Consider the following 288,358-nt stretch of genomic DNA (forward strand, 5'->3'; position numbering starts at 1 on the left):
GTTCATTTCTACCAGCCTTCTACCATTTCCACGTCCTTTCAGGTTTTGTCCTACACTTTCCTGTTTCTCATTCTGCAACAACCAGTCAACTTTTTCTTTCTTTTTTTTTTATTTAGGACTCTATTTAAGTTCCCAGAAAGATATCAGAAATTGTCTTCAAACTGACATCCTAAAAAAAAATGCAAAACTTTTGAAATAAAGTTTATTAGAGTAATAACTCAATTTGGTGGGTTCCAGGGCTGCCCGGGCATCCCGTGGGCCCTGGGGGGTTGGGTGTGTGAGTGTCACTCCAGGTGTATGAATCTGAGTGTGTATGTGTGTCCCTGGGCATGACTCTCTACATTTTGGTTGTGTAATCTGCCTGCATTTCTGTGTGTCTGAGTTGTATCTGTGTGTGAGATTCTGTGTTTGGGAGGGTATTGATTGAGTGTGTTTTCCCATATGGTTATGCTTAGGTGTCTCTGGGTGTGTTTGTGTCTGCATGTTGCCAGTGAATGTGTGTCAGTTGTGCATATGTGTGTCTGTACCTATCTCTGTGTGCATGTGTGTCTGTGTTTGCTCCTACTGGAGTGCCTGTGTTTTGTATCTTTGTATGTGAATTTTCCCCTTTGGGTATTCCTGTGTGTGTGTGTGTGTGTGTGTGTGTGTGTGCCCACTGTGTCTGAGTCTTCCTTCTGGGGCCATTTCTGGAGCCCTGAGCATGTGTGTGTACCTGTGTGTGTGTGTACCTGTGTGTGTGTGTGTGTGTGTTTCCCTCAGGGTGTCTCTGCCCTCCTGCTGCATGGTCTAGGTGTGTATCCGTGGGCTCCAAACCTTTGTGCCCAGGTGCGTCTGGAGGTGATTGTGTGCCCAGGTGTGTCTTGGTGCTCATTGCTTCTGTATATTTCCCTGGGTGTTCCTGTGCACCCCAGTAGTGGGCGGCTGTGCAGGGCACCTCTCCATGAGCACCCAGTGGTGGGTGAGAGCAGGGGACCAGACATCCTTCTGCCACCCTGGAGGGGCTGGACCCCTGCTGCCCCTGCTGCTCTCCACAGCAGATGTCCTCCAGGTGGTCACACCTTCAGTCCTGGGCCATGAGGGTTGGGAGAGCTCCCAGAGCTGGAGAGGGTGTTAGTGGGTGGGAGGAGGTTTCTGGGGAGGATTCTGTGCCCCAGGACAGGGCTGGGCAAGTCCTGAGTCCCTCTGAAGGAATGACTGGATGGGCTTCCCCAGGGTGGGATGCAAGGCAGGGTGTCGAGGCTCTTACTAGGGATGAGTGGGGGGCACCCTTGGACAGGGCTGGGGAGCCCTGGGCTCCCAGTGACACTGTTCTGGTCTCACCCACAGGACACAGGCAGAGCCGAGCAGGGGCTGGGACATCCCTATTGGGCCTTGGGGTATTTGGCCATCGAAAGGGTATGCAGGGTCACTATGGGGCTGAGGGAAACATTGGAATATGGTCCTCGGCTTATCTGAGATCAGAGGTTGGGGAGAATTAGGGAGGAAAGTTCTGGAAAGTGCTCTGCTCAGGTTGAGACACAGAGGGAACTCACAACACAGGGGCACTGTTGATGCTGATGTTCATATTTTATTACCCCCCACCCAAGCCCGGTGCTCACTTGGGCAATTCAAAGGGACAGAGGACTTGGAGGAGGGACAGTGACTGCACTTAGCTTAAATAAGCAAAAATAGTTGGGATCTTGGTGCTCCTGATTCCCACCCAACCCAGTTAACTCTGTCAAAACCGTTGGCCCCATCATCACAGTGGGGATACTGAGGCAGTCAGGGCTTTGTCCACGTGGGAGGTCTGAATTTATGGTCTTGTTGTTGATTGCATCTGACCAAACTCCTTTCTCTGAAGTTCACTCCGTTTAATCTTGCCAGTGACAGTTTTGGGCAGCTCTGGGACAAACTCCACCTGGGTGAAGATAGAGCAAAGCCACTGTGGCTTAGCCTGGCTATCATTCCCTGACAATTTCCCACTTCCCTCCTTCACCCTGCACAAACCCTCAGTGAGGCTGACATCCTGTGCTGGCCTTAATGTGATCTGGGTTCTCCTGACTCTCGGACATTGGTCATAGCCACGTGGCTTGCTTTGGCCAATGACATGGCACCTCTAGGCAGAAGAGTTCAGATCCATGCGATGGGGGCCCTTTCTCTCCATCTGCCATAGCACCCAGCAGGTACCTACATGGGGGCTGCTCCTTTATCCTGGTCCCAGGATGAGGGGATGTGGAGAAGAGGTCCCCGGAGAGCTATGGTGGACATGTGCATGAGCAAGAAATATGTCTCCAGTGTTATACACCTGTAAGCCTTCAAGGCTGCTTGTTACCTGCCACATAACCCAGCCCATCCTAACTGGTACACATCTTCTAGTCTCATCTCTATGAGGCAGCATTGCCTAGCATTAAAAGCATGAACTTGGTTGCCAGACACACCTGGATTTGAGCTCCCTCTCTGCCTTTTATGACTTGCAATCTCAGGCAATTTACTTTGAGTGTCTGAGCCTCAGATTCCTGTCTGTAAAGTGGGATAGTTACACCATCTCAAGTTGTGGTCAGGATTACATGAAATAACAGTGCATGCAGAGAACTGAGGACAGGGCTTGGCACACATTGTAAGTGCTCCTTAAGTGTTGGCCTGATAGCTACACAATAAGAGGTTACTTAACCTCTTTACACATTGGTTTCCTCATCTATAAAAAGGGTATGACAAGAGTCCTTAGCTCATTGGTTTTGATGAGAGTTGACTGTGTTGGGGCATATAAGTGTTCAGTAAATGTGAGTCCAATAGGTGTATAATAGGCATTTAGACAATGCAGCAAAGAAGGAAATGCTACCATTTTGTCATATGTATCCTTTCAAGCTTTTTTTTTTAAAGAGGAGCATACTATGTATAATATTTCATATTCTGCTCTTTTCATAATATATTATAGAGATTTTTTATGTCAAAAATTAAGATCTGCATCAACATTTTTAAAAGGTTAATATGCAATTTCATGAATGATTTAAATCAACTCTCTATCATTGGACATTTAGATCAGTGGTTTTCAAAGTTCAGACCATGGTGCATTAGTGGCTTATAAACTTAACTTTGTAGATTGCAATCACCATTTAAAAATTAAAATAGGATAAAACTATCAGAATATATCGCATGTTTTAAGGATATGATTTTGTTAATTTTTGTCTGTTTGTGTGTCTATATATGTATGTTTATACATGTATGCATGTTATATCTGTCCAGGATTGTTATATAAAACACCTTTCTTACTACTAATCATGTTTTTAAAAGTTTTGAAGCTACTGAATTTGATTTCTTTTTCAAAATTTGCAAGACTATCAATAACTTTCTTGGATGAATAACTTTGGGTGCTTGTCTGATTTCTTCCTTGAGGTTAACTTGCCAGCAATAGATTCCTTTTGCGTGTCTGACACAGGATAAAGTTTCTATCGAAGTCTGCTCCCCCACCCCTGTGAAGCTGAGTTGCCTCTTCTGCCACAGAAAAGGCTAAAGCTGTTGGTTCTCTAGCCTTCTGCCCAGAAGCCCTAACAGACTTGTGGGAGCCAAGCCTGGGTCAGACCTGATCCACCTGCCCAGCTCACCTTCCTGGGGTACTTGTACGGGGCTGTTACTGACTTCACGTGTTGTTGCAGCTCCTTGGTGAGCTTGTCCTGGTCATGAGACAGGAACGGTGGGGCCAGGACAATAAACGCCTTCACCACCTGCAGGACAGGGGCGGAGGCTCAGGGTGAGGGTCAATAATTTATATAGTTAAGAAAAAGTAAATGTTATTGAATGAATGGAGCAACAAGTTGATGCTGAGCCATAAAGTGGCTAAGGGCATGGTGGCTTTGGAAAAGGGCAGGACTAGCTTCAAATCCAATTTCCATTCCATGCCTTGCAAAGTTACTTAAACTGTCTTTTTTTTTTTTTCAAAATTGATTTTTTTATTCATTTTTTAAAAAATATTACATTCAAAAAATATGAAGTCCCATTCAACCCCACCGACCCCACCCCCCACTCCCTCCACAGCAACACTCTCTCCCATCATCATGACACATCCATTGCACCTGGTAAGTAAATCTCTGGGCATCGCTGCACCCCATAGTCAATGGTCCACATCATAGCCCACACTCTCCCACGTTCCATCCAGTGGGCCCTGGGGGGATATACAATGTACTGTAGTTGTCCATGAAGCACCACCCAGGACAACTCCACGTCCCGAAAACGCCTCCCCATCTCATCTCTTCCTCCCATTCCCCACACCCAGCAGCCACCATGGCCACCCTTCCCACACCAATGCCACATTTTCTCTGTGGACATTGGATTGGTTGTGTCCATTGCACATCTATGTCAAGAGGGGGCTTAGATTCCACATGGATACTGGATGCACTCCTCCTGCTTTCAGTTGTAGGCACTCTAGGCTCCATGGTGTGGTGGTTGACATTCTTCAACTCCATGTTAGCTGAGTGGGGTAAGTCCAGTAAATCAGAGTGTAGGATTTGAAGTCTGTTGAGGTTCAGGGTGTGGCTATCATATTGTCAGTCCAGAGATTCAAATCCCCTAAATATATCTTAAACCCCAACAGCAACTACAATTCCAGTAAAGTAGCATGAAAGTCTTATGAAAAGAGATCCCATCTAAGTCCAGTTCTATCACGCAGAAACACCAGCTCCAAAGAAGGGCCATCTGACCTGGCAGTGAACCCCATCTGCCATGACCATAGAACCCGTGGGTCTCTTTAGCCCTCAAAAGAACCAATACCTGGGATTGTATCTACTTTATCTGTCTCTGAGACTCTGCTCAGGTGTACATAAGGACAATCCTTCTGACAACCTCCAGACTCTTTTTTAGAGACTCGTAGCCATATAAACTCATTTCTCCTTTCCATTTCCCCCTTACATGAGGTCAAACAGCATTTTAAAGTCATGTTATTATATGTAGACAGGGATATTCTGCTGATCTGCGTTGGACCTTTAATTCAAGGTCATTTTCTAGTTGCATCTTCAACTGGTATTTGGTAGTGTCCCTCGGTGCCAGGGAGGCTCACCCGCAGGTGTCATGTCCCACGCTGGGGGGAATGCACTGCATCTACATGCTGAGTTTGGCTTCGAGAGTGGCCACATTTGAGTAACATGAAGGCTGTCAGGAGGAAACTCCCAGGCACAATGCTGCTCTAGGCCTTATTCTTATTGCAGGCATATAGGCTCACAAGCATAGTCATTAGTATCAGGAGCCCACTATTGGACCCTCATTCCTTCCTGGTTCTTACCGTTGCACCTGGGGGACTGCCGCGGCTCCCCTAGGGACCATGACAGAGCACCCCCGGCCAGTAACCCAGTACCCCCCCAGCTGTTGTTTTTAATTGTTTCCACTATGAGTATATCCAAACATTACCATGCACCCTGGACATATGCCCTGTATAAATCCCTGTCAACCATATATAGCCTGTCAATAACATCCCATACCAGTATTCCTCCGCTGCCATTGTTGAACCACTCTGTGATCCAAAACTTCCTGTAAAGTGAATCCCAATATAATGTCAGGTTCTCTTACTAGTAAAATGGAATATAGCGATGAGTTTAAAGGTTAGATCTAGAGTACATATTGATTTGGAAAAATTTCTACATCCTATCTTTTTCTTTTCTTTTTTCCTAATTATTGAGCTTCTCTTCACAAGAGTCTTAGATCACAGTAATTCATATATACAATATACAATACTCCCACATATCCACCGTAAAACCTTTTCCCTTCCACAGCGATAATCTTTTAACTTATTCATATCATATTTACTGAAACTGATGTACAGACTCTGAAACAATAAGATAACTAAAAAATTTAGAAAACTGTATATCCTAACATATGGACCACATTGTAAGCAGAGATGTCACCTTGTTTGAAAGCTATTGTTTTGGAGTCTGTACTTAAACTGTCTTAACCTCAGTTCCTTCTCAGTGAAATGGGCACAATAAAATTTCTTCTCTCACAGAGTTTCTGTAAAAGATTCCATGAAATTATGCATGTAAAATGTCTGATTAGTTTCAATTTAATTTTATTCCTCTCATGATTATACCACCATCATTCTTACTATTACTGTATGTATGGTTTTGTGTCTGGAACCTGGTGGATGTCTGATACATGTTGTTGCTTATTATTATAAGGGTCTTATATATAATTGGTGCTCAATAAATACTTGTTGATCAATACATGCATGCTCCACAGTCAGATTGCTTAGATTTCCTTTCTGGCCCCTGCACTTATTAGCTGTGTGTTCTGGGCAACTACTTAATGTCTGTATTCATCTATGCCCATACTATAAAAATGGTATATATTTTTAAAATTGGATTGTTCACCAGCTAATTTTTTTAAAAAGGGTAGGAAAAGAGTCCTTATTTCATTTGGTTGTGGTGAGGGTTAAATGTGTTGAGGCATAGTAAGTGCTCATTAAATATTAACTGTCATCATGTTAATCAAAAGCATTTCAGGGTGACAGGTGAGGCCACAGTGCGCCCTGCTGCCCACGCCGTGTAAGTGCACACACTCATTTTGCCTTCCCTCCCCTCCAGGGCCTAGGCTGGACGTTTCCCTGCTCTGGGTCACGGTGGCCTCCCTGTCCTCTTGCTCACCTCCCCCCTAATGGGGTCCGGGCTGCTGACGACGGCTGACTCGGCCACTGCTGGATGCTCTGCCAGGGCGTCCTCCACTTCTGCCGGCCCGATGCGGAACCTGAAGATCAATTGTTCTTTCCTTCACGGGTTCTGAGGCAGAGCCAGAGTTGGGGTGGATTGGGCCTCAAATCTTGTTCTCTGGGGGGTCACATCTGCCAGAGACCTGTAACTTCCCATCACGGGCCTGAGATGGAAGACCAAGACCCTCTATGCTAGGAAATACCAAGGCTCGATGGCTCCCAGAGCTCCTGCCATCCCCGCCTCCAATGCTTTGTCCTCTCAAAGCCCTGGGCTTGTCTCAAGCAGCTTCCACCAGCATGAAATTCCTTGGAAGCCTCACGCTTCATCTAAAACATTTGAGCAAATTCTGCATCCGATTCCCCACTATATCAGCGTTTATTATAGAAAATTTTAAAAATTCAATTTCCAGGAGAAAGTGTTGCACAGAAAGAGCCTTTAAAAAAATGTAATCCTGGAGTCAGACTACCTCCATTCAAGTCTAGGCTTTGCCCTGTATTCTCTTGAGACCAAGCAAAAATTTTTATGGCTCTATGACTCAGTTTCCTTATCTGCAAAATGAGGGAAATGATAGCATCTTTCTCATAATATTGAGGATGTGTTAAGTGAGTTAATAGATACACAGACTTTATCTAGTAGGTACTCCATAATTGTTAGCTATTATTTTGTTTCTGTTGTGACATCTTGCACCCTATTTGAGGAGCACAAGATAAAATAAGCTCCCCAACCAATGGAGATCCAAGAGCAACCTCCTTTCCCATACCCACCCCTTAAATTTCCTGATGTCTTATTATGAGTTTGGCTCTTTCCAGAACCCCTGGGTCTGGACACGGGTTGGGGGAGGTGCACAAAAAGAGGCCCCCTGGGCCAGGGCCCCCTTACGTGCTTCTCTGCATGGAATTAGGCTGAGGGTCCCCTCATCAGTCCTGGAGGCATAACTTGGCAGGTGATATCCCATCAGGCAGGTGGGAGCAGCACCTGCTGGCCCTGGGATCGCCAAACCTACCCGGAGGCATTGATGATGTCATCACTCCTCCCCAGGAACCAGAAGTAGCCCTCTGCATCTATAGTTGCTCTGTCCCCAGTATTGTAAAAGTCCCCACACTCCACTTCAGCTGTCTTCTTGGGGTCACCCTGCAAATATAAGAGCACCCCTGCTGAAGGCAGTCAGTGTAGAGATGACGAGCCTGGCCTTGGGGCTCAGATCTGGTCTCCTGTCCTGCCTCTAGCTCTTTCTGGTACTCAGGCAAGTTTTGTAATTGCTCTGAGTCTGTTTTCTTCCCAGGTAGCACTCAATGCAGGTTATAAAGCCAATTGTCATGATCATTGAAAAAATAACTCACTTGTACATGGCATATCACTAATATATTCAAGAGAACAGGAACCCTGCTTATTTTATCCACTGCTCTAATCTCAGCACCCACACAGTGCCTGGCATGTGAGTGGTTTCAATAAACATTTACTGAATGAATTTTCTTCTCCAAACACTGTCTCATTTGATTTTTATGGAAATGCTATGATACTGGCCTTTTCTTTCTATTAGAGAAGTTGTGAGTTTGCAGAACCATCATGCATGACGTACAGGATCCCCATATAACACCCTATTAGTGACACTTTGCAGAAGTCTAGAGAACTGACACCCTATTAGTGACACCTTACCTTTGTTACAATTGATGAAAGTATATTTTAAAAATAATTGTACTATTAAATTTAGTCTACTAAAAAAATGCTCCTAAAAGTATACAGAGTCTTTGGTTTTATTTAGGGGTGAGGCTGGCATTTTTTAAAAAGTAAAATTTTAAATTTTGAGATAACTGTAGATTTACATGTAGTTATAGGAAACTACACTGAGAGCCCATGTACTTTTACCTTATTTCCTCCCATGGAAACATCTTGCAAAACTATAGTTCAATATCACAACACAGTGGCATGGATACAGTCCACCAGTTATTCAGATATGCCCTCTTACTTGTGCTCGTGTGTGTGTGTGTATTTAGTCCCACACAATTTTATCACATGCATATCCTGTTTCCCCCACCACAGCCAAGATCCAGACCAGTTCCACCATCACAAGCATCTCTGGCATTGTTCTTTTGTAACCACATCCATTATTCCCTTCTTCTCTATTGCTCCACCATCTGCCCCTTTCCCTAGCCCCTGACAATAAGTAATCCTTTCTCCTTTTCTATAATGGTGTCATTTCAAGAATGTTATATAAATGGAATTATCCAAGATTTGTGATTGGCCACTTTTTATTCAGCATGATTCTCTGGAGTTTCATTCAGGTTGCAAAACATACCTAAATGCACATACACAGTTTGTTTAATCAATCACCTATTGATGGGCAGCTGGGCTGTTTCCATTTGGGGGCTATTACAATGAATAAATAGGTATTTTTATAGACTATTTTAAAGAAAAGGAAACATGCTCAGAGAGGCACAGTAACTTGCTCAAAGTCACTCAGCTGGTCAAAGCAAGGGTTGGAATTTGGAGTAAAGCTCCCTCCAATTTCTATGCACATGACTATGAAGCTATTTCTTGTCTTCACCCTTGGGCAAAACATGACATTATTTAAGAGGTACATGAAAAAAATTTTTAACAACTTTGATTCACATTCCTTTTGGAATTCTCTTCCAATTCTTCTGGTTATATTGAGGAGAGTCTTGGTTTGGCCCTAACATGTCTTTAACATCTCTGAAAGCCTTGCTCCTCTCCCTTTCTTTCCCTAGGAGGAGGGTAGGCTTCAGGATAAGAGAGTTTGGCAGGAAAAGATTTAACTAGAATTTAAGAAAAATGTTTTGTTTGTATCATTCTTATGGTAATATATGACTTGGATTTTTGTCAAGTGATACTGCTTCCCATGTAGGGTCATCAGGTAAACTTCATTTTTTTTCCAAGTGTTTTCAAGTGAAATAGATGATCTAATGAGAAAACTGAAGTAAATAATAATATGGATTGCTATGGATTGAGAATAAAAATAGTGGAGGTGGACGTGAATGACTGAAATTTAGGAAACATCACACCAGGTGTCCAGCAATGCACCCTGATGTACCCCTGGAACTGCTGAATAGTTCAGTGGACTGTGTTTTGATACCATTGGTCCCCTGGACGAACTTTCTCCATGCCAAGCATGGCAGGTAGGGCATCAGAGGGGAACCTGGACAATGGCCTTAAACATCTGCCTCTTTCTCTCAGAGCCTGGATTTCCCAGAGGTGGAGCCTCAGCCCACAGATGCTTCCTGGAAAGAAATGTATCTCATCTCCCTCATAGAGGTGATCAGAGTTGACAAAGGCACTCAAGTGAGTGCTTTAAAAGTATACCATTGCTCTGCACTGTCCCAGTTCAATTTCACCAGAATCTCTGGAGTTGGACCCAAGCATCTATGAAGTTTCCTTCATTATTGTTATTTTTTAAGCTCCTCAGATATTGTCACTGTGCAGTCAGGGTTCAGTATCACTGGTCCTGTACACGTTTCCCTGTATTTATTTTCCCTTTAACTCAAGCTTAAATTTGTGCTCCTGAAAAATGAAGGCTAGAACCTGCATGTTTGCTTTGGGCAATAGTGTCACAAGATAAGCAGTGCCCTCTTGAGGCTGTGTTGACAGTGACATCAGGAGCAGACATCTGCTCAAAAATGGTGCACCAGTGACCATGATTTGGAGAAAGGGAATGGCTTTCAAGGTCTGATCACCCTTCCATGCTCATTCTTAGAAGTGAAGACTTTCCCCTTTAGGGCTAGTATGACCCCGGGAAGGCTAGGGTTTGTTTTGATGAAAAGTTTCAGGAGGTTTCTTTAGAGCCTGTCACAGTTTTCTGTAATCCCTGGGTTTCTCCCCCAAATTAAAGAGTGAGGGCTTTGGACCCAAAAGACATGGATTTGAGTCCTATGCTGGAACTGCCATTTATATGATATGGGGAAATCTCCCAATGCTTCCATGCTGCAGGTTCTTCCTCTGTGAAGTGAGGATAATGCCCCCTGGAGGATCAGTGAGGTTAGTGATTGGTCCACACCCTGTGGTTGCTAAGTGAGATGGTTTGTACTGGAACCCAACCTGCTTGACTTTGAAACCACAGGAATTCCTTGGTACTGAAGTCTGGTGGGCTGAAGCCAGTCTTTCTCCCCATTAGCTGGCTTGTTAGCACCAGATGGGTTAGAGCAGGAAGGGATGTGGGAATGCACGATAAGCTTTTGGTAGGGATGGGGCCATCAGAACAGCTTCCCTGAGGTGGAGCAATGAAGAAATCATGGGATGGAGTTGTGTCCACCCCTCACCACCCCCACAGCTCTCTGGAGGGATCTGGGGTGGAAGGTGGGGATGGGGTGCCCTTACCTCGTAGCCCAAGAAAAGACCTATGGGCCTGATGGGCTTGATCCTGATGCCGATGTTTCCTTCAGTGTAGGGTGGCAGGATGTTGCCCTTGTCATCAATGATCTGGAGAAAAAGCCTGTGAGTCCCACCCTGCAGGGCCTCCCCGTAACCTCCTGCCTCATCCCACAGGGCTCCCCCATCCCCTTCTCATCACCCAGCCATCCCCTCCCTCATTCATGTGGCCTCAGTGGGGCAATGGGATTGGGGGAGTGGTGGAGGACGCCCATCAGAAAAGATATTCAAACTATCAAATGTCATTGAAAGTCAGCAAATAGTGACATTCAAATCATGAGTCTAATTGTTTCATGGACATATTGACATTGCAAATGTTTCTTCAAGTCATAAAACACTGATCAAGAAAAACTGAGGGAAGTGGACTTAGCCCAGAGGTTAGGTCATCTGTCTACCACATGGGGGGTCCAAGGTTCAAACTCCGGGCCTCCTTGATGCATGTGGAGCTGGCCCATGCACTGTGCTGATGTGCACAAGGAGTGCCCTGCCACGCAGGGTGTCCCCCACGTAGGGGAGCCCCACGCACAAGGAGTGCGCCCCCTAAGTAGAGCCACCCAGCGCGAAAGAGAGTGCAGCCTGCCCAGGAATGGCGCCACACACACGGAGAGCTGACACAACAAGATGACGCAACAAAAAGAGACAAAAGATTCCCGTGCCGCTGACAACAACAGAAACGGACAAAGAAAAACACGCAGCAAATAGACACAGAGAACAGACAACTGAGGTGGGAGGTAGGCGAGAGAAATAAAATAAATAAATCTTCAAAAAAAAACACAAAACATAAAAACCCTGAAAGCCCAGACTTGGTGACAGCTGCAAGTGCTGACCCCAGACCCTCTGTTCCACTGCCCCATGTGTGGTCCCTATGGCACTGCAGGTGTCAATTCCAACCTGCATAGGACATTGGAAGGAAAAAGAGGGAGGGAGGAGGCAGACAGCCAGGGCAGAGGAGCATGACTGGATCTGCCATCTGGTGTCACACAACTTCACAACACCAGCCAAGCATTGTCTACTCTTTGCCAATGCCATTAAGACCAAACCTGCATGTCGAAGGGTGGGATGGCCTTCCCCATGGAACCTGGCTTGATCTTCATGCCCCTGTAAATGCCACAAGTTATTCCCTGTTAACAAAAGAAGAGGCTGGAGTGGGCAGGCTGATCACAGAGCAGCAGGAATAGTACACAGCCTCCCCCTGGTCACAGGATGGAACACCAGCGGCCCTCATGGGGACATGAGGATGGCTGGGTTCCAGGCTATGTGCTTAGACCTGAGTCTAATGAGCAGATGTCTGCCACCCCCAAGTGGGCTGGGCTCATTCTAGATGTGGGGTCCTCAGGAGCTCACAGTCCTGCAGAAGGGTAACCCCAGGAACTGGGCAATGCCAGGCATGGGCCCATTTGCCAGCAGAAGGCCAAGTGTCCACACACATTACTTGGGGCTGTGAACAGGGCTGGGAATCCACTCCACCTGCATTGAGGATCACCAGCGGCCCTCAGGGGGACATGAGGATGGCTGGGTTCCAGGCTATGTGCTTAGACCTGAGTCTAATGAGCAGATGTCTGCCACCCCCAAGTGGGCTGGGCTCATTCTAGATGTGGAGTCCTCAGGAGCTCACAGTCCTGCAGAAGGGTAACCCCAGGAACTGGGCAATGCCAGGCATGGGCCCATTTGCCAGCAGAAGGCCAAGTGTCCACACACATTACTTGGGGCTGTGAACAGGGCTGGGAATCCACTCCACCTGCATTGAGGATCAGCTCTTTCTTGCCATTCCTTCTGCTAGCACTGTGCCAACTTGCCTTCTGAGGAACTTCATTCCTTCTTTGTGGTTCTCTTATGTGTCATTCTTTCTCTTGTTAAGAGTCTTCAAGCCAGACAGCCTAGGAGTTGATTCTTGAATCCCCCACTCACTAGCTGTGGGCCAGTTAATCCCCCTTGATTTCCTCCTCTGTAGGAGGGGATGATTATGAAACTGTGTGAGTGCTTGTGAATGTGAGAACAACTTAGTGCAGTGCCTGGCACATGCTGACTGTTCAGTAAATGACTATTATTAACTGTTACTCAGGCCCCAAAAGAAGTTAGTTGGAAGAGTCTCTTGCTGTGGGCTATTTCTTCATATTTCTATGCAGCTTAGAGGGCACTATTATTATTTTTGCCTGTCTTTTCCCACTTGGTAAATAGTGGACCTCCTGAGTACAGACATGGCCCCACTCACCCTGTACTCTCAGCATCTAACACAATTCCTACCTACTTACAACAGTAAGTACAACGCAAGCACGTTCTATGAGCTGGCACTGCGGCCAAAGCTTTCCTCCCTTCCACTCATTTACCTACCACAACCCAGCAAGATCACCTGTAATAGCCCATTTTAGGGATGGAGAAGCCAAGACTTAGGAAGGCTGAATGACATGCCTCAGGATTTGAAGCCTGTCATTGGCATAGCTGAGACTTGAATGCAGACCTGAGCTCCTGGGGGCCCTTTCCCCCCCTATCACTGCACTACTCATGCTGGAGGTTCTTGAAAAATGTTGCACAGATGAGTGAAAAGTGCATTGAGAAATAAAGCCCCTCCTGCATATAAGGGACTGAGTATTCTGTTGCTGCAAGTAGCCGACTGAAGGGACTGGGGTGTTGGGTAGAGTGCCCAGTTCTGGTCTTGCCCAAATAGAAACTCTGAGTCATTTAAGGACAGGACCTGAATCTCAACATTTCTCAGACCTGCAAGAAGACCAATGGACTTATTTGTTGACTTTTTTTTTTTTCAAAATAAATTGTCAGGCAAGCAAATGAACAGGGACTAAAGGGCCTGAGATGGGTCAGAGTCCTCTGTTCACTGGAGGGAGAGTGGGGTGGGGGTGGAAGCGGCTCTGTCCCACATTGCAAATGGACTGAGAACGTGTTCAAAGTCAGCAATACCACCCAGTCACTGATGCCATCTTGAGGTCTGAGACATGCATTATATTCTAAATGCCATGCCTACCTGGCAGCTCAAGGACCCTCTCTGGGGTCACAGTGTGTATGATGCATACAACAAGTCTTGCCCCCTCCATGCTATATATCCAGAAGTGAACATCTGGAGACCCTTCCCAGGATGCATCTGTGGCTGCCATCCTAGGAAGGAATGGTGGAGTGGGCAGGCCTTGCTGGCAGTGGCCAGGTTTGCTGTGGAAACCCTCCTATCCCATCAGCAGTCTGAGCTCCCCTGAGCTAATGATCACAGGGCCAGTGGCAAAATGCCCTCAGACCCCTTCTTACACTTTTGTCCAGTAGTTCGATCATTTTCAGCATTATTGGCTCCTCAATGAGTTGAGGAGCTGTGCGATGTCCTTCTGGAAATTGACTCTGGGCACATTCACCTGGGACTCTGGAGCCCACAGTCAGCTCATCTGCCAAGCTTGATGCCTGCCAAAGCTGGTCCAGCCCAGAAAGGACCTGTCCACCTACCGTTTCTGACTGTCCATAGACCTCACTGAGCTGGACGCCTGTCTGTCTTCTCCACTTCTCTTGCTCCTGGGGCAGCAGGGGCTCCCCGCCAGCACTGCAGTACTCCAGGGTTGGGAACCTGAGGCTTAGGGGAAGGCAGGGAGTCACTGGCATCCTAGGTCAGCCTTGCAGGTTCTGTTCCAGGCCCACCCAATTGTAGTGGGAGCCAACTCAGCGCTGGCATCAGATCATCCTCACTTTCTCACTTGCCTTCTGGGCATTATACCCATGGTCAAAGTCATGTGGTGTCACTTCCCGTGTTCTGGCAGGGTGTGGGAGGATGAGGCTATGCGGTAAATTGGGGGAGATCTGGATGAAATATGGATGATGATGTAAGAATGGGCAGGAGAGAAGCATGTTTATCAGAACTATCTCAGGGAAGCATGCTATGTGGCTAAAAGGGATATTTTTATAAACTGTAAAGGGGTGAGGGATAAAACCCCAAAAGACATGGTAGAGAGATAACCAAACTACACTGCCTTCTGTGGAGGGCATAGAAGGGCTTTTGTGAACTGCTTAGGATATAGGGCTTCTGGGTTAAATGTGGGAAAAGGGTGGAGAAGGGTCACCAGCAGCAGCCCTGAGAGAAGGCATTTTGGGGAGGACATGATGCCTGATGTGAACATCTGCAGTGGTTTTAGGCACATCAAGTGATACGTGTGCTCTCCTCCATTTCCCCCATGAAATCTAACATAAGGAATATAAAAACAGTCCAAGAAGGAATAGGTTCCTTGAAGAAAATGGGGACGTGATGGGGTCTGAGTGCTGGCTGGCATGGGGCAAGGATGGGCCACCTCTTGGGTGTCACTTTTCCAGCCTTCTCAACCTCGTGTGGCTCACAGTTGAGAATGAGGAAAAGGGGGGCTGAATTCACTGAGGGCTTCTTTCTCATTCTTCTGGGACTTTATCCAAAGTAGATAAATGGGATTGGATTATTACTGGGTTCTAACAAGGACCATCATCTGAAGAATGTTGTAGGAAGTAACGTATGCTTTGAAATATAGATAGAACCAGAATCTAGCTATACCAAGGTTCCATGAATGAGATTGAGTTGCATTTCAGAATTTGTTTCATAAGGGTAGTCAGGAAGCTCCTTGATATTTTAACTTTTGTGTCTAAAACTTATTTACCTGTGGTTTTTGAAGTGCCATTTCAATTTCAGAGTGTCTAAAAGAGACATAAAACTCCACAAGTTTCAAAGACCAGATTTCAGTTTAGTTAAAAATTAACTCTCAAACACAGGGAAATGTAAAAATAAAACTACAGTAAGATAACTCCATGAATCCACCAGATTTTGCCAAAAGTTCGAAACTCTGACAATAACAAATGTTAGCCAGGATGGGGACTAATGGGAATTCTCCCACCCTCCTTGTGGAAGCATTAACTGATTCACTACTTTGAAAATGGTATTGTCGTATGACCCAGCACTTCCTCTGCTGGAAAAACCCTACAGAAATGCTAGCTCACATGATCAGGGTACAGGTACAAGAGTTCACTGCAGCATTATTCAGCAATAGCCCCGATGTGGAAACTACCCAAATGTCCATTAATGATGAATTGATTTAAAAATTTATGGTATTTTCATGAAATTTGATATCATACAACAATGAAAATTGACAAATTAACTGTGAACACATGCAACCAGCTGGATTCATTTTAGAAACATAATTTGGAATTAAGGAAGAGAGATGTCACAAGATAATGCCTGAGTATGTGTATAAAGCTCAAAAGCAGATAAAACTGAGTTATTTTGCTCAGGGATATTTCATAAGAAGGAAAACTATGAAAGAAAGCAAGGAGTGGACCATAGACATCAAGATAGTGGTTGCCTTTAGGGGAGGGGGAGAGGCCTGGGGGAGCTCTAGTGTGCTGTCGATGTTTGATTTTTGTGACATGAGTGGTGGTCATACAGGTATTTTCAACAATTCATTTCTGTTTTATGTATTTTTTCTGTGTTCTTTTTATTTCACAGTGAAAATGTTTTAAAAAGAAAAACCCCATAATGATGCAAGGTTTGCTAAAGTGTTTCTCTGAGTTCTCTGGATTCTGGTTTAATGAACTAATTGGATGGGTGATAATTATCACCACCAATACTTAATAGACACACACAAACACAGGCACCCACAGATTACGCTCAAAGAACCAGAGGGAAACATGGTCAGACTGTCATGCATCAGATCCTCAAAATCCAACCCAAAGATCACTGATACCAACCACTTCTACCATACCTGGGGAAATTCTGCTGCAGAATCATTCGATATACAGCTGGTGCACCAAGGCACAGGGTGACAGGGTATTTGAAGAGTGTCTGGGAAGTAAGAAGAGAAGGAATTTTAATTTTACAGTTCACATGACACTATCCACTGACTATTAGCATTTCAGGTCTGACCTCCTCTCTAGAAAGCCCATTTAGTTACTTGTTAATTCATTCAATATACATATATTGAGCATGAATTTCATACATGACCCTGTGTCTGGTACTGCTGGTGGAAAGTAAGAAGAGTAAGGTGAAGTCAAACTCACATGGAAAGCAGGTCCTGGTATTGAATGCCAGGACTCAAAAGATAAAGCTGGAGTTGTCAGAAGTGAGATTTGAAGGAAGTTCTATAAGGATATAGTAGAGAAAACTATTTCTTCCAGTTTGGTAGTCCAGGGGGCTTGATGGAAGAGGTAGCATTTCATACGGGCACTGAGAAGTGGATAAGATATGTAAGCAGAGAACAGGGGGAGGCCCATCATGATAGAAGAAATAGCAAGAGGAAAGGCTCAGGAGCTGGAAAAATATTAAAGTCATCAAGTAATGAGGTATACTTAGACACATAGGAGAAAGAAAGAAAATTTAGTATGGTTAGAACTAGCTGGATCCAGACTCTGTAGGGTTAAAAATATCTGCTAGTCACCCTTGTTTGGCTAGAGGTGTAGCCTTTCAAGCTTTCATGTCAAGGGGGAGAAAAGCTAGGAGAGAAACAGCAAAGAGAAGACAATGTGGGTTTGGGCATCTAACTGGCTGGAATTTAAATCCTTGACTATTAATTTCTCTGCTACTCTGTATCTTTCTCTGCAAAAAGAGATAGCCATATCTTCCTCATAGGACGGCGATGAGGGGTGGGGTGGGAATCTCATGTCACCCTTGGTTTCTCTCTCTCCTTGGACTCAGCAATATCTCTGCAATACCTCACATTCATCTCCTCTTTTGTATTTTCAGTTCTACCCCCACTTCCAGGTCCACTGCTCCCACCCAGAGTTCCTCTCCATCTTCTCACCCCAGCCCCTTGGGCAGCCTTGTTTGTCTCTGTAACCTTGCTCTGGCTTCAAGATTGGGCCGGTGAAGGACAGGTGACCAGGCTGGGCCACCTGGATTCTAACTGATCTGGATGGGCATTTGGCAAGGGAAGATGGAAGCCTGTGCATGCTCTGGTCACCATGTTCAGCTCTGTGCACACAAAGCAGCAAAGCAGGTCCCCAGAGAGAAAGAAGGGAGCAGAGAAGCAGAGAGGAGACACAGAAGCTGCCTGCAGTCCTTATGCTTATCTGGTTCCTGTTCCAGAACTGGCCCTCTGCCTTTCCAGTTTCATGAGCTGCCCCAATGTGCCCCCACCCACGCACTTTTCCATGAGGTGGGCTTTCTATTACTTGCACCCAATAGAGCACTGCTTAGTATGTAAGGATTAGAGATAATATGTGTCAAGGGTCTTTCCCAGAGCTTGGCACTTAGAAGGCACTCATCAGATGCTGGCTAGGATTATTGTGGCTAAGCTGCAGTTTATGACTCATCTGGGGACTTTGCAGCTTGTGGTGGGGGGCTGGGAGCAGGAGACTCTTAGAATGGAGCTGGCTAGAGAGCTAAGTTTAGGGTTTGGGCAGAGAGGAAGCAGAGGGAATGTTCTGTTTTTGTGAATTGTGAATAGTACATTTTTTATTAGATTAAAAATTTTCCATCATCCATCAGAGAGACTGAAATAATAAATTAAAAATTGCTATTAAAATTTCACAAAAGTAATATGTGAAACATAAATCTAAATGATTAAACTTTCAAATGCTGTTGCTTTTTAAAAAATATGTAACATGAATGCTTTTGAAATAATTCAAGATTAAAACTACTGTATAACTTCGGGGACACCCCATAGCATGGAAGGAGAATTAGACTTGGGGAGGAGACTTGGTGTGCTTGTGCAGCTTTGAGCCTCAGATGCTTAAAGCATCCTGGCACATGTGATGACATATGGAAGGGCGGTTTCAAGTGCTGGAGGGATGATCACATGAACTTGACCAGCTAGCACTTAAATACAGGGGAATTAACCTGGAGAGAGAAGATGAGATTGCAGCACAGTTTTGAGAGTCACCTGCATTGATGTGCTTGCTGGAGAAACAAAAGCGAAGGAGATCATTTAGAAGGGAGAGGGAAGGTAAGGGCAGAGCCTTGGAGATCTGCAGGCTTTAGGGGGCAAGAGGGTTAAGAGGAGTGGGCTGCAGCAAGTGGAGAATGTTCTATGGAGAGTTTGGGATGAAGGAGAAAGACAGGGCTGGCCCAACAGGTAGCAGGGTCAAGGGAAGGTATCTTTACAATAGGAACTTTGACCATGTCTATGACTGAGGGAGTAGAGCTGATGGAGGATGAAGGGATTGAAAATAAAGGAGGAAAGGTAGATGGCAAGGGGCAGAGAAAACAGGACGTGCAGCAGTTGTGTGTGTGTCAGGGGTGGACTTTGAGAGGTGGAAGGGCAGGTCTGCCTCTTTGGTGGAAAGCAAAGATGTGAGTGGAGACACAGAGGCTTTTCAGGTTACAGGAAGAGGTTCAAGCAGGTGCCTTAAACCGTCACGATGCTCTGCACATAACAGTAAGAGCAAAGACTACCATTTACTGAATGCCTTCCACATGCTAGCTTCTGGATTAAGCACTCTGCACACTTTGCCTGAATTATCTCATTAATATGCACTATAATTACATGAGGTAGTAACTATTAACAGCCCCTACCATGTTTTAGAAAAGGAATCTGTGACTCAGCATGTTTATGTAACCTGCTAATAAATGGCAAAGCTGGGACAAGATGCTAGATCTGTCATATTCCAAGGTCTCCTCTTCTAAATACTTCACTGTACTGAGTAACAACACACACACACACCAGTTATTTGGCCTTTGTTGAGCCAGCAACCAGAGCTTGAGCCATGAGACCAGAGCTTGTTCTGGCTGCTATGTTTTTTCAAAAATGTGTCTCATGTCCGGAGTCTAATCTAAAGTCTGGGGAAGGGCTAAGAAATATGCATTTTCAAAGAGGTTCTGTCTGATGTGATTCTGATATGGTGATTCTTGTTCAGGGTGCCATCCTTTTATATAATATGAGACACCCAGACCAGGTTTAAACTAGGCTAATGGGCTTCTTTGAGAAATAAAATCTTTCTCACAAGGGTCCAGCTTCTGACTTTGAGACCTGGGTTTCCTTGGGGAGTTTGTTGATAGTAGAAGGATAGTCTGCTTACCTGTACAATGACCTTGGGGTCAAACTGTGGCAGATGATGGATGAAGAGGGTAGACCCTGCTGTCCATGGTTCAAGCAGGGCTCCTAAGACTGCCAAAATCCAGCCTGGGTCAGATAGGCACCAGATGATATCAGAAGTCTTTAGCTGTAGCCATTTCCTGCTAACTCCAAAATACAGTCATCTCAGCTGAGTGATCATGGTAGAATGTGAGAGCTGCTGATCTTGATTTTTGGGTATTGGTCCCTTCCTCTCATTCTCAGTCCAGGGGCTTAGGGTGGGGCTCCAGACCCATGCCCTACATCCCAAAAGAATGCTGCCAATTAACCAAGCATGTTTCCTGGCACGTGTGACTTAAATCAGATCACTCAAAATGATCAGAAATGCTGGGAGAGTCTGTTGTTCATTGACTGGCGTTGAATGTTACAGATAAAGGTCCCAGGTGATGCTGCTGGGCATTTTGGCTCAGCCTTTCTGAGAAGAGTGTCACCAGAGCTGAAGCTTAGCTGAGCCATGGAGAGACGAAACCCTAATCTAGAGGCTATGCCACCAAGTTTGAAGTCAAACCTGGGGCTGCTCTCTTTCATAAGCCAATAAGTTCCCTAGTCCCTCTTTGACTTAAAGAGGTGAGGATTAGGTTTTCTGCCATTTGCAATGGTGAGAGATAGAAATGTGGATAGAGAGAGAGGGAGAGAGAGAGAGAGACTTAATGAATACACCATCTTGGCAAGGGAGTAGAAGAATTTAGTCAGAGGGCAATCATTTATCCATGGTTGCAAGGTAGAAGGTGGAGGATTTCCCATTTATCCACCCTTTTCTTACTGCTATTAAAGGGCCTCTGGCATGTAACAGCTCCTTGAGAAAACACAACCACACCATTCCAGGATATTGATCTGAGGAGCTTTTTTGTTAGTGGACTGGGGTTTTGATGAGCCATTCACAACACCTCACACCATGTTTCTTAAGATTGAGGCAGGCTAACAGAAAATTACTACCTAGGGTGCTCTTTCTTCTAAGCTTCACTTCACATCTCTTCTGGGATGTCTCCCAGGCCACCTAAAACCCAGAAAATCCCAATCTCTTCTGCCTCCCTTAGTTTTGAACTGGTTCTCCTCCAGCATCTCTGTATTTCAGCGAATGTCAGAAACCCGCATGTCAATCTTGACTCCTTCTTCTCTCTTACCTCCCACATCTGCCAGCAGATGATCTCTCCTCTATCCCCTAATATGTCATCTCTCTTTCACTTAGACTAGGCCACCACCATCTTCCATATGGATTCTCTTAAGAGACTCTAATTCTTTCATGATTTCACTCTCATGTTCTTCAACCCATTTTCCATCCCCCAGTCACAGTGATCTTTGCAAAATTCAAACTTTTCAATACACCTCCACTGCTTTGCTGGATGAGGTCTAAACTCCACACCCTGGCCCATAAACCCTGTGTGCTGTGTCCCTTCCAGAATTTTCCAATTCTCCCCATTGGTCCCTCACCTCCACCTTAAGCACCAGCTTTTCTTAAGTCTTTGTACTTCCCTGCTTTTTGTATCTGTGTTAATTTCCACTGAATGGGAACCTCTACCTTCCAGTCCCTTTCTCTCACTCTCATTCCTCCTGGGCATTAGCTACTCACCTGTTATATTATCAAGTAACTAAAGAACCTACTGCCCACAAGAAACCTTTTGCGTCCTCTAATCAAGTTCAATAATTTAGTAAAACATTTAGAATGTGATTGCTAGTTTGGGGTGGGGTGTTGTGGAGAGGGAAGAAGAGGTTTGGTTTAGAGATAATTTCCCTGAGGGTAGGAGTTCAGACTCTATTGTTTGCTTTAGTTTGTGGGCAGTGGCTTGGAGGCATGGCTTGGTCCAGTTATTGTCTTCTGAAATAGCTCATGACTGGGAAAGTTTAAGTCTGATTGACCCATAATGGGAGAGAGGAGGGCATCTGTCACCTCAGGTCATAATGTTAGACTATTCTGTCTCTCCCAAACCAACTCTGGAGCCACTGACAGGGAAAAAATGACTGTCATTTGTGTGGCTTGTAGAGTCCCTGCTGCCTCCAACCACTCTTCCTCCCACCTCCTGTGAAAGTGCGCAGACACCACACAAATGTGCCAGCCATCCTGTGTTGTCCCAAGGTCTCTATCAGCAAACACTTTAGGATTCCACAAGCTTTACTTCTTCGACCCCAGAGTTCTGAGCCAAAGAAAGCAGGAAGGAGAAGCAGAATGGAGTCACTGTTACTTGGAGCTGCTTCTCCAGCACATGCACATGTGCTCACGTGCACACCCCACACCACACAATCCCCCATCCCAGGTGTGTGCCCCAGCTTCTCAGGGGGTGTCCTGTTTCCTACGTTGAAGGGAGGGAGGATCGTAAGGCAAGCCCATGGCTGTGTTTTGCCATCTTGGGGTAGCCTGTGGTCCCACTGGTGAAGAAGATGGCCATTGGGTCCATTGTCTTTGACTTAATACAGGTGTGTTCTGGGGATGCTGATCTGCAAAGGGATTTAAGACAAAAGGAGAGAAATCACATTAGCTGTTTTTCCATCCTCTAGGGAATCAAAGGAAGGAACATGAGGCTTCAAGTCAGGAAACTGGGGATGTGCCATGCTGGAGGCAAAACTGGCTCTCCTGGTCTTAAGCATTATACTGACTTTATGAGTGGTTTGGACAAGTGGATTGCTATTTCTTCCTTTCAAAAATGGAAAAACACAGGGCTGCTGTTTAATTTAGCAGGCACTTACATAGCTCTTACTATGTTCCAGGCAATTCACTGAGGTGGAGCCTATGCTTATGGTTCAGATTTTGCAGATGAAAAACCAGAGGCTTATAGAAGAAAAATAGCTTGCCTTGTGACACAGCTAGCAATTGGCAGAGCCAGGATTCAAACCTAGGCAGTCTGATCCACACTCTGTGCATTTAACCACACTGCTAAGCTTGTTTGATACTCACACTGACTTTACAGGAATTTAATGGTGATCTTGGTGATGGAGAATGGGCCAAAGAGCAAGGAAGAGAAAGAGTGGATGATACATATCTTATATATTTCTTATTATATATTATATAAAACATATGCATATATGCATCATTCCACATATTATGTATCTGCCCTGGTGTGAACTTGAGATGGCAGACAGAATGAGTGGTACCCTCAGTCTGTCTTGATTCTCAGGAGCTTCTCCTAGACTGAGACCACTTGGGATGGTTCTAAATACAAGCTAGCTACCTTATTTGGTGTTCAACCAAAGAAACTATAAACAATCCCAATGCTGTGTCTATTGGTCTCCCAGGATGCCATGTGGACTCTGGGTGATTTAAGAGATTTTTCAAGAACATTCTTGATTTTAACTCTTTTCATTTCATTCTCTGACTTTAGACTTTAGCATAAGATGTGACTTTGCTGAAATATTTGCCTTTTGGGATTGAAGAGCTTTAAAAACAGGTGTTACTTCAAGAAAACAAGCCCATTATGATTTATGTGTGTAATGTGAAAACTGTCTGAACATTTACAGAATTCAAGATTTGGAAGTGGAAAGGGCCTTTTCTTTCTCTAACATTTCCCTCCCTTTGTCCCTGTGTCCAAAGGCAGAGGAGAATGAACACCTACCACTCTGCCACTGGGGGATTCAAAATGTTGCCCACCAAAGCTGCCTGCCAGCTGTGGTCTCAGTTTTTCTTGAAGTCTCATGTTTCATCCTAAAAATTCATTTGAATCTTTCATTCAAGTAATTAATATATTTATTTTTCTATAAATTTAATATTTTAGAGTAGCCACCTACAAGGAAGATGAAACATAACAATCTTCTACCTCTATATATCCTCTTACCACAGTCCAGGAGTCTGTACATTTTAATTAGAGGAACACAGATTTTCAGCTTCCTATTTTAGGGATAAAGCAACTGAGACCAAGAAAGGGGAAGGAACTAGCCAAAGGTCACACAGCCGAGGAAACGACATAGCTGGAAAGAGAAAGTTTCCAACCTCCAGACTGGTGAGCATCTCACCACTGGCCCCTGGCCTCCCAGCCCTTGGGAGAAGATGGTTTTCATCTACCATTCTGCAGAGAGTGCAATCAACAGGCCAGAAACTCACTTAATCAGTGATGAGAAGTTCAGCCACCCTTTACGGCTGTGGTCAGATACCAGGAGCTTGACTTTCAGAGCAGGGCATTCAGAAGCCACAGAATCCACCTCTGGGGCCAGGGCATCTGTGGTCACAACACCTTTGGCCTTCGATGCTTGGAGTCGGTAGAGAATGTCCCTGGCCCTCATCTGGGTGGTCCCCGGGATGAAGATGATCCCTGAGGATGAGAAAGGGACTGTTTATTTCCTGGTTATCTTCCATAGCCTTGAGTTTCAGCCCTAACTTGACTGCACAGAAACCCCGTAAGAGCTTGCTGTGCAAAGTGTTCTTTATCAAACAATAGCATCAGAACAACCTAGGAGCTTGTTAGAAATGCAGAATCCCAGACCTCATCCCAAACCTGCTGAAGTGAAATCTTCATTTGAACCAGATCCCTAAATGATTCTAATGCACCTTCCAGTTGGAAAGCCCCGTCACAACCTTTTCTATTATAGATATATCCCACCAGAGCACAGATAGGTGGCTCCTACTTTACACAACTTTACAGCAGGTCTAGGAAGATAGATATGAGTAAGGTAGTCCTCCCCCACCTCAGGACCAGCAGCATCTCTGTCCTTGGAATTCCTCTTCTCAATTTCCTCTCTTCTGTCCCTTTGTGCCATCTTGAATCTCCTCTCCTCTCTTCATTCCTCATTTGGAGTTAAGCAGTAATCACATTGCCTTTTGAATTTTCCCTCCATCTCTACCACCAACAATTAGTTCATATCTTCAGGTGCCCCATTGGACTCTAGCCTCTCTACCTGATGCCTTGTCCTGAATCTTCCTGCCTTCCCACCTTCTGTATTGTCTGGTTAATTTCTATGAAGAACTGATTTTTTTTCCCTCTACATTTCTTCCCTGCACTAACACATGTGTCCTCTCTCCAGGAAAACACCAAACTCCCCATCCTAACATTCAGTCACTGCCCACTCTCCATCCTTCTCTCCCACAATTCCCATTCTTTATTTGGAAAGGGTCATCTTTCATGGACGTTCTTCCTGACTCTAAGCCTTTCTATGTGCTATGACCATGCTTGGAATGCCTTTCTTTGCTACTGCTCCTTCTAAATTCTCATTATCCCAGAGGGCTCAGCTCAAGTCTTGGGTAGCCCATGGGCTGTCTCTTAATTCTACAGAAGACATAGCTCTTTTCCCCTATCCTCCCTCTTCCTTTGCTGCTAATTTTTTATTCACATTATTTTGCCAAATCAATAAACTATTTTATGTGTGACAGAATATGAGCATGAGAGAGACAGAGATAAAGAGAGAGAGAGAGAAAGAAAATGAGCAGCGGAGAGCTTGAGTGTTGTGAACGTGCAAGATGGAACGGTAGAATGAGAGAAGTTATTAAAAAAAGAATCCGTGAGTTCCATACTGATTCTAAATTAGGTAGACAATAGAAGGCAGATGAGACTGGTTGATGGATAGTTAAAATGTAGAAAGAAAGTTAATCTTTAAAGAAGAATTCTAACTAGTTAAATGTAGAGAGGATAATAGAGATAGAAAATCACTATTTAAAACCACCATTATAGTGTTCAGTTCAGTCAAGAATCATCAATGGATACTAAGACCATTGTGTGAAAGTCAGTTGGGAAATAGGGCATTCACAGTTTCCTAAGCATTATACCACAGATTACTTATTCATTGTAATGGGCAAAAGGAAGCCTTGCAAAGGAGAAGTCTGGCCAATACTACCTTATTCAAGTGATCAACTGAGATCACTGATGATGAAATGATCACCCCATGATGTGATGCACTGAGAAAGTAGGACAACACCCTTGCAGTGCTCCAGCCAAAAGTATGTAACCCAAATGTAATTATGAGGAAAAACTCATAAATACAAACCTTGAGGATCATTTAGCAAAACAATTGGCTTGGACTCTTCAAAAATGTCACTGCCATGCAAAAAAAGACTGGAGGACTGTTCTAGATTAAAGGAGACTAAAGAGACTGGGAACTAATTGCACTGCATGATAGTTGACTGGATTTTGGATTTATAGAAAAAATATAGCAAATATAAATGACATTAATAGGGCATTGAGGAATTCTGACAATAGATGTACATATTGCATCATATTAGTCTTCTTGTGTGATAACTGCATTGCCATTATGTGAAGGAAAGAGTTTTGCTCTTAGCAGATATACGCTGCAGTGTTTATGGGTGAAGTGACACAATGCAACTGATTCTCAAATGATTCCATCAGAGAGAGGGAGGGAGAGAGAAGAGAAGGAGAGAAAGACACACACACAGACAGAGATAGAGAGAGTGGGCACAAATCTGGCAAAATGATAACAATTGATGAATGTTTTAAAAAGTGAGAACATCTAAGACTGTTCAAGAGAAAGAATGTAAAAGAGAGAAAGAGAATGTATGAGATTGTGTTTGAGATTCTGTGAGCATGAGAATTTGAGGGAGAAAGAGTGAGATAATATGAGAGGGAGTGTGAAAAAGATTGTGAAGAAGGAAGAAAGAGGGAAGATAAAGTATGTTCTTTTCCCAACCGATTGTTAATTCCTGGAGGGCAGGGAGGCTTGCTCTGTAGTGCCAGCATGAGGAGCTGAGGCCAGATCCTCAGAGCAGGGTCCCAATGTCCCAGGACCAATGGGCTCAATGTCAGCCCTGAAGTTCCATTGGGGGCCCGTTGAATCACTGACCTGTTCGGATGCAGCCCACGGTCACCAGCCACCACTCAGGCACTCGGGGAAGAAGCAAGACCAGACCATCCCCGGGTTGGAGGCCACAGGTCTGCGAGAAGACGTTGGCTACACGGCAGGTTAGATCTGTCATCTCGGCAAAGCTCCACTTCACTTCATTCCCTTCACCATTCACCCACCACAGAGCTGGGTTGGGACCTCTCCTGCCCTCCTAGTCAAGAGCATATACCATGTGTTAGCCCCTACATCAAGAGATAAGGGTACAGATTTGGCCAATCCAATGCCATGGTCACATTTCAGTGTGAACCTAACTTAAGGGCTGAGATTCCATTTATACAGCCAAGAAAAGTGGGAGGCAGGGTCAAATCCATTCACCTACTTGTGGCCTTGTGTAGCAACCAACCCTTTCCACCACAACCCCACCAAGCCCCATATGACCATGAAGAGCCTTCAAGTCATCTGTTGAAGATTTAAAAATCATTCTCCCATATGTCAGTCTTCGTCCCATAGGAACAGTGGGTTCCTCTCTGTGCTTCAGTTTTCTCAATTATGAAATGGGGATAATAGTGCTACTTACAGATAGTAAAGTTTTAAGGGTTTTAATTAAAGGAGTAAAGTGCTTATAATTGTGCCTGGCACATAGTAGGTGCTCAACAGTTATTATTATTATGGCAACAAAATAAAATAAAAGAGGATAACTTAATTTCTCAATTATAAGGGAATATTTTAAAAATTAAGTTACTTCTATATGATGGAATATAATAAAATCAATAAGTATTTTCAGAATAATTTTTGCTCACAATATATTAAGTTAGAAAAGTAAAACCATATATACATTGTAATACAAATTTATGTAATAATATTCATTTATTCATTAGATATTTACTAAGTCCTCATTATTTGTTAGGCTCTGTTTATTGACAAAAAGAACCCATGAGTGAATAAGATAGACTTACACATATGTATGTAAATGGTTTAAAACTTACGGTTAATTTTCTTTTGTTGTTTAATTAAATTTCTTATTTTCCCAACATTTTCTATAATGAGCATGTTTTAAAAATAGTTTTCATGTTTTTATTCTCAGAGCAAAGGATATTCAGAGTAAAAGTTTAAGCAATCAAAAGCTTTTGATGTAAACAGAGAAAATCCTTTAAATGCCTCATCTCAGTTTTTACTCCCTGGAGGTCAACACTAGTAACTAGCGTATATTCTTCTTGAATCTTTTTCCACCTACATGCAAACATGCTTCTACTGCCTTTATGGCAGAGGTTTGGAACAAAGAAGTCTATCTTATCTGAGGTAAGGGAAGATGAGAGTAATGGATAAGTACTTTATATATGTATTCACACATAGGAGAAAAATCTATCATAAAAAGTCCCTGCAACATATAAAAGAAAATTAAGAAGTTCAAATGAAGTTATGCACTGCTCTTATAAGGAGAACAATGTATGTAGTACTTTTGTATGCATTCACAAAATGATGGGAAAGTTGCTGCAATAAAGTAGAAAGCAAATTGTTGCTCAGAAACCTGACTCATGTTTTTAGACTCTAACTCCTGAGATTTGGGAGAGATATTGCTTAAAATATTATAGATCGGCTTCTGGGAGAAAGCACTGCCTTCTCAATTTCTTGATTTTGGACATCTCATAGCCTCAAAACCAGGAGCCAATGAATGCTCATTGCTTAAGGCAAAAACCAACCAAACAAAAAACAAATAAAACAAAACAAAACAAAAAATTATGGATTGGGAGCAGACTTAGCTCAAGTGGTTGAGCATCTGCTGCCCACATGAGAGGTCCTGGGTTCTGTCCCCGATGACTCTTAAAAACAAAAAATCAAACAGCAAGCAAACAAATGAAAAAGCCAACTCAGAGGAGTGGATGTGGCTCAGTGGCTGAGTGCCAGTTTCCCACATATGAGGACCCGGTTCAATCCCAGGCTCTGGTACTTTATAACAAAAATAAAAAATAAAAGTTATTGATAGTGCTCACTTTGGCAGCACATGTAATAAAATTGGAATGAATCAGAGAAGATTGGCATGGCTCCTATGCAAGGATGACATGCAGATTTAACAATTTAGATGAAAGGGACAAGTTGCTCCAAAAATCTTAATAACCTTGTATCTATTGAAGAAATTGAATATTTTATTCAAAACCTTGCTACCATGAAAACCCTAGGACCACATGGCTTTACCAGCAAATTATCATAAAATGAAACAACAGAAATCTTACACTAATTCTTCTGGAATATACAAAAAATGGAAACACTTCCCAAATTTTTATGACTATTATAATCTTGAGTCCTGCAAGGGGCATCATTACAAAAAAGTAAAGTTACCAATCAATCTTTTCCATGAATATTGATATAAAAAGGTAAAATAAAATATTATCAAACAATTACATGTAATATATTAAAAGGATGAAACATTTTTAAATGGGACATTAGATATTTAAGGATAATTTAACATTTGATAAACAATCTATGCAATTTACTAGACTAATGGGAAAAAGAGAGAAAAATCACATGGCTATTTCAAAAAAGCACTTGACAAAATCCAACACTATTATCATAAAAAGTCTTAGAAGACTAAGAATAAATAGAAATTTCCTTGATTTAATAATGAATATCAACCAAAAACCTACTGGAAACCTTATAATCAATGATAAAATGTTAAAAACTTTCCTCTGAAACTTGGAAGGGGTCAAAGATGCCCAGTCTATTGAATGTCATACTGCTGGTTCTAGTCAATATAATAAGAAAAGAAAAAGAAATAAAGTGTAAGGATTGGAGGAAAGTTATAATGTTTACCTTATTCAGAGATGATGTCATTATGCATGTAGAAAATCCAAAAGAATTAACAGATGGGGAAACGGACTTTGGCCCAGTGGTTAGGGCATCCGTCTACCACATGGGAGGTCCGCGGTTCAAGCCCCGGGCCTCCTTGACCCGTGTGGAGCTGGCCCACGCACAGTGCTGATGGGCGCAAGGAGTGCCGCGCCACGCAGGGGTGTCTCCCACGTAGGGGAGCCCCACACGCAAGGAGTGCACCTGTAAGGAGAGCCGCCCAGCGTGAAAGAAAGTGCAGCCTGCCCAGGAATGGCGCCGCCCACACTTCCCGTGGCGCTGACTGACAACAGAAGCGGACAAAGAAACAAGACGCAGCAAAAAGACACAGAAAACAGACAACCGGGGGAGGGGAGGGGAATTAAATAAATAAAAATAAATCTTTAAAAAAAAAAAAGAATTAACAGATGAATTTATATAATGAATAAATAGATTTAGCAAGACCGATGGATAGCATCGATGCACAAAATCTACTGAATTTTTATATACAAGCAACAAACAAGTAGGAAATAATATTTTTAAAACAATTTACTAGCAACAAAAACAAATATCTTGGAATAAATTTTATGAAGGATTGCAAGATTTTAGTATTGAATATTATAAAGCATTACTGAGAAAAATTAAATAAGATATAAATAAGTAGAAGAATTTACCATACTTATGGATTAAAAGCTTAATATTATAATGTCAATTCTCCCCCAATTTTTTAATACATTTAATGAAATCCCAATTAAATTCTCAGAATGTTGAGTGTTTGTGTATGGGTGTGTAGATTAACAGCTAATTATAAAATTTTTATGGAAATGCAAAGGGCTAAGAATTGGCCAAGAAAATCTGATGAAGAAGAACAAACCTGGAGAGTAACAGGGCTAGATAATGTATAATACAAAATACATTATTTTGATAATGTATTAAAAAGCTACAGCAATTAAAACTGCATGGTTTAGGCATAAGGATAGACAAACCTACCAATGTAACGAATAAATTGCTCAGAAACTGAAAAACTCCCATATACATGGTTACTTGATTTATGACAAAGGAAGTGCTGCAGTGTGGTAAGGAAAGGATGATATTTTCAATAAATGGTGCTCGATCAAGTGGAGATCTCATGGAAAATCCCTACCTTAGACCATACAAAAATAAATTCCAAAAGTGTTGCAGGTCTAAATACATAAGATAAAACAAAATATTTCAAGGAAAACATAGGAGAGCATTTTAAGCATCTTCAAATAGGCAATAATGTCTAAACCAAGATACAAAATGTGTTAATAGTAAAAACCCAAAAAATCCTAAAATAGATTACATTCATTAAGAAATGCTGTTTACCTAAAGAGATCCAGTAAGTGCATTAAAAGGCAATCCATGTAGTAGGAGATGAAATAAGCCTGCGCAATAAACTGCTCTAGGCAGTTGTGTGGTAAGAGTAGTAACTGCAAGGAGTTGAAAGGGGATTGGGGGGCCTTAGTGATGTTCTGTTCCTTATTCTGGATTATGACATGTTCACTATGAAAAATTTCCTTACTATGTAAAAATTGATCAAATACATGCACTCTATGTATATAGATTAACTTTAATAAAAGTAATAAAATATATCAAATATAACAAAAAGTAACCAATATCCTTGAAAGAACAGTGATTTGTGTTCCTAAATTGGAGGCTGTTGTATTCAGAAAAGCTTAAAGCCATTTTTCTAGGCAAATGAAACATTGATTACATTTTATCAGATGATATTTTGTGGGAGTCCTTTCCTCAGATAATAAACATGATAATAGTTAAATTTTTGTGTTTGCATTTTATGTGTGGATAAATGTTCAAGTTTAAAATCTAAATGTTAAACACATAGATAGCTTATTTATTTGTTCATGTATTTATTTACTTATGTGTCAAAACTCCCTTGGTCTTTTCTAAGGGTCAGTAATTGTTCTAAGTGTTTTACTAATTGAGGATTATTAATTAGTTTAATCCATATTTAAAAATCCCCTGAGGTAGGCATTACTGTTATTCTCCTTTTCTGGGACAAATAGAAAAGTGAAGCGATTTTTTCAATGTCACAGTGTTGGGATTTAAAACTAGGCAATGAGCTTGTAAAGTCAATAACCTTAACCATTATACCATGCTGCCTCTCCAATAAGAATAAGCTATGTCTAAAAATTTTAACATTTACAATAGTATGTTAAGAGTTTGTCTTAGAAAACTGATACCTTTTTAAAAATAGTAATAGCATTAAAATTCTTTCTGGAAAAACTTAGAAGAATGCCTGTCAAATAGTATTTGTTGATTGACTCAATAAGAAAACAAATCAGGGATATAAATAAGGAATGTTAGGGAATCTAATACTTAATTGAATCTAAAGATGGATTTTGGCTTTTATTTCTTTAGAGAAGGAATAATTTGGTTTCTTAAATTGGGCAAAGATCAAATGTTCCTGGATATAGATTCTGTCTAAACTAGCCATTTCACATATGACTAGACATAAGATTGACCACCAGTTCAATTTATAAAGAAAGTGGTTTAAAGATAACCTAAAATTATAAATGGCAGATTATTCCTTTTGAAGATTGTTGTAGATAAGAAATAAGATTACTTCTCACAGTCTCAACTAAATGATCAAGATGTAATATGAGATGCAAGAATAAAAGTTCCATTCACAATAGAAACTAAAAGAATCAAGAATTTAGGAATAAATCTAACCAATGATATAAAGGACTTGTACACAGAAAACTACAAAACATTGCTAAAAGAAATGAAAGAGGACTTTAATAAATGGAAAGCCATTTTATGTTCAGGGATTGGAAGATTAAATATAGTTAAGATGCCAATACAATTTATCCCAAAGCAATTTATAGATTAAATGCAATCCCAATCAAAATTCCAACAACCATCTTTGCAGAAATGGAAAAGTCAATCATCAAATTTATATGGAAGGTAAGTTGGCTCCAATAGCTAAAGCCATCTTGAACAAGAAGAAAGAAGTTGGAAGACTCACACTTCCCAATCTTAGAACTTATTACAAAGCCATGGTAACTAAAACATTATGGTATTGACATAAAGACAGACAGAATGACCAATGGAATCAAACTGAATGCTCAGAAATCAACTCTCACATTTATGGCCAACTGATTTTTGACAAGGTGGCAAACATCACTCAATCGGGAAAGAATAGTGTCTTCAACAAATGGTGCTAGGAACACTGGATCTCTATTCAAAAGAAAGAGACAGACAGAGAGACAGAGAGACAGAGAGACAGAGAAGGAGGACCTCTACATCACAGCATATAAAAATATCAATTCAAAATGGATCAAAGCCCTAAATAAAAGAGCTAAAAATTATCAAACTTCTGGAGGAAGACATAGGGAAACATCTTTAGGACATTGTGTTAGGCAATGGTTTCTTAGATTTGAAACCCAAAGAACAAGTAATAAAAGAAAAAAATAGGTATATGGGACCTTATAAAAATTTAAAACTTTTCCATCTCTAAGGACAGTTGACTCAATGGGAGAAAATATTTGGCAATAATATATCTGATAAGAGTTTACTATCCATGATATACAAAAACATCACACAGCTCAACAATTAAAAGACAAACAATCCAATTTGAGAAATGCGCAAAAAACTTGAATAGACATTTTTCAAAAAGGAAATACAAATTCCCAAAAAGCACATGAAGAAATGCTCAACATCACTAGCTATTAGGGAAATGCAGATCAACACTACAACAAGATTTCACCATATAGAATGGCTATTATTTTAAAAAAGAGACAGAAAACTACAAATGCTGGAGAGGATGTGGATAGGTAGGAACATTCCTTCATTATTGGTGGGAATATAGAATGGTGCATCCTCTGTGGAAGACAGTTTGGCAGTACCTCAGGAAGTTTAATATAGCATTATAGACTACAGAAGTGCTGTATGATCCAGCAATCCTGTTCCTAGGAATAAATCAAGAAGAACTGAAGGAAAGACACTAACTGACATTTGCACACATCATAGTAGCATTTTTCACTTTATTTAAGTGTCCATCAATTGATGAATGGATAATGTGGTATATACATACAATGGAATACTACTCAGCTCTAAGACAAAATCAAATTGGGTTGCATATGATAACATGGGTTAACCTTGAGGATGTTATGTTGACTGACATAAGCCAGACAAAAAGGGACAAGTATTGTAGGGTCTCATTAATATGAACTAAATACAATGAGTAAACTCGCAGAGGTAAATTCTAGAGCAGGAGTATGAATCTTTTTTGTTCCATAGACTCCTTTGGCCGTCAGGTAAAAACCATGGACCCCTTACTAAGTCAACACTATACTGTGTATTATTTTAAAAATATATCACACCTGCACTAAAACATTCCCACAAGAATAAGGTTTTGTTTTGAATTTCAATTCAAGCTCATGGACCCCTGGTTTAGAACCCCTGCTGTAGAGTATACATTACTAGGAGATAAAGTGTACATTGAAAATGGGAGCAGATAATGAATGTAGAATGTTTAATAGGGTTAATAAGAGTGGAAATGAATAGAATTGATGGTAACACAATATAGCGAATATAATCAACACTACTGATTTATAAATGTGATTGTGGCTGAAAGGAGTAGTCTTTGGACATTGATGCATTATAAGAAAATTACTAAGAATTGTGAATTCATAAGCTTTCTAATCAATAGTGTCTGCTGTTTTAGCCTAGAAACGTGAATGATAAACTTATCCATCATCCTTTGGCATGTTGTAATGCTACTATGCAGACAACCCCCTCAGCTAGGAACCAAAAAAAAGAGAAATGTTTAAAAGGAACAAGTTATCAGATGTGACATTTACATGTCCTGTAAAACAAAAGGCTGAAAACCTTCATGTTCCTGTTCATGTATAGAATAGAGCACTTTGGGGCACGGTGGCTCTCCTCGGGGGAACTGGCCACTCTCCTGGAGGGGCATTGGTTTTCAGGGGGTGCTGACAAAGCATGAGTTGCATGACCACCCTGATATCACAGATTAGTCTCTTATAAGAGTAGGGCCCCTTTTAGCTGCGGGTTGAAGTCTCACCTATGAGGGGACACTCTGCCCCGGACTGTGTTTTTCCAATTGGGATTCTGATTGGCCACCAGAGAGACTTCCTGGCCTCATAAGATATCAGATGTTGTGTTTGATATAACCTCTGATATAACCTGACCTGAAATGCATTTAATTGAATAAAACTGATTTTATAGAGCATTTAGAGTTTCTTCCTCTTTCTTAGCAGAACAGATACAGACGTCAATTGAAAGGAAGCTATGGAACAATCTAGGGAATGTATAAAACAGTGATTTTGGTGGTGAATGAAGATTGAGGATAATAGTGTAAATATAAAAATGCTCTTCTTTGACAAAGTGCTAACAATATGGTGATGCAAGGGAAAATTACAACTAATGTAACTTATGGACAATAGTTAACTGTAATGTAATATTTTTTGAAACAATGGAAAAGAAGGTATATCAAGTCCGAGGCACAACAATAGGGTGGTAAAAGCAGGTATGGGATTTTTCTTTTGGAGTTATGAAAACAGCCTAAAATTGACTGAGGTGATGGCAGCACAACTCTATGATGAAAATAAGGGCCACTGAGTGTACACTTTGAATGGACTGTATAAAACATGGGACTGTATAACACAGGGAATCCACTGGTGCAAAATGGACTGTGGTAACAGAACAAATACGAGAACATTCTCTCAAGAACTATAATGAATATATAATGTCAATATAGGATTTTAGTAATTGGGTGGGTTGGGGGAAATACCACAAATGTAAGACATGGGCAATAGTTTGTCATAATATTTTGACGATGCACTTTCACAGTTTGTAACAAATGTTTCACAACAATGCAAGGTGTCAGTGGGGGGGTGATATATGGGAGTCCTGTATGATGATATGTTTGTTTTGTAAGTTCACAACTTTTACTGTACACTTATTGTTTATGTATATTGGTGTATGAATGATATACTTCAATGAAATTTTATTTTAAAAAGCACAAACTAATGGAAAATATCAGGTGTTGAAGTGGATGCAGAGAAATAAGAACACTTACTCATTGCGGGTGCAGCTACTGTGGAAGACAGTTTGGCAGTTCCTCAGGAAGCTAAGTATAGAATTGCCATATGACCTGGCAATACCACTTCTAGGTATATACCCCAAAGGACTGAAAGCAGGACCTTGAACAGATATTTGGATGTGATATTCATAGTGGCAATATTCACAAATGCAAAACATGGAAGCAAGACAAGTGTCCATCAACTGAAGAATGGATTTAAAAAAATGGTATACACACACAATGGAATATTATTTAGCTGTAAAAAGGAATGAAGTTCTGATACATGTGACATAATGAACCTTGAAGAAATCAAGTTGAGTGAAATAAGACACAAAAGGACAAATATTGTATGATTTCACTGATTTGAAAATTAAAATAAGCTAACTTATAGAGTCAGAAACTAGAATATAAGTGGTGCTCAGAGATGTATTCACCAAATGCAATGAATGTCTCATGATGATTGAGGAGGCTGTTGTTTTTGGGAGAGGAGTGGGGGCAGGGGAATGGGGGTATATGGAGACCTCATATTTTTTTAATGTAACATTAAAAAAAGAAAAAAAAATAAAAAAAAGAAACTAGAATATAAATTACTGGACAGGGTGGGGATTGGGAATGGGAAGTTAAGATTTAAAATGTACAGGAGTCTGTTTGGAATGATGGAAATGTTTTGGCAATGCATGTTGGTGATGTTATCACAATATTGTGAACACAACAGCACTGAAACATGATTAAAAGGGGAAAATGTTAGATTGTATATATGGTAACAGAATAGTTTTTTTAAATTTCATGGAACTAAACTATACAGTGAGCCCTAAGTTAAACCATGGACTTTAATTAATATTATTACTGTAAAAATTTGCTCTCATCAATTGTACCGAGTGTTCCACACCAAAGCAAGGAGTGGTGATGGGGTGGTATATGGGAATCCTGTTTTCTCTACATGATTGCTCTATAAACCCACCACTTCTCTAATAAAGAAAAAGATTTTTTAGAAGGCATAATATGATATGTCAAACTGGGAAACACAATCATGGAGAATCAATTCACATGAATGAACTCATTGATTGATACTTGAAATATAAAAGAATTTACCAAGGAAGATAATTGTAAAACCTGGAAGTTAATATTTTTTTGGCTCATATTTAATTGGTAAATAATATGTATTATGCCATTAATATTTAGATAAATTGGTATAATCTGATTTTTACACCAGAGGTTGTAAACTCAGAGCCTACAAGGATCAAGCTTGTAACAAATGAGAAAGGACTTCAGATTTCTTTGGGGCAAGCTGAAAAGCCAGGTGCTTTCCAAGGGGGTAGTAAATACTCAGCCACCATGCAGGAGTGAATGTGTGTTTAGTATTATGAGATCTGATTTTACAAAAGAAGCCCCCAAAGCCAGCTTCCAGTTCCTGAACCATGTTTCCTTTACTGCACGAGGCTTAGTTGTGATAAACTTCCTTATTCCCATGTGCATATTTCCAAGAGACTACTACCATGAAAGTTCTCTGGAAAGCTGTCTTTGGCCACTGGAAGAGCTTACCCCTTCCAGGAGAGAGTAGATAGCTCTTTGCTAGATAGACAATCACTTCATGGCCAGGCAGGAATATTGTTCAGTTGATGAGGTTGTGTTGCTGTGTGCGTCTCGATTCATTCAATAAATAGTTAATATAGTAGTCATGTTTTCCATGCTGGGAATACAACACTCAATCATTTTATCATTTTGATAAAAGTTTCACAACCTCAAGGAGCTTACTTTCTCATGCTAATGATACTGTATGTATATTAGAATTATAAAAGACAGAGCGTTTGTGAACACCATAGAGGATTCACTTATGGGATGCTGGGACAAAAGCCTTATTGCTTCAGAGGAAACTGAGGACCCTTTTAAATTGTGTTGATCCCATGACTGCTAATAATGATTTAAGTAAAGTTGTGAAATAAAATTCAGGAGACACAAAACAGACACATCGTCTCAAAGAAACATAGGTAGATATGACTATTGTATCCTAAGGAATATGAGGTGTTTGCAGCACATATATTCATCTATTTGAACCAAGAATATAAAGCAAAGAGTTAGGTAATGGTGTTCAGCTATTGGATTTTTAAGCTTTGCCGCCAATACATACTTGGCTATATTGACATGGCAATGTTTAGTGTTAAATTTCATCCAGGATTGGTAGGGAGTATTTGCTCCTGACTTGATTTTTATCAAAATAAATATATCTGAATGTCCCAGATGCTGTATTCACCTCTTCTAAGACATGGAGTGGGAATCACACTGTATGAGAGGGAAAATGTAGAATTATTTGTTTTGTTTACTTTTCATTCCCAGCATCTAGACTAGAACTTGGCCCATGTTAGAGTCTCACTGAGTGTTAAGTGAACAAATGCATCCTCTAAGAGATGGGATGGGCAACTGTTTGCATGAGCACAACCTCTCATGAGTGGATTTGGGAGGCTGCTCCAGAAGTCTATTGAAGTTGAGTGTAAAATGCTAGGAAGCTGCCTAGGGTTTAATTTAAAAGAAGAAACAGGAGTTATGAATTGGTGGCCTGAATGAGTGACTGTATCCCATCCAAGGATTGGCCCACAAGGTACTTTGCTTTATTATGTAAAAATTCTTTGACAGCAGCAAAAAAAAAAGTAAAATGTGTTGAAAGGTGAGTGAAAACAAATCCCATCAATGTGTTGTGACTTCACTTGTGTTGTCAGTTTGGTCAAGGATCAAGTTTCTGTGTGACATTTATTAATGTAAAAGGAGGGGTACAGAAAGCAGGAGTGGAGTGCAGTGGTATGACCTCTGGAGGGTCTTTCACATTATTGGAATCAATATCTATGATGCTTGTAAGGCAGGTATCAAAATTTATTTCTTCCATGAATGTTTCTTGAGGGACTGCTAGGTGTCAGGCACTTTGCAAATCACTGCTGTGTGAAAGTGATGATGGCAATTATTGATCATGAACAAGGCCAATGGAATTGCTGAAACTGGTGTAACAGAAGTGCTGAGAAGGAACACTAATGGGATGGGAAGGCTGGGGCGTGGATTTGGAGATATGGGGGGTTGACAATGACTGATAAAGATGATTTAAAAAACTAACAAAATCTGGCATCCCAGGGGAGAATTATTTACTTGGTGGTTAAAACTGTGGGCCTCTGCATGACCATCTAATAAGGACTTTATGAAGATAAGACTTGCAAGGAGGATGGCTCTTCCTTGGTCATCCTCCCTCTCCAATCCATCTCATGGTTCAAAAGTCCTTAACGAGATTGCTGTTCTGGGCAATTAGAAATGCCAATTTATATTCTGAACACAGAGACATTTTGACATCATTATAAAGTGAGACCAGGTTTAATAAAAAACATTTAGCACTGTGGCTAGTAACATGCATTATATCAGACAGCTTGGGTCCAAATCCTGTTCCTCCATATACAAGGTATTTGATTTCCAGAAGGTTACTTAAGCCCTTGGAACCCCAGGTCCCTCACCCATTAGATCAGAAGATTAAATTCAAGAAGCTTGACATGGCACATAAAAGATGGCCTCTATGACTGAAAGCTCTGTTATTCTGGAGGTTAGTTTGAAAATTCAGAGGAAGGAGAAAGAAGGAAATGAGGAGAAAACCCCCATGAAATGCACAAAAGCCTTAAATAATAATTAGTAACATATGAACATATGTTTATGTGAAACTTAAAAATTACACAATGCTCCGCCTCCATCTCAGGTGTATGCAACTTTCTGTACAAGGAGCATGCTGGGCCACTTTTCATACTGCAGGCATTGTGGGCTGGAACTTAACAGCTAGAAACATCCCTATTGTATATCTGAACCCCTCATGTCACCACAGCTCATCTCCTAGTCTGTCCCTTGGGAAAAAATAAACCAAGCTCTTGGGTTTCCTGCAGAGACATGTAAAACCTAGAGAGACCAAGTTTAAGTAGGGTGTTGACTCAAATTAGACTTGCCATCTTCAAGGGAAGGAAGAAATCATGGTTTGGACAAATGAGTCAGATGCTCATGTACACATTCAGGTGGTCTATACCTCCCTCTGGGTGAACCTTGAGAAGTCAAGCCCAAGTTTGATGAGATGAAGTCCAGATCGAGTCTCAGTCCCATCAGTTGAAGGTGAGAACTCAGGCTAACACAAATTTGCTGACCCTGTGACTAGAACTTTGCACTTGGTCACAATTATGGAGCACCAATTGAGTACTAAATACTTTCACCTGTTACCATGTTTATTAAATGAAATTACTCAATGACCCTATATTATCCCCATTTCATAGACCAAAACATTGAGGCTCAGAGAAGTGAAGAAGTGGCCAAATTGAAGTGTAAGTTTCTTCCATGATGCTGGTAAGCTAAGGCAGAAGATGTCCTTGGTTCTGTGACCCTCAGATAAGGACAGTGAGGCCACTCATGTTCCCCAACCCCATCAGAGATACCCCCTCACCTTCTCCATTTGACTCCAGTAGTCCAGCACATCCCTTGCAAAGTTAAATTCTTCAGGCCTATCATAGTCATTCCACTTTGGGGCTTCTGATAAACACTGGCTGCGCAGGTGCTGAGGGGCAGGGTGGAACCGATGGAAGGATTTTTGGATACACCGGAGAACCTGGAACCTCATCAGCCACTGCATGATGGGGCAGTCCTCAGGAAGCAAGAACAGAATTCTCAGTCACCACCTGCCTTGGGAAGAGATGGCTGATAGGTTGGTGGCACACTAGGTATTTCCTCCATAAAATGGTTAATTTTCAGAGTTTTAGCTTTGTTTCACCTTCTCAGACTCTTGAGGGCTCAATTTATGGCCTTAGATGGTAAAGTGTAGCCAAGAGCATCCCTGGTGAAGTGGAACTGCATTCCTATCTCTCTAACTGGAAAACCATGAGGCAGAAGATGCTGGCGAGGGGCTAGTTATTACTTATGCATTCCTAGGAGTCTTCCTTTCCTGTACTCCCTAGGAGTTAAGTCCAGATGGAAGCCATGAGATCATCCCCCCTTGTGGTAGAAATTCATCATTCTGAATGTCCTTTACTCCAACTTCCCCTTTCTTTGGAAACTTCTCTTCCCTTAATCTAATCATGAGGTTTCCATGGAAACTGTAATCTTATTAAATGATCCACCTCTGGACAAAGTTAGTTGGTCCAGAGTTGAGCATTCATCCCCCAGGATTTTGACCCCAAGCAGCCATTACAAATCCATTAGAATTGACACATGATATGAAACCCCTTTGCCACCACAAATACTGGCAAATGCCCCCACTATAGGAGCAGAACCCTTATATATTAATGTCCTTCTCAAAGTTCACATTAAGTCCCTTCCATCTCATGACCAATAAGATGATTGTGTTTGACAATAGATCCACAGAAGAGACTTATAAAACTTGACTCAGTTTACTTTTCAGCAATTTAGACCCATGAAAAACTAACCATAATTAAATTTTGAATGTTAACCAGAACTCTGCTACACATTTTTAATATGTAAGTCTCTGCTAAATACACCTTGGGGTGTATTTCTACTGGTAGAAAGGAGGGAGATATGAAAAGTTCAGCCCTTAAAAATTAGTTGTCAGCACTGATCCTTTTCCCATAGAAACCAAAGTATGTCCCTTCTTTAGTACCTGACATTCAACAGGGCCATCTTTCATTTTATCAGAGCATTTTGGGGCTAGAAAGACCCTAAGATATCAGCTTGCCCAGATCTGGCCCTCAGACATGTTCCATTTGGCACTCAGGTTTTGGAGAAAAAAATTGATTTATTAACATTTAAAGTATGAGAGATTTATTTTAAAAATTCCGAATTGAAAGTTCTCATGAAAACTTGGAGGACCTGGCAACACTGCGCCTTTATTTCAAAAGGCATCAACAGGCTAGAATTGAGAAATGATACTTCATTTGCAAGGGCTGTTCTCCAATTTGACACAGTTCCCAGCACTCTGCCTATTTCTCTGCTTAGTGTGCCTGCACAGTCCCTGTGGACTTTTGAGCTTGAACTTCATGATCTAAGCCAACAGCCCTGGAGTGGCAGGGATTTCCCCAGGGTTGCAAGGAAAGTTCCATAGAAGAAATGGTTCTAGAAAACAGACCTGTTGCATTATATATTTTTTCCCATCACATCTCCTTCCATACACACAGCTAATTTAGAGTGAGATTAGCAGACTTTTGCTATTTTCATACACAGATGTGTTAATGGCCTAAGGATCTTCCTTAAAATACCAACTCACTATTTTCCCCAAGAAGAATGCAAACAACTCCTTAATTACTGACTAAAGACCAAAATGAAAGGAGACATGATTGGGGGGATTCATTAAACCCTCTTGATCAAATAAAGAGACAATTATTTTAGCATTCTCTTTTCAATATGTGCTTGTAATTCCAAATTAATTGATATCACATGAGCGGATCAAGTGCAGTGCCCAGATGAGGAGGACCTGGAACATTCAGAGCATGGCTTCAGGTTGATAGACAGCACAGGCTCAAATTCCAGCTCCTTCACCAAAACCTGCTTCCTGGAGATGTGGGAATGAATGACATCCTATGTAAAGCATTTAGCCCAGAGCCAGCACAGACAAATGAAACACGCAAAAGACCAAGATAACTGAGCTATCATTAGTGAACACATTCTCTGGGGAAACTCTCATTGAATAATTAAGCCTCACCAAAAGGGATGGCTGCCAGACCTTTGATGTTAGAGTCTGAAGAGAACAAACAGGAATAAGGTCTTGAATGTGGATACTGCAGGCTCCAGCTTCTTCATTGATACCTGATCTCACAGTGTAAAAAGAGAACTAAATGCAGATGTCTGTCTCTCTCTCTCCCTCTATCTCTACCCCTACCTCTACCTCTAACTCTACCTTTACCTCTATCTCTATCATCTGTATCTATAGCTCGATCATCTCTATCTCTATCTCTATCATCTCTGTCACCTCTATTTCTTTTTATCTCCCTGTATTAGTCAAAGTGGAGATGCTGCAAAGTATCAGAAATCTGTTGACTTTTATAAAAGGTACTTATTCAGGGTAGAGTCTTACAGTCACAATGTCCTAAAGAGTCCAACTCAATGTACCATATCAGGTACTTTCTCATCAAATGGCTGTTGCCCTGTGTTGAAGCAAGATGGCCTGCAACATCTGTGAGGGTTCAGTCTTCCTCTTCCTTCCTAAGGCTCCATTGGTCCAGCTTCTTCTGATCTCAAACACAGGGTGGCATAGGGCTCTTTTCTTTTCCTGGGGCCATTTCTTTCCTGGCTCAGCTGCTGCAGTCTGTTTACAAGGTCAGCTGTAAACTATCAGGTGAATCGTTCCTCTCTCTTCTCAGGGCACCTGCCAGGTCTATGGAGCTTGCTCTCTTCCTCTGTGTATCTTCTCTGTGTACCTACTTCTATTTTCCTGATTGAGCATCTATTTATATAGCCCATCAAGGAAGTGGGAACTCAACCCTGCATGACCTAATGATGTGGTTGAATCAAAGGCCTAATCTTGATTTAATAAAGAAAAAGTGGAACCTCTGAATTTAATACAATCAATGTGGTATCATGCCCAGAGGAACAGACCAGTTTACAAACATAATCAATATCTCTTTTTAGCATTTATTAATATTATCAATCTGCCATGCTACCTATACCTCTATCTAATTATATCTACCACATCTATATCTATATTTATATCTATTTCTATCCCTCTATCTATATAACTATGTATCTAAAATGACACTTGTATATATATATATATATATAATTATACCTATACTAATTTCTTTATCATCTAACTCTATATCAACATGTATATAGAGATAAAGATATATATGAATATCTTCATATTATCTATCCATGTCTCTCTACTCCTTACAGTCTCAACACATAATAGATACTCAACAAAATGTTAGTTTCTTTCCTTCTTTGCCTTTATGCAGGAAACTAGGAGATGAAAGTTTGGAAGAGAAAAGCCGGTCTGCCCACAAAATATCTGAATTATAGAAAAATATGTTTTTTTATTCATCAAGCACATACATTGTGTATGTATTATGTGCCTGCTGTGGTTTTAGGTACTGAGAATGAGGAGATTAATTAGACTGAAAGAGTCTTCACCTTTTAAAGCTTACAGTCTAATGACACCTTATGAAGTATTTTTAAAGAACAATTTTTTAAAGTGCTCTAAAAGGTGTTTTGAAAGCAATTGATATCATGGCTTTGAGGGGAGGCTTGGCTTATGACCACATGCCCAGGTAAACGTTTGTAGAATAAATTTGAGAAATTCCTGCAATAGCCCTTTGTTTTCAAGCCTCTGGATGGGAAAAGCCATTTATTTTATGGAGACAATGTACTTAGTGCATTGTAAGGGGCGTCCAGATCCCAGAGACTTTTGACTCCACCACCTACCAGCTAGGTAACTTTGAACAACGTTCGTGTCTCTGAACTTAAGCCTACCCCTGACTTCCAAGAGGATTAGTGAGACAATTCACACCAACCACTTTGCTGTCACTATGTCTGATACACAGTAAGGGCTTAATTAATGTCTAAGGTGTCTTCTAACTCTCAGCAAATTCTGAAGCCAAACCCTTCCAGAGAGATACATATTTTTAAAATTATAAATGAAAAGCGTTCACTTTATAGCATGTGAACCAACTCCTGCATCATGACATTTTCTTCCAAGCGTTCACTTTTTGCTTTCTTCTACTCCTCTCTGCATCCACCTTCCATGGTCCACTGCATTTGGAAATGTCCAACATTAAACTTCTTACCTTCTATGGGCCAGCCACCATGCAGGCATATCACCTGTATATTTTCATTTATTCCTGTCACCAAAGGCCTCCATTCTCATCTTGCAGTTGAGATGAAGTATCAGAGAAAGTAACTTGCCCAAGATCAGCCAGTTTATGGCATTTCCAGAACTTGAAATCAGGCTTTCTGGTTCTAAGTTCAGGACTTTATATACACTTTCCTGCCTTGTGGCACTCACATGTGTGCATGCATGCACACACTTACACACATCCACACCAAAGAATCTGTCATTCACTTCCATCATACCTGGGATATGGACAGAAAAAGGAGCTTTGTATCCTTTCTTCTCTCCAACAAGTTCCACCCCAGGAGTGTATACACAGCAAAACTTGGCTCCTGGGCATAGGTGGAGAGACTCAGAGGGGAGAACTTTGCAGGGATTAGGTGGTTCAGAATGGGGAGGAGATACACAGAAGTCACAGGACAGGAAGCAAAGAGAGACAGAAAAACAAGATCAAATCATTTCACAATCTTAGAAGCCAAAGGAACACACTGGCCTACTAAACTAACAACTGTCTGGTTAAATACCAAACCCTATTATGTAAAAATCCATCCATCCAACTGGAACTTGTAAAAACCCTAAATCCTGCTATCCTGCTAGCTGTGGAGCCGGGAATTCCAACCCATAACTTCCTGGAAACATTGCAAGAAGTATATTCCTGCCAGCTGGACCTCCAAGACCGGCCACTACCAAATCCCAACATGGAGTTCTTCACAGATGGGAGTAGCTTTATTAAGGGGCAGTGACAGGTGAGCAGGATACACTATAGTAACTTCTGAAACCACAGTAGAGGCCCAGCACCTCCCAGATAACACATCAGCACAAAAAGCCAAACTCATTTCCCTCATCCAAGCCCTACAACTTGTGATTGGGGCTAAGGTTAACATCTCCACAGTCTTCAAATGTGCCTTCCTTACCTTGTATGTGCATGGAGCCCCATACAAACAAAAAGGACTCATTAACTCAAGAGGAAAGAGCATTAAATATGGCACACAGATTCTGGAACTACTAGAAGCAGTTTGGGAGCCTATCAAAGTGGCCGTGATGCACTGCAAGGGACACCAGACAAGTCACAGCCCTGTCACTCAAGGAAATTGGAGGGCAGAGGCTGAAGCAAAAAGAGTAGCATGGGAAGGATCACTACCTGAAAACCTGGCCCCTGCCCTCATTCCTCTACCTCTTAATTATCAAAAACTCCAGTACAAAGTGCCTGCTCTTGTCCCACAAACTCTGAATCACCAGGAATTGCAATATACTCAAGCCGAGAGAAAGTGAGTGTATACCCTCTCAAAGCAGGACAAAAGGAGCAAACGGGTGGTGAACATTGCCTGATCACAGAATGGTCGTGCCACAAATATTAGCCACAACCATAGTTCAAGACTACCACAAAAACACACACTTGGGAAAAACCCATCTTAAAGAAATGTTAGAAAGATTCTTCTACATACCAAGTCTAGCTGCTATCACCCATGCCGTATGCCAGCAGTACATGACATGTGCAAAAAATAACCCTTACCAGGAACCCGTGGGAGCCCCAGAAGTCCAAAAAATTGGCAATATGCCTCTCAAAGATCTAGTAGTTGATTTTACTGAAATGCTATGATCCGGAAGCTATAACTATCTCCTAGTCCTCTTTTGCACCTTTTTCTGGCTGAGTGGAATCCTTCCCCACTCGAACAGAAAAAGCTGAAGAAGTGACCAAAGTTGTCCTCAGTGAAATCATTCCTCAATATGGGCTACCCCTCTCAATTGGCTCTGACAACGGACCTGCCTTCATCTCCAAAAATCACTCAAAAGATTGCTAAAGCACTGCACATCCAATGGAAACTGCACACCACTTACCATCCTCAAAGCTCAGCAAAAGTAGAACAAATGAACTATACAATAAAGGCTTATATTACTGAGATTTGCCAAGAAACTGGGCTAACATGGGTGCAAGTACTCCCAAGTGCTCTCTTCCAAACTCAGACAAGCCCAAGCTGAAAGCTAAGCCTAACCCTTTATGAAATCCAGTTTGGGAGCATCCCCCACCTTAATCTGAAATATAGAAGGGGCTCTCAGAGAAAGAGAAAACATATCAATAGCTCAGCAAATGAGCAGCTTAGGAAATACCCTACAAAACCTGTATCACTGGGTCCAAGAAAGGACCCCCATTAGCAAATGCAACTCCATACACACAAACAAGCCAGGAGATGCAGTCTGGATCAAAGACTGGAAATCAGCTCCACTAACCCCTCAATGGCAAGGACCCTATCTTGTCATTTTACCCACTTTCAGTGCAGTTCAAGTAGCTGAAATCACCCCATGGATACACCATAGCTGGGTCAAAGGAGCTACCCCAGAGTCTTGAACCTATATTCCAGATACCCACAACTCAACCAAACTCATCTTGCAAAAGAACAAAACACCAAACCTTGTTCCAGTCACACCCCAGAAACTGACTGGTCCATGCATGGCTGAAGGTTGAGGACAGAACACCAACCTCTGCTCCAGTCACACCCTGGAAGCCCACTGGTCTATGCATAGCTGAAGAATAGGAATCTGGTTTAATTCCAGTTAAAATACCCCTTTGGTTATTTTCCCTACTCCTAGCCCTGATCCTCCCCTCATCCCAAGTCAGCACCAGAGTGTAAGTCATGTATCCAAGAAGTGCAAACGGGGGCCCATGTCAATACCTCATTAATATATCATAGCCATTACACCTGCAAGTCCATATAACCACCTGACAATTTCAGGGAATCTTCTATAGTGTCTGTAACATATCCCGCCAAATAACCTGCTATGACCCCAAGACCTCAACAGTCTCCCATAAATGGAAATAAGAGTGTTTAATCAAAATGGGAAACTAGTTAACTCCACCCCAGTCACTAGCTGAAACCAAGTGTCCCTTCTATTTGACACATGCCAAGTTATAGACTCTGGGATACCATGAAACACCAAATGTGGAGGGCTCAGCTGGGAACAGAAATATACTCATAACAATAAGTACATGTGCAATCCAGAAATGAAAGGTACATCCCAAGGAAGAGGTTTCTGGTGCAAATACATAGGTGCATACTACTGCCCCTACTTGTCCTGTGTCACTTGGTCCACCTGGAACACAGACACAACAAAACAGCCATCCTCACCAAAGGAATGGCCCTGGCTAACTGTCCATGTGGCCAACATAACCCCTTAAACCTCATTATATGTAACCCTGAATCCTGGCAGACTCAAGGAGTTCAAATGGGCCTTCACATTGATGGTAGGGGAATAGACCCAGGAGCCTACATCTGGGTTGGGTATCGGGAACATACACTCACAAGTAAAGCCCATTCTGTGTTCCACTCCTTCTATGAAGAAATGGAAAAGCCCTTTTCCATTCCACAAGCAGTAAAGAACCTCTTTATAAACCTAGCTGAAGTCGTAGGGGTAGCCGTGAATGTCTCCTCATGCTATGTTGTGGAGGTACTAATATGGGAGATCAATAGCCCTGGGAAACTAGAGAATACAATTACAGCCAACCATATAACAAAACTGGCCTCCTGGCTATCCCCTGAGATAGCATATGGCCCTTGAAACTTATGTCATAGGAAAATATTGTGCTTCAAGGGCCTGCGTAAACTCCTGTATATCTGTTGGAAACCTAACATGTACAGGGAGAAAATTCCAAAATTACACCACCAATACAATGCTGCCTTGGGGAACATGGAATGAATCTGACCTCATTCTCATAAATTGTACTTCCCCAAATTAATCACAGTATGGAACTCTACAACAAAGGGTGCTTTTACTGCCCCAAATGGTCTGTACTGGATTTGTGGAAAAGTTGCATTCTGAGAACTTCCCTGAAACTGGTGTGGTACTTGTATGCTAGGCTTAATAAAATCCCTCTTCTTCCTCATTCCCTTAGCAGAAGTGAAAGAGCTAAGCCAGCCAGCATATCAAAACATAAGAGGAAAAAGGGCTTTCATTACCTGGAGAGGTGAAGAATGGCCCCCTGAGCATATAATCCAATACTATGGGCCAGCAACTTGGGCAGAGGATGCCATGTGGGGGAATTGAACCCCTATCTATATGATAAATGGAATCATCTGCTTACAAGCCATGGTAGAAATAATAACTAATGAAACTACCCAGCTCTAAACTTACTAGTCAAACAGCAAACTAAATTCAGAAACACTATCTATCAAAACTGTCTCACCCTAGACTATCTCCTGGCAGCTGAAAGGGGAGTTTGTGGAAAATTCTCTCTGCTGCCTTGAACTAGACAGCACTGGAAATGTTATTGATGAAATTACAAGCAAAATGGTAAAAATTGCTCATGTTCCAGTGCAAACCTGGAATGATTGGAATTTAAGTAATCCTTTTGGAAGCTGGCAGTCCATAGCAAACAATTTCAAGCTTCTAGTGGGAATAATTGCCTTCCTCAAAGGAAGATGCACCATACTTCCTTGCCTCCTCCCTTTCATCATAAACAGAATATGCACTCTAATAAATGGTATAGCAAAAACGCAGACAGCTACCCATCTCATGGCTCTATATACACACCAGTCAGTCCAGAGAAACTCTCACAATAGTGATGCCAAAGCTCAATAACCTTAAGCATGAATCAAAGGGGGGAAGCCTTTGCCTGTGCTTATAGCCTGTGCTTAAATTCAAACTTATTCTATATCCAAATATGCCTAGTTCCCTGGAAAGTCAATTGAGAGAGGTATAAACTCTATAGGCTTTGGATAATCAGGGAGGATGCAGAGCAAAGGTGTTAATTAAAGCTTATCTGGAATGTGGGAGGGTGGGTTCATGTTAAAAGCTTACCTGGAATGTGGGAGGTTCATTTTAAAAGCTTACCTGAACTGTGGGGGATGTGTGTTAATTCAACCTCACCTGGAGGATATAACCTATCTGATACTCAGATAAAACACTTGAGCAAACTAACAAAAAGTTCTTTTGCACATAAGAACCATTTGACTCCCTACTCCTACATCCTCTGTATAAAAGAGACCCAAAAATCCTATTTTGGGCTTGGTTTTTATTAGGACAGGAGTCTGCTGAGTCCAGCCAGTCATAATAAATCTTCCTTCACAGAATTCTTGCATCATGGCCTTCAATATCGTGTATGACCAACTTCTCTCTGCTACAACAAAACCTCAAGTTAAACAACTTGCCTAAGTTCACAAAGCAAGCACTCAACAGAGCTAGGATTTGAACCCAAGAATGCTGGCTTGAGTCCACACTCCCAAGCCTCCTTTGTAGCAGCCTTTCCTCCTCTTTCCCTCTCTTCATTCTCCATCTTTGCTCTACCAGAATAACAAGAGCATCTATCCTCAGAAATAAAAGAAGTAGAAGATGAGAACATAAAGAAGCTCATAGAAATGCTAAGAGGGGAGTTCAGAAAGGTGCTCAGAGGAATACACCCTCAGCCCCACTGACATTTCAATGAGCCAAGAAGACTATGGGATTTTAAAATGTCACCATTCCCCCTGAGGCTGGAATCCCCATAACCCCTAGTGTTACTTGCAGTTTTAGCAGTAAAATTTATGTTCAGGGAGCAGAGAAGTTTAGAATAATATATTCTGTTTATGGAAGGCCAAGGGTTGCAGGTCAGGGCTTGGGGAGTGAAAAACGCAGTAAAAAAGCCAAGCAAACAAGACATAGGACCCAGGCTACATTAGAAGGGAGGAAGAGAGGTTATGTGATACAGCTTCAAGGGGAGGTAGGGGAAACAGGAGTTCTGCCCAGCCAAGTTAGGAATCAGCCAAGTGATCTAGCTGAGATTTTAACCAGACCCATCATGCCATAGCTTTACCTAGTCCTGGTCCTTACTGTTTTCCTTCCAATTCATCACTTCTTCATCTGCTACCTGTCCCTCTCTAGTACTCCTCATCCTACAACTCTCCTTTTGCTCATAGGATGGACTGAGTGCTCACATCTTTGTCTCCACCCCTCTGAACATATGCCCAGCAGCTCTCACCACAGCCAGCAGCCTGGAAGATGGCACCCCATTTCTGAGAAGCCTGCTTTGTTTCCTGTAACCTGGCCACTCTCGTTTCTTCATGCTCCCTCCACTTGAGCCACTTTGAGCCTCTTTCAGTGCTTGGAATATGCCAGGTTTTTCCCCTTCATTTCCCTTCAGGGACTCCCACTGCCTGTCCACCACTGCCACCCTCCCCTGGACAATCCCACTGAGCCTTTAGTTCTCAGAATAGATGGTAGGCTTTCATGCATTCTGTTCCCTCTGCAGGAAATGTTCTCTTCCTTCCCTGTCTCCCTCTCCACTTGACCTTTCATTTTTCAGACCTCTACTCATGTCTAAATGTGATCTCCTGGGGCACTTTGGCATCAGGTAGAATGGGTTTTATCTTCCACCATTCTAATATTCTCTTACAGTATTGTCACTGTACTTAACAGCACTTAAACACTATGGTAATAATTACAATTATTTCTTCTTTTTTGCATATAAGCTTTTAAAGCTATAAATTTCCCTGAATGACTTTAGCTCCATCACACAATTTTTTAATCCAAATAATTTCTTGTATTTATGCTAACTTCATCATGTCCTTGACTGGTTTGTTTTTGTTTTTTGAGAAAAAAGAAGGTTTTTTGCCTTCATGTTATCCCCTATATTAACTTTGAAAATCTTTTATTGTCCCTTTGATTAAGGAAAAGAGCCAAGTATTGTTTTGTAGTGACCTGTGTTTCTACTTAATTGGCTGTTAAAACCTCCTGACAACTTTGACATTCTACCTTCCTAAAGCAAACCATAAAATATATTATTTTACTTAAAACTATCTCTTTGATTTTTTGAAATTTTTTTTAGTTTTTATTTCACAAATCTATTTTATTGATACATAATAATAAAGCATAAATCCATCCCAAGTATACAATCACTGGTATTCAGTGTAATCATTGTGATCACATATTTGTGTATTCATCACTTCAATCATTCTTAGAGCACTTTCATTATTCCAATAATAATAATAAACAAAAAACAAACAAAAGTCATCCCTTCTCAAACTTTCTAGGCTTCCCCTGCCATGCTAAACTGCTATTCTTTTTCCTTCTCTCTAGTATATTTGCATTTATATTTTATAAAATGTCTTATATATGCAATATTACCCATATTTGTGTTTTACATGAGGTTTTACTATCTTATACAGTCCCATGTTACAGTTTTTAGCTTTCCTTCCAGTAATGTACACGAGTTTAGGCTTTCTCTTCCAACCACTGTCATACCTATATAGTAGCTCTGCTGGTTACAAATACCGTGATGTGCTTTCACATTTCTATTCATTTCCAAAGATTTACAAGCAACCGTTTTACCAACTCTGCACAGATTAACACTCAGCTTTCTATTCTCTAGCCTCTTTCTATTTTCTGGTATATTCTAATTATTAACTCCATGAGTTTATACAATATATTTAGTTCATAATGTGCAATCACACAGTATTTATCCTTTTGTGTTTGGCTTGCTTCACTCAAAATAACGTCCTCCAGTTTCATCCATGTTGTCATATGCTTCACAACTTCATTTCTTCTTATTGCTGCATAATATCCCATCATGTGTATATACTACAATTTGTTTATCCATTTATCAGTCGATGGACACCTGGGTTTTCTCCAACTTTGGGCAATCATGAATAATGCCACTGTGAACATCGGTGTGCAGATGTCTCCCAGAAATTTTGATATATTGTATTTTCATTATCATTTAACTCAAAATATTTTCTAATTTCCCTTGTGATTTCTTCTTTAACACATGGATTATTTAGAACTGTTGTTTAATTTCCAAATATTTTCATTTTTCTAGATATCTTATTGTTATTGATTTCTACATTAATTCAATTGTGGTAAGAGAACATACTCTGATTTCAACTCTTACAAATTTATTGAAACTTGATTTATGACCCAATATATCATCTATCTTTTGAGCATGCAATGAGCCCTTGAAAATAATGTATGTTTTGCAGTTCTTGGGTTTAGTATTTTATACATTTCAATTAGATCAAGATAATTAATATTGTTTCTCAGTTCTTTCTTTTGTCTTTACCTGAACCGTTATAGGCTGCCCAAGAGTTAATTTTATGGCTTCCAGTGTTAGCATTGCTGCAGCTGCTATAGCTTGCAGGCATGAGGGCCATCCCTGGGCTACAGTGTCCAGTTGTTTGGATAGATAAGCTACAGGTCTTTCCCAGGAACCCAGGTATTGAGTGAGTACTCCTACTGTGATGCTTTGGTGATTATGAATGTATAGGTAGAATGGTTTACTGAGATCTGGAAGCCCAAGACTTGGTGCTTCCATCAGAGCCCACTTGAGAGCAGTGAAAGCATCTTTCCATGGGCTTTCCCAGAGCAGGGGATCATGATCTCCCCCATCTGTGGCTTCATATGAAGGGTGCATGAGGACCCCAAAATTGGGGATCCAAATGTGGCAGAATTCAGCCGCTCTGAGGAATTCTCACAACTTTTGGTAGGTGTTGGGCTCAAGGAGGCTACAGTTTGCTTTCTTCATTTCAAGTCCCAATTCATGGAGCCCCTATGTTATTTTATAACCTAGATATTTGACCTGAGGTAGGCAGATTTGGGGTTTTTTTGGATACTCATCCAAAACATTTTGTTGCAGATGTTTAAGAGGGCATGAGTTCCATAAGTGCAGTCTTGGTAGGTGGGACTTCCAAGGATGAGGTCACCTACATTTTGGAGGAGAAAACAGTTATGGCTTTCTGGTTTACAGGATTTGAGATCACTGGCCAAGGCATCTCCAAAAATAGTGGGTCCATTTTTATTTTTATTTTTATTTTTAAAGATTTATTTATTTATTTAATTTCCCCCCCTCCCCTGGTTGTCTGTTCTTGGTGTCTATTTGCTGCGTCTTGTTTCTTTGTCCGCTTCTGTTGTCATCAGCCGCACGGGAAGTGTGGGCGGTGCCATTCCTGGGCAGGCTGCACTTTCTTTTCACGCTGGGCGGCTCTCCTCAAGGGCGCACTCCTTGCGCATGGGGCTCCCCCACGTGGGGGACACCCTTGCGTGGCACAGCACTCCTTGCGCGCATCAGCACTGATGCATGGCCAGCTCCACACGGGTCAAGGAGGCCCGGGGTTTGAACCGCGGACCTCCCATATGGTAGATGGACGCCCTAACCACTGGGCCAAAGTCCGTTTCCTGGGTCCATTTTTAAATCCCAGAGGGAGCCATGTCCAGGTTAGCTGTTGCTTTTTGCTGGAATTTAGATTGTCCCACATAAAGGCAAAAATCTGTTGGCTCTGGGGTGCTACCCAAATGCTGAAGGCATCTTTAAGATCCAGGCATGAAAAGTAGATTGCCAATGAAGGTATTAAGCTGAGAAGAGTATATGGATTAGAAACTGCAGAATGGAGAGTTATTACTGCCAAATTAACTGCTCATAAGTCCTGGACTGGGTTGGAACCCCCATCAGCCTTTTTAACTGGGAAGAGTTGGTTATTCCATGGAGACTGGCCCAGTTTAAGTATGCCTTCATTCAGCAATCTCTGAATACGTAGCCAGACATTTTCTTGCACTTCACATGAAACTGGATATTGCTTTATGCTCACTGGGCTGGCTGTGGGCTTCATTTCAATAATAATTGGAGGAATGTCAAGTGCCATCCCTGTTGGGTTGTCCTCTGCCCATACTTTGGGCACATTTTCAAAGGGGAGCTGTGCAGCCATATATTGACTGACTTTGCTGAGGCAGAATGGTCTCCATTCCTTCTGCAGAGGGAGGGTTAGAGATATTTTTGGAGGGTTTGGTGGTCTCAGTGTTAATGTGGATTGTTCCATGACTTTAAAGATAATTTGAGCCTGTAGTTTAAACAGCAGGTCTTGACCCAGGAGGGGAACTGGGAACTCTGGGAGGTACAGGAATTCATGAGTGACCTCCTTACCCCCAATGTTATAGGTCCTGGCTTGGAGGAAGGGCTGCTGGGTGCTTTTACCAGTTGCCCCTATGATAGTGGCTTGTCTTTTTGATAATGGCCTGACTAGTTTGGTCATTACAGAGTGTTGAGCTCCAGGGTTGACCATCAAATGTATGGTATGGCCCCCAATTTGGACTCTGACCATAGGCTCCATGGAGCCAAGAGAATAGGAGCCCTGACCGTCCTAATCTGATCTCTGATAATTCTATCAGAGTCTTCTATTTCCACAAGTCCAATGAGCTGATTTGCAGGTCTTCCTTCTGAATTTTTGCAAGCCCAGGATTTGGTTTGTGATGCTCTGATAGCTTTCCTGGTTAATGTTTCAGCCACTTTTTTTTTGCAGTGATGGGGGTCAAGTGGCCTGCTGGGGCACTCCTGCTTCCAATGCCCCTCCTCCTTGCAGTATGTGCACTGATTTCACCCTAGGGGTGGGCCCCTCCCTGACCTTGGGGCAAGGTTTTCCCAGTTTACTTTCCTTGACACAGGATTGCTTTTTCTTACTATTGCTACTGCGAGAAGGTCTGATTTTTTTTCATCTTCCGATTTTCTTACCTTCTGGTTTCTACATCATGGTTGATGTAAACCTTGGTGGCTATTTCCATGAGCTGAGAAATATTCATACCGGTGAATCCATCTAACTTTTGTAGCTTTCTTCCGATGTCAGCCTGTCATTGGGCAACGAATGCTGCATTGACCATCATTTGGCTTTTGAGAGTGTCTTGGTTAAAGGGCGTGTATACATGAAACACCTCACACAGTCTCTCATAGAATTGAGCTGGAGAAGAGATATGATGTGGAGGCATTTTCAGGACTTGGAGCTGTCCTGGGTGGTACTGCAGGCACAGTAACTGAACATTGTATGTCCGTCCTCCAATGGCCCACTGGGTGGACAATGGACCATGTGGTGCAGCAGTGCTCAGAGACGTATTCACCAAGTGCAATGAATGTCCCATGTTGATGGAGGAGCTTGTGGTTATGGGAGGAGTGGGGTGAGGGGGTTGGGGGTATATGGGGACCTCATATTTTTTAATGTAACATTAAAAATAAATAAATTATTAAAAGAGAAGTAATAATTAAAAAATAAATGTTTATCTTCACTAATAAACATGGAAATGCAATTCACACACACAAAAAAAGAGTTTGTAGGATTTGGGTGGTTTTTGTTATGTTTACTGCTTTTCAGCTCCCAGCTCTGCCCTTCAACTAAGGCCCTATGGAAGGTTTTTGGTTAGTTAGGCCCTGTTGCACTATTGGGATCCCTTTGGGGGTCCTCATCTGAGAACTGTGTGCGGGCATATTGGTTGCTGTCCAAAGTTCCGTCAGGTGGGTGCTCTTCAAGCCAGGTTAGAGCCCCTGTGTGACTTGCATTCTTTCTTTGAAGTTAAGTAAGGTCATGATGAGTTGTTTACAATCAGCCCAGGTGGATTTGTGGGTCTGTAGGATGGATCAGAAGAGGTCCATCCTGGCCTGAGGATTCTCCAAGAATGGTGGAGTGTGGCTTTTCCAGTTAAAGAGGTCCATTATAGTAAAGGGCTGGTACATGAGCATTCAGTTTCCCCTTGAATCTGGCCATCTGCATCATAATAAATTGGAGCTTGGGCTTCATAGAGAGGTAACTGTAGGGCTGCCCTTCTCCCTGCTCCCCCTGCCTCCAGGGCTCCCCATGATCTGAGTTGTCATTTTTCAGGGACTCCTTCCTGACTGATGGTCAGCACTACACTGCCAGGGGCAAATGGCCTCAGGGTCAGCTGGGCTGCATTTCTCAGTGCAGACAGCAGCAAAGACAGCTTCTGGGACAATGTGGATGCACTTCTGGGTACGGATGGTGATGGAGACAGCTGCTGGGATGCTGTGGATACACTTCCCAGCATGAATGGCAGTTGGGGAGTGCTGCTTAGCGAAATTGTCTCATCCCTATTCCTCAGCACTGGCTTGGTAGGAGCAATCACATAGGGAGGCAGGAGATCATTTTCATCTGGCCCTTCTAGACTGGGTGGGTCAGCATGGATTTGGGGCTCATTCCCTCTGGACTCTTTGCATGGTGTTTATTTGGCCTGGTTCCTGGGACAGCACTTCTGGGTTTTCATATCAGGCAAATCCTGGCTTCTTTAGTTATACATTTTCCTGACCAGGGCAGACTTTGACTCACAGCATTATGCCAGGCATCAATGTAGGGGAACTGGTCAAGGTGCCCTGGTTAGTACATCGTGGACTTTACGGATGACCCAGGGTCAAAAGTGCCCTCCTGGGGCCAGCCCACCCCAAAAGCCAGCCATTCTAATTCACAAGGCATTCTAAGCTTTCCTGGCTGGAGCTTTATGCTGTATACATCTCCATGGAACACTTGGGGAAAGTTTTTCAGCACACAACCTAAAGAGGTCCTATGTTGTGTGTTCCCCATGTTTCCACCCTATGTTGATACTGCACAACACTCACTCAGCCTTTTGCTTCATCTGTTTCTGGCTGCATCCCTCACGGGAGCTTATAGAGCTTCTTAGCCTTAGCGGGTCGGTATAAACCCCTGACTTGGAAGTGGGTCCCTTTGCAGGGAGGCCCTCCAGACAAACCTTGACCAGATGAGATCACCACAGAACCATGGATTGGGACTCTGCATTCGCCCCACAGGAGTGTGTTTCTGTGTCTCACTCAGTCTCCACAATCACATGCACACAACCACCCTTTTCCCTTTTTCAGACTGAGAGAAGGTGGGCTTCCTCTCTTCTCCTCAGGAGTACTGGGGCCTTCTTTTGAGAGTTGATCAGGCTCCCCCCCTTATTATTTTCAGAATTAGGATTTCCCCGTGCTATGCCCCCAGGGGCTCTTACCCATCTGGTGTGCAGACCTACTTGCTTCATTCTCTGGGTCTCTTGAATGCTCCAGTGCCTCCTGTTTATCCTCAAGGGTTCTAGCCCAGCCCACAACCTCTTTCTCAACTAAGGTGGTCCAGGGGCACCCAGGGCTCAGCTTCACCCAGGTCCTCCCAACCTCCTCAGAGATGTCCACTGGGGCAATCAAACATTGCCACCTCTGGTCTTCTCAGCATATCCTGGACAAGCCCCCAGAGATGTTGTAGCAGAGAGAAGACAGGTGCACATGGTATTAAGGGCCAGGACATGAGAATTCTGAGAAGGAAGATTTATTATGACCAGCTGGACTCAGTGGACTCCTGTCCTAATAAAAACCAAGCCTTGATAGAATTTTTGGGTCCCTTTTATACAGAGGATGTATGAGTAGGGAGTCAAATGGTGCATAGATGCAAAAGGCTTTTTGTTAGTTTCTTCAAGTGTTTTATCTGAGTATCATATAGGTTATATCCTCCAGGTGAGCTTGAATTAACACATATCCCCCACATTCCAGGTAAACTTTTAACATGAATGCCCTATATTCCAGGTAAGCTTTAATTAACACATTTAGTTTGCATCATCCCTGATTATCCAAAGCCTATAGAGTTTATTACTCTCTCAATTGGCTTCCCAGGGAACTAGGCATACTTTGAATTTATGCACAGGCCATATTAGTTTCTCAAATATATAAAGTGAAACATGAAAAATATGTTCTTCTGTAAGATTGTGGTGCTGATTAAAGCCAATATTGCATATAGGATATTCGTTGCAGAATCTATTCTATGGTAAGTACTCCAAAGGATATTATTGCTAACTTTTATTGAGCAGTCATGATGTGCTGGCTCTCTGTTAAGCACTGAACACAAAATAGGTCTTTTAATTTTCATACCTCCAAGATACATACTATGATTGTTTCTTTTCTCATACATGAGAAACTGAGGTTCAGAATAATAAAATTAACTTTCCTAAAGAAACATCCAAAGACGTAGCAGAGACAGGTCTTGAACCCATTCTGTCTGGTGCCAAAGCTTACATTTATGTCACTATCAGAGAGGGAGATGATTCACAAACTTTTTGCCTCCACTGAGTAGAATTTATGAATTCCAGACTGAGACCTCTCATCTCCACTTCCTCCCAGGTTTACTTGCAAATTTTGCCACAAAATATTCTGGACCAGCTTGCTGAGAATTTGCAAGAATGGGCTCTTCTTTTGAAGGTCAGTCATCATAAGTTCCCCAACCCACACTTCCAAAGAGCATCTACCTGGAAGTGTGTCCCAAAGCAGAAGGTTGGGGGAGGTAGCTTGATTCTCCAGATTCTGCCTTAGATGAGTTCACATTCAGGATTTACATTAGGGTGACCATAGGAAAGAACTCTGCAAAGACCCCTCTGGTTCCAGGGGAAGACTCCAGAGGGCTGCAGCATCCTGACCCAGACTTGTTTCCCTCTTCACTCCTTCCCACTCTCTTCCAAACCTAGAAGAACCACATTTTTGGATTGTTTAGATAAACATCACAGATGTCCTACATCCTGGCTCATTCACAGCCAAGAAAGCCAATAAATTCCTCCAAGGTCAAGTGACTTGCTCAGGTGTCCTGACTTACACAAGGATCACAAATGACATCCAGCTTAAAGGACAGAGCATCTTGGCTGGAGCTCTTGGTATGGTTGACCAAGCTCAGACAGTGAACAGCCAGGGATAGAGAAATGAGGACCAGCCACATCCTATTTTAGATGAGAGCACCTGGCAAAAACCTTAACCCTCACCCATCCTTCACACTCCAGACAGCCTCCTTTGTATCTGCCTTTAAAGAGCACTTATCAGGGGCAGCGGACTTGGCCCAGTGGTTAGGGCATCTGTCTACCACATGGGAGGTCCGTGGTTCAAACCCCAGGCCTCCTTGACCCCTTTGGAGCTGGCCCATGTGCAGTGCTGATGCATGTAAGGAGTGCCGTGCCATGCAGAGATGTCCCCCGCATAGGGGAGCCCCATGCACAAGGAGTGCACCCCAAAGGGAGAGCCGCCCAGTGCAAAAGAAAGTGCAGCCTGCCCAGGAATGGTGCTGCACACACGGAGAGCTGACACAACAAAATGACGCAACAAAAAGAAACACATTCCCGTGCCACTGACAACAGAAGAGGACAAAGAAGAAGATGCAGCAAATAGACATAGAGAACAGACAGCCGGGGTAGGGGTGGGGGTGGAAGGGGAGAGAAATAAATAAATAAATAAATATTTAAAAAATTAAATAAATAAAGAGCACTTATCTGCCCCAATTCCTCTCTGAACAGAAACAAAGGAAGCAGCACTCCAATCTCTAACTTTGTCTCAACAAGTTGAAAAATCTTACCTCACGCAGGCAAATTTCTTGGTTGAAAACCCTGCAAGGCCAGTGGTTGGAAAGAACTTTCTGGAACTTTCATGTCAGACCTGAGTTACCTAGAAACGTAGGCACCTGCTAAGCTAGCTCTTGCCTCAGGGCCATTGTGCTCACTATGTGCCCTGTCTGGATTGCTTCTTTCCTCTGCTCCTTGCATCTTGGCTCCTGCTATCTTCTAGTCTCATCTTAAATATCACCTCCTCAGTAAAGCCTGCCCTGACTACCCCATTCAAAGTAGGCTGTACTTATTATTTCAATACAGCAACCTATCTATTCCCATCAGAGAATTGACCCTAATTTGTAATTTATAAAATGTTTTATTTCTTGACTTGTGAATTGTCTCCCTTTTAAAAAAGTAAGCTCTGTAGGGCAAGGACTGTTTTTCTCACCATGATGTCTGGATTCTGGTTGATAGTAGATACTCAAAATATATTTGGTCAGTGTATCATTGGAGAATCTAGTAGGGCCAACCATGCAGAGTTATGAAGATTAAATAGGATATTGAATTTAAACACCTATGCATAGTCCTGCATATAGTGGGCATTCAATGAATATTTGTCATGTAAAACTTGGGTGAACAAGCCCTTGTTTCTTCCTTTGGCAAATTGGAAGAGGCCAGATGGTCCAAACTGCTGGAGCAATTAGTCTTGGACTGTTGAGATTCTTAAGGTATTAACCTTCCCTGGACCTACCCAGGGATTCCTTGGGTGACATCTTTTGGGGATTCCACAACAGCTGAATGACATCCTGTTGCCCCATTTCCTCTCTACCACTGGGTAGCACAGCTGGCACCTGCAGCTCTGATGTCTTATGGTTCTGGGAAGTCATGATTGATGGTGTCAGACCAGATCTGGTTTGGAAGGATCACCTTTGAAAAACAAATTTATCAGATGATTTCCTTAGTTAAAGCCTTTCCATGCCCATGGAGGAGACTGAAATCTGTAAGTCAGCCTGTGCTGCCCCTTCTGACCTCTTTTACATTTACTCCACCTCAAATCTAGACTGTTATTTTTTTATTAGAGAAGTTGTGGGCTTACAGAACAGTCATGTACAATATACAGTATTCCCATATATCGCCCTACCACCAACACCTTGCTTTGGTGTGGAACATTTGTTCCAATGACAGCATTTTATTTAAAAATTGTATTATTTTGTAACATATTTACCTTTGTTACAACTGATGAAAAATTATTATGATACTATTAGCTATCATCCATAGTTTACATTAGGTATATTTTTCCATATACCATCTGTGACAGTTAGGCTATTGTGTCAACTCGGCCAGGTGATTGTGCCCCGTTGTCTGGTCAGGCAAGCACTGGGCTAACTGTAATACAAGGATATTTATGAACTTTAGCCACCATTGACTTTACTGCAGTAGTAAATCGTAGATAACTGATTACAATTACATCAACCAGGGAGATTGCCATAAGCAATGAGTGACACTTTATCCAATCAGAAAAGCCTTAAAGGGGGAAGTGATTCCAGCATTGAGTGAGAATTTCCCAGCTCACCTTTGGACAGCCAGTGTCTCCCAGAACTCATCAAGAACCTTCATTTGACTTTCATTGGAGCCCCTGGTTGCAGCCTGCCTGTGGAACCTGGACTTGTGCATCCCCATGTTCACGTGAGAGACCTATAAAATTGCAATCTATCAACAGATATCTCTTGTTGATTCTGTTTCCCTAGAGAACCCTGACTAATACACCTTTCTATTATTAACACATTGTAGTAGCACCATATACTTGTTATAATTCTTGAAAGAATGTTCTTATACCTATACTACTAACTGTAGTCCATCATGAATAATTGGGTTCGCTGTGCTCTACTATCTTATGTTTTATCTTTTCATGTTTATTTTAGTAACATGCATATTTCCTAAAGATCCCCCTTTTAACCACATTCACCTATATAATTAAGTGCTGTTAATTACACTCACAATATTGTGCTACAATCACCACCATCCATTTCCAAACTTTAACCATCAACCTAAATAGAAATTCTGTACAAATTAAGCATGACTGCCATTCTCTAAACCCAATCTATTCCCTGATAATCTATAATCAAGATTTAAACTCTATAAATTTGCTTATTATAATTAGTTCATATCAGTGAGATCATACAATATTTGTCCTTTATGTCTGGCTTATTTCTCTGAGCATAATGTCCTCAAGATTTATGTTGTCACATGCATCAGGACTTCATTCTTTTTTAAAGTTGAATAATATTCCATAGCTAGATTCCTTAGTCATATGGTAATTCTATACATAGTTTTCTGAGGAACTGCCAAACTGTCTTTCACAGCAGCTGTACCATTTTACATTTCCACAAACAATGAATGAGTGTTCATTCCTATTTCTCCACATCTTCTCCAACACATATAGTTTTCTCTTTTTTGAATAGTAGCTATTCTAGTAGGTGTGGAATGATATCTCATTGTGGTTTTGATTTGTATTTCCCTAGTAGCTAGTGATGTTGAGCATCTTTTCCTGTGCTTTTTAGTCATTTGTATGTCCTCTTTGGAGAAATGTCTATTCAAGCCTTTAGCCCATTTTAAATTGGGTTGTTTGTTTTTTATTTTTGAGTTGTATGATTTCTTTATATATTCTGCACTGGAAGTACTAGCCACAGTAGTTAGGCAAGAAAAGGAAATACAAGGCACCTAAGTTGGGAAGTAATAAGTAAAACTTTCACTATTTGGAGATGACATGATAATATATATAGAAAGTCCTGAAAAATCTATGACAAAATTATTAGAGCTAATAAATAAATTCAGCAAAGTGGTGGGTTACAAGATCAACAAGCAAAAATCAGTATTGTTTTTTTTTTAATTAAAAAATTTTAGGAAGTACCAGGGATTGAATTCAGGACCTCATACATGCAAAACAGGCACTCAACCACTGAGCTATACCTGTTTCTCTGAGTCTTCTTTCTATACACTAGTAATGAGCAATCTAATGAGGAAATCAAGAAAAAAGTCCATTTACAAAAGCAACCAAAAGAATCAAATAGCTAGGAATAAATTTAACCAAAGATGTTAAGGACTTATATATAGAAAATTATGAAACATTGCTAAAAGAAATCATAGGAAACCTAAAATGAATGGAAGGAAATTCTGTATTCATATCTTCCTCTTTCTTAGTATGGTTTGTAATTTCTTGCTGATATTAGGCATCTGATTATCTTGATGAGTTAAATCTGAAGGTCTTTTCTCCCTTTTATATAGGGTTTTATTATTGATTGGCTTTGTGTTAGGTTCTTCTTTAACAATTAGTCCAACTTATTCTAGACCAGATCTTCTCAGCAATTCTTCATCTGATTCTTGCCCTGGAAATACAGTGCAATTTTTAAGACTGCACTTTTTGCATAATTCACTTCCAGGAGAAAGCTTCTTTCCCTCTGTTCCTTTTCTAGAAATCTTAATCTGTTCTGTTTCTGTATGAAATCCCCCCTTCCCACTATCTGTTAAAATTATGCCCCTCACTTAGTTCCCGGTTTTCTTTACACTTTTTGGTTCTGGGACCCATCCTATCTCACAGAAATTCAGATTAACTACCCCCCCACACACACACACACCTTTTTATCCTCCATGAAGCTTTTCTGCCCCTGTTTTCTTCCCTGTTAGGTTATCCTGCCCTGGGAAGCCAGATGGGTTCAACCCAGAAAATGGATCACTCCAGAAAAGTCCATTTTGCTTTTAGGGAGTCCCAGGGACCGTGACTGGATTGATTAAGTGCACCACTTTCCCCCTGCTGTTTTTTGTCCCCTCTTCCCTTTAAATCCCCTCCCCTCAGGTGGGGGGCTCTCTTGTATGCAGCACTCCTCAGCAGCTTGTTTCCCCCAGGGTCTCTGCAGACTTGGGTCCTGGTGAAGCCAGTTAGTAAGATAGGGAACCAATAGATGAATCTGGAACCTGACAGAGTCCATGTGGACATCTATAACCCCAAGTTGGCTGCTGGAAGACCTAACACACATACAAGATCCTGCCATCCAGAACAAAAACTTCCTCTGGAAGCCAGGAGAAGCCCTGGCTCTTCCCCAAGGACTTTACCATTGGGCCCTCACAGGGAATTGATGGATGGGGTAATCAATCAAAACAGAAAACAGCTGGAACTCCTCCCCTGCCACTAGCAAATGGGTGGAATAATTAACCATTCAAAAAGCCAGGCCTGAGGCCTGAATGACTGCTGTCTCTTATGCACTCTTTCACCTATGGACCCTGAGTCTTGCTGCTTTCTTCCCTGCTTGGATCACCACACAAGTAAAACCTGGGCATTTATAATCAATAATGGGGAATTGTAGTCTGTAAATCAGCCTGCTTTATTGCTTTTCAGCCCCTTCCTCTCTACCTGGAGCCTCTGGTCTGTTATTTTCTCCAATTTCTCTTCCCTCCCTACCTTAATAAATTACTGGCTCTTGAAATTCATTTCTGCAGCATAGTCAAGAACCTAGACAAAATCCAGCCTGGATGAGTGTGGGTTTCTACCTCACTTCTGTGGGCTCCTTCAGGGTTCCTATCCCTGGTGGGAGGGAACAGGCTGCTGCCTCTGGAGAGTTCCCAAACTTTGCAAGGGACAAAGGGAGGGGAAGAGGACTGGATGGTCCAGAAAGGAAGTTTCCTACCAGATATTTTTCTCCTTCTTTGAGTTAGCATTTGTGAAGTCCTTCTCCAGTCTCTCCCACCCTCCAGAGTTCTGAGAAGGTGAAATTTGTCATTATATTCACTGAATTTCTGGGGACATTTTTTCAGGGAATCCATTCTGTCTCCATGTTGATGATGTCACTGCAACCACTCTATGAAGCTCCAAAACCCCCTTACCAGCTTAATTTTCTCCATACCACTTATTCTGTATTCCACTTATCTTGTTTATTGTTTCTTTTTCCCAACCATGTTAGAATGTGAGTTCCATGATGGAGGGGCCTTAGTTTTAATTTGTATCCTCAGTGTATACGACAGTACCTAATTAGTTAAGTAAATGATTGCAAGAGTTAAGGTGTAACCTGGTGGAGAGAGTGACTGTCATTCACATGCACCTGATCTTTGCCTGTTTGATTTCCTTCTCCACATGTCTTGGATCTGCATGCCTGAGAATCTTAGTGGAAAGGCAGGGTGGGGGGGCGATCAGAACACAGTCCCACCCTGAGCAACTGAGCTACTCTCATCAGGCTTTGTCTGGTACCATTCCAGAAGGAAATGGAGAATTTGGAGGTCAGCTAGCCCAGTGAGAACTGTGAGCACCACAGTAAAGTTGAGCTCACTACCTCCAGTGTGTTGAGGGGAAGATTTCATTTCTGTAAAATTCTGAGCATTTTCAAGATGAGGTCTGTCTTTCTGCCATTTATCCTCACTACACATACATCTGTGATGGAGACACACAGAACAAGCTCACTGCTCAGACCCTTCTGAGACCTTTTCTGTACTCCAAGTGCCCCAAATTGGCCAACTCATGGGAGGTGAATACTCCTGGGTCTTTTCCTTCCCATGAGAACATGTCCAGCTAAGAATACCAGCCCCTGGACATGAGGATGGCATCTGGAAATTTAAAGTGTTCTAACAGACTTAATCATAATAGGAAAATAACTGGAAAAGGACTGGCCTAGTCCAACTAAAATTTGTGTCTTACTTCAAAACATAATACTTAGCTACATGGCAAAAACAGCATGGTACTGGCATAAAGACAGACAGCTTGACCAACGGAACTGGATCAAGAACGCATAAATTGACAAGGCTATAATGCCCACCCAGCTGGGCCAGAACAGTCTATTCAACAAATGGTACTGGGAAAAGTGGATAACCATATCCAAAAGAAAGAAAGAAGACCCCTATCTCACACATTATACAAAAATTAACTCAAAATGGATCAAGGACCTAAATGTAAAAACAGCAACCATAAAACTCCTTAAAGAAAATGTAGGAAAATCTTCAAGATCTTGTGGTAGACAGTAGTTTCTTAACCTTATGCCCAAAGCATGAGCAAGAAAAGAAAAAATAGATAAATGGGACTTCCTCAAAATTAAACACTTTTGCACCTCAAAGGACTTTGTTAAAAGGGTGAATAAACAGTCAACTCTATGGGAAAGAATATTTGGCAATTGGATATCCAATAAGGTTTAATATCCATGATACATAAGGAGCCTATACAACTAAACAATAAAAAGACAAACATCTGATTAAAAAATGGGCAGGAGACTTGAAAAAATAACTGCCAAAGAAATACAAATGGTGAAGAAACACATGAAAAAAATGTCTAGCATCACTTGGGAAATGCAAATCAAAATTACAATGAGAGATGGGGTGGGGCAAGATGGCATCCAAGTGAGTGGACCCTTGTCATCTCCTCTGCAAAAAACTGACTGAGTGGGGACAAAATCCTGCCCAAGTGAGGAATTTTAGGAACCCACAAACAGGAGGGTTCTCAACATCGATCTGGAGAGAATGTGACAAAAAGAGTACTTGCTCAAGGCACTGCAAGCAGTGTTTTTTATTTGCTGTGCTTTGTCACTCTCAATTTCCTCTTTTCCTCTTTCCTTTACATCTTTCTATTTTCCATTAACTATTGTTTCTCTTACATTCCACCTCTCTTTGTTTAGTCCCCAATTTTTCTGACTTATTATTTCTAACACCTCTATTCTATTTTCTATCTTTTATTCACTCTTTATGTTATTGTCCTTTTCTTCTCTTTCCTTCTCTCCTTACCACACTGGCCTTTTATTTCATACTATATTCTTCCCCATATTCAGTTTACCATCTCATTGTAGGTACTCCACTTTTTTGCTATTATAACTCTATTCAACTTATGTGAGTTTAATATCCATTCTTCTAGATCTCACATGGTTCTTCTGCTAAAATTTACTATCAGTACTACTATTATACTTTTTCTTTTATTACCCCTTTTGCTTTCCCTGGCCCTAATATTTTACTTCAAGGGAACTTAGACAACAACAAGGAAATAGAATAAGAAGAACAAAGTGTCAAAAAGAGGACTTAACATACACACACAAACAGCACCTAAGTAAGTCCCAAGACTAGACAGAGAAGTTAATCAACAGAAAAAACCCATCAAGATAAAATGATAACCAGACAGCAACAAAAAATTACAAACCATACCAATAATCAGGAAAACATGGCCCAATCCAATGAACAAATTAAAAACCAGGAAGAGAAGCAGAACTTTGAGCAACAAATCAAAGCTCTCTATATATCATGGACCAATTTAATGAAGTGAAGGAAGAGATTAAGCATATTAAGAAAACACTTCGAAAGCATACAAAAGAAACTGTAAACATATGCAAAAACATAATGCATATGGTAGTGACAAATGGCATAATCAAAAATACACTTTCAACAAATAACAGCAGATTTGAAGAGGCAGAGGAAAGAATTAGTGATGTGGAGGATGGTACATCTGAAATCAAACTGATAGCTGAATTGATCGATAAAAATATAGAAAAAATCCAGCAGGAATTTAGGGACCTGAATGCAAGAGAAAATGCACAAACATACACCTTATAGGCATCCCAGAAGGAGAAGAGAAAGGAAAGGGGAGAAAAGAGGTGTTGAAGGAAATAATGGCTGAAAACTTCACAAACTTATTGAGGGAGATGCATATACAGGACCAGGAAGCACAATGCACCCCCAAACAGCATAAATCCCAACAGGCCTACCGCAAGACATATATTTGGCAAATTATCCAACACTCAAGACAAAGAGAAAACACCGAAAGCAGCAAGAGAAAAGGGAACCATCACATACAAGGGAAGCACAGTAAGATTAAGTGCTGATTTCTCACCTGAAACCATGGAAGCAAGAAGGCAGTGGTATGACATAGTCAAGGTACTAAAAGAAAACGATTTCCAACCAATACTCTATCCAGCAAAGCTGGCATTCAAATATGATGGAGAGTTCAAAATATTCACAGATAAACAGAAACTAAGAGAGTATGCCAACAAGGAAACTGCCCTTCAAGAAATACTAAAGGGAGTTCTGCAGGAGGAAAGGAACAAACAGGAAAGACAGAGTTGGAGGAGATTGTAAGAAGAACTAAGAAGACAAAAAGAGAACAAATCACAATATATGACATACACAAATCCAAAGAAAATATGGTCAATGTAATTCTTTGCAAGTAATAACACTGAATGCCAATGGATTAAACTCACCTGTCAAGAGACTCAGATTGGAAGAATGGATAAGGAAATATGACCCATCTATATGCTGTCTACAAGAAACACATATTAGATCCAGGGATTCAAAGAGGTTGAAAGTGAATGGCTGGAAAACAATCTTACAGGCTAGCAATAACCAAAAAAGGACAGGAGTAACTATATTAATATCAGACAAAATAGACCTTAAATGCAAAACTATTGAGAGACAAAGATGGACACTACATATTAATAAAAGGGGTAATCTGTCAAGAAGAAAGAACAATCATAAGCATTTATGCTCCTTTCCAGGGTGCCTCCAAATAAATGAGGCAAACACTGAAAAAACTAAGTGAAGGAATAGATGCCTTTACAATTATTGTGGGGGACTTTAATACACCACTATCTCCATTGGACAGAATATCTCAAAAGAGAATCAATAAAGAAAAAAAGACTTTGAACAATATATTAGAGGAGCTGGACCTAATAGACATATACAGAATATACAATCAAATACAGCAGGATATACATTCTTCTCAAGTGCACAAAGATCACCCTCCAAGATAGACTACATGCTAGGTCACAGAGAAAGTCTCAATGAATTCTGAAAGACTGAAATCATACAAAATAATTTCTCCAACCACAATGGAATGAAGCTGGAAATCTGCAAGGGCCAGAGACCCAGATTAGGCACCAAGATATGGAAGTTAAAAACACACTCTTAGACAAACAGTGAGTGAGTCAAGAAGGAAATCTCAAAAGAAATCAGTAACTACCTTGAAACTAATGAAAATGATAACACAACATATCCAAACTTATGGGATGCAGCAAAAGCTGTACTGAAAGGGAAATTCATAGCCATAAATTCATACATCAAAAAAGACAAAATAGCTAAAATTGAAGACCTAACTACCCACTTGAGGAATTAATAAAGAAACAACAAACTAACCCAAAAGGAAGAAGAAAGAAAGAAATAACAAAGATCAGAGTAGAACTAAATGAAATGGAAAATAAGAAAGTGCTAGAAATAATAAACAAAACAAAGAAATGGTTCTTCGGGAAGTTCAATAAAATTGACAAACCCTTAGCTAGACTAACAAAGTAAAAAAGAAAGAAGAAGCAAATATACAAAGTAAGAAATGAGAAAGGGGATATTACTACTGACCCCACAGAAATAAAGAATATCATAAGAGGATACTTTGAAAAACTATATGCCAATGAGAAGGACAATTTAGAGGAAATGGACAAATTCCTAGAAACACATAAGCAGTCTACATTGATGAAAGAAGAAATTGACAATCTCAACAGACCAATCACAGGTAAAAAGATAGAATCAGTTATTAAAAACCTCCCAATGATGAAGAACCCTGGACCAGACAGCTTCACAGATGAATTCTACCAAACATTCCAGAAAGAACTAACACCAATTGTGCTTAAACTCTATCAAAAAATTGAAATAAAAATACAAAGGAACATTGCCTAACTCATTCTATGATGTCAACATTACCCTAATACCAAAGCCAAACAAGGACTCCACAAGAAAGGAAAATTACAGGCCAATCTCTCTAATGAACCTAGATGTGAAAATCCTCAACAAAATACTTGCTAATCATATTCAACAGCACATTAAACAAATTATACACCATGACCAAGTGGACTTCATTCCTGATATGCAAGGATGATTCAACATAAGAAAATCAATAATGTAACACACCACATAAACAGATCAAAGGAAAAAAAATCACATGATCATATCTATAGATGCAGAAAAAGCACTTGCCAAAACACAGCACCCTTTCTTGATAAAAACACTGCAAAAGATAGGAATAGCAAGAAACTTTCTGAACATGATAAAGGGTATATATGAAAACCCACAGCTAACATCATTTACAATGGTGAAATCCTAAAATCTGTCCCTCTAAGATCAGGAACAAGACAAGGATGCCAACTATCACCCCTTCTATTTAACATTGTGTTAGATGTACTTGTTTGAGCACTGAGGCAAGAACCAGATATAAAAGGGATCCAAATAGGAAAGGAAGAAGTCAAAATTTCACTATTTGCAGATGACATGATCCTATACATAGAAAGCCCTGAGAAGTCTACAACAAAGCTTCTAGAACTTATACATGAGTTTAGTAAAGTCACAGATTACAAGATAAATGCACGAAAATCAGTAGCATTTCTGTACACCAATAATGAACAATCTGAGGAGGAAATCAGGAATCAAATATCGACAATAGGAAATAAAAAAATCAAATACCTAGGAATAAATTTAACTTAAGATGTAAAAGACTTATACACAGAAAACTACACAACACTGTTCAAGGAAATCAAAGAAGACCTAAATAATGGAAGAATATTCCCTGTTCATGGATAGGAAGACTATGATTATGTCTATCCTACCCAAACAGATGTACAGATTCAATGCAATCCAATAAAAATCAACACAGCATTTATTAATGAACTAGAAAAACTAGCTATGAAATTTATTTGGAAAGGAATGAAGCCCTAAATAGCCAAAGACATATTGAGAAAGAAAAATGAAACTGGAGGAATCACACTACCAGACTTCAAAACATACTACAAAGCTATAGTAGTGAAAACAGCATGGTATTGGCACAAGGATAGATGCACTGACCAATGGAACTGAATTGAGAGTTCTGATATAGATTCTCAATATACAGTCACCTGATATTTGACAAGGCTACCAAGTCCACTCAACTGGGAAAGAATGTCCTCTTCAACAAATGATACTTGGATAACTGGATATCATATACAAAAGAATGAAAGAAGATTATTGTCTCACACCTTTTACAAAAATCAACTCAAGATAGGTCAAAGACCTAAATATAAGAACCAAGACCATAAAGACCTTGGAAAACAATATAGAGAAATATGTACAGGACCTTGTAATAGGAAATGGCTTCATGAACTTCATACCCAAAGCTACAGCAAAAGAAAAAGTAGGTAAATGGGACCGCCTCAAAATTAAAGCCTTTTGCACCTCAAAGGAGTTTATCAAGAAAGTGAAAAGCCTATACAATGGGAGAAAATATTTGGTAATCATATATCTGATAGGAGACTAATATCCTGAATATATAAAGAAATCCTGTATCTTGAAAATAAAAAGACAAAAAAAACCATTTTAAAAATGGGCAAGAGATTTGAACAAAACCTCTCCAAAGAAGAAATTGAAATGGTTAAGAAGCACATGAAAAGACACTCAAAGTCACTATCTATTAGGGAAATGCAAATCAAAACTACAATGAAATACCATCTTACTCCCATAAGACTGGCAGCTATGAAAAAACAGAAGACTAAACATGTTGAAGAGGATGTGGAGAAATGGGAAAACTCATCCACTGCTGGTGGGAATGCAGAAGGACCCTGCCATTCTGGAGGACTGTTTGGCGGTTTCTCAAAAAACTAGCCATATATTTTCCATATGACCCAGCAATTCCACTGCTGGGTATATACCTAGAAGAAATGAAAACAAGGACACAAACTGATAGATGCACACCAATGCTCATAGAGGCATTATTCACTATTGCCAAAAGTTGGAATCCACCCAAATGCCCAACAACAGACGAATGAATAAACAAAATGTGGTATATACATACAATGGAATACTGCTCAGCTATAAGAAGGAATATAGTACAACCATATGGGATCACATGAGTGAATCTTGAAGACCTTATGTTGAATGAAGCAAGCCAGGCATTGAAATACAAATACTACATGACCTCACTGATATGAAATAAGAAAACCAAGCTATCTCAGAGAGCTAGAGACTGGATGATAGGCTTACAGGAAATTGGTGGGGAAAAGAAGGTTGCAAGCTGACACCTACATGGGTGAAATCTATGATAAAATGGACCTAAGTAGTTGGTACAGGGAAGGGATAAGATGGGGGCATAGGGATGGTATTGGGTGGGGCTTTGCAGACTTGTGGGGCCTAGGGTTGGGAGGATGGGTCACAGGGCTCAAGGAATCAAGGGGAGGATTGGGGAAACAGATGAACATGGGAGATTGTTGGGTATGTGGTTGAAACTATAATGTTAAGAAAACTCTTTAGAAAATATAAACCAAGGAGTGAAGCTTGGTTGTTGCTGTTGGTCCTGAGGGGAGGGGGAGATAGGAATAAAATAGATAGAAGCAGGGTACCTGGGGGACAATGGAAGTGTTCCACAAGATCGTGCAAAGAAGGATATAGGATGTGTTAAATTTCACCAAAAATGTATAAAAGTGTATAGTCTAAAATGTAAACCATCATGTAACTAAAAATTTAGAAAACTGTACAGTCTAAAATATAAACCATAATGTAAACCAAAATGGGACCATGTTTGGTAGCTATGTTTCAATATCTGTATATCAGCTACAGCAAATACAACATGAACATATAAAAAGAGCATTGCAGGGGAAGGGGGAAAAGGGTTTGATGTTGGATACATGGGAGTTCCCTATATTGTATATGTGACTTTACTGTGATCTAAAAATTTTTGAAAACAAAATTAAAAATTAAAAAAAAAATAGGTGTAGACACTGAGGAAGGAATGGAAGAAATTGCCTTGGCCCTGCAATGTGCATACAGGGCAACACCTATTACAACGAAGAAAGGCAAAATGTCAAAAACAATGTTTTATGACATTTTTCATTTTATAATACTCCGATTTATTTTTTACTTTATTTTAGTTTTTCTAAATTAGTATGTATTCTATTTCTAATCTTTACACCTATCCTTACTATTTCATTTTCCTGCTAATTGAATTTGGCAATATATTAGGCTTCATTTTTGAAGAAGTTTTGGACCACAGAGGGGTTCAACTATGGGTGAGAAAAAAAAATTACAATGAGATATCATTACATACCTATTAGACTGTCTGCTATTAAAAAGTCAGATGAATGTAACATTTAAAAGAAAAAAATAATTTTTAAAAAGTCAGCAAGCTGTAAATGCTGGAGAGGACATTGAGAGATAGGAACGTTTATTCACTGTTGGTGGGAATGTAGAATGATACAGCCACTGTGGAGGACCTTTTAGTGGTTCCTAAGGAAATTGAATATACACTTGCCATGGGACCCAACAATACCTTTGCTAGGTGTATACCCAGAAGAACTGAGAGCAGTGACACAAATAGATACCTCCCACACTGATGTTCATAGCAGCATTATTCACAATTGCCAAAAGTTGGAGAAAAACCAAGTGTCTATTAACTGATGAATGGATAAAGAAACTGTGAAGTATACACATGATGGAATATTATGCAGCTGTAAGAATAAATGAAGTTGGTGGCGGACTTGGCTTAGTGGTTAGGGCGTCCATCTACCACATGGTAAGTCCACGGTTCAAACCCCAGGCCTCCTTGATTCATGTGGAGCTGGCCAATGTGCAGTGCTGATGCATGCAAGGAGTACCGTGCCACACAGGGGTGTCCCCCATAGGGGAGCCCCACGGGCAAGGAGTGCACACCATAAGGAGAGCCACCCAGTGCAAAAGAAAGTGCAGCCTGCCCAGGAATGGTGCTGCACACACGGAGAGCTGACACAAAAAGATGATGCAACAAAAAGAAACACAGATTCCCATGCTGCTGACAACAACAGAAGTGGACAAAGAAGACAATGCAGCAAATAGACACAGAGAACAGACAACCAGGGTTGGGAGGGAAGGGGAGAGAAATAAATAAATAAATCTTTTTTTTTAAAAAAAAGAAATGAAGTTGTGAAACATATGACAACATAGATGAATTATGTTGAGTGAAGCAAGCCAGACCCAAAGGACAAATACTGTATGATTGCACTATTATGAACTAAGTATATTGTGTGAAATATGAATACGGGTAGAATTGCATATAAAAGACCATTTTTCTTTGAAGCTGAACAAATGTAATTTAATACTACAAAATGTTAATATCAGACAAAAAAACCATTATATTAAGTGGAGACCAGACACAGAGTATACTACATATTGTATGATTCCATTTATATAAAATGTAAATATAAATCAATTTATAAAGATGAAATGAGATTAGTGGTAGGGCTGAGGAAAGAATGCTAAGGGGGTTTGGAGTCTTTCTTTTTTAGAATAATGAAATTGTTCTAAACCTTTTGAGATGATAAATGTACAACACTGTGGTTATACCAAAAGCCATTGATGATACACTTTGGATAGAATATCCAGAAACAGCAGCTGTGTACAGTGGCAGAATCACAGAAACATTGAGAAAGTTTCTTGTTTGTCTGTTTTTGCCTATTATTGTTATTGTCATAATAATGAAAATGTTCTAATAATGATTGAAGTGATGAATGAACAACTATGTGATTATACCAAATACCATTGATTGTATACTTCAGATTAATTGTATACTTTATTAATATGTATCAATAAAATTTATTTGTTAAAAAATCCAGTTAGTGATGGACTCACTGCCAACTTGAACAAAATTAGTATTCTTTTAGCAAGGAGGAAGGTAGTACTGAGGTAATGGTGGGGGATGGCTGTTGGATAGGAAAAAACCATGCTTGGTATCTTTGTTCAAGTTGATTCTGCCTTCAAATGTTGCTTCCTTGATTCTATATCTGTTCTATATCTTCTGTTCCATCCCCTATTTGTTCATGTTTATTGAAGGAGTAGATTACATTAGCTGTTTCTATTTCTTCCCATCCCTCATTGATCAGCCCATAACTCTCAGTTTTTTAGTCCATTACTCCACTGAAACTGATCATTGACATGAGCGCAATTGAACTCAAAGCTTTCACCTGCAAATCTGTTCCTCTCAGAAAGTGTTATAACCATCTACTACAGTTTTTTAAATCAATAACCTACAAGTCATGCTTCAGTGCCCCTGTCCCTGAACTCCTATCCCTTATTTTTCACTAAGTCACCAAGTCCCAAGCAGAAGAAAGAATTCTTCTAAGAGTTTCTTAAATTCCCTTTAATACATTAACCTTTCAGCTATCAGGATAACCATTTAAAAATGCAGAGTTGACTAAGTTCGTTGTCTCCTTAATACTTTCAATAGTTCATCATTAATTTCCAGATGAAGTTCAAATTCTTTAGCAGGAGATACAATGACCACTTTTTCTGCCATTCTACAACATTAACCAATGCTGAAATCCTATTGAAAATAGATAAGGCTGTTACCCTTCTCCAGAGTACTAATAGGTAAGTTCCCTCATTGACCTTTAGATAATAGCAGCAAGTCTGAACACTTTATGCCACCAACACATGCACAAATGAACTTCCTGGCTTGAGTTTGGGCATCCTCCAGAGCTAATAAGTGTCCAGGAGAGTTATGCCCCTCATATTCTGAGTCAGAGGTGCTTGCAAATCATTACTTATGGGTTCAGGATGTTGCTGGGGTGTGTTGCCCCTGAGGTCTTGGAAGATTTTCTCCAGTGATCTGGAGAATTGCTGAAGCAATGAACCCTATGTAACAGGGTATTAGAGCATATCGTCTCTTTTAGCCAGGGGAGGAAGTCTGGTCTATCATGTTTGGTGAAAATTTCAAGGGCCCATCAACTCCTGTCCCTGGTAGAGATATGCAGTGGTAGAGGTCAGTTCCTTGGACCTTCCCCCTCAGACTCCCTCAACTCTTGTATCATTTGTTTTGCAGTTTGCTGGCACCATCTGCTCCCAGATCTCAGAAAGCCTTTACATTCCTTTTACTAAATGTAGAATTAAAAGAAAAGTGAAAATTTTATCCAACTCCTATTGCTATCAAGAAGAAAGCAAAGCATAGACAGAGAGGATCTCATGTATCAGAGATGAGGGAGCATAGCATGTTACTTTATAAAAGTGAAGAATATTCCTATGTGTTTAATATATATGATACAACTATGTCAAGAGAATACAACTCATGATTATGAAATAAACCCTTCTAAGTTATTACACAGGGCCAGCTTTTCTCATTTTGGCCTTCTCTCATTGAATATTACCTGCCTGGTAATATTATCTGAGTGTGCAAACCCTGCCTTAGACTGAGAGGGCCAACACTCCATTTACTAACATAAACTGGGTATACTTTCAGCAGGACCATGCCCTTGATAAATAATAAGGGGAAACATTCCTCTTACTTGTGTCCAGTATGTGTGGCCTGTGAACACATTTATGTTGGGTTTATGTTGGGGAGGTCTCATGCAATTTTCTAATATATCCACAAATTCTTTGGCATACCTCCCATTGACAGATGGAGTCTATGTCCTTTACCTTTGAATCTGAATTGATGTTAGTAACTGTTTGCTCATGTAACCCTGAGGGTAGATCCTGAAAGGCAATAGAGCTTTTTTTTTTAAAGGTACTGGGGCAGATGATTGAACCTGGGACCTTGTATGGGGGAAGCTGGCCTGCAACCACTGAGCCATATTGGCTCCCCTGACTTTGTTATTTCATTTGCTTGTTGCTGGTTTTTTTGTTTTTAGGAGGCACCAGGACTGAACCTAGGACCTCCCATGTGGGAAGCAGGTGCTCAACTATTTGAGCCACATCTGCTCCTGCAGTAGAGGTTGTTTTTTTTTCCACAATTTTACAAAAACTTTTATTTGTCTTCAAAGAGCTTTCTTTTTAATTTTTATATAATTTTTTTCTGAAGAGTAAATATTTTTGCTTGTATTTTTTAAATTAAAGTTAATAGATCACAAGGAATGTTACATTAAAAAACATAAGAGTTTCCCATATAACCCACTCCCCACCCTCCACTGCATAATTTTTGTAAATTATATTTTTTGAAGATATATACATCACAAAAAAATATTACATTGAAAAATTTAAGACGTTCTGGTATACCCTCTACCTCCCTACCCCACTCCTCCCACACCAACAACCTCCCTCATCATTGTGGCCCACTCATCGCACTCGGTGAACACATATTGGGCACTGCTGCCCTACATAGTTAGTAGTTTACCCTATAGTTCCCACTCTCCCCCAGTACATTCAGTGGGTTATGGCAGGATATATAAAGTCCAGCATCTGACCCTGCAATATCATTTAGGACAACTCAAAATCCCAAAAATGCCCCCCACATCACATCTCTTCTACCATCTCCCTGCCCTCAGCAACTACCATGGTCACTTTCTCCACCTTGATGCTAAAATTTCTTGTATTACTCATCCCAATAGTTTTATAGTAGAATATCAGTAAGTTCACTTTAGTCCATATTTTATTCCTCCATTCTGTGGACCCTGGGATGGCGATGTCCTCTCCACCTCTAGGTAAAGAGGTGGCTTAAATTCCACATGGATGATGGATGCAATTCCTCTGCTTGCAGTTGTAGACACTTTTGTTTCCCTGGTGTGGTGGTTGACCATTTTCACCACCCTGTTAGCTGATCTGGGTAAGACCAATGAACCAGAGAGTAGGAGTCATCACTCTGCTGAGGCTCAGGGCCCAGCTGGCACATGGGCAGTCCAGAGATTCAAGTCTCCTGAGTATGGACCATCCCTAGCGCCAACCACAAGAGTGACAGAAGAGGCAAAAAAAAGTGTAGAAAAGTCACACCTGAGTCCAGCTCCATCACACTCAGGATCACAAATTCCAAAGTAAGGCCCTCTGGCATGCACAGAGCTCCAAATCCATCTGCCATTACCATATACCCTGTGGATCTCCATAGTCTTCAAGAGAACCAGTACCTAGGGTTGTATCTACTTTGGCTTTTTCTGGGGTCCTGCTGAGGTGTGTGTAAGCATGACCCCTCTGATGACCTCCCGATTCTTTTTGGAAGACTCTTAGCCATATAAACTCATTTGTCTTTGCCATTTACCCCTTTTATTAAAGGCCAAAAAACAGTTTTTAACACTTGATCCAACATGTAGGCTGAGATATTCTGCTGGTCTGAGTTAACCCTTTTATTTGAGGTCTCTTTCTAGTTGCTTCTCCAGTTAGTGATTGGTAGTAATCCCTTGGTGCCAGGGAAGCTAATCCCCAGAAGTCATGTCCCTCACTGGGGGGAAGATAATGCATTTACATACTGAGTTTGGCTTAGAGAGTGGCCACGTTTGAGCAACATGGAGGCTCTCAGGAGGTACTCTCTTAGTCACCCTACAGTTCTAGACCTAGTTCATTTTTCAGGCACACAAGCTCCTAGGCACAGTCATCAGTATCAAGGGCTCATTATTGGACCATCCTTCTTTGTTGATCTTTGTCTTTGCATTGGGGGATTATTGTTGTTCCTTTGGGGAATGTGACAGATCTCCCCTGGGTGGGAACTCAGCACTCTCTCAGTTGACATTTGTAACTGTAACAACTACAAAAATACCCAACATATATCATAACATATTTATGTCCCCTATATACATGCCCTGGAGAACTCCCCCCCCACCCATGTGCCCCCCATCAATAACACCCCACACCAGAATTCCTCTCCTGCCATAGTTGAACCTCTCTGTGGTCCAAATCTTCAACAATTAATCCTAATTTATTGCTAAATTCAATTAATAAGAAATTGAAATTTAGTGATGGGTTTAAAGTTTAGAAATAGAATACATAGTAATTTAGAAATACTAAAATAAAGTAAAACTAAATTGGTGTATTAATAAAATGAAAAATCTTATAAAGTTTTGTTTCTAACATTTTGCCTTTCATCACTGTAATAGGTATTGCCCTATATGTACAGTGGCAAGGCACTTCCATTTCTTCCTCAGTGTATACATCCTTTCTTTTTTTCCCCTAATTTTTAATTTTCTCTTCAAAAACGTTTTAGATCACAGTAATTCACATACACAACATAAGGGACTCCCAGATATCCAACATCAAACCCTTTTCCCCTTTCCCAGAAATGATCTCTTTACATGTTCATGTTATATTTGCTGCAGCTGATGTACAAATTTTGAAACATAGCTATCAAATATGGTTCCATTTTGGTTTACATCATTGTTTATATTTTAGACTGTACAAATTTCTGATTTTCTAGTTACCTTATCTTTTACATTATGGTTTACATTTTAGTTTATAGACTTACACACTTTAGATGTAAGTTGACATGTCCATTATTGCATGATCTTGTAGAGCACTTCCATTGACCCCCGTTGCCCTGCTTCTATCATTGCTATAGCTCTCTCCCCCTTCCCTCAGGGCACACCATGACAATCAATCTTCACTACTTGAGGGACCAGATTTACAGATACTGCAACAATGCTGAGGGTTTGACATCCTAGGCTGCCCTAACTAATTGGGAGCCAGCCATTGTCGAAGGACACAATTTCCTCTATTTGGGAACATCATGTCTCCCCAGGAGGTGGGTACACCTTCACACTCATTGTATGGGTCTCCATCCAATGATATAACACACTATGACCCAGTCAGCACTCACACACTCCCTAGAAGCTTGCCCCTGTACCAGGTGCCCCCTACTAAGCACCTTAAACATGTGATCCTTTCTTATTATATTTTCTAAAGAGTTTTCTCAACATTATAGTTTCAACCATATATCTGACATTCTCCCATATTCAACAGTTCCCCCCAACCCTTCCCCCAATTCCTTGGGTCAGCTGACCCATTCTCTCAACCCTAGCCCCCTCAAGCCCTCAAAGCCCCATTCAAAGTTATCCCTATGACCTCATCTTATCCTTTCCCTATAAAAATACTTACATCCAGCTTATCATAGACATCACTCATGTAGCCATCACCCGCAACCTTCCTCTCCCCCCAAATTCCTTTAAACCTATCTTATAATCTTTAGCTCTCCAAGACAGTTCAGTTTGCTTGTTGCATATCAGAGAGGTCACGTAGTATTTGTCCTTCAATGCCGGGCTTACTTCATTCAACGTAAGGTGCTCAAGATTCATCCATGTTATCACATGTGTTTGTACTATATTCCTTCTTATAGCTGAGTAGTATTCCATTGTATGTATATACCACATTTTATTTATCCATTCATCCATTGATGGGCATTTGGGTTGAATCCAACTTTTGGCAATAGTGAATAATGCTAATATGAATATTGGTGTGCCTATATTGGTTTGTGTCCTTATTTTCAGGAATTGCTGGGTCATATGGCAAATCTATAACTTTGAGAAATCACCAAACAGTCCTCCAGAATGGTTGGATCCTTCTGCATTCCCACCAGCAGTGGATGAGTGTTCCCATTCTCCCACATTCTCTCCAGCACTTATAGACTTCCTTTTTTTTTTTTTTTTTTTTGATAGCTGACAGTCTTACGGGTATAAGATGATATCTCATTGTAGTTTTGATTTGCATTTCCATAATAGCTAGTGATGTTGAGCATTTTTTCATGTGCTTTTTAGCCATTTGTATTTCTTCTTTTGAGAAGCATCTGTTCAAATCTTTTTCCCATTTTTTAAATGGGTTGTTTGTCTTTATTTTCAAGATATGGGAGTTCTTTATATATGCAGAATATAAGTCTTCTATCAGATATATGGTTACCAAATATTTTCTCCCATTGGGTAGCCTTTCTTTTCACTTTCATGACAAACTCTTTGAGGTGCAGAAGGCTTTAATTTTGAGGAAGTCCCATTTATGTATTTTTTCTTTTGCTGCTCATGCTTTGGGTGTGAAGTTCATGAAGCCATTTCCTATTATGGGGTCCTATAGGTGCTTCCCTACATTGTTTTCCAAGGTCTTTATGGCCTTGGCTCTTACATTTAGGTCTTTGATCCATCTTGAGTTGATTTTTGTGTAAGGTGTGAGATGGTAATCCTCTTTCCTTCTTTTGCATATAGATATTGAATTCTCTAGGCACCACTTGTTGAAGAGGCCATTCTCTCCCAGTTTGTTGAGTGGGCTTGGTGGCCTTGTCAAATATCAGATGAATGTATATATGAGGATCTATATTAGAACTCTCAGTTCAGTTCCATTGGTCAGTACATCTATCCTTGTGGCAATACCATGCCTTTCTCACTACTGTAGCTTTGTAGTATGTTTTAAACTCTGGTGGTGTGATTCCTCCAGTTTCATTTTTCTTTCTCAATATGTCTTTGGCTATTCGGGGCCTCTTTCTTTTCCAAATAAATTTCATAGCTGGTTTTTGTAGTTCATTTAAAAAATGCTGTGTTGATTTTTATTGGGATTGCATTGAATCTGTACATCAGTTTTGGTAAGATAGACATCTTAATCATAGTCTTCCAATCCATGAACAGGGAATATTCTTCCATTTATTTAAGTCTTCTTTGATTTCCTTGAACAGCATTGTGTAGTTTTCTGTGTATAAGTCTTTTACATCTTAAGTTAAATTTATTCCTAGGTATTTGATTTTTTAATTTCCTATTGTTTTTTGTCAATGGTATTTGATTCCTGATTTCCTCCTCAGATTGCTCATTATTGGTGTACAGAAATCCTACTGATTTTTGTGCATTTATCTTGTAACCTATGACTTTACTGAACTCACTTATAAGTTCTAGAAGCTTTGTTATAGACTTCTCAGGGCTTTCTATGTATAGGATCATGTCATCTGCAAATAGTGAAATTGTGACCTCTTCCTTTCCTATTTGGATCCCTTTTATATCTGGTTCTTGCCTCAGTGCTCAAACAAGTACATCTAACACAATGTTAAATAGAAGGGGTGATAGTAGGCATCCTTGTCTTGTTCCTGATCTTAGAGGGAAAGATTTTAGGATTTCACCATTGTAAATGATGTTAGCTGTGGGTTTTTCATATATACCCTTTATCATGTTCAGAAAGTTTCTTGCTATTCCTATCTTTTGCAGTGTTTTTATCAAGAAAGGGTGCTGTGTTGTGCACCCCAGTCATCATAAACCCCAACAGGCCCACCCCAAGACATATACTTTTCAAATTATCCAATGCTCCATACAAAGAGAAAATTCTAAAAGCAGCAAGAAAAAAGAAAACCATCACATACAAGGGAGGCTCCATAAGATTAAGTGCTGATTTCTCATCTGAAACCATAGAGGCAAGAAGGCAGTGGTATGAAAAAGTCAAGGTACTAAAGGAAAAAAATTTCCAACCAAGAATACTCTATCCAGCTAAACTAGCATTCAAAAATGATGGAGAGTTCAAAATATTCACAGATAAACAGAAACTGAAAGAGTATGCCAACAAGAAACCTCCCCTTCAAGAAATTCTAAAGGGAGTTCTGCAGGAAGAAAGGAAAAAACAGGACAGGCAAAACTGGAGGAGAGTGTAAGAGCAACAAAAAAGACAAAAAGAGAAGGGGAAAAAAAGCAAACAAAATATGACAAACACAAGTCCAATCAAAATATGGCTAACACAAATAATTCCTTGAAAGTAATAACACTGAATGTCAACGGATTAAACTCACCTACCAAAAGATTCAGACTGGGACATTGGATAAGGAAATATGACCCATCTATATGCTGTCTACAAGAGACACATCTTAGACCCAGAGACGCATGGAGGTTGAAAGTGAATGGTTGGAAAACAATCATACAAGCAAACAATAACCAAAAAAAGGTAGGAGTAGCTATATTAATATCAGACAAAATAGACTGTAAATGTGAAACAATTGTGAGAGACAAAGAAGGATACTACATTTTAGTGAAAGGGACAATCTGTCAAGAAGATCGAACAATCATAAATATTTATGCTCCTAACAAGGGTGCCTCTAAATATGTGAGGCAAATGCTGAAAAAACTAAGTGAAAGAATAGATGCATCTACAATTAAAGTGGGGGATTTTAATACACCACTATCAACTCTGGACAGAACATCTCAAAAGAGAATCACTAAAGAAACAAAACATTTGAACAGTATATTAGAGGAGCTGAATCTAATAGACATATATAGATCATTACACCCAAACACAGCAGGATATACATTTTTCTCAAGTGCACATGGATCATTCTCCAAGATAGACCATATGCTAGGACACAAAGAAAGGCTGAATGAATTCAGAAAGATCAAAATCATACAAAATAATATCTCTGACCACAGTGGAGTGAAGCTGGAAATTTGCAAGGGTCAGAGGCCCAGATTGCACACCATGATTTGGAAATTAAACAGCACACTCTTAGAAAAACAATGAGTCAAAGAGGAAATCTCAAAAGAAATCAATGACTACCTTGAAACAAATGATAATGATAACACAACATACCAAAATTTATGGGATGCAGCAAAAGCAGTACTGAGAGGGAAATTTATAGCCATAAATTCATATATCAAAAAAGAAGAGCAAAAATTGAAGAACTAACTGCACATTTGGAGGAATTAGAAAAACAACAACAAAGTAATCCAACAGGAAGAAGAAGGAAGGAAATAACAAAGATAAGAGCAGAACTAAATGAAATAGAAAATAAGAAAGCACTTGAAAAGATAAACAAGACCAAGAGCTGGTTTTTTGAGAAGATCAACAAAATTGAGAAACCTTTAGCAAGACTAACAAAGAAAAAAAGAGAGAAGACGCAAATACACAAAATAAGAAATGAGAAAGGAGATATCACCACTGACCCCACAGAAATAAAGACTATCATAAGAGGATACTTTGAAAAACTATATTCCAACAAAAATGACAATTCAGAGGAAATGGACAAATTCCTGGAAACACTTAAGCAGCCCATATTGATGAAAGAAGAAATTGATGATCTCAACAAACCAATCACAAGTAAAGACATAGAATCAGTCATTAAAAACCTCCCAGCTGAGAAGAGCCCAGGGCCAGACGGCTTCACAGGTGAATTCTACAAAACATTCCAGAAAGAACTAACACCAATCCTGCTGAAACTCTTCCAAAAAATCGAAACAGAAGGAACATTGCCTAACTCCTTCTATGATGCCAACATTACCCTAGTATCAAAGCCAAACAAAGACACCACAAGAAAGGAAAATTACAGACCAATTTCTCTAATGAACCTAGACACAAAAATACTTAACAAAATACTTGCTAATCATGTTCAACAACACATTAAATGAATTATACACCACGACCAAGTGGGATTCATTCCAGGTTTGCAAGGATGATTCAACATAAGAAAATCAATCAATGTAATACACCATATAAACAGATTGAAGGGAAAAATAACATGATTATATCTATAGATGCAGAAAAAGCATTTGACAAAATACAGCACCCTTTCTTGATAAAAACACTCCAAAAGACTGGAATACAAGGAAAGTTTTTGAACATGATAAAGAGTATATATGAAAAACCTACAGCCAACATTGTTTACAATGGAGAAATCCTAAAATCCTTCCCTCTAAAGTCAGGAACAAGACAAGGATGCCCATTGTCTTCCCTTCTATTTAACATTGTTTTAGAAGTACTTGCTTGAGCACTGAGGCAAGAACCAGATATAAAAGGCATTCAAATTGGAAAGGAAGAAGTCAAAATTTCATTATTTGTGGATGACATGATCCTATACATAGAAAACCCTGAGAGATCTACAACAAAGCTTCTAGAACTCATAAATGAGTTTAGTAAAGACGCAGGTTATAAGATCAATGCACAAAAATCAGTAGCATTTCTGTACACCAATAATGTACAAGATCAGGAGAAAATCAAGAAACAAATACCATTTATAATAGTAAATTTAAAAATCAAATATTTAGGAATAAATTTAACTAAAGATGTAAAAAACTTATACACTGAGAACTATACAAGACTGTTCAAGGAAATCAAAGAAGACCTAAATAAATGGAAGAATATTCCTTGTTCATGGATAGGAAGATTAAATATTATTAAGATGTCTATCCTACCAAAACTGATATACACATTCAATGAAATCCCAATAAAAATCAACACAGCCTTCTTGAAGGAACTAGAAAAACTAACTATGAAATTTATTTGGAAAGGAAAGAGGCCCCGAATAGCCAAAGACATATTGAAAAAGAAAAATGAAATTGGAGGAATCACACTTCCTAACTTCAAAACATACTACAAAGCTACAGTAGTGAAAACAGCATGGTATTGGCATAAGGAGAGACACACAGAACAATGGAATTGAGTTGAAAGTTCTGATATAGAACCTCATATATATAGTCATATAATATTCGATAAAGCCACCAAACCCTCTCAACTGGGAGAGAATGGCCTATTCAACAAATGGTGCCTGGAGAACTGGATATCCATATGTAGAAGAATGAAAGAGGATTGCCATCTCACACCTTATACAAAGATCAACTCAAGATGGATCAAAGACCTAAAAATAAGAGCCAAGACCATAAAGACCTTGGAAAGCAGTGTAGGGAAACATCTATAGGACCTTGTAATAGGAAATGGCTTCATGAATATCACACCAAAAGCACGAGCAGCAAAAGAACAAATAGATAAATATGACTTCCTCAAAATTAAAGGCTTCTGCACCTCAAAGGAGTTTGCCAAGAAAGTAAAAAGGGAACCCACACAATGGGAGAAAATATTTGGCAACCATATATCTGATAAGAGACTTATAATTGCATAAATAAAGAAGTCCTATATCTTGAAAATAAAAAGATAAACAACCCATTTAAAAAATGGGAAAAAGATTTAAACAGACACTTCTCCAAAGAAGAAATACAAATGGCTAAAAAGCACATGAAAAAATGCTCCAAATCTCTAGCTATCAGGGAAATGCAAATCAAAACTACAATGAGATACCATCTTACTCCCATAAGATTGGCAGCTATGAAAAAAACTGAAGAATACAAATGCTGGAGAGGATGTGAAGAAAGGGGAACACTCATCCACTGCTGGTGGGAATGCAGAAGGATCCAACCATTCTGGAGGACAGTTTGGCAGTTTCTCAAAGACCTAACCTTAGATTTGCCATATGACCCAACAATACCACTGCTGTGTATATACCCAGCAGAACTGAAAGCAAGGACACAAACCGATATATGTACACCAATGTTCATAGCAGCATTGTTCACTATCACCAAAAGTTGGAATCAACCCAAATGCCCATCAACAGATGAGTGGATCAATAAAATGTGGTATATACATACAATGGAATACTACCCGGCTGTAAGAACAAATACACTACAAAAACACATGATAACATGGATGAATCTTGAGAACCTTACGTTGAGTGAAGCAACCCAGGCATTGAAGGACAAATACTACATGACCTCAATGATATGAAATAAGCAAGCTGCCTCAGAGAACTAGAGACTGGAAGATAGGCTTACACGAAATCGGGGGGTGGAGGAAGGATGTGAGCCGACATCTGCAGGGATGGAATCTATGATGAGCTGGCGGTAAGTATGAGCACAAAGAAGAGATAAAATGGGGATAAGGGGTTGCCTTTGGGTGGGGCTTTGCGGGTTTGAGGGGGGCTGGGGATGGGCGGATGGGTAATATTGCCCAAAAAATTGGGGGGAGAGAGGGGTAACATACGAACATAGGAGAGTGTCAGGTGTTGGTTGAGAGTAAAATGCTGAGAAAACTGTATCAAAATATAATTAGGAGGGTTACCTACTCAGAGGGGATGGTCTGACATGGGACGGACTCCTGGGGAATGTCTGAATGCTCATTTTGTCAGGGTGGGTTGTACCATTGGGTAGAGACCCAAGTAGTGAGAGTGGGGGTGGACCCACATCCTGGGGAGGAGTAATGCCATCAAAAAAGAGGGAACTGTATCTCTCGGGAGAAAGGGTGGCTCCCAGGGCATTAGGGCAGTTGAGCAAGTCAGGCCCTGAACACTGTTGCAAGTATCTCTGGACGTGGCTCCTCGGGAAATGGAGATTGGCTGTCACTGTGAGTCCAAAGGGGAGGGGAAAATGGATGTTGAATGGATGGAACCAAGGTAAATGTGGGGGTAAGAGAGGAGTTTAGCAAGACTACACAAGGATGGATATAAAACATGTAATATTACACCAAAAACATATAGGGGATAACAGATTAATAATGTAAACCATAATGTAAAACATAGGATAACTAAAAATTTAGAAAACTGTATATCCTAAAGTATGGACCACAATATAAGCACAGATGTCACCTTATTTGAAAGCTATTGTCTCAGAGTCTGTACACCAGTTTAAGTAAATATGATATGAATAAGTTATAAGATTATCGCTGTGGAAGGGAAGATGTTTTATGGTGGATGTGTGGGAGTACAGAATATTGTATACATGAATTACTGCGATCTAAGGCTCTTGTAAAGAGAAGCTCAATAATTAGGAAAAAAGGAAAGAAAAAGATAGGATGTAGAATTTTTCCAAATCAATACGTAGTCTAGATCTAACCTTTAAACTCATCGCTATATTCCATTTTACTAGTAAGAGAACCTGACATTATATTGGGCTTCACTTTTCAGGAAGTTTTGGATCACAGAGTGATTCAACAATGGCAGTGGAGGAATACTGGTACGGGATGTTATTGATGGGTGATATATGGTTGACAGGGAGTTATACAGGGCATATGTCCAGGGTGCATGGTAATGTTTGGATATACTCATAGTGGAAAAAATTAAAAACAACAGCTGGGGGGTTACTGGGTTCCTGGCCGGGGGTACTCTGTTGTGGTCCCTAGGGGAGCAGTGGCAGTCCCCCAGGTGCAATGTTAAGGACCAGGAAGGAATGAGGGTCCAACAGTGAGCCCCTGATAGTAATGACTATGCTTGTGAGCCTATATGCCTGAAATAAGAACAAGGCCTAGAGCAGCATGGTGCCTAGGAGTTTCCTCCTAACAGCCTTCATGTTACTCAAATGTGGCCAGTCTCGAAGCCAAACTCAGCATGTAAATGCAATGCATTCCCCTCAGCGTGGGACATGATACCCGGGGATGAGCCTCCCTGGCACCGAGGGATCACTACCAAATACCAGCTGATGATGCAACTAGAAAAGGACCTTGAATTAAAGGTTCAACATGGACCAGCAGAATATCCCTGTCTACATATAATAACAGGAGTTTAAAATGCTGTTTGACCTAATATAAGGGGGAAATGGAAAGGAGAAATGAGTTTATATGGCTATGAGTCTCTAAAAAAGAGTCCAGAGGTTGTCAGAAGGATTGCCCTTATGCACACCTGAGCAGAGTCTTAGAGACAGATAAAGTAGATAAAACCCCAGGTATTGGTTCTTTTGAGGGCTAAAGAGACCCACAGGTTCTATGGTCATGGCAGATGGGGTTCACCGCCATGTCAGTTGGCCCTTCTTTGGAGCTGGTGTTTCTGCATGATGGAACTGGACTCAGATGGGATCTCTTTTCAGAAGACTTTCATGCTACTTTACTGGAATTGTAGTTGGTGCTGGGGTTTAAGATATATCTAGGGGATTTGAATCTCTGGACTGACAATATGATAGCCAGGCCTTGAGCCTCAACAGACTTCAACTCCTACATTCTGATTTATTGGACTTACCCCACTCAGCTAACATGGAGTTGAAGAAGGTCAACCACCACACCACGGAGCCTAGAGTGCCTACAACTGAAAGCAGGAGGATTGCATCCAGTATCCACGTGGAATCTAAGCCCCTCTTGACATAGAGGTGCAATGGACACAACCAATCCAAGGTCCACAGAGAAAATGTGGCATTGGTGTGGGAAAAGTGGCCATGGTGGCTGCTGGGTGTGGGGAATGGGAGGAAGAGATGAGATGTGGAGGCATTTTCCGGACTTGGAGTTGTCCTGGGTGGTGCTTCAGGGACAATTACGGGACATTGTAGATCCTCCCAGGGCCCACTGGATGGAACGTGGGAGAGTATGGGCTATGATGTGGACCACTGACCATGAGGTGCAGCGATGCCCAGAGATATACTTACCAAATGCAATGGATGTGTCATGATGATGGGAGAGAGTGTTGCTGTGGGGGGAGTGGTGGGGTGGGGGCAGTGGGGTTGAATGGGACATCATATTTTTTGAACATGTAGTATTTTTAAAAAATGAATTAAAAAAAAGGGTGCTGTGTTTTGTCAAATGCTTTTTCTGCATCTATAGATATGATCATGTGATTTTTTTCCCTTTGATCTGTTTATGTGGTGTGTTACATTATTGATTTTCTTATGTTGAGCCATCCTTGCATACCAGGAATGAAGCCCACTTTGTCGTGGTGTATAATTTGTTTAATGTTTTGTTGAATATTATTAGCAAGTATTTTGTTGAGGATTTTCACATCTAGGTTCATTAGAGAGATTGGTCTGTAATTTTCCTTTCTTGTGGTGTCTTTGTTTGGCTTTTGTATTAGGGTAACATTGGCATCATAAAATGAATTAGGCAATGTTCCTTCTATTTCAATCTTTTGGAAGAGTTTAAGCAAAATTGGTGTTATTTCTTTCTGGAATATTTAGTAGAATTCACCTGTGAAGCCATCTGGCCCAGAGTTCTTCTTACTTGGAAGGTTTTTAATGACTGATTCTATCTCTACTTGTGATTGTTTGTTAAGATCCTTGATTTCTTCTTTTGTCAATATAGGCTGCTTATGTGTTTCTAAGAATTTGTCCATTTGCTCTAAATTGTCTTTCTAGTTGCAATACAGTTTTTCAAGTATCCTCTTATAATAGTCTTTATTTCAGTAGGGTCAGTGGTGATATCACCCTTCTCATTTCTTATTTTGTGTACTTGCATCTTTTTTCTTTTTTTCATTGTTAGTCTGCCTAAGGGTTTGTCAATTTTATTGATCTTCTCAAAGAACCAGCTCTTTGTTTTGTTTATTTTTTTGGGTGCTTTCCTATTTCTATTTCATTTAGTTCTTCTCTGATCTTTGTTATTTCTTCCTTTCTTCTTTCTTTGTGGTTAGTTTGTTGTATTTTTTTTACTAATTCCTCCAATTGTTTAGTTAATTCTTCAGTTTTAACTCTTTCTTCTTTTTTGATGTATAAATTTATGGCTTTGAATTTCCCTCTCAATGCTGCTTTTGCTGCATCCCATAAGTTTTGATATGTTGTATTATCATTTTCATTCATTTCAAGGTAGTTATTAATTTATTTTGAGATTTCCCCCTTGACCCACTGTTTTTCTAAGAGAGTGTTGTTTAACTTCCATATCTTGGTGCCAAATCTGGGCCTCTGGCCCTTGCAGATTTCTAGCTTCACTCCACTGTGGTCAGAGAAATTATTTTGTATGATTTTGATCTTTCTGAATTCACTGAAACTTTTTTTGTGGCTAGCAAGTGGTCTATCTTGGAGAATGATCCATGTGCACTTGAGAAAAATGTATTTCCTGCTATATTGGGGTGTAATGTTCTGTATATGTCTATTAGGTCCAGCTCCTCTAATATATTGTTCAAAGTCTTTGTTTCTTTATTGATTCTCTTTTGAGATATTCTGTCCAATGGAGATAGTGGTGTATTAAAGTCCCCCACTATAATTGTAGAGGCATTTATTCCTTCACTTAGTTTTTTCAGTGTTTGCCTCATTAATTTGGAGGCACCCTGGTTAGGAGCATAAATGCTTATGATTGTTCTTTCTTCTTGACAGATTACCCCTTTTATTAATATGTAGTGTCCATCTTTGTCTCTCAATCATTTTGCATTTAAGGTCTATTTTGTCTGATATTAATATAGCTACTCCTGTCCTTTTTTGTTATTGCTAGCCTGTAAGATTGTTTTCCAGCCTAATATGTGTTTCTTGTAGACAGCATATAGATGGGTCATATTTCCTTAATCATTCTTCCAATCTGAGTCTCTTGACAGGTGAGTTTAATCCATTGGCATTCAGTGTTATTACTTGCAAAGAATTACATTGACCATATTTTCTTTGGATTTGTGTATGTCATATATTGTGATTTGTTCTCTTTTTGTCTTCTTAGTTCTTCTTACAATCTCCTCCAACTCTGTCTTTCCTGTTTGTTCCTTTCCTCCTGCAGAACTCCCTTTAGTATTTCTTGAAGGGCAGTTTCCTTGTTGGCATACTCTCTTAGTTTCTGTTTATCTGTGAATATTTTGAACTCTCCATCATATTTGAATGCCAGCTTTGCTGGATAGAGTATTGGTTGGAAATCGTTTTCTTTTAGTACCTTGACCATGTCATATCACTGCCTTCTTGCTTCCATGGTTTCAGGTGAGAAATCAGCATTTAATCTTACTGTGCTTCCCCTGTATGTGATGGTTCCCTTTTCTCTTGCTGCTTTCGGTGTTTTCTCTTTGTCTTGAGTGTTGGATAATTTGCCAAATATATGTCTTGCGGTAGGCCTGTTGGGATTTATGCTGTTTGGGGGTGCATTGTGCTTCCTGGACTTGCATATGCATCTCCCTGAATAGGTTTGTGAAGTTTTCAGCCATTATTTCCTCCAACACCTCTTTTCTCCCCTTTCCCTTCTCTTCTCCTTCTGGGATGCCTATAAGGTATGTGTTTGTGCATTTTCTCTTGCATTCAGGTCCCTAAGTTCCTGCTGGATTTTTTCTATATTTTTATCGATCATTTCAGCTATCAGTTTGATTTCAGATGTACCATCCTCCACATCACTAATTCTTTCCTCTGCCTCTTCAAATCTGCTGTTATTTGCTGAGAGTGAATTTTTTATTTTTTTGATTGTGCTATTGATCCCCATCATATCTGTGATCTTTTTGTTCATGATCACGATTTCTTCTATATACTTTCTAAGGGTTCTCTTAATATGCTTAATCTCTTCCTCATGCCATTGAATTGGTCCATGATACGTGTTTTGAGAGCTTCAGTTACTTATTCATGTTCCACTTCTCTTCCTGATTTTTAGTTTGCTTGTTGGATTGGGCCATGTTTTCCTTATTATTGGTATGGTCTGTAGTTTTTTGTTGCTGTCTGGTTATCATTTTATCTTGTTGTTTTATTCTGTTGATTATCTTCTTCACCTAGTCTTCGGGTTTAATTAGTTGTTGTTTTTGTGTGCCTGTTAAGTCTTCCCTTTGTCACTTTTTTTTTCTTTTATTTCCTAATTGTTGGCTAAGTTCCCTTGAAGTAAAATATTAGGTCCAGAGAAAGCAAAAGGGGTAAGAAAAGTAAAATATTATAGTAGTATTGACAGTGAATGTTAGCAGAAGAACCATGGGAGATCTAGGAGAATGGATATTGCACTCATGTAAGCTGTGTATAGTTATAACCATAAAAAAGTGGAATACCTATAATGAGATAGTAAACTGAATATGGGGAGGAATATAATATGAATTAAAAGGTCATTGTGGTCAGGAGAGAGGGAAAAAGAAAAGAAAGGACAATAATATAAAGAGTGAATAAATGATAGAAAACAGATTAGAGGTATCAGAGATAAAATGTCAGAAATATTGGGGGCTAAACAGAGAGAGGTGGAATGTAAGAGAAACAATAAATAATGGAGGAGAGAACGATGTAAAGGAAAGCATTGGCAGCCAAAATCAGTACACAGAAAAGAGAAAATTGAGGATGAGGAAGCACAGCACATAAGAAATGTTGCCTGCAGCACTAATATAAAAAAAGAGGAAAAGAGGAAAAAAGGAAAAAGAAAGAGAGAAGGAAGAAAAGCAGAGCAAGAAAAGGGAAGGGAGAAAAAAGAAAAAGAAAAAAGGGGGTCACAGTGGAGGGATAAAGAGGAAGGAAAAACAAGAAAACAAACCAACAAAAAAGACCAGACAAGGGCTCAGGCAAAGAATCCTCTTTGCAATTGAATAAACTGCTTAGGAGTCTGACCTTCCCTCTTTCTCCCTTCCTCACTTCCCTCTCTCCCAAGGCAGCAGGAAGGCTGCCTGAGGGCTCCTGTAGGAAATTCAAATGGGCCCCTGGTGAACTAACTCACCTGAGAAAATAATGGCTCTTAATTTCTTAAGAGAGCACCCACCCCTTGCTAGGAACCCTAAATATGCTATTGGAAGCCTGTAAAGCATGTCCAACTGTCCCTCTCCCTTAGGTGTGCTACAAGGAGGCTAGTTAATTTTCTGACTCAAGCTTCTTCCAGGCCAAGTTTCCTATCCCAGGGCATTTAGGTAAATTGAACTCTCTCAGCGGATTCACCTCTCCTCTCTTCCTAGGCTCTCCCTAAGTCAGCTGATATGTTCCTCCAAACTCAATAAAAGGGGGGGACCATAAAATTGAACCTGCACTCCTTGGCCCCTCTGCACCTCCCACCTAAACTCTCCCACTCCTGGAGTTAGTCCGACACCAGAAGAGTAGGACAATGCTGGGTTTCTGAGAGTGCTGGGCTCAGGAAACAGAGCCCTGGGAGAATGTGGACTCAGGGTATGTAGGTCTGTGAAACGTGGGCGGTGGGGGTTCAGGCTTGGGGTTCACGCATTTAGGGAACACAGGGCTTGGAAACTCTGCCCCACGACTGGCAGTTTTCAGTGAATGCTGCGGCTCTTAGCCCTAGGGGGGAAGGGATTTATCTTCCCACAGCTTCTGAGTTCAGTGATAGAAGCCTGCAGTTCTACCTTGAGTAAGTCCCAATTCTCTTACAGTCTTGCCAGATCGATGTCCAGACACCTCCCGCCTTGCAGGTTCCTGAAACAGCCTGCTCCAGTAGGACTCCATCACCACACAGCTGGTTTTTTGTAAGAGAGATGATGAGGGTATACTTACTCAGACCCCATCTTGCCCCACCCTTATCACAATAGAGGTTTTTTTAAATTATTATTTTTAAATTTCTCTCCCCTTCCCTCCCCCACCCCCAGTTGTCTGCTCTCTGTGTCCATTCGCTGTGTGTTCTTCTGTGACTGCTTCTATCCTTATCAGCAGCACCAGAAATCTGTGTTTCTTTTTGTTGCATCATCTTGCTCTGTCAGCTCTCTGTGTATGCAACGCCATTCTTGGGCAGGCTGCACTTTTGCGCTCGGTAGCTCTCCTTACAGAGTGCACTTCTTGCATGTGGGGCTCCCCTATGCGGGGGACACCCCTGTGTGGCACAGCACTCCTTGAGCACATCAGCACTGCACACGGGCCAGCTCCACACTGAGCCATCATATAAGAAATCTGAGGCAGCTATGTAGTGAGAAAGTCCAGGTCACATAACGAGGCCACTGGTATGTGTCCAAACCAACACCCCCAGATCAAGTCCCATGGGAGTGAAGGTGACTCCAGATGATTCTTGCCTTAGGCTTGTAAGTTGTCCCCAGCTGAGGCCCTAGACATACTGGAACAGAAAAACAAAACAAAAACAAAACATCCCCCACTATCCTCCTTCCAAATCCCTGACCCACAGAATTTGTGAACATATAGAATGATCTTATAAACTGCCATATTTTAATATAATTTGTTATGTAGCAATACATAATCAGAATAGATATGTATACTTTACGTTCGGTTTTGGATGAATCTATGTGAGTTTTCAAAGAGTTACAATAGATTGTGAGTAGAAATCAGAGAAGAGTCAACAGACAAGTTATTCTATCTTCACCTCATTCATAAGAGTTGGTGATTTTATTGTAGACATAGTAAACCAGTCTTTGTGAAAGGTACAGGTTGAATATTGATTTCTCTGTTCAAGTTATAGGAGTGGGAGGCAGGAGTGGGAGATTATTCTACTTATATTTCCCCCAAGCACATATTTCCTTAAGCATGCATTTCCCTAAGATAATAGGTTCCTATCATCAATCATCCCCGGACCTGAAGAGGTTAAGGAGCTCTTTTGCTGGGCACTGAATAAGGGAATATGAAAAACAATGTTCTCATTATCTAACCATAGGCCACAGGTTAAGGTAGGAGACAACCAGGGTTAGCAGGAAACCACCTGTGAAGGAGCATGATAACTAGTGTTTAGGAAATCAGACCATGCCATGCTATTCTACAGATGAACATCTTTCAGTATCTTCCACCCTGAGAGAGCTTTGATACAAAATTGTCTTCAGCTAAGGATGTCTTAATTACACGAGATATTGAGCATGAACACTTGAGTTAAGCTTTCTCTGTAATCAACAATTCAAAGAGAAAGAAAGAGCAGAGGTTAAGGACAATGAGAGCAAGATTTTAGGAAAAGGAAGGAGGAAAGGGGCACTAGAGAGTGTTGGAACTCAGACTCAAGCCCTGCCAGTTGGTGTCAAAATGGGAAGTTAAGTTTGGAGGTGTCAGACACTATCCTCCTAGAATTTCCCCCAATTCTACAAAATTAGACCCTTCTAGCCATGTTTGTGCTATGTGATGAATGGACTATGAGTGGATAACTCACTTGAGCTGAGTCACTCAGATTCATTATTTTGGGTACTGAAGTTGGGAAGTAATGAAGCTGAAAGTAAGGAGAGGTCACATTGTGACACTAGATTAGTTACTCAGAAAGAAAACAAATGATATATGTTCTTAGGGGAGAAAAGGAGATGCAAATGATCAGCTTGCCCCACAGAGGTAGATGGAGTAGCTGCCTTGGTTTTTCTTGACTTTCTCATTGCTAGTTACTTGCTCATTAGGTCTGGTTGATTGTCCTGCCACTTAATCCTGTGAAATAACTCTGTCTTCTTGAACTAGAATACTTTTTTCTGATCTGAATAGGTTTCAGTGCCTTGTGACCCTAAGAGTATTGATTTTTTTATTGATTTTGTAAAAATATTACATTAAAAAAAAAAATGAGGTCCCATTCAACCCCACCACCCCCACCCCATCACTCCCCCCCCCCCCCAGCAACATTCACTCCCATCATCATGACACATCCATTGCATTTGGTAAGTACATCTCTGGGTATCTCTGCACCTCATGGCCAATGGTCCACATCATGGCCCATATTCTCCCCCATTCCATCCAGTGGGCCCTGGGAGGATTTACAACGTCCGGTGATTGCCCCTGAAGCACCATCCAGGGCAACTCCAAGTCCCAAAGGCACCTCCACATCTCATCTCTTCCTGCCATTCCCCATACCCATCAGCCACCATGTCCACTTTTCCCACTCCAATGCCACCTTTTCTCTGTGGACCTTGAATTGGTTGTGTCTGTTGCACCTCTATGTCAAGAGGAGGTTCAGATTCCACATGGATAGTGGATGCAATCCTCCTGCTTTCAGTTGTAGGCACTCTAGGCTCCATGGTGTGGTGGTTGTCCTTCTTCAACTCCATCTTAGCTGAGTGAGGTGAGTCCAATAAATCAGATTGTAGGAGCTATTGATTTAAAATAACATTATCGTAAAGATAGGGCAAGGATTCTTTTCTAAATCACATTTCTTTGTTCAAAAGTATCTGGTCTTGAAGGTAGATTAAAACTTATTAGGAGATAGAGGCAAGGGAGAAGGGTAAAGATGTTAAGAAAAAGAAAGCGTAAACCTGGTATGCATTTGTCAAAATTCCATGAATGTACACTTATGATTTGTTCATTTCATTGGATATAAATTTACATTAAAGGGAAGTAAAAAAAAATTCTGCTCTTATCAACAACACCTTTTTTGAGATCATTCCAACTGATATAAATCACAAATAAATACAGGAAGGTATGTGATCCAGTCTCTGCAGAATAAGTCATTCATAGAAACTCTCATCTGACTCCTGAAAACTTGAAAACAGTAAACTCCTGAAGTTTATATGAACAACATGGCACTGGGAGTTCACACTGTTTTTTAACTGGAAATCTTCCAAAAATATTGCTTTGTTTTGCTCTATTTCCAAAGTTTTCCAATTTTGGCATGTTCTAGCATTTTCCCTCTGCCCTTCATTGTCATGGGAATCTCTCACCATCATTTTCCATCACTGCTCCCATCTACTCTACCTCCAGGGCAGAAGGCATCACATGAAGCCACATCAGGTCTTTCTAGGACAGTCTTAAGGTCTAGCAGCTCTACGTGCCCTCTTCTTCCTTGATCTCCACAGAGCCTCTTATAAAGTATGATTCTTCTGTGTCTTACAAGACTTGGAAGCCTTGAGGTTTTCAGTAGATGATTATACACCATGAATAATCTACTACATGTTTTAATTCTTCAAAACATTCAGTAATGAACCTGCCTAGGCTTCTGTTTTCTCCTTCACTCTGTGAATTGGTCTATCTGCCATCTGTGGGAGCCATTCTAAATTCCCCTCTCTCCCTTCCTTTCTTCCTTCTTTTCTTTCCTCAGTTTCTCTTGTTTTCTCTCTCTCTCCTTTTTCTCCTATTTATTTCTCTTCCTTTCTTCTCATTGTCTCTCTCCCCCTCTCCAATTCTTTCTTTTTGTCCTTTCTTCTCTGTTCCCTCCCTCTCTACTTCACTTTCTCCCTCCCTCCTTTCTTTCTTTCTCAATTACTTTCTCTTGCTGTTTTAATCTCCCTTTCTCTTATTTTTCTTTCTTTATTTTTCTTTCCCCCTCCCTCTCCCTTTCTCTCTTCCTCTCTCTCTCCTTTCTTTCAACATCTAACATGGAAAAGTTTTGTGCTATTAACCAGGGAAAGACAAATCAAAATCAGATTCATGTCCTGCTCTAAAGAATCTAATATATTCCAAGGGAGTTGGAGGACCCAAAGGGAAGGTGAGGAAAGAGAGAGAACAATATAAATCTCCCTGCTGGCCTCACTGGACCCGGGCTAGCCCAGACCTCTTCCACAATGTGTGCCAAGGCTTCCCGTATTGAATTTTTCCCGTGGTGCTCTTGGGCAGATCCAAGACAAATTCCAGCAGTTGGGAAAGATCATTGCAGGGAGGGCCATCTGTGTCCTGAACTGGGCTGAATTTTGCTCAGGCATCAGAGGAAACTCTTGAGGTTGGAGCTCCAGGTGAGTGAGAACTTACCCTGGAAAACTCCCAGAGCAGCGCCATTTAGAATAAGAAGCTTCAGAAAGTGCTCTGGGACAAGGACAAGACAAGGATGGCTAGAACTGTTCGTGAAGCCAGCTGGTCAGCCTCACATCAGGCCACTCTGTTGGTACCCTAAATGATATGCCCCTCCCGCTGAGCCCCGAGCCCTGTGCCTTCTCCACAAGATGGATGGTTTTGCTGGCAGGTTTGATGATTGTATATCTGCTGCAAGTACCTCTGAAGTTCAAGATCACCTCTCAGTTCTTAAGTTATGAGTTCAACAAGAAGACAGAATCACTGTTCTGAAAGCAGCTTTGGCTGATATTTTGAGGCATCTTGCAATCTCTGATCATGTGGCCTCAGTGAAAAAATGAGTCCCAAGTAAAGGCCAGCTAGGCATTGGAGAATCTATAATATTTCCATATCCTATATAACCAATGGCAGTGCTGGAAACAGAAAACCAAGTCACACCAGTTCTGTCCAGTTGTAAGAAAAGACACCCTTTCTCCTGGCACCAAAACTGAAAAAGAGGAATCTCATTTTAATGATCCAAGTCCACAAATTCGAGCATCATCTCCTCCCCAACCTTCTTCACAGCCTCTCCAAATATACAAACTCAAGAAAGCAAGAATTCCACTCCCACCCAAAGCATAAAATGACCACCAGCAGCTGAAAAGTCACAAAAGTCATGGGAAAATTCATATGGTAATTGCAATAAATAATCGAGGACAGCTTCAACATCAAAATGAATATCAAAAGTTATTAAAATGCAGACAAACATACAGATGTTATCATCAACCAAGAAGGAGAGTATATTAAAATGTTTATATGAGATGGGGCAGACACAATGTTCATTTCTTCTGACTGTGGCAACTATGATGGCATCAGAAGAGAACTGCTGCCTGAGAGGCTTAAACTGGTGTGGGTATTTAGTTGTAGAAGAAAGGGTTGTTGAGCTAATGTTTGCCTTCTTCCAACTGGCAGAACAGTTAATTCTATAGCATCAGTAGTAGTCCTATTTAATTATGAACAGAGAACTCAATGACATGACCTGGGTCATGCAGACCATGAGAAATGCCTTGCTATATGGCCTGACAAAATCAGAATTGCAACTGGACAGATTGCTGCAGTGGACAAAGCTGGAAGGCCTCTGCAATCCCGTGTCAGAGTGTGGGATTCAGTTAGTCTCGCCACATGGCAAATAATTGGACTTTTGAGGGTGGAAGTGGGTGCCTGGATTTTTCAAAAACAGATTCAGGTGCTCATTTATGAATTACTGATGACTCCAATGAGCACATGCTTACTGTACGAGACCAGCAGAAAAAATAAAAAGGAACAGAAATAAGGACAACATATGCTGTTTTGGCTGTGCGGTTCCTCCCAACAGATGCAAATACCATAATAACATGTGGTAAATCTCTTTTTTTTTTTTTCTGAATCTAGAGTGGCAATTTCCTAACAAAAAAACAAGGAAGCTTTGGGAAATATGAAAAAACAAGTTGTGCAGTGTTCAGCATTCTTGAGGAATGGAAATGTTCTTACTGGAGACTCAGGTGGAGTCATACTTACATGGAGCAAAACCACCGTAGAACCCACACCTGGGAAAGAGCCTAAAGGTATATATCAAATCAGCAAACAAGTCAAGACTCCTGATGGCAGTGTGTTTTCACTTTGTCTGTGGAGAAATGAGATGTTATTAACAGGAGGAGGGAAAGACCGAAAAAAAATTCTGTGGGATCATGAGCTGAATCCTGAAAGAGAAATAGAGGTTCCCGCTCAATACTCAACAAATCAGAGCTGTAGCAGAAGGAAAGGCAGGTCCATTTTTAGTAGGCACATCACAAAACTATTTTACAGGGAACTTTTCATGATGGCTTCCAAATAGAAGTACAGGGTCAAACAGATGAACTTTGGGGTCTTGCCACACAATACCTTTAAAGATTTGCTTTTGGCATTTGTTCAGGTCAGGCAGGTGTGTATGTGGAATTCAGTGGAACACAAGCTGGAATGGACCAGGCTCATAGATGAACCAGAACACTGTGCAGATCTGCATCCAAGGGGCACAGTGGTGGCCATAGGAACACACTCAGGCAGGTGGTTTGTTCTGGATGCAGAAACCAGAGACCTTGTTTCTATCTGCCCAGATGGAAATGAGTAACTCCCTGTGATGTGCTTCTCAGAAGATGGTACCTTTTTGACTGTAGGATCTCATGACAACAATATTTATCTCCATGTCATCTCAGAAAATGGAAGAAAATACAGCAGATATGGAAAGTGCAGGTATATCACACACCTGGATTGGTCTCCAGACAACAACTATATAACGTCTAACTCGGAAGACTACGAGAGGTTTTCCTGGGACATTTCACATGGCTGCAAACTAATGAATCAATTGGGTCATAAGGATATTGATCGGATGACATATGCCTGTGTACTTTCATGTCTTTGGTGTCTGGCCAGAAGGATCTGATGGGACAGATATCAATGCCCTGGTGCAATCCCACAAGAGAAAGGCAATAGCTGTGGCTGATGACTTCTGCCAAGTTCATCTGTTTCACTATCCCTACTCCAAAACAAAGGTTCCCAGTCATAAGTTTAGTGCCCACAGCAGCCACGTTACCAATGCCAGTTTTACACCCAATCATCTGATTTCAACTGGTGGAAAAGACACGACCATTATTCAGTGGAAAGTTGTGGAAAGATGATCTTGGCCTCAGGATGAGATTGTACCAGATACTACCCTAACCAAAGCCCCCAACTCTCCCCGACTCCGCCTCCTTCTCAGCCTTTATATGAGACAGCTGAAGAAGAAAGTAGACTAAGCCAATCTCCCACACTTTGGGAGAATAGCCTGGAGCAAGTGAAGGTGGCAGCAAAGACCTCGGTGAGCTGATTTATGAAGAACTTTCCAAGACAAGCAAGGAACAGAGTGAAGCTGCTCTGACCAAGGACCAGCGGGGCCATTCACCCCTATCCTAACACCAGAACTTCAGTGGGACGCTCTTTACTCCTTCAACCTCATGTTATTTTGTGATAGAGTTCAGATAAGAGGATGAGAAGTGATGGAGAATCACCATTGACGGAGATTTGGGTCACCAGGTAATCTGTTTTCTTCAGTAGTCTTACCTTCACTCTCTCAAATGCAGTTGACCTAAAAGTTCAGTTTGGTATACATTGAAATTTAACCAAACTTAATAGTAGGGAAAGAATGAAACATTAATTATGTCTCAGAAATTACTGTTTAAGTAGTGTAATGTAAATACTGGAAACAAAAACAGCAGTTGTACTGATTTTTTTTTCTTTAGGAGGCACTGGATGCTGAACCCCGGTCCTTCTGCATGGGAAGCAGGCACTCAACCACTTGATCTACATCTGCTCCCCAGTTGTATTGATTTTTTTTTTTTTTAGTTAGGCCAGTAAAAAGAATTTATTTGGGAAATGGGGGAAAGAACAGAGTTTGCTCAGAAATGGGAGAGAAAGATGGAAATACACACCAAGATTTGGTGTGGGCCCTGTAGGCAGAGAAAACTGTACTGATTTTAATTTACTCTCCTTGTTATCTGAACGTGTGTTCTTCAAGAACAACCAGATGTATCACAAACACTGTTACTCATCTACTGTGCTACTTTTCTTCCCCCAATACAGAAAACAAAATTAGGGGGAAAAAAGTGCTTATTGAGATATCCTCCCACTCCAAATGTCTAATGAACATGTTTTAATTAAGAAAAGCTTTAGTAATGCCATGTGCAATAATGTTGCCTTCTTGAATAATAGTGCCATTTTCTTACACTACCAGTAGATATCTGGATGTGCTTCTTAATCTAATCTATAGGTGCTGCCTTTTCTAAAGGTGTAGTGAGGAACAGTTCCTTAACATCTTGTGTGCAAGACGTTGTCCTAAAATGAAGAAAGCATTCATTTGTTATAGAGCTTTGAATGTATATTAAACCACTGATACTCAGAAGCAATGGATTCCGCCAAGGGCTCCTTTACTGGCCTAAGCATTTTTGAATGTTTGGCCTTTGAATAAATGGAAAGGAAAGAAACCACATGCCTGTAAAACTAAACTGTAATATTAGCCTGGCTACTTTTAGCTTAGCCTTTCATCATAATCGTACCCTCAATAGTAGATGCAATATGAATATACAGTAAATGTGACTGTAGTGGTGCTTGAAATTGGTTTAGTTATAATTTTTATACAGTTTAATTTTTAAAAATTAATTTGAAGTATATTACTCATACATAAACATACATAAACAATATGTATGAACAATAAGTGTATTATAATAGCTGTGAACTTACAAAACAAACATATATAAAATCATACAGGACTCTCATAACTTGCCCTACCACCAATAACTTGCATTGTTGTTAAATCTTTTTAACTAATCGTTAAAGAGCATTGTCAAAATATTACTACTAACCAAAGTATTTTCCTCAACCAACTCTATTATTATTATATTTATATCATTTATACATGAACATACATAAACAAGTAAATAGTAAAAGATGTGATATACAGTTTAATTTTATGAAAGGATAAGATACTCAACAAAGTGCAATTCTTTTTTACACAAGCATGAATAACAGTGACAGTAATTTTTTAATAAATTGCACACTTAACAGACTTGCTTATATGGTAATTTTTCGCTGCTAGAGTTGCTATAAGCCTCGCAATTCTAATGACGCTACCCACTGCTCTTTAGGTCAGTGCATATGTAAGCATTGGGAAGTTGCTCTTTAAAGTTTTGTCAGACAATTGCATTTTCCTTCAGTACACATTTCAGTCTTTAAAAATAATTACTGGTAAATATGCATTTCCTAACTATTTGTATACTTTGATTATTAAAAAATTTTTTGTTTTGATTTATTTTTAAACTTGCTGCTTTGTTTTGACTTTTTTGGGTGGGCTCAAGTTAGGAAACTTTGGATGTGTTCAGAAGTCTTAAGTGTAAGTATGCAAGCATTTTACATGATTGTGCCACTCCAAAGAGCTTCAGAACCATCATTTCCTTCTAGCATCTTCTCAGGACTAATGCAAATCAGATATTTCATCATCACTTGGTAATATAAAAACTCCAGTGAACAGCCAAGGCCACTTATAGCATTTATATTCACACTCTGTGTGTAGGGTGTGGGTTGTGTGTGAAGGTGTGAGTGTCAACACTTTGTCTTTGTAGCTCTACAAATGAAGATATGCACAACATTGAAAATACTCAGTGTATATCTCTGTGTATAGATATATGTCAGTGTATATCTCTTTTGTTTACAACTAATAAAAAAAAACCCACCTCAAAGTAGTTCTCTTGGATATAGTTTCAAGCAACCCATGGTTTTTTAAAAATTATCTTTTTTTAAAGATACATAAATCACACAAAATGTTACATTAAAAAATATAAGAGGTTCCCATATACCCCACTCCCCATAACCCCCACTGCTCCCATATCAACAACTTCTTTCATTAGTGTGGCACATTCATTGCATTTGATGAGTACATTTTGGAGCACTGCTATAGCATGGATTATAGTTTACATTGTAGTTTACACTCCCTCCCAGTCCATTCATTGGGTTATTGCAGGATATATAATGTCTTGCATCTGTCCCTGCAATATCATTCAGGACAACTCCAAGTCCCAAAAATGCCCCCATATCACACTTCTTTATCCCTCTTCCTGTCTTCAGCAGCTCCTGTGGACACTATCTCCACATCAATGATACAGTTTCTTCCATTGCTAGAGTCACAATAATTCTATAATAAAATACCAGTAAGTCCACTCTAGTCCATATTTTATTCCTCCAGCCTGAGGACCCTGGGAATGGACACCCAGGTCCTATGGTCATAGCGGATGGCTCTCGGGTTTGGTGCCTTGCCAGTTGGCCCTACATTGGAATTTGTGCTCCTGAGTGTGATGGAGTTGGACTCAGATGTGACTTCTCTACACATGCTTCTTCTATCACTTTTACTGAACCTGTGGTTGGTGCTGGGGTTGGTGTATGCCCCGGAGACTTGAATCTCTGGACCGTCCATGTGCCAGCTGGACCCTGAGCCTCAGCAGAATTGCAACGCCTACTCTCCAGTTCGTTGGACTTACCCAGATCCGCTAACAAGGAGGTGAGAATGGTCAGCTACCACACCAAGGAACCAAGAGGGTCTACAACTGTAAGCAGGAGAATTCCATCCATCAGCCATGTGGGGTCTATGCCCTCTCAATTTAGAGGTGGAGTGGGCATCACCATCCCATGTTTTTTAAAGTATGTTTTGTACATAGTTAACAGAGAGCACTAATATCAGGTATCTAATTTTCCTATTAGCAGTGATGATTTAAATAATCAGATCTGCATGTGCTATTCCCTGCAAGAAAAATACCCCAGGTAGTTCTAGGAGAGGAAAAGCATTTCTTTAAGTACTGGGATACAGGTCTCCATGGTAAGCAGGGAGTTTATTTTGAGGACATCAGTCACCTTGGGGGTCGCCAGTACAATGAGATTTGTAATCATGATACTCCTGGGGGGTAAATTTAAAAGACACTACTAATACACAGAAAGTGTCCCAGCTCTTTGCTGCTGGCAACTACTGTTTAATGGTCAATTAAATCTGTGATAATGTTTGGACATGGGTGGGATTATGAAATTGCTAGTTATTTTTAGAAAAACTTGCAAATGAAAATGAATCTAAGTGTTTAATGTGAAGATGTTGAGCCATTCCTATCATGCATTTCTGTCTTATGGCAGAAAAATTTGAAGATTAAAAAATAAAATAGGGAGCAGATGTGGCTCAAGCCATTGAGCACCTGTCTCCCACCTGGGAGGTCCTAGGTTCAGTTCCTCGTGCCTCCTGAAAAAAACAAACAACAAGCAAAACAAATGAAAAAATCAACTCAGGGAAGCCAATGTGGCTCAGTGGTTGGTGCTGGTTTCCCACATACAAGGTCCTAGATTTAATCCCTGGCTCCTGGTACCTCAAAAAAAAAAAATAATAATGATATGACTTCCGAGAAAATAGCAGACTAGAAAGACATAGCAGATCAGAAAAATAGCTAGAGGGCAGGGAGAAATGGCCTGGAAAAAAGTGTTCTAGGGTTTAGGATACCAGGGGAAGGCTGGACACTGCTCAGAAGAGAGAGGGACAAAGTGCAAGAAAACTGGGAGTTAAAGCAGCTGTAGCTGCTGGTGCCTTCCCCCACCCTATAGACAATTTTGAGTTCTCCAGTCTCAGGCTGGGGGCTACAAACAAAGGGGGCTGCAGGAATCCGCCTTCCCAGGAAACAGGAGAGGAAGTCTGAGGCTGACAGCTTTTGATCTATAAATTTGGTCTGCTGTGTCCCACAAGCCCTTCCAGGTTGGCAAGGGTTGCACCACTGTTTTCCCTGGAAGCCTGCATAGAACTACAGAAATCTAGCCTCCTCAAGCACTCTCCCACTGACCAGGACTGGTTGTTGAGGACACAGAGGGGAGTAGAATTATATCCAATTCAGGAAGAGATGGGGCTGCAAGCAGAGGTTGGAGAGCTGCCTCTGTGAAAATTTGAATTGCAAGGCTCTTAGGCGCCAGGTAGAATCCTTTATCACATTGATCTGGTCCGTGTTCAAAGCACATGCTCTGACCAGGCTTTGAACTGAGAGGGCTGTTGAAGAGCGCCATCTGCTGGCCAACCAAGGAAGTTCATGGGAGGAAGTTAAAAGCACGTAAAGGGGAAGCGGACATGGCTCAATTGATAGAGACCATCTACCATATGGAGGGTCCAGGGTTGGATCCCCAAGGCCTCCTGACCCGTGCTGTGAGCTGACCCATGTGCAGTACAAGGAGTGCTGTGCCACACAGGGGTGTCCCTGCATAGGGGTGCCTCATACGCAAGGGGTGTGCCCGCAAGGAGAGCTGCCCTGTGTGAAAAGTGCAGCCACCCAGGAGTGACGCTGCACACAGGGAGAGCTTATGCAGCAAGATGACACAACAACAACAAAAAAAGAGATGCAATTTCCTAGTGCCATCAGTAAGGCAAGTGGATACAGAAGAATACACAGCAAATGGACACAGAGAGCAGACAATGGTGGTGGTGGGGGGTGAGGGTGAGGGGGAAATAAATAAAAAATAAATCTTAAAAAAAAAAATAAAAGTAAGTGAGGTTTTTTTCTGCCTTGGCAGCCTCTCTCCCCAAGGCCCTAGGAAGCGGGTCTGCAACCCATTACTGGGGTCCAGGGCCTGGAATTGAACAACTAACAGGGACAGTCCTAAAGACCTAGAACAGATTGAACCAAAGAACAGCAGTAACACACAGCCTCCTGCCAGTAAATCCCTGTGAAAGATAATCAGATGCCTATAATCCTGAGAGAAAAAGGCTATACCTATAACCTATTTCTTTACTATTTAAATAGGTAATGAAATTGTTCTACAGTTTTCTGTGGTGATGAAGGCACAACACTGTGATTATGCTAAAAGCCACTGATTGTACACTTTGGATAGACTGTTTGGTATGTGACTATATAGCAATAAAACTGCTTTAAATAAAATATTCAATCTGTGAAAAAAAAAATCCTCAAGGAGATACCATTTTATATCCACCAGAATGGCCACCATTTAAAAAATGGAAAATAAGTGTTAGAGAGGATGTGGAGAAATAGGAATATTTGTTCATTGTTGGTGGGCATGTAAAACTGCAGCTGTAGAAAACAGTTCAGAAAAGTTAAATATGCAACTACCATATGACCCAGCAATTCCACTTCTAGGCATACCCAAAAGAATTGAAAGCAGGGACTTGAACAGATATTTGCACACCGAGGTTAATAGCAGCATTATTTACAATTGCCAAAAGAGGAAAGCAACCCAAGTATTCATCAACTGATTCCATAATAAAGAAAATGTAGCATATATATGCAATAGAATATTATTCACTTGTGTAAAGGAACAAAGTTCTAAAACATGTGACAACATAGGTAAACCTTGAAGACATCATAGGTGAAATAGGCCAGACATAAATGGACAAATACTGCATGATCTCACTAAAATGAAATAATTAGAATAAGCAAATTCATAGAGTCAGAAACTAGAATAGAGCTTACCAGGAGCTGGAGTGCTGGTAGGGAATGGGGAGTTAATGCTTAATTGGTACAGAGTTTCTTTTCGGAGTAATGGAAAAGCTTCAGTAATGAGTGGTGGTGATGGTAACCCAACATTATGAATGTAAATAACACCACTGAATTGTATATTTGAAAGTGGTAAAAGGAAAATTTTAGGTCGTATATATGTTAACTAAAATTAAAACTAAAAATCCATCAGACTGTACAACACAAATTGTGAACCCTAATGTAAAGTATGCACTGCAGTCAGTAGTATAATTATAATAATATTATTTCATCAGTTTTTTAGGAAGTACCAGGGATTGAACCCAGGACCTCATACATGTGAAGCAGGTGCTCAACTACTGAGCTACACCCACTATTTCATCAATTTTAACAAAGAAACATATGAATGCAAGTGGTAATAATTGGGAAACTGTATGTTTGAGGGGCATATATGGGAACTCTGTATATTATGCATGATTTTCCTGTAAACAACTACTCTAATAAAAAATATAAATAAAAATGTATATAAAAATTAATATAACAAGTTATTCCAAAGAGATGATAAACTCTCCTTAAATATTTTAATGGCTATGTAATATGTTATTGAGTTAGCTTAATACAGATTAGTTAATCATTTTCCAAATGTTTGGGTATTGATTTTTTCCCCATTTATTCCACAGTTTTATTTATTTATTTTGTCTTTATTTTTTTAATGTTACATTCAAAAAATACGAGGTCGCCATATACCCCCCATCCCACTTACCCCACTCTTCCCCCCATAACAACAACCTCCGCAATCATCATGAGACATTCATTGCATTTGGTGAATACATCTCTGAGCACCGCTGCACCTCATGGTCAATGGTCCACATCATAGCCCACACTCTCCCACAGTCCACCTAGTGGGCCATGGGAGGACATACAATGTCTGGTAACTATCCCTGCTATACCATCCAGGACAATTCCAAGTCCCGAAAACGCCCCCGCATCACATCTCTTCCTCCCACTCCCTACCCCCAGCAGGCACCATGGCCACTTTCTCCACACCAAAGCCACATTTTCTTCGATTACTAATCACAATAGTTAATGAATAGAATATCAGTAAGTCCACTCTAATCCATACTCATTCCTCCATCCTGTGGACCTTAGAGTGGTTGTGTCCACTCCACATCTACATCAAGAGGGGGCTTAGATTCCACATGGATGATGGATGCAATTCTCCTGCTTTCAATTGTAGGTACTCTTGGCTCCCTGGTGTGGTGGTTGACCTTCTTCACCTCCATGTTAGCTGAGTGGGGTAAGTCCAATAAACCAGAGTGTAGGAGTTGCAAGTCTGTTGAGGCTCAGGGCCTGGCTATCACATGGTCAGTCCAGAGATTCAGGTCCCCTGGGTATACATTAAACCCCAGCAACACCTACAGTTCCAGTAAAAGTAATAGTAGAGACCTGTGGACAAAGATCACATCTAAGTCCAGCCCCATCACACAGAAACACAAACTCCAAAGTAGGGCCAACTGAGATGGCACAGAACTCCATCTGCCATGACCATAGAACCTGTGGGTCTCTGTAGCCCTCAGAAGAACCAATACCCGGGGTTGTATCTACTTTATCTGTCTCTGGGACTCTGCTCAGGTGTGCATAAGGGCAACCCCTCTGATAACCTCCCGGCTCTTTTTGGAGACTCAAAGCCATATAAACTCATTTGTCCTTTCCATTTCCCCCTTTGATTCAGGTCAAAAAGCATTTTTAACTCCTGGTATTATATGTAGATTGAGATATTCAGTTGGTCCGAGTTGACCCTTTTATTCAAGGTCATTTTCTCGTTACATCATCAGCTGGTACTTGGTAGTAATCCCTCAGCACCAGGGAGGCTCATCACTGGGAGTCATGTCCCATGCTGAGGGGAAGGCAACACATTTACATGCTGCATTTGGCTTTGAGACTGGCCACATTTGAGCAACATGGAGGCTCTTAGGAGGTAACTCTTAGGCACCCTGCAGCTCTAGGCCTTGTTCTTATTTCAGGTGCACAGGCTCACAAGCATGGTCATTAGTATCAAGTATTCCACAGTTTTAAACAACACTTTATGTACCCAACATTTTCCGCATTTTGAATCCTTTCTTTTGTAGTGATTCCCGAACATGGAATTTATGAATTAAATGGTATGACTACATTCATGACCCTGGATATAATTATTAGGGTCAAACGATTACTCTCCTACTGGAAGTGCATGAGATCACAAGTGGTGAGAGGCTATGGTGACCTGTCCTTCACTGGAACAGCTAGAAATTCCCAATAAGTGAGACCAGTGGGCAGATGGAAGCATGCCTCTAGAGGCATAAGTCATTTACTAGCCTGGGCAGTGGCCATGAATGCTGGGTGAATGATCTCCTTCTGCTCATACCCAGGGCCATCCAATGATTCTGATGATGACCATTTGGAAGTTGAAAGCCTCTGATGTCCACAGGTTGAGAGGCTGATGCTCCAAGCAGGAGCTGACCTGCCCATTCCTCTTGGAACCCTCAGAGGTCTATGGGGCCTTTCTGGGGCTGCACCTCATTTCCCCCACTCTTGGTTTCTCAATTTACTCCTTTGGATCTTTCCAGAAACTGTCTTTGGAAGTTCTGAAACAAAGGCCACCTGGTGACAAAAACAAAACAAAACAAAATAAATAAAACCCTGAAACCAACATTTCCCAGAAAGACTTGTTTTGGAAGAATCATTACCCTCTTCCACTTCACTGGAATAACTCCATCACTCATAGTTTTCTCCAACTGGCATCAGTCAAAACAAGTAGAGCCTGGAGCACCTGATCTTTTTGAGAGTGTTTCAACACCTGAATCTTGTTCATATATCACTGAGAATAAGAATAAAATGTGCTTTGGAGAGGGTCCAGTGAAGAAAGTGAAAAAGGCCTGAAGCAACTGCCGGGATTGTGTTATATGTATCTTTGTCTTCCCCAGAGCCTGGCACAGGGCCTGGCCCTGAGTAGGTACCTGGATGTGATTTTCTAGCTCAGCTTTTCCTAGAACCCGCAGACATTTACCTTCCTTGGGTACTTATACGGAGCAGTCACCCTTTTCACATGTTCCTGGAGTTCCCGGGTTAGTTCCTCTGGATCATGAGATAAGTAGGCTGGAGAAAGGACTATAAATGCCTTTACAACCTGCCAGGAAAAAATAATAAAAGAAAAGGAAAAGGATCCAGGCTTGTATAACAAACCTTCTTTCCTTAAGCTAACCTTGTGAATAAGGGCTCACATTTACCAGCCCAACATCTCACCAGCTCACGTCTTACCAGCTCATATCTATGGTTCTTTGGGGGAAGTCAGCAAAATGGACACCACCAATTTTTCTGTTGCCTGCCTTTCCAGGATTTATTATTGGGAGCGTTAGTTTTTGTGGACTGATTTCAGACCCTTAACTATTTCCCAAACTATTCTCCAGACCTGAAATGACTTTAGGAGCCAACTTGCTTCTCTTAAAATGCAGAGAAAAGCTTCACTAACTCCATAGAGCCAATTATTTCTAGGTTTTCCTGAGGAGGAAGATAACTAGGCATGGGATTGGACAGGCAATTGGGAAAAATGCAGCCACTGTCTACCCTTTTAGAGAGTATTTATATCTCTCAAGACATGAGGGCAATGCTTTACCCAAAGGTAAGCATTAGGGTACCTCACAGGTCCTCATATGCATGAGCCTGTGGTGGCATTCAGACCTTGAGGGACCTGGATGGGGGTGAGATGTGGGGGAATCTGGACCTTCCTGCTTACTCTGTTGGGTGCTCAAAGGTTTGAGACTGGGAGACCAGATGCTTGGCTGGGCTAATTACCTCCCCCCTGACAGGGTCCGGGCTGCTGACCACAGCAGACTCCAGGACAGCCGGGTGCTCGGCAAGGGCACTTTCCACTTCAACAGGCCCGATCCGGTAGCTAAAAGAGAAAAACAAACCCTTCAAAATGGCTTCCCCTCCCCAGGTCCCTGGAATGTTCAAAGGGAGGGGAAAGAACAGACAAACTGACCTTGAGGAATTGATCACATCATCATTTCTTCCCACGAACCAAAAGTAGCCATCCTTGTCCATGCGGGCTCGGTCCCCTGTTACGTAAAAGCTCCCTCGTTCTGCTGCAGCTGTCTTCTCAGGGTTGTCCTGAAAGTGAAGAAAGCTCATGAAGGACCATCTGGACACAGCCACTCAGGCCAGAAACTATCCAAGCTGCCCCATGCAGGAGGCTGAGGTCCCCATAGGAAATCCAGGAGTCTCCAAAGCCCAAGCTGCCAGAATTCCTCACTGCACAGGGAGCACCAGTGACCAGGTGAATTTGTAGGCTTCTTTTAATTGGAAAGAAGCTTCCAGGAATTCATTGAAGGTAGCCACCCATGGCCACCTTTAAAAAGGGGTCATAGGACGCATAAGTGAATGCAGGGACATGCTCCTGTTTTTAGAGTAAAGAAACACAGTGAGGCTCTTTAAGCTCAGAAATCACAAATGGTGGAAAGGGAGGAGTGGGCCATAAAGTCCATTATTGGGGGTGGGCACAGACAGGAAAAATTCAAACTCTGATTTTTAAAGTAAAAAGAAAGTAAGTACTGATGCATGCAACAACAAGGATGAATCTCAAAAGTAATCTTTAGAAGTTATTTTTAAAAGACAAATTAATTTATAGTAACAACAAACTATTTAGTAATTGCCTGGGACTGGGAGTTGGAAGGATTGACTGCAAAGGGCATGAGGGAACTCTTAAGGGTTATAAAAATGTTCTCTATCTTGATATTTACATGATATTTAGTATACATTTGCCAAAATTCACTGTTTTAGTTTCTTCATTGCTGAAGTAAATATCATGTAATGGGTTGGCTTAAACAATAGGAATGTATTAGCTCAATTTTGAGGCTAGGAGAAGTCTAAATCAAAGCATCATCAAGGAGTTGCTTTCTCCTCAAAGACTGGCATTCTGGGCTATCTGCCTGTGATCCTTGGTCCTTAGCTGCTCTGGAACATAGCAATGCACACATTCTAGCCTCTCCCTTCTCTTTCAGGTTCTGTTGACTTTCAGCTTCTTGCTTCCAGTTCATCATCAGGAGGTCACAAAATCAAGAAACAGACATCTCAGGGAATAAACCCCAGAGTTAATATTTTAAAATATTAAAATGTACAGTGTGCAACAAAAGAGAATAAGAGAAGCAAAGAAACAGGAAATGATGGCCTGCCCAAAGGAAGAGGATAAAAATTCAGAAAACACCAACAAAGATGAGAAGAATGTGGACATACCAAAAAGCATTTAAGAAAATGATATTAAAAATGCTCAGGGAGATGAAGGAAAATAGAAAGAACTAAAGGAGATCAGAAAAACATGAACAAGCAATATGAGAGGTTTAGTAAAAAGGTAGAAATTTTTAAAAGGAAATAAACAGAACTGCTAGAGTTTAAAACCACAATAACTGAAATGAAAAATACCCAGGAGGGGTTCAAAAGCAGATTAGAGCTGGCAGAAGAAAAAATTAGTGATTTTGAAGACAAGTCACTTTAAATGAGTTAGGCTGAGAAGCAGAAAGAAAAAAAATATTAATAGTGAAAATAGACTACAGCACGTCTAGGACACCATCATACATACCAATAAACAAAGGTAAAGGGCAGAAGGAATAGTCAAAGAAATAATGACAGAAACCTTCCAAAACTTAGCAAAAGACATGAATATGCACAACCAAGAATTTCAGAAAACCCAAACAGGATAAACAGGAAGAAAAACACCCCATCATATAATGATCACTCTATGATATACAAAAGGTAAGGATAGAGTTCTGAAAGCTGCAAGAGAAAAGCAACATGTTATGTTCAAGGAGGTCCCAATTAGACTGAATGCTGATTTTTCATCAGAAACCATGGAGGCAAAAAAGGCAGTTGACTGAAATACTTAAACTGCTGAAATGAAACTACTGCCAGCCAAAAGTTTAATATTTAGTGAGACTTTCTTTCAAAAATGGGGGAGAGATCAAGACATTCTCACATAAACAAAAGCTAAGGGAATTTATCATCACTAGACTCTAAAAGCAATGCTAAAGAGAATTCTTCAGACAGAAGGGAAAGGGACATAAGACAATGGTTTAAAGTGGCATCAAGAAATAAAGACTGGCAGTAAAGTTAACCATTTGGGTAATTACAAATGCAAGTATTATGGTAATATATTGTTTGGTATTTAATCTCATTTGTTACTTCCTACAGGTGCTAAGATGAAATACATAAAGTGTAATGATAAATATATGTTTTTGGACATACAGTGTATAAAAATGTAAGTGGTAATAAGTACAAAAAAATTATGGAGGGGCAGAGAGGTATAGGAAAAGTATATGTGCATACTATTGAAGTTAAGTTGGTATCAAACCAAATATGATCGTTATGTATTTAGAATGTTAAATTTTAACCACATGGTAACCACAAATAAAACAGATGGAAATGATAGAAATGAGAAGGCACTCAATATGGTAAATGCAAAAAAATCAAATAAATATGAAAGTAGGCATTAATGGAAGTGAGGGATAAAAAAGGCATAAGACAGGGAGAACCAGCAAGATGGCAATAGAGTAAGGAGCTCCTAGAGTCAGCTCCTGCTACAGGGTAGTTAACAAACACCCAGAGCTCTCTGGAGCTAGCAGAAGCACCTGTTTGGGGGCTCCAGGAGGCCAGAAGAGCATCCTGCAACATCCTTGAAGGAGTGGAAAGAGGAGACTGCCCATCTGCAGAGAAGACTCGTAAGTAGAGTGCTCCATGCCCTGGAGTCTGTGCCCATCTTACACTAGAGGCACAAGTCACCTTGGGAGCTATTCTGTGGCTGTAATTGAAAGCTCCACTTCCCCAAAATGGGGGAAGAAGAGACGGTTGGACATCAGTTTCAGCTATGATGAGGAGATTCAGTGGGCTACAGTATAATCCTGAGAACAGCTAAAGTTTGAGCCTGTCCAGGTCAGAAAGACGCCGGGAGCTGCCATCTTAACTCCGCACCTGGCACAAGGGGAAGTGGGGTGGACTGAAAATCCCAGTGCTGGTGGGCACTGGCTTCTTCCCATCCTTATTGCAGTTCTAGCCCCAGTGCCATCTCCAGCAGGGAGGAAGCTGCGGGGTCCTGTGCCAGCCTCTCCGGGAAATTACCGGCCAAGCCACGGAGGTTGGTAATCATTCTATTGTGGTGGCACAAGCCACCCCAGGAGCTGTTCTGTGATGGGAATTGGAAGTTCCATTTCCCTGAAACAGGGAGAAGGAGACGGTTGGCTGCCAATTTCAGCTACTGAATGTGAGACTTGGCTGGCTAAAAGATAACCCTGGGAAGAGCTGGGGTGAGAACCAGCCCAAGTCAGAAAGAGGCCAGTAGCTGCCATTCTGACTCCACTCCCAGCCCGAAGGGAAGCCGGGCTGACTGCAACTCTCAGTGTTGGCAGGAACCTGTTTCTTTCATGCAGATCAGCCTGCAGCCCGCCTAGGCTTCATCCCCACCTCTGGTGGGGAGGAGGCTGAGGAGCCCTGCACCAGCCTATATAAGTAAATGCAGGTAACTTTGGCAGGCGTAGACTGAAAATCAGAAGTCTACCAGGCCAACTGCAGATATCTTGGACCCACACTGCATAGATTGCTGCCCATACCTGGAGCTCCATCCCTGCCCCAGGCAAGGAAGAAAGGGATGTGAAACTTCATCAGTCTCTCTGGGCAACTATAGTCTAGGCCTGCATGTGGATTATTCCACAGAGCTGTGACTCTGTCCCTACCCCTGGCAAAGGAGAAAGTTGGAAGAAACTTCATTGGTTCCTGGTGCAATGAAGGCAGCTTGAGCCTCCACAGCTTATAGCACCAACTACATGCTTGGCACCTACTGCACAACCAGCAAGGGAGAAATGGTAGGAAGACCTAACTGAACATAAAAACTGCACCCAGAAAAAATACTCCAGTAAGCCAGATACAAAGACATCAACAAAAAATTACAGTCCACACCAAGAAACAGGAAGCGATGGTCCAGTTAAAGGAACAAGATAAGCCTCCAGATAACATAAAGATGTTGAGACAACTAATTATAAATGTTCAAACAAATCCCCTTAATAAATTCAATGAGATGGCTAAAGAGATTAAGGACATTAAGAAGACATTGGATGAGCACAAAAAAGAATTTGAAAGCATACATAGAAAAATAGCAGATCTTATGGGAATGAAAGGCACAATAAATGAAATTCAGAAAACATTGGAATCATAAAGTAGCAGGTTTGAGGAGGCAGAAGAAAGGATTGGTGAGCTTGAAAAAATGGCCTCTGAAAGTGAACATACAAAAGAGCAGATGAAGATAAGAATGGCAAAAATTGAACAAGGTCTCAGGGAAATAAATGACAGCAAAAGATGTGCAAACATACTTGTCATGGCTGTCCCAGAAGGAGAAGAGAAGGGAAAAAGGGCAGAAGGAATATATAAAGAAATAATGGTAGAAAATTTCCCAACCCTATTGAAGGACATAGATACCCCTGTCCAAGAAGCACAACATACTCCCATCTGAAAAAATCCAAATAGACCAACTCCAAGACACATACTCATCAGAATATCAAAGGCCAAAGACAAAGAGAGAATTCTGAGAACAGCAAGAGAAAAGCAATGCATAACATATAAGGGATATCCAATAAGATTAAGTGCAAATTTCTCATGAGAAATCATGGAGGCAAGAAGACAGTGTCTTATATATGTAAGATATTACAAGAGAAAAACTTCCAGCCAAGACTCTTATATTCAGTAAGACTGTCTTTCAAAAGTGAGGGTGAAATTAGAATATTCACAGATAAGCAGAAACTGAGAGAATTTCTAAACAAGAGACCAGAGTTTCAGGAAATACTAAAGGGTGTGCTAGAGCCTGAAAAGAAAACACAGGAGAAAAGGGCCTAGAAGAGAATCTAGAAAAGAAGATTATACCAAGTATACCAATTATACAAGTAACTAAAAGTGCCAAAAGAGTGGTGAAAATAAAATATGACAGGAATAAACTTAACCAATGATGTAAAGCATTTGTATTCAGAAACTGCAACTCAATATTAAAACAAATAACTGGAAGAACATTCCATGCTCATGGATTGGAAATCTAAATATTAAGATGTCAATTCTACTCAAATTGATATACAGAGTTAATGCAATCCCAATAAAAATTCCACCAGCATTAAAGAAAAAATTGAAACACAATCATTAAATTTATTTGTAAGGGCAAGGAGTCCTGCATAATCAGAAACATCATAAAAAGGAAAAGTGAACCCTCATCTCCAGACTTTAAATCATAATACCTACCTTTAGTGGTAAAAACAGCATGGTACTGGCCTAAAGACAGACACAATAGACTAATGGAACCAAATTTATGGTTCAGAAACAGACCCTCACGGGTATGGTGAAGTGATTTTTGACTAGCCTGTGAAAACCACACAGCTTGGGCAGAACAATCCATAGCTAAAGAATTGGACATCCATAGCTGAAAGAAGGAAATAGGACCCCTATCTCACACCTTATCCAAAAATTAACTCAAAATGGATTTAAAAAAAAAAACTAAAACTAAAAGCAAGAACCATAAAACTTCTAGAAGAAATTATTGGAAAATATTTTCAAGACCTGGTGGTAGGTGGTGGATTCTGAAAGGAGATAAGAGAAGCACTGAGTGGACTACTGATTTTTAATGTATGTAGAAGTTTTAAGTAGCTTTACTATAAAATTCTGGAAATGTATAGAGTGGATGGTAACACACAGTGAGTAACAGCTAGTTTAAAAATGGGGATATGACTGAAAATGGTAGTCTAGTTATGTCATGTCAATTGACAGAATGCTTGAGAATAATCTAGGAACTGGATAGCACAGTAAACCAAGAGGTGGGTGAGAATTGTGTTTGATGGTACCGATGCAAGAGTGTCCTTTGCTAGCTAGAACAAATGTATATCGGTACTGCAGGGTATTGGGAATGTGGAGAAGCTTGGGAAAAATATAGCTGGAGTGACCTATGGACTGTGGTTAATAGTAATAGTATAATATTCTGGCATCTATGCAAAAGATGTACTGTGTTGATGCTGAGGCAGTATGGAAAATGTGAGCCAAATGTACACTATGGACAGGGTAATAATCAGATGATATTATTTTATCTGTAGCAAATGACACACCACTGTGTGTTGATAGAGGGGTGTTGTTTGGGAATTCTGCACATGTGCATGATTGTTTTATAAGTTTACAACTTCTGTCATAAAAAAAATATATTTTAAAAATAATAATATGGTGGGTTGGGGAAATATACACCAAATGTAAGATAAGAACTATAATTTTTTTTTTAAAGATTTATTTATTTATTTAATCTCCCCTCCCTCCCCTCCCCTCTCCTCCCCCGGTTGTCTGTTCTCTGTGTCTGTTTGCTGCGTCTTGTTTCTTTGTCCGCTTCTGTTGCCATCAGCGGCATGGGAAGTGTGGGCGGCGCCATTCTTGGGCAGGCTGCACTTTCTTTCACGCTGGGCGGCTCTCCTTACGGGGCGCACTCCTTGCACGTGGGGCTCCCCTATGCGGGGGACACCCTTGTGTAGCTCGGCACTCCTTGTGCGAATCAGCACTGCACATGGGCCAGCTCCACACAGGACAAGGAGGCCCGGGGTTTGAACCGCAGACCTCCCATGTGGTAGATGGACGCCCTAACCACTGGGCCAAGTCCGTTTCCCAAGAACTATAATTAACAGTAAGATTTTTGAAGTATTCTTTCATAGTTTGTAACAAACATCTCATGACAATGCAAGGTGTTGGTGGAGGGTTGATGTATGGGATCCCTGTATGATCTTATGCATGTTTTACTATATACTTAATTGTTTATGTATGTTTGTATATAAATGATATAAAGATAATAATCAGATTGGTTAGGGGAAAAACTTTGTTTAGTAGTAATATTTTGACAATGCTCTTTAATCATTAGTTAAAAAGGTTTAAAAACAATGCAAGTTATTGGTCGTACAGTGATATTTATGTTGTTTGATGTTATATATGTTTGTTTTGTAAGTTCACAACTATTATACACTTATTGTTTATGTATGTTTATGTATGAGTGATATATTTCAATGAATTTTTTAAAAAGGCATAAGACTTACAGAGGATAAATAGCAAAATGGCAGAAGTAAATCCTGTATTATCAGTAATGACTTTAAATGTAAATGGATTAAACTCTCTAGTCTAAAGGCAGAAATTGGCAGAATGGATTAAAAAAAGCATGATCCAATTATAGGGCTGCCTACAAAAGACTTACCTTAAATTCAAAGATACAAGTAGACTGAGGGTGAAAGGAGATTAAAAATATATATATACCATGCAAGTAGTAACCACAAGAGAGCTGGAGTAGCTATCCTAATATCAGATAAATAGACTTTAAATAAAATCATTTACAAGAGACAAAGATGGCCATTATATACTGACAAAGGGAACAATGCACCATGAAGTTGAAACGATTATAAATATATAGGCACTTAACAGCAGATCCCCAAAATACATGAAGCAAATAATACTGACAGACTTGAAGAGAGAAATCAATGTTTCTACATTTATAGTAAAAGACTTTAATACACCACTCTCAATAAGGCAGAGAACATCTAGTAAAATGAATCAATAAGGAAATACAAGACTTGAGTGATTCTCTAAGTCAACTAGACTGAGCATATATATATGGAACAGTTCACCCAACAAAACCAGAATATTTGGGAGCAAATGTGTCTCAAGTTGTTGAGTGCCTGCTTCCCAGACAAGAAGTCCTGGGTTTGGTCCCCAGGCCTCCTGAAAACAAAAATAAGCAACAAGCAAACAAATGAAAAAACCAACTCAGGGGAGCCCATGTGACTCAGTGCTTGACTGCTGCCTTCCCATATATGAGCTTCTGGGTTCAATCTCTGGCCCCAGTACCTCAAAAACAAACAAAACAACAACAAAACAGAATGTACATTCTTCTCTAGTGCAAGTGAATCATTCTCCAGAATAGACCATATATTGGATCAGAAAACAACTCTTAATAAATTAAAAAATATTGAAGTCATACAATGCATATTCTCTGACCACAAGGGAATGAAACTAGGAATCAATAACAAAGGGAGAAATGGAAAATTCACAAATAAATGGAAAGTAAACAACAAGCCCTTAAACAGTCAATGGGTTAAAAAGGAAATCAGAAGCAAAATTAGGAAATATCTTGAGGTGAATGAAAATGAAAATATAACATACCAGAACTTATAGGATTCAGCAAAGACAGTGCTGAGAGAGAAATTTATAGCTCTAAATGCTTACATTAAGAAAGAAGAAAGACTTCAAATCAGAGACCTAACTTGAAAAATCCAGACCTAACTGGAAAATCTAAAAAGTGAAGAGAAAGCCAAACCCAAAATAAGCAGAAAAAAGGAAATTAAAATCATTAGACTGGATATAAATGAAATATGAAACAAAAAATTAGAATCAACAAAACCAAAAGTTGGTTCTTTGAAAAGGTCAATAAAATTGATAACCTTTTACTAGAATGAACAGAAAAAAAGAGAAGATACAAATACCCAAAATCAGAAATGAAAAGGATATAAAAAGAACTATGAGGTTACTAAGAACAACTGTATGCCAATAAATTAAATAACCTAGAAGATATGGAAAAAATTTTAGAAACACACAAACTATCTACATTGACAAAGATAAAACAGAAGATCTCAACAAACCAATTATTGGTTAAGAGATTAAAGCAGTAAACCAAAACCTCCCAAGAAAGAAAAGTACAGGACCATATGGCTTCACAGGGGAATTCTACCAAACACTTCAAGAAGACTTGATTCCAATTATGGTCAAACTCTTCCAAAAAAACTGAAGAGGAGCGAACACTACCCAATTCATTCCATGAGACCAACATTACCCTCATACCAAAGCCAGGTAAACATACCACAAGAAAAGAAAACCATAGACCTATTTCTCCTATGAATATAAATGCAAAAATCCTCAACAAACCAAGACCAACAGCACATTAAAAGAATTATAAACCATGATCAAGTGGAATTTATCCCTGGTATGCAAGATTGTTTCAACATAAGAAAATCACATTAACAGAATGAGGAAAAAACACAACAACATTATCACCTTAATTGATGTAGAAGAGGCACTTGACAACATCCAGCACCACTTCCTGATAAAACATAGAACACTAAGGAGGAAACTTCTTCAAAATGATGAAGGTCATATATGAAAATTACCCACTGCTAACATCCTACTTAATAGTGAAAGACTGGAAGCTTTCCCTCTAAAATCAGGCACAAGATAAAGATGCTCTGTCATCACTGTTATTCAACAATGTGCTAGAAGTTCTTGCCAGAGAAATTAGGCAAGAAAATAAAAATGCATCCAAATTGAATAGGAAGAACTAAAACTTTCCCTACTTGAAGATGATGTGATCCTGTATGCAGAAATCCTGAAATATGTACAAAAAAACTTCTAGGCTAATAAATGAATTCAGAAAATTGGTGGGATATAAGATCAACAGCCAAAAATCAGTAGTGTTTCTATACACGTGAAATGAACACATCAGAAGAAATCAAGTATAAAGTTGCATTCACAATAGTAACTAAAAGAATCAAATACCTAGAAATATATCTAACCAAGTATATATAGGACTTGTACACAGAAAACTACAAAACACTGTGAAAAGAAATCAAAGAAGAGCTTAATAAATAGAAGGCCATTCTATGTTCATGGACTGGAAGACTAAATATAGTTAAGGTGTCAATACTACTCAAAGCAATTTATAGATTCAATACAATTCCAGAAATGGAAAAACCAATCATCAAATTTTTATGGCAAGGATTGGGTGTAGCTCAGGGGTTGAGCACCTGCTTCGCATGTACAATGTTCAAGAGATCCAGTTTCAATCGCTGGTATTTCCTAAAAAATTATATAGAAAGTCAGGTTGCCTCCAATAACTAAAACCGTCGTGAAAAAGAAGAATTAAGTCGGAGGTCTGATTACAAAACCACAGTAATCAAACCTTATGGCACTGGCACAAGGACAGACATATAGACTAGTGGAATTGAACTGAGAGCTCACAAATCAACCCTCATATTTATGGCCATCTGATTTGTGATAAAGTGGCAATGATCATTCAATTGGGAAAGAAAGTCTCTTCAACAAACGGTACTGGAAAAACAGGATCCCCATTTGCAAATAAATAAAAGAAAAGAGAAGGAAGACCCCTATCTCACACCATACACAAAAATCAACTCAAAATCAATCAAAGACCTAAATACAAGTGCTAGAACTGTAAACTCCTAGATAAAACATAGGGAAGCATCTTTAGGAGTTTGTATTAGGCAATCGTTTCAGACTTTACACCTAAAGCACAAACAACAAAAGGAAAAAATAGGTAAATGGGACTTCAACAACATTAAAAACTTTTGCTCCTCAAAGGACTTAATCATGAAAGTAAAACGGCAATCTACACAATGGGAGAAAATATTTGGAAACCACATATTTGATAAAGGTTTAATATCTAGAATATATATATATATATATATATATATATATATATATATATATATAATACTTCAACCTAACAAAAACACAAACAACCCAATTAAAACATTGGCAAAAGACTTGAATAGACCTCTCTCCAAAGAAGATATACAAATGACCAGAAAGCACATGAAAAAATGCTCGAACATCATTAGCCATCAGGATAATGCAAATCAAAACCACAATGAGATACCATTTCACACCCATTAGAAGGCTACTTTTAGAAAACAGAAAATAGCAAGTGTTAGAGAGCATGTGGAGAAATAGGAACACTCATTAATTGGTGGTGGCAATATAAAATGGTTCAATCACTGTGGAAGAAAGCTTGGTGGCTTCTCAGAAATCTAAGTATAAAACTACCAAATGACCCGGCTATCCCACTTCTAGGTATATACCCTAAAAGAATTGAAATCATGAGCTCGAACAAATATTTGCATACCAATCTTCATAGCAGCATTATTCACAAATAGAAGCAACCCAAGTATCCATCAACTGATGAATGGATAAATAATGTGGGGCATATACATGCAATGGAATATTATTCAATTGTAAAAAGGAATGAAGTCCTGATAACATGCAACAACATGGATGAACCTTGAAGACACCACGTTGAGTGAAATAAGCCAGACACAAAAGGAGAAATATTATATGATCTCACTGATTTAATAAAATTAGAATAAGCAAACTCAGAATCAGAATCTAGAATAGAGGATATCAGGGGGTGGGGTGGGGATTGGGAAGGGAAAGTTAAAGCATAAAATATACAGGGTTCCTATTTGGAATGATGGGAATGTTTTGGTAATGGATGTTGGTGATGGTAGCACAACATTGTGAATGTAATTATGAGCACTGAAATATATATCTTAATATGATTAAAAGGGGAAATGTTAGATTCTGTATATGGTAACAATAAAAAATTTTTGAATAATTGATGGAACTATATTGCACAGACAGGGAATCCTAAGTTAAACCATGGACTTTAAATAATAGTACAATTATGAAAATGTGTTATCATCAATTGTAACAAATGTTCCACACCAATGCAATGTTCTGGTGGTGTGGCAAATGGAAATCCTGTATTTTATGCATGATTGGTCTGTAAACCCACAACTTCTCTAATGCAAATATATATATACATAATATATATATTACTATATATATATAAAAGAATCCTATAAATAAATTAGAAAAAAATGAACAACTCAATAAAAATGGGAAAAAAAACCCCACAATTGAACAGGCCTTTCCAAGAAGAGGAAATACAAATAGATAATTAACATATGAAGAGATGTTCAAGTTCATTAGCAAACAGTGAAACATAAATCAAGAATACCATGAGATATCATTTACACTCACAAGATTGTCAATCTACTACAATTTATTTTACTTTTCTCCTAATTTGGCCATTGAGATTCTCCTACCCACCCACTCACCCACTCATTTTTCCCATGGTTATAAACAATGCTCAAGTGAACATCTTTGTATGCCAAACAGTTTTTGCAGTCTGAATCTCTTCTTCGTAGCAATTCTCAAAGATAGAATTCCTGAACCAAAATGAATGGCCAGTTTCACAGCCCTGGTTATCTTTTACCAAATTACTTTACGAAAGGGCCAAACCATTGCACTCCTATCAGAATTGAAGGTGATCACAAGTGCTCAGACCCATGGTGACCTGATCCAAGGATTCTCTGGGAGTGTAAATCTGTACAACCACTTTAGCAAAATTGAACATTTTTTTTGAAAGTTGAACATTTGCATACCTAACTATCTAATTTCATAGCTAGATACAATCTGACAAGCAAATTTAATATATACATACCAGAAACATGGACTGAGTATATTTCCAGCAGCACAATTTTCCAGTAAAAGTCTGGAAATAAGCTAAACTACCAAATATAATTTAATGGATAAACGGTGATTAATTCACACAACACATTTGTGACAGTTTGAGATTATTTATGAATCCCAGAAAGAGAGATTGTTTGTAAACTCATCCATTCCTCTGTGTGTGATACCCTTTGAATGCATTAGATTCAACTGACATGTCTTGATTATATTACCTGTTAAAATTAGGGCTTTGATTCGACCATGTCAGAAGGGCTTGACTCAAATTGAGTCCCTGCCCACTTTGTGAGCCTATATAATGGAAACTCACTCAAGAAGACACATGAGAAGAGAGAGTTCATACGCTGAAGAGGAGAGAACTTGCTCATTTTTTAAAAAAATTTATTTATTTATTTATTTCTCTCTCCTGCCCACCTCAGTTGTCTGCTCTCTGAGTCCATTTCCTGTGTGCTCTTCTGTGACCGCTTCTACCTTATCAGCGGCACGGGAATCTGTGTGTTTTTTTGTTGCATCATCTTGTTGTGTCAGCTCTCCCTGTGTGCTGTGCCATTCTTGGGCAGGCTGCGCTTTCTTTCGTGCTGGGCCACTCTCCTTAAGGGGTGCACTCCTTGTGCGTGGGGCTCCCCTACGCGGGGGACACCCCTGCGTGGCAGGGCACTCCTTGCGTGCATCAGCACTGCGCATGGGCCAGCTGCACATGGGTCAAGGAGGCCCGGGGTTTGAACTGCGGACCTCCCATGTGGTAGACAGACGCCCTATCCATTGGGCCAAGTCCACTTCCTGAACTTGCTCATTTTGATCCTGCCATGTGACAGAAAGGAGAAGGTTCAAACAGCTAAAGCCCTGTGAAGAGAGGTGAGCCTTTTGCCTGATAGTTTGCAGCCAGAGAGAACAGGGTAATCTTTGAAAAGTAGAGGCTGCTCTGGCTGGCCCTCCTTTCCTTTCACATACAAGCAGTCCCCCAGGGAATCAGGCCGGAGACAGGAGGGACTAGCCTTCTTGGGGGAGGCGAGGCTGGGTGCAGGGGCAGGGATTCAGAGCTCCAGAGCATAACTGAAGCCCTGACAGCCCACTGGCCCTGGGAAAGAAAAGCACCAAAGCAAAATTGAAGGAGTATGATGCAGTCACAGAGAAGAAATTTTTTCCCAGATGTTTAGTGTCATGAAAAAGTTCAAGACATAATTTAATTCAAAAGCATGTGGTGTGCAAGCTTTTATTAATGGCATGGTAGACAATTACATGTAAAGATATATCTTGAAGGACTTTTGCATAGATTTCATTTCAAAACATGTATTATTTGTATGTTATAAAATTACACATATCCTATAGAATTAATGGAAAATGAAAACAAAGAGTGACAGAAGAGCACAGTCCCACCACTAAAATTTTGATATAACCTTTAGGAATTCTCCTTGCTTATTATTTATATACATGTATACAAATGTATTATCTATAAAAGTGAGCCATATTATACATATATTTCTATACCCCAATTTGAATTCAGTTACTATATCATGGATATCTCTAACAAGAGTAAAACGATATCAGGTCAAATTGCTTCATAATATTCCACTGTGTGACTATAATATTATTGCTTAAACAATTCCCCATTGTTAGAAATTTAGGTTCTTTTTTCATTTTATTCATTTTATTTCTTTCTTTCTTCTTTCCTTTTCTTTAGTTTTATAAGTAATACTGTGATGTAATTTATATAACCAATTTCCTGGGGTTGGAAATTTAAATAGTTCCTCCACATTTTTTGTCTGTTGTAAACAACACAGTATTGAACGTCTCTCATTTGACAGTTCATTTCCTTATGAAACAACTCTGGATGTAAAATTGACTTAGATGTATTTGGCTCTTTGGGAGTGACCAACTTGAATTGAAATGTGCATGCTGAGGAGAGAGGATGAGCTTGACCACTCATCATTCACAGCCTACCTCTGTTCTGACAGTCTGTTACCTTTCACAAGTGCCTTGATTCTCATGAAGAGATTTAATATTTTTTTCTTAGTTAAAAATGAACTCACTAAACATAATGTTTTCTAGATCACCCCAGTTATAGCAGGTATCAGCCCATCATTCCTTTTCATGACTGAATTATATTGCATTGTATGGGTAGACCACTTTTGTTTACCTATTCTTCACTTGATGGACATCTGAGTGGTTGTCACCTTTTGGCTACTGTGAATGGTACTGACATTAACATTTCTATACAAGTATTTGTTTGAGTGCCTGTTTTCAGTTCTTTGGTGTATGTATGGCATTTTCTTTGGGGTGATGAAAATATCTTGGACCAAAGAAAGGTGACATTTTCACAATATTGTGAATATATAAAATGACACTGAATTGTTAACTTTAAAATGGTTAATGGTTAATTTTATGTTCTGCAAAGTTTACCTCATAAAACAAAAAAGATCCCAAACTGCTGGTGCTGGTGTTTGGAAAGGAAATTTGAAGGGAAGGTTATTGGCCAGCAAGTATCTCTACAAATTACTCTAGCATTCAATGGAATTGTCACAGATCCAGAAAGATTGCATATTCTGTTATACTTTATGGACTTTTATGCCACCTATCATCCATCTATCTATCTATCTATCTATCTATCTATCTATCTATCTATCTATCTATCATCATCATCTATCAATAGTTACAAATACAGGGATTTATGAATATCATAGACATTGTCCTTCCATTTACTCTCTATCACTTCACTGTCTTTTATTTATCATCTGTTTCCCTCAACTAGAGTGTAAGTTCTGTGAGTCCCAGGGCCACATGTTTCCTGCTCATTGGTGTACACCTAGTGGCATGAAGCACATACTCAGGAAATAATGAGTGAGTAAGTTCCTCAGGAAGATCAAGAATTTATCACTGCCAACAAAAGTGATCAGAAAGAAATACCTTAAAATGTTAACCTTATCTCTGCTTGGTGTGATTACTATGGTTTTTGGTTTTCTGGAGGTAAGTTTCTGGGATTTTAGGTAAAATTTAGTTAGAGACAATTTCTCTAATAATCACAGAGAAAAACACTAAAATACAAATATCAGATACAACATCCCAAAAACAAATGGGCTATTTACCTGCTAGCTTCAATATCATAGGTGACTGACAGCTTAATATCCACACCAGATGGCACTTCCATAAGGCAGTCGTCTTCAAGCTTGGCAGCACATTCAAATCACCTGGCGAGCATTAGGCTGGTGTGGGGGCTAAGCATTAATTACTGTTAAAGATTTCCAGGTTTTTCTAATGTGCAGCCAAGTTTGAGAGCCATTTCAGTAGATTTTTTAGAGAGGAGTTTAGAAAAGAGAAAACCCATGATAGATACAAGAGTGGGTGTGGTGGCTTGGAGCTAGGCAACTCAGAAAAACATCGTCTTAAACTTAATCCATTCCTGTAGCCCAAATGAATCCGGTTGGGCTTTAATCCGTATGATTGGAGTCCTTTATAAGCAGAGGGAAAGTCAGACAAAAAAAGCCCCAGGGAGCAGCCGGAAGCTGGAAGTCAGCAGAGGCAGAAGAAAGGCCAGGAGAGGCCGCCATGCACACTGCCAGGTGACAGAGAAGCCAAGGACTAAGGATTGCCGGCAGCCAGCCTCCCAATACTACAGTCTTCTGGGAGAAAGCATCGCTTTGAAGACACCTTGATTTTGAACTTCTCCTTAGCCTCAAAACCATGAGCCAGTAAATTCCTGTTGTTTAAACCAATCCATTGCATGCTGTTTGTTTTAGTAGCCAAGAAACTGAAACAGTGGGTTTAAGGGAGACGTAATTATTATATTATGAAAGAAACTTGGACTAGAATCTCAGGGAACAAACCCAACTGTAAAACCCAGGCAACTCCAGACAGACAGAATTGTGACAACTAGGCTCTGACATGAAATAGCAGCTTGACTTTGGCAAGTTGCTTTACTTCCTTGAACCTCACTTGTCTCATCATTAAGATAATAGGGTTGCTGTCACCTGTCATATCGTCATGCTCTCAGACACATGCAAGTTCAAATCCCATGCCCTGCCCATACTAATTATATGGCATTGAATAACTCACTTCACCTTTCTAGCTTCCGTTTTCTTATCAATAGTACAGTTATTGGAGGAGTTAAACAAAGATGTTTATAAGGTGTGGAGCCCAGTGCTTGGCACACAGTAATTGCTGAGAATGGTCTATCCTCTGCCTCTTACCAAATAGCAATTGAAGAAACAGAAGGGCCGGGCAGGTCTAATGCGAATAGCAATAGTCCCCTCTTCTCCTGGTGGCAGGACGTTGCCCTCGTCATCCACAATCTGATGGAAAAATCACAGGAAGGTGTGTGGATGTCTGCACAACCAGGCCCCCCACCTGCCTAGCCTGTGTTGCTAACCAAAGGGCTTGAGTCTCACTCCTCTTCAAACCAGCCCTCTCCAGTGATTGGGAGAGGCTGCATACCTGCACATCATAAGGTGGGGATGCTTTTCCCATGGATCCAGACTTGATTTTCATGCCTTTTGGATTGGCACAAATTACAACCTGGAGAGAAACCAGAACCAATAAGAAGGATCCTATTCCCCTTAGATTCCATTCTGGTCCATCCCTTCTCTGTCCCTGCTTTCCAACTCTTTCTCCTTCCCTCTTTCTTCTCCTTCATTTTATTCATTTTCTCTCCCTTCTCTTCCCTTTCTTCCTCCCTTCTTTTTTTCTTTCTTTTTCTTTTTCCTTTTATCCTAATTTTCTTTCTTTCTTTCTTTCTTTCTTTCTTTCTTTCTTTCTTTCTTTCTTTCTTTCTTTCTTTCTTTCTTTCTTTCTTTCTTTCTTTCTTTCTTTCTTTCTTTCTTTCTTTCTTTCTTTCTTTCTTTCTTTCTTTCTTTCTTTCTTTCTTTCTTTCTTTCTTTCTTTCTTTCTTTCTTTCTTTCCATATCAACATTTATCGAGCTCTGTAATGAGTACTCACATAAAGAACCTGACATGTTACTAAGTCCAAAAGACTCACTGATCCCAAATCCTACCAGAACAGTTGTAGAGCATATGGTTTAGGGTCTTGGGCCCTGACCACAGACAGAACAGCTCTTTGGGTGTCCTGGTGGAGACAAACAATACCCATGCCCCTGAGAGTTGTTTCATTGGAAATAATTGTGAAAAAAGCAATGTTGGGCATTAAACCCCCTGCTTATCCTATTCCATATTCCTCTTAGAGGGGGACTAGATACCCACATTCCCTATACTATACATCCCACTACCCAAAAAAATCAAATCTTTGGAAAAGTTTTAAAATTCAACCAACAAAGGGACAACTGACTCCTGAATTTTTCACGTTTCCCTCTCTTAGAATAGTTTCATGTATCAGGGGCTAAGATGTGTGATTCACCCCTTTAATCCAAAAGGAATTTTATTACCATCTGCTCTCCCTGCAGGCAGGCCTCCCCAAGATGGCAGCTGGAAAGGCTGGAGGGTGCTGTGGGCCAGTCATTCGCTCTGGCTGGCTGGGGTCAGAGGAGGGGACCTGGGGCAGGGCCTCCAGGTCCACCCAGTGCTCACCGTCTCAGACTGGCCATAGCCTTCATGCAGTTCCAAGCCCGTCTGGCTCTTCCACTTCTCCCTCACATCAGGATTGAGGGCCTCTCCTCCAGTCAAACAGTGCTTCAAGCTCTGAAACTGGTACCTTTCTCAGCCAGCAAAATAAGGCAGCCACATCAGGGTTCCCAGGGCCACCCCATTCTACAGCACAGATGCCTGGGTCCAGGCTGTGCCCTCCCCAAAGCACCAGAGGGTAAACTCCCGTGTTTTATAATTCACTCCAAAGGTTCCATCCTCTGACTTTGCAGTCATGTTCCTCATGGGAAGTTAATATATATATATTTTTAATTCTGAGTTTGGAATAAAACCAGAACCTCATATAGGAGGTTTTTGGCATAACATGATGAACTTCAGATGGACTGGCACAAAAAATTTATGCAGAAACAAACTGATTAAAAATAAATTGGTCAAGCAATAATTTGGTTGGAAATTATAAATCATTTATAAATAATTTAATAATGAAACTTAGTGCTCTTAGAGCTCTAAGATTTTGACAATTGGGTCCAAAATTCCTAGACATTAAATATGTTGCAAAACTACTCTTCAGTTCAACAAATTATCCAAGATGTGGAAAACCAATGATGGCAAATACATTTTCAAACATCTTTTTTCCTTTGGATCAAATTGGTTTTGACTAAATTATTGCCTAGTGTCTTTCAATCAAATTATTCTTGAACAAATGGCCCAGAGCCTGCTTTCAGCCAAAATGCCAATGTGAAGATATATATATAGATCAATGAGTGGGATAAATTCTTAGATTATAGAAGAGTTTATGTTGAGTTCCACGTAAGACCTCACTCTCTTAAGCACATTAAGGCAGACACTTATGGTTAGGGAAGACAGAGGGGGTCTAACTTCCCATGTCTTGGAAGAGGAAAGGGGTGGAAAGTCATGGATCAGGGTCAGTAGGTTACTGAAGAGTGATGGACCTCTCCATAAAGGGTTTGAATGGGTGCCATCCACATTTTCTGGTCTCCTCCCTTTGGATACCCAATGACCTTCACTCAGAGAGTGACTGGCTGAGGTTAATATAGGGCTGAAGAATGGGACTTCCCCTGTGGTGACCTTTTAGTCCCACTAGACATAGGGGCCATGGCTACAAGCCCCATTCCATAGGCTAACTAATGATCATCCAAAAATTTCTCTAATTATGTAGAAGTAATACATATACATTGCCAAGGAAATGACCCATGGGTGTGTGGTGAGGTGAGAGACCACCTCAAGTGCTGACATTTCAGACTCCCTAAAGCTTTACATGTTCCAGTTGGATGCAAATTCCTGTAGGCCAGTAGCTCATCCTCAAGGGTTGTCTATGAGGGTACTGATGTGTATTCTTGTGAGTTGTGTCTGTATGTGTATACACGAGTGTGTTTGTTTAAGGAGCAGATGTGCCTCTGTGCTTCTGTAGGGAATGTGTGTCTGTGTGTGTGAGTGAGTGAGAAAGAGAAAGAAAGAGAGAGAGAGAGAGAGAGAAACGAAGGTGGGTGTACCTGTGGTGTATATTCACATCTGTAAGCCCCAAAGCACCATACCTCGTCAGATCCTCCTGCACAAGCAACCGGAAGATGGTGGGGACACAGCAGAGGGTGGTGATCGGGAACCGAGAGAGAGTCTAAAACAAAACAAAGGCTAGAGGATCTGCTTAGAGTCCCTGAAGTGGTACTTCCTGGAAATGCAGCAGGTGATTTGGGTCTTTATCTATTCATCATCAAAGGAGAGAAACTGATAACTGTGAAGTACCCAGCCTCCAAGATGATTTGCCCCCTTCCAGCATTTATACCCTTGAGGAGGCCCCTCCTACAGTGTACCAAGGTTGGGCTGTGTGTGGCCAATAGCACACTGTGGAAGTTATGGAATGTCACTCCCAAGATTAGTTTCTAAAAGGACCCTGGCTTGTCTTGGATGCTCCCACTCTCCCTCTTTTGAATCACTCTCTCTGGAGGAAGTCAGCTGCAAGGTTGCCAATAGCCCTACGGAGAAATGCACATCCTAAGGCACTGAAGGCCCAGTGAGCAGTGAGGAACTGAAGTCTGCCACAAACCACACGTGTGAGTTTCTCCAGGGTGAATTGAGCCTTGACATGATTGCAGCCCCAGCAGACACTGACAGACCTTGTGCCAGAGGCACCCAGCTAAGCTGCTCCTGGATTCCTGACCCTCAGAAACTGTGAGATAACACATGCTCATTTTAAGCTGGTACTTTTGGTGATAATTTACTACACAGCAAAATAGATAACTAATGCACTGTGTCAAGGCTGGGGGCAGTGACAGGAGAAGGCAGACACTGGCTGATCAAGGCTTACATGAATGAATGCTGGTGAATCTGATAATGGTAATAATAATTAATATGTGTTAAGAACCTATACTGTACCAGGCCCTGTGTTGATCCCTTGATATATATTAGCTCATTTCACTCTTACAAAAAACCTATAAAATGTTATTAGCCTTCTTTTGTAGTTGAGGAAGTGGATACTCAGAGAGGCCAGGAGACTTTCCCAAGTTCACACAGCTAGCAACTGAAAGATGCAGGATCAGAGGCCAGGTCTAACTGACTGCATACCCTGTGCTATTACCCATCATGTACCACAACCTGCTTCAAAACTAAGAGATTGGGCAGATGGGCCCTCCGCTGCTTTAAGGGATGGCAGTTAGGATGTGGAGGGCAGAAGGAAGGTGACCCATATCATCTCTGGGTCCTTCAGTTCTCCTCCCTCCCCACAAGAAGACCCTGGGAGGTTGAGCCGGATCACCAGGGCTCTAGAGACTCATGCTCAGTACCATGGACAGGGCATGCAGGAGGGGCGTAGGCAACGGTTTTGCCCAAAGATTTGACAGGAGCATAGGAAAGAAGGAGGCAGAAGGAGAGACCCCGCAGGAGAGGAAAGAGGATATGCAAAGGTTCGGAGATACGAAATGGGCTAATTTCCAGAGATCTATCTAGGGCATAGGCAACGACTGGAGGCATAATCGAGTGGGCAGGAACCAGATTATGGAAGGTCCTGGGAACCTGTGGTTAGCCTAAGCACCAAAGAAGCCATATTGCCACTAATTCATGCCTTTTCTACTGCAAACTCCGAAGCTATTTCCCACTCATTTTCACCCAACATATAGATGCTGTTTTTGTCTCTTACATTCAGAATTACTTTGGCGTTAACTTGGGGCAGTTCATGTACAAAGATGCAAGATCCATGAGGCCAGGCAGAGAAGAGGGTCCAGGCTGCCTTCACCCATCCAGTGTCAGTCGTGTTCCACATGATGTCCGAATCGCTCAAGGCCACCCACTGCCTGCCAAGAAGTAGAGAGTCAGCATCCTCAGCAAGGCCTCTGCTTTTCAAAGGGATTCCGTTGCCCTTATCACCTTATTTGTAGTCCTTCCCATGGCAAGTACTCGTGCTTGTCAAACATGCATAAGAACCATAAGCCACCTATCGTTGCAAAAAGCTTTTATTGAACAACTTCTACATACCTGTGCCCCACACTATGGGTACAGAATTTAAAAGATTCCTTGCTCCCAAGAAGTTCACAATTTAGTGGGAGTTATATATGGAAGAGCAAATAATCTCAATCCAGTGTGATAAGTCCACTTAATCTATTCAGGTGACATTTACTCAGCACTTACACTGGTTTGTTATTAGGGATATAGAAATGAATGATGAGTCTTGTTCAAGGAGCTTATAGTTCAATAAATATAAAAATCTAGGAAGCCCCTAGAGTACACGCTTTGATAGAGGTAAACACAGAGCCTTGTGTGATTACAGAGAATGGGCACTTAACCAGAGCAAGGGTAAAGGTGGGGTCTGTGACATGCTTTCATAGAGGAGGTGACATCTGAATTAGACTTAAATGACATATAGAAAGTACACAGGTGTGGCAGAGAAGACCGAGCAGCCTGGGAAGGGGAAACAATGCCTGCAAACATGGGAAGTAGAAAAACGGTCATGTTGGGCACTCAGTTTCTGAGACACACACTTTCCTGCTCCTTCTTCTACTCATTGGCTCTTCTTTCCCTGTATTCTTTGGTGAGTCCTCCTCCCCTCCCCTTCAATGTAAAAATACCACAGGAGCTCAGTCTGTAGACCTCTTCTCTTTTCCATTTATATTACTATTTTCTCATCTCTTCCAATCTCATGGCTTTAAATGCCATCTTTATGCTGATAACTCCTGAATGACTCTTTTTCATTAACTCCAGACATGTGTATCCAACTGCCTACTCATCATCCCTGTTCTTAACTAGGAGGGCAAAGATGTCCAATAGGCATCTCCAACTTACAATGTCCTCGTTTTCCTCCCACCAGACTTGCTCATCCCATGTCTTCTCCAAATCATTTAATGCTTCTGGCCATTGGTGCCACAAACCTGAGAATCATCTTTGACTCTTTTCTTTCTCAACCCACATCAAACCTGTCAGCAAACACTATTAGGTCTACCTTCAAAATGCATTCAGAACCTCACCTCTTCTTATTCCTACCACTACTAGCCTGGGCAAGCTACCAGCTTTGCCATTTTTAACCTTTCTCCTATTTCATTCCTTGCCTTCTGTAGTTAATTCTCAACCCAGCATCCAAAGTGATTCTTTTAAAAAGCAAATCAGATCATGTCACTTCTCTGCTCAGAACTTTCCAGTGGTTTCTGATCTCACTCAGAGTAAAAGCCAGAGCCTTCAAGATTCTACCTGGTTTTCTCCCTCATTAGCTCTCTGACCTCAGCTCTGATTGTTTTCCCCCTCATCACACTCTTCCAGCTCACTCGCGTTCTGTTTCTTGGACCCACCAGGTGATCTGTTCCTAGTACCTTCCACTGGCCACAAAACCCAGTCCATAGCTGCACTGGGAGTGCTCGACCATCTTGGGGGCCCCAGTAGTGCCACTGGTGAAGTAGATGGAGAGTGTGTCCTGACTTCTAGTCCTCACACAGCTGTGCTCTGTGGATGCCGCTCTGTAAAATGTGAAAATAATAGGTTTGATGCTAGTATGGAAAAATAGTAATATAATAGTAACAATAATATTTATAACAACAATTCTGGCTAACACTTTAATATATACCACATGTCAAGCACTGTGCAGGGGACTCCAGCTTGCATTTAGTCTCTAATCCCTACAGCCACTTCATGGGGTAGGTACTATCATTACAACACTTTTACAGATATGGAAATTGAGACTCAAAATGCTTAAATGACTAACTCGAAAGAACTCATGCTCTTTTTACAGAGCAGGAGGAACTTTCTGGTGGAACACATACACATACATACTTTTGCACATTTGGGCACAGCCTGTCCCCCCATCAATTCCTGGCAATTTCGAGCCGTTCTCTAAAGTGTTCCTCAACTTCGGGGATTTGAGATCTGGGTAATTCCTACAGTTCTGTGATTTGTAGAATCATCTAAGCCACTGGTTCTCAATCTTTCAGACTACCTGCTTAAGTTTTAAAGGAAATACCTTGCCTGGGCCACACAAAAATGAAATCAGAATCTTTGAGGGTAGGCCTGGGCACTGATAGTTTCTAAGAGCTCCACAGGTAATTCTAAAGGCAATCAAAATTGAGAACTAGTGGTCTAGGCCAACCCAGTAACTCATCAAAATCACCTGGGCAGGTTTTTAAAAAATTGCAGATTCCAGGGCCCATGCCCAAATAGGTTTGACTCAGTAGGTAAGATGTGAGTCCTTGGGATCTATATTCAAAACCATACCCAGGTAAATATGATGCAGCTGGTGTGTGGAATGGGCATTTGGGACTCAATGGTGCAGGCCCATGAGAGGCACCCCTTTTGATTCTAGCCTCTAGCCAGGCAAAGTCTCAAATTCCTAGATAGGTTTCTACCAGGACCTTGCTCAAAGGCAGAAGTAGTCTTGGATTTGGGATAAGGCAGATCTCTGTTTTGATCCTGACTTGACTCTTTTTTAGGAACTTCAGGAAGTCCCTTTACTTCTCCAAGACTCATTTTTCTCCCATGTAAAACTGGGATCAAGCATACTTCATAGGGTTTTGTTTTCAAAGATTAATTAAGATGATGTGTTATTCATTATCACACTCTGAGCACCAAACACAAGGTTGTCTCAAAGTAGATATTTATTGAATCTTTGTAGGTTGAATGAATATACATTAATACTTACCTAGCACAGAGCCTAGCATACAATAAGCACTCAATACATTACCACTATTATTATATTAATTGATCATCTACTATACACTAAAGCATCAGGTAGGTTATATCATTTATTCTGGCTTATAGCTCTATAACTAGCATCACCAACATACAGGCAAATGAGGCACAGAAAAGATAGTGACAGATCCAGGACTGAGTGAGTGACTTTGAACCATTGACCCATCTTAAGGTGGTCACCAGGATTAGGTCTCAGGTCAGTCTAGAGCTTCCAAAGTGAGCATTCCTCCCTGACTCTTTCATTCATGTGCAATCAGCAACGTGTTCCACCTCTTACGGCATATAGGAGACAAGCCTCAGCTTTGTTTTGTGCTGTCCTCCCAGAGACCCCCAACTCACCGAAGGAGTTCTCTGAAGTTCAGCCAGCCTGGACGACTGCTGTCTGACACCAGCACCTTGGTCTGGAGGGAGGGGCAGTCAGTGCTAATGGTGTCCACCCGTGGGGCCAGAGAGTCACTGGTAATAATGGACTTGGCTCTGGACACCTGCAGCCGGTACTTGAGGTCCTTCTCTGTCAGCTGAGAGACGCCGGGTATTAAGACGACCCCTGACAGCACACAGAGAAAGGCTGTTGATGGGGGAAGAGGAGAGGACCCCTGTGCAGAGGTCCAGACCAAAAGTCCCAAGTGTGATGGGGGCAGGAAGGGGATGGAGAAGGTTGGAATGCCTGTGCTGGGAAAAGGTAACAATAATGATGATAATGAAATCTAGAAAATATTTAAGGAGCATTTTACAGGTGCTAAGAGTTTTACATGTATTATTTCATTTGATCCTCACCACCCTAAGAAGTAGATTCTATTATACCCATTTTGCAGATGAAGAAATTAAGGCTTAGATGTTTAAGCCTTAAATAAGTGAAATACATTGCCTGAGGTCACACAGCTAATATGCTGTACAGCTGGAAATGTGGACCCAAGCAGAGGTAAACCTGAGTCCATAATATTCACCATCATATTACATTGTCTTAGAGATTACCTAGTCCAACTGGCTGTTTGTATCTTTCAAATAAATTGTTACAAAGAACCCAGGTATGTAGGTGCTGGTTGCTTGGTGGGGGATATGGTAGGTGGGGATTCCAGGATTCAACCAAGGCAACTCTGACGATGGCTGAGTTGATCTCCTAAGAGTAATGAGTGAGGAAACAAAACATAGGGGGAAAATTGAATCAGACACTTGAAAAATCATTTGAGTTTCTCAAATTGAATCAGACACTTAAAAAATCATTTGAGTTTCTCAAAATGCAGGTTGTCAACACTCCATTGAGTCTAACACTCATTTCAGAGATGAGAAGAAAGTGGTTCTGAACTGGTTGCTTTGCCACAGCCAATTAGTAAGCAAGGACATAAGACAGAAGAAACGGCAAATTTCAAGGACACAAGACAGCATGGAGGATGAACCAAGGCTCCTTGCTCTTTGTTGTATATCTCAAACTTTTACAGGATTGAAATCCCAACATGAATTTTTTTAGCTGAATGGAATCCCCTTATTTGACAATTTTCTTTCTTAGTTATTTTGAATAGATGACTGTCCCACACGGAGATATGTTTGTGGTGCTTTGTGGGTCGTGTTCAAGTTTGAGGGCAAAGCAGATGATAGACAGCCACAGCTGTCAGCAAGAGAAATGAATCAAACACAGGAGACTGGATGAGCAGGGCCAAGTGCCTATCAGGAGAATATGGGAATGCAAGAATGTAAAAATGAGCCTCTACAGTACTGGAGTGGATGCTAGAGTTGGCATGGCAAGGTGGGATGTGGTCTTGAGTTATTTTGTTTGGACATCAGAAAAATGGGTGAAACTGTATAATTGGAAGAATCGGGGCCATTGAGGTAACATGATAAATAATGCTAATAATACCCCAAAGGGAAGTTTTGGTCATGCATATTTCCTAACAAAATGCTTGGCACATAGTAGGTGTTCAAGAAAAGTGCAGGGTTCCCTTACCATGACTCTTATTTAAAAGAACCTTGTAGGAAGTGAATGTGGCTCAACCCCTTTGGCACCTACCTACCACCTGGGAGGTACTGGGTTCCAGTCCCAGTACTTCTTAAGAGAAGATGATCAAACGCCACCTCCCACCACAGCAAGCTAGACTCTGCCCCTGCCACAACAAGTGGATGCCACAAGCCAGCAGATGCGGTAGCCCACTGGGAGCGGATGTGGCTCAGGTTGTTGGGCACTCGCCTCTCAAGTTGGGGTCCCTGTTTAGGTTCCTGGTGCCTCCTGGAAAAGGCAAGCAAACAATGAGCAGACAGATGAGAGAACCATCTAGGGGCAGGGGTGATAAAGAAAAATAATAAAGTAAATAAAATAAATTTTTGAAAAACAGGACCTTGTATGTCATAGCGGAATATGGAGAGCTCCTCCAACCTATGTGCCAGTTTCCCTGAGAACTGGAAACACTTTAATGGCATCCATTCTCTCTTTCTCTTTTGTATATTGTGGAAATATATACAAAAATTAAAATTAAAGTTTCCCCTTTTTTTGGATAATCCCTTCACAACCTGGTTGAATAAAACTTGTTCTTAGAGAAAAGCTAGTTTTCTAGCATGAATTTATACATCTCTTTTGCACACATTATTTATGAAACCACCTGTATTTCGGGTAAATTGTTCTCTGGACACATTTAATCATGTGATTTGGGCCAATCCCATCAAGACCACAACTGGAAGGGGATGGGCAACATTCTGAGTGGTCCAAAGATTCTGGGGGATGGAGAAACCGGCTCCCCGTCTTAACTGGTCAGGTTGCTTTGGTAAAACCTCCCTAAAGCCTCAGCCCCTTGAAAAGAGTGCCAGTGGGCATCAGCAGAGGCTCTCCAGGGCCACCAGGCTGTGTTCTCTTGCTTCGTCTGCTCCTCTGCTGTAGGACTCAGCCCAAGGATATCAGAGGCCCTGATGCCGTGAGCAGTCATGACAGCAGGGGGATGCTTCTCCCCCAGGCCTACCTTACAGCTTTGATTATTTGTCCCTCTGTACTGTCCCTTACTGTAATAAAGTTTAAGACTGAAACTAATGTGGATTGGTTATGAGAGCACCTCATCCCTAATTCCACTGATTCTCGGTCTCCAGGTAAAAATCTAGGGACTAGGGCAAGGCTGCATGCATACTGGTATTCCCGAAACCAGCAGAATCATTTACGAACGATTTAGGTACCAGCTTTGAAAGGCTTACATTTTCTCTTAAAAGTCCAGTGTTTTCAATTACAAAACCAGAAACTCTGATAACACTGGCTCTCATTACTGCATGGCAGTATTTGTTAGGAGCAAAGAAGTAACTGCCCCATTAGACAGGACACAGGATCTCCAGTTCACCACAGTCTTCACTGTTCCCTACGGCCTCACACTTCACCTGCTGTACACATTTACATCACTGTCTGGCCCTTGCACACAATCAAGTTTGTGATTGTTGGGCAAAAGGGAAGTAAACAAAACTCCCCATAGGGTTCATTTCTTTCCATCCCTCCAAGTCCTGAGGCCACTGCAAAACCCTGTCAAACTGTATCAACCCCACTGGACTCCCAGCCCTGCTCACTGACCTGTCCTCATACAAGCCACGCTCACCAGCCACCACTCCGGGAGCCGTGGGAGCACCAACATCATTCTGTCCCCAGGTTGCAGGCCGCACACGCCTCTCAGCACATTGGCCGCCTTCCTGGACAGCTTCCCCAGCTCCTCAAAGCTCCATTTGACCTCTGCTCCCAGTCCGTCGACCCACCAGAATGCAGGATTTGGAGGCCGGTGCCCAGCCTAGACAATGGTGCAGGCAGAAAATAAAGAGAAGCCATTTTATGAAGATTATTGTTTGCTGGTTTTTAAAGAAAAAATTTTTAATGGCATTAAATTTTTTTTTCACAATGTTTAGTACGGTCACGTGGTTCAAAAGTCAAAACAGCATGGAGAGGGAGCAGATGTGGCTCAAACAGTTGGGCACCCACCTCCAACATGGGAGGTCCCAGGTTCAGTTCCCAGTGTCTCCTAAAGAAGACAAGTAGATGTAATGAGCAGACACACAATGAGCTGATGCAACAAGCAGACACAACAAGGTAACACAACAGACACAACGAGCAGGGAGTGGATGTGGCTCAGGTAGATGTGGCTCAAGTCTCCTACATGGGAAGACCCGGGTTCGGTTCCCAGTGCCTTCTAAAGAAGATGAGCAGACAATGAGTAGAAATAATGAGCAGACACAGGAGGGAGCCATCTTGACGGAGGGGAAAAAAGCATGGAAATGTGTGCATTGAGAAGTCTCGCTCCCACCTTGGTGGCTATTTACCTTGTTCCACACTTGACCACCTCAATGCATAGCCACTTATTAGTTTCTTACATACCTTCTACGGTTTTTTTATGCAAACATAAATATATATATTTGTGCCATCCCACCTTAAAAAAACTTTTTTTTGGTACTTAGATTATATAAATGTTACATAAAAAATGCAGGGGATTCCCATATGCCCCACTCCCTACCCCTCCCACAATTTCCCACATTAACAACATCTTCATTAGTGTGGTACATCTGTTACAATTGATTAACACATATTGGAGCATTGTCACTAAGTGTGGATTGTAGTTTACATTATAGTTTGAACTGTCTCCTGCACAATTTTGTAAGTTATTATAAGGTATATAATGGCCTGTATCTGTCATTGCATTATCATTCGGATAACTCCAATGTCCTGAAAATGCCCCCATATTACACCAATTTCTCCCTCTCCCTCCCCTCAGAACCTCCAGAGGCCACCGCCTCCACATCAGTGATGAACGTTCTTCCATTGCTAGAATAACAATAAGTCTATAGTAGAATAATGGTAAGTCTACTCTAGTCCATCATTCATTCCCCAACCCTGAGGATTCTGGCATGGTGATGCCCACTCCACCTCTAATTGAGAGGGGGCTTAGATCCCATGGGGCAGATGGATGGGACTCTCTTGCTTGCAGTTGTAGACTCTGTTCCTTGGGCCATCCCACCTTTTTAATGTACAAGGTAGCATATGATTTATACTCTCTGTATCTTCCCTTTTTTTTGAGATAATTCACAATACCATAAGATTCCCCATTTTAAATTATACAATTCAATTGTTCTTAGGATATTTGCAAGGTAACACATCCATTACTACTATCTAATTCCAGAACATTTCATCTTGCCATGAAGAAATCCCATGTTCATCAGCAATCACTTTCCATTTCCCCCTACCCTATGCCCTGGCAACAGCTAATCAACTTTCTGTCTCTACGGATTGGCCTATTCTGGATATTTCATATAAATGGTGCCATACAATATGTCGCCTTTTATGTGTGACTTATTTGATGTAGCATAATGTTTCAAGGCCCATCTATATTGTAGTATGTATCAATATTTCTTTCCTTTTTATGGCTGAAAAATATTCCACATTGGATGGATATACCATATTATCTCTATCCATTTCTCAGTGCTTGGACATTTGGGTTGTTTCCATTTTTTTTGCTATTATGATTAATTCCTCTATGAACATTTATGTACAAATTTTTATGTGGACATATGTTTTTAAGTCTCTGGGTATATATGTAGGTGTGGCATTACTTAGACATATGGTAATTCTATTTAACTTTTTGAGGAAATGCAAACTGTTCTCCAAAATATCTAGAGCATTTTACATTCCCACCAGCAATGTACAAAGGTTCAAATTGCTCCTTGCATCCTCACCAACAGTTGTTATTGTCCCTTTTTAAAAAATTATAGTCATACTGGTGAGTATGAAGTGGTGTTTCATTGTGGTTTTCACTTGCATCTCCCTAATGACTAAGGATGTTGAGCATTTTTTCATTACTTTATTGGCCATTTGTAAATTTACTTAGTCAAATGTCTAGTCAGATCCTTTGCCCATTTTTAAATTGGTTTAGTTGTCTTTTTATTATTGAGTTCTAAGACCTTTTTATACAATCTGGCTAGTATACCCGTAGATACATGACTTGAAAATATTTCCTCTCATTGTGTGTGTTGTCTTTTCACTTTATTCATAACATCCTTTGAAGCACAGAAATTTTATTTTTCATGAAGTCCAATCTATCTATTTTTCTTTGGTTGCTTGGACTTTAGGTCTAATATCCATTTACCTAATCCAAAGTCATAAAAATTTACACCTATGTTTGCTACTAGGAGTTTTATGGTTTTAGCTATTTCTTCTAGGAATTTGATGCATTTTGAGTTAATTTTTGTATTTGGTGTGAGGTAGTGGTCCACCTTTATTCTTTTGCATGTGTCTATCCAGTTCTCCCAGTACCATTTGTTGAAAAGACTATTCTTTCTCCCATTGAATTGTCTTGCACCCTTGTCAAAATCAATTGGCCATTGATGTAAAGGTTTATTTTTTGGACTGTAAATTCTATTCTATTTATTTATGTATCTTCCCTGAGACTAATACCACACTCTCTTGAATACTGTAGCTTTGTAGCAAGTTTGAAAGAGGAAAGTGTGAGTCTTCCAAACGTTTTCTTTTTCAAGATTGTTTGCACTATTCTTGGTCCCTTTATGTTTTCAAATGAATTTTAGTATCAGCTTGTCAACTTCTGCAAAAACAGAAGCTGGGATTTAATAGCAATTGCATTGAATCTGTAGATCAATTTGGGATATTCAGTCATCCTAACAATATTAAGTTTTCTGATCTATGAACATGAGCTGTCTTTCCATTTATTTAAGTCTTTGTTAATTTCTTTCAACAATGTTTTATGGTTTTCTGTGTATAAGTCTTGCACGTCTTTGGTTCAATTTATTTCTAAATATTTTAATCTTTTTGGTTTATTTTGAAAGGAGTTGTTTTACTGTCATTTTTGGATTGTTCATTGCTAGTGTATAGAAATACAATTGATTCTGTACATTGATCTTGTATCCTGAAGCTTTGCTGATCTCATTCATCAGCTCCAGTAGTTTCATTGTGTCTGTGTATATGTATAGTCCTGATAATTTTCTACATACAAGATTATGTCTTCTGAAAATAGGGATAGCTTTACTTCTTCCTTTCCAAACTGGATGTCTTTTATTTAATTTTCTTGCCCATTTTCTCTTCCTAGTATTTCTGGCAAAGTGTCAGATAGAACTAGTGAGAATGGAAATTCTTGTCTTGTTCCTGATTTTAGAGGAAAGTTTTCAGACTTTCAACATTAAATATAATGTTAGCTATGGGTTTTTCATGGACATCCATTATCAAATTGAGGAAATGCCCACAATTTCTATTTTATCATGAATTTTATCATGACTTTTATTAGGAAATTTCCACTGTTCTTATTTTGTTGAGTGTTTTTATCATCAGTTTTGTTAAGCGTTTTTTTCTGTTTAAGTTGGAGTTTTCATATATTTAGACAACCATGCGGTTTTAGCCTTTAGTCTATTCATATGGTATATTACATTGGCTGATTTTTGTATTTTGAACCAACCTTGTATTTCTGGTATAAATCACCCTTGGTCATAGTGTATAACCCTTTCTATATACTGCATGATTTTGTTTTCTAGTATTTTTTCAGGATTTTTGTGTTTATAGCTATAGGGGATATTGTTCTGTTGTTTTCATTTTGATACCTTTGTCTGGTTTGGGTATCAGGGCAATACTGACCTCAGAATGAATTGGGCAATACTACCACCTCCTCTATTTTTTGGAAAAAATTGTGATGGATTAGTGTTTACTCTACTTTAAGTGTTGGTAAAACTCACTAGTGATGCCATCTGGTCCTGGGATTTTCCTTGTGGGATATGTTTGTTTTTTTAATTTCTTACCTAACCTTTTTACTTGTTATTGATATTTTTTGTTTTTTCTTGAGTCAGTTTTAGGAGGGTGTCTCTCTAAGAAATTGTTTATTTATTATCTATGTTTTTGGTGTACCATTGTTTATAGCACTTCTTATATTCCTTTTTGTTTCTGTAAGCTCACTAATAACGGTCACTCTTTCAAAGAGCTGTCTGTTTGACTGAATAGTGTAATCTTTTGATCCCGAACAAAATGTTGTCTGGCAACACTTGGCTTTCGCTCTAGAGCACACTTTCCTGATGAAGAATTTCCTAATCTGAGCTTCTTTTGCAATCTGAACAGACTGAGAATTTCATTTCCCAAATCATCAAGTCCTGGTTCTTTTTTGCTTAACATTTCCTCCTTCGAACTATCTTTTTCTTCTGGCATTTTAATAGCACCAAAAAGAAGAGATCAGGACATACCTTCAACATTTTTTCTGAGAAATAACTTCAGCTAAATATCCAAGTTCATTGCTTGTAAGTTCTGCTTTCCATATAACTTTAGGAAACAACTCAGCTAAGCATTCTACCCATGTGTAAAAAAGATCCCCTTTCAGCCAGTTTCCAGTAATATGCCTCTCATTTCCTTATGAGCTTTCCCCAGTAGCCACTTTAACGTTCATATTTACATAAATGTTTTCATAAAGAATGTTTCCATATTTCCATTTATGATGATTTAAGTATTCTCTAAAATAATATAGGTATTCTCAATCATGTTCCTTATTTCCTTCTAAGTCCTCAAAGCGACATCATCAATACCTGTATTTCTACTAAAAGTCAATTCAAGACAAAGTAGGTTTTTTCTACCACACCCCTCAAAATTTTTCCAATCTCTATCCATTAGCCAATTCCAAATTCACTTCCACATTTTTTTAGGCAAGTAAGCAAGAGTTTATTGTAAAGCAAAAGTGCACACTCAAGATGGGAGTGTGGGCATGCCCAAGTAGGAGAGAGAGGCAACCACTTCTGCATTTTACATATTTGTTAGGCACCTAATACCACAAAATTTGTGTAAGATATCATAAATTTGTTTTCTACTTCTGGAGATCAGAAGTCCAAAATCAGTCTCAATGGCCTAAAATCGAGGTGATGACAGAGTTTTGTTCCTTCTGAAAGTCCTAGGGAGAGTCCATTTCTTTGTCTGTTCCAGCTTCTAGATTGCCCACTTTCCTCAGCTCTTTACCCTGCATCACTCTAACCTTTGATGTGCCTTTGATGCCACATCTCCTCTGATTCTGACCTTCCTGCTTTCCTCTCTTAAGAACCCTTGTGATTATATTAGTCCCTCTCTGATAATCCAGAATAATTTTCCCATCCAAACATCCTTAATTTAATCATACCTTCAAAGTTCCTTTTGCCATGTAAAATAGCATATTCATAGTTTCAGGAATTATGATGTAGACATCTTTGGGGAGCCATGAATTTTGTCTACTGCAGTCATGCTTTCTTGTTTCTTTGCTTGTCTTGTAATTTTGTACTGTACCCCTAACGTTTAAAATTACATAATGTGACAACTCTGGAAATCAGAGTTGCTCAGGGTTTGTTGTTGCTGCTTGTTGTCATTATTGTTTGTTTAGTGACTTTTCTGAATTAATTCTGTGAAGTCTCTATTCTTCATGCACGGTCTCTAAAGTGGTTAGTTTATGATTAGTCAGAGATTTCCTTAAATGTCTGGGACCAATAAATCTCTCAGTCTTTGCTGAGGGGTTCTGGGTGCATGCTGGGGCATACCTTTGACTTTTAGCCAAGCAATTGACAACTCCACCTTAACCTTCATTTCTTATTTGCTTAAAATCTTAAGGTGAGCCAGAGGTGAGCACTTAGGATATTCTTAGGTCTTTCCTGAGTATGTACACAACCCTGGGCATGCACATACTTACATGTGTGACCTTCTAGATTTCCAGGAATATGTAAAAATTTTCAAAGCCCCTGTGGACATACCATCCCCCAGCTTTTCCTCTATAGCTTTTTGGTTAGTCTATTGTTTGTGCCAACTGACAGCTACTAGCTCAGGCAGCTGCAAAGTTAAAACACTTACTTGTAATTGCTCTCGATAAATGTTCCTTGGGGAAAAGGCTTTTGACACTGGGAGAGCTCTGGGTCAGGTAAAATACTGACAGCCTCACAAATAGGGCTCAAAAAAGAAGTCAAATACTGTAAATTCTCTGGTAATGAGGCTTTGAAAGAGCTCCAGCTCCAATGTTCTCTCTCCAATGGCTGCCAGGAGGACTGGTAATGTGGGATGTTATTTATTGAGGCTACCATGTATCTAGAGAGCAGATTATGGGAATAGAAATGCCATAGAGCTTATAACTTTTACCTAGAATGAGCAGTGTTCTTTAAATAATACTCCCCAAGTTGCTGCAAGACTTTGATATAGTTTCCAGAGTTCTCAAAATCTTAATCATAGCTATTGTTTTGGCCAATTTTTGCTGATTTTATGGAAGAGGAATTTTCAGAGGTCCTTACTCTGCTATTTTCACAGTTATCACCCTGCTTAATTGTTTTTATCATTGGGAAAAGTCTTCTAAGGATGTCCCCTAGTATAGTAGAAAGGATGACTTATAATTACAATTGTAGAGAATTAGAATTGGGCCATCCTGACTCCAACACTTTTATATACCTCATATTTAATTCCCATAACAACCATGACTGGCAGATGGCATTACTCTCATTTTATAGATGACAAAACTAAGACTTAGAGAGGTTAGGACACTCACCAAAAGTCACACTGCAAGTAAATGGATGAACAAAATCTGTCTGATGGCAAAGTCTATTCTTTAGAGTCAGTTATGTCCACACCACCTACATAAGTTTTATCATATCTGCAGACAGTATAATTTCACTACATCTGCTAGCAGTATTGTTCCCTTCCTATTTATTCATTAAACAAGCTCATCAAAAAATGAAACAATAAATTTCTTGGAAATAAAATTTTGTATCCCCCTGATGTAAATAAAAAGTCAACAATACTTAAAAATAAAAGGTAACCATGAAAAGCAGAGGGAAACATGACAGGCGTATCTAGAAGGGAAAATAAGGAAAGGCACACACAGACATACAATGAAATCACGATAATCTTATTCAATTCTTGGTAGCTACTTTGGCCTGTGAAAAGCTTGGAGCCTGAGCCCCGCACTCTCCTTATAAGTGGGAAGTACATGAGCGTGAGAGAGATAATAAGGCCGAAGCTTTCTCCTTCACTTAATTTGAAGGTTTGCACAGGAATCCAAAGGAGCATAACTGTGTGATTCAGGCTCAGGGATGTGAGACATATCAAGGACTGGGCAAGGGTATCTACAGCTCACAATCTTGGTCATACTGTTTTTAAAAGGCTTAAATGTTAATATAAGTTTCTATTTCAGGATTTGCATAATTCCCAGGCAAAAACGTCTACCGCCACCTGTCTGGTAACCTTGAGTCTCATCAGGTTACCTGAAGGTGGCCTCAACTGCCCAAGGTGGACACCAAGACAGAAGCAGGCTTCACCTTTTCCAGCTGACTCCACACGTCCAGAATGTCATGGGCGAAGTTGAAGTACTCAGGCACAGGCTGCCTCCCCAGGCTGATGGCTTCCCAGGTGGCCACAGCCTTCTGAGGTCCAGGGAAAGGTGGTGGCTGCACAGGGGTCCCACAGAGTCCCCGGGCACTCCTCAGGGCCTGGAGGAGCTGGCCTTTCAGCCACAGCCCCATGCTGCTGCCACCTACCTGTCACTAGAGAGAGAGAGAGCAGCTCCCTGAGTGCTGGGCTTTGGGGAGGGAACTGAGGTTGGGGAGCAGCCTGCAGGGAGTCCTGATGGTGATGATAGCACCATCGTTTTCAGGATGGGGTCTTGGACTTTCATCTCAGCAGTGTGGTTTTGGTCAAGTGGTCAAGTCATTTCTCCTCTCTGAGCCCAAGGTTCATTCCTTCCACCTCTCACTGCCCGTGGATCTTTGTAGCCTGAGATTCAGAAACCCAGCGCCCACTGCCCGAGGTTCCACCCTTCAAAGGTCACCCCTCAAAAAGCCTTTGGCCAATCCTGAACTTGTATGACAAAGCCAAAGAAAGTTCTAGGGCAGTGCTCTCCAACAGAAATGTAATGTGAACCACACATTTAATTTAAAAATTTCTAGCAACTTCATTGAGAAAAGTAAAAAAAAAAAAACTCAGGTGAAATTAATTTTAATAATACTTTATTTAACCAGCTATGTCCAAAGTTATTATTAAGTTAATATGCAATCAATATAAAAAGAAATCACTAGGGAGATATTTTACCTTCTTTTCTTTCACGCTAAGTCCTCAAAATCCAATGTGTACTTTACCTTTACAAGTGCATCTCAACTAGAACTGGCCACATTTCAAATGCTCGACAGTCACAGGTAACAAGTGGCTTCTGTATGGGACGGTGCACTTTTAGTGTCTTATGTGTAATCAATGGGTCAGCCACAGCATCAGCATTGCCTGGGAGCTTTTGTTAGAAATGCAAACCCTCAGGCCCCAACCCTGACCCATGGAATTAGGATCTGTACTTGAACGAGCTCCAGAGGTGAGTGCTGGGCACATTGAAGTTTGAGAAGCCCTAGCCTAGGGCTGGGTCCCCAGGTTCAGTTCTCTTCTACCCAATGCCACTTGAGAACAATAATAATAAGAGAATAATGGTAATAATAATGGGCAAAAACATATTCCAGCAACAAGAAAAATAATAATAACCACTGAGCATTTTGAAAGTGCTTTATAAACATTCTTTCATTGCATCCGTATAACAGAGCTATGAGGGAAGTTTTCCCTGTGAAAGTTTTCCCTTTTACAGATAAAGTGAGTCTTGGAGAGGCAAACTGGCTTCCAGGTCTAGAAAGGCCTCGGCCCCAGCCTGCTCTGTGGCCCCCAACTCAGGGCCTGTGGCCTCAGGGTCTCCCCTTCCCCAGCCCCCCATGCTCCTCACTCTCCTGAGCTCCACCCAGGCCCATCCCTAGACCCCTGAAGGATTTCTTCCAGCATTACCTTGCTCTTGAACCCAGGAAATTCGAAAGCCTTGGGTGTTCTGCTTCAGCTGAGCTGACTGCCTGTAAGCCGCTGGGCTCCTCTGTCCCGCCCCGCTCCCTGCAGGCTGGCAAAGGCAAGTGGCTGACTCAGCCTTCCACGGGGAACTTTAGCCTCAGACCCAGCCAAGCGAGAACAGAGCCCAAAGCCAGCAGGCCCAGCGGCTTGAACCGGCCAGGGCACCCACCCCCTAAGCTTGCTCACAAGGCCTGGGAGATTAAACACCAGCTGTCCCGCCTGAGTTGTCTTTCCTAACCCCTGTCCAGGTGGGTGGTCTCTTCCTCACTGCTGAAAATTCAGGCTGCCAACTAATCTGAGAAGAGAACTGGGATTTTATCAGATTTTAATAGGACACAAGAGTGATTTCATGAAGCCAGACCACGTCCCTTCTCTACTCAAAACCTTCTAGTAATTAGAAAGAGAAAGTCAGTTAGTGGTTTCCAGGAGTGATTCAAACCAGGAACGCCTGCAAAATGGCCACGAGGAATCTCTTTGAGGTAATAGAAATGTTCTAAGTTTTGATTGTAGCGATGATTGCACAACTCTGTAAGTTTACTAACAAAATCATGAAATTGTATGCTTAGAGTGAGTGAATCTTACAGGATGCAAATTATACCTAAATAAACCCATTGCTGTTGTAGTTCTTTTTGAAAAGCCTCTGATGGTTCGCTATCAGAATAAAAGGCAAATTCCTGGCAGCAGCCTCAAGAGCCCACAGGACTTCACATAATCTCCTCTGATGTCCTCTCTCACTGCTCACCCCCTGGCTCAGTCCGCCCCAGCCTGCCTACGGGGATTGCCTTGCTGTCCTTTGAAGTTCTGGCCCTCTGGGAACACAACCAACAAAAATATCCTTGTATTGTTTGCCAACGTCCCGTGGTACAAATATCCTTACCCCTGCCAGTTTCAAGCTACCAATGTTTTAGCAACCAGCTTGTGAAATTCCAGAATAGTAGCAATGGGCTCTCATGTGTCCCTGCAAGCTTGCTGTAGCCCAGCATTGCTTCACGTCTTTTTGCTTGTTAGCATCTCTTTCTTCCACCTGGTTGGCTATCTTGTCCCCTACAGGTCTCTAAATAGCACAGGAACCCTCTCCCATCTGATATTGCCTACCTGCCTACTGGAGATTGAATTATGATCCCCACAAAAGACATGTTCAAGTCCTAAACCCCATCTTATGGGTATGACACATTTGTAAACATATCATGGAAGATGTTATTAGTTAAGGTGTGCCCAGACAGAAGGAGGGCAGCCCTTGATCTAATATGGCTGAAGTCTTTACAAACAAAGGGAGTTGGACATGGAAGTAGAAGAAACCAGTGGAGGAGACACACAGACACAGATTGCCACGTGCTGGCGGATTGCCAGAAAGCCATCACCAGAACCCTACAGACGTTGGAAAAATCACAGCCTTGCTGACACCTTGATTTTGAACTTCTAGCCTTCAAATCTGTGGTCCATAAATTCCTGTTGTTTAAGCCAAGCAGTGTGTGGTAATTGTCATAGTAGCACTGGCAAACTAAGACACTGCCCCTTCCCTGCTTGATTTTCCTCCTTAACGTTTATATCCATCTAACAGTCAATATTTTTCATTTTTACAATTTTTAGAAATTTATCAAAGTATATCCATCATATATAAGCATACATAAACAATATGTGTATAGTAATAGTTGTGAACTTACAAAACAAACATACATAATATAATACAGGGCTCTCACACCTCACCCTACGACCTATACCTTGCAATGTCGTGAAACATTTTTAACTAATGATTAAAGAGCATCCCCCAAATATTACTACTAATCAAAGTATTTTTCCCCCAACCTACCCTATTATTATTATATCATTTCTACATGAACATACTTAAGCAATAAGTATATAGTAAAAGTTGTGAATTTACAACGCAAACGTGCATGACATCATGCAGGGGTCCCATACATCAACCCACCACCAACACGCTGCATTGTTATGAGACATTTGTTACAAATTATGAAAGAATATTGTCAAAATCTTATCACTAACTATAATCCTTATCTTACATTTGGTGTATTTTCCCCAGACCCACCCTATTATTATTTTTAAAATATAGTTTTATGGCAGAAGTTGTAAACTTACAAAACAATCATGTGCATGTGCAGAATTCCCATACAACACCCCTCAATCCACACACCACACCATGGTGGAACTTTGTTACAGATTATGAGATAATATCATCAGATTATTACCAGGTCCATAGGGTACAGTTCACACACTTTTTCCATACTCCCCCATTATCAATACAGTACATCTTTGGCATAGATGCACAAATAGTACATGATTACTGTTAACCACAATCCATAAGTCACTCCAGTTGTATTTTTCCCATGCTTCTCCACATTCCCACCACCCTGCAATAGTGATGTACATGTGCTCTAGCTCCCAAAGGACACTCTTGCATCTGTACCATCAGCCGCAATTTTCATCAACCTCTGGGTTTACTGTGTTATTCAGCCCCTAGAATATTCTCTAACTTTCTGTGAATTGGCATTTACATCCCTAGACTACCATTTTCAGCCACATTCTGATTTATAAACCAGCTGTTACTCATAATGTGTTACCATCAACTCTGTACATTTCCATACTTTTTACAGTAAAGTTCATTAAAATGAATACATTAAACATCAGCAGTCCATCTCAGTCCTCCTCTTCTCTCCTTTAAGAATCCACTGCCTACCACCAAATCTTAAAGATATTTTTCTACATTTTCTTTTAGAAGCTTTATGGTTCTTGATTTTATATTTAGGCTTTTTATCCAATTTGAGTTAGTTTTTGGATAAGTTAGTTTTTGAAATAGGGGTCCTTTTTCCTTTTTTTGGCTGTGAATATCCAGTTCTCTCGGCACCATTTGTCAAATGGAGTTTCTGCCAAACCTGAGTGGGTTTGACAGGCTAGTCAAAAATCACTTGACCATAGAGGTGAAGGTCTGTTTCTGAACCATCATTTCAGTTCCATTGGTCTGTGTGTCTGTCTTTATGCCAGTACCATGGTGTTTTTACCACTGTAGTTAGGTAATACAATTTTAATTTCAGAAACAAGAGTCTTCCAACTTTGCTTTGCCATTTTAAGATGCTTCTGGCTATTTAGGAACTCTTACTCTTTGAAATAAATTTGATAATCATGCTTTCCATTTATTTTTAAAATGCTGATGGAATTTTTATTGGGATTGCGTTGAATCTGTTATATTAATTTGAGTAGAAGTGACATCTTAATGGTATTTGGTCTTCCAATCCATGAGCATGGAATGTTCTTCCAGTTATTTAGGTCTTTTTAAAGTGTCTTTTAACAGTGAGTTGTAGTTTTCTGAATACAAGTGCTTTACATCATTGGTTAAATTTATTCCTGGCAATTTGGGTTTTATTTGTCATATTTTATTTTCCCCACTCTTTTGATACTTATAGTTACCTTTATTGATATAATCTTCATTTCTAGACTCTTTTCCAGGCCTCCCTCTCTTGTCTTTTCTTTTCAGGCTGCAGCATACCCTTTATTTCCTGTAAAGCCAGTCCCTTGGTTACAAATTCTCTCAATTTCTGTTTATCTGTGAATATTCTAAACTCATTCTCATTTTTGAAAGACAATCTTGCTGGATATAAGATTTTTGACTGGAATTTTTTCTCTTGTAGTATCTTAGCTATATCATACTACTGTATTCTTGCCCTCATGGTTTCTGGTGAGAAATCAGCACTTATTCTTATTGGGTATCCTTTAAATGTTATGCATTTCTTTTCCTTTGCTGTTCTCAGAATTCTCTTTGTCTTTGGCATTTGACATTCTGATGAGTATGAGTCTCAGAGTTGGTCTATTTGGATTTATTCAGATGGGACTACGTTGTGCTTCATGGACATGGATATCTATGTCCTTAAATAGGGTTGGGAAATTTTCTACCATTATTTCTTCAAATATTCCTTCTGCCCCCTTTTCCTTCTCTTCTTTTGGGACACTCATGACACATATGTTTGCATGTCGCTTGCTGTTGCTTAGTTCCCTGAGACTTTGTTCAATTTTTTCCATTCTTTTCTTCATCTGTTCTTTTGTATGTTCACTTTCAGAGGCCATTTCTTCAAGCTCACCAATCCTTTCTTCTGCCTCCTCATATCTGCTATTATATTATTCCAATGTATTTTTAATTTCATTTTTTGTGCCTTTCATTTCCATAAGATCTGTTATTTTTCTATGTATGCTTTCAAATCCTTCTCTGTGCTCATCCAATATCTTTTTGAATATCCTTAATCTCTTTAGCATCCTTATAGAATTTATTAAGATTTGTTTGAACATCTCTGATTAATTGTCTCAACTCCTTTATGTCATCTGGAGGCTTATCTTGCTCCTTTAACTGGGCCATATCTTCCTGTTTCTTGGTGTAGATTGTGATTTTTTATTGGTATTTTGGCATGTAACTTACTAGAGTATTTATTCTGGTTGCAGTTTCTCTCTTTACTTTAGGGCTTTTTTGCCCTTTCTCCCTTGCTGGTTGTGTAGTAGGAGCCAAAGATGTAGTTGGTGCTGTAAGCTGTGGTGGCTCAAGCTGCCCTCATTTCCCCAAGGACTGATGAAGCTTCTCCCAACTTTCTCCTTGGACAGGAGTCGGGACAGAGCCACAGCCATGTGTAATAAAGAAGTCATGTAGGCCTAGACTGTAGTTGCCCAGAGAGACTGATGAAGCTTCATACCCCTTTCTCCCCTGCCTGGGGCAGGGATAGAGCTGCAGGTGTGGGCAGTGATCTATGCCCTGCAAGTCCAAAATGACCACAGTTGCCCCAGTAGACTGTGGACTATTCAGTCTGTGCCAGCCAAATGTACCTACAGTTACCTAGAGAGGCTGGTACAGGGCCTGCCAGCTTCCTCCCTGCTAGAGGTGGAGCTGAAGCCTAGCCTAGGGCTGCAGGCTGATCTGGGTGAAAGAAGCCACTCCCTACCTTTACTGTGATTTTCAGTCAGCCCAGCCTTCCCTCATGCTGGTGGCAGAGTCAAAATTGTGGCTACCAGACTCTTTCCACTTGGACAGTTTCAAACTTTAGCTGTTCTTAGGGTTATTCTTTAGCCCACCAAATTTACTTACCAGTATCTGAAATCAGTGACCAACTATCTCTTCCTCCCCTGTTTTTGGGAAATGGAGCTTCTAACTCTAGCCACAGAACAGCTCCCGAGGTGCCTTGTGTTGCCAGAGGAGGATAATTACCAGCCTCTGAGGTGAGGCCTGTATTTTCCTGGAGAGGCTGGCACAGGTCCTCCCAGCTTCCTCTCTGCCAGAGTTGTGGCTGGGGCTTATGCTAAAGCTGCAATCTGATCCTAATAGAAAGAAGGTGGTCCCCACCAGCACTGTGATTTTCAATATGTCCTGCTTCCCCTCATGCCAGAGGTGGAGTTAAAATGGTGGCTACTGGCCTCTTTCTGACTTGGACAAGTTCAAACTTTAGCTGTTCTTAGGGCTATTCTTTAGCCTGACGAATTTACTCATCAGTAGCTGAAGTTGGTGTCCAACTGTCTCTTCTTCCCCCTATTTTTGGGAAGAGGAGCTTTCAATTTCAGCCGCGGAACAGCTCCCGAGGTGGCTTGTGCCTCCAGTGGAGGATGGGCACCAGCCTCCGGGGTGTGGAGCCTCTACTTACGAGTCTTCTCTGCAGATGGGCAGTCTCCTCTTTCCACTCCTTCAAGGATGTTTCAGGATGCTCTTCTGGTCTCCTGGAGGCCCCAAATAGGTGCTTTAGATAGCTCTAGGTGACTACCAACTGCCCTGTAGCATGAACTGACTCTAGGAGCACCTTACTCTGCCATCTTGCTGGTTGTCCCATTTTTTAAATTTTATATCACCCCCCCACACACACACATATACCATACATGAATATAAACTCCATGAGGACAGGGATTTGGGATTTTCGCACTACCATATCTCCAGCTCTTCGAACCATGCCTGGTGCATTGTGAGAGTTCAGTAAATACTTGTGGAATCAGTGAATAGAAAATAATTAATAATCAGTGGACACTTTTCTATTGCCAGATAATGTGCTGAGACTTTGCAGAGGAGTGGTTTATCCTCTGATACTCTGGGTGCAAGGTATTTTTTCCCCCCACAATCAAATCAAACCTGGTGCAAGTTCTTGGTCACAAGGACCTGTGGGAACTCCAGGATCATTCTGATGTCACAGAGGCCCTGGGAGATCTTGGAGAAAGACCTCATCCTAGGGTGGGAGAGTTCTTGACACAATTGCGAAAAAGAATTCAAGGACTAATCGTATAGACGTAAGAAAACTTAATGCAAAGTGCCTGGGTATGCTCCAACATGAGCTGCACCTGCTGAGGCTGGGGCTGCTGTTTATTGAGGCTGGATCCCTCCCCCCTCTTCCCTTCCCTGTAAATGAGGACTCAGAAGTCCCAATGTTCTCACAGGTCTGCTTTATGCAAAAGAGGATTTGAGAACTACAACACTTTACCGGCTCCACATTCTTTAGAGTAGGTACTGTCCAGTGGAGGGGTTGGTGCAGCATGTGGGGGTCAGGAGATGGGTGGGCCTTTTGTCATCTGGTATCCTCTGGCATTAGGCCTTGGGCGGGTAAGTTTTTCACTGTGGTCAGGTATTATCTGATGGTGATTTTCCTTTTGGTTCTCCTCCATTGCTGAATTATCTCCCTTCTTCTACCCTTCCAACCCTCAGTTTTAATCTTCAGAGTATCTTCCTTAGCCCTAGAATTGGATGAATCCCTCTAATAAAGTAGGGGTGACAGGTGCCCCATAGAAAGAATGCTTAGGCCCTGATGGCCTACCTTCAGCAATTGCACACCACCCTTGGGATCCATCCCCCACTGTACTTTGTCCCCCTGTGGCTCTGTCTCATTTCCTCGTTAGGCCAGTGTGGTCCATTTCCAGGTGGGCAGCTCCTCTCCCTCCCTGCCACAGGAATTCCTCTACTCGGCCCTCAAGTTCTCCTTCCTCGATTCCCAGTCCTCTACTGGGTCCAGGCAACCGTCTTCATCTCTGCATTTCCAGCTGGATCCAAGGAGAGGTGGACAGGCCCATTACCTGTCCTTCAGGAGACCTGGTCCCCACATCAGTACTCTCCACCAGTATTTGACAAGACTTGGGCAGCAGACACCTGGGGCTACAAATTGAGAATAATAATGATATTGATAATAATAATAATAACCACCTCCATTCGTGTGTTCATTTGACAGGTATTTACAAAGTGCCTCTTACATTCTAGGCAAAGCAGTTATCCGGCATTAAGAAAGTGATTCATGCCATGAAGGAAAACAAAGCTGGGAAAGAGGACAGGGAGTGTCCAAAAGGGGGTTGGGGCAGCAACAATTTTAAACAAAGTGGCCAGGGAAGACCTGGCTGAGCAAGAGACATTTAAGCAAAGACTCAAAGGAGGTAAAGAGAGTGAACTTGACTCTGGGGGAAGAGCTTCCCAGGCAGAGAAACTACATGTGCAAAGGCCCTGGGGTGGGAGCATGACCGTATTCAAGGGAAGGCAAGGAGGTCAGGGAGGTGGAAACAGAGTGAGCAGGAGCACTACGGGGAGGTGGGAGAGGTGATGGGAGGGTGCTTCCTGCCTCCAGGTACTATACTGATTGTCTGGCACACATCGTCTCATCAAACCCCTAAGAGTTGTATGCCATTTCACAGGTGAGGAAACAGAGCCTCAGAGAGGGTGGGTGACACCCCAAGGCCACACAGCTGTTAAGGGGCCACTCTGGGATTCTAACTCCAATCTTCATAGGCTCTGAGTTCAGAGCCCTTCCCGCCCACCCTGGGCCGTCTTGGCTTCTGGCCCTCCAGGCAAACTCCAGCCCCTGCGGTCCCTGGGCAACCTCCTCTCAGCAACAGTCGCTGGGCAGGGCCCCCTCTTATGCAACAATAGCCCATTCTTCTCCAGGGACACCCCAGGTCCTCCAGAAACCCAGAACTCAGAACAGTGCTGCTGAGGCGGCTGAGGCGGCGGCGTGCCTGGGGGCAGGCTTCCTCTCGGTCTCTGGACTTCCTGAGTACGCCCAGCTGCCTGCCAGTCCCGCTCTGGTGGCAAGCAGAAGCCAGAAGCCCACTCTCTGGGCCACGATTTCCCTCTTCGAGTGCCACGGACCTTGCTGCCCCTGCCCCAGCTGGGCCCCGTAGGGTCTCCTGCAGGTATGAGCTTGAGTGAAAACGGCGCCTCTGACGTCCAGTCCCCACAGCCCTGGTGGCCCTCTCTCTACCAAGGAGGTCACAGATTTAAGTGTGGCTCTTGCCATAGGTGGACCACATAGGGGGTCACATGGGGGCTTACCTCTATGCATCCCACCCCAGGCCAATTACATTAGAGCCAGGTGGGCTGGAGCTCAGGCATTGGTCTTTTTATTCAAAGCTCCCCAAGATATTCTAATGTGCAGTCATGGTTGAGAAGCCGTGAAGTGGCCCATGTGAGAATTAGATTAGATCACACATTCATTCGACTAACATTTATTGAGCTCCAAATCTGGGCCAGGCACTGTTCTAGGAGGTGGAGAAAGAGGAGTGAACAAGAGGATGTTTACAGAAAGAAATAAAAAGTATAGACAAAGTACATTCAGGAAGGATGGTAAAAAAAATTACAAAAGAAACAGTGGAAATGGGGCAGAGAGTTCTGGAAACAGAAGGGGAGGGGGAGAGGCTCTCTCAGGAGCCCTCCCAGGAGTTGGTATTTGAGCTGGCACCTGAGTGACCTCAAAAGCTTGAAGAGCCAGAGTAAGGCTATTCCAGACAGAGGCAGAGGATGCTGGCCGCGCCGCTGGCCGGGAGCGAGGGGAGCGAGGGGAGCGAGGGGGCTCGACTCAGGGAGGAAGGGGGGTGCCGAGGGGGTGGGACCTGACACACCACAGAGAGGGCTCTGGATTACATTCTACGTGTGGTGGCAAACCCCTGGGAGCCTTGCAGTGAGAGGAGCAATGTGACCAAATGCGTTACGTTTCAGGAAAAACCCCTCTCGCTGTGGGAAACAGACTGAAGCAGAGAGCATCAGGGGATTCAGATGGGAGGCTCGGCGTTTCAGAGGTGACGAGACTGACAAGAGGGTGGTCTCCCCGGAACGATGGAGAAAATGCGCCCCCTAGTGCTCAGCGCTAACCCTCCGGGGGCGGCTTTCATTTTAATGAGCCTGGGCCTGAGAGGACTGGCTTAGCTCCCCAGAGCTGCCGTGACAAATACCGCAGGCGGGTTGACTTAAACCACAAACACTTATTGTCTCCTGGTTTTGAGGCAGAGTCCAAAACCAAGACGTGGGCAAAAGCCGTGCTCTCCCCCCGCGCCGGCAGCGCTGCGGCGCCGGCTGGCCTCGGCCACGGGGCCCTCTCTCTCGCTCTCTCTTCTCTGGTTGCTTCTACTCGCTTCTTACGGCTTTCTCTGACTCCGTCTGAATTTAAGGCCACCCCTTAAAGGATAACATCTTCTGAAGGTCCTATTTACAAACAGTTCACATAGGAACACGGCTAGAGGATTGAACGTGACTTTTGTGGGGGCGTGTTTCAATCCCTAACAAGGTTCATAGCCGGGGAGGGGGCAAGGGAGGGTGGGAGGGGGAGACAACACTTCTAAGAAATGCAGAGTTCACTTCTTCTTTTCTTTCTTTTTTTTTTTTTTAACAGTATCTTTTGTTTTGTTTTATGTCAAGGCTTTCTATTTTTGCATCAGTAATAGACAAGTAAAATAAAACATATTTTACATAGTTGTCAGTACAAGTCCTTTTCCATTATTCTTCTTTAACTTTTTAATGTTTTCTATTTTTTTTCCATTATTCTAAATTTTCTTTCACTTTTTAAGACGTGAAAGAAACATTATCTAATGCCTCTTACCCCACTGGGATTTTGGCTGAGATTAGATTAAACCTAAGAATCAATTATGGGAAAATGAACATATCTTTCTTTAACCCCATATTTCCATTTCTAGGGAGATTTCCCAATATAATGCTTGAAATGATAAAAACTATAAAATGAATTATGAATGAGCCAGTAAGTGTAATTTTACATTGCCATTAAAATGTTTTCTGAACATTTTTTTTAATATACGAAGAGTTTACTTCTTTGCTTCCTTAAGCTCTTCAGTCAAATGTCAACTTCTGAATGACACGTTCCACAGTCACCCAATTTAAAACATCAACACTTCTCCCTCACCTTGACACTTGCTCATCTTCCCTCACTTCTTCTTTTCTCTTTAGCACGTAGCTGCATCTGACCTATAATCTATGGGATCTATTTTTCTCACCCGCTGCCTATTTCCCACCACTAGAACACAAGCTCCAGGGACACGGGGCTCTTGCCTGTTTTGCTCACCCCTGTATGTCTAGCACGTAGAATGGTCCTGGCATGTATAAAGACCTTCACATTGTTTGTTGAGTGAACAAATGGCTGGCTGGCTGGCTGGACAGGTAGGAGTTGAGATGGGTTCCTTGAGTTGGCATGTGGAGGGTGGACCGCGTGAGCACTGGAGGCATTTTAGGCTCATGCTGTAAACTGCCCAGGTCATCAGAAAGCCTGTCACCTCCCTCTGAGATCCTCCCCTGCCCCTTACCCTGTGAATTGATCAGGAATCCCTGGGGAATAGTCCAGCAAAGACCTGGTGAAGAGGAGCCAGCGAGCGTGGGGGAAGCCCCCCTACACACACAGTCGCCCCTGACCTGGCTGGTGCCCTCAGACAGCTCTGTCCAGGCTGGCTTCTCCTGAAGGTGCTGGAGCTGCCACCAGGTCGCCAGCCCAGCTCCCCTTCCCTCCCAGCCAGTACCTTCCAGGACCCCCAGAGAGGGTATAACGACTGTGACTCTCCCCTCCTATCATGTTTGGGATTCTGGGTCCCAAGGAGGTTTGGAAGGGATCAGTCCTAGGGAGGTTCTGGGCAGCCACTCACTGCCTTATGTTTACTTACCTGGTGATTTTCTGTAGGAAAAAAACAACTACTAACTTTCAAGTACTTTGACATCCCTACCTAGGTAGAGAACTTTCAAAAGACACTTTCTCTTACAAGTAAATGAATGAATGAACAAACAAGTAAATTAACTTTAAAAATGAAAGTTCCAGCTTTTAGTCACCAAGCTGTGCCAGACTTAGCCGGGGCTGTGAGACGCATGTTACCTGATGGCCCTAGTGATGTGTCAGGGGCCCTGAGGAGGAGGCGGGCAGATGCCAATTTAAATCATACACATCACTGAGCTTTCTAGAAAGCCCAGCTGCCAATCTCCAACCTCATTTCAGCTGGGCTTTGTCGATTCCCTCTGACAATATGGCTCTCGTCCTCCAGATTGCACAATAGTTTTACCTGGGAAGCTCAAGAGAGGGAACAATCAGTGAGGAGGCATGACTCTCGCTGGATTCCAGTTCAAACAAACTTCAACAACATCTATGAGACAGAGTAATCGGCACACTGTCTGGATATTTGATGATATTAAGAAATCACTGTTAATTTTGTTAGGTGTAATAATGGTATTGGGGTTATGTTTTATTAAAATATCCTTCTCTTTGAGAGATTCATGATGAAATATTTATGGAAGAAGGGATATAAGGTCTGGGAATGCCTTCCAAGTAACCTAGGGTAGAGGTAGATGAGACTATAAACAAAATAAGATTGTCATGACTTGATAATGGAAGTGGAGGGATGGGTAACTTGGGGGCTCATTGTATCATTTGCAAATGTTCAAAATTTTCCATTCAGAAAATTTAAAAAAGAAAAAGAAAAGAATCACCTAGGACACTTAGAAAATGTACAGATGTCTGGGTCCCACTTGGGCTATTCTAGATTGATTGGTCTGGGGTGGGATTGAGCAGCAGTATTTAAAAAGCTCCCCAGCAGATTTAAATGTGCATCGACCACGTGTTTTCCATCATGAACTCACTGGTAGGAACGACCTACCTCTGTTACAGATGGGGATGCCACCCTCAGAGCTTGCAAATTTGGGGATCTGTGAATGCCCCCTAAGGCCAAGTTCTGAGGTCTGGGCAGGAGAGCAGAGTGGTGTGGTTTTTTAGACCTTGAGTCTGCAAACATTTCTGTAAAAGGACAGAAGGTATATATTTTAGGCTTTGCAGGACATACATGACCTATGTCACAACTACTCAACCTGCCTTGGAGATGAAAGCACCCATGGATATGTGACAGAATGGGTGTGGCTGCAAGCCAGTAAAACTGTACTTGCAAAAACAGGTGGCTGGGCCACGTCTGCTGACCTCTGGTTAGACCTGAGCCTGAGTCTTGCTCCTCTTGGATGGTTACTCCAGGCCATTTTAGTTTCCATTTCCTCATAGGTAAAATGTGTATCACAACTGTACCTCATCCACATGCTGTGACTTAATGGAATGCTGAGCATAAGGCTCAAATACTAGCTCACTAAATGCTACTAGCCTGGGTGCTGGGGATGCAATGGTGACCGAGCTGGGGTCTCAGCTTGGAGAAGGGACGGAGGGCGGGACCCCTTTCTCAGGACCCCAGAAGCATCAAAGCTCTAGTCGCTCCTCCCTTGCCCCTCCTCTTGATGGGAAGTCAAGTTCTGATTTCCTTTGGGGCAGCAAGACTGCTCCTTCTACCAACACACAGGCTTCCTTTCTCAGAAGTTTAGGGCATAAACTTTGCATATTCTTTCCCTCAGGCTCCTAACCTCTGGAAACTCGAAAGCCCCCATCTCTCTAAAAAGCTGGGTTCTTATAATTGGCTTGTCAGTGCCTTGTCCCTGCTATGAGTTTCAATAGCCTGTTTTGGAACTCGAAACCAGAAGTCTGACCCAGTTCTCAGTCGCCTCAGCCCTCAGGACAGGGCTGAATAGTGGGGAAAGGGTCCTAGGTGCCAGCGTGGGAGGATGGGAGCCTCAGTTCATTTCTCAAAATATTGTTCGCTAGGTACTTTTTGCACCGGGGCACTGGACAGGCCTGTGTGAGAAAGAGCATTCTGGATTCTGGAACTAGATGACCTGTGTTCAAATCCCTGATTCTGCTTCTTATTAGCTGTGTGAGCTCGAGAAAATTGCTTAACCCTTTTGTGCCTCATTTGGCACAGATTATATGAAGATTGTAATAGTACTATACCTACATCATAGGGTTGTTGACACCTGTGGAGCTGGTACATGGAAAGCAGAACAGTGACCAGTGCATGGAAAGTATATTTAGTTTCAGGCAATTAAAAAATTCAGTACAATTTTCAATATATTAGTCAAGAAAATGACTTTGTATTTTTTTTTTTTTAATAAAAGGTTCAGGCATTTTGCCCAGACATATTTCTCAGGGAGATATCAAGGATTATTTATTCATGTTTTCATTCACTCTGTTCATTTCCCTACATAATGACAGGTTCTGGGAATACAGCAGCCAACAAAGAAGTTAGGGTCCTTATAAATTTAACTTAGAGCATGAGCTAGGATATACCTCCTATGTGTTTTCTTTTTTCAGACACTCAAGTAGTCCCTGTGAAACAGGGAAATGGGGCTCTATGCTTGTGGAGAACATGCAAATATCTGAAGAGGTAGCACTATGCTCTAAGTTATTAGGGAGAGTGGAACTACTGGGAGGCAGCTGTTAACCTAGATAAAGGAAGAGATTTCTAATAGTTCAGGATTATCAGGGTAAGCAGGGAAGAATGAGGCCAAAAAAGGAGGAAGGGAAGCAATGTTGTAGATCTCTATCTACTGGTGTCGGAAGGTATTTAGAATAAATTGCACATTATAGAATAAGAAAATCAAAACATCAAATTATATGCAGTCTGATCCCATTTATGTTTAAAAATGTACATTCAAATGTGTCCTTATTTCTGGACTTTAAACCTCTGTGAGGAATCCCAAACCACTAACAGTGGCTTAGTGGGTGGGATTATGGGAGAGATTTCTATTTTCTAAGTGGCATATTTTTTATTGTATAATTTGGAATTTTTACAAGATGTATCATTGTTATAATTTTCAAAAGAAAATATTTACATTTGTGGAGGGAACAATTAAAAAATCAAATGGGGGGGAGTGGACATAGCTCAAGTGGTTGAGCACCTGCTTCCCATGTACCAGGGGCTGGGTTCAATCCCCAGTACCTCCTTAAAAAAAAATCAAACAGGGAGCATTCAAGCAGAAGCTGGAGGGGCATGATGCAAGGACATTGTTGGTAGAGGGATACCTGGGAGGCTGTGGCAGGAGAAGGGGCCTGTCATGTCTGAGATCTCAAGGCTCACAGTAGGGCCCTGGGCTGGGACCACATGTCTGCAAAGGTCTCACCTGGAGGGAGGCCTGCATGTGAATTTGGCTTCCTGCAGCTCAGCTCCCCCCACGCAGTCACCGCCAGACCTGAGGTTGACTTGACACGTCGCCTCTCCTCTAAGGCTGCAGCCGAGCTGGGGGCACTGCTGGGAGGCAGGGGGCAGTGCTCTGGCCAGGTGCTCCAGACAGACTTGGCCGGGACAGGGAAGGAGAAGGGGAGGGAGTGGTGACGTGGGGCACACCACCTACGCTGATAAGGGTTCCTGTGCTTTCCCTGCTCCCCAGGATGGCCATGGAGTGGCTCTGGGTGCCCCTGCTGCTGCTGGCCTCTTGCGTCTCAGCTGCCCAGGACTCATCGAAGGTGGAAGCCCAGGAGGCTGACATCAACATCCCCCCACCCCTGCACATCCGGGAGGAAGGCAACCTGCTGGTGCTGACAGCTGCTGGCTTCACCCAGATGCTGAACCAGACCCGCTTCCTCATGGTGCTTTTCCGTGAGTGTCCCCTGCTCCCGGGGAGTGGGTGGTGCATGGCGGGTAATGGGGGCCCGAGATGCTGGATGTACTGCTGAACACCTGAGAACATGTATTATTAAGATTTAAGATAAAACAATTTTTATGGGATGTCACTCACCCCCCACCCCTGATTTCCACATGAGAACAGAGGCCCAGGGAGGTTAAGCAATTTGCAGGAGGTCATGTTCTCAGTTTCATCTTGGATTTGCACGTGGCTCCTCTGTCCTGTTGAAGGTAAGGAGCCAGACTTCATCTCTGGTGGCGTCTTTACCATTCTGGGCCTCAGTTTTCTCCTCTGTAAAATGGACATGGAAATAACGATTGTGCTGGATTATCAGGATGATTAAATGAGATGGTGTGGTAAGTTCCTGAAATACAACTGCGATCAGTAAATGATAGCAGTTATGGGTTAGCTCTCCAGAAATGGATTTTAGACCATCACCTTTGCCATCTGAACTTTGCATTGCCTGCTTATATTTTTCAGACTGTTGTTCTCTGCATCTGCAGATGTTTTGTGGGGAGAGAACAGGTTTCTTTCTTCACGAGCATGGGCCCAGAGCTGGGGGATTTTCCTAACATCTTTCACGTTGCACTTACTATGTTCCAGGCCCTGTCCTAAGCATCTCATTAAGTGTGAATTCATTTAATTCTCACAATGAGCCTGAATAATGGGCACTATTCATCTCCCTATTTTATGGCCTAGGAAGTAAAAGCTCAGAGAGGCCGAGTGACTTGCCCAGGGTCACACAGCTCACACCTGGTCGCTGTGGACGCCATGCTGTACAACCTCCTGATACCCTGGAAAGATTTGAGGGAGGCAGGAGACAAATGTAATGGTGGATTCTAGAATCCTGACTTCAGAGCCACTCTTGGAAGTGGCTGGCTCCATGTCAGTCCCCAAGGCCTGCTCCCAGGACACACCAGGCCTGACAGTCCCCAGGTTCCTGGAGCCTGGCAGAGTCCGAGACTTTAGAGCTGAGCAGGGCAGGGCAGGGACAGGGCTCCCTTACCTTCTTTGTCCCTGCCCCTTCCCGTGCAGCCCCTCTACCCACTTTCACTCTCTCCCCTCCTCTCCACTACTGTTCTGCCCTTTCTCCCCATCTCTCATAACCATAACCTTTTCCAGCCCCCCTTTGGTTCCCAGTTCAACCAGTTCAGTGCAGTGGGATGAGTGGGCTTTAGAGCACCATAGGCCTAGGTGCAAATGCCTGGTGTCATGGTTGGTGATCTTGGGCAAGCGACCTTGAAACCTGAGCCTTTCTATACTTGGCTGCAAAATGGGGGGTTTAATAATAGTATATAATTCCTAGCTATTGTGGGCTTACCACAGTGTCTGCTGCCTAAAAAGAGCTGAGGAACTTTATTGGCCCCATTGTCATTACCATGTAGCTGGGTTCCTCATCTGCACAATGGGTCAATAATACCTGCCTTATTGGGTGATGGTGGAGATTAAATATGCCCAGCCCCCTAATTCCTAGTGGACACTCACTCAGCAAATTAGTTGTGGTTGTATTCTGATTCTCCCCACTTTTACTGGGCTTCTGGTCAGGGCCATGTGGGATCCCAGAGGCAAAGGGGCTTGGTTTCTGCTCTCAAGGAACTTACCATTTAAGCCAGAAGGGACATAGGGCATATGAAACTCTTAAATAGATTATTCATGCCATTGAAAGTCTAAACCCTATACTGTGGGCACCCCGAAAAGGAGGAGCGATGCTTTGGGCTTGTCCTCAGACATAGTTCTTGCAAATGCTTGACTTGCTGAGCTGCCTTGACTTGGCTCCCACTCCCCCATGAATGCACAAGGGGTTCCCAGGCAGATGCAAATGCATTGGGAAACTTCACGCTGAGCTTGAAGAGGCCCCCTCTCTCGGGCTTCCCAGTGATGCCTAGTGACAGACAACCTTCAGCCAGAGCAGCAAAGTGGGCAGAAGTCTTTGTAACTTGTGGCTTTTGCCAATACTATTTATCAAAGACCCCGTGCCAAGCACTGGTAAATCCTGTAGAGTTCCTCTTAGCCTGAATCATTCCCATGCCTTGGTCCTTAATTGGCATCAAGGTGTAGTATAAAGTTCATGGAACTAGCTCCATGGCCTTGGGTAAGTTTCTTTGCATCTCCTCTTCTTTAACTGTAAAGTGGGAATAACAGAAGTGGTAGAGTCGTCATAGAGATGACCTGAGATACTGTCTTTTGGCACATGGAAGATGCTCAATAAATGTGTTTCCATCTTCTCTTGGCCCCTTTGTATCTAAATAGATGTACTCCATCAACTTTGTACCAGTTAGGAGTGAGTTTAGCTGCAAGGAATAAAGAAATCTGCTCATGGTGGGTGAAATGCAAGCATGTAATCCAGGGATAGGGAGTCAGTAACTGGCATGTGAGCTCTACAGCATCTGAGATCCAGTCTTCTTCTACACTCTTGCTCCATCATCCTGGACATGTTGGGGATGGGGGAAAAAGACAGTGAGCCACTGGGAAAGATTTATCTTCTGGGCAGGAATGCCAAGAACTTTTTTCTCCATGAGTTTGACTTCCCTGACTGTTTGACTCAGGCTAACCCTCCAAGAACTGCTGATTCTCCAAACCCATGGGCATTTGCCAGTCCTCACCTTCCTCGACCTCTCTGCAATCCCCATCCTGAGAACCTCTGTTTCTCCAAAGCCCCCTCTCTTCCTGGCCCTCCAGTCTCTCTGGCTTCCCCTTCTCAGTTCTTTATGAAGGCTCCTTCCCAGTCTCACAGCCCTGACATAAAAGGCAGCCATGGACCGAAGTTGGCAGCACACAGTGTTCTAGAAAGAAGGAAGTTTCACAATTAATCTGAATTTACATACTCTTGAAAAGTCAGAAGATCTGAGAGCTTTGTCCCACATTCCTGCAAGGTGACAGCTGGCTGCGGATGGCTCATGATTTCCCCTCGATGTTAAAGAATGTGCCCCTCCATCTGCCACATCCCTGTCCAGTGAACCTTACACATTTGCATACCCTGCCTTGCCCCCATAGCCTTCAAGTTTGTGTCCCACGCTTGGAAGCATGGCCTCCCAGCTCCTTCCTCAACCCTTGTCTCTGCACTTGACACTTCCCTGCATGATGCCACTTCAGTGAGGGCATTTGGGGTCATGGTGGGGAAATGTGGCGCCATCAGTAATCCCTGAGTCCCAGTGCTCCCCAACTGGCCTGAGCAGCCAGTGCAGAGCAATATGAATCACCTTCTCTTTCTGTCCTTCACATTTATCCTTCCCAGTAGGGAAAATCTAATTGGGTCATTTTTGCCTCCATCCAATATAGAGCCTGCCTTTTGCACAGAGTTTCATCAGAAGAGCTCCATGCCTCTGAGTGCCTTTCCTCTAGCCCAGCCTGTGAACGGTTGCCTTAGATCTAAGCATCAGGGTGCAGGCTTGTGTTTACAAACCCATTGAGCAAGACCTTGTAGGAGATATCTGGCTTGGCCGTTTTCTTTATGGCAGCCTGTGAGCAGGGCAAGAGTGTCTGCTTTCCTGGAGGATTCCTACCACCGTGTTCGTGCAGCCCTCATTCACCCGATACCTCCAGCCACCACCCGCACATCCAGTTCATGGTCCCTTCCACAGCGAAGAAGTGAGAACGCTGCAGCCTTGCTCTGCCCTGGAACTGTAAGCGAATGGGTGACACAAACAGGTCAGACACTGAAGCCACCTTCTCTTTTTGGCTTGGGCTCTAATATCTGGTGCCCTCAATGAAGATGTTGAAGGTTTTAGACCCCCATACTTGGCACAACACCATACATACCTCAACACACGTTTACTCTTCCAAAAATGGCCCTGCAGGTGAATAAGATTGGGGAAGCTACACTGTCAGTGTGAGACCAAGACCAAATGCCGGGCTCTGCCTGGTGGCTGCTGTTTTAATCAGAGCAGAAGGGCAAGTTTATGGCTCTTTGGGGCTTTAACTGACTTTTATAACTTAGGGACTAACACTGAACCTGGGGCTACCAAGAGAGCCAATCCATTTTACACACTTTAATTACATTTGATAACAACCAATTTGAATACTTTAAAATGAAATCCAAAGATTTCATCTAAAAGAGACTCTCAATTAAACTCATTACATTTGAATATTTGTTTCCTGCCAATACACAACTGAAATCAAAAGCCGATCTCAAAACTGGCATGCCTTCTGAAATGACCTTTAGAAAAACTAATCATGTGGAGAAAGCAGCATCAAAGCTTTTGTCCAGTGGTGACTGGACTCTTTACAAAAGGGAGTTTTCAAATACTGTGCCCACGGAAGGCCCCAATAACACTCAGATCCTTAGCTACAGCCCAGCTTCTCATCTCTCTGGGGATTCCAGGGCCAAGAATCAATGGTCAGTGGGACTCTCCCTCTTGGATATCCCTTGGCTGATTCAAATGCCACGTGTCCCAAATGAATGCAGTATCTTTGACTTGTCCCGCCTTAACTGAGAGCACCACCAGACACATGATGTCAAAGTCAGAAACCTCAAGGTCATTCTTGACTCCTCCTCCTAGTCTCGCCCATCCCCCACATCTAACCTGTCACCAAGTCCTGTTGATGCCGCTTCCTAAATCTCGCTCCAATCTCCAGTTTTGCCCATCCCTACAGCTGCTGCCTCAGCTCCTGCCTCGTCCTTCCCCCTCGTTCCCCGCCTGAACTGCAGCAGTAGCCTCTTAAATGGTCATCCCGCCCATCCAGTGCTGCCTCCACAGTGCACCCAGAGAGATGTAGCTAAAATGCAAATCATGTTTTGTCATTTCCTGGTTAAAAACCCTCAATGGTTCTTTAAATTCTCAAACTCTTTGACATGCCTCCAGCGTCCCCTGCTTGATCCAGCTGAGGCGCAATTCTCTGCCTGCCTTGAACGCTGTGCTCTAGACTGTGAGTTCTTCGTGGTTGCCAGAATGGGTCATCATGCTGGCCTTCGCCCTGGCTGTCCCCTCTGCTTCCCGTGTCCTTCCTCCACTTCTTCACCTGGACTGTGGGGGTTAAGCTCATGGAGTCCCCTTGCTGGTCACTCCCCTGCCAACTGGCCAGGAGCCCCACCCTTATGCTTACCCAGCCCTCTGTACCCTCCCTCTCATAGTCTTTGCCATCCTGTATTGAAACTGCTTTTAAACTTGTGAGCACCACGGGGGGGGGGGGGGGGGGGCAGGGAAAAAATAGCATCCAATTCTTGATTCTTAACATTGGGCATTATACTTGGAATGTGGCAGGTTTCCATAGATGTTGAATGAATGAATGCTGAATGAATGAATGAAATCAGCTGTCTTTGGTCCATAATCTTCTCTATGAATGAGACAAAGAGAAAAGGAAGGGCTATCCTTAGTGGTGAGAGGCCAAGAGATTTATCATGAACTGTCTCCAAGGCCATGTAGTAATCGTCCCTACGGCAGAGGTGGCACGAGTCTGTCTTGGGAGTAGGTAACATTGGTGACAATAATGGTGATGAAGATGAAGGGGATGGTTGCGATGGACAATGATGATGATGATGATGATGGTGATGGCGATAGTAACTGTCATGTGTTGAGCACCTGGTTCCAGGCACTGAACTTGCTATCATTCTCTCTACCTTATACATAATGACAAACAGGTCTCAGAAAGCTTAAATAATCTGCCTTAAGTTACACAGCTAGTAAGTGAGGAAGCCTGGATTTAAGCCCAAGCTTAATATGAAAACTGGAGCTCAGTCTACCTTACAGCACTGTGCTGATAACTGGTACATTCATTCATTTATTCACTTATCCATTAAATACTGATTGAAAACTTATGACAGATTTTTTCTAGGCATTGAGGAGACCATGGTGAACAAAGCAAACATCCTTAGCTTCATGCAACTTACATCCTGGAGAGGGGAGAGCCATGATTAACAAATAAATAATTAAAATATATAGTATGAAAAGTCTATAGAGAAAACAAAAGTAAAACAACAGGAAATGCAAGGAGTGACTAGAGGTGGGTGTGCACTTTTAAATAGGGAGGCCTTCCAGAAAGGTGATATTTCAGCAAAGATCTGAAGGTAGTGAGGGAACAGCCCATGAGCATGTCTTGGGGGAGGGCATTTCAGGCAGAGGGAACAGCTAGTGCAAATGTCCTGGGGTGGGCCTGTGTGGTGTGCCTAAACCCGAGTGGCTGAGAAGAGTAGGAGCCAAGGTCAGAAAGATGAGCAGGCACAGATCCTCTAGGGTCTATAGACCATTGTAGAGGTCAGAACAATTTCTTGGCTGGCCCCTGAGGAACCAGAAGGGATCGATGATGATCCCAAAGGGCCTACCAGCTATGAGTGCCTCTGTACCTCGGAATGGCCCTATGGAATGGGAAGAGGGTCATTCTCAGAAGAATTCATGCCTTGTCTGGAGCTTGGTGGAAAGCAGGGTTTCTCATCCTTGGCTCTAATGACGTTTGTGGACAGAGAATCCCTTGTGGGGAGCAGTCAGGTCATTGTAGGATGTATAGCAGCCTCGCTGGCTCCTACCCACTAGATGCCAATAGCAGCCCACCCCCCGAGGAGGACAATCAAAAACATCTCTAGATGGTGCCTCATGTCCCCCACTGAGAACCACTGGTCTAAGAAGGCAGACTCCTAGGAGTTAATCCCCAGTCCCTACACTCACCACCTCCCCCAACCACCAGCCCCTCCCCTGGCTCCCATTGGCTGCTCAGAAAAAGGAGCCTGGGGTTATCTACCAGAGACCCACAACAAACATTGACCTTGGCTCCATTAGCCATGAGCACGTCTACACAGCAGGAGGATGGAGAGCTGCGGCTATTCTAACATGGCCCCGGGTGCCTGTTCTGATATGATCTTGAGCTCCACGTGAGGAGCACACATAGGCCCAGGCTTTGGGGCGGATATCTTGGTGCTGGCCGACCTCGTCCCCCTTTCCCCAGGAGCCAGAATAACTGCTTAGGGATCCTGACACCTCCACAGATCTTTCCTTCCCAGAGAACATCTGGTCCAGACAAGACCAGGGACTCCCCACCTCTGTCATGGTCACGATCAAGGCTTACTGGGCACTTTGGGGCCAGGCCTTGTAACCGAGCTTGGCAGGCTTTGTCTTACCATGTAGGAACAACCTGAGGTGTAGCAGCCAGTCAGACCCCCGTTCTTCAGATGAGGAAAATGAGGCACCTTGCCTGGACCGCAAGTGCTCTAAGCTGCCATAGCTACCTCTGGTTTCTTGAGATAACCTAAGGAATTCATGTCCATTTGGTGCCAGGCAGCGAGCAGGTTCAAAGGGTCCCCTGGCCATCCACAGCCCACCATGCAGGACCCTGCCCCAGATGCAAAGTAGAGCTGAAACTTCTCCATCCCCCAACCAAACCCCAGTTGGCCGGGGTGAGACAGAGGCACTGAGACACCTAATAGGTGTGTGCTTTCATTTCACCTTCACAAGTTTGGGGTTCAAGAATCCAGAGGCCCAGAGGGAAAATCAATCTGCAAATTTAAAAAGAACAGAAGCCAGAAAACGGGGCTGTGGCTCATAGAGTGGGTATGGCTCCACGGGTTCTCTCTGCCTTGGCAGGAGACCACCCAGAGCAGGAGAGTTGGGAAAGGTGCCCCCATCGCACCCCTCCTGCGAAAAGGAACATTTTTCAGACAAGCTGACCTATACAGTAAGGGCATGGAACTCAGAGTCAGTCTGCGTTGAAGTTGGAGCTCATCCCAACCTCTTACTAGCTGTAAGATCTCTTGGCCTCTGTTTCATTGCCCATAACGTTGTTCACCTCTTAAGAGAGAACTCTCAAGGGTTGTTGCAAGGTTAACCAAGACAGTGCTGGCAGCGCTTTAGCATAGGGCTTCGCACAAGTGACAAACATTGTTGTCCCATAGCTGTCCACCAGATGGCGAACATGCTCCCTCCAAAGTCTTGAATTTCTGACTCTAGAAATAATTTAAAATAATGTATTATATATTTCCTATTTATTATTACTATATTTTGTGATCATTGCTATCACCATCATCATCCTTACAATTACTCAATTTTGACTCCTCTCTTTCCCTCACACCCCACATCTAATCTATCAAGAATTCTGGTCAACTCTTTAGAAACCTCTCTAGACTCATCTTTTCTACCCCCTTCTATCGCCATGACCTTGGTCCAAGCCATTACCGTCCAAGCCATTACCGTCTCTCACCTGAATTATTATGATAGCCTCCAACTGGTCTCCCTGCTTCCACCCTTTTCTCTCTTTGCTCTAAACTCCATATAACATTCAGAGCAATTCTGTTTAAAAAAAAAAAAAAGTAGGTCAGATTACATCGGAACTCTGCTCAAAACCCTCCAGTAATTTTCCATATCACTTGGAGGAAAAGTCAAAATCTATTCAATGGTCTACCAGGCCCCACATCATCTGACCCCTGCTCCAGCTCTCTCTGCTCCAGACCTGATTGGCTTCTAGTTCCTCAAATATGCCAGACATACTCCTACCTAAGGGCCTTTGCACTTGTCCTTCTCCGCCTGGAAGGCTAGTCCTCCAGATTTCCACAGGGCTGGCTCCTTCTTCATCATCAGTAAAATGTAGCGTCTCAGCGAGGCCTTCTGTAACCTTCCAACTTTACATCCAAGCCCCCTGACACCTCCAACCACCATCCCAGCTTTTTTTTTCTTTTTCCTCCGTAGCACGTATCATCTAACATAGCATAGCTACTTTTGCCCCCTTTTTTCTTTTCTTTTCTTTTTAGGTTTGGGAGCCCAGGGATGAACCCTGGACTTCTTATGTGGGAAGCTGGTACTCAACCACTGAGCCACTTCAGCTCCCATAGCTACTTCTTTCTTTTGTTTATTTTAGGCCTTTTCCAACGAGGACAGGGATTTTTATCCTTCTGTAGCTGTCAAGGTACCTAGAACAGCGCCTGGCACATGGATCCTGAAAAACATTTGTGGAATGAAAGCAGGAAGGATTGCTCTTTATGAGATCGCGGGTCCTGCCCACCTAGAGCTCAGATCCCAGGGCTCCAGCTCTCACAGCTCTTTCTCTCACTTGCATTATGGGCACTCAGGTGCACAGGGCTGTAGTGGTGGAACCACTGTGTGACACCCATTCCAGGTCTCCTTCCGCCCCCAGCATCTGCCCTTAGAAACCCGCTCAGGACACCACGTGGTCAGCAGCCCTGAGCCCCGCCCAAGCGCAAGGCTAGGGGAGGGGGTGGGGTGGGCGAGGGGGGAGGCTGCGGAGAGCCGGCAGACCCGGGCCGAGGAGGTGATGGTGACAAAGCAGGCAGCATAGAGGGATCGATCTGTGAGGGAGGCGGAGAGCTCCTGTTTCCCGTCCTTTGACTGGGAGCTTAATGAAAGCCATCACTCACTTTCGCGTCCCCCTGTAGAAACAGGTGTGCGACCCGGGGCGGTGCGCGCCCTCCCGCCGCGCCTTGCAAAGCGGGAAGGCCATTTGCACTTTCTCCAAGGGCTCCAGATGGACTGGGGCTTGAGAAAGATAAAGTATTCAGGCTGGGACGGAAGTCAGTGACCCTCGGCCCTGGCTCCGCCACGTGAGCCTCAGACACCTGCAGTCTCACAATGTTATCAGGACGAAGAAAGGCCAATTGATGGCCTTTTGGTCCCCTCCCATTTTGCCTGGGAGGAACTCGCTCAGAGCCCGCCAGCCAAGCAGTGGCTCCCTGAGGCTGTTTCGAGAAAGGGCTCCACCCCCCACTGCTTCAGCTCGTTCCCCCTCCTCCCCCAAGCAGGGGGAGGGGTTTGGAGGGGTTAGAGGAACAGAATAACTTCACCCGTCCCCGTTTTACCCGCAGCTGTCTGGCCACTGGAGAGGAGGAATTTGTCCTGTTAGCTCCAGCGCTGCCCAGGAGATGGCGCTCATATCCTTCTCTGGTCATCATTTCTGACTATTGCAATTTTACAATAATAATGTATATTGTAGGTAGCATGTACCAGACGCTGTGCTTCCGTGTTTAAAGGCATGGAGGAGTTTAGAGAGCAGGAACTAACTCTGCAGCCAGGCTGAGGGGGGTGCCTGGCCTGGCTATGCTTTTTACTGTCATGGAGCCTTACGTAAATAGGTCATTGCGTTGCGCATCAGTTTCCTGATCTGCAAAATTAAGATAATAATCCTAATCTTTCCCCGTAGGGTTATTGGGAGGATTAAATGTGTTGATATATGTCAAGCTCTTAGAATACATTGCTGAACCCAAAGGACCCTAATAGGCGTCTCCTTGTATATCCAGTTTAATGAACCTTCCTGTCTCCCATCCTGGCAGATTTCTAAATATTTTCCCATTACCAGATGAGCACAGGAAAGTGCCCGGAGGTAAGACACCCAGACCAAGACTCCAGCTTGGGAGATGGGGAGGAGTGGGGAAAGGTTCTAGCAACTTCTGTCTTCATATGGCTCTTACAGACAACACATCCTCAAAGAAATCCAGGAAAATGGCTGAGGAGCTAGGTAAAGCTGTGGAGATGATGGGCAAAGGCAAGAACGGGATTGGCTTTGGCAAAGTGGACATCACAGTCGAGAAGGAACTTCAGGAGGAGTTTGACATTAAGAAGGCTCCGGAGCTGGTGCTGTTTTTTGAGGGCAACAGGTCGGAGCCCATCAGCTGCAAAGGTAATGGGGCTTAGAGACAGATGCCTCAGCATGGCAGGGGCTTAACAGAATTACAGATGTACTTTGTGCCCACATAAAGCCCAGTTGGCAGCTGGGGGAGGTAGAGAGAGCTCTACTGCACACAGCCTTTCAGGGACCCAGGCCCCTTCCTCCGGCTTGTGGCTCTGCCCTCCCCCAGGGCCTCAGAGCCGCCTGCTGTGTTCTCTGGTGGAGGCTCACCAAGGGAGCGTGTCACAGCTCAGGTCAGGAAGCAGCCAACACCACTTTCTGCTTGAGTTCTATTGGCTGAAAACCGGGCCACACCCAACTGCAAGAAAGGCTGGGAAATGTGCTCCAGCTCTGTGTCCATAAGGAAAAGGAAATGGGTTTGGGTGGAGGCAGAGCTGCTTCTCCCACAGCTGGTAGGTGTCTCCGCAGCTGGTGGGCCATAGAAACAGCACGAGGTCAGGAGGGGAGAGGGGCGTATGGTTTACAGCTGCCGAAGACTGAGTTGCTAACTCTACCCCACTACCATCTTCTACTTTAGAAAGATTTTGACAGTCCCCAGCCAAGGAAGCACTAGATGGCCAAAAGAGAGACTGAGAGATGATGGAAAAAAACAGGTTTGGGGTGAAGTGTCTACTAAACACTTAAACTTCTCTCATCATCTGTTTCATTCACTTATTCATTCATTTATTTGCCACTAATTTACTGAGAAACTGCAAGGTGTCGAGCCCTGTCTTGATGTTGGGGATGCTTGGAGAATTATGGGCCTTGGTGTGGCACACGGGTAGATCCTCCTTTGTAAAATATTAATATATGAATGCCTAAGTGGATGCATAATGGATGGATGGGTGTAATAAAACAGATGGACCCAAACGTGCCCGCACAGGCCCTGCTATTCTAATAGAATGTCTGGGTTCTATAAGCGTTGAATGATTGAATCTCAGGAAACTGAGGATGCCTTTCACAGGGCCTGGAATACAGCCAATTTCCAATAAACCTGTTTGAGTGTTGTTGCAAGAACCAAGGGGCTGACCAGGTGCAGGATGCCCTGCAGTTCTCAGAATGGACACGAGGGGGCAGGAGAGACACAGGCCAGGCTCTCAGAGGAAGGCGCTGAGAAGAGGGAATCTCCAGGCGGGTTTACAGAAGAGACCTGACAGGGCTGTGGCTCCCGCAGGCTTGTGGGACGGTGGTGTGTGTAGAGGGGAGGCGGGGAGGTGTGGAGCGAGAGCAGCGCAGTGAGCCCCACTGAGGTGTTGGCTTTGGGAGAGCTGTGAAGAAGGGAGAGGTCCGGGTTGCTTTGTCGAGGTAAGTATCCGCCCACAGAGCGGCTCAGGTGCTGGGGCTGGAAAGAGGAGCCACTTTTACCTGCAGAAGGACAGGTGAGAACCGACTGCCTCCACCTAGAGGCATCAGGGGGATGAGGCGGCAACGGCTGGCTTTGGATGGGCCAGAAGCCAGCACCTGGGGCCTCTTCTGCCTTTTGGGAAACTTCATCACCTGCCCCAGAAGTCTCCTGGCGAGGAGCTCTGTGGCCCCACGGCACCCGCGCTTCCCCCCGACAGCCCTCACAGCGCAGATTTGCATCTGTGGCTTGTTTGTCTACTTCATGGCACCGAGAGCGCCAAAAGGCAGTGACCTCGTGTTCACTCCTGGGTCCTCCAAAGAGGACAGAACTCTGAATTCAAATCCTCACTACACGCCTGAGGAGGAATGACTTCCTCTTGTCGCACCTCGGTTTTCTCATCTGTAAAATGGGGGCAGTGAACATCTCTTCCTCCTAGGACATCTGGGAAGATGAAATGTGGCTTGCCAGGCTCAGGGCCTGCCGCACAGCTCAACACTGGCTGTTCCAGGCCCTGTTGTCGGCCCTTTCCTGTGTCACAAGAATCTTACGTGGGAGGTGCTTTGAGCATGGGGAGATGGAGTAACTTTCTCAAGGACCCTCAGGTAGCAATCAGTGGAGTCAGCAAGCGTTTTTCTATAAAGGATCAGAGAATAAATATTTTAGGCTTTATGGGTCATATAGTCTCTGTCGCAACCATTCAACTCTGCCAGGGTCGTGGGAAAGAAACCCTACGTAAACCAACAGGTATGGCTGTGCTCCAATAAAACTTTATTTATAAAATCAAACAGTGGGCCAGGTGGGGCAGATTTGGCCCACAGGCGATAGTTAGCCAGCCCCTGCTGTACATTGTGCTGTGCTCTAAGTACATGCCAGATGTGGCTATTATTATTATTGCATTGTTATTGCTTCCTGATCCCAGTCCACATGTGAAACATCTAGTTGTTGAGTTTGAATGGAATGGGATTGCCAGGATTTACTGCAGGAAGGGTTGGGGTAAGGGGTCAGCTCGTATTTTAGCTGGGCTTGTCTGTCCGCCTTCCCCCTCAGGGTCCCCAACCAGAGAAAGAGGTAATGGGATGCCAGGAGCGAGGCTCGCTGGGACTCAGGGCACCCGGTTTGTAGAACAAGCACTTGCCTGCTCTACCTGTGTCAACTTGAGCAAGCCCAGCTTGGTCCCCAGCTTCCAATGTCTCCTTTTCCAAATGGGCTGAATAATGTCCGTTTTGCCTACCTGGCAGGGCTGCTCTGAGCCGAGAGACGAGATGGTGCTTTGCATGTCTCCTACCATGGGACTCTCGCTGAAACCTCCTTCAGGAGGCAAGTGGGATTTAGTCCTCCCTAGGTCAAAGCCTCACGTCCACGTTCCCCTCTAGTCTCCAAGGATTGATGGAGGGAGCCTCGGGTCACCTCTAGGGTCTTTCTTAATGGCACATTCAGAGCTTGCACCTGGAAATATGCAGCCAAGCGCCGTCCCAGTCAATCATTGACAGAGCGTTCACACTTCAGTTGTCACCACGTCCTCTGGCTCAGAGCCAGGCACAGGAGGCCTGTACCCCACAAGGGCAGCGCCCGCTCTGCATGTGCTCAGGAACAGGCCCTCTGCTGCATTCACAGCTCCCGCCCGTGCAATCCAGAGGGGCAGACAGAGCTCAGGGCTCCAGAGAAGATGGCCTCAAATCAAGTTCCCTCAAGCCAGCTCACCTCGTGACTCACCACATACATGCATCCTGTAATTACTTCTTAGGCACCTGGTATGTTCCAGCTATCATCATGAGTTCACATTAAATAAGTGTCCCCAAAATAAAAATTTCAGAGTGTGATAGCCTCAGTGAAGAAAATAAAACAGTTTGTAAGAGAAAGAAAAATTAGAAAATTGGGGGTGGGGGGGACAGGAAGAGGAGAACAAGTTGAGAACTGAATAACCAGGAGGAGTCGCCCGTTGAAGAGCCGTGGAAGGGGCAGCCCCGGCGGAAGGGGCAGCGGAGGCCCAAGTCTGGCTTCCTGGGTATCAGGGGCCAGCCGGGGCATCATCAAGGCGCAGGGCGAGATCAGAGCAGTAGTTCCGGTGACCTAGAATTCAAGCCCATCTAGATGACTTTTGATCATCTTCTTTTGGTATTTTCAGAATTTTGAAGCCAATTCCTTTCAGGGCACTCACAACAGAATTTTGTTGGACATTTGCCTATAAGAGAAACAGTTGGTTTTCATTGCATGTGCCCGTTTCTTCTTGAAAGGTGATGGTGGAGTTTGGGGGTCTGAGGATGGCATGAAACCTCTTATACCCCTCTCCGGTCTCCCAAGGCCACCATGTTCTCCTCCTATGAACTTTCTAGTGCTTGGCTGGCTGTGACTTTAAATTTTGCTTTCTCCTTATCGCTTAAAGGTGAACATAACAGAGCATAGGACCAGAAATCCCACTCCTGGGAATATCCCCGATAGGAGTGCATGCACACGTGTGCCCAAAGACATGCCAAAAATTATTCATAATCATCCCAAGCGGCAATCTACCCAAATGCCCATGAAAGGAGAATCAATAAGTAGGTTGTGGAATGAAAAGCCACCTAGGAGTGGGAATAAATCTATAAGGACATGCAATAACATGAAAGAATCTCACGAATATGAAAAAGGCAGACGCCAGAATACAGGCTGTAGGATTCCATTTATATGAAGTTCAAGAACAGGCAAACTACTGCAGGGTGTTAGAAGTTAGGATAGGGGTATCCCCTGGGTCGTGGTAGGGAGACAGCACAGCAGGGACTTCTGCGGTGCTCATGATGTTCTGTTTCTTGCTTCAGGTGGTACTTAGAAAGGTATGCTCATTTTGTGAAAATTCCTCAAACTATACATTATAACTTACAGGCCTTTCTGCATGTATACTATGCTTCATTATAAATTTTAAAATACGGTCTTAAGAAATGGAAGCAAAATCATTGAGAGTCCTTTCCAATTAATTTAGCAATTCAGTGTGCAATCCCCATGCCCCATGTGGTGATTTGTCCTGCCACAGGGCCTTTGCACAGACTGCTTGCTCTGCCTGGAGCCCTTCCCTGTCCTTTTTGCATCCTGGTTAACTCCTAGACATCCTTCAGTTTTCAGTTGATATGTGATCTCCTCCAGGAATCTCGCTCTGACTTTGCAGTCTAGGTCAGCTATCTTTGCTTTAGGCTCTTAGAACTGTGCTTTAAAATTCTTACCTGGGGAAGTGGATTTGGCTCAATGGATAGAGCATCCACCTACCACATGGGAGGTCCAGGGTTCAAACCCAGGGCCTCCTGACCTGCGTGGTGAAGCTTTCCCACGCACAGTGCTGATGCACACAAGGAGTGCTGTGCCATACAGGGGTGTCACCCATGCAGGGGAGCCCCATACACAAGGAGTGCACCCCATAAGGAGAGCTGCCCCACATGAAAAAGTGCAGCCTGCCCAGGAATGGGGCCACACACATGGAGAGCTAACGCAGCAAGATGATGCAACAAAAAGAGACAGAGATTCCTGGTGCCTCTGACAAGAATACAAGTGGACACAGAAGAATGCACAGCAAATAGACATAGAGAGCAAACAACTTGGGGGGTGGGGCGGGGGGGAATAAATTAAAAAAAAAAAACCAGCCCCCACAGAACCATAATTTTTACGTCCTATTTTCAGTTATAAATGGACCTGGGAGAGGGAAAGAATATTAAAGATAAATTAAGTTAACCACACACACACAAATTCTTACCTGGGGAGAGATTATGCTCTTGTTTGTGAAATTATTTGATGATTGTCTCCCTCAATGGCTCGAGAGCGAGAGCTATAGGGTAGCGATTATGTGCCTGTTTCTGCTCACCAGTATTGCCCCAGAGCCAGGTACAGCACTTGATAACATAATAGGCACTCAAATCATATTTGTCAAATGAATGAATGAGTGAAGGAATGAGTGAGTGGGTGAATGAATAAAGGTCTGTGAATGGAGTCCAAAGCTACTCACAACAAACGTAGTTTTAAAAATATGTCACTTTATCATTGAAGTTACTGAAATGCTTCCTTCTGTTCTATAGCAGGCCTTAATAACATTGCTGCCAGAGTGTGGCATTGATGATCCTGGGAAGCACATGGAGCCTTGTGTACATTCTGGCACACAACTGTGTCTTCCTGGGTGGTATATGAATCCAATTTTAGAAGCTGACACTTTTGTGTGCTTGACATCTCCCATATTATAACTGAAATGGAAGTCAGAATTCTGTGACCTGAGAGCAGATTTGGTTCTCAGCTGAGGAATCAGAAGCACAGAAGGATAATGGAATTTTCCCGAAGTCACAGACTAGATGTCTTTTAATTTACATTTTATTTATCATTATTTTTTTGAAAATAAATCTGTCTTTCCTGTCACCTTGGAGGGTGGATAAAAAGAGAAAGATGGAAATGCTTCCTCCTGGGTTTGAATCCCAGGTTTGCTAGTTGGGTGACCATTGGTAAGGTGAACCTCGAATAAGAGCGTCCATGCCACGGGGCTGTTGTGAGGACACAGTACACATGACGCTCGGTGCTATGCCTGGCTCTTGGTTGGTGAGCATTCAATAAAACTTCACTGCTGTTGTTGATGTTTTGGGGCTTAGGGGAGATGGAAGAACTGACCCTGGTCTTTAAGGGTTTGGGAGCCCAAGGCAAGATGCTTCTAATGACTCAACTTAAGGAAGACAGGTCTTATTCCAGTTCAAGGGGAAACCTCTGAAATCCACTTAACTGTGTCTCTCTCTAGGAGTGGTTGAGTCGGCTGCTTTGGTCGTTTGGCTGAGAAGACAAATTAGCCAGAAAGCATTTTTATTCACCAACACTAAGCAGATGGTAGAGTTTGTGGAATCCAGGCCCTTGGTTATCATTGGCTTCTTCCAGGTAATGGGGTCCAGAGGTGGGAGGAGGCTTTGGGATTGGTGAGAGTCCTGTGTCTAGGAGGGTGTGGTGAGGGGAGCTCATCTATCTGAGTTAATTCTATGCCCTTTATTCCCCATCTAATGAGCTGGTTTTCTGTGGGTAGAGAGAAAGAAAAATAGAAGCTGAAGTGTTAGGAGGAGCAAGGTATAAAGGTGTACAGGAATGGAGAGGAAATTGGAGTGGCACTGATTTTTGGGACCTATATAGTACCTCACTCAACAGTAGGATGTCTTGTTTTCTGATTTGAGAGCCATTGTTTTCTATGATTCTGACAATTGAGAGCCATGCTTGGGCCAGGCCTACCTATGTCCCTAACCTCTTTCCAAGCATTTCCACATTTCCATTGAAATCCAAAACACAGTGTAAACATGCTGCCATCTGAAAATATACCAACCCTCATCGTAGGTACAACAGAGGAAAATGTTTGGGCAGGAACATAAATAAATTAGATATGCTAATAACATATCTCATAGCTTTTATTGATTTTGTTTTCTGTGTTGATTAACAGTTTTCAAATTGTTTTTATTTTTGGAGAATGAGTGTCTCATGTGCCTTAAGTAATTTAATGGAACTTGGATGGCTTCTGCCTTTCTCCCAGTGGAAGTCAGCATTTGGGCGTTGCATTTATACATGGAGGGAGAAGGTGCCTCTCTATCCCTCTCTCTGACCTGTGCTTTTGGCCCCAATTTTCTTTCAAGCTAAAGAACAAAGGTTAGAATCACAGCCATAGCTAGATACCACATTTATATTTGGTACTAGATGTGGTCAAAGCAATTGCCTCTTCTGAAAGCAATTATGAGGCAACCGTTAAAATGTTTCAACCCCAGGGTTAAAACAGTCTTCACTTTAATAATCGGAAAAAGTCAAGTTTATAGATTTTCTCCATTTATCTTTATGGATTTCCCTATTTTGGCCTTAGACATAGCCTTTGAAACATTCGGGGTATGAAACAGAGGATTTAGGTGACCAAGCAAAACCCCAGAACTTGGAAAAGTGACGAGACAAACTGGCCCCCATTTCTACCTTCTGCTTATATAAGTCAGGCATTTTGCTTTCTACCAAAGTCTTAACAAGTATCCTTCCCCAAACAGGATTTGGAGGAAGAAGTAGCAGAATTGTTCTTTGATGTGATCAAAGACTTCCCAGAGCTAACTTTTGGAGCGATATCGATTGGCAATACCATGGGGCATTTCCACGTCATCCTTGACAGTGTCCTGGTATTTAAGAAGGTAGGCCTTTGATCCCGTTGCTAGCAAGGGGTTCTCTGGTTCAATATAATGGGAAATGTTCAGGCTTTGGGTTCAAATTCTGGTTCTGGCACTTGTGCATTAAATGACTCTGGACTGGTAGACTTCTCTAAAATCACTCTCTGGCTGTATCTGACTTTTCTAGCCATTCTCTATTGAAAGCACCTTCTTTCTTTACCTGGGAAATGTTATTCTTCAAGACTCAAACCTAGGCTTGTGGCCCATGCTCCCTCCTCAACCCTGCATTAGCAGTTACCGTGTCTATACCCATGACCTACAAATAGCCATCCCCAGTTAGACTCCTCTAATATCCATTGCCAGGTGTCTTTACATGGTCCCTCCCAAGGTCATGGTCTCCTCTCCAGTCCCAGCATTTCTCTCTCTCTCAATGGCACCACCATCTCTCCAATCCTGTTGAGCAAGCCAGAACATCCAGGCATTATTCTAACAACTCCCTCTTTGCCACTCCTCATAACCAAGGCATGGCCCCAATCCTATTGACTTTATATTCAAAATATCCCTTGAATCCATCCACTTCTTTCTATCTCTACTGCAAATGTCCTGGATCAAGTAACCATCCCCTGTACAGCCACCCAACCAATCTACAACACTTTCTCAAATTCTCTAAAGAGCCATCTTTCCAAAATGCAAATCTGAAAGTCCTTCCCCACTGAAAGTCCTTTAATGGTTTCCTCTTTGTTAGGATGAAGACTGAAATCCTGAATAAGGCCCACAGGCCTCTCACGCTCTGACTCTCACCTTTCTCCCCAGCCTCACTGCATACCTCACTTCCCCTCCCTCTCTGTGCTCTAGCCCCACCCTGCCCAACATGGCAGCCACTGACGACATGTGACTATTTAAATTAAAGTTTCAGTTCCTGAATCACACTAGTCACGTTTCAAGTACTCAGTAGCCACATAGGGCTAGTGCCTACCCTGTTGGGCAGCACAGATTCATCGAGCAATTACACCATCACAGAAAGTTCTGCTGGACAGCGTCCGTTCTAGACACTGATTTTCTGGTTCCTTTCCCACACAGAGCTAAATCCTTACAATAGCCACGTTCTTTTTCATATGATTCAGAAAGCTTAGGTTACTTGCCCAAAGCTACACAGGAGGTGGTGTCAAAACCAGATCTGCTTGACTTCCAAGAGAAGGCTCTGAACCACTTTTTTTTTTTCCCTTGGCTCATCAAAGCCATTGAGATGTTTTAAACTTGGGCATAAAATAATCTGATTTATGTTTTTAAATGGGGCAGTGTAAAGTTTAGAAATAGATCCAAATACAGATGGAAATAGAGTGTGTCATATAGTTTTTTATCAGTGGGGAAAATATGGATTTTTGAATGAGTAATATTGAGACAATTGGTAGCCATTTAGAAAAAACAAAACAAAAACAAACTGAAGCTCAAGGCATACATCACACTTTATACCAAACTAAATTCCAGATGGATTCCTGATTTGACATATGAAAAATGAAACCATGGATAGATTCAAAGATGCCACAGGAGCGTTTATTTTTTAACCTTAGAGCAGGCGTTCTTAACCTTTTCTGCTCCATGGACCTCTTTGCTAGTCAGGTGAAAACCATGGGCCCCTTACTAAGTCCACACTATACTGTATATTTTTTAATAAATATATCACACCTGCACCAACACAACCCTATAAGAATAATGTTTTTTTTTTTATTTCAATTCAAGCTCATGGACCCCTTGTTAAGAACCCCTGCCTTAGAGTGAGGAAATTCCTTTATAAACATGACATAAACCCTAGAGACTATGAAAAGAAAGTATTGATACATTTGGACCACAGAAAAATTAAGAGTTCTGCAGAATAACCTCTATCACAAAATAATCAAATGACAAATAGCCAACCTGGAAAATAAATTTAAGAGGGCTTTGGCCTATTGCAATGCTTAAGAGCAAGGCACTAGAGTCGGACTGCCTGAGTTTGAATCCATGTTCCATTTCTTACCAGCTTAGCTGCTTCTTTCTCCTTCCCCTCAGACTTTGATCTTGGTCTACAAAGAATCTTGCCATACCCTGTATTAGTCCAGGCCTTTCTAAGAGCATTCACCCATAAGACATGCAAAAGATTTATTAAGGGAAAACACCTGTAAAGGAAAATGGGAGTGGGGGGGTGGGGACAGAGAGAACCATCAGAGTATGATGCAGGTCTAAGCCTTTGGAAGGAAGGGAGGTTGGGTGGAAGAGTCTTATACTGCAGCGGAGTCTAAGGAAGTTAAGCAAAGCTGCCCGTCGGGGATGCCCAGAAGCTCCCAGCAACAGGCTTGCCTGAGAATCCCTGATATATTCAGTCACTGACTGGGAGCAGAGTGTGAGAAGCCTGTCCTCAGCACAAACACAGTGATAGATTCCAGAGCATGGCAGCTGGGGTGGGCTCGCAGTTAATTACACTCCTGTGGTTGGGGATGGGAGAGGTTTTTGCAGCTGCCACATACCCATTTACCATCTGTAGCTAATGTGCCCAGCTATCCAGAATTAGCAAGTACCTAGAATATGGATTAGGGATGCCATCATCCCTTGATGTTTTGCTTTTATCTAAGGAGGAAATTGTGCTATTTACATTTATTAAGTGCCTACACCATGCAAGCTATCACCCACCATTTTTCTACTTTTGTCCAAGGGAAAAATTGTGACCCGCCAGGAGCTTATCAATGACAGTACCAACAAAATTGCCCTTAATCAAGTCATAAAACAGCATCTAACGGATTTTGTGATTGAATACAACAGTGAGGTTAGTGAGCAGATGGTCCTGGGGGGAATGGTAGCTGGGGCAGCTGTGTGTGCATGGGATGACCTGTTTTCCTTGTGATTTCAGAATAAGGATCTGATTTACGAGTTGAACATCCTGAATCACATGCTGCTCTTCGCCTCCAAAAGCTCTGAGTCATTTGGTGTCATAATTCAGCATTATAAGTTGGCATCGAAGGAATTCCAAAACAAGGTCTGTGGAAGGTGCCACTGCTTATTGGGGTTTTTAGAGGAAGATCAAAAATCTGTACACCCTTAACCATTCACCTGCCCTGCTTATAAATTAAGCCAGAAATCATTCAGTGCTGGCTAGTCATGTTCACATGTAAGAGAAAGGAAAAACGACAGACTCATTTCCATAAATGGCTAAAAACCATCCTGATTTTAATATTCATTTATATATGCTTGTGTTATGTATTAATACTTAATTTTAAATAATTCTCCCCCTTCCTAGTGCCTCCTCCTTTCTTGCTAGACCCATGTTCCTTCTTCCCTCGTCATTTTAGTAAGTCTCCTCTGAAAGCACGATGGCTTGGCTGCCTTTGTGAGGACGGCTCTCCATTGGGAGTGGGTGGCCACAGGTGGGATTTGGCCAGGAGGTAAGGGGAAGGAAAGGCGACTCCCGATCCAGGTCACGTAGTGTGGACAGCCTAACGGCTTGAAGCAGCCTATCGTATCTCAGGTGAGTTTCCTAACTTCTCAACTTCATTTGCCTCGTGTAAAATGGAAAAGAATGGACACTTCCTTTCCATTTGTTATGGTAAGAATGAGAGATGTTCTATCTAAAGCAAAGAGCAAACACCCGATAGGTGGTGCTTATTATTATTGTTATCGTTCTCTCCAGAATCATTATCATCATCAGAGGCAAATCTCCTAAGCACTCATCCTGTAATTAGTGTATTTACCACCAGGTGGACTATGGGGCTATTTCATTTTTCTATGAAAATGTACAATAATGTCAGACTTTTTTTTTCTTTTGATGAAAATTCCCTTGAAATTCAAACCAAGTAGTTAAAAATACTGAAACTCAAACTAAACAAGGGGTGAACCTAGTATTCATGCTAATGGCACTGCATTATTTTCCAGGAAGATTGTTCCAATCACAGAAATGCTGCTAGCAAATATATTTCCTGGTTTATTAACTTTTAAACTTTAAGATTGTTGATGTAATTAAATCAATTACAATCAGAGTACTTTCCCTCTATTTCTCCTATGTTATAATAGTCAATATTGAACCATATTTTCTTTCGGGTTATTTATTTTTATTTATCTCTTTAATCTAGCTGGAATTTCCATTGGCATAGATTGTGAGATGAGGTTCTAACCAGGCTGTTATCCCTCGTACCAGGTTTCCTCAATGCTATTTATTGATGATGATCCATTTTAGAGCCAAAGAAAAACAGTTGGGTTAATACTATTAGTCCAATAATTGGTAGCCTGTCTTTTATCTTGTTCCCTCTATACCCCAGTACCTAGCCTACAGCAAGTGGTCCATAGTTTTCAAAGCATACAAGGATGGTCTTAACAAGTTGGCTTTGTTTTTCACAGGATCCCCAGCAGCTAGAAGAGGGGCTGGCATCTGGTAGGGCACTTGATATGTTGAAGGAAAAATAACCTAGACTATGTCATACCTCATGTCTGCAGTAGCCTCTAAGTGGCTTCCCTTATGTTCCCTCTTCTTTTCAGCACAGCAACCAGTGTGATGTTTTTATTATTATTATTTTTTAATCTTATCCTTCAGTGATCTCCAAGGATGCTCAGACTAAAACCCAAGCTCCTCACTGGGGCCACCAAAGTCCATAAAATCTCTTCCTCCTGGTGCTGAAGTTGTTCTAGCCTTTCCTTTCTATTCCTAGAATATTCTAAATTCATGTTTTGCCTCCAGCTCTCTGCGTTGGAAGTTTGCACTGCCTGGGTGACTGTTCTGCTGACTTGTCACTATCACCCAGGTCCCAGTTAAAATGTCACCTCCTCAAAGACGCCTGTTCTCAACCACCATTCCCAATAATGAGCCCCTATTTCACCCCCCCCCCCCCGTGCAGTCACTCTCTCTGTGATGACGCCTTATTGTCAAATTAACACATCACTACCCGAATTTATTTTATTCATTTGATGTCCATCCTCCCCACTAGAACATAAGCTCCATAAGAGGTTGGGGAGGGTTATATCCTGATTGTTTAGTAAAATGCCTAGCACATGGCAGGCACACCACGAATATGAATGAAGTCATGGATTGCCTTGATAGAATAATTTAGCATCATAATAATAGTTGAGATGTATTGAGCATTTCCCACCTGCTAGGCACTAAACTTTCATATATGTTGTCCTGTTTGATTCTCACAGTCATCCTATGATACATTTTATGGATAAGGAAACTGAGGTACAGAGAGGGGAAGTTGTTTTGCCCAAGGAGCCAGGCTGTGAGTCCAGGACGTCCTTCTTCCTGTGGCTGTGTGCATGGTGCCCTGCCTGCCCAGGATGCTGCCCCATGGGGGCCGGTGGGGACCGAAACCAGGCTGGTGGCTGCCACCGGGCTGTGTGCTCCGGTTCTGGCTACCCCCTCCTGAGGGAAAGGCACTCCCTGCACTCTGCCACTTGCATTCCATTAGTATTTCCCACGATTTCCCAATACTTTGTCTCCAGAGAGAAATGGGTCTCATTTGTTTTGGCAGATCCTCTTCATCCTTGTGAACACAGACGAACCCAGAAACGGGCGTGTCTTTGAATACTTCCGGATCACTGAAGTTGATGTCCCATCCGTCCAAATCCTAAACCTGAGCTCTGATGCAAGGTACAAAATGCCTGCAGATGAGATTACCTACAAAAACCTCAAGAAATTCGGCCGCAGTTTCCTGGCTAGAACTGCCAAGGTAAGTTCCTTCTGGGACAAGGTTTATCTAGAATCTCAGAATTGTCCCTTTCCTGAAACACTGCTGACTTTGCTCCCCTGAACAGGGGAGAGGAATAAAGGCCCAGCTCACGGTTCAGCGTGGACACATCCCCAGATCTCCCCCACCCTAAACCTATTCAACGTTTGACCTGTCCTGAGCCTATAATTCCACCACTAGTTCTTTCTTAAAGTAAAGGCATTTCCCTTTTATGATTTCCAATTGAAATGCTGACCCTCAGAAGGGCTAACTGATGTCTTTCAGACTCTAGTGTGATTTACTTGGCCCCAGGGTAGATGAAGGCTGATGAGGAGAAGAAGGCGTAGAACTCATGGAGCAATCAGGATTCAGCACATCCTAAGAGTGATGAGAAACCAGAGTTGCAGGGTGAGAAGAAAACCTCACCTGCAGAAGAATAAGCTACAGAGGGGCTGAGGAGAAGATGCAAGGAGGACATGAGGAAGCTCCTGAGGTGGTCCACATGAGAGATGAAAGCTCTCTGAACCAGAGTAGTGGCTGTGCAGGTGGAGAGGAGGGTGTGGGTTCTGGAGACACAGGGGGAAGCAGTTGTAGAGAAAAATGTGATAGGGCTGAGATTTTTACCACTTCTCTCTCCTCTTCAGCCCTCTGATCCCAGTTTGCCCTGGACAACCCAGTGTTGACAGCAAGAGCATAATCTATGTCAGGGCTTCACATCTCTCCCTCTTTAGAACAAGAGGAAACTTGTTTCCAACCAGGGTGAGTGCCCTAACCTCCAATTCCTTTCTGGAGACTGTTGGACTTCTTGGCTTCTCTTTCTAGAAACACCAATCCAGTGAAGAGATTCCAAAGTATTGGGACCAGGGACCAGTTAAGCAGCTTGTGGGAAAGAACTTCAACATAGTTGTCTTCGACAAGGAAAGGGATGTGTTTGTGATGTTCTGTAAGTACCTCCACAGAGGCAGATGGACGGCAATGGGCCCCCAGCATTACTTTTCAGATGTTGCCCTTGAATTCCTGGGCACTGAAACGGACTTATCTACAGGGCAAGGTGCTTAGGGTTTGTATGGCCCAACACCCTGCTTTGCTGGCTTTAGACCAGAGACTGGAGCAGCCTCTCTGTGCTCACCTGACACTTGCTGTTAAGAGACTGAACATTTGGATCTTGTAAAAGGCCAAAGCAGCCTTGTTTTCTAGGAAGTGGGGTGTCAGATGGGCCCCCTGGGATGCTGCCATTGTGCCCCCACCTTGGCTCCAGGTGGCTACCCGGGGCACTGATGGCTGAGGAGAGGCTAGTGGAGGCACTGGGCTTGGAAAGGGAGGATGACAACCCATGGGTGGCACGTCTGGGGTCCTTGGAGGCCATTCCTCCCACAGAGCCAGAAACTTGGCCCTCTGGACTTCAGCGGGAGTTCGGGCAGGCCAAGTTCGGTCTCCCTTCCATGGTGGACCTGGTCCCACGCTCCTCTGCAGAGGGCTCAGGTGCCTGTACCAGTCTCAGAGCCCAAGGAACTGTATACAAGGAAGGCCACCCCTTTCCAACGGACACCCCTTTCCCTGCATAGTTGTAATCGTCACAGCCTCCAGTTCACCCTTGGGTACATTCTCCTCTCTCAGTGTGGTAGAATGGCCACACGTCCAAATGGCCTGGTTTCAAATCCCACCTCAGCTTAGTAATGGAATGACTTTAGCACAGAGCTTAGCCTCTGTTGAAAAACTACTATGCTATCTCACACACACATATACATGGCCCATACATGCAGAAACAGTTTTTGGCAAGACATGAGGAGTTGTCTAGGGTAAATATTTTTCTTGGTTCTCTTCTTCAGCTGGCAAGGAAAGCCCTATTAAGGATTAATAAACAATATAAGAAAATATCCCAGCATGCTCAAAGTTTTAACGTCTGGGTGGAAGGGGGAGACTAAGTTAAATATTTTTTCTAAAGCCTTTAATAATGCCCAGGTACTATGTTCACAATGCAAACATAACCCGATATACCACTAAAAGAAAAAGGGAGTGCAGTTTGCCCAAGCAACAGAGCTGCAAATAAGAACGCAGTGATGGTGTTGGGGGGTCAGCAGGGGCTTTCAAGGTCTTTGTTAGCATGAACTCGAGCAATGAACCTTCTCTTCCAGATGCACCCTGGTCTGAAAAGTGCAAGGCACTGTTCCCGGTGTTAGAGGAGTTGGGCAGAAAATATCAAAACCACTCCACGATTACCATTGCCAAGATCGACATCACGGCCAACGACATTCAGCTGATGTACCTGGACAGGTACCCATTCTTCAGACTCTTCGGCACCGACTCTGAACAGGTGAGAGGCTCTGAGGACTCCCAGTGGAAACACTGGGACTTTGCAGAGTGGTGGCGGTTAAAGTCAGTTGAGAGGAGGAGGGGTGAACTCTCAGCAATATGAACAAAGAGGTGGGCAGGGAGGTGACCATAGAGCTTGGAAGGAGATTGCCTTCTCCTGGGGCAGAAGTTGTACGGGGGGAGTCATGGAAAATGAGGCTGGGTGAAGAGGATGGGGCTGAGTGTCACAAGGTCTGAAGTTATCAGAAAAGGAGTTTAGATAACCAGTGGCAGTAAGCGGCTTCCTAACCTTAAAGATTGAAAGACGAAAGGGAACTAGCAATGGCTGAGCGCCCACCACGAAACACATGCTTTGTAAAATAACTAACTACTTTTCTTATAATAAAAATAATAGCGCATACATATAGTGCTTGCCTTGAGCCAGGTATTCTTTCAAAGGCTTTATATACATTTAACCTCTATAACACTAATATGGTATGATCCCCATATTACAGGCAAGGGGGCTGAGTTCCAGAGAGGCTAAAGCATCAAATCACACGGCTCGGTGCTGAAGCCAGGGTTGTACCCCGGCAATGTGCTCCAGAGGCCACTATGATTATAACCCTATGATGAGGCATTATTTGTTACCCTGATTTTAGAGCCAAGGTAACGGGCTGAGAAACCTGCTCATGGCCACCCAGGTTGTTAGGAATTTGAGCTTGGATGTACTTAAGGAGCGGCCGCGGTCCTAACCCTGTCCTGTTTTCTCCCTAGGGAGTCATATATAAGGGAGAATATACCATGAAGGGCTTTACTGACTTCCTGGAAAGCCAAATCAAGATCAAGGTTGACTATGAGGATGAGGTAAGGGGGAACAGCAATGTCTGGAATTATTTTGTCCCCAGAATTACCAGGGACTCGAGGGACTAGAAAAGAGCATGCCAAGAGCTTTCATCATCTCATCCTCTGTGGACATGGTTGAGGATGGAAACATGCAATTTGGGTCACTTTGCTAGTGGCCTTGTTTTCAAGGGCACTTACAGAAGTGGCAGGTTTAGAAACCTGGGGAAGGGAGGCGCCAAGGTCCCCCGCGGCTCCTCCAGGTGGCTTCGCTGGGTCCGCTGCTCCTGGGATGGCAGCTGGGTGCATGGTGGGCGCGGCTCTCGGCATTATTCTGAGGGAGGGGACCTGGAGCCTCCTCCTCCCCCTGCCTCAGTGCGGCCACGTGCCGGCCGGAAGGGACCATCTGTATTAACCAGCAGCCTTGCAGCTGCAAATGTCGGAAACACAACTCTTTGGTTTCGGCAACAATGGAAATCTTTCCCATATTACTAGACCATCAGGCTTGGGTGGATCCAGATGCTCAAACCGTTGTGTTAAAACTTATTTTCAGGGAGCGAATATGTCTCAGGTGGTTGAGCACTTGCTTCCCATTACGAGGTCTCAGGTTCTATCCATGGTACCTCCTTAAAAAAAAACAAAAACAACTTACTCTCTCCCCATCACTGCTTTCCTCCATGTTGGCTTCATTCTCATGTAGTCTCTGCCCCATTAAGGCTTAAAAATTGCCCCATCACTCCAAACTAACATCTCCCGGCTTAGAAAGAGAGCACCTCCTTCATTCCTAATCCCAGCCGTTGTCCTGGGCAGGAATCACACTGGCTCAGCCTGGGTCACGTGTGCAGCCCTCGTGCTAGCGGTAGTGCGGCCACACCTGGAGACTTCAAGTGGGGGAGGGGTGGCTCCCCAAAGGTGCCCCACCCAAAGGGCAAACCTCAGTCGGGCACTTCATCACCCACGCCAGGTGCATCTCTGAGGACCTCCAGGCCCAGGGCCCTCCTGTCTGGGCACTTCCTCCCAGGAAGGGGCCTTGGCAATTGGAATCCTCTCGTGTTTCTTGCCTCCTTATTTCTCTATCCTCTCCTTCACTCCCCCTTCCTTCTTTTTTAATAGATATTATCTGTCCATCAGAGAGAGTTGATAGAAGAGGAGGTTCTACCTGAGAAAGGGGAAGAGAAGGTGCCTTTTGAGGAGAAAGTGTTACCTGAGCAGAAGTTGCCTGAGCTGGGGAATGTGACAGAGCTGGAAGAGGCAGCTGAGGAGGAGGAGGTGGCACAGCCAAAGAGACTTCCGAAACAAAGGAGGAAACCCAAAGTCAAGGAGGAACTTTAGCTTCTCCCCAGTCAGGAGGGAAGGGGCCCATCTTCTAGGTCCGGACATCATTTCCTAAATGGTCTACACCAATAAGATTCTCTATCACTGTGGTGGGGTGAGTGGGGGCTGGGTAATAAAACCTCTGAATGTCTTTGGCCCTGTTTTGTTCATCACCTTTTCCTGACTGGAGCTGCCTTTGAAGAGCTGTTTGGTCTGCAGTCCTGACAGGCCTGCGAGGGAAGCCACAGTGACCACACTTAGTGAGCCTTTACAACATCACCTTCTCCTGTCACCGAGAGGTCGGTTTCATTATCCCCATTTTACAGATAAGGAAACTGAGGCACAGAGAGGTTCAGCAACCGGTCAGGATCGCACAGCTAGCAAGTGTTGAGATTCGATCCCAGGCAATCTCACTCCAGAGACCGTGCGCTTCACAGCAACGCAACAGACCAGGCTGGGGTCTGTGGAGTTTGGTGAAACTTTCGAAGAAGGTCAATTGATTTGCGGGAGCTGCATTTTGGCACAATAAGAAAGAGACCCGACCCCCAAATCTGTCCCCTCATCATCTGCATCTCAGTAAACAACCCATTCCCTCAAGCAATAAATCCAGAAGCATCCTCAAGGCACATCTTTCCCTTACTGCCACATCCAGTCCTGGTGGCTCCACCCAGTTCCCTCCAGTTGACTCACCCACTTGATCCCATCTCCGCTGACCTCACCCACCTTTTCTTGGCCAAGCAAGTCTCCCAACTGGTCTCTTTGCTGCCACTCTACCTTCTCTCCACCAAAATGCACTTTCAACACAGCTAGCAGCTGGGGTGTCCTTTTAAAAGCCACAGCCACGAGCACTACCTTGCTTTAACACTCTAAAGGCATCTCATTGTAGGATAAAATCCAGTCTCCTCTCCAGGCTCCAGCCACATTTTTCTTGGAACAAGCCCAGCTTGCTCTTTCCCCACAGTTGTTCTTTCTGTATAAATCGGGTTCCTAACAAGGGGTCCGTGAGTTTGAATTGAAATTCTAAAATACATTATTCTTGTGGGGATGTGTTGGTGCAGGTGTGATATATTAAGTACACAGTGTATGTGGACATTGTAAGGGGTCCATGGTTTTCATCTGACTGGCAAAGGGGTCCATGGAATAAAAAAAATTTAAAAACCCCTGGCTTATATGAACTCCCCCAGATCTTCACATAGCTGTGTCCTGCTTATCCTTCACAGCTCAGCTCAAATGTCACCACCTCCAAGAAGCCTTCCTGGATACCAATATTTGAAAGCAGTTTATTACGTTGTGCACTGGTGTGTTGCCTGCTTCCCCACTAGCATATAAGCCCCATGGGAACAGACTTGTCTGTTTACTTTTCCCCTGTATTCCCAATTCCTACACCTCCACCCAGCACATAGTAGATGCTCCACAAATAATTGGTGACCGATTGAATGAGAGAAATTCCACACATGGTCATCCCCAAAGGGGGAGGTGCTGACTGTGCCGTGTCCAAATCCAAGAGGGACTATTAGTCTTCTATTCAGCAGTAGCAAATTACCAACAAGAGGCTTAAAACAACCCAAATTTATTCTCTTGAAGTTCTGAAGGCCAGAGGTCTGAAATCAATTTCACTGGCTTAAAGTCAAAGTGTCACCGGGCTGGTTCCTTCTGGAAGTTCTAGGGAAGTCCTGCTGGCTTTGCCTTTCCAGCTTTCCCAGCTTCTGGAGGCTGCTGGCATCCCTGGGCTGGTGGCCCCGTCCTCCAATCACTCTGCCCTCTGTGTCCCTCCTACTTTCTCGGGCTCCTCCTGTAACCCACCCACAAGGACCCTCGTAATTGCATCAGGCCCTCCCGGATCCCCCAAGGTAATCTCCCCCTCTCAAAGTCCTTGATCACATCAGCAAAGTCCCCTTTGTCAGGTGAGAGAACATTCACAGTTTGTGGGAATTAGGATGTGGACATAATCAGCTTCCACAGACAGGCTGCTGAATTGCGACAATCCTTTCAGCCAGGTGATAACGGCTTCTCTTGGGAAAAGGTTGGGGGTGTTATTTTAGGGGCCAGTTGTAGAAGCAGAGGCAGCATGTGCTTTCCCAGGTCTCCAGAGTCTGCTCCCCCCACCCCTGGTCTGTCCACCTCCAGACTAAGCAGGGGACAGCCTGGGGCCCTGGAACTCACTGGAGCCAGCTGCCCCGACAGGGGCAGGAGTTAGTATTCAGGACACGGAGTGAGGCTCACCTGCTTCAGCCGTAAGGCCATGTGGCTGCTGGCTGGAGTTGCTGCTGGGATGAAATCACCTGGAACGGGCCATGAGCTAGGGGGTGGGGTGCCCCTGCAGGCCCCCCCACCAGGTATAGCGGGGCCTATAGAGGTGGGAGTGGAGGTAGGGGAAGCAGTATAGGTAGGTAGAGCAGGTGATGCTCCTTTGCTGGCAAAGTGGGGGTCTATCCTCTTGACTCATTTTCTGTCCCCTCCCAACACACACCAACTTCTCTTCTCCTGTGTGTTCTGTTTGATCAATTTTTCAAAACTCTCCACACCTTAGCTTCACTACTTCAACCAAGGACCTGAAACCACTTGTTCCCCTAAGGCTCCTTCAAGGCCGAAGAGGAATGGTCTTTACCCTCCAGGAGTGCGGTCCAGGCAGGGGCGAAGCGGAGGGAGGTTTGGGTTGGAGGCTGGGCTCACGGCTAACAGCTCCTGAACTCCACTTTTCTCCCTATAACCGGAGAGGCCGTGTTCACTGAACGTGACAATGGAGGTAAAAGCGCTCAGCATGCATCTGACACAAGAGAAGGAAGTGGCAGCTGTCAAGAGGGTTAGAATCAAGGCTCTGAGCCGTGTTGTTAAGGGGGGAGAGGGTTTCAAGGAGGAGGGCACAGCTGAGAGACCAAGTAAGGGTCACTCAAAAGCAAATATTTATCAAACACTTCCCAGGACGCTGAGGTAAGATAAAGAGAAAAATATCGATTGAATTTGGTAACCTGGGCGTCTTTGGGGAGCAATATCAATGCAGCTGGCAGTTCCCAAAAGCATACTGGCGTCAGCTGAAGAGTACATGAAGGTTGAGGAAGTAGAGAGAGTGTGCAGGAAAACCTTTGGAGATGTTTGGCTATGAAAGGAGTGACTAATAGGATGGGAGCTGGAGGGGGTATGCGCTCAAAGGAGGCCTTTGTAGATGAGGGAACTAATCCAGCAACTAAGAGAAGCCTGAGGCGGCAGGAGGCAGGAGCAGGTACGAGTGAGAAGGAAAGGTGAGCAGCTGACCAGGACGGAGAGGCCTCGTGTGAAGGATTCTGCCTCCCACGGAAGATGACATGTGCAAGGGGAGGCCAGATGCTGGTAGACTGAGCAGCTGAGGCCGTCAGAGCTTAGGGGCCCCGGGAAGAATCCCCCATGGTCATTAGTTGGTGGCACCAGAGGTGGGTGGGGAGTTTGAGGAAAAAATAGGGAAATGGCCGACGAAAGAAATAGAGCAGGATGGTCCCGCTGTGCTGAGTGAAGTCCATGATGAACCAGGCTCCAGCCCAGACTTCACACTTCCCTGCCCAGACAACTCCAGAAGCCAACTTTCCTTTAATCCTTTCAAGACAACCAGACTTGGTTTAGACAGGGCCTCAGGAGCACCAACCAGAAATGATAAACATCATCCAGGATGAAGAAAAAAATATTAAGATGTTTCCTTTCCTTCTAAAGAAATTGAGGGGGGGGCAGGGGGAGGAACATGCTTGTAGGGGCGAAATTGTTGTAGGACACAAATCAGTTCAGAAAAGAATAATGAACAAAATGCAGAAATGATAACTTCCCTTTTCATCAAAGAATTGCAAAAGTAAACAAAAGCGAGCTATTTCTCACTTATCACTTCAGCAAATTAAGAAAAGAGTTAACAAAACTCAGGGTTGGTGGGTGCTTTGGATGGGATGGAAAGCTAAATTTTAAAAATCTCTCTAGGCTGCTGTTCTGTAAGAAGTATCCAAATTCTTAAAGCTGTGCCACCTCTTGGGTGCAGAAATGTCATTCCCAGGCATTTACCCCAAGCATATGGTGCACTAGTGGGCTGATGCTCATCCCAGCTCTGAATGAGACAGGAAAAGAAAGGGCTCAAAGCAGTAAATGCAGAGGTCATGGTCAGAGATTCTGCTCTGCCAAGTTCACGTGCCTCTGGTTATTTGTACCACCACCAACATCTGTTTTTCCACTGAGTTTTGCGCTGCCAGCCCCGTGGGCCTGGGTCAGGAGACATGGGTTCTAACCCAAGCTCTGTCACCTCCCACCTCGGTGGCCATGCACAGCCGAATAGCGGTTGTCATGACCACCACTGACGGATCATTCGTATGTGGCTTTACTTGCACCATCGCCTTTAACCCCCACGAGAGCTCTACAAGACATGTGTTCTCATGGTTCTCATCTTACCCCAGGAAGTCTAAGTCCTGAAGCCACTGGCAACTCCAGGGTCCAGGCTGTGTGACTCAGCGTATTTATTCACCAAGTTATTCCACCTTGCAAGGGACCTCCCTCCTTGGACCTCAGAGTCCTTATTTCATAGGATGGGTTAGGTCCAGTGATGCCAGGGTTATCTTCCAGCTCCGACTTTCTGCCATTCCAACTTCCCTGTTACACATGTCTGAACTCTAGGGCAGGTGGCTGATCTGGTGACAACGGGGTGGATTTCTGAAAGCTGTGCCCTCCAGGACAGGGAAACACGGTGACCACAAGTGCATGTCTCAGCGGGGACAATGCACATCCTAGCGCACCTGGCTTCAGACACTGGCATCTGCTTGGTTCTTTGGGTCCACCTTGCTCTGCTTAGTGACCGAGAAAACACCCCAGGACCTTGGCACTGCTTTACCAGTTAATTTCTAACTAAGGAATCTCTTGCTCCCCAAAGGTGCAAAACAGAGACCTTGTATTTACAGATGCAGCTGTGACCCCAATGTCAATCATTTGGCGTCTCTAGCTAGTAGGAAGCAGAATAGCAACCGCCTCACGGCCTAGAAAAGGAAAACACCATGTCACAAGACAAAGTATTCCGCCCCCAAGAAAACAATCTCAAGAAAAAGAACTGGAGAATAATTGGAGGAGAGATTTCCAACAGGGGCAAATACATATATATATATATATATATAAGAGGCAGGCACCCGTGAAGAGACTAATTCCAGCTTTCTGGCTTTGAGGTAAGGCTGTCTGTAGCTCTCTCCTCCTAGTTCTTCATCTGCCCTTCTATTGGTTCCTCTTCTATTTGGGGAAGGGGAGAGAAAGTTAAGAGTTTGAACCCTGGGGTCAGCTCTGGGTCAGAGCCGTTACAGTCTCTCTCTGTTTGGGTCTAAGCTTTCCTAACAGCAATGCCTACCATCTTTTTGCTCATTCAGTGAAATTTTGTTAAGTGCCTACTATGGACCAGGTACTGGGGCTACAACAATGAACAAGCACTTTGCCATGTTCTGGGCCCTACTTTGCAGGTATCTTCTTGCTCAATCCCCATAGCAACAATTTGCAGTCAGATGTTACCCACCATGTGTTTTTCCAACGATGGGTCACAACCATGAAAGGTTATGGAATCTTCAGTGGGTTAGATAGGAATTTTCTTACGCTTAACTAGAACAGAATCCATCAGCAAGCCATGCACATCATAAGGATAAGTATTGTTTCATACAACTTTTCTTTCACTTGTGTGTGTGTGTGTGTTTGCATGAACTCAGGTGTGTAAATGCACTGGGTCATGCCATAAAATGTTTTTCTTATTGTAGGTCAGGGTCAAAAGAATTTGAAAAACACTGCTCTAGAGCACAAGTTCTTTGAACATGAACACAGAGACTTGCTGAGTGGGTGGAAGCAATTGTCTCCCTTTCACAGATGAGGATGCTGAGTCTTGGGGAATTGAAGTACCATGTCTGAGACCACACTGCCAGTGAGGGGTAAAACAGAGATTTGGATCCTGGCAGCGGGCTCCAGGTCCCCCACACTTAACCACCAAGTTACCCTATTTTACAGCTGTAAGAACTAGGGTAAAAGTAGCATTCACTTAGGATTGTCTCACCACTTGGGGGAAATAAATGACCCCAGTGTGAAGGTTAATGACCTCTCTAGCTGCTTATCTCAAGCCACTTCTTTGCAATATGTAAGGTGCAAAAAGGCAGGGATCTTGTCTGTCTTGTTCATGGCTCTGCTGGGCGCCTAGCTGCATGGGTGGCACAAAAGAGCTCCTCAACGCTAAATCAAGAGGGGGCTTAGAGCCCACATGGTTGATGGATGGGATTCTGCTTGCAGCTGTAGACTCTCCCGGTTCCCTGGTGTGGAGGATGACCGTCCTCACCTCCCTGTTAGCTGACCTGGGTAAGTCCAAATGAACCAGAGAGTAGGTGTTGCAACTCTGCTGAGGCTCAGGGCCCAGCTGGCACATGGACAGTCCAGAGAGTCAAGTCTCCTGAGCACACACCAACCCCAGCGCCAACCCCAGGTTCAGTAAAGGTGACTGATGGAGGAATAAAATATGGATTAGAGTGGACTTAGTGGTATTTTACTATAGAACTATTGTGACTCTAGCAATGGAAGAAATGTTATAATTGATGTGGAGACAGTAGCCATGGGAGTTGCTGAGGGCAGGGAGAGGGAAGAAGAGGTGTGATATGGGGACATTTTCAGGACTTGGAGTTGTCCTGAATGATATTGCAGGGACAGATGCAGGACATTATATATCCTGCCATGACCCACTGAATGGACTGGGAGAGAGTGTAAACTACAATATAAACTATAATCCACACTGTGTAGCAGTGCTCCAAAATGTATTCATCAAATGCAACGGATATGCCAAATTGATGAAAGAATTTGTTGATGTGGGAGGAATGGGGGTGGGGTGGGGAGTGGGGTGTATGGGGACCTCTTATATTTTCTAATGTAACATTGTGATCTGTGTATCTTTTTTAAAAAAAGTTATATATATATATTTTTAAAAAGCTCTTCAAAAAATGTTTGTTGAGTGAATAAATGACTTTGGGCAAGTTGAAAGTTTTCCAGCTGGAGACCAGGAGTTGGCTGTTAAAATCCAAAGTTTCCCTTACCAAGGTGGTGAGTCCAGGGCACTACCCACTTGCCATTTCCTGCTCCAAATAAGAGGCTCCACTAGTTCCAAAGGCACTGGAACTTGGGGAGTCAAACCTGAAATGTCGGGGGAGTGAGGATCATGCCACAGTGGGGAAAACCCCACCAGAGTCAGGGCTGTGGCGCTGCACATTTTCTGTAGTCTAATAAGTGGTGCACCATGGTGCTGTGCCATGCACAACCAAAGCACCCTTCCCGACTGCTGAGAGGGGAGTCAGACCATGCATTTATCACATCCTTGTCTGCTCGCAGGATCTCAGGGACTGGGAGGAAACCCAAAGAGGGCCGCCTGTCCTTGTGGTCCAGCAGCACCTCCTAGGACCCGAAGCAGCTGCGAAGAAGAACTAGGATGGGGCGGTTTTTCTCTCTGCTGCAGCTGGTGGTGACCTCTGGGTTGATCACAATCGCAGCCACTGACACCTCAGAAGCAAGTAAGTGGGACATGCACGTGCGTGCAGGGGGCAATGCCGCCCTTAGCAGAAGAGGCCGTCTCCATCCCTCTCATCATGTTTAGGATTTGTACAGTCATACATACTATATACTAAATCATATCAAATCATTTTCTTAGATTCAAGTGTGCCCTGGGCTCACCTGGGAATCTTGTTCAAATGCAGATGATGGCTCAATAGGTCTGGGGTGGGCTCTGAGATTCTGCATTTCCAGAGGATCACACTTTGAGATGCAAAGGCCTTCAGCAGCTTCCTTGAACATTCTCCAGCACGCTGGGAGATTTGAACCCATCCAGATGGCTCCCAAACCCCTGCCCTATCACCCTTTAGAGGTTACTCGTCCGGGCTGCACATTTCCCTCCCTCTGCTTTCAGTGCTTTGGGTGCCTGGTAAATGGCGCCCTGGTATCAGGGTTAAAAACACATTGGATTCTCAATCAAATGAATGAAAAGCGCCGATCTTAGGGCCTGGCATCTAGGAAGCGCTTCAGTACAGACCCATCAAGGATTATTTGTATTTCTGCTGTTATTGCTAAGGAGGAAGAGTCAAGTGCATATGTAGTTCTTTAGGGAAGAGGGGCCCCTGGGCAGGGAGTTGATGAAGACTCTGGTGAGGAAGGTGATTGGCACACGGCATAATAAGTGCAAGGGCGGGGTGGGTCCGGCGGGTTCACCGTAAGTCTCTACCACAGTCCAGGGTTCTGTGCACCGCTCCTCTGAATGTGGGAATGTGGATATTTTAAAAGAAGTTTCAGCTGGAAAGCAACGCTTACCACCAAAACTGGCCTGGTAGAAGTTCAGACACCATCCAGGGAGTCTTGCTTGTTTTTGTTTGTTTGCTTGTATTGGAAGGGGTCAGCCAGAGGCTGTTTTAAGATACACAGGTCCCCTAGATCCAAGGCCCTGGGTGCCCCTTGGCCAAGCCGCCCCCACTCTGAGGCTGGGCTCTCCTGCCCGCAGGAAACTGCTCTGAGTGTCACATCAATGCCACCTGCACGGAGAATGGGACGGTCGTGACGTGCTCATGCCAGGAAGGCTTCACCGGTGACGGCCTCGCGTGTGAGGACCTGGACGAGTGTGCCACGCCGGGGGCCCACAGCTGCTCGGCGGAAAGCAGCTGCGTGAACACGCCGGGCTCCTACACGTGCGTCTGCCGCGACGGTTTCCGCCTCACGCCCGGCGTGGGCTGCTCCGACGTGGACGAGTGCGCGCAGCCGGGGCTCAGCAGCTGCCACCCGCTGGCCGCCTGCGTCAACGTCCAGGGCAACTACTCGTGCGTGTGCCCCGCGGGCTACTTGGGGGACGGGTGGCACTGTGAGTGCTCCCCGGGCTCCTGCGGCCCGGGGCTGGACTGCGTGCCCGAGGGCGACGCACACGTGTGCGCCGACCCGTGCCAGGCGCACCGCGTCCTGGACGAGTACTGGCGCAGCGTCGCCTACGGGGCAGGCTACGCCTGCGATTCGAACCTGCGCGGCTGGCATCGCTTCACGGGCCAGGGCGGCGTGCGCCTGGCCGAGGCCTGCGTGCCGGTCCTGCGCTGCAACACGGCGGCGCCCATGTGGCTCAACGGCACGCACCCGTCGAGCAAGGAGGGCATCGTGAGCCGCCGGGCCTGCGCGCACTGGAGCGGCAACTGCTGCCTGTGGGACACGCCTGTCCAGGTGAAAGCCTGCCCCGGCGGCTACTACGTCTACAACCTGACGGCGCCCCCCGAGTGCTATCTGGCGTACTGTACAGGTGAGCCGGATTGCTCCCCACCACCGCACCGCCACCTTGGGGGATGAGAGCGCATCATTGTCTGTCTGTCCCTGTGAACCTGCAGACCCTAGCACCGTGGAGGGGACGTGTGAGCAGTGTGGCGTGGACGAGGACTGCAAATCGGATGGGGGCAGATGGCACTGCCAGTGCAAAGAGGACTTCAATGTCACTGGTGAGGCCAGTGGGGAAGGGGCAAGGTGGTGAGGCACCTTAGGACCTGGGGGAGGGGAGCATGCCTGTGTAGGAGGCGGGGGCTTGTGAGTGTGACCCAGGGGACACCCATTAACCAATTTGTGTGAAAAGGGGATGTCTCATAGCACCCATCAAAACCGGCAAGGAGCTTCCTGGGGCTTCCTATGCCATCCTTTAGTTGACCTCATAGCAGCCAGAGTTTCTGGAACCCCTTCACGCCCAGTCTTCTTTCCAAGACCCCCGCACCACAGCAGGTAGAGTCACGCTTCCCTGCTGGCCAAAGACTCCCTGAGCCATATTCCCTGGCCCTCCACTGACCAACTCAAGTCCCGGGGCAGGGCCTTGGCCACCTCAGAGCCTCAGTTTCCCCATCTGCAAAATAATTGACACAGGCTAGAACTTCTCAAACTCCAGTCCTGCTTTGAGTCACATCCATGGGCCAATTTTTACAAGTTTTGCTCTATCCAAATACTACCTATATTGTGAGTTTTATTATTTATTTACTTGTCTGTCTTCAAGTTGATTGAATCCCTCTTTCTTTTAAGTACATCTGGGATGTTTGGGGTCACTATTGTATTTTTCTGTGGCAAGTAACACTTACCTTAGATGGAAGGTGAGTAAAAATGAATAGGGTGAAAAGAAGATTCAGCTTTGCAATATTTCAATTAAATAAAACGTTTTTAAAAAAACAATTATAGCTGAATGCTGTTAGCCTGCCCCAGACTCTCAGCCTGAGACCTGCTCTCTGATTCTTAAAAGAGAAATTAGCAAGTACAGGGTGTTAAAAATGGCAGCAAGCCATCTCTTTGATGTAGAAAGGAAGGAAAGAAATGGCAATTAACTCTTTTTTTAAATTGGAATTCAATGTTATTTAAGGCTGAGATGGTGAATGACCTCCCAAATTACCCTGCATTCTGTAATCAACCCACATACGGGGAACAAGGGGCTGGAGGGTTGCCCACAGATTCCATCCAGAGAATGCTCTGCGGCCGATCTTATGTCTCCACCACTGGGAAGGAAGACCACAGTGAGCTCTGAGAACTGGGACTACTCAGAGTACCCCAGCCTGGGGTACTAGTCCCTGGGGTTGCGCTGGGCCCCTGAGCTGCAGATGCAGGGCCCCCAGTCCCAGGATCTCCTTGACCATTTCAGATCTCTCCCTCCTGGAGCCCAGGCTGGAGTGTGGGGCCAATGTCATCAAAGCATCCCTGAACCGGTGCCAGCTGGAGAGCCTGGGCTTCGAGAAGGTCTTCATGTACCTGCAGGACAGGCGGTGCTCAGGCTTCGAGGAGAGAAGCAACCAGAACTGGGTGTCTGTGGTGACCCCAGCCCAGGAAGGCCCCTGTGGCACCGTGATGACGGTACGTCCTGGACCGGCTCGGGGAACTGCCTGGTTCAAGCTAGTAGTTCCACCACTTGCTAGTTGTCTGAGCTTGGGTGAGTTATTTAGCCTGACTGTGCCTCAGTTTCCGCAACTGTAAAACTGAGTAATAACAGTACTCCATAAGCTCATAGCAAGTATCATGTGAGTTACTATGGATGGAGTAACAAGGACATAACAGGCACATAAGTGCTTAATAAACTTAGCTTCCAAGAAAGAAGGTGCTGCAGGGGGATGAGAGTGCCCCGTTTTACTGATGGGGAATGTTGGGCACAGAGAGGGCAGTAGGTATCAGAGCTGGGTCCAGAAGCAGGTCTGTTTCTCTCCAGTGGTCCTGGGGGGCCATGAGAAGCGGAGTCTGTACCACTGGCATTGTGCGAACCAGGACTTTGCCTACAGAGACCTCCTCGATGGGAGCCAGAGGGAAACATCTGTGCACGTCGAACATTGCCTTCTCCTGCCTCCCTTACTTCCAGAAAGAAAATCTCATTTGCCCGGCATGGTGCCTGAAATTGCACCATTAATGGATGACTCAGTTCAGAGCTTTTGGTCTCTGTGGCCTTCTGGAGAGGAAGCCTGGGGTAATGGCAGGAGCATTTAGTTCAAAACCTGGTGCAGGCCACTGGCTCATAAACGGCCGCCGCTGTTGTAATTTTTTATCACGGAGACTGCGAGGGCAGCTTGCAGACTGCCAGAGACTACCCGTCTTTGGCTTTGCTATCCTCCTCAGCTTCTCATACCCCTTTATCTCACCCCCAAACAGAGGAACGAGACCCACGCCACATACAGCAACACCCTTTACTTGGCCAAAGAGATCATCATCCGTGACATCAACATCAAGATCAACTTTGCTTGCTCCTATCCCCTGGACATGAAAGTCAGCTTGAAGACCTCCCTGCAGCCAATGGTCAGGTGTGACCAGAGAGGGTCCCCAGCGCCCCTGGCCGTCTCTATCCCCCAGTCCCTTAATTAGGAAACCCTGAGCTCCTCTGTCCACTGCCACCCATCGGGAGGCAGTGTGGCCCAGTGGGGGAGACCAGCTAGGAAGTCCAGAGCCTGGATTCAAATCCAGCCTCTGTCATGTCCTAATCAGATGGTTTTGGGAAGCTGATAGCCCTTCTCTGGGTGTCAGTCTTCTCATCTGTGAAATGGGCTTAGCCATACCTGTTCTGCTTTCTTAGAAGCACAACAGTGCTCTGCAGATGTGAATCAAATGTTAGTGTCTCTGGCTAACTGGAGGGGCAGGGGAGTGTGGTTTGGAGGGTGGGAGGGTTCAGTCCAGCTCTGCGATGGGACTTCGGGCAAATTATGGCCAATATTTGGACCCCAGTTTCCTTCTCTGTAAATGGAAGGCATTTATAAATTATGCTGCTTGGAGTCTGAGAGCCTTTGGGGTGGTGATTTGGAGGTCCCTAAAGGAGTGAACCAGGGCAGTTCTACTCATATTGCACCCACATAAGGTTTTAGTATATTAAAAAAGGGGATTCTGTTGTGAAATAAAATTGAAAATCTCTGAAGGAGATGGCTCACAGGCTAATGATGCTGATGCTGGAAAAAATAATAGTCGTAGTCTTGATTAGCATTTATTGAGAGCTTCTTATATGCCAGATACCATGTTTAGCACTTGACATGGAACATCTCCTTAAAACCTCACAGCAGCCCTAACAGGCAGAGCTATTATAATTGTTATTATTCAGAGAAGTTGAGTAACGTTTCCAAGGTTGCAGAGTCTAGAAAGTGACGGAGCTGAGATTTGAATCCAGGCCATCAGGCCCAGAGCTCCCACACCTCCTTGACCTTCAGTCTAAAGCTTGGCCATGGTTATGAGTTCTGTGGGTCATCCAGACCCGAGGAAGGGTGCTGGGAGCCAAAGAGAGTGCATGGCTGACTTGGGAGAAGAAGGTTGCTCATTGCCTGCCCTTGGCATGTCCCAGGCCTGGTCAGCTTCAGGGAGCAACTCATCTTTGGGCAAATCTCTCTGTGATTTGGGCTGGAAATCTCAGCGCCCTCTAAACCTGAGTCCAAGCTGAGAACCTGGTTCTTGCCTTGGTTTACCTTGGACGTGCACATCCCTAAGTACTTCTCATGAACCTTATTTCCTGGGACATCAGTCTTATGTGTCCTTTGTGGGATCATCCAGTGAAGTCTACCCCAGCATGGCTGTTTTCAGTGTGGTTAATAATAACTCAGTTAGAACACCCCAAGCTTCTGATGTAGGAGTTAGTACACCATGGTGGAAACCAGGACTCAGACTCAAGTCTGTAGGGCTCACAGCCCATGCCTTTTAACCTGTTCTTGGTTGAAACTAAAGTTGGGGGTCTGCTTCCCCTGAGACTTGCTCCATGTCTTGAAGGCTGCAGTGGTTCCTGGTCCAGGGACTGGGTGTGGTTGAGGTCCTTGCTACTCTGAGTGCCGTCTGTGGACCCACAGCATCAGCATCACCTGGGAGCTCGTTAAAAATGCAGAATCTTGGGCTCCCACCCCAGATCTACCCAAAACAGAGCCCGCGTTTCAGTAAGACCTCCAGGGGCGTGCTCACTGAAGCCTTCAAAGCCAATGTTTGGGGGGACCCAGTCCTACTGCCTGATGAACAAGCAAATGAGGGCGGGGCCCCGCCGGGGAATGCAGACCTCGAGGGTGGGCCATCTGCTGGTGCTCTCGGCCCTGGGCCTCACCGGCCGCTCTCCCCCTGCAGTGCCCTGAACCTCAGCGTGGGCGGGACGGGCATGTTCACTGTGCGGATGGCGCTCTTCCAGAGCCCCGCCTACACGCAGCCCTACCAGGGCGCCTCGGTGACGCTGTCCACCGAGGCCTTTCTCTACGTGGGCACCGTGCTGGATGGGGGCGACCTGTCCCGCTTTGCCCTGCTGATGACCAACTGCTTCGCCACGCCCAGCAGCAACGCCACGGACTCCTTGAAGTACTTCATCATCCAGGACAAGTAAGGCGAGGGTTCTTATGGGGGGGTACCGGTGGCTTCAGGGGTCTCTGGACTTGGATGGGGAAAACGTACATCTCTCTATTCATTAACCTCTAGCTGGGATTTAACATTTGCATCCATCTCGAATATTGGCAACAAGCCGCAGAAGTAGTATTAGCAGGATGCATGATAGCAATTTTGCCCATCATTACTTCTCAATTACTACAGTTATTAGAATTTCCAGGAGCCCTTACTAGCTCATGCACTAATAAACATATATATCAAATGTTTAATTATTTTGAGAACTGTTTCGATTTAATTCACTTCCCTTATTTTATTTTATGAATTTATAAACATTATTTTGAAGATTCAAGAGGGTTGATCCTTGACTGAGAAAGGGCAAAGAAACCTTGTCTAGGGGCAAGCCCAGAGCTGGGAAGAGTTAGGGCAGGCTCATCGGAACAGCAAGGCCACCGGCTAGAGGCATTAGGTAACTGCAGTTCTCATTTTCATAAATTGAATGGGTATTTTTGGAAGGTTACTGTGGGTAGGCTCAGAGGGTACTGCAGTGAACCAAAGAGATGAAAACTTCCATCCTCATATCGTGTATATTCTAAGGGTGGGGGGAGACCCACAATTACACACAAGTAAGATGTATTATTGATATAAAGATGCTATAGAAAAACTAAGCTGGGGAAGGAAAGAAACGTTTGCAATTTTATTAGCATGGTCAGGAAAAGCATCACTGAGAGACAGTGACTTATTGCCTTCTCAGTGCTCTTTGAGCCTGCCTGGAAACATCAAGGGAAAGCTTTACTTGGATATAATCTGACCTCTCTCTTATTTGCTAATCTCCCCTTGTAATGAGAAAAAAGAAGTCTGCCTTAGTGCAGGCTTTTTCAGTCAACAGTGTCCAACTAAGATTGAATAGCCCTGCTTTGTTTACCTGTGTCTATTTCCATGTTCATACTTTATTAATGGCTAGTGAGACTATTTGCTATTTGTGGTCATGAGCTAAAGATTCTTCTAAAAGTAAATTCATTCCATGACATCGTAAGTGGATTTCAAGACAAGCAGTAAGGAAATAGTAATACAGATGTTGGATGAATAAGAAACATGCATGAAGGTGCTCTCTAGATAAGGAAAAATAAAAAGAAATGAAATTTGCCTTGACCTTGAAGGTGGCATCACAGAGATTTTGTGTTCAAACCTCAGTTTTACCATTTCTTAGTTCTGAGATGTACGTTTCCTCATCTCCCTGGATATTAACTTTCCTATATGTGAAATGAGGGTAAATGCTACCAACTATGCAAGGATTTTTTTAGTTTTTTTTTTTTTCCGAGTGTGAAAATACTGCATGTATGTTGTGGGAAACTTGGCAAGTATTGGAAGTAGAAATAAGCAGGAAGAAATCCTGGGCGTGCTTGCGTGTTTCTGTCTGGGCATGTGAGAGGCGGGTTGAGAGTTGCTACTCCAGGACAGGTGCCCAAACACAGGGCAGTGGATGGGGCTGAGTGGCTGGAGGGGACACTGGACACCCTGCTTGGGGGGAGTGTGTGGGACCACCAGGGACATGCTGGGGGAACAGCCAGGGTTGCCACTCTGACTTTCAGGAGGGTGGGTCCCCTCAGCCTCAGGGCCTTGGCTTTGCCAAGTGGAGGACACACTTTTGGGGCCAGAACTGAATTGTGGGGGACACAGAGCAGAGAGTAAAAGCTACCCCCAGAAGTCCTCATGCCAGTTCTTTCTTGAAGCAGTCAGCATGCAGCCTCCCTTCTAAGCAGATTTTGAACAGAAAATGTGAAATAGCAGAAGAGGCAGCCGATGGGTCAGCCCAGAGCCCCTGTGCACCCTGATCCAGCCCAACACTTGCGTGAGTCTCTGCAGGGGCGACTGAGTACGAATTCATCAGTGCACTTGCCGCAGTTGTGTGTGTGTGTGCAGATGGCTCCAGTTTGGTCAGTGGCCCTCAGTCCTCAGCAGGGTCTATTTTTAAAATTAACAACAAGCACATCGTAATTAAATATCCAATAAATGGGAGCTAACAATTCCTGAATGCCGTTTCCTGTGACATCCGAAATTGCTGATTTTTTGGATACTTTCAACTGTGTGCTGCTATTTTTTACTTTAGCATCATGTATATGTAGCACTTACTGTGTGCTACAGACTGTTCTGTTTGCCAGGTTAACTTATTTAATCCTCACAAGGATCTTATGAGGTGGCTTCCAATTATTGTCCCCTTTATACAAATGGGGAAACTGAGTCATAGAGCAATTAAGGGAGTTGCCCAAGGTCATATAGCTTATAGTGGTGAAGCGCGATTTGAGCCCAGGAAATCTGGCCCCAGAGCCTTGGCTTAACCAACCATGTTACATGACATGACCCTACCAGATGTCCACACACCAAGGACTCAACCATCCAAGTGATGGAGAACGGGGAGTCCCCTCAGGGCCGATTTTCCGTCCAGATGTTCCGATTTGCTGGAAACCACGACTTGGTCTACCTGCACTGTGAAGTGTATCTTTGTGACACTGTGAATGAAAAGTGCAAGCCGGTGAGTCCTCTTCTCTCTGCTCTGTCTACTTGCCATCACCTCCTCTCACTCATCTCCCATTACCACTCACCTGAAAGTCATTTGGGCCACAGGATCCAGGAGAAAACAATTGTTTCTGCTGCACATCCCTCTTTTAGTACAGAGGTACAAAAAGCAGTAAGATGGGGTAGATGTGGCCAAGCAGGAGACCTTGGGGGAACCAAGAAGCACCAGGGCAGTGCTGCAGGCTGGTAAATGCCTTGGCTTATCTGCAAGCTTGTGTTCCAGTAACAGTAGCTGACATTCGTACCAACTTTCTGCATGGGGAGACAGACTCAGAGAAGCTACATGACCTCTAGCAAATTGTAGAGCTGGGATATGAGCCCAGGCATCCAGAGTTCCTCACCCATATTCCACTCCACCTGTACCATACTCTGGGGTGCACAGCCCACTCCCCACATCAGACCACATTTCATCTTCCTCATGGGACGTTGTCTCTGGCACCTTCTCCCTGCAGGCTTGCTCTGGGACCAGGTTCCGCAGTGGGGGTGTCATAGACCAAACCCGTGTCCTGAACCTGGGGCCCATCATGCGGAAAGGTAAGCGAGCCGCTCCCTGGCAGGGAATATTCTCTGGAGAGAGGGTATTGGTAACAGAGTCTGGCATCTAGGGATCTTGCTGGGATCTGAATAACTGGGAGCACATGGATCCTGTGGGGCAAGGTAGAATAGAAGTTGCCTTCCTGTGGCCAGCTCCCAGCTGTTCAGTTAGTCATTCATGGCATAGATGATTTTTATTGCTTGTGGTGTGCCAGGCCCTGTGCAGGAGGTTAGGGACCCTGTAATAAGCCAAAACAGACCCAGACCCTGCTTATGGACCAGTAGGGAAGACAAGTGTATAAATACAATCGCAGTAAATGCCGTGACAAAAACGTATCAGGAGCTCTGAGATTTTAAAACAGGGAACTGGACACAGCCTGGGAGATTGGGAAAGACTCCTAAGGAAGTTAGGCTGGGGCTGGGATTTGGGAATTGAGGAAGAATTGACTAGCAGGGGCCAGGGGAGGAGGGAATGGGGGAGGGACTCACAGGCAGGGACACGCATGTGCAAAGGCCCTGTGGTGGGCGGGGTGGGGCCTATTAGGGGAACTGAGAGAAGGCCCCCCCCCGGAGGAAAGCCATGTGGAATGAGCTGAAGTGGGTGGAGCCGGCGCACTTGGGGCCTTGTCATTCCAGCTGAGGATTGAGGCCTTTCTCTGTCAAGCAGGAAGGAACCCCCCAAAGGGCCTGAAGCAGGGTACGATAGGATCAGGTATGGGTTTCAGTGATCATTCTGGCTGCAGGTGAAGAAATATGGGTGAGGTCTCTTCCAGGGCCCCCTTGCCAACCTCACGCCTTCTCCTTGTACCTCTCCTTGCGTGGCTTCTTGTACTGACATCTCTGTTTCCACCCACAGACGTGCAGGCCGTCGTGTCCATGGCTGCTCCCAGCAGCTTGGGTGAGTTCAGGTCCTCTCTGCAGAAGGACCTGCTCCAGAAACCTCTGGGGCTTCCAGCTGTGGGCCCCCAGGTGTGCTGCAGGGCCTGCTTGAGGGCCTGCTGGGTCCGAGCACTGAAGAGTTGGCTGTATCCATGGAAACACCTGCCCCCAGTGCTGTGCAGATGCCCATATGATGGTGCTGTGTCTGAATAGTGCTTTTGTGCACATGGGCACAGACAAGACTGTAGATCATCCAGGCACGTTTGCACATGCATGAAGTTGCATGCATCCATACATATTTGCACATGCAGTTGCACGGAGAACTACAGTTGCTCATGTGCATATTTGCAGGTACAGACATACACTCACTTGCTACAAACCTGGACACAAATGGACACTCACACACTCCAGACCTCTGTCTTGGGCACCTGCTGAAACATTGCGGCTTCTCTAATGCCTTTTCCAGGAATCGTTCTACAGGTAACACAGAGGTATTGAGGGCCTCCCATGCGTGGTGCTAGATGAACACTGTAGCCAAGCAGGGGCCCTGTTTCTTTGCTCCTTTGCTCCTCTGACCACAAAGGTCAGGGAGTGGTGGCATTTTTATGGTCCTTGATTTTCATGACCACTCAGTTGTCTGAACATTAGGGTGAAAAGTGAGCCCTGCAGCTGTTACTTGCTCCGGGAACCTGGAGCCACAGAGGGCACATTCAGCATCCTGGTGTTTGGCCTGAGCTAACTTAGCCCAGCACAGGTAGCTCAGAGCTGGAGAGCCGGGGTGTTCCTGAGAGGTTTGCCCTCTGTGAATATTTCCCAGAGTCCCCGAGTATGGTTGAGCAGGTTGGGTACTGCACAAGCCTCAGACCTGAGGAAAGGCTCCCCTAGGAAAGGTTGCCTTTTTCTAATTGGCCCACCTGGGAGGGCGCCTTTTTCCACTTTTCACCCAGTATGGGCACCTCTTTCTAATTGGTTATGCAGAGAGGTTGCCTTTTCCCAATGGATGGGTGGAGGGAAGGATTTTTTAAAATTGCATGCAGGGCATCTGTGCTAGCAGTGACCCTGTGGTTGCTTTCCTTCCAGGGCTCCTGAAGGCCTGGCTGCTTCACCTTCTGCTGGCCGCCTTGACCTTGATGTCTTAGTGACCCAGCAGCAGGGAACCTGTCGTCCATGGCTCCCAGCTCACTTCCTGGGGTGGGGTGGGGGTGCAGGGGGACCCAGGCTAGTGCTCCAGCCACGAGGAAGGGGGCTCACTATTGGATGAACCCCCACTATCGGATGACCTGCCTGTGTCTTTAAACGCTGCCTTCTCTCAAAATGGGACTTGTGAAGTGTGTACATGAGGCCTCTGCCTCCTTCAAGAGTGTGTCAAAATAATGATCACTTTAAAAAGCCCAGTCTTTGAAGTCATTCATTCGTGCCTTCAACAAGTATTTATTGAGCACCTAGGATGTGTAGCTATTTTCCAAGGTGCTGGGAGTCCCATAGCAAGAAACACTGGACCCTGCCCTATTGGAGTTCACAGTCTGAACTCCAGGTGGAACTCTGGTTCTGCTGTGTGACCTTCAACAAGATCCACGATGTCTCTGAGCTCCATTCAATCATTCATTCAAGAGATATTAACTGAGCACCACCTGGGTGCCAGGTACCCTGCCAGACACGGGCCTTGCTCTCCTGGAGCTTACCACCTGGTAGGGGCAGGAGAACTTGAACAAGTAATTACAAGTGCGTTGGCATTTCAGAAGTGGAGAATGTAACAGGGGTCCTGCTTCTTCACAGTGGGGTTAATGGTGATGCCCGCACGGGGTTCTTTTGGATTCCCAGACATATTTCTTTGAGCCTCGCCAGGTGCCAGCACTGTGCCAGGTGCTGGGGAATCACTGGCGAATAAGACAGAGGCAGTCCCTGCCGCAGGTGTCTCACATCCTCAGAGGAGATAAGGACTAAATAAGGCAGCGACAGGGATCTGGCACATCCTAGGGACTCCCTCCATTCACTGCATTTCTGTCTCCCAGTCCAGAAGGTGCAAACCTGTTTCCAGGACCCCAGGATCATCAGCGAAGCGCGAACCCATTACCCGCACTGGGAGGGGAGGCTTTGCAACAAGGGTACCTGCAGGAGGCACTTTGGAGGCGCAGCCAGAAGCCATGTGGGGCTCCTGGGCCCAGGGAGACCAGCTAGCCCAAGGACTTCCTTGACAAGTGGGCAAAAGGAAACTGGTGCTGGTGGGAAATGCCTGCCCGGATGCCAGCTGCTTCCCTGGTCTCCAGCTGGAGCTTTCCAGGAGAGGTCAAGGTTCTGAGTTCTGTGCATTAGTCTTCTGATCCCAGGGAAAAACACATGTGTATATCAGCAAAGGGGGCTGCCCGGACAGTGTATCTTAAGTTAAAGACCTCTTATCACACACAGTCGTGCACTGTGACTGCACCTGCCCCCTGCCTTTCCATCAGAGCTTTGCGTAGGAGGACAGGGGTGCTGACCCCAGTCCGGGGGCAGTGGGCCCGGCTGGGCTGTGTGCAGTTTCATTTATGCTTTGACTCAGGTACAGGAGAACATAAAGGAAAAGTTTGGGCTCAGAAAAATAAAAACAAGGGCAGAAGGCAAGAGCAGGGGAAGGAAAAGCACCCAGAAGTAGTGCTTGTGTCTATTCTTTCTTCTCCATTCTTTTCTTTTCCTTTCCTTTCTGGTTTTCTCAGTTAATTGCACAGCCCCATATAGTCAAGAGCTATTTTGAGCATGTATGCAATGCCAGCCACTTTTCTAGGCACCACAGAAACAGTAAATACTCAAAATTGATGGAGGCCTTGCTGTCAAGGAGCTTGCATGTATAAACAATAGCTATGTGATATGTCAGGGAGCAAAAGCACTGGAAGAAAAGAAATCAGGGCAAGGGGGATAGAGTGATGTGGGTGCTATTTTATATAAGATGGTCGGGGAGGCCTCTCTAATAAGAATAGGATATAAGCAGAGGCTGAGAGAAGGGAGTGAACCAGGGGGATGGCTATCTGAGGAGGACAATTCCAGGCTAGGGGGAACAGCAAGTGCAAAGGTCCTGTGGCCAGATCATGCTTCTTTCCATCAAGATTTAACTGAGACCAGAGCAGCCATAAGTTTGAGGCATCACTCAATGGAGGGGGCTTGGAGCCTACATAATGTCTTTTTTGTCCATTTGTTTACTCAAGGAGTACTTCCTAGGCTCTAGGGGCTGATTAGTACTACAAAAACAGGATCCCTGGCCATACTGATCTTACAGCCTTCAGAAGGAGAGGGAAGTTGGCAGATAATTGAGTGTGGTTGGAATCAGCCCAAGAGGCATAGGAGCACAGAGAGGCCTCACCCAGCCTGGTGAAGAGTTGGAAAAGGCTTCCTAGAAGAGATGAACATAAATGGTAAATCAGAAGAGGCTGGTTATAGAGATCCAGGCAGAGGGAGTAGCGTGGGCAAAGGTGGAAGAGTTTGGAGAAACCCAGCTTGGCTGGAGTGTGCAGAAAAGAAGTTATAGGTGAGGTGGGAGTGGGAGCAGAGGTCAGGTCACAGGGAGCAGAGAATGCTGAAAGGAGAAGGAGGAGGCTGAGAGATGATACTGCAGGGTCAGGCTGCAGGGGAAATAGCACATGGAAAGGGGACAAGAATAAAAGCAGGAGACCCATGAGCAAGACTGGCTGGTTTTTGGAAGTGAGGGCTGATGGGAAAAGGAAGGAGCCAGGTTTCCAGCTTGGGTGACCTGGTGGGTGGCAGGGCCATTGACAAAGACAGGTGATATAATGAGGAGATTTAGCAGAGTTGGCAAGCTCAGGTTTGGACCTCATGGTTTGAGATGCTCAAGCAGAGAGGTCCAGCAGGCAATTGGGTAGCTGGATCTGAAGTTCAAGGGAATAGTCAGGGCTGGGGGTACAGATTTGGAATTCACCAGCATGTGAATGGTGTTTGGAACCCTGAGATAATTTTATATCTCCCAAGGAGAGTCTATGGAGTGACAAGAGCAAGGAGACCTATCAACACTTTTAGGGGGCAGATGGAGGATAAGGATCCCATAACAGTAGAGCAAGTACATTCCAAATAGGAAGAGAATCAAGAAACTAGTGCCATGTGGGAGACTTGAGGATATGCAGAGTACCCAGGGGAAGAGCAAACAATTACACTGACTAGGCAGTGAAAAGATGTCCAGGGTTTTTGGCTATGGGGCGACCTTACCAGGGCATGTTTAACCACACAGCGCAGGTTGGAACAGAGGGCTCAGAAGAGGGATGAAGGAGCTATCTTTGAAAGGAAGGAAGACTGCCTCATCAGAGTTGAAAGGACAGAGATGGGTGTTTATGTGCTTCTAGGAGACCGAGACAGAAAGTTGAATGGGCTCTGGTGTGATGACCTAGATTTTCTTGAAGTAGATTGCCAGATGCCTGCTGAGTGAGAATGGGTTAGGGTTAGGGGTGAGTAGGTAGTGGCAGCTGCAGAGACTGTTTAAGGGTATAGAGATGGTTAAGCATGGCCACTGTGGGGACTGGGGACTGGGGTAATACCTGGCCAAAGTGAATGACTCCATGGGCTATTCAGTGGGCCCAGATGGTTGTGGTAAGTTCTACATTTAGGGTTTTTTTTTCTCCAACTACATTAGAAGTAGAGAAGTTGACTTGTAGCACCTTTTCTTTTTCAAGTTTGGGTTTTACTGGGAAATGATACCAATACCAGGATGTTCCACCCCATCCCCCCAATCCTGCCACCCTTGCCTCCTTAAAGAGTCCCAGAGAGGAGGCAGCGGCCATTCGCTTTGCAGAAACTTCGGCTCTTTTATTAACCCCACGATATCTACCACAACATGAAAACAAGTTCCAAGCCCAGATTTTAAATATCCAATATCTTTTACAGCCCTCTCTCAGTCCCAGAGGTTTCAACATTTAGGGTCGCCCACATATCAAGTGGGATTGGAAGAGAGCTATTCTGATGACCTTTTGCCAATTTATAAATTGACCATCTCCAAACTGGCCATTGCTGGACTCCTCGGTATTAAATGTCTGAAGATGGGTAGACTCTATGGACCCCAAATTGGAAGCACCCATCCTCCTTCCTTATTTATTCCCTTGCTCTAACTAGTCCCAAGCTGAGAGGCCTCCAGATAGAGGCAAAGGTGTTCTTGGTGATTAGCTAGGAACACAAGGTGTAATTGGAAATCCATTGTGCAAACAAGAGTCTGATTTCTCTTGACTTCCCTTTGGATATTAAGCTTCCTTTGGACTAGTGTTTGTTTTCTGGTGATAGATAGGAGACCAGCTTCCTTTGTTTATTGTGAGGATTAAGTGTGAGAAGTAAGGGGTGCCAAGCCTGCTTCAGTGCCCAGTGTGGTCAACATCTCATGCATATTGCTATTGTTCTTAGAGAAATATTTGGATGAAGGTTAGACCGCTGCAAGAGTTTACATTAGGGTGGAGGTGGCCAAGGTCTGCCTTTCACCATTCTTTGCGGTAGATTGCTTTCCTCACCATACCCAACCAGCCTGGTGTGTGCTTCTGAGATTAACTCCTCACCAATCGTGGGGAGCCACGTGGGTGGGAAGATGCAATAAAAGGACATCCCACAGCAGGCTTGCTTTTCCAGAGTTGACCAGTGGAGGAAGCCTTCCCTCCCACCGTCTGTTTTCTCGCCCCAAGGTAAGTCTTGCTCTAAGCCCCAGCAGGCTTTCTCCTAAGGGGGTCCCTCTCTTGGCCTACTGGACTTACTGGGGTTGTTTGTTTCTGAAAACTGTCAGGATCCAGGAAAGGGTTTGGACCCTGGCCATGGTCAGGAGATCCAGCTATCATGCTAGGTCCTACTCAGCAGCTGATTCTAGCCGCCACCCCCACCCTTGCCCCTGGGCACTGCCACCTATGAAGCTAAGCCTCTACTTGGGACCTCATTTTTAAGAATTGCCAGTGCTGGGTGCTCTCTGTTCCTGATCTCTGATAACACATTCTTGATACCCTATCCTGAAACAATTCTCCACCTTTAACTGAAACCTTCCAGAGCCTGTAAGAAGTTGTTAAAGATTTGCCCATTCTGGGAAAGAGGTTTCCCGGAAGAGGACATGTGATTTGAGTGTTGGCAGGCTTTCTATGGTTCTTTGTTTTTCTCCCCCATTTATTTATTCATTTGTTCCTCAAAACTTTATCAAGCACCTCCTCCATGCCAGGTACTGTGCTAAGAGCAAAGGATATGGGCATTGTCTGACGTGGCCCCACTCTCATGGGGGCCCCTTCAGGAAGCTCTTAGCATAGTCCCTGGTGAATGGATGTAGAAAGTGCTGCTGTCACTTTGGTCTGTAGGTATCTGCTGGTCATGAGAGCCCTCCTTCTCCATCCAATCTCCGGAGAACCTCAACCTCAAATCCAAGCTGGGACCATCTTGAGAACTTTCTAGGACATTCTGCATGATTGGCTGGCTCCAGCCTTTTCAAATTGATCAACCCTTGGCCAGTCTCCTATCCCTGTTGCCCCATCCCCTTTCTGCAACTCATACCTGCTTTAAAACCAGGCAGTCCTTCAAGAAGGAGGCCAAAGGCTCAGTTTCTGAGAGCATGGACCTGTGGCCTCAAGCAAGTTCTTGAACTTCTAGCACAGTGCTTGCACAGAGGAGCTCAATAAATATTTCTCTGATGAATGTTCTCTCAGTCTCAGCTTCTTCATCTGTAAAATGAGGGTGATAATAGTACTTTCCGGGTAGGGTGATTCAGAGTCTAAAATGAGATGAGGATTGTAAAGGCCTCAGGATAAGTCATGTCACTGTGTAGGTGCTAAACTGATGTGAGGTCCCTTGTTGCCCTCTCCCCAGAGGTTGCTGCTCTGGTCTTCACTGGGTTTCTCCCCTCCTGCACCTGGATGGAAAGTCTGCACTCTCCTGAGTGACCTGCACACCTGGGCTTATGCAAACAATGTCCGGCTCTCACCTTCCATGGCTGACCTTGGCCCCCTGCCTTCTGGCCTTGGCATCTGCGGTGCAGCCAGGTGAGTGCTCGTCTCACTGGATCATCTCAGATGCCTGCGGAGTGAGCGAGGAGGTGTAGAGAAGGTGATCCAGCCTCAGGGAAGAGAACAGGGTGTGTCTAAAGTAGGACTCAGAAGCTGGAGGTCTGGGGAAAGTGAGAGGGATGGGAATCAGTCATTATGCCCAAGTATCCAAGGTCAAATGGGACATGGCTCTCCCAGGGTGGAGGGAGGCCATTATCCTAATCACCCATGTCCAAATGCAGGGATTGGAGGGCCCAGATGGGCAGTGAGGAGATGGATTGATGCTGAAGGCAGAGGGCCGGGAATCTAGAGACTTGGCTGCCTGGCTCTCTGCATCCCACTGTGGTCTTTTTGGGCCAGTGTCTTCCTCATCCCGGGTGCCCCTTGACTCATCTGTGCAATGAAGGGACTGGATTTCATATCCCTCTGCTGGTCCCTTTCACAGATTTTCTAGGATTCAGGCACCTTCAATGCTTGCACAAAGGGTTCTCGGGCTTCACACCAGGGGGAGATCTGCCCGCGTCACCTGTGGAGAAGGAGGGGTGGGAGAACTAAGCTCATGGCCTCTGATGGGAAAATACGGGCTGGTGTGGGAAATAATCCTAGAGCAGCAGGTGCAGAGACGTCGCTCCTGAAACAAGCCCATACATTGCAAGGCTTAAAAAGCTCTTTTAAAAAATGTGGTAAGATATACATAACGTGAAGTTGACCAGTTTTAAAGTGTACAGTCCAGTGGCATTAAGTACAATCATCACCACTATCTAGTTCCAGAATTCTTCATCACCACAAACAAAAACCCTGTACTTATTAACGATCACTCCCCGTTTCACCCTTCTGCCTGCCCTGGTGACCACAAATCTGCTTTTGGTCTCTGTGTCCCAGCCTGTTCTTTGATAACCATCTTTGTGGACTTAGATAATGCAGGCCTTCAGATTATTCAACAAACCAGAAGAGAAGAGACTGACTAGCTTGAACTCCTGCTCTGACCCAGGACTTATACTTGGCCTTTGGCACACTTTGTCTCGTTTAACCCTATAACAGTCCTTTAAGATTGTGCTTCCCCAAATGGGGCTTGCATATCCCAAGATGACCCTTGGGATGCATGGGCAAACTTTTTAACACAGACTTTATTGGCTGTATATTTATAAACATTTGCAGTTGGAAAAAAAACATAATTAGTGCATCCTACTACTTTTCCACAAATATTATTCTTTAGGATGAAACTTATCTTTAGAAAGGCCCATGAAGGGAAACATTGAAGTAAATAGCAGGGCAAGTGGGCACAGATGTGGCAAACGCCGTCACCTGAGGCGGGGAATGAGAGAAGTTTGGGAACCTCAGCTCGCAGGTGGTGTTTTTCAGAGGCCTCTCACGGGTGTGAAATCCTCTGCCAGGGTTACCCAGTTAGTAGGTGTGGAGCTGGGTTCAAACGCAACCCCCCGCCCCAATCCCTGGGCTCATCCCTCTTCACTTCTCTGCTTCTTCATATGTTTAAAACGGTGTATACATCACAATTCCTGAAACTATTGGAAACCACGGGAGATTAGCAATCTGATGTTGGTCGTGCTGATTGGTGGTTCTCAACCAGGAGCAATTTTGCTCCCCGAGGGACAACGGACAGTATCTAGGGACAGTTTTGTTATCACAATGAAAGGGGCAGGTGCCACTAGTGGGTAGAGGCCAGGGATCCTGCTCAGCATCCTACAGTGCACAGGAGGCCCCCTCCTCCCGCCCCCCCCCCCCCAACGAAGAATGATCCAGCCAAATGCCAATAGCACGAAAGCTGAAAAATCCTGTGTTACATCTATATGCACGGGTATGGGAAAAAGCAGTATGGTATTAAACCCATCTATTGAAAAATAACATTTTAAACGTGTGCATAGGAAGACTATACAACATGGTGGCAGTTACTTCTGGGTGGAGATGGGATTATGACAACTTTCATTTCTACTTTAATGATGCTTGAGCACTGTTAAATGAGCTTGTGGTGCCTTTGTAATGAGAAATGCAAGTATTGCACGAACGGGTGGAGCAGGGCTGCACCGCACAACTCCAGGGGGCACCATTCCCAAGCTTCATGTGACTGATTCCCCCTGGGGTGAAGCAGGTGCCTGACCCTGATATCTTTAATGCTTACAGAATACTCCACGAAGTCCTCGTGATTATTCTGATGCCAGGGTGAAGTGTGAGATTTAATTAATGGATTTCGTGTCTATTTTCTGCAGTAGGATCGTTAGCACATCCAACATAGACTATGGCAGGTGACACTCCCATAGGTTTGGCGGTTCCTTAGCAAACCTGAGCATACTTTGTTGTTTTCCCAGGTTTTGGAAATCCTCTTGACCCCAGTTTCTATGGGCTGGACTTGGAGTGTGGAGCCCCTGGCACCCCAGAGGCCCACCTCTGTTTTGACCCCTGCCAGAATTACACCCTCCTGGACGACGTCTCCAGAAGCACAGAGTACTCGGGCGGTGGCCAGCTCTGCGACAGGGACCTGCAAGGCTGGTACCGCTTTGTGGGCCAAGGAGGAGTGAGGCTGCCCGAGACTTGTGTCCCCGTGAACCGGTGCCAGACGGCTGCTCCCCTGTGGCTGAACGGCACCCACCCCTCTGTCGGGGAGGGCATCGTCAACCACACGGCTTGCGCCCACTGGAGCGGGAACTGCTGCCTCTGGAAGACGGAGGTGGCGGCGAAGGCCTGCGTGGGCGGCTACCACGTCTACCGGTTCCAGGGCACGCCCGAGTGTGACCTGAGATACTGCACAGGTGAGCGGGGGTGGCAGCGGGCAGGTGCCGGCGGGGGCTACGCGGTGAAAGGAATGCCCAGGGGTCAGCAGAGTGGGTGGGGCAGGGCCAGCGGAGACCTCATGGAACTCGGCTTCTGTGCGCACGTTCCCCGTGGGGGGACAGCCCAAGGGGTGCCAGGTTTTCCGCCATTTCAAGTAAAGCCAGAGATTTATAAATGTTGAGAAATCTCCTGATTTATAAATGTTGCATAGCATAATATGAAGAACTCAGGCTCTTTCGGATTCTGGCTCCATTTGGGCAGTGTAATTGACCTCTCTGAGCCTCAGTTTTCTAATCTGAGAAAAAATAGATAATGGCAAAAATATCAGCAGACAATATAGTGCTGGCACCCAAAACTTGGACATGTTAGCGCGTGTAATCCTTGCACCAACTATAAGGGATAGGGGCTGTAGTTACCCCAGAAGAAGGATGGTGGGGGCACAGAGAGGTTAAGCCACTCTCCCAATGTCACACAGCAAGAAGGTAGTAGAGCTGGCATTGGAACCCAGGCTTGGCATCTATCCACCTAGCCACTGCATGCTACACCATCTCCTGCTGTTATTGTGAGCCTGGAATGAGCCAAGGCCTGGAAATTACTTAGAATGCATCTGTCGTGAAGTCAGCTTTAAAAAGGCAGCTGCGGGGTTCTCGCGCCACTGGATTGGGGGTCAGGAAACCGGAGTACTAGGCTTCGGCCTTCCACCGCCTTGGGCAGGGCTTCTGTGCTTCGGGAGGAGACGTTTGGGCTGAGACGTTTGGGCTCGGGGAGCGCAGGTCCCGCCTTCTCTTCCTCCGTGTCTCTTCCCCCGCCCAGACCCCTCCACGGTGCAGGTGGAGGACGAGTGCGAGAAGGTGTGCCGCCCTGAGGAGGAGTGCCGTTTTGTCCACGGCGTCTGGGACTGTGTCTGCAGACAGGACCTCAACAGCTCCGGTGAGCAGCTCGGCGGTCAGGGAAGGGGCGGAGCTGGTGGAGGGGACAGGGGGCGGGCGGAGCTGTCCTAAGTGCCTGGGGACTTGGAAGGCCGGGGAGGGTGAGGGGTGGAAAGCAAGGTCAGCGGGTCAGGACAGTGTGCACAGAGCCGGGGGCATGGAGTCCCAGGGGAATTCCTGTTCTCGGTTCCAGCTGCAGTGGGTTTGCAAGGAAGGGAGGGCAGCAGTGGAAAAACAGAAAGAGCCTGGAACAGCCTCAGGGAAAGGATTCAGCATGGGCAAGATTGACCCAAGAGGGACAAAGGTGGTGGGGACAGCTCTGCACAGGTGGGCCCTGCATTCACAAATACCTCTGCAAAACCTTCCCAGCAGGGGCATGGACAGACTTCTCTGAATTGCCATGGAACCCCTCTGTAGCTTGGGACAAGTCACTTGCCTCCCTGGCCTTCATGTCCTCATCTATAAAATGGGAGTAAGAAGATAATAAAAATACCCACCATACAGGGCTGTCCAAATGGGCAGTTTTGGGAGGTGATGAGCTCCTTGTCCCAGGAGGTGAGCAAGCAGAGGCAGATGAGCCCTGGGTAGGGCTGCCCTAGACAGGTCTTCAGCCCAGGCCGGGGGGTGGATCAGCTTCCTGCCAAGGGCCTCTGCCTCCTCCCCTTGGCCCAGGCATGCCCTCCTCTGAGCACACTCTCAGTCTCTCCAGGAAACAGGGTGTTCTGGGCAGAGGGACAAGAAAGCACATGACATGTTTGGAAAACTGGGCTAGAGCGTGGAGGAGGCGGTGACTGGGTGTGCCCGGTGGGAGTGGCAGCAAACAGGAAGAGGGCATTCCTGCTTTCCTGGAAGACCCCCTGCTCATTGGAAGATGAGACCCCAAGACGCCAGCTGTTAAACCAAAATTAACCTGTTTTCGGAGGTTTGGGCCCTTGGAAGAGCCAGACCCTGGGTCTGTAGCAGGCTGGGCAGCCTTGGCAGGTCTCCAGCTGCCTGGGGGAGCAGGTGGCCTGCCTCACGTCTTCATCAGCCGGGAGAACAGGGGCTGCTCAGTGGTCCACCCTGCACGTTCTGGCTTTCAGTTACCTCTCCATCGCCCACTGCTGCATCCCTTCCCATTCTGGGTTCCTGAACCTCTAAACTTGGCACTTCTATAAACACACCATCCTCCCTCTCACATCTCCACACTTTTGCCTCTGCTGTCCCCTCAGCCTGGAATGTTCTCACTTGCCTTATTCACCTGCAAAACTCCAACCCATCTATCAAGTTTCAGCCTTCTATGAATCCTTCCGTGACTTAACCAGAGACTTACGTATACTTTCCTCTGTGCACCCCTGCATCAAAACATACTGTTAGTACCTGCATCATATTGATATATAATGAGCGATGACATGTTGGTTTTTACACAAGACCAAGGAATCTTCATGCTTAGAATCCATGTTTTGCCTTGTGTTGAATGTGCCTAGCAGTTGGGAAAGGTGATTTGTAAAGGATATTGAATTGATGCATTCAAGAATGAATTAAATTGCATTTCAATTCATTTACTATCTGTCTCTCAAATCAGAATGTAAGTTCCATAAAGATTGGAAGTTTTTGCTTTTGATAAGCACTGTATCTCCAGTGCCTAGAACAGAGCCTGGCAGAGAGTAGATGCTCAAGAAACATTTGCTGAATGACCGTATAGGATGGCTCTGAACCTGGTCAGATGAGCTGACCTCAAAAAACCAGGAAGTGGGAGTAGAATGTATCTAGCTTTGATTCTAGCCTGGAATGTAGGATAGTCCTTCTCCAAAGATCTCAATTGCCAATGGGGTCTGGACACCAAAACACAAGCCAGGCCTTTCATACAGGATGCTTAGAAGCCTTGGGCCAGGTGCTTCTTTGCCAGCCTCACCTCGCTGGGAGGTCCCTGGCTGCTTCCATTTTACCCCACTTCCTTGTGAATGCCATGGTTTGCCCACTGCTTCTGGACACCTGTTCACTACGTCTACCCCTCTCTTGGCTTTCCAGACATCCACAGTTTGCAGCCTCACCTGAACTGTGGAGCCAAGGAGATCAAGGTGTCACTGGACAGGTGTCGGCTGGAAGGCCTAGGTTTTGGGGAGGAGGTCAGTTCCTTCCTGCGGGATGGGAACTGCAGCAGCATCATGCAGAAGGAGGAGAATAACTGGGTGTCTGTGACCAGCCCTGCCCAGGCTGGTGCCTGCGGCAACATTTTGGAGGTGAGTGGCCATCAAGAAGGTGGGGCTTGTGGGCTCCTCAGTGTAGTAGCTGTGAGTCCTTGGGCAAGTCACTTAGCTGTCTGGGTATTTAGGAATATGTGAAATTAAATGGTAGCCTGTAGAAAGCTTAGGACGGATCTGACACTTAAGTTTACTAACTGTAAACTGTGGTTATGATTATTTTGATCAGGGATGATGTGGAAGGAGTCAACCGAGGAGCAAGCACTCATCCCTAGGTCCAATAATTTTTTGTTCTTGTTTTGGATCTGGGGTCCTCACTACCCTTGCCACAAAGTGTCAATGCCACTGGGGGAGGAGTCTCCCATTTACATCCTTGAGATCAGGGTGCAGGAAGGTAGAATGGTTGAGAGTATTGGGTCTGGAGTCAGACTTGACTTCAAGATAATCTACAGACATGCTCATATTAACGTATATGTGGCTTTGTTTTTCTGCCAAAGAGAAATCAAACCCATGCCATCTACAAAAACACCCTCTCTGTGGTCAACAACTACATCATCAGAGACACGATTCTCAACATCAACTTCCAGTGTGCCTATCCATTGGACATGAAAGTTAGCCTTCAAACTGCTCTGCGGCCCATTGTAAGGTATGACACTGACCCTTGCCCTTGGAAACTGTAACCTTGACATTGGCCATACCTGCTTCAAGTACAACTTGGGATGCCCACAGGATGCTACCAAACTCCTTTGGGAGCTTTCATTCACTGAACTATTCCATTCCAAAAATATTTGTAAATTATATATTAAGGATGTTTAGCACGAATAAGATAGCTATAAAATATTAGGTGAGTATTAAAGATTATTATTAGGAGGCAGTGCAGCAGCAAGAAACAGTGTTTATTTTAATGTATAAGGTACAGAAACCAAGAGAAGTTTATTCATCTTGAGGAGATAGGATTTACCAATTTAGTATGCCAGTAATTCTTTACCAATGAGATGAACGCTATTTAGGAGAAACAGGGGGTGCTATGAGACCAGGAACAAGGGTTCCGACCTAACCTTGATGGGGTGGCAATGGTGGGGGCAGGAAATCTTCCCTGCAGATGTGGAATTTAAGTCAAGACCAGAATATCCTGCATCTGGTATTTTAGAAAAATGCCTTGATTAGATAAGCAGAACCTCCATCCCCATCAGAGATAGATGCAAATGGCAATTTGGATGAGAGTCTATGAGAGCAGGGGCCATTCAGAAATTCTGAAATCCAGGATACCCTTCCCATTCCCTCTTTACCTCCTGGGCGCAGATAGAGGCAGGAGCAGAAGGATCCTCAGGCAGTTCCTAGTTCAGTGGTTTCAGACTGAATTGTGTAGGAGCTCAGAGTTCATACAAAATAAGAATGAAAATCACTTATCTTTTTAAAATTGGTATTTCATTGAAGGTTTGAGGAGAGAGGAAAGAGATTTGCTACTAAAAATAGTGAACCCAAAGATCTGGTCCCAAGCCTCATTCTACAAATGAGAATACAGGAGTGTGAACATCAAATTATTCTTTGAGTGATGGAGATATATTTGGTTTGGGATGCAAGGACTGGCAGAAATCATGGAGATGGACTCTTTCTATGATTGTTTATTGTTTCTGTATCTATCAAAGTTGTTGCCTAGCAGATAGTAAGTTCTTAGTTTAGATAAATGATCCTTAATAGTTCCTTCAAGGATCAAAGATACACCTTTGCCCACATAATCTTGTACAAGTGCAGAGCCTGATTTATTTATTCTAATCAAAGCTCGACATTTCAACTCTTGTGCTTTGCCTTTTCTCAGTTCCCTGAACGTGAGTGTAGGCGGAGAAGGAGAGTTCACTGTCAGGATGGCCCTTTTCCAGGACCCCGACTACACGTCTCCTTATGAGGGGGTGGCTGCTGTGCTCTCTGTTGAAGCCATACTCTACGTGGGCGCCATCTTGGAAAGAGGAGACACCTCCCGCTTTAACCTACTGTTGAGGAACTGCTATGCCACGCCCACTGAAAACAAGGCTGACCCCGTGAAATACTTCATCATCAGAAACAGGTATTAGACAGTGCTGGGATTATCTTTTTTGCTTTACTAAGATTTTGGGAGAAAATCATCATCTCTTCCATGCTTGGCCATTGTATAAATTGGTTTACCTCTTTGGGAAACTAATGTGGTGTTACCAATCACGACCATACCTTTGACACCGTAACATGATTCCTGAAATTTTTAGCATAAAGCATTAATATAAAAGAGGGGGATAGGGTAAAGAAATGCCAATTATTTTTCATTTCAGTATTCTTTAAAACGTTGGAAATAGGTTCATTGTTTAAAAACAGGATCGATAAATAAGCTGGAATAAGATACCAATACTAACACAGATCAACATAAAACCAAATACTATGGTACAAAATATCATTAAATATCGCTTACTTACCAAAGCAAAGGAACAAAAGCAAATCTATGCATTATGATTCAAACCATAATTAAAGTACTAGCTAAGATTTATCATTGTACAAAACTATGTGCCAAGCAATGTGCTAAGTGATGTGGATGGGTTAATTCAGAGGTTGATGTTTCTGTCTCCATTTTATAGATAAGAAAATTGAGGCTCAGCAAGGTTGAGTAATTCGTCCCTAACTTAACTAGAAAGTGGGTTTTGAATTTGAAGACAGTCTTTCTCACTCTAGAGATGATGTCCCTGATAACTTAAACACCATGTGAGTTTATGGATAACATCTTAGAGGAAACAGGGAAATATTAATAGAAAAGGCTCATGTTGTCAGGATGGAGGGAACCTGGGTGGCTCTTTAATTCTCTCTTGTGTTGTTCTTACGCTAGATACAGATTAAAAGTGCAGCCAAGGGTCTCAGGCCCCCTGAACTGTTCTAGACGTTACATCCATGTCCCTGTCACCCTTCCAGCTGCCCAAATCTATATGATTCCACCATCTACGTAGCGGAGAATGGGGTGTCTGCAGAAAGCCGGTTCTCTGTTCAGATGTTCATGTTTGCTGGAAATTATGACCTAGTTTTCCTGCATTGTGAGGTCCATCTCTGTGATTCCCTTCATGAGCAGTGCCAGCCGGTGAGTGTCTCTTTAGACTGGACTCTGTGGACTGCCAGTTCAAAGCCTGGCATGGGACCTGGCACCTGGTAAATACATATATACTTACTGGAACTATGTGTAGATGAATGGATGGAACAAAGGAGGGTGGGAGGACTGGAGGGAGTAAGAGAAGAGGGAAAGAAGGTTAGATGGATTCATGAAGAGATGGGAAGAAGGGTGAGTGGGTGGACTGATGGGAGTGAGCAAAGGAGGGAGGGAAGAAGGAAGATGGATGGACTTTATGAATCCTAAAATCCCATGTGTAAGCCATTTTTTTCTGTCTTTAGAAAGGAAAAATCAAATGAAGGAGCTGTTAATTAGGTTCCCTTGACAAAAGCCATATTTTAAATGATCATAATGGTTGACTTTTTAGTGTGTACTCTGTGTCAAGCACCATACTAAACCTTTCCTGTGCCTTACCTAATTCAATTTTCACAACTACCCTTTAAGTAGATGCTTTTATGGACCCCATTGTACAGAGGAGGAAACTGAGGCTCAGAGAAGACACTTGCCCAAGGGTCAAACACCTAGAAAAAGGCAGAACTGAGATGTGTCCCCAGGCAGTCTGACTCCAGTGCCAGTGCTCTTAACCCCAATTTGTCATGGTCCCCTAAGAGTTGGAGTTTGTTGAATGCTTACTGTGTGCTTGTGAACTTTGCTAAGTGGGTGGCAGACATGCCTCATGTCACTATTCACAACCAGGAAGGTACTATTGTTACCTATTTTATAGATGAGAAAACTGAGGCTTAGAGAGGTGAATCGTTTGCCCAAAATTTCGCAGTGGAGATGAGATTCAAACCCAGATTTTTTTGACATGAAAGTGAGAATTTCCTCCATTGAGGTGACCACAGCATCAGAGGGCCATTTGTGTGTGGGGCCCAGTTCTTAGGCCAGAACTGCTCAGCAGGGGGGCAGTCTGCATAGGAACCACACATTTAAATTTTGATATAACTAGACTTCTCCACTCCCACAGACTTGCTCTAGAAATCGACTCCGCAGCGAAGCAGTGGCCATCGACCCAGCTCGGGTTCTAGATTTGGGGCCCATCACTCGGAAAGGTAAGTGGACTGAGTCCTGGTGACAGGGGGCATTGAGGTGACAGTCCTGGCCAAGTGCTGACGGTCAGTCCACGATGCCTGAGGTCACCTGCCAACTACCAGGGCCTTTCTGCCTCCTCAGAGCAGCCTGCGGTGGTGGTGGTGTGTGAATTTCTTTGGGTAGGAATAACAATATTTGCTGTGTGTGGTGGAGCTCTTATCTGCTGGAGACCATGCTAATCACTCTGCATGCCTTGACTCACTTAATTCTCCCAAGGGTTTCCATTTTCCAGGAGAGAGACTAAGGCTCAGAGAGCTTAAGAGTCTCATCCAAGACCATCCAGCCCATGAGTTCCTGGAGTTAGGACTGAACCCAGCTCTGTCTTATTCCAAAGCACATCTTCTTTTCCTTATTCCACCTGTTCCCAGGCTTCCATAACTCAATCGCATTTGGGTAAAGTTCTAACGTCCACTTAAATGCAACTTTATTATCTAGTGAATGACTGTTTTTCAAAATCCAGTTACCAGTGTTCTGGAGTAGGATGGAGGGAAATTTTTCCAACCTGTCCCCCAAATTTTCATCTGTCCCATCCATGGTTTTGCAGGACTGCCCATTTTTATTCCAACCATCATGCAGGAGTCAAGAAACCTCAAAGAATTAAAGCAAGTTTTTGTCCTAAAGGAATTAGGATGCAGCAATATTAATAATAGTAAAAGTAATAATAATACTTTTTTTGTGTCCAGCCCCATGCCAACTGCCTTTTATGCATTATCACATTGGATGCTCATTACTTTCCTAGGAAGTAAGTATTATTACTACTTCCATTTGCCAGATGAGTTAACTTAGGATCAAATAGCCTGTCTTGAGAGAAAGTTCTGCCCTCAGTTATCCTTCTCCTTCTCTGGGACTTCAGTTTGATGCCTCATGTGTTGTCATAGGGTAGCAGGAGGGTTAGGATCTTCCACTTTGGAATCAGACAGAATGGGGTTCGAATCCCAGCTCTGCTGCTTACCAGCAATTACAATGTGGGAAGTCATTTAACATTGCTGAACCTTGGTCTTCTCACCTGTCAAATGTAATAGTAATACACACAAGTGTAATCATTCTCCTCACAAATTTCTTAGAAGAATTAAATTTTAAATGCATGAAATGTGCTTAGAAAGGTGCCTACCAAATAACAGATGTCTCCAGAATGTTAACTCTCAGTGGCTGTAACGACCTCAGGAAGATTTGGAACAGCTTTGGCCACAGTGCTCTAGTTCGTGGCATGTGAGGGAGGAAATCCTCACCTTCTGCTCTTGTTCACAGATACCCAATCCCTTGGAGTCATGAACGGAAGCCCCAGCAGTGCAGGTACATCATTTTCTCCTGCCTCTCCCACTGCCATCCCAACCCTCTCTCTTTCCTCTTTTCAGTGCAGCCCCCCCTCTGTGTGCCAGCCCTTTGCTAGGGGCTCTGGAAACTGACATAAATCAGACCCAAGCCCTTGGGAGCCTCAAGTTTTAGCAGGGGAGCATTTAGCGAAACTGTTGCCAGGCATTGTTCTAGGCATGACGATATAATGGTGAACAGAGCAGACCGAGTACCTGCCCTCATAGCAGTTATGTTCCAGTGTTGGAAATGAAAGATAAAAAAGTAAACAAGGTAATTTACAAAGTGATAACTGCTCTAAAGAAACAAATGAGGATGACAGAAAGTACCAGCATGGGTAATAACATGGTAAATAAGATAGAAGTTTATTTTTCTCTTACTGAAATGGAGCCCAGTGGTAAATAGCCAAAAGCTAATATGGCAGCACAGTGAAGTAATCAAGGATCCAGGCCCCTTCCAGCTCACTCCCTCATCATATTTAGGATGTATAACCTTTATCCTCATGGTCCAAGATAGCAGCCAAAACTCCAACCTTCCAACCTAGGCAGCAGGATGGAAAAAATATGGATGAAGGGAATGTATGTTAAGAAACATTCCTGGAAGCTGGCACCTAAGACTTTCACTTACTTCTCACTGATCAGTGCTAAGTCACATGACCACACCTGGCTGCAAAGGGAGCTGGGAAATGTAGTCTTTATTCTGAGTGTGCAACTGGAGTTTGATGTTCTATTATAAAAGTAGAAGGCATAATAGCAGAGAAACTCTCAGAAGTGATATTTTATTCAAATGAGAAAAAGCAGTCAGATGTGCATGTATTTGGGGACGAGCCTTACAGGCAGAAGAAACAATAACTGCAAAATGGAACAGGCATATAAGCAAATAAACAACAAGCACAACAATAAAAATGGGTAGATGGTGCTGAGTTGCACATGGAAGAGTAACAACAGTATTAGATAAGGTTAGGAAAGAATTTCAGCAGGTGGTAATAATTCAAATGTGGTCTTGATGGGTGAAATGGAGTTCAATAGGCAGGCAAATCCAAGAAAAGTACTGCAGATAGAATGGAAAGCACATGCTGTTGAAATTTTGCTATGATAACCACATACATGAAAAATTCTTCCTATCCCCAACCAAATAAAAGACAACCCTTCCAAATAAGTTCAAAATAACTTGTCCATACTCTGCTAATATTTGGACAGTGCTAAGAAAAGTAGTGCTCATTGATGAACATGGTTAGAGCCAGACAGAGTGCAGTTTGAGGGTAGAGACCTCAAGTCTCATTCATTTCTGCCAGTCCTTAAGGTTAGCATAGTGCTAACAACGGGGCTTCCCAGGAGTGTTTGCTGAATTGACGCATCTCTAGGATGCCCCGTGGATGGAGCAATCAATTTGATGTGATGGGAGCAGACCACCACAAGAGGGCCCTTACGGGTTTCAAACCTGGAGTTGATGGCGCAACCATTTTTGATATTTTATTCAACGTCAACCTTTGTTTCACGTATCTTCTTTAATGTTTTCTGAAAATTACAGTATTCCTCTTCATGCTTCTAGGACATCAGGGAGTTCCTTTGGAATTTGGGAGATGTTATAATTTAGTTGTGTGTGTATGTGCGGGGGTGGTGCACATGCTTCTCCCAGACCCCCTCATATAAGGCACTGTCACCCAAGATCCATCAGTGACATGGTACAGTGATGTGAGAAACAGATTATCTCCCAGCCTCCCAAGTCCTTAGAGCCTGGTTTTCAAAACTCCATTTATATGGTGTTTACCACGTGTCAGGCACTGATCTAAATGCTTCATAGGAATTCATTCATTTAAGCCTTACAAAAATCCTATGAGATTGTACATATATTTCTATTTTTCATATGAGGAAAATCAGGCACGGGGAGGCTGAATAATTTGCTTTAGGTTGCACAGCTAGTAGTAGAATTGGGATTCTAAGCTCAACAGTCAGGCCACTGAGTTAGTGCTATTCAACCTCCGTGTTATTCTTCCTCTTCGGTATTAGTCAGAGTAAATAATGCTAGCTGCTGTGGCTTTCCACAGCACTGCATGTGGTCCCCAGATGGTGGATAAGAGAGCATGGAGCATCCCGTAGGAGGTTTTAAGGACCAAGCCTGTCAATGGCACCCGTGACTTCTAGCAACATGCCCTTGGCCAGAATGCAGTCACATGGCTCCACCTACCTGAAAGGGAGGGTGGGAAAAACTACCTTCCTTTGAACTCAGAGGACAATGAAAATGCACTTGGTGAAAAGATAGCTTGGCCTCTATCACCTCACCCCTTCACTGCCTCCCAGCTGCTGTAACCAGACCAGATATTGAGGTGCTCAGTCTTTCTCATCCTTGCACAGCCAAAGATCGGGGGGGGTCAGCCAGTTGTTGCCGCTGAGTTCCCCAGCCCACCACGTGACTGTCGTTTCTCTTGCATTCCAGGGCTCCTGGCCATCTGGCCCATGCTCCTGCCTGTCCTCCTGGTTTGGTGGTTCTGAGAGGCTCCTGGGCACCTGGCCTTGCTGTGCAGGTGCTTCCCTCTGACGGCGTTTCCTGCTCAGCCTTCAGGAGCTGCTTTCGTCTCCAAATCATGTAGTCTTGGTAGTAACAGTCTTAAGGCCAGTCTAGGCTTGGGGAAGGGGATGAGCTTTCCCCCTTTTTAACCCCTCCATGCCTTTGTAGTCCTCTTTTACTAACGGTGGGGACCCTGGTGGCCTGTCCTGGGCTGACTTTCTCATTCACTAGCGGGTCCTTGAGAGCAAACTTGCCAGGTGCCCAGTGCGACTCCACCTTTCACCAGAGTAGCACTTATTTGTAACTCCAGGGAAGAGGTGTTGGTGGGGGAGTGAGCCCATGGCAGAGGCACCCCCGCCCCTCATGAATCCTTCTCGAGTACCTCTTGGTCTGACTGTGGATGACCTGAACAGACTGACCCATACTTTCACACTGCTTCCTCTGATGTGTTTCCATCATAGTCTCAACAATTTTCATGGCAACATGTAACGGTGTTGGTTCTGGAAACTCTGCACAGGGAACGCTGATCCCCATTGCTCCCTGCCCCCCATCCCACTGCAGGTATGCTCTGATTTGCCTAGAACCACAAAAACCCCTGGGATCCAGATCCTGGCAAACTACTTGGTCTTGATGCAGAGATCCTGTCACTCCAGAGGACACCTCCACCTCTGAGCAGTGGCCCTCCTTGCTCAGAAGGGTTGACCAGGGAGCCCCAGAAGGAAATGGTGAATCAATCCTTCCATGACATTTTGGCAGCCAAGTCCCTCTCTGGAAACCTTTAATGAGCCCTCGCAATGCACTTTACACAGATGCCATGAATAGAGAAGGCAGCCCCTCCCCCTGCTGCCAGTTCCGTCTCTCCAAGCTGGCCTGGGAGAAATGACAGGAGCAGGGCCAGAGCCCTGGGTGCTGAGCCTGTTTCTCTGCTAGGAGGAGACCTTCCAATGGGGTTGGCTTGTTCAGAGACCGTGGTTGTAAGAAACAGAAACCCGCACCACCTAATTTAGGGAGAATGGGAATTAATTTATAAAAATCAGTGCTCAAAGTCCAAGGGCAAGGAGATGGAATCTGGATGTATACAGACTGGGAGTGAGGTCTGGAAACCCGTTAGAACCCAAGGCTTGTCTGTCTTTCTGTCTGTCACTCTTCCTGAATCTACCTGGCCTCTTATATCTGTATGTTTTTGTGCATTTTCTTCATTTTCTTCTCTCTCTCTGAAACAAGACTTTTCTCTTCATTTATCCCTTGATTAAATATGGACATCCCAGCTTCACATCTTCCAAATTCAAGAGCCTAAAGGGACTGCCTAGCATCTCGGTATCCCACATCCAACCAGCGTCAGGCAGAGCCTGGTTTTCCCTGCTTGGGTCAGATTGCTTCCCTGGCCTTGTTGTCTGAGGCCAGGTGGGTAGACCCATGCAGCATGGGCATGGCTGCTGGGGCCAACTTGATGGGACACATCTCAAATAAATGGGAGAGCTTCTTGGACAGATGCCCCCAAAACCACTGTGATTGTGGCTGCTCTAAATGAGTGATTGCTTGGGAGGAATTGCCCCCTGCTTCCCAGGAAGCCAGAGTATTCTTACTACTTACCAAGGGAAGTGTTGCCATAGGGACGGGCCTGAAACAGGTGTGTGGGATTTCACTTAAGTGGAACTGACTGAGGTTTGTTTGTGTCTATCTGTCTATCTCTGTCAGTCAATCTATCTGTTTACCATCTATCTATCCATCCATCATTTATCTCTCTCATTTAGCTACCTAGCTAAAAATTTTAATTTCCAACTGCTACCTGACTAACAATTTCTGAATGCTAAATCTACTTCATTCATTTGGTCAGCTGCTAAGAAACTGCTATATCCTGGGTCCAGGGGCCTGAGATACAATAATGAATGAGACACTGTCCATGCCATTAAAAGGTTCATGGTCCTAGTGAAACATAAATTTCCACATAGCCCCTCCAGGGCAAATCACACTCAAACACACATACCCACTGACCTCGGACTCACAGCACGAGCCCTCTGATGCTTCCATCCATACCAGTATGCACATTCTAACAAATATAGCTGTCGGCCTCAGAAACCACGTATGCAAAGATCCTCACCTGCATGCTCAAGCCCAGAGCCACTCACACATGAATTGCCACAAACAGCTTAGTGATGGCCAGCATTTTTTAGCACATCCCATGTACCAGGCATTATTCTAAGAGTGTTGTGGGCATTGCATCATTTCCTCTTCACCTGCAACATTGCAGGTGGGTACTGTTACTATCTCCAGGGTAGAGACGAGTAAACCAAGGCTTAAAGAAGACAATGGCTCACCTAAAAGTCTAGAGTCTTAAATCCTGAATTCAGGGCTTGAACACAGGTGGCCTATGCCCTTACCTAGACACTCTATTCTACCATGGTTTATACAACATGCACACTCAGACACAGATGTGCACCTATGTACACATGTGCACTGCCATATACATACAGGCCCACTGGAGCATGTACCTACTCACTAACACTCATCTGTGAACAGGTATTGTCAACACCAGTCCTCTCACATACACAGGCTTTGACATTCATAGGTATATGAGGATGCTAACAGATATACACTGATTTACACGTGGCTATCTAGACACAGACGTGCACCTTAATACAGAAAAACAACTCAGGGCCATTCACATCCTATACACACACATACACTCATATATGCATGAACATACACATGCACACACACACACACACAGGACCTGGATTCAAATCCCCCAGAGCCAGGTCTCTGGCCACGTCTCCTCCACCAAGGCCCTGGGACGAGGTCCTCTGCATCCCTCCCACATTAGCTTTCCTGTCCCCTGTCCCCCTGGGATGCCCATCTGGAAACTGGGGCAAAAAGAAGTCCAGCCAAGAGGGCACAGTGAAAATGGGTTCTGGGCCCGGCATCTGGAAATTCTGGTGTAGAAGGAGGACAGTGAGAAAGCCACAGTCAGAAAGTCCTGAGCAGCTGGTGAGGGATGCAGAGAGGTATAGAGCCTTCTGGGAGTGGAAAGTCTACTTGGGCAAACAGGCAGCCCATGAGAGTTCCAGGCAGCCAAGTTCAGCAGGGTTTGGAGAAGGGAGCACTTGCTCAGGCCAGGAGAAGAAGGTGGGGTTTGGCCGCAGGGAGTTTAGTTCCTTGGTTTTCCATCTGAAAGCTGAGGTCCAGCAGCGAGAAGTGGCATGCCCCTTGGGAATCCTTTGTAAGATGTGTTGTGACCCGGGAGGCATGGGAGTGGGCAGGGAGGAAGGTGGAGCCAGTCGGCTGTGGGAAATTTGGATGGGGGATCCCAAAGGGTAAATTCAACCCAACCTAACTCATTTCAGATTCTATCCTTGCCCTCTCCCTCTCCTGTGAAGAGCTGGAAATCACATGCACACACACATACGCAAGACACAGGACCTGTATCCAAAGTCCCCAGAGCCAGGTCTCTGGCCATGTCTCCTCCACCGAGGCCCTGGGATGAGGACCCCTCTCATTTTCCTTCCTCTCCCTATTACTTGTCCCTTCTCAAGTGTCATCAGAGCTGTCCACTTTTCTCCAGACCCACTGGCCCTGCTCTTGTCCAAGCTGCCATCCTCTCTTTCCCGGGTCACTGCAGTAGCTTCCTAACTAACGGGCTGTCTGCAGTCTCATCTCTCCCAATCCATTCTCTGCTTGTGCTCATGATCCTCTAAAGCAAGTCACTTCCAGCAATTCTTTGCTGTCTATGGGGTAAAGTCTGCCTGCTTAGCTGGCAAAGGCCCCGCCCTCTGAGCTGACTCTCCAGCCTTAGCTCTTCACTTCTCCCCTTCGTAATCCAGGTTCAGCCACACCAAGTTTCCCACAATTCTCTGAGATGTTCCCTCTCACACCACCCTACCTTTGCAGCGGCTGCTCCTGTTGCTGGGGAGTCTGGGAAGTCCCCTCCATCCCTTGGGGAATGTGGATCATGCTTCAGGACTCAGCTTTGGGACTTCCTGTACCCTCCTATCCAGGCTAGAGCTGATGGCTCTCTGTACTGTGACCCCTTCCCTGGAGCACTTTATCATCACACTGCGTCTGAAATGATACATTTTTGCATCTTCCCCATGCCCCCAGCTCCCAGACCGCTAATTCCTTCAGGGCAGGGACTTCACCATATTCAGACATGGGTGGTGGAGCAAATGAAGCTGTGCCCTTTCTTCTTTTGCCTCCCAGATAATCATGCTGGTATATTCCAGGAGGGGAAGAAATGGCTTAATATCAGAAATGAAGGAGACGTACCCACTTGCACAGTGTGGCAAAAGAGCCAAATCAGAATATGAAACAGGAATTCTGGGACCTACCTCAGGAATCCACCCATTACCAGTAGCTGATCCTATAGAGATTTGCTTTTCTTTCCCCTTAGTTCCCAGTTCTGTGGCTTTGGTGGTGGTGATGGTCAGAAGTTTGAGTCCAATGGGACTGCAATAGTGGTTATTGGTGAAGAGCAAGTTGAATGAAACTGAAGAGTGATTACTACCTAATGGCAGGGGTTGGGGGGAAATCCTGTAAAGAGCTTGGGAGACTAAGTCCAGAACTTAATGCATATACCATCTGTGGTAGTTTGAGGCTGTGTGTACCCCAGAAAATCGTGTTCTTAAAGCTGGTTCCTTCCTATGGCTGTGAACCTACTGTGGGTGGGATCTTTAGATTAGGTTACTTCAGTTAAGGGTCTTTTGATTAGGTTACTTCAATTAAGGCATGGTCTAGAGTGAGTCTTAATCCTCTTACTGGAGTCCTTTAAAAATGGAATGATGGTGGAGAGAGATACAGAGAGAAAGCAGGAAGCCAAAGGCAATGAAACCCAGAGGAGAAGGGAGAGACCAGCAGATGTCACCATGTGCCTTGCCATCTATCAGAGGAGTGCAGGATCACCAGCAGCTGGTCTCCAGGGAGAAAGCATTGCCAGATGATTCCTTAATTTGGACATTTAAAGGGCCTCAGAACTGTAAGCTTGTAAGTTAATAAATCGCCATTATAAAAGTCAACCTGTTTCTGGTATATTGCATTTCAGTAGCCTCCCAAACTAAAACACCAACCAAACAGCAATCAAATCTTAAAATGTCACAGAAAGGGTTGTGCAAACATACACAGATCAGAGTAAGCCTTCATTGTTAGACCAGTCAGAATACTGAATTCTGGAAAGACTCTGAAAGCGGCATTAATTTTGTTTCAAAGAATACTTAGCATGTTTACTTGGATCATAGTAAGTATGGGGGACTGTTGTGTATATTTCATTTTGATGCCTCCCATCTGGTTCCCAGGGCCTTGGGAAGAGTTACGATGTTAAAGGACTTGGCCCTTGGGCATGGGCCCTAGACCATGTGTGCATGCACTTCCCACTCTTGATATGTCACATGAGAATAGTAGCTGCTCTAACAATCCAGAGGGTTGCTGGAGAAATACAGGAAATAAAGGCTGTGATGCCACTTGGCAATGCAGAGGCTAACTGCAGCATTATCATCATCACTGCCACTATTACTCTCATTTTAGTGGATTAAGCTGCTTCTTGCAGCTCTTTATTTGCCCTCCTTGTCCTCTTGCCTCTTACATGTAACAATAAGGAGGCAATGTTTTAGAATCTTTGGGTTTCCTAGAAATAGGACTTGTGGGAGCATGTGGAAGGAGGCTCCCCATCCCTCAGCACATGGAATACTACTTTATCGACCACTTGATTGTACAAAGCACTGTGCCAGATGTTTTTCACTTGCTGCCCAATTTAATTCTCACAATAATCCTTTCAGTTAGGTGTTGAGGCATATAGAAGTTTAAGTGGCTATTCGAAGTCATGCAGATAACACATGCCTGCCATTTATTTAGTGCCTCTGGGTGGGTCAGCACTTTAACATTTTAAGGATGAAGAAGCTGAGATCCAAAGACTTTAGGTAAGGTCGCTCAAAATTGCACAGTTAGGGGAAGTGGATGTGGCTCAACTGATAGAACGTCCACCTACCATATAGGAGGTTCAGAGTTTGAACCCAGGGCCTCCTGGCCTGTGTGGTGATCTACCGTGTGCAAGGAGTGCCATGCCACGCAGGAGTGTTCCCCGCATAGAGGAGCCTCACGTGCAAGGAGTGTGCCCTGTAAAGAGAGCCGCCCTTAGTGAAAAAAACACAACCCACCCAAGAGTGGTGCTGCATGCACTAGCCTAGCTGATGCAGCAAGAGGATGAAACAAAAAGAGACACAGATTTCCGGGGCTGCTGAGAATGCAAGCAGACATAGAACACACAGTGAATGGACACAAGAGAGTGGCAAGATATGTGTGTATGTGTGTGTGGTGTGGCTACTAGCTAACCCTGTCTAGCTAACCCTGGAAAGGCTGAAAAATATTCACACTCAGCAGGAACTCAGAAGAATTATCTTACCTGGGAGATTCTGAGGAGCTTTCCAGGCGATCTAACCCAACCACTCATTTGTGTCCACAAGAAAACTGAGCGATCTTCAGAATGCACTGGATTGAGAATCTAGACATTTACATTTCAGTGTGACATCTGCTTATGTATATGTTCAAGAGAGCCAGTTGGCCTCCCCAGGCCACAGTGGGTCATCTGCAAATTAGACTAGTGGTGCTTACTCTATTTAAGCTGCTCTACTTGATGATCTGGACTCCATAATTAACAAGCTGCAGATATCAAACCATTCCACCCCAGCACAGCCCAGTTTTGTCCATTCTGGGGTTCTCAGGAAACACATTCCCATTGGTTCAGAACCTGGGAGAATGACTGTCTGGTCCTGCAGTGCCGAGCAAGAAGTTGGTTGACAACTCAAAGAAGAGTTGGGAGAAACGCTCCCTTCCTTGATTCTTCAAGCCCTTTCTAAGGAACCTGGTGAGCCAGCTCCTTGGCCAGCCATTCCTCACTCTTCAGGGACTCGGTGGCCCTGATTTATTTTGCCAAGTGTGCCCTTCCAGAAGGAATGCCTCAGATGGTAAAGTAGCCCTTAGGATCTTGTCCTCAAATATTTGTGACTGTGTTGCTACTGCTGCGCTGACAGTGGTGTGATTGTGATGAAGAGGGTGCCTATGTCACTTTGTAACCACACAATGACTTTAATATATTTTTAGTGGAGTATAATATACATATCATGCACATATCATACATGTACAACTGGATGAAGTTTAACAAAATGAGCCAACAGCCAGATCAAGGAATAGCACTTGGCCAGCTCCCCAGAAGTCCCTTCTTGCCCCTTCCAGTCACTTCACTGTGCACAGTAATCATTACCCTGACTTCCAGCAGCACAGCTTAGTTTTGTCTGTTTTTGAACTTTTTATAAGAAGGACTCCTACTCTGTGCATCATCTTATCCTGACTTCTCATGCTTATCATTCTCTCTGTGAACTTCGTCCAGGCTGAGGTGTTTAATTATAGTTTGGTCATTCTAATAGCTGCATATTACGCTCTGGAAGAATAGAGCCTGCTTTATTGACCCATTCTTCTGTTAATGGGCATGTGGGTGGTTTCAAGCTCATTGTGAAGTGTGCTGCTTTCTTGTCCACTTCTTTAGGTGAACACATGTACCCACTTCTGTTGAGGTGCATGTGTATATTCAGCGTTAGTCGGCACCACCAAGAAGTTTCCCAACGTGGTTTTACTTCCATTACACAGAAGGTTTTAAAATTTTAATTAGAAAAGTCGCAGGTTTTAAAGAACAGTCATGCATAAAATACAGAATTCCCATATATTACACTATTATTAACGCCTTGCATTGGTGTGATACATTTATTGATGAAAGCACATTTAGGATCTTGTTATTAACCACAGTCCAAGGTTTAACTTAGGGTTCACTGTTGGTGTTGTGCAGTTCCATGGGTCTTTTTTTAAAAATATTGTATACTAGTAAATATGCACAACCTAATATTTCCCCCTTTTAACCACGTTCACATACAAGTAATGGCTTGAATGTTTCAAGAGTCTTTAGCCTCCAGCATCCAGGTTGGACCTCACAGTAATTATTGATTCCTCTTCTTTTGTTCCTTGGATACACCAAGGTCTTTCCCTCCTTCGGGAACTTTGGACACGATGTCCTCCTTGCCTGTCCCAATCTTTCCAACTGATCTTCAATCCTTTTAGGCCTCCAAGTCGACCTTGCCTCTTCCGAGCAGGCCCTGCTCCTGTCACCTCGCTGCTTTGCATATCACATCTAGCCCATGCCTGGTAGCTGGCGGGTGCTAGGCAAATGGTAGCTAATTTGCCACCTTTGCAATAAGTTCTGAGATTCTGGGAACTCAAGTTTCCTGGCCCTTACCCCTGTCTTCTCATCTACATCTGCCCCTAAGGTTCCTAAATCCACTACCACAGGGAAGCAGCTGGGGTAGGGGTGACAGATGGCCAGCCCTGTTTCCCGGGCCCGCAGCTGCCAGCGCCTCTTCCTGAGGCCTGTGCAGCCCCTGTGATCTATCGACGGGCCAGTAGAGGGCACTGTGGGAACACAGCCCGAGAAGTTAGGCGGAGCGGGCGAGAGGATGACAAGAGCGTGAGAGCCGGAAGGGACCTTCAAAACCCATCTCGGCCCAAACCTTCATTTTACAGATGAGCAAACAGATACCCAGACAGGAGACGTGACTTGCCCAAGGTCGCACCGCGACGGCATGGCGGGTGGAGATGACTGTTAGTGCCTTGGCTTCATGCTGCCGGGGAGTCACCAAGCGTGAGGGAGGCCCCTGCAGTGTGAGTGTGTGTGTGTGTGTGTGAGGGACACACTCCGCGGGTGTGAGCCCCTCACCACCCTCCCTCCTATTCCATGAAAGGGTCCAGGACAGAGCGTGCACGTCCCCTTCGGTTCTACAGTGATCTTGGAGGAATCATTTACCTTTTCTTAGTAAGAAGTACCGATTATTGGGAAGTTAGGAGGTGCCGAATATTAGGATACATGCATTATGTGCCTTGTCAGATGTGAGCCTCAAGCCGGGAACGGGCTGAGGGTTCAGTGATTATCTCTTTTGAGAGTCTTTCCCCAATTCCTCACTACACTCATTTCCTCTCTACCAAATCACCCCGTTTATTTCCTTCCCGGCTCTTGGAGTGATCTAATCACTTCGCTTATTTACCTGTCTATTGACTGCTTCAATTCCTCCCTTCCTTCCAGTAGGGCTGAACTCCTGGAAGGAAGGATTCTGGAACCAGGAGGGCCTGGGTTTGCACCCCAGCACATCTCTCCTAGCATCATGACCTTGCATTAGTCACTTAAACTCTCCGAGGCTCCTTCTCCCTTCATGAGAAGGGAATTCACTGTGGTGTTTTACAGAACTAGATCCCCTCATGGACATACCTACCAGGGGATCATCCATCCCGTATTTGGATACTGTCAGCAAGGGGGGACTCACAAGGCAGCCCAGACAAGGCAGCATGCCCAAGAAGTCCAAGGCCAGTCAGCTGTAAGTTATGTGACTTTGGGAAAGCCAGCTGACTTTTCTGAGACTCAGTTCTTACCCTGTAAAGCAAGGCTGATGCTGATAGTGCCCATCTCACCAGGTTGGTGTGAAGATGTATTGAGGAACTGGCATATGGTAAGCGCTTGCTAATTGTTCATTTCCTCAACTCATTCCTTACAAAGGGAAAACGACCTCCCAAAGCACATGTTTCCCGCATTTTATGCTATCTGAAATTGAAATGTGCATGGTAATTAATGGCGTGTCATAGTTTGAGGGGCAGCATTCTGTTATTCTTGGTGATACATAAAATGATGGTGTAATTTAGACTCAAAGTCATCTTAGAGTTAATGAATTGTGTTAATAGGAGCCAAGGACAATATTCAAATCCAGCTTTGTCTGACTTCCAGAGCCTGTTTTAGACCACCCATTTCTGGGGAAAAGAGACAAGTCATGGGGGAAGTTAGTGAGAAGAGAACAGTAAGTGGAAGGCAGAGAATGTGTTCAAAGGAAGGCTTGACCCAACACAGCTGCCTAGAACACCCCCACTGTTCAACTGGTAATTGAATCTGGAAATTTTTTACCATGCAAGTCTGTCTGAATAAGACTCTCAAACCACTGGTGAGTTGGCTCCTCCCCACCCCCATCCAAGCCAAGCAAAAAACTTAACAACTGCTAGAGGTCATGATGATAAGCTCAGCTGTTGTGCCTCTGGCAAAGAGGAGAGTCTGGGAGTAAATTCAACAAAGATGTTCATCATCTGCTGTCAACAGATAAATTGGGAGATTGTACCTGTGTCGGGCTGAAAGGAAACAGCATTTATTAAGTTCCTACTGCATTCAAGGCATTGGGTTAGGCATTTTGACAAAGGCAGACAAATTTGCACTTCATTACAACCCTAGGAGGGAGGTATCATATTAAGCTCATATGATAGACAGGGAAGACAGAGATGACATTAAGAAACTTCTCCAAGATCACACAGTTAGAAAGTGGCAGAGCAGGGTTACTTAGGGTACAGAACATCAAGGGAATTAGGTGAAATTGCTCATTGTAATCTTTGAGTGGGCCAACCTGTCATCGTCTTTTTGGCCCACATCATTCCCCAATTCTGACTTCGAAACAGGTATCTGGTATTCAAGAAAGACTAGACAAAGGGGTGTGAACCCCAATGTGTAAGTGTCCATCAGTATCACACTTTTGTAAGGGTAGACCCGTGTGTTGGGTAGACTTTATGCATGCAGGATGTGCTGGCTTGAAACTTCTCAACCAAAGTGCTGGACTCCTCTGGTTCCCACTTAACCAAACCAAACAACAAAAAAAAGAGGGTGATAATACTTCACCTGTTCAAGGGAAGAACCTGACAAGATGTTTTGAAGCTCCAGGAAAAATGGTAAGAGGAAAACGTGTGGCATTGCCCCAGCCATGGACCCATGACCTTGGGTACTTTCAGACCTAAATGGAATAAAAAAGAAGGGAAAATTTGAATATCGAACCCAGGAAGTCAAGTTGCAAAATTTACACCATTGACCATCACGTTATATGACTTTCTGACCCTTCTTGCTTCTAGCCCCACAGCTTCTCTGCTCCAACAATGAGTCAGCCACTGAACTTGGGCTTCAACTACCTAATTCCAGAGCTTCTCAAGCTCAGCACTATTTACCATTTTTGGGTGAAGCAGCTGGCACTCAGAGAGAGATTAAGTTACTTGCCAACAGCTGAGCAGAGATTGAAACCAAATATGACTCCAAAAGTCAAACTTGTCCCAGTAAAGCATCCTTTTAACCTACTGAAGTATGGGGCAGGCAGGACACTGTTGGGCCTAAGTGACCTGTGACTAGGAATAGGAAGTAAGGACACTGGGAAGCTATTTCAAGTTTTTCTTTAATGGAAGAAAGCAAACAGATTACTCCCCGATGTAATACTGGTATCAGTTCATTCCATGGTTGCCCCTGAACACAAGGACTTCTGTTCTAGGACTACCCTTGGAGCCAGAGAGCAAGGTAGTTGGATGTTTATCTACAGAACCCAAAAAATAACTAAAACAGGGCTGACTTTATTAACAAAGACACATATAGTGCTTTTATCATATGGCAGGCACTGAGGCAGGCTCTAAGCACCATACTGATATTGTCTTTTAATCCTCACAGGGAAGGTACAAGTGTATTCTCTAGCCATAAGGTGGGAAACTGAGTCACAAAGAGGTTAACTAACTCACCCGAGTCGCACAGCAAGCAAATAACAGAGACAGGATCTCCAGGCCGCTGGGCTCCAGAGTCCACATCCTTAACCATTAGGCACATGGCCTTTCTGAGCCCATCTGATTCAGGCCCCATGGCTTCTCCACTCCCAGGGCCTTGGCACCCTGGTCTGATGGGTTTCTTTGGAGCACGGAGCAGAGACAGCCAATCCTGCTCTCACTGATGCTGGAGTCCATCCAATAATTCCCAATGGGATGCCTACAAGGGGGCTTCAAACTTACCCTGAAGGACCTCATAAGGTAGATTCATGGGACAATTCTATCTGTTCTGGATGTATCTACTTCCTAACATTTCCTGGGATTTTTTTCCCTATCCCCAAGCTAAATTCCAAGTCCATTTTCCCTTTTCTTGCCATTGCCCTCAAACATGTTCATTTTAAAGTGGCCCAGAAAAGTCCTCACCATGGCAGCCAGAGTGGTGAATCATCCTGTAGTTTTTCACCTTCCATCAGTGCTGAGCAAACAGGTCACCACTGTGAAGAGTCTCTTCCAACACCTCTTGGCACTCACTGCTATTACAGCCTATACTGAACTGTGATGATTTGATTATGTCTTTCTCTCTACTCTTCCAACTTGTGAACCACTACAGGGATTGAGTCATCATATTCACCCAACATATCTGGTGTAGAACCTCGCACTTACAGACACTTTATTTGTTGAATGAGTAGGTGGGTGGAAGGATGGATGCACTGATGTATGGAGAGATAGATAGGTGGACAGATGGGTGAATGGATGGATGAATGGGTAAATGGATGGGGAATGGATGGATGGATGGGTGGATGGTTGAATGCCCCCATTAGCTCTCAATATAATTGCTTACCACCCCCACCCCAGTCCAAACCTTGTTCAGTTCCTACCCAGACAGACATGTTAGCCTCCTGAAGCTGTTCATGCCCACTCTGTCCCCTCTATAATCTCTTATTCAAACAGCATCCGGAGGAATCTTAGTAAACATGCAGATCTGATCTTGTCAGCTTTGTCCCATCTCTGCCTAAAACATGTCAGTGATTTCCCACTGCCCTACCAGGGCCTATGAGCTGTGATATCTGCTGACCATTCCATCCTCACCCCATACCAGCCTCCTCCCCACCATTGATGTCTGGACACCCAGCCATCGTTCATTTCCTACAAAGAGCAGCTCTTTCCTGCCTCGGGCCCTGTGTCTGAACTTGCTGTTCTCTCTGTCTACAATGTGCTTCCCCTGACTTTCTGCATAATTGACTCCTTCTTCTTCAGGTCTCAGATTCAAAACAAATTCTTGGGGAGATCTTTACTGTGCTCACCACCCTCCAAATCAAAGTATCATTTCCCACATTTTCTTTGGAGCACATATGTAGTATCCACTTTCTTTATAACACCTTGTGGAACATTTGAAGGTCATTTGTTAACGTCTGTCTTCCCAACTAAACTGTCAGCTCTAAGGGAGCAGGGAAGGCAGGGGCATGTCTGTCTTAGTCACTGTTGCATCCTTAGTGCTTAGCAGGTGGTAGCAAAAATATTTTTGAGAGATGGATAGGTGAATGAATGGACAGGCACAAGATACGTTCTGACATTTCATTAGGCTGAGGGCTGTTGTGGTATTCATGAGTAATTTTAGGCACACACTCATGGAACCTGATAATGTTAGAACTGGATGGGATCCCATTGATCATTAAGTCCAACTTCCCTTTTCATTTGGAAAGACAAAGTCTGAGAGCGGAGATGACTTGCCCAGTGTCACTGTGGTAGAGATGGGTAGTTACCCAAGCAATAGCCATTCTCTTCTTTGTCCTCATGAATAGAACTCAGATTTCACTGGTGATGGCAACATGCCCAGCTCACAATCTACATTTCTCAGTCCCCTTTTCAGGTAGGGGTGGTCATGTGATATAGTTCCAGCCAATGAGATGTAAGTGGGAACTGTTTGGTGTGGCTTCCAGAAAAGTTTCTTGAAAGAGGATCTGATTTAGCAGGCACATCCTTTTACCTCCCCACCCCCTTTCCTTCTTCTGGAACACAAGCGTGAAGACCAGAGCTGAAGTGGCCATTTTGTGGCCATGAAGCAATCTTGATGCTAGAAGTCACAGTTTAGAGAGGGTAGAACAGAATTATAGGAGTCCAGAATATTGATGACATCTGGGAACTACCAGATGAGCCCTGAATCACCTACCTCTGCATTTCATGTCACAGAAGACAAAAAGAAACCTCTATGTTGCATAAACCATTGTTATTTGAGTTTTCCAATATATGCATCCACCTCAGTCCACAATTGGTATGGTCACAAATGGAGCTAGTGGCATGGCCAAGACTTGAAGCCAGGGACGCTGACTCTGTACCAAATGCCTCTTCCATTGGGGTTGGTGAGGAAGCTTGTACATCTAGCCCCTGCAGGCATGCGTAAGGAAATGCTGTCCTGGAGACGTGCCTGTAATTCAGTGGTTCTCAAACCATGGTCCTCCCGCCAACAGCAAGAGAGCACCTGGTGACTTGTCAGAAACACAAATTCTCACCCCCCACCCACAGCCACGGAGTCAAAAATTCTAGGGTGGGGTATAGCAGCCTGGATTCCCAGAAGCCTTTCAGGTGATTCTAAGGCACCCTAAAGTTCTGGGCACCACTAGTGAGGTGCTGGTGTAGGTAACACTGAGGTGGTTTTGAGGAATGTAAGAATGAAGTAGGTTAGGTCTGCAGCCTGGGGAGGGTTATGGGACACAGAGGGTGCAGAAGTCATTCCTAGAACCAAAAGAAAGGAACTCTCTCCAAGTTCAAGGATATGTGGGCTCCACAGATGGAAGAGGCACATCAGACTTCCATTTGTACCCACTTGCTCCTCAGAGGGTGGTCTGCACACCAGTTGAGTGCTTGTTAGAAATGCAGACTCTCAGGCCCCACTCCAGACCTCCTGCATCAGAATCTGCATTTTATTAAAATCCCCAGGTGGTTCACTCACGTGTTAGAGTCGGAGTGCCCAATTCAGTGAAGACTGGATGGAGAATGAGATGCTCTAGGTACTGAGCCCTGAAAGCACTACCTGAGATGTTTGTGGGAAACACTTGGGCCAGAAAGATGGGGACACTGAGGAGACAGTGAAGCTGCCTGCGTGGTATCCCCATCCCCTTTCCTCCCCTTCCCGCTCCCCCTCCCCCCCGCCCTCTCTGTCCCAACCTTCTCCCCCATACCCTCCTCTCCAACAACCATGGCCTGGCCATTAGGAGAGAGCTGGACTCCGAGCTGCCTTAACTCTAACCTTGTGACTCTGGCGTCTTATTCAACCTCTCCCAGTCAGGGCACTTCCTTTATGGAGAATAAATGAGTTAATTCTTCCAAAACACCTAGACCAGAGTTTCTTAATCCTGGCCACATATTTGCATCACCTGAAGAGGGGCTGTTTAAAAGAAAACAAAACAAAATAAAACAAAACAAAAAGGGTAGCCAGGCCACACTGGACCAATTAAACAAGAACCTCTGGGAATGGGCCCCAGCATCTGTATCGTAGCAAATCGAAAGAGAAGCACCGCAGGTTTTCTAAGGTGCAGCCAGGGTGGTGAAGCCCCATCCCAAAGCAGCACCGGCTACATAGCAAGTGCTCAGTCAGGGCGGGCCATTGCTATTCACACTGCGTGCTCCCCCCACCAGGCTGGCTCGTGCTGGTGCTCCAGCTCCATCCTCGGCCTTAAATGACCTGGGAAGTGAGAGCCCAGACTGCCTGGCTGACAGCCATTCTCCCAAGGTCCTCCCCACCTTCTTGGAGTCTCTCCTGTTTCCTCCAACCTCTTCCTCCTCCGTGTGCCACCTCTCCTGAGCTGGTAATCAAAACACTGACATTGACTCGTTTCCGGAGCATTTAACCTAGACAGGGCAGTGTGCTGGGGGTGGTGGGTGCATTTTCTTTTTCACTTCTCAAAAACATCTCCGTAAGGCAGGTACTTACTCTTCACTGACAGCCCCATTGTATAGATGTGACAAGGGCTCAGAAAGGGGTGGTGACTTGCCTACCATCACCCAGCAGGTAGGTAGGGGAGGAGATACTTGCCCTTAGACCTAGCATTCCGAAGTCCAGGCTCTTGACCCCTACGCCATGCGGTCCTTAGCTGTGCAACACGTCTGTCTCCTGCTGCAACACCTTAAGTTTTTCCAGGACAAGGGTTGTGTGGAATTTCCCATTGCATTTCTAACACCTGGGATATATTACAGGCGTGCAGTCAGGGACTTCATCAGTTAGCAGATGATGTAGGGGGTGGTATATATTCTTGACCCACTGTGTGCCAGGCAATCCTCTTGCCACTTTCAGAAAAAAGAAACTTAAGCATGTGAACTCACGAACGTGGGCAGCAGCCTCACTGGGCTCAGGGACTGCTTCCAGGACTCCGAGGCGGCCACCTTGGACAAGCCACAAAGCCTCTCCAAGCTGTAAATGGGGAGAAAGAAAGTGGTTACTTCACAGCATTGGGATTTAAAAATGCATATCTATAAGGCACCCAGCACAATGCCTGGGACATACCAAAGTTTCAATGGATCGGAGCTGCTGTCGGCACCTCCTTTTATCCTCATAACAACCCAGTGACATGGTAACTGTGACCGTAGTTTTATTTTCCCTTTTAGTTGAGGAAACTGAGCCTCAGAGAAGGTGCCACTTGCCAGAAGTTGCGAAACTAGTAAGTGCCAGAGCAGGGGCTAGAAGCTCCGAGCTCCTCTCTCTGCAGCCCATGGCAGGCAGGTGGAATGGTTTGGTGGCCTTCCCATCCCCTGGAGGAGGCTGCAGGCTGGGAAGCAGGAGAGGCTTGCTGGAAGGAAGAGGTTCACTGCCTCCTCTCCGTCCCCCTGCTTCTCTGGGTGTGTCCCAGGGACAGCTGGCCATGACCGCACAGGTTTGAGACCCTGAGGCCTCGAGACCCCATGGAGGGGCAGGCAGGGAGGGTTGGGACACGGGCAGGGAGAGGAGCGGCGGAGGCAGAGAGCACGGTGGAGGCAGGGGGCAGCGGCTGGGCCGGGGGTTGTCACAGACAGGATGGGACGGGGAACAGGACTGAGCTGGGGGCCGGGGGATGGAGGGGGCGGCCCGGGAAGGCGGGAGGGCTGAAGAAGGCCTCATGTAGGGAGCTGATCTCGCCCTGTGTGGAAGAGCTGTTGCCATGACAACGCCAGAGCAGATCGATGCTTGGCATTGGATGGAGCTCTCAGTCACTGCCAACACCCTCCCCCTTCCCTCACCCCTGAAGTGGGGGGTGGGGGGGTCGGGTGGCATCTGGATCATTTCTCACTCCCCAGAGCCCCCTGGAGTGATGGCAGGGAGGGGGCCCTCGTAGGAGGGAAGGGGGTTGGGGGGATCCTGCCTTCTCCAGGCTCCTTTGACTTGGGGATGGGAAGAGAAGCAGGACAGGCTGGGGAAGCTCCTGGCTGCTGTCACTAGGCCTCCGGGATGCGGAGAAACCTGCAGAGGGAATCACAAAGCAGGGGCTCAAATTCCTTTCTAGGCTGTGTCTTCCTCTTGTGCAAAATGCAGCAGGGAGTAAATTTTCTCAGAGGTTCCTTCTGGCTCGAAAAGCAATGAATTCAGCATCCCCCACCCCATCAGCCTGTTGAGGAGGCCCCTCGTGTACCTGCAGGACCCCCGTGGAATTCCTTCCTGCCTCAATACGGGTCTCCCCACCCCTCAGTCAAAACAGTCTGGAATGGCATTGGAGTCATTTCTTTGTGCTTCTTGTAAAAATGCAGTAATTCATCTACAAAAATCTATTAACATATTACCCAGGCAAGCCCCAGGGTGGAATACCGGATCTTCCCCTGATGAGCTGTTGGGTCCTGGCCAGTTACACAACTTCTCTGAGCCTTGGTCTCCTCCTCTGTAAAACAGGTTTGAGGGAGCATTAATACATCATTGTGGGCGGCGGACTTGGCCCAGTGGTTAGGGAGTCTGCCTACCACATGGGAAGTCCGCGGTTCAAACCCCGGCCTCCTTGACCCGTGTGGAGCTGGACCATGCGCAGTGCTGATGTGTGCAAGGAGTGCCCTGCCACACAGGGGTGTCCCCTGCGTAAGGGAGCCCCACACGCAAGGAGTGCCCCCTGTGGGGAGAGCCACCCAGCGCAAAAGAAAGTGCAGCCTGCCCAGGAATGGCACCGCACACACGGAGAACTGATACAACAAGATGACGCAACAAAAAGAGACACAGATTCCCGTGCTGCTGACAACAACAGAAGCAGACAAAGACGATGCAGCAAATAGACACAGAGAAGAGACAACCGGGGTGGGGGTGGGGAAGGAGAGAGAAATAAATAAATAAATGAAAAATACATCATTGTGAACATTAAAGGAGAAAATAGAAATAAATATGTATTCATAAGTAGAAAGATGTAAGTATTTTTAGCTATCATCCATCATACCCAAATGAATTTGCCCATTAACCCTGATAGGGGAGGGGTTTCTTTTATGAGCATGGTGAGATGTGAACAAGCAGTGAGCACCTACCGGATGGCAGGCACTTGACAAACATTGTCCCGTTTGCTCTTCTCAACAGTCCTGGTGGGCATGCTAGCCCAGATTTTCAGATAAAGAAACTGAGTCTGGGAGAGATTTAATGTCTTGCTAAAGTTACCCCAAAAGCAAAGGATCAGGTTAGGATTCAAACTCAGGTCTCTCTGACTCCAAATCTTCCCTGGAAGTTGTACCATGCAGTCTCCTGCCAAGGAGAGCTGGGCTGGGAGGCCGTTAAGGCCTAAAGACGGAAAAGGTTTTGGCAGGGAAGGCAGTGAGGAGGCCGGAGAGACTGAAGATCCATTTTACCCACCTTTGTTATGGGGGAGGATTTTTCCATGAGCCCAAGGTCAAGGGGGAGCTTCTCTGAATAGGTGTGAGCAGTTTGTCAGTTGATTTCAGTAAAGGAGGAAGGGAAAGAAGGAGGGAAGAAAGGAGGAAGGGAGGGAAGGAACGCGGGAGGGAGGGTGGGAGGGAGGGAGGCAGGGAAAGAATAATGAGCAAAGAAGCCTGGCTTCCAAGTAATGAACCTCCCTTTTCTAGTACAAAAACCACAGGGTTTCCTCCAAAGACCCACCTGGACAGTCCAAGAACCTTGCCCAGTCACTTCCAACTTCTCCCCAAGTCTGGCCTCCTTGGAGTGCAGGAATAGAGCATAGAGAGAGCATTCCAGAACACCAGAAGTTGACACAGAGGGTGAGGCTTTCTCAGAGGGCTGGGGGGAGGGGGAACAGAACAAACTCTGAAAACAGGAGGTTGCAAGAAACTCAAGAACCTTCCTGAGCAGCCGGAGGCTGCAGGAAACCCAAAGCTGCCAGGAGCCCGGCAGCAGCTCTGGGAGTACCCAGGCTCCTTACGCTGCCTGGGACCCTGTGGGGAAGGCAGCCAGCTCTGCAAGCAGAGCCGGGGAGGCAGCCTTCTGCTGTCCATTTGGGTTTGGAAAGGGAGTGCACTTATAAAGGGGGTCCGCATTGCTCTTACTTTGGAAGTTTCTGCCAAGGCCGTGGTCTCCGCAGGTGGGTGGTCCTGGGTCCTGCCCTGGCTCAGCCCCTGGCTAGCTGCATGGCCTTCCTGATTGTCAGTTCCCTTCTGAAAAGTAGAGGTGGAGTACCTAACTTGGAGGGAGGTTGCAGGGACTAAATGAGATGATGGGTCAACATTATTAGCAGGTAGTAAGCGCTCAAAAGAAATAAGAACTTAAAACAGCTCTTGCCTTGTAAGTCCTGGATAAGAGGACGGCAGGGTTTCTGCTAGCATCCCAGGGTCCCAGGTGAGTGGCGGAATGGTCCAGGAAGTGCCTAGGAAACACCATCACTGAGGCTGAGAGGAAGAGACTGCTAGGTGGTGGGGGCCATCGGTGTCCGGCTGGAGTCAGGCGTTTCGTTTCCACAGGTATGAGATACCATCAGTCCCATTTCTCAGATGGGGCGACTGAGGCTTAGAGAGGGGCTGCTGCTTACCCAAGTTCACCTGGCTCCCCAGTGGGAACCAGAACGCAAGTGCAGGCATTTCTGCTTTTAAGGCCTAGAACTGTCCCGTACTGTCCACAGAGAGGGCGGCCCTGGAAGGCAGGTAGCCCTGGGTGCCCAGTCCACCCTTTCCACCAACTAAGCTGGTGACCTTAGGCACACAGCATCACCTCTCTGAGCCTCAGTTTCCTGTAAAGTGAGGGATAGGTAAGCCAACGTGCCTAATAGAGCCTGGCACTGTTCCTTGGACAGAGTAGGTGATGGCATGCACACGCACACGCACATGCACACACACACACAGGCATGATGGCATGCTGGGAAGGCATGCTGGGGGTCCTCGGCTCTAGCCCTGCCTCCCCCTCCCTTGCTCTGTGACCTTGGGCAGGTCATGGCCTCTCTGGGCTGCTGAGCATTGGAATCCCCAGGGGGAACTTTAAACTTACCTACAAGTTGCCCTCCCATCTAGAGAGTTGGACACAGTTGGTCTGGGATGAAGCTTGGACATGTGATGCTGTTAAGCTCCAGGAGCTCGGGTAGCAATCAGGGATGAGAGGATAACAGTGATTTGATTCTCAGAGTGGGGTCCCCAGACCAACAGCATGGGAACTTGTGAGAAATGCAGGATCTCAGGCCCACCTTTTCACAAGCCCTCTAAGTGATCCTGAAGTGCATTCAAATCTGAGAACACTGACCTACAGGATTCAGCCCTAAGGACCCAGAATTTTCAGATGTCAGGGTCAGAGAAGCAAGACAAAAGAACTAGTAAAAGGCAGGAGAATGTGTGGGTGAAATTGGAAATGGAAGAGGACTCGGAGAATAGACCCAAAGAATCAAAAAAGGGACCTCCGACGTGTCCCTGAGTGTGTTGAGATCACAGACTACAGAACCTGCTAGGAAAAGATTTCAAAGGCTGTCCAAGACAAGCTTCTCAATTGGGACGTGCAGTGGAGATTGACTGAGGCCGCAGGATGGGGATGGTGCATCTTTCTGGAAAGCCAACCCTGGGAAATTATTTCTTCAATGAGTAACTGAGAACAAGACTAGCAGATTAAAGTCAGCAGACTTTGGTGACACAGAATACCACCTGCTTATACATTTTTAAGGTGCAAGAAGAGCCTCAAAGCCGTTTCATACTTGCCTCAGGGAGCCGAGGCTGCATCCTCAGACCGTTCACTTGCCCTTGCCCTTTAGATGACCGTGATGGAAAAGACAACCATTAATGGGTGAAGTAACAGATTGATTATTGATGGATTAGTCCAACGTAGGAGTCCCTACCTTGGGCCAGACACTGTACTAAACACCAGGAATATGCCATGACATGATTGGCAAGGCCTCTGCTCTCAAAACGTTTCTGGTGCGGGAGGGGAGGGCGGGGAGGCTCACACCAATAAATCCAGAATTATAAACGGTCATAAGGCAAAGGGAAGGTTAAGAGCTCATGGCAGGGTTCAGACTCAGAGTGGGGCCAGAAAAGACTTCTCCGAGGAAGTGGCCTTTGAGCCGAGACGTTGTAGAGTGGGAAGCACCTAGCACGCCTTGGCTCACGCTGGTCTTGCTGCTGGGAATTCCCTTTCCCCTCCATCCTTTGAACCCTGGCCCTTCCCGAGAACCCCCATCAAGCCCAGCCTCCTCCAGGAAACATTTCCTGACCAAGGCCAACCCTTCTGAACTACCTGTCATCTAGTTTTTCCAGAACCTACTGAAATCACAAACTCTTCATCTCTGTTCTTTGCGTTCCATCTTTATGACTTTTTCCAAATCTGGTACCACCAACACCAGAGCTGACTTAACTGTTTTCTTCCATGTTTATTTATCTACGTGAATTTTAAAAGGAAACCTTTATTTGATACCATTATAGGAATAACAGACTTGTTTGCCATAAATAAAAGTTAACTCAAGATAACTGTGTGCCTCTCTCCTTGGTATAAAAGGAAGGTGGCACAGGTTGGAAGGGTGTTGTAATGGATTGAATCGTGAACCCCACAAAGACACATTCACTCCTAACCCCCAGTTCTGTGGATGTGAATCCATTTGTAAATAGGGTCACTGCTATGAGTTAAGGTGAGACTAAACTGAATCAGGATGGGCCTTGGTTCAATATGCCTGGAAATTTGAACAGAGCATGTAGGCATGAGTAGGAGACAGATGGAGACAGAGCGCCATGTGACAGAGGCAGAGACTGAGTCACAGCCAGCCTGGAGCCTCCTCCAGAATGGACAGACTTGAGGCAACACGGTCCTGCCAACCCCTTGATTTTGGACTTCCAGCCTCCAAAACAGAAGTCAATAAACTTCCACTATATAAGCCAGTTAACTAGCTTGTGGTATTCTGTCCAGATGCCCTGGTAAACCCAGACAGGTGTGAAAGGCCTATTGGCACTAAGACTTTCTCATAAAGACTGAAGAAGAGATGACCGGGGAAAATGTTGCCATTACTTCTGCCCATGTGGCTCCCAAAATAACTTCTCATTCCACTACTGGTTGGCAAATTGCTTTTTCTGTTTGTTTGTTTCTATATTTTGTATTTTTTTAGGAGCATATTGGGGCTCTTTAACAAACTGCAAAGTCCTCAAGACCCCTCTTCTACCCCTCAGAGTTCAGTGGTCAAATGTTTCTTGACTAAGAAGACATTGTTTGACTTCCCTCAGCCCACAGGAGCTGACATCTGTGGCGTCCTGAATCTCTCCTGTGAGCTGTGCTGCTTCGCGTGTTAGCTCATTTCATTCTCAGCACAATAACCCTGGGGACAGAGGTGCTACTGTGATCTCACTTCTACAGAATGGGAAACTGAGGTTCAAGACAGGGAAAGGAATGGCTGCATTAGGTCATGTCTGACGGAGGAGGCAGGGCGGAGCCTCTGGCCCGGGTCTGGCGCTGAGATGCCCACGGCCACTGCAGCAGCTACCGCCGAGCCCTGGGGTGCAGAGGGTGTGGTTCAGGCCTGAATCATGGACATTTATTCTGATTAAAGGCCCTCACTTTTGCAGAGGGTTCCCATCCTGCAGGATTCTTATGAAAACAGTGAGACTGTAGAGGTGAAAAAGGGCAGAAGGAAAGAAGTGATGCAAAGCACTCAGTGCACACAACCAGTTCACTCAACACACAACCTGTTAATTAAACCAGACCCACTATGGAAAGCTCCTCACCTGCCCAGCTTTCCTCTGATTGCCCACTGCCTACCACACGGGTCTCAGACTTCCGACTTGCCCGTACCACCAAGATGATCTTGACTGTATGTATTGCCTGTACTATCATTCATATCAGATCTTTTAACTTTATTTCAAATGAACTCAGGTGGATCAAAATGCAAAAACCATAAAAGGGCATATAGCAAAACTTTTCCTATCCACCACTGTCCACCAGGCCCCCTTTCCAGAAGTAGCCACTGTTACCAGTTCCTCATGTGTCCTTCCAGGGAAAGTCTAATCAAATATAAGAATATACACACGCACAAATGGAAGGACACCAGACATCAAGTTCTGCCAATTGCTTTTGCTTTTCTAACTTAATGATGCAATTTTAAATTGTTCTACATTAAAACACAAAGAGCTTCTTCATTTTTTAAGGTGGTTTTGCATTCCCTTGTCTCATACTTTAACCTGTCCCTATTGGATGGGCATTTAGGGGGTTCCCAATCTCAATATTGCAAACATGCAGCATGGATAATCTTCCAATTGTACTATTAATGATATGACAACTTTCTTTCAATCAAGTGCATTAAAATTTTTTCCCATCCTCAGCAATTTCTATGAAATTACTATCTTTAATGGGTTAATTATAGATTTTTCTAATTCACATTAAAATAAATAAATAACCCATACCTATTTAAGTAAAAGTGCTCTCCTGTGCACTTTAATCATTTTGCTTTGCCTACGTCAAACATCTACTGTTTAAAGTGACACCGAGCTCTGGGGTACAAACAAAATTCCTTGGCCAGCCATATGGAAGGCCTTGAAGGATTAGCCCTCTGCCTCTCTCTCCAATCTTCCTTCCCAGCTATCCCATGTTCTTGCCTTATAGAATGTTTTAGCTTCATGCCAAGCTTGACCCTGCTTCACAGACTTTGCACATGCTATCCCCCTGCCTGGAATGGCATCTGCTCCTTGTGCCCTGGAGTTCTCCTTTTCTCCCTTCAAATCACATTTCAAGGTCTTCCCCCTCCAAGAAGCCCTCCCTGCCTTCTTCACCCAGACATTCTGCATCTGCCCATCTTGTGCGTGCTTCTTCCTTAGCACTCAGCACACACAAATAAGGTAAGAGAGTGGGGTCTGCAACTGAGCTGTCCAGGTTCAACTCTTCTTGACCGTGGGCAAGTTGCTTTATCTCTTGGGGCCTCAATTTTCCCATCTGTAAAATGGTGCTAATCATAGGCCCTACATCAGATTTACTTTGAGGATCAAAAGATGTGTTTAGCAGAGGGCCTGGCATACAGTAAGTGCTCAGTATATGTTAATTACGGCTCTTACCTTCACAGCTCTGTCTCCTCTGGTAGATTATTAGCGCCTGAGCTCTTTATTTGCAAATCCTGTCAGGTCTTCCTTCGGAATAGACCGCATTTCTGAGCCCCTTGTCCGCTAGCACCAGCCTAGCCTGAGCCTCCATTCTCTCCCCCCAGGCTCCTGCAGTAGCTTCCGAATGGCTTCCCCGTTGCCATTCTCCATCCCCTTCGGTCTGTGCTTTACAGCAGCTGGAACGATCCTTTGAAATGTGTTAATAAAACTGATTGGGTCTCATCCTCCTCCTCACCTTCCGGTGGTTTCCATCATCCTGAAAATAAAACCCAAAACCCTTACAATGGCAGATACCCCAGGATCTGGCCCCGCCTCTTCCCTCTTGCTCCTCCTTCCCCAGCCACACCATCCTCCTCGCTGTTCCTCCTATGCACCGAGCTGGCTGTTCCTCTTTCTGCAGGGTCCTTCCCCCAGGAGCCACGCAGCGGGGCTCGCTCCATTCATTGTCACTCCCGGGCCATCTCCAGGCCTTCCCTGAACTCCTATCCAGAATGATCTCTGCCCTCACTCTCCCGTCCTCTTCCATTCAAAGCCTGTTTTTGTGGCTTCCTAACATGGAGTTTGCATTTGTCTGTCTCTTCCACTAAAGCATGTGCTCCCAGAAGCCAGGACTTTATTTTATTCACTGCCTTATCACCAGTACTTGAGCCAGTGCCTGGGGCAGAGTAGGTGTTCAATACATAAATGCTGAATGAACCAACAAGTCCAATAAATACCTAGTAACAAAACCAGAAACAATTTCAAGGTTTAATAAATTGGTTGGGGAGGAGGGAGAGAAGAAGGAAGAAATAAATGAAGGCCAGAGAGAAGGAAACCCAGTGGATTTTTTGGAATTGCCATGTCTCTTTATCACGGTGTAATCTACATGCCATAAAACTTACCATTGCTGGTGTACAGCTCAGTAAGTTTTAGTAAATTAATACAGTTGTGCAGCCATTACCACAATCCAGTATTAGAATTCTTCTATCTCCCCCAAAAGCTAAACGTTCCCCACTCCCAACTCCAGTCACAGGCCGTCACTGATCTGCCTTCTGTCTCTGTACTTTTGCCTTTTTGAGAATTTCATATAAATAGAATCATACATTATGCAGTCTTTTCTGTCTGGCTTTTTTCACACTGCCTGATAAGTGCTTTTTTTAGCCTTGTCCATGGCATTGCAAGTGTCAATAGCTAGATCCTTTTTTATTGCTGAATAGTATTCCAATGTTTGGATAGATCACTTTTTGATTATCAGTTACCAGTTGGGCATTTTTAGTTTCCAGTCTGGGGCTATCATGAACAATGTGGGTTCAAGTCTTTGTGAGGACATGTGTTTTCATTTCTCTTGAGTAGGAGTGGAACTGCTGGGTCACACGGTAAGTCCATGAGCCCACATGACTTTGATCCCCATAAGACAGCTTACTTGTGGAGTTTTCTGTAAGAAAATGCCCTGAACGTCATAGAGGAAAACGCTTGTAAAATTCAGTTTGAGCTGTAAGCTCCGCTCCAAGTTGTAAGTGCGTGGCCAATTAATTATGCCTGAGTTTGAAGCCCATTTGTAGCTGCGCTTGATGTATTGTCTGTGGGGAGACGGTGAAATTTGCCAGCTTTCAGACTAACAACTGAGTCTAATTTTTCACCCAGTGATTCTAAAGAAGTTTCTTTTTGGCAGAGGTTTGGGCAAGGAACAGTTGATGAAATTGATTGTGGCAAAATGATGTGGGAAGGAGGGACACATTCTTCACCCCTGAAAGGCTCAAGTGAAAGATGAGAAGCCAGCAGTAAGCCAGCTCCATCTTGGGGATGCTTCCCTGAGCCGCCCTGGGATTTTTGGCCCCAGGTGTCCTTTACCCCCATCACCATTCAGCAGCTGTCGAGGTCCCGAAGCCGGGGTTCCGGCAACCCAAGACCTCAGATCCCATAGGTGCCTCCCAATGGATCCCTACTCCCCATGTGAAACGGATTGCAATGACCATGAAGGCCACAGTGAGCTGCAGAAAGCATTGACAGAAAGCTTCTTGACTTTCATCTCCTGCCTCGCCACAGAGAAACTCCGTTTCACTTTGCTTTGCTTTGATTTCAGAGGCTTCACCCAGAAAGGGAGTTGACCTTCAGGGGAAAACCTCGGACCCCTGTTCCCATCCAACCCCCGAAGAAAATGAAATATTCACTGCAGCTCTCCTTAGAGACCCTTGAAGCATAAAATCGGAGTTGGTCCTAGGATATAATTTTGGCTTCAAAAGTCAATTTCTGATGTTCCCAACTGAACAATGTCCATTTGGGGGGGAAAAAAAACCAACAACAAAAAACTGGACTGACTGCAGAGGTCCACAAAGCTTTGTGTAAATAAATATCCTCTCTGATGGGCTCTGCAAAGAGAGAGGGCACTGAGAAGATGTCAGTCAATCGGGCAGATTTCCTAGGAGTATTTGTTGTGGCTCATCTTGTTGCTTATTTGTTCCATGTACCAGGGGTCCTATCTGAGCAAAAGGGAATTCAGGCTACCTTGCAGATCTGATGTGTTGGTGGAGAAGGAGGGGGAGAGGAGTCCCCAGGATATCTGCATGCAGGAGTTGACTGACATGGGTCAGGAGTGGGAGACAGAAGGCAGTGGGGGTCCTGGTAGCCACAGGCTGGCATCTGAGCCCTGAGAAGAGAAAAGCAGAAGGAGCTTCTGTGAGGCTAAAGGGGCCCAGAAAATACAGCTTTGGCTACCAGGGAATAAAGTGGGGCAGGCACAGGTAGAGGAGGCACATGACTCATTGGCAGGACAGGCTGCAGGATCTGGAGCTAGACAGCCTGGTTCAAATCCTGGCTCTCCCTCTTCTGACCTGTGACACTGGGCAAGTCACTTAATGTCTCCTCACCTTGGTTTTCTTATTTATAAAATGGACCTATTAAGACTGAATTTCTCATATGTTTGCTGTGAGGATGAAATGAGTTAATTCATGGAGAGTGCTTCAAACAGTGCTTGCATAAAATGCTTGCTAACTGTTGGCTGTTATTTGGTGGTGGTGGATTTCTAGATTTAGGGAGTACCAGGTGATGCCACCCTTGGCATATATGCCAAGGGCTGCCAAGGTGGCTCTAGCAGAAGCTGGTGAAGAACGCAATTGAAGAGGGGCCAGGAGCAAATACCCCCTGAAAAGACCTCTTAAGAGCTCCTGAGAAAATCCTTGGGACTCCCAGCAAAACCTGGGCAAAACTTTGTCTGGAGTGAGGATAAGTCCAAAGGCCTTCATTATGTAGATGGGGCACCAGCTAGTGAAATAGTTATAGTCAGTTCATTACTCACAGAAGTTATGTTCTGCAAAGTGTGTGAACACCGAATTAGCAAAGACTGACCCATTGCTCCTGGGGAAAATACAGGGTTAGTTTCCTGTGAGCCTCTAATCACAGCATGTTCATCAACTAATTGATACATAACTTTGTTTTATGCATGTCTGCTCAAGGAAACCTTGTTTAATATATATTGTTGATTCATTAACATTGAACTCATAGCCAGTAGCAGCATAACTCATGCCCGAATAAAGTTTATGTAACACATGTGTTTTCTTCCTAAGACTCTTGAGCTTAGAAACACTAGACAGCACTTCAGCACTACACTTGGGGGGCATTTTAAACAGCAAAATAAAAAAACAGCACAAAATGTGAAAAATGTGGCACAAAATGTATCATGAAAAGGACACTTGTTCACAATATGAGAGCTGAAACAAGAAGGCAGAGTGTTGCCTTGTTGGACTTTAGTTAAAAAAGTATGCATTGGATGACTCAAATTTTTCACTGCTCTGCACATGTCTGCAAAAGCACACTGAGTAAGCAATCAGCAAGACCTTTTCCACTTTGCCCTGACCCTTCCATTTCAGCCCCTTCTGCAAAGCCAACTCCTTATTTACCTATTCAACCCACCTTTATTGAACTGCAACAATATTCTGGGTGCTGAGCCTCCGAGGCTTTGTCCAGCTTTCACAAATTTCATGGTTTAGCAAGGAAGACAGACAAGGAAACAACACTGCCTGAGAAGGGCTATACTCAGGGAAGGCTGGGGCTGTGGGTACACCAAAGAGGGGCCTCTGGAAGTAGGGATATCTGAACTAAGGCCTGAAGGATGAGAAGGAGTGAGCCAAGCTAGGAGATTAGGAGGAAGAGAGTTTCATGTGGCAGAAACAGCATGTGTAAAAGCCTAGTGGAAGAGAGAGCAGAGCTTCAAGTTTCAGCAGGGAGACAAGGTGCGAGGTTGCAGCTGTTCTGGGAACCACAGCTTGGTCCTGTGCTTACAGGGTTCCTTTTCACACAAGCAGGAGGGGAACTTCTGGGGCATGGCTAAATGGCATTGTTCATGCATCTGTCTACCAGCTAAATAGGAAGCCCTTTGAGGGCAGAGACCCTCTATTTTTATCTTTGCACCCAAAGCACCTACTACCATGCCTAGTATGGAGTGAAGCTGAGTTGGTGCTTTGTGGGATGTTGTTAAAAGCATTGGGAAAAGCTCCAGACCAGGATGCTGATCTTACTTTCCTTTACTGATTGGTTCTGGGACAAGTATTTTTCTAGACCAACAGATATCATGAAAGGATTTTAGAGAAGAGATGGGAAGGACATAGTTCACAACAAACATTATGTCAGTATTAGAGTCAGGGCTAGAAACCAGCTCTCTCTATTCTAAGCCCAGCCATTCCCATTTGATTTCTCACAGGGCAGATCAATGATGAATTTTGCTGTGTAATAGAACTTTATATCCTTTGTCAAGCTTGCATATTTATTTTCATCATGCTGGTCAATTCATTTTAAGACTTGAGTCTTCCAAATCAAGATGGGGGTTGATAGTAAGTATTTACAGTATTGATATGAAGAAATCATTAATCCCACATCATAAATGAAGAAATTAAGCTTCAAATGAGCTGAATTTATTTGTCCAAGTTCACGTACCTGATAGGAAAATTAAAGAGTCAATATTCAAACTCAAATCTTCCTAAGTCCAAATCCCATGTGCTTATCTATTAGGAGCTTTGCCTGGAGTTCAGAAGCTCTACTGGGGATCTGGATTCAGTCTCCATAGAAAGATCTCCAGGCTAGAAGTCCATGGATAGAGGTGATGGCTAATTTTGGAGGCTCAACACCATCTGGGCATGCTTGGTGGGTGCTTGAAGAAGCCAATGAGAATCTCAGACTCCTCCCTATTTCTTTAAGGGATCCTTCCTTCACAGAGGGACAATGGGCCTGTTTAAAAGAACAAAACAAAACAAAACAGAAAACACCTCTCCTCTCACCAGGCCCATTACCCAGACTGATAAACAGAGGTCAAACAAAAACATAGCTTCATAGCTTACAATCCTTGGAGGAAACCAGGACATGCTCTGGGCTATGATGTCAGATGTAAAACAAAGGTTGCTGGTCATCTTTGAGTTAAACATCCTCAGAGAGTCCACAATTTCTTCCCATCCAGGCCCAATCCCCTTCAAGAGAATCAGTGCTTTCATTTGGCTGGCACTTTACATTATCAAATATGTCCTGTACATCTGCACAGACTTTCCAAATGTTTTGCTGCCTTTTGCATTTATTTTTTTCAGATCTATCTTAATCCAATATTGCTCCATCTCCATTAAAGTACCTCCTTTAAAGGTTTTCCCTGCTAGAACACTCCTTAAGTCTGGGTAATGGGCCTGAAATTCCATCCCGTCTGTCAGCTGGAAAACTCTAGAAAACGATGGCTACAATTTAGTGAGCACCTACTCTGTGCCATGACTTTTACACAATGCTAAGGTATATTATTTAGGATATAAGTTAGGTTAGTAAAACAAAGACCCAAAATAACAGTGATTAATGGATATTGAATTTTATTTCTCATTCCTCATTTCCCCTTGCTATGCAGGGTTTGCTATGGTGGCTCCATGATGTCAGAAATCCCAGATTCCTTCTGTCTTCTTGCTCTGCTATCTTTAGGTATTACTCTCATTTACCTTGTTCAAGAAGGCTCATTTCTCTATCTCAGCCAGTGGGAAAATGAATGGAGGAAAGGGATGGATGTCTCTTCCCTTAGAGTACACAAAGTTATAGTACACAGAGCTGTAGAATTGGTCAGAATTTGATCACACACTACCCAGAGGCAAGGGAAGCTGGGAAATGCAGTTTTGAATCCAGGTGGCATAGCTCCAGTTAGAAACCAGAAGTACTTTTATTATAGAGGAAGAGGTGATGGATATTGGGGCATCACTGGCAATATATGCCATACAATGTGATCCTAAATGAGACCAGGTTCCAAGATTTTTTGAACCCATGATTAGAACAGGCTGAAAATAAAACAGACCAACAGGGCTGTCCATGCCCCATTTTTTTCACTTTACTTAATGCTGAAATAACTCAAAATGTGGGATGTGGGATTGTTCTATCTGGGTAGCAGGACTAGATCACGCCCTTGTGGATGGGGGCGGGGCTTCCCCTGCAGGGAAGGGATGACCCCACAGTCAAACATCCTAGTCAATGTGGGGCAGAAAATGGAGATTCTGAAGAGAATTGGCATGGTGGAAAAATGATCTCTTCTCTCTAAACTGGAAGTTAGTTTTCCTGAATTCTGCAATACAGGAATGCCTGATGTATTTCTGGTGAGGGGAGGAATACTACTTCTCCACATTCGCTTACGCTGCACAGCCTTTGCACAAACCTTCTCTCTGCCTGGAATGCCCTCTTTTCACCTTCTTTGCCCTGTACACTCCTGCTTACCATTAGATATCATCTAAAATGTTATTTCCTCAGGAAAACCCTCTCAGACTCCCCCAAACCTCACTCCCTAGGCTTTGTAGGTTCTCTCTGGTGCTCTCTCATCTAATTATCATATTCATGGCTTGTAATTGCATCCTTATTTATGGGATTGTCTGATAAGTATCTTCCTCCCCTACTAAACTATAAGTACCATGAGGGCAGGAACCAAATCCAGTTTTTCTCATTCCTGTATGTGCTCAACACCTAGCAAAATATCTGGCATAGGTAATTGATAAATGTATGTTGAATAAATGAATAAATGAGTGAATGAAAAGAGCAGCCCTTTCCTGAGGCCAGAATTTCACAGGGGTTATAAGCAGAGGACAGCTCTGGCCATCAAAATGTTGGACCCTGAGGCAGCACTGTGTAAACAGGATGGGGAGTTGATAGAAATACTATCTATTCACAAGAAAGACATAGTGAAGGATTGGGGGACACTTAACGTATAGGCTTGCACGTTTTCATCATCTGGATTATACATGTGGAAATGATCTCATTTAATACCCAAACCACACCACTCTATGGTAAAGGCTTTTTGTTTTGTTTTGATTCTAGTTCCATGGATTCTTTTAAAATTTTTATTCTAGTATCACATATACAACCTAACAGTCCCCCTTTTAACCACATTCAGATATATATTTCAGCCCTGTTAATTACATTCACAATGTTGTGTTACCATCACCACCATCCGTTACCAAAAAGGGACAGGTGTTTTTATCTCCAATGAGCAGATATGGGAACTGAGGTTTACAGACATTCAGAATCCACCCAAAGTCACACAGTGAGTAAATGGAGTCTGTATTCCAACCCAGTTCTTCCCATCAACAAAGACCACACTCATTCTTCATGCCCAATTTGCCTTCCAGAGAAACAAAAGGAAATGAGAAAAAACCCACAAAAGTCAATTCCCTGAAATGACTCAAATGACTAATATTTCCAGCTGATGGCTGCTCCATGAGAACTTTTCTTCTTCATGAATGTTTCCTTGGCTGAGTTCTCCCAGTCCTCTCTCTGAGAGCTTCTACTATTTAAACCTGGCACTGCCTACTTTTCCTCATGCTTGGTTTTAGTTATGCTCTTTGTCTTCCACAGTCAGAGTCGAAGGTTTCTGAATCTTTGACGATTGCTATTGGAGCTCACCTGAGCTGCTCTCTCCCAGACTAATAGGGATTTTTCTCTCCCTTTACTCATGTAACAAGCAGGCTTTGGAGTCCTGTCCTCTGAATGCACTGCAGTTGATCTATGTTTCTCCACTATAGTGTCCCCAAATGAACACACTGAAATGGACAAGTCTTTCCAAAGGTCAATTTGGGTATGTATCTCCAAAGTTTCTAAAATGTGCCTCTATTTCACCCAGAATATCTGCTTCAGAGGGTTTATCCAAAGGGCATAATCAGACAGCTGTACAAAGATGTCAGATCAAGGATTTTTGATTGCATAAATGTTTGTAGTAGTGAAAAATAGATATAACCAAATATCCAATAATAGGGGATTGGTAAAATAAACAGAGCTACATCTATACAATGTTTTACCATGTAGTCATTAAAAATGATGGTGTTGGTGTTTACTGATGATGAAACATGTTCACAGTGAGAATAAGTAGGTTCAGAAGCAACGTATATAATATTTCATTTCCCTTAAAATACAGATTTATTTGTTCATTCAACAAAAGTATTGAGTGGTTGTGATTTGCTGGATGCTCTTCTGAGAGCTGGGGATATGGTGATAATAAAATAAATATTGTCCATCATGTTGGATCACCAATTCATTGGCCATTTTCTTCTGGTAACCACATAGGTCAGTGACTCCAACTCTCTATGCAAAGGGATAATTACGGTCTCTAATTTACAGAGATATATGAAGGTCAAGCATGTATATAAAACTGATATATGACCATGAAGACTCAATATCTGTAAACTATTATATTTAGTACAACAAAAGCTGCTATTTCCTAACACTCACAGTGATCCACCCTGATGGTGGATCTCAAATTCTAGTCTCAACAGAACCACTAAACGTATAGTCCAGGGTCAATAACTCCATTTAGTCACTTCAGTCTGATGGTTAGTTAGTCATTCAACAAATACTGAGCACCCAAATGTGTCTTACCATGGCCCATAAGTCTCAACACCCTCTCGTCCCCACCCACCCCTCTACCCTCTGCCCCAATCATCCCCTTCCCAACACTGGCCTTCTTGAAATTCCTCAAACGCTCCAAGTTTGTTCCTTTGCTTTTGTTGTTTCCACTGCCTGGAATGCTTTTCCTTCTGTATCTCACAGCGGGATCCTTCTGTCTTTCAGGTCTCCTCTTGATTCTCTCCTCTCAGGAGTCTCTGAGCCATTCTCCAGCTATCTCCTGCATCTCTTGCTCATCACTGCACTTGAACATCTTTATAGCACTTATCACTACCTGACATGAGCAACTTTGTTTGTTTTCTTGTTTATTATGTCTTCTCCCCTAAATTGTAAACTCCATGGGAGCAAGGACCTAGTTTGTCTAATTCATTGCTGTGTCCCCATTCTTCTCTTTTTTTTTTAAGGAGTTACTGAGGATTGAACCCAGGACCTGGTACATGAGAAGCAGGTACTCAACCACTAAGCTACCTCCACTCCCCAATAAAAGTTGTTGTTTTTTTTTTCATTTATTTGTTTTTAGGAGGTACCAGGAATCATGAATGAATAAAGTATGTGACTGGAATTGTGCTAAGCCTGCTATCTATCAGTGAGCAAGACACATGCAATCCATTGTGACCATAACCTGTGATGCCCAGATCCTCATCCTCTGTAAAGAATTATTCTTGCCCCTGTCTTACCTGAGAATTTTGTATAGTTATGAAACCAGCATCCATTTAAATATGTGCAACCCCCTATCAGATCTTTTCTCCAGAACTTTCTTCTGCCAGAATGCTGAGTAATTATACTTTAGAATCTACGGTGGCTCCAAATTTTGATTAAACACTTTCCTGGCTTTTAAAATCCCAGGCCCAGCTATTAGGCTGTGCTCCGCTATAGCGTTATCCAGCATGGTGATTGACTGAGACGGGACTTGGCCCCCTCTTACTTTTCAGCTATTTCCTTGAGTATTTTGATCCGGGCGAGAAGCATGACATTATTGATTTGCTCTGCTCCGCTCACCAACTGCCTCATCTGCAAGAGCAGGAATCTTTATGGCTTCAATAATTTCCCGGAGTGCAGAGAACTCTTTTGTGTTTTTGCTTGGTGCTTTGCAATTCTGTAAATTTTTTATGGACTCTGAGGTTAACTTTTGTCCCTTACTCCCAGGCTCATTGTGATGGCAGCTTGTGCTCTAAGAAAGAGAGGGAGAGAGGAAGAAAGAGAAAGAAAAGAAGAAATAAAATTTTAGAGGTCTTTAATTTCTACACGTTGTTTTATTAAAAGGAAAAGCTCAGAAAGGTTTAGTGACTTGCCTAAAATAACAACCAATAATTGAGAAATGCTCTTCTGCTTCTAAGGTGGTCATTGGTGCTGCCAATATTTTGATTCTTCTCTTCCTGGGCACAAAGTAGGATTGCCCTGTTCTGCCCCTATAAGGCTATGAACTCCATGTGGCCAATGAAATGTGCCTGGAAGTGACACAGGTCAAAGACTTTAAGAGCAGTGCATGATTCATTGTGTTCTTCTCACTTGCAGGTGGTGGAGGCTACATCTATGTGTGTCCCTAAATGAGGACAGTGACATAAGAAGGACATGCAGTGTGGGCGAGAAACGAATGTTTGCCATTTTAAACATTAAGATTCAGGGTTGTTTTTTACCACAGCATTACCTAGCTCATCCTAACTGATATGGCTTCTGATTTCAGAGCTTCCAAACTGTCTTGGGAAGGGAGTTTGGCTGGATTATCTGGACGTTTGGGGGAAGGTAAGAACCTGAAAAGTGCACCTGCTTTAGCATTATGGGTTTCCCATGTTTAATTTTTTTAGATCAAGAATTGACAAAGCAATAGAGCAAGAAAAAGTCCAAATTGTTAGGAAAATAATCAAATCCCTTCATAACTTGACCCTAAGCTCACTTTACAACCTCAACTCTCTAGATTTCCCCCGCAGACCCTCTATGCTTCAAATAAATTAAAGTCTTCCCCTGCACACATTTATTATTTGTTCATTTGCATATTCATTCAAGAAATGTCTATTGGGTTTCTGGGGTGTGCTAAACACAGTATGTATTTTCATATCTCATGCTATTTCTTATCCTTTCACGATCCTTGTCACCACTCCCCAGCCTTTGTTTTCAACACGATGAACTGTATTCATGTTTCAAGACCTAGACCAAAATCCTCTTTTTCTAGGAAAGCTTCTCTGGTACCTCTTTTTCCAAAGCATATTTAGCTTCTTTGTATGTCTATGACAATCAGTATGTATTTCTTTTACCTACTAAGCTCACAATAGTATAATTACTAGTTCCCATGTTCTTCTCCTTCCCTAGATTTTAAAATCTTTGATGGCAGGGGTCACACATAGGTTATCTCTGAAGTGCTAATGCTTGGCTTATAGTCTGTGTCAATACATATTTGATGAATGAATGAATGAATGAATGAATGGGGTGATTCAATTTTGCTCTTCTTTCTGATTCTTCTTCTAAAATCCCAGCATCTTAGCTCTCCATAGGGGAAAATGGCCATGACCAGAGTCCAGAGACATGGAGGAGCTGGAAGTTTGGGTAAGTGTCTAATCTAAAAGCACACCTGTGGGTTGGTGGGACTGGGGAGCTGTTTAACACTTCTACACCTGTCTAGCACAGGAGAAGGAGAGACCCCATGGATGTCCTAATGTGAGTAAGTGATAGAGGGCCACCAAGACTGGCTCACTGAGGGCAGCAAATGCTACTTACTAAACAGGAGTCACGCTCTTAGCAGGCTCAGTTCCTCATTATGCCAGTGGGGAGGTCCTATTTCTCTGTTCGTGTTTCAAACATAATCACACAGCACCCTCATGGGTGCAAAGCTTGGATCCTGACAGTCAGCATAACAAGGCACAGTCTGTCCAGCAAGCCCTGGACAACGTCAGCACTATCGATCTGCTGAAGTCACCCCAAAATCAACTGGGCCTTCGATGGCTACCTCCCCCCTCAGTCACTCTCCTCCCAGTGCTTGTGTCTGCACAAAGCCTGGGCTTTCCGGGTTGGTTTCCTCAACAATATTTGACACAATCCATATTTTCCACTTTAAATATTTATAGTGCACTTGGAGGGAAAACATTCTCTTTTCAAGAGACTTTCTAATTTTATATAACAGTCAAGGTCAGAGCAATGAATGCTCTAAAAGAAATTCCTCTCCTGATTTTCAGCCTATGGCAACAAGAATTGAGGGCAGGCAGCCCAGGGTCCTTTTACCCAGCCTCCTTCTCCATGCCCTCTGCTATCAGTCATCTGAATAGCCCCTGTTGAGGGGAAAACAACAGCTGGGGAATTACTTTTTAGTAGATTTGTAGTATTTTTCTGATTGTAAAATAAATGCATGTCCCTTGCAACAAATTCAGAATTAACACAAACATATAGAAGAACCATTAATCCATCACAAAGAAATAATAAATATTAACAATTTGATGTCTAATCTTCTATATCTTTCTTCTAAAATGAGATTATATTATTTCTTACTTAAATGAGATTATATTATGCACACTGTTTTAAATCTTTTCTTCTAATTATATCATGGAATTCTTTCTTGTGTGTGTGTATTTGTTTCTTAATTCTCTCTTAATCAGGTAGATTGAGTGCCTTTATTACTCTTCTCCAGAAAATCCTTGAGTATTTTCAGATATCTATCCTTCCAGATGAGTTTTAGAATATATCATCTTGTAATAAAGAACATTTTACTGATATTTTAATTGATATTGCAAAATATGTATATAATTTTAGATAAATTGGCATATACCTAATTTTGAAAAGGTTTCCCATTTATTTATTTCTTAAATCTGTCAATAAGGATTTGTTATTTCTCACAGTATAGCATATACACCTTTTTTATTGTTTATTTCTAGGCATTTTACATTTTTATTGTGATCAGATGTGTGTTCTTATTTATTTATTTACTTATTTATTTTTGAGGAACCAGGGACAAGGGTTTGAACCTGGGACCTCATATGTGGGAAGCCAGCACTCAATCTCTGAGCCACATTGGCTCCCCTGAGTTGGTTTTTGTCATTTGTTTTGCTTTTCATTTTTCGGAGTAACCAGAAGTTGAACCCAGGACCTCCCATGTGAGAAGCAGAAACTCAATCACTTAAGCCACATCTGCTCCCCTGTTCTCATTTTATTTTATTGATTTTTATAGATCCAAAGGAAAGCTTCTAGTTTTTTGCATTTATTTTGTGCTTAAAATTTGTTTTAGAAGATAGTTATTTGGCAGCTAAAGCCATCTTATTGTACTTCAAAGTTTCAGTTCTATTACAAATAAGCATAGAATACACAAACTCATCTGGGAACTCCATGGGTACAAAATAACTGTGTGGCTTGGACAGTCCACCAAGAAGACTTTTAATAGTATGTCATGAGGGAAGTAGATGTGGCTCAAGTGACTGGGCTTCCGCCTTCCACATGGGAGGTAATTGGTTCGCTTCTTGGTGCCTCATAGAGAAAGCAAGCTGATGCGGTGGGCAGATACGGCAAGCTGACACAAGATGATGCAACAAAAGTGGCACAAAGAAAAGAGACGATGAGAGACACAACAAACCAGGGAGCTGAGGTGGCTCAGGTGATTGAGCACCTCTCTTCCATATGGGAGGTCCTGGGTTTGGTTCCTAGTGCCTCCTGAAGAGAAGGTGAATAGACACAGAGAGTACATGGCAAATGAACTCAGAGAGCAGACAGCGACCACAAGGTACAAAGTAGGGGGCAGGGGGATAAATGAATAAAATAAATCTTTAAAAAAGAAAAATACATCATGAATAGAATAGACAGCCTACTATGGGGTCAGACATCCAAGCTTTGGATTCTAGTGCTTGACTTGCTAGCTGTGTGACCTTGAACACAAGTACCTTATCTCCTCTGATACTCCATTCCTTTCTATGAGATAGAGGTTTTGAGAATTGAAATGACTTACTGAAGGTCACCCAGGTGGTGTGTGGCTGAGCTGGGATTGAAACCCATGCTGAGTCTGAACCCAAGGCATGCGTGTCTGTTACTGGACTGCATTGTGCTTCCACGCATTGTGATGCAGAAGACTCTGCATGGTTCCAGTCACCATTCAAAGTCCTTGTTCCCAATATCCAAGTCAAAGGCTAAAGTCTAAGAAGCAGGAAAAAAAGAGGAGCAAAGGTAGGGACTTCCTCCCACTAGCTGAAGCTTACCATTCACATTAATTGAGGATTCTCATAAGATGGGCTCTTATTAATTGAGATGAAGCTATTCTGAGGTCAAGCTTTACATACTCAGTGCATCATGGGATATGCCTGCCTCCATCTTGAGTGACACTGAGAGAACTGGCCTGGATTGAAATGGCCACTCTGTGATTCAGGAGGAGCTCAAAGAACCCACAGCCTCCCCTCAGCTCTTGTGAGGGTGCCCAAAAGGAAATGCCCATGCAGGTTCCTCTCCTTCATATGTGCCTGCCACTTACTGAGAGTTTACTTTCTGCTGAGCACCCGACTAATGAATTATGATCAGTAATTCCTGTAAACCTCACAATAAGCCCATGATGTAGGACTACTCATTATCTCCAATTTACGGAGGAGGAAATTAAGATTCAGAGGATTAAAAATCTTATTTAAGGTCATAGAGCTAAGAAATTAGGATTGGAACCCAAGCCTGCCTGCCTATTAACCACTTCTCTCTAGTGCCTCCTTCCTGATGTAGTTGGCACCCACATCAATGTCTGGCATTGATACATTCCAATCAGCTCATTTGTGAATGGTCTTGCTGGTCCAATAATGAATCGTCAATGAATATTCATAAAAATACAGGTGGCATGATCAACACTTTTAATTTTAATGCTTTATATTTTAACCGATACATTAGAATTTCAACTGGTTTTAAGGAAAACCTAACTATAGCCAACACAATGGATTTTGTAGATGAAATGTTCCCACACCAATGCATCCCCTGTAAAATAACTGAGAATGGACATGCACTAATATTGACCAATGGTGGGGGGCATACTTGTGAGGGTGAAGCAGAAACATGTGGCATACAATCAAGAGCACATTGTTCACTTTATGGCCAGCAGGTATTCCCTGGGGAACACCTAGAAGAGCTGTCTTCACCAGTGAGCTCAGTATCATCCCACATCTGTCCACCCAGACCCTTTTTCTCTAGTAGGCTCTGAGGTCAGAAGAAAAGTCACTAGTCCAAATTCTCTCAAATGCCAGCCCCAGGAAGCTCCATACCCCAGGCTCTGAGTAACCTGCTCGTGGTCTAGAGCAGTACTTGGGAGAGAGCAGGAACAGAAAATCCCTCTTCTGAAATATTATGCATTAATGTGAGAATAACATCTGGTCCAGAAGCCAAGGACCCCTCAGTCCTTTGTTTTATGTGTGACATGGGGGAGCCGAAGGCTGTCTGGGGTGGGGCAAGCCACAGAGCCATACTAAAAGGGCCATCGCTCTCTGCTAAAGACACCAGGTCACAGAGTCTTCAAAGCATATGGTAAAACAGATTAAGAGGGCAAGAGATGTTTCCTGAGCCAAACAGTTGTTCTCATTTACATGGATTATCACCTCTCAGAGTAGTTATTTCCTCTCAAAGACTGAAGGGCTTGGAAACCAAAGTAGAGACCAGGGAAGATGTCTGGAGAAGGGACAGAGTTTCAGCTTGTGACTTCTCTGGTTTGGAACTACCTGATAAGCAAACATTCGTTGCTCATGGTTCTGGAGAGAAAGGTGTGCTGTGTCTGCAGCTTAGAGACTTGGGTGTCAAACTGTAAGTCATCATTTAGATGTGTTTTGACTTGACCATAGGGGTTTTCTGGCAAAACCTAAAAATCACTGGTTTCTTCATTACCAGGTAACGGCACACAGCAGGCATCTCTGAGCCTCATTCCAGACCCTCAGTCCATCCCTGACTCTCCTTATCCTCCCCCCTCATCAATTTCCTAAGTGCTAAGTACCCTGCTAAGTGCTTTCTGTGCTTTGTCTCCTAAAATCCTTGAAACCTCTTGCAGAATGACAGCATAGGGGAAGCAACAGCCCAGCAGCTAAGGCTACAGACAGACAAGGTCATTCTGGCACCTCCTCTCCATGTGATCTATAAAGTGGAGGACAGGGGGAGGGCTGGATGATGGTCCCCAAAAGTATCAGGCCCTCATCTTGGAACCTGTGGATGTCATCTCATATGGTAAAGCTTTTGTAGATGTGATTAAATGCAGGATCTTGAGATGAAAAGCTTATCCTGCATCATGTAGGTGGACCCTACAGACTTCAGAAGAGTCCTTATAAAAGAGAGGCACAGAGAGATTTGACACAGACACAGGCAGAAGAGAAGGCAGTGCGACCACGGAGGGAGAGATTGGACTGATGCAGCCACAAGCCAAGGCTTGTCAGCCACCACCAGGAGCTGAAGAGGCAAGGAATGCATTCTCCCCCAGAGTCTCCAGGGAGCATGTAGAGCTTCCCACACCTTGACTTCAGATTTCTGGCTTCCAGAACTATGAGAGAGTCCATTTCTGTTGTCCCCAGGCACCAAGTGATTCATGAAAACCACTTGTCCCCATTTTATAGATAAAGAATATGAGGCTTAGATGGGGTAAGTGGCATGCCCAAGGTCAAGTGGAAATCCATTTCAGGGCCATCTGTCACCATATCCTGAGCTCCAACATGCTTTCTCATCATGATTAACAGCTTAGTACGTCCCAGGCACTTTGCTGAGTACTTGTGTCTATTCTCTCCATGAATCCCGTTAAAACACCAATGAAGAAAACTGATGTTCTAACAGAGAACGCTGCCCAGGGTCATCCAGGGAGCTGGGACTGCCCTCTCTTATTCTAGAGCACCAGCACAGCCTCTGCCTGACTTTGCCCCCACTGCCCCCATGTCCTCATTATGACTCCTGAACAGAACTTGGCAGCTCAGAGCTGCAGAGGACACAAATCTACTCTCTGCCTGCCCTCTTCCATCAAACCCAGAGGATGCTGGCTAATGGGCAGCCGTAAGCCTGGGTGTGCACAGAATGACTATAACATATTGTTGGCATTAACTAACTCCCCAACATATGTCATCTGCAGGAAGACCAGGTCAGGCTTTGCAATGATTGGCAGTGGTCATTGCTCCTGGGGCTAGGCAGTGTGGGCTGGTGATGCTTTCCCTTTGTGATGGTCACAGGGGCAGTTAGTGGAGAGTCTCTCACATGCTCCTGTCGGAACCCCTCCAGCCCACTGGAGACTACCCCTCCCCTCGCCTTAAGAGGCCTTTGGTTTCTCTCTTGTGCAACCTTGAATTTCTGAGGCATCCCTTAATCTTTCCCACAGTTCTATCTTTCCCAACGGTGGCTTGGAGTTAGGTATCCCAGAGAAACATGGTCTTGATTTTAATCCATTCCTGTGGGTGTGAGTCCGTTGTAAATGGACCTTGTGAAGAGATGAGTTCAGTTAAGGTGTGGCCCAACTGAATCAGGATGGATCCTCTTTCTGGAGGCCTTGTAGAGAAGGCCACAGAGAGAGAAGCCACAGGGAGCAGCCAGAAGCTGGAAGTCAGTGGAACCTGGAAGATAAAGGAGAAGACACTGCCATGTGACAGAAAAGCCAAGGACCCAGGGTTGCCAGCAACCAGCTCCACACCACCATAGTCTTTGGGGAGAAAGTATTGCCATGCTGACACCTCAATTTTGAACTTCTCCTAACCTCAAAGCCATAAGCCAACAAATTCCCATGGTTTAATCCAACCCATTGTGTGGTTATTCATTTTAGCAGCAGGGAAACTAAAACACCAACTAAGATTTGGGCAACCTAAAGGCACGTGGCTGGGTCTTCTCCTTTTATAACAGGAAAAGGCTTGTGAAAGTCGCTAGAAGAGGAGAGCTGATGGAGTTTGGGGAGCTGCCTGCACTCAGTATGTGCTAGGCACAGCATATGGCAATTTACCAACATTTTCTCACTTCATTCTCACAACAACCCGGTGAAATAGGTGTTGCCATTCTCCCCATTTGGCGACTTTAGGTCCTTTTGGTGCTGAAGATAATGATGAAACGGTGATGATGCTAATAATAATATTAATAGGCACTGATCTCTTACTATATGCAGCACTGTTTTTGTTTTGTTTTGTTTTTTTAAGATTTATTTATTTAATTCCCCCCCTCTCCCCGGTTGTCTGTTCTCTGTGTCTATTTGCTGCGCCTTGTTTCTTTGTCTGCTTCTGTTGTCGTCAGCGGCACAGAAAGTGTGGGCGGCGCCATTCCTGGGCAGGCTGTACTTTCTTTCGCGCTGGGCAGCTCTCCTTACGGGGCGCACTCCTTGCGTGTGAGGCTCCCCTACGCGGGGGACACCCCTGCGTGGCAGGGCACTCCTTGCGCGCATCAGCACTGCGCGTGGGCCAGCTCCACATGGGTCAAGGAGGTCCAGGGTTTGAACCGCGGACCTCCCATTTGGTAGACGGACGTTCTAACCACTGGGCCAAGTCCGCTTCCCCTGGCAGCACTGTTATAAGAGCTCTTTGTGCATTAAAATCTTCATAACAACCTTATGAGGTACTACAATTATGATGATTATTATGAGGCATTATTATTATTCCCATTTTACAGATAAGGAAACGGAAGCACAGAGAGGTTAAATAAGATCCCAAAAGCTGGTGATTGGAGAAGACTGGAGTCAAACTCAGGTGGTTTAGTTCAGAGATCAACATACTCTGACTCACTGGCCAGTCCCCTGTTTTTGCAAAACAAAGTTTTTTATTGGAAGACAGACACATTTATTCATTACTTATTGTCCAGGGTTTCTTTCATGATACAACAGCAGAGTTGAATAGTTGTGACCAAGACCAAATGGCACACAAAACCTAAAATATTTACTATCTGGCCCTTTACAGAAAAAAAAATAGCCAACCTTTGTTTAGATCAAGAGCTCATGCTCTGAAAAAGCCAAATGGAGTTTCCTTCAGGATGTCTTCCCAAAGCCTAGGTGGAGTAGTAGGAAAAACAGAGGCCTTAGCATCAGATACACCTGGGTTCAAATCCCTGCTGCCATGTGGTCTTGCTGCTGCTCCTTGAGCTCCAAAACTGTAACCTGGGTATACCTGTTTCTTTCTTGTGCAGAGGATTACATGAAATGCCATAAAAAAAAAAGTCCCAGGCACACAGTAGGTACACAACAAGTGCTAGTTGCCCCCTTCCCTTTGCCCATAAATCACCAAATGCCAGAAGTGAAGCAGGAGACTCCGTTCACCTCCCCTGCAACCCAAGAGGAGGAAGTGTTAGCTCCATCCTCTACTGTCCATGGAAAAGTAACACCTGTTATTCCATTGAAGTGCAAAGCAGTTCCTATCTATTTTGCATTTGCAGACTATCATCAATATGCTTCTTCAGCTTGGCAGATGCAAAGAGAATCTGCCGGCTGTCTTCCTGGTGGGTGAGGAGGAGGGGGAGTGAGAGAAGGGAGAGTAGGAGAATGGGAACAGAGCCAATGCCCAGTCGCAGGGATGGACTTTGCTAGGCAACTGGGATCTCCACCTGCCACTCTGGCTCTCCTCTGTTTCCCCCACCTTCTGCCTGGGGCAAAGGTCCTTGTAGAATCTGGGGGTGGAATTCTTAGGATCCCAGGGGCTGTTTGCTCCACAGGATACTTTAATAATGGAAGCACTGCTTGGAACAAGAAGACCTGGAAGTTGCCTACAAGGGCTATCCTCCTTTCCCCATCTCTTGCTGGAACTGCCCAGATGAGAGCTAACTGGTGGTGCTTTATCAGACTGGCTTTCCTGAAGCTTCCCAGCTCAGGACCTCAGCCCCTCAATGACAATGCAATTAATTCACAACATTTATTGAGCACTTACCATTTACTTCTCACAATAACTCAATGAGGAGGGTACTATAATTATGTCTATTTTACAAGTGAGGAAACTGAGGCACGGAAAGGTACAAGATGCAGGAAGACTAATGGGCATTGGCAAGAGAAAAGAAGTGGACTGGGTCTGGCAGAAGTAACAGTCTCTGCAGTTAGATGAATGTGGATTAGAATCCCTGCCATGTGGCATTTGAAACAATTTTGTTTCGCTCAGTCTCATTTCGTCATCTATACAATGGGCACAAGAGATGTCTAAGTTGATGAGTTAAGTGAAATAATATAAGTAAATTCTAATATAATTGTATGGATTTAATCTAGATTAACACTAGCAATTGTTACTGGTTTCTGTGTAGACACCTGTTGTTTTCACATGATCAGGAACTCATTCCCCCTCCTGGGATAGTTCTTTATTTTTTCCTTTGAGAAACCATAGTGCCCCCATCCTCAGATGGCTTGGGAGCAGAGGTAGATTAGAAGGGCGCGGTTGACTTCTAATCTCCGTCCACATGTTCCAGACATGACTGAGGGAACTACTACATCCCCATTGTCATGGTGATTGGTTCAGGTCTGGGCACACAGTCCATTGGACCAATGAGATTCAGGCTGGAAACAACCAATGGAAAAACTGGGAAGGAGTTGCTTTTCTTCAGTTAGGTTTGCTAAACTGGGAATTGTAATCCTGGGATTGTTATGGCCTACTAAAATGAAGCAACAGAGGTGAAATCAAGTTCCAGAGATTGAGGGAGAGATTAGACTTGATTAAACTAAATGACATTGTTTCAGCCCTTGAGTTCAGGCAGCTCTGAAGGGCAAACTTGGATCTTTCAGTAACATAAGCCAATAATTTTTCCCTTTATGCTTATGCCAGTTTGAACAGGGATGTTTTACTTGCAAAAAGCCCTGACTGTCTTATCTTCTCTTGATGCCCATAGGGCATGAGGCCGGGCTTCAAGACTTCTCTTCCCAACTCTCCATCAAATGCCAATTCTCTTTTCTCTCTTCCTTTCCACTGCTCCTATCTTCTATCACCTTTGCCTGCATTTTCTGCTTTCAATCATTTCCTCTTGTTCTCTTCTGATTCACCTTGCACACATCTTTCAGGATGTAATGATCTCTCTGCCTTTGATTGGTCGATATGCTCTGTGGATGATGAGGGAGCTGAGCCCAAGTCCAAGGTAGGCACCAGCCAGCCTCCAAGCAGGGAAGGATGCTCACAGAGCTAGAGCCACTGAGCAGCGATCCCTGCCAGGCTTGGGAGGGCCATGGTCCAAGGGCTCAAGCCAGGCACCCGGAATTCATATAGGGAAGAACTGCAGCAAGGGCCCTGGCTACCTTTCTCCAAAGCCCAGTGTTCCCAAAGTGTGCATATTTCCCTGTTCTCACAACTGCCCTGCTCTTCACACTTTGGGAACAGAGCATGTTTGTTCACTGAGTGCTGCTATAATATCCCAAAATCAAAAGAGTGGAAGTCATATGTCTACTGGCCGAATAGAGAAGACTAAAGCCTAACAAATATTCAAACAAATTGGGGGCTCAACTATTAATCACAAACTCTTCCCGGAAGCCTTCCATGATCACTCCTGGCTACCCAGGTTAAGATAAGTGTCCTTCCTCAGTGCTGCCACACTCCAGAGATTTGCCTCTTTCTTAGCACTCATTAAAGTATCTTATAGTTGCCAGTTGATGTGTTTGTCTTCCCTCCTGGATTGTAAAGAGGTCAGTTCTTATTCACCGTGGTATCTCCAGTGCTTTGCACAAGGTTTGGCATGTGATAATCAAGGGTCCCCAGTAGATTTACCACACTCAATCAACTCAGATCGACTGGTAATGGCTGGAGGATGGTGGGGAAAGTACTGAGCCTGGTGTCCTCAGGAAAGAAGAAAAGAGTTGATTGGTGATGTCTGTTACTGATAAGGAAACAAGGAGTGTTATTGTGAATATCATGTATTTGTACTCCCTGTAAGGAAGCCCAAGTAAAAAGCTATTAAATTAATTAATAAATGAGCCTTCCACCAAGGGGATCCATCTGAACTAGAGAGTATGGGGATTGCCTAAATAGTCAGAAATCTCTAAACATGGCTCGACTCTGAGCATTCCAAAACACTGGGAAACTCCAACTGAGATTAGCAAAACAGGTCCCCGTCCCCACGGTCCCAATCAGGGGAAAGACCAGCAGATTTCTCAAATCCACACTTTTCTTTCCTCACCATTCCTACAGCTGCCTGCCCAGCTCCTGTCCTCATCATCTGGTACCCATGTTATGGCATCAGCTCCATCCAGCCAGGCCTCCTTCTACCAGGCTTTCCCCTTCGGCTTCCTGCACTCAAGGCTGTGGCTCATCTTTGTTCACTACCACTTTCCTACTGTTCTTCCACTCAAAACCTCTTTAGGGTCTGCTCATTGCCTTCAAGACAAAATCTAAATGTTTTAATAGTTGGGAAATGAAAACACGTCCTTAATCTTAATCCATTCCTGGGGCGTGAACCCATTGTGAACTTTTTTTAATTGTCTTTTTTTTTTTTAAAGATACAGAGATCACAAAAACATGCTACATTAAAATACATAAGAGGTTCCCACACACCCCACACCCCACACCCCCACTCCTCCCACATCAACAACCTCTTTCATCAGTGTGGAACTTTCATTGCATTTGGTGAATACATTTTGGAGCAGTGCTGCACCTCATGGATTATAGTTTACATTGTAGTTTTTGATGACCTGATTTAAGTGTGGTCCCACTAAATCAGGGTAGGTTTTAATTCTATTACTAGAAGCCTTATAAAGAAGACCACAGAGAGAGGAACCACCACGGAGGGCAGCCAGAGACCGGAAGTCAACAGAACTCAGAAGAGAAAGGAGAAGATGCCGCCAGGTGCGTTGCCATGTGATGGGAAAACTAAGGTACCTCAAAGATTGCCAGCCAGCCAGAAGATACCAAGCCCAGAAGGCAGCAAACTTCTTAGCTTTGAAATCATGAGCAAATAAATTCCTGTTGTTAAGCCAATTCATTGTATGGTATTTGTTTTAGCGGCTAGGAAACGAAAATGCGAAACTTTTCTTCTTGGCGATAAATGACCTTCCTTTTCCTATTTCATCTCCACTTCAAACATCTGAGCAGGCAGAATGAATGACTTGGGTGAAAGAACCCAGTTCCGTGGCCAAGAAAAGTCCTGTGCGCCCAGTAGATTTTCTTGGTCGGTGTTTGGAAAGATGTCAGTTATGGTGAGTTTAGCTATAGAATTCAGGACCCAACTAGCTAAAAGGATTGCAAGATGTATCATCTCACTTTCCTGAGGAAAGTGGGCTTTGGGCTGGTTGATTCAGCCTGCGGCAGTTATCAAGGACTCAGATTGTATTCAATTCTCCCCTCAGTCATTTTTGGCATTGGTGTCATCCTCAGGTTGGTGTTTTTCTATCTTCAGATAACAAACATCTAGAGGAAGAAAAGAGATCACTTCTTGTCTCTCTCCTTTAGGCACTGTAAGCTTTTCCTAGAGATGCCTAGCAGACTCCCCCTTATCTCCTATTGGCTAGTTTAGGGTTGAGAGGCTTATTCTGAAATATTCCTGATCAGAGGTGTGGGATTACTCTCAGATTAATCAGACTCATTCCTTGTGCCGGGCTGGGCTCTGCCTCCCCTGAGGCTCCTGGCTGGGTTAGGGAGAGTATACTAATCAAAAGCAGGAGGCTGCTAGGAAGGGAGACAATCAACTGGCATCCATTACAGAAGAGTTAAAGGCACAGCTTTGGCTTTCACATCTTTGAGAAATTCTCCAAGTCCTATGGGCTAAGAGCCTCATCCCAGGCCTAATCTAAGACCTCATCATCTCTTGACAGAGATGCTGCAATAGCCTCCTCTGGCTGTTTCCCCGACGTCCTCTCAACATCCCAATTTTTATCTACATCTGTTGTCACATTTTTTTAAATGTACATCTGATTTTCCTAAAAGCCCTCCATGGTTTCCCATTGCTCTTAAGATAAAGCCCAAACTCAACCTTGAGTTAAATGACCCTGTGTGGTCTGGCCCCAGACAGCATTTCAACATCACCTTGGCTTACTTTCTTCCTTCGCTCTCTAGCCTTGTCTTTTCTTTGAACTTGCCAAGCTGCTTCCCTTTTTGAGGCTCCTACAGAAGCTGTTTCCTCTTCCCAGGCCAGTGTCTTTGCTTGACAAACTCTGTCTCATAGAATTTAACATTTTGTTTGCACAGTTAGTCAGCTCTTTCTACTGTTTGTTCTTAAAGCATCCTTTCCTTCATGGTACCTATCACACTTGTAATTACAAAGCTTTTGCTGTAATTAATTGACTAACGTCCACATCCCCTTACAAAATTGTAACCACCCTGAGAGCAGGAAACAGCTTTATTTTCACCTTCACTTTAGCCCCAGAACCTGGCATACAATAGATGCTCAATAAAGAATGGAATTATTCAAGGCTCCTAGGGTTGCAAGTGACAGAAACTCATTATAGAATTCAGGATATAATTTCAACTACTGTACCAGAGACCAGAGTAACAGAGGCTTAACAAAGTAGAATTTTCTTTCTCTGACATTTAGGAGTCTTGGTGTAAACACTCCTGGGCTGAAAAGGTAACTCCATGATGTTAAGGACACAGATTCTGTCGATTCTGTTACTCTGCCATCCCTTAGGTGCTGCCCTCATCTTTATGACAAAAAGTGGCTTATCAACATATCAGCATGCCTGTCATCAGGAAGGAGGAAAAGAAAAATGGACAAGGGAAGATGTACCCCATTTGTTTGAGGGCACATCCCAGAAATTGCTTGCAGGCTTTCTCCTTGTGGACAGTACTTAGTCATACTGTCCCTCAAGTGCAAGGAAGATAGAGTGGAAAGCATGATTTTTATTTTGGGTAGCTGTGTGGACAAATAAATATCAGGGGTCTTATAAAAATGGAAAGAATGAATATTAGGAGAAAAGCATCACAACCTCGAACAAGCTCAGGCAATTTATTGATTCTCATAGTTTTTAAAAAGAGGTTTAATCAAACCTCAGGAAGGCAGAGGCAGCCTCGGCCTCAGGAACAAGGAGAACGTGGACAGAACCCCTTCCCCCCATCTTCGTCTCACTCCTCTTTGCCTGTTCCCTTCTTTCTCAGTGCAAGGACTCCTGAATTATGCCTCTTACAATGCCCACAACTGGAGAGATACTGACCCTCTTTATCAATTCCTGGGGAAGTCCAGTGCCTGCTTTGGATTAAGGAACTGTGTTTAGGGAGACAGGGCCTTTGTAAGAACATTCTCCCAACACTAAACAGATAGACACGGATGCCTCCCACATGGCAGAAAGACAGATGGAAGGACGGAATAAATGACCTGCCACACTGCTGCTTACCATCCTGGGTTTTTGTGCTCGCTCTTTGAAAACCTAGGTCCATGTCTGCTCCCCCTGGGTCACCCTGTCTGTGCCTGTCTCCCCAAACATTGGAATCATTCAATGAATATTTGTTGAGACAGAGTCAAAGAACCAATATTTGACTAAAATGTTAGACAGTATCATGAAGCTGATCAGCGGACTAAATATACAGTGAGGCTCAGGGTGGGAAATTTCAGCAACTCTACAATGGTGATGGTAACAGTGGATTTGGAAAAGCCCCAAGGCTGTGGTTTTACTTTGCGTCCAGCTGATAGGAGATCCTCAGGGTGCAATAAGGGCAGCACGTGCTAAGTGAGGCTGGAGATCGTCTTCATTACCAGAGTGCTGCTGTTATCCTTTAGTCTAAATTAGACCCAGTGGGGTAAGCTTGGAACATGATTACCAGGGATTTTGCAAGGTGGCTCATTAACATAATTCCCCTAATTAGAAACCAGAGAAGATCTTGTTGAAAAATTTCCACTAAATATTACAGAGCCATAATTCCTGCATCATTAGTTGCCCAGCTCTGAATTCTAAGTTCCAACCTTCCCCTATGATCAGTGAAGGACTCTGCTCCAGAGGCCTTTCTTTCCTGTATTAATAACAAACATTGATTAACTCCTATGTGTCAGGTGCTGGGTTAGATGTTGAAGATACCAAGATCAAAGGTGGTCCCTGACCTCAAGACTCAGAAGTGGACAGGCTATTGCAATGCAAAGGATGTGTATATGTGTATGTAATATGTATATATGTATGTATAGTGTGTGTGTGAGAGAGAGAGAGAGAATATGAGCAAGATACTTTAGGAAAGCCAGCTTAGCTTTCCAACTTGGTGGATGGAGTTGGGGTGAGGATGGCAGCGGTAGTCAGGGAAGTTTTCCTGGAGGAGGCAATACATTAGCTATTTTGAGGAGGAGTAGGCCAAGATGGGTGGGAAGGCATTAAATCTAGAGGCATGAGAACTGCAGGTAATGCAGTGTGTCTGGAGCTTAAGAGAGCCACCTGAGAAGTGGTGGCAGTACTTCAGTACAGCCGTGTCTGCACTGGCAGGTGGACCACAGTAAGGAGGTGTTTGTGAGAGGGAAGGGAAGATGAAGAGGGAGAGGTAGGGGAGGCCACTGATCAGAAACGCTTTATATGTGATGCCTAGAAGTGCACCCTTCCAGCCAAAGCCCCTTCCTCTTTTCTTGGAAACTTTCCCACCCTTCTTCCATTCCCACCTTCTTATTAATAACATGGCCTCAGGCAAAGAAACCAAGTTACAATTTGACCTTGCCTGCCAGCCACGGTTGTTTGGTCTGGGAGAAGAGCACCTACGTCCAGCTGGACTAATCAGGATCCAGGAATTTTCTGAACTTGGGTGCAAAGTGTGTGCATTTTAGCAAGTGAGAGAGTCCTTAACTTTTCTCAGCTTATCAAAGGGTGAGTGCAACACCCTCATTTTCAGAGACCTGAACTGGAAAGTGCGGGTGGGGGAGGGGGAGGGTCGGAAAGGGTGACTTTCCTAGAAACCCAAGGCTCCCAGGCCCACAGTTTTTCACTTGCATGGGGAAAAAGAGGAATGGGTTTTCAAACATAAACTATGCCTACGCCTGCTGATGCAAATTTTCTGCTGGTTTTTTCATTATTTCAGGCTTGCTCCCACCTCCCTTATTTTTGTCTGACATGATACAGTACCTCTCTTGTGAGAGATGGTGAAGCGGACTATAATAAATACATTGCTTAAGCAAAGAAAGTTGGCAGGAATATAAATATGGTGTAAGATGTATAAAGTCCCACACATCCCGATGGCCTCATTTATTAAAATCTTGCCGTGCTAAATTTACAAAGAGTACTTGTCTCTATATGTGTCCTCATAAAATACCACTTACCCTATTGCTCATATCTAAACCCTCCCCAATTTCATTATTAGCTGACCTTTCTCTATGTAAACCTCAAAATCTGGCTACTGTCCACCAGGGACTTGGCATTTAAGTATATTTAGTTTGGATTCAGGTTTTGATGAGTGTCAAAGTTAAAATGAGAGTTCAAAAGGAATTTCTCCAGGAATCAGGCATTCTGTGTCATTCCCATGATTAGCCACCCATCTAATTGCTGCTGAGCCAGACCCCAAATAAACAAAGTTCATTATTTAGTGAATGGTTGGTTCTGAGTCTTGGTAGAAAAGAGATGAATTATCCACAGGTCTTGCCTTCAAAGCACTGGCAATAGAATGAGGGAATAAATATACAAATACACAATTTTGACACATTGTGACAAAACATATAAGTGACTGGCAAACAACCACAGCAGCCACCAGCATCTGAGGCTAAAGTGGGCCAGATACTGTGTGTCTTTGTGACAGGGTCTTGTATTCACATGGGAATCTCCACTTTACAATTGTGGAAAATGAAGCTCTAAGGAAAAGGACTTGCCCAAATTAAACAGGAAGCAGAAGTACTAGGATCTTAACCCACTTTTTCTCTGGTTCCTTCTTACCCTGGCCTTTAAAATGGGTCTCGGGCTCTCCATACAGGGTCAGCACTGGAGAGCAACTACTAGAGTTCGAGGTCCCCTGGCAGCAACCTGCCACTTCTTGTTCCCACTCTCCCCACTCTTTGCACTCTTATGTACACTTCAGCGACTTCTTGGCATTGACTTTGACCCATGCTGGTGCATATCTATTGGTTTTTGCCTGTGTACCTTGCATTCCCTTTTCTTCTTGTAATGGGACCCTGCTGTCCCTTTCCTACACTCCATTCAAGTGGTTCGGATGGAGCTGACCCCACTCACATGACCCCTGGCCTAGGCAAGCACAGTCACGGTGACTGGTTCAGGGAAGGACCTTCATCTATCATCACCTAACTCGAAGGAATTTGGAGGATGTTGCTGGAATTGCTTGCAAAGATGTGCTGTCTTTTTGCTGGGGTTGCTATGGAGATGGAGGGTAAGCCTGGAGCCTCCTGTGACCATTCCTGCCTCTTTGGGAAAAACTTGCTGGAGAACAAAGTCAATACAGAGAAAACAGGGCCAAAAGATAGAGGATGGTGCCTGATTTTATTTTCAGTTCATTTCATCACTGGATACAGCCACCCTTGAAGCCTGCACCTCCGTCGTGGGCAATCGAGGAGGGTACACTCTTTAGCTTTAGCCAAATTGACTTTGGTTTCTGTCATTTGCAATCAAAAGATACCTCATTAATGCATCCACTAGGCTTAGCTCTGAGCTACTAAGGCTGGACCTCTGATTTGGATAAAGTCCACCATGCCATCTAGCTCTTAAAATCCCACCAACTAGCCAGCTTTCCACCCAGGAAGCAAAGGAGAGTTCAGCTGATCTCACACCCAGAACTTCCTCTGTCAATTCAATCCATCATCTTCCTCAGTGACACTTGGGAGGAAAAGGTACAAAAACATCTCCTTGCATGGCTTGAAGGAAAGAATACTTCACAATATTGGATATTTTGGAAGCTCTTCTCCAATATGAGTTCCTAGAAGAAAAGTATGTGATGGAAGTTATTGGACATTGAAATAAACAAAACCCCCTCTTATTAGGCCTTTAAGTGAAAATAAAAAGTGGCATGTGAAATTATATCCAAAGGATTATTTAAACCATGAGAAGACACATAAAAGCAAAACTAGGAGAGAGCTTAAAACATAATGCCGGGGATGGAAGAGGTTGTTGATGTGGGAAGAGTGGGGTAGGGGGTGGGGGGAATATGGGGACCTCACATTTTCTGAATGTAACATTTAAAAGAAAATAAAGAAGAAAAAATAAAAGAGGACAGAGGAAGAGAGATGGCAGCCATCTTGCTTCGACACATGGCAATTGACTTAAGAAAACAACCTCCTTAGGGCCTTATACCTGTAAGGTTTTACCCTCAATAATTACCCTTTATAAAAGCTAACAGTTTTCTGATACTTTGCATCAGCACACCTTTGGCTGACTAATACAAGCATAATAAACTTGGAACTGAAATACTAGAATATTCGGTTAAAAAAAACAAAGAAAACCCATAATGCCAAGTGAAAAAAAGGGAAGAAAATGGAATGAGATGTATTTCACACTACTGTTAAAGTATATTAAAATCAGATACATATAGAAAACCACGCTGCATGTTTTATAAGTAAACATGTTAGGGGAAAGCAGATGTGGCCTCCACCTACTATATGGGAGGAACTGGGTTCGATCCCTGGGGCCTCCTGGTGAAAAAGAAGAAGAAGAAGAAAAAGCATGCCTGCACAGTGAGCCAGAGCCCACATGGTGAGCCAAGTGCCTGTGTGGTGAGCCAAGTGCCCATGCTGTGAGCCAAATGCCCATGTGGCAAGCTGAGTGCCCATGTGAGTGCCCACACAGTGAGTTAATTGCCCATGTGGGTACCTACATGGAGAAACAAGTCCCCATGTGAGTGCCCACGTGGTGAGCCAAGTGCCCGTGAGGCAAGCTGAAAGCCTGTGCAGTAAGCCGAGTGCCCGCATGAGTGCTTGTGTAGTGAACCAGTGCCCACACAGTGAGTCAGTGGCGGTATGGCAAGCCAAGTGCCCACACAGCGAGCCAAGTAACCGTGCAAGTTACCGCATGGCGAGCTGAGCACCTGTGCAACAAGTTGACTGCCCATGCAGTGAGCCAAGTGCCTGCACGAGTGCCCATGTGGTTAGCCAGTGCCTGCATGGTGAGCCGAGTGTCTGTGCAGTGAGTCAAGTGCCTGTGTTAGTGCCCACGTGGTGAGCCGAGTGCCCATGTGGTAAGCCAGGGCCCACACAAGTGAGTCATGCAACAAGATGATGACACAACAAAAGAGAAACAAAGGGAAGAGTCAAGGTGAAGCACAGCAGAGACCAGGAACTGAGGTGGCACAATTGACAAGGAACCTCTCTCCACATCAGAGTCCCCAGGATCAAATCCCAGTGAATCCTAGAGGAGGAAAAAATGAGAAGACAAAAAGAGAAATAGATACAAAAGATCAGACAATGAATGGACACAGAAAAAAACAAACAAGTGTTCGGGACATATATTAAAAATAACAGAATGAGTGCCTGGGAATAAAGGGAAATAGAGACTAGGAATGAATGAGGAAAAAATAAAATAACATGAAAGAGGCAGGGCATGAGCCAATGGTGGCAATTTGTTATGATCTGGGAAGTACGAGTAACTCAACTCTGTTTCTGAGGTTAAAGGTAAGAATTGTAGGGAAGTTTACCTGAAATAACTAGAATACACAGATTCATAGGGGCAGAAAGTAGCTTACAGGTCCAGGTGCCACCTGACTGGGGTGGAGGGAGAAAAGGGAGTTAATGCTTAATGGATGCAGAGTTTCTGTTGAGGTGATGGAAAAGTTTTGGCAGTGGGTGGTGGTGATGGTAGCACAACACTATGAATGTAATTAACACCACTGAATTATAAATCTGAAAGTGGTTAAAAAGGAAAACATGTTTTATATATGTTAACACAATAAAAATGTAAAAAAAAGAATGGAAGGGGAAGGAAAGAAAAAAGTTAACACTCCAAAATGTTAGGAATAGTTGTACTTTAGTTGGGCATCATTTGGTTACCAGGAAGAGAATGCTACTCAAGGAAGCCCCAACTAAAAGAAGGTTGGCTTTACAGACGCAACTGTAGAAAGTGCAGGCTGGTCCCCAGGAGCTGTGAACATGGGCACTTTCACCTCGCTTTTCATCAGAACCCCTTGCTCTCTCACGTCTACCTCTCATCCTCTCTGCTTCCTTCTCTGCTCTCTGCAGACCAGCTCCTCTGCTCCTGCATGCCCTCCACAATGCAGCTCCTGTTCGTGGGTCCTCCAGGCTTTCCAGTTCAGCAACCCTACTTTTCCCAGCTGGCTGATTCGCTCTCTGTGACTCCACTCTAAATCTGGGAGGGACAGAAAGTCCACCAGGAGTCAGCTCTTTACCCTTGGTGTATACCGCTCTGGAGCTGATGAAGGGGAATGAAGCCCATAAAGGGAAATGAAAGTGGGGCTGGAGGCATGGCTGAGAAGGTAGTGGGGAGGAAAGGGTTAGAGCGTCTCCTACAGACTGCCCCTGCGTATTGGGATTATGGATGATAGTGGATGATCAGTTTCTGCTGAATTTTTAGCTTTGTCCAGTTTTCCTAAACTGACACAGACTGGAGCTGGCATGATTAATGTTTAAGAGGATTGGGAGTCAGACAGAACTCACAATTCCTGCTTTTGAGCAAATCCTTGCACTCCTCTGAGCCTCACTTTCCCTCATCTGAAATATGAGGTTGTCAGCATGAAATACAAGTCAAGTTTTGAGTGATTCATAGCAATCACTCAACAAATGCTATTATGCATTATTGTTACACATAATTTTTATAATAAAATTCTTCTAAAAAATAAAACCTCACACATGTCAGTTATCACTGAGCTGACTGGACTAGACTGTTGCTATTGTTTTTCTGTTCTATCCCTCCATGGAATATAGAATTTATCCATGCTGGAAATGGCCTTTGGGAATCACCACTGTGTACCAAGTGCCCCCTCCCCATAATCAATAAAATAAATGCCCCCCCCCTTCTGAACAGCCCTCATCTGCCAACCCTAATTGATCATTATGAGGCATGATCAGAGGGTCCCTGGGCTCATATGATAATTGGCTGCACACCCACTTAATGGTGTGTGCAATTCCCCAAACGTGAGCAGTCTCTTCTCCCTCCCACACCCACAGAGTGTGCTGGGAGCCTGCAGGGGAGAGGAGGTCAGCAGGTGGTGCATCTAATCGATTAATTAAGAACATGTTGAGAAGTCTGACTCCAAGCTGAGCTAATCGCATAATTAAATCTCTACCCATCCTCCATTCCAGCTCCCATTCCAAACCTCTCTCCCAGCCTGCCATCCCAGTTTGCTGATATGCAGTTTCAGCCAAGAGATCAGTACTGCTCAGGTATGGCCACAGCAGGTACAGCACCCCCCAGCCACTCCCACTTCCTGTTCCTCAATTCCGAGACTGAAAAACCTGAATGGGAGTAGTTTCTTTGAGAACAATTGGGAATGGAAGTGGAATAACTTCCTCAAAAATTGTGAGAGGATTAAAGGAGGTCATAGAGAGTGAAATGAAGCTTTCCAAGCGGAAGAACCTCACCCTGTATTTGATAAGCAAAGCTCGTTGATCTTTCTCTCTGAGGGTGCTGTGGCAGACACTGCAATTCTCCCTTTTCCCCTATATCCATTCTCCACTTTTCTTTACCATCAGAACCCTGCTTTGTTCACAGCATCCATGTGTGTGACTAAAATCAAATGTCTTTCCCAGGCTCCCTTGAGCAAGGAGTGGCCACAGGTCAGTGACATAGTTCTGTCCAGTGAGTTGTTGGTCATAGAACCCAGGAAGAGCGGCCCTGCACAAAGAATAAGGTAGACCCTCCAGCAGAAGAGGCTTTTGCCACCTGACTTTCACCCTTCTCCTTTTTCTTCTCTTTTGAAGACAAATGCAATGGCTGGAGGTGGAGAAACCATTCTGCAACCATGAATTAAAAAACAATCTCTAAGGATGACTGAGTTCAAAAAACGGAAGGTGTCTGGGTCTCTGATTGCATTGTGAGCAGCCATAGCGGCCTGGATTGCCTCTTTGGACTTGTTATTACATGGGAAAAAGAATGCCCTATTTGGTGAAACCACTGGGGTCAGCTGTCTATTGCCAGTAGCTGAATATATTTTGTGATGGTTAAGTTCATATGTCAGCTTGACTAGGTGATGATGTCCTGTTGTTTGGTCAAGCAAGCTTTGGGTTGATTATTACTGTGAGGGAATTTCATAGATGAAGCTGCATCTATAGTCAGTTGATTGCATTTACAGCTGATTGCATCTACAAACAAAGGAGATTGCACCCGGCCTTGAGGGGAGTCTCCTCAACCAATCAGTTGGAAGTCTTAAAGCCAGAACTGATGGTTTCAGAAGCCAGAAAGAATTTCTATCTCTACTGCAGCCAGCTGGCTTCTCCTGCAGAATTCAACTTCACCTTCCTTCATAGAATTCCAACTTTAGCTTGCCCTACAAAATTTGGATTTGCTAATCCCCAAAGTTGCATAAGCCAATTCCTATAATAAATCTCTTAATATTTACATACCCATGTCAATATCTATCTATCTATCCACCCATCTATCCCTCTATCTATCTATCTATCTATCTATCTATCTATCTATCTATCTATCTATCTATCTATCTATCTATCTATCTATCTATCTATCTACCTACCTACCTATCTATCTATTCTGTTGGTTCTGTTTCTCTGGTGAATCATGACTAATTAACCTTCTTAACTGATTTGGAGCCTGACACCGAGACATGTCAACAGATTATTAATAATAATGACAATAACAATATATGATGAGAATATACCATAGCAAGCCCTAAGCAATTTTCATGAGTTTTCTAATTTACTCCTGATGATAACCCTAAAATTTGGTAGCTATTATTGCCTTCCGTCTTACTTTTGTGGAATTTCAGACTCAGAGATATCAAACAACTTGCCAAGGTGAACTAGCTGGCAAGTGGAGGGGACAGGACTGAATCCAGGCAGTCTGATCTCAGAACCTGTGCTCTTAAAACTCTCCAGACACACGTTCTGACTGTGGGGTAGAGTGGGGGAAGTGAAATGCCTAGGAGTCTGGCAAAGGAAGTCCCTGTTCAAGGTGAAAAACTTCTAGTCTGAGATTCTGGAGGAAAAGAGCCAGATCTAATGGCCTGGGAGAGAAGGGATGTCTGCTTTGTTTTGAAGTCATGTGTTGAACCTTCAGGCTAAGGCCAAGACCTTGGGAGGCCCAGAGGATTCTTGGTAGACAGCAGTGGGGGGTTCGCTGCGTGGTTTAGGGAGGGAATCATAGTGACCTGTTCGAAAAACTACCAAGCTGAGAGTAATGATAAATGGTAGTACTAACTACAGCTATAAAAACAAATGTACATGGTACACTGAATATGTGCCAGGTTCTATGATAAGCCACTTATTCAACATGCCACCTTATATAAGTTAACAAATTCTATGAGCCTCAATTTCCACTTCTGAAAATGTGGACGGTTATTGTACCTACCTCATAGATTTGAGGGAGGATTACATGAGATAGACTATTTAAAACTCTTAGTACAGTACCCAACACATGGCAAACATTCATAAACCTTAGCTTTCCATTAGAACTAGAGCTTGAGAGAGTTTCTAAGACTTATTAAGGAGAAAAGAGAGGAAGGTGGGAAGGGGAAACCAACACCAAAGATTTGGAGATTTGCGAAAGAAGCAATAATTCCAATCCTAGTCTCAGGAACTGTACCCAATAGCAAAGAGCTTGGATCTGCCTCTCACAAGCTCTATGATCTTAGATAAATTAACCTCTCAAAACCTAATTTTCCTCTTCTGCAAAATGGGGTAATTGTGAAGATTAAGTAAGATGAAATAAGTGTAGCACTTAGGGTGGCACTTGTGGTTAATTCCATGTGGATCTGGGCAGGAATAGTGGCATGGAGCAAGGAAAGAGGTTGCATAAGGCAACATCTCAGTCTTTCGGCAAAGGTGTTCTTCAGCAGGTCCCATGACGAGCAGGAGGAGGCAGTTGGCATATTCCTCATTTTGGTAAAAATCTCTTTGAGAGGCAGTAAATTACTGAATCCTTGTTTCCAGCTAAATCAAACATACTGCAGATTCCATTGGCATTTAATACTGATATTTTAGCCCCCAGAAATAACAAGTGAAAGTAATTAAGTTTAATGATTCCAACGAACCCAATATGCTTGATTGCAGGGTGTATGCCTAATTATCTTCCTTTTTTGTTGTTGTTGTATGCGTGGTATAAATAAGGCCTATTTGTTTAAAAAAAAAAAGGCACTAATTTTAAGATGCATTAGGGAAAGTTTGCATGTGCAGCACCTTTTTGAAGGACTTGCTGGAAACCCCGAGTTGAGAGAAAGCAGCTTGGCTTATCAAAATGGCAAAGGAGGGGATGATGTCATACCCAGATCTCTAAGCTGTGGACTAAAACAGACTGGTCAACGACTTGGGAGGAAAGCAAGGAGGCCCAAGCCTCTAGGCTCTCCCCCTCTTCTCCTCTTCAAGGTAAAAGAGAACAAAAGGAGGGTAGGTGGAGGCACACCCTTGGGGGAGAAAGTGGTGAGGCTTGACTGCCTGAGTCAGTTCTGCTCTCCTGGATGCATGTCCCTATGGCAGACTGTACCATTAATCCCAGTTGCCCACACCTCCCTGAACCCATGCCCTTGGCCATGGGTCTTTCAGTTCCTCCCGCCTCTTGACTTTGAGTTCATCCATGTGACTTGCTTTGGCTAAAAGAATGAGGTGAAATTGAAAAGGTGCCAGCTTCATGTGTAGGCCTTAAGAAGCCTTGCACATTTCCATTGACCACCTTGTGTGCCTGCCACTGCCACACGGCAATGCCTAGATGAGCCTGATGGTCTCAGATGTAGGATGAGAGTCGTGAGTTGCAAAGCAGCTGAATCAAGCCCAGCATAGATCAGCCAGTCCCTGGCCAAGCCATAGACAGTGAGCTAAATTATGTATTCATTGTTGACATGTATTAAGTGCCACTGATTTTTAAAATGTAGCTTAAGGGCTTCAGGAGAACCACGTAAACCTTGAAATTGATGTCGGAATTTTGTGACAATAG

The 288,358-nt window shown here is 43.6% G+C and overlaps 5 protein-coding genes and 2 pseudogenes across 12 annotated transcripts; 5 read left to right on the forward strand and 2 right to left on the reverse strand.

Moving 5' to 3' along the window:
• Positions 1–1,547: 1,547 nt before the first annotated feature.
• Positions 1,548–44,798, reverse strand: LOC101415550 (acyl-coenzyme A synthetase ACSM1, mitochondrial-like). 5 transcript variants are annotated; one of them, XM_058286350.2, is made up of 14 exons: positions 44,709–44,798; positions 40,138–40,335; positions 26,777–26,987; positions 24,093–24,300; positions 22,355–22,495; positions 20,007–20,166; positions 16,757–16,836; positions 14,490–14,613; positions 12,089–12,169; positions 10,998–11,099; positions 7,672–7,799; positions 6,606–6,705; positions 3,582–3,701; positions 1,548–1,897 (listed from the first exon to the last, which is right to left on the reverse strand). In XM_058286350.2, exons 2-14 carry the CDS (start codon positions 40,321–40,323, stop codon positions 1,793–1,795), a joined length of 1,746 nt encoding a protein of 581 aa, XP_058142333.1. In that variant the 5' UTR covers positions 40,324–40,335; positions 44,709–44,798; the 3' UTR covers positions 1,548–1,792. The 5 variants fall into 5 exon arrangements, with proteins under 5 accessions (XP_058142333.1, XP_058142329.1, XP_058142330.1 ...); XM_058286346.2 differs by having other exon boundaries at positions 40,138–40,373; positions 44,709–44,790; XM_058286347.2 differs by lacking the exon at positions 44,709–44,798 and adding an exon at positions 44,423–44,588.
• On the forward strand, positions 28,760–28,855 carry LOC111764653 (U6 spliceosomal RNA; annotated as a pseudogene).
• Positions 44,799–97,324: 52,526 nt separating the features above from the next.
• On the forward strand, positions 97,325–100,118 carry LOC101442566 (echinoderm microtubule-associated protein-like 4; annotated as a pseudogene).
• Positions 100,119–101,303: 1,185 nt separating this feature from the next.
• Positions 101,304–147,165, reverse strand: ACSM5 (acyl-CoA synthetase medium chain family member 5). Of its 4 annotated transcripts, XM_058286351.2 has the most exons (15): positions 147,045–147,144; positions 145,550–145,774; positions 137,841–138,051; positions 136,488–136,526; positions 134,645–134,852; positions 132,937–133,080; positions 131,277–131,430; positions 129,679–129,758; positions 128,108–128,231; positions 127,022–127,102; positions 126,778–126,879; positions 110,220–110,347; positions 110,030–110,129; positions 109,245–109,364; positions 101,304–108,838 (listed from the first exon to the last, which is right to left on the reverse strand). In XM_058286351.2, exons 2-15 carry the CDS (start codon positions 145,751–145,753, stop codon positions 108,755–108,757), a joined length of 1,779 nt encoding a protein of 592 aa, XP_058142334.1. In that variant the 5' UTR covers positions 145,754–145,774; positions 147,045–147,144; the 3' UTR covers positions 101,304–108,754. The 4 variants fall into 4 exon arrangements, with proteins under 4 accessions (XP_058142334.1, XP_071067412.1, XP_058142335.1 ...); XM_071211311.1 differs by lacking the exon at positions 145,550–145,774 and having other exon boundaries at positions 147,045–147,165; XM_058286352.2 differs by lacking the exon at positions 136,488–136,526 and having other exon boundaries at positions 147,045–147,147.
• Positions 147,166–155,056: 7,891 nt separating this feature from the next.
• On the forward strand, positions 155,057–190,083 carry PDILT (protein disulfide isomerase like, testis expressed). The gene is made up of 12 exons (XM_004460572.3): positions 155,057–155,243; positions 161,572–161,780; positions 172,150–172,356; positions 178,428–178,561; positions 179,692–179,829; positions 182,492–182,602; positions 182,687–182,812; positions 185,292–185,489; positions 186,309–186,429; positions 187,622–187,800; positions 188,553–188,642; positions 189,732–190,083. The coding sequence occupies exons 2-12, from the start codon at positions 161,573–161,575 to the stop codon at positions 189,948–189,950; spliced, it is 1,731 nt and encodes a 576-aa protein (XP_004460629.2). The 5' UTR covers positions 155,057–155,243; position 161,572; the 3' UTR covers positions 189,951–190,083.
• Positions 190,084–194,981: 4,898 nt separating this feature from the next.
• On the forward strand, positions 194,982–209,114 carry UMOD (uromodulin). Its single transcript, XM_004460571.4, has 11 exons — positions 194,982–195,091; positions 197,268–197,446; positions 198,424–199,200; positions 199,286–199,393; positions 200,566–200,774; positions 201,558–201,706; positions 203,490–203,735; positions 206,106–206,268; positions 206,765–206,846; positions 207,703–207,744; positions 208,806–209,114. The coding sequence occupies exons 2-11, from the start codon at positions 197,365–197,367 to the stop codon at positions 208,862–208,864; spliced, it is 1,917 nt and encodes a 638-aa protein (XP_004460628.2). The 5' UTR covers positions 194,982–195,091; positions 197,268–197,364; the 3' UTR covers positions 208,865–209,114.
• A 4,138-nt stretch (positions 209,115–213,252) lies between these two features.
• On the forward strand, positions 213,253–233,639 carry GP2 (glycoprotein 2). Its single transcript, XM_004460569.5, has 11 exons — positions 213,253–213,367; positions 214,524–214,696; positions 217,024–217,464; positions 218,300–218,416; positions 220,426–220,637; positions 221,096–221,244; positions 222,418–222,663; positions 223,530–223,692; positions 224,687–224,771; positions 226,060–226,104; positions 228,559–233,639. The coding sequence occupies exons 2-11, from the start codon at positions 214,615–214,617 to the stop codon at positions 228,612–228,614; spliced, it is 1,596 nt and encodes a 531-aa protein (XP_004460626.2). The 5' UTR covers positions 213,253–213,367; positions 214,524–214,614; the 3' UTR covers positions 228,615–233,639.
• Positions 233,640–288,358: the final 54,719 nt, after the last annotated feature.

Source organism: Dasypus novemcinctus, chromosome 23 (genome assembly GCF_030445035.2).
Source record: "Dasypus novemcinctus isolate mDasNov1 chromosome 23, mDasNov1.1.hap2, whole genome shotgun sequence".
Classification (NCBI taxonomy): Eukaryota; Metazoa; Chordata; class Mammalia; order Cingulata; family Dasypodidae; genus Dasypus; species Dasypus novemcinctus.

Excerpts from the sequence above, each read along its gene's own strand:
- UMOD (XM_004460571.4), top strand. The coding sequence starts at position 197,365 with ATGGGGCGGTTTTTCTCTCTGCTGCAGCTGGTGGTGACCTCTGGGTTG. Across the intron at positions 199,201-199,285 it reads CTATCTGGCGTACTGTACAG|ACCCTAGCACCGTGGAGGGG; the intron begins GTGAGCCGGATT and ends GTGAACCTGCAG. Across the intron at positions 199,394-200,565 it reads AGAGGACTTCAATGTCACTG|ATCTCTCCCTCCTGGAGCCC; the intron begins GTGAGGCCAGTG and ends TGACCATTTCAG.
- PDILT (XM_004460572.3), top strand. The coding sequence starts at position 161,573 with ATGGCCATGGAGTGGCTCTGGGTGCCCCTGCTGCTGCTGGCCTCTTGC. Across the intron at positions 182,603-182,686 it reads TGATTGAATACAACAGTGAG|AATAAGGATCTGATTTACGA; the intron begins GTTAGTGAGCAG and ends TTGTGATTTCAG. Across the intron at positions 187,801-188,552 it reads TCGGCACCGACTCTGAACAG|GGAGTCATATATAAGGGAGA; the intron begins GTGAGAGGCTCT and ends TTTTCTCCCTAG.
- GP2 (XM_004460569.5), top strand. The coding sequence starts at position 214,615 with ATGCAAACAATGTCCGGCTCTCACCTTCCATGGCTGACCTTGGCCCCC. Across the intron at positions 220,638-221,095 it reads CCTGCGGCAACATTTTGGAG|AGAAATCAAACCCATGCCAT; the intron begins GTGAGTGGCCAT and ends TTTCTGCCAAAG. Across the intron at positions 226,105-228,558 it reads CGGAAGCCCCAGCAGTGCAG|GGCTCCTGGCCATCTGGCCC; the intron begins GTACATCATTTT and ends CTTGCATTCCAG.
- LOC101415550 (XM_058286350.2), bottom strand. The coding sequence starts at position 40,323 with ATGCAGTGGCTGATGAGGTTCCAGGTTCTCCGGTGTATCCAAAAATCC. Across the intron at positions 26,988-40,137 it reads ACTGGAGTCAAATGGAGAAG|GAGGGCAGGAGAGGTCCCAA; the intron begins GTGAGGGGGTAT and ends GCTCTTGACTAG. Across the intron at positions 3,702-6,605 it reads CGGACCCCATTAGGGGGGAG|GTGGTGAAGGCGTTTATTGT; the intron begins GTGAGCAAGAGG and ends CCTGTCCTGCAG.
- ACSM5 (XM_058286351.2), bottom strand. The coding sequence starts at position 145,753 with ATGGGGCTGTGGCTGAAAGGCCAGCTCCTCCAGGCCCTGAGGAGTGCC. Across the intron at positions 136,527-137,840 it reads CGTGGCTTGTATGAGGACAG|GAGGCACCAGGAACCTAAAC; the intron begins GTCAGTGAGCAG and ends TGCCTTTTCCAG. Across the intron at positions 127,103-128,107 it reads GCTATGGCCAGTCTGAGACG|GTTGTAATTTGTGCCAATCC; the intron begins GTGAGCACTGGG and ends GTTTCTCTCCAG.